Genomic DNA, 288358 nt, shown 5'->3' on the forward strand with positions numbered 1-288358 from the left:
TGCCACACTACCCAGAAGGATGTGGAGGCTTTGGAGAGGGTACAGAAGAGGTTTTCCAGGATATTGCTTAGTATGGAGGGCATTAGCTATGAGGAGAGGTTGGATAAACTCGGTTTGTTCTCACTGGAACCACGAAGGTGGAGGGGCGGCCTGATAGAAGTCTATAAAATTATGAAGGGAATGGACAGAAGCTTTTCCCCCCAAGGTGAAAGAGTCAATTACTAGGCGTCATAGGTTTAAAGTGCGAGGGGCAAAGTTTAGAGGAGATGTACGAGGGAAATATTTTTACACAGGTGCTTGGAACTCGCTGCTGGAGGAGGTGGTGGAAGCAGGTATGATAGTGACATTTAAGGGGCGTCTTGACAAATACATGAATAGGATGGGAATAGAGATACGGACTCTGGAAGCACAGAAGGTTTTAGGTTAAACAGGCAGCATGGTCGGTGCAGGCTTGGAGGGCCGAAGGGCCTGTTCCTGTGCTGTTCCTTGTCTCTTTTATTTGTTCCTTGTCTCTCTTCCTCCTAACTCTATCTTCTTTTCCCTTTCTCCCATCTTTTATCCAGTCATGTCCTCCTCCCCACCTCATGTTCCTATCCTCATTATTTCCTTACCCTCCCTCTTCCCTTCACCCTCCTGTCACGCCCCTTCCCTCCAGTCATCTTTTATGTTCACTCTAAGCCTTCAGGTGATATTACAAGCTTCCTTCCACCATAAGGTGGGATGTTCGCAAATGATTGCACAATGTTCAGCACCATTCGCGACTTCTCAGATGCTGAATTAATGTCCAAATGCAGCAAGAACAGGACAATATCCAGGCTTGGGCTGACAAGTGGCAAGTAACATTTGCGTCACACAAGTGCCAGGCAATGATCTCCAACAAGAGAAGGTATGACCATCACCTCTTGATTCAATCACATTACCATCGCTGAATCTTTCACCATCAGCATCCTGGGGTTACCATTGACCAGACACTGAACTAGCTATATAAATACTGTGGCTACCAGAGAAGGTCAGAGGCTAGGAATCCTGCGGTGAGTAACTTTTTAAATCCCCCCCCCCCCCCCCCCCCCCCCCCCCCCCCTCCAAGTCTGTCCACCATCTACAAGGCACAAGTCAGGAGTGTAATGGAATACTCTCCACTTACCTGGATGAGTGCAGCCCCAACAACACTCAAAAAGCTCGACACCATCCAGGTCAAAGCAGCCTGCTTGATTGTTACCCATTCCACACACATTCAATCCCTCACCACCGACGAACAGTGGCAACCTTGTGCACCATCATAGGGGCTGGTTTAGCTCACAGGGCTAAATCGTTGGCTTTTAAAGCAGACCAAGCAGGCCAGCAGCACGGTTCGATTCCCGTACCAGCCTCCCCGGACAGGCGCCGGAATGTGGCGACTAGGGGCTTTTCACAGTAACTTCATTGAAGCCTACTCGTGACAATAAGTGATTTTCATTTTTCATTTTAATTTCATTTTCATTTCATTTCATCTACAAGATGCACTGCAAGAACCCACCAAGGTTTCTTAGGCAGCACCTTACAAACCCACAATCATTACCATCTAGAGGTACAAGAGCAGCAGGTACCTAGGAACACCACCATCTGGGAGGTTCCCCTCCAAGTCACTGACCATCCTGGCTTTTTTTTGTCTTTTAAAAAAAAATTTAGAGTACCCAATTCATTTTTTCCAATTAAGGGGCAATTTAGCGTGGCCAATTCACCTACCCTGCACATTTTTGGGTTGTGGGGGCGAAACCCACGCAAACACGTGGAGAATGTACAAACTCCACACGGACAGTGACCCAGAGCCGGGATCGAACCTGGGACCTCGGCGCTGTGAGGCCGCAGTGCTAACACACTGCGCCACCGTGCTGCCCCACCATCCTGACTTGAAAATATATCGCCATTCCTTCTTCGTTACTGGGTCAAAATCTTGGAATTCCTTCCATAACAGCACTGTGCAAGTACCTACACCTCAGGGACTGCAACGGTTCAAGAGGCACCTCACTACCTTCTGGAAAGCAACTAGGGTTGGCAATGAATGCATCTTGTAAATTAATTTTTTTTTTTTTAAATGCCTTATATGTAGAGTGGTTCTGGGCCAACAAGCAATGGGACGTTTTTAGTCAATGCCTTCATGTGTCTGATAATTGGTTGACTTTAGAGGATCTACTACATCATTCCACTTATGATTTGTCTTTAAGTTTGTGTGCATGTTTTATACATTCTCCTCTTTTCTGACTGTAGAATGTTCAGGTAAATGACAAATTAATTACTTTGTTTTAAAATCTTTTTATTCTCCTCATTTTCAATATTTTCGTCAATAAACAACCAAACAAAAAAACAAAAACAATATCAATCCCCCCACACAAACCGCACCCCGCTCAATATACAGAGCAAAACATCCACCCGTACAATCCAGGTAAAAAACAAAAATTACCAGTCAATCAGTACACAGTGTAATCAAAGACAACAATAACGCCGACCCCTTCCCCGACCCCCTCAATGTTCAATGGCAACCAATTCTCCAAAGTGCATAATAAACAGTCCCCAAGAATTGTAAAACCCTTCTTTTATCCCCTTCAGCTGAACTTCACCGGTTTGTTTGTTTGTTTGTTGTCACGTGTACCAAGGTACAGTGAAAAGTATTTTTCTGCGAGCAGCTCAACAGATCATTAAGTACATGGGAAGAAAAGGGAATAAAAGAAAATACATTCTTGAGAGTCAAAAAACTCAAGTAAGTCCCCTGCCAAGCCCAGGCACAGAATTCACAGAAGAGAAGCTGGGCAGCATGGTGGCACAGTGGTTAGCACTCCTGCCTCACGGCGCTGAGGTCCCAGATTCGATGCCGGCTCTGGGTCACTGTCCGTGTGGAGTTTGCACATTCTCCCGTGTTTGCGTGGGTTTCGCCCCACAACCCAAAGATGTACAAGGTAGGTGGATTGGCCACGCTAAATTGCCCATCCAAGCTGACCTCCACCCCAACAGGACCTGCCTCTGGGAAATCAGCGAAGCGAAGGCTAAAAACGTCTGCCCCCGCATCCACCTGAGCCGGTTCGACACCCGAAAATATGTTCTGGGGGCCCTGGTTTCAAGTTCACGTGCACTACATTGAACAGCGATGACATTGAACACCTTCCTCCAACAAACCCCTCACATTCCACGTAACTCTGCTAACTAGTCTCTCACCGCCCCTCACTCCTCCTATCCGCTACCATCACAACTCCAGGCCCTGCCCACTCTGCTTGACCTGCCCCATCCCATTGAACTACTCCCTCCCCTCCCAGAATCCCACCATCCACATCCTCTTGAAAACCTAATCCAGGATCGGTCCTCTCCCCTGACTTTTCACACCTCCTAGAACATAGAACATAGAACAGTACAGCACAGAACAGGCCCTTCGGCCCTCGATGTTGTGCTGAGCATTGTCCGAAACCAAGATCAAGCTATCCCACTCCCTGTCATTCTGGTGTGCTCCATGTGCCTATCCAATAACCGCTTGTCCTAGGCCCATAGAAACCTGTTCTACCAGGCTCCAATGGCCGCAGCTTCCCCCCACCTCCACACTCCCATTCACTGGCCAGCTTGAGCTAGCCAGTGTGGAGGCCTCACTCCCCTCTCCCTGCCCGGACCCAGGAAAACAAATAAATTCCTTCCAACACACAACCCCAGTGTAAACACACAAACCGCAAAAAGGCATCATTGCAAAAAAAAATGCCAACTCCTACCTTGTCCAAATCATAGAATCATAGATTTTGCAGTGCAGAAGGAGGCCACTATGCTACCATGCTGCCCATCTTCAACTCATTTAACACATATGACACGAGATAAAAAATAGAGCTATATACAATCTTCACCCCCACTTACCCTCAGTCCATGACCAATCCTCAGTCCCATTTCGCACTTCTGCCCCAGTCCTTCTACCTTCGCAAATGCCTCCGCCGCTTCCACCGTCTCAAAATAAAAGTCTTTGGAGTTTTGGGTCACCCTCAATTTAGCTGGGTACAGTATGCTGAACCGCACACCGCTGTTGTACAGTGCCATCTACACTCGGCCGAAGGCAGCCTGCCTCCTCGCCAACTCCACGGTTAAGTACACCAGTATACATATACCAGCTCCAGCCCACTGCACCTTCCGCTTCTGCTTTGCCCAACTAAGGACCTTCTCCTTCATGTGGTAGCTATGGAAACAAAAAGGGCAGCATGGTGGCGCAGTGGTAGCACTGCAGTCTCACGGCGCCGAGGTCCCAGGGTCAATCCCGGCTCTGGGTCATTTCCGTGTGGAGTTTGCACATTCTCCCCGTGTTTGCATAGTTTTCCCCACGCCCCACAACCCAAAGATATGCAAGGTAGGTGGATTGAACATGCTTAATTGCCCCTTAATTGGAAAAAATGAATTGGGCACTCTAAATTTATTTTTTAAAAAAGCTATGGAAACAAATAATCACCACCCTTCGTGGCTCATTCGCCTTTGGTTTAAGCTTTCACGACCTCCGAGTGCGATCCAGTTCACACCAGGAAATATCTTCCCCCTCCCCCAACAGCTCCGCCAACATCTTGGCAAAATATTCCGTCGGCCTCGGGCCCTCCACCCCTTCAGGCAGGCCCATGATCCTCAGATTTTGCCACCTAGATCGGTTTAGCAGGTCTTCTACTTTGGCTCGTGGATCCTTGTTGGCCTCCACCACCCTCTGCAGATCCTCACCCATCGAGGTGAGCTGATCGCTGTATTGCGTCAAGGGCTCCTCCACTCTTTTCAGTTTCTCACCCTGCTCCTTGGCCGTTGTCCTCGACACCGCCGCCTTCACCGGGCAATCGCCTCCTCCACCAGCACCTTCAACGCTGCCATCATCTCCTTCCTCACCACCTCCATGTGTTTTGCAAACTGCTTTTCAAATTCCAAAGCCAGCAACTTGGTCATCTTTTCTGCTGTGAACTGTGCGGCCCCACCCAGTGACCCAACTTCCGCCATCCTTCCAATTGCTGAGCAGATCCTTGCACTCGACGGCGAACCTTCACTTGCCCCCTCATCACGGCGGCTTTTCTTGGTTTCTGGACATCCTCCTTTCTTATGTCTTCCTGCACTTATTTAATGAAAAATTGCTCCTGGGAACGGGTATTAAATTCTAAAAAAAAAAATCAAGCCTCGAGCAGGAGCCGTCCAACGTGCGACTTCCTCTACATGCTGCCACTGGAAGTTCATGACAAATTAAATTCAACATAGATAAAGAATAAGGAAGCCGCATGTTCCTTGGAAAATAAGGGACTGAATGAGGCAGATGAACAAAAGGAATTTAGGGGTAAAGATACACAAATCATTAAAGATGCAGGTTGTATTTTAATAAGACAATTAAAATAAAGTAAAACAAGTACAGGAGTTAATTTCTTGGTGGGGGGTTAGAATTGAAAAGCAAGGGCAGCACGTTGACCTAGTGGTTAGCACAGCTGCCTCATGGCGCTGAGGTCCCAGGTTCGATCCCGACTCTGGGTCACTGTCCGTGTGGAGTTTGCACATTCTCCCCGTGTCTGCGTGGGTTTCGCCCCACAACCCAAAAATGTGCAGAGTAGGTGGATTGGCCACAATAAATTGCCCCTTAATTGGAAAAAATAATTGGGTAATCTAAATTTTAAAAAAAGAATTGAAAAGTAGAGGAGTTATCTGAAACTTTAATAGGACCTTAGGTAGTCTGGAGCACGGTGAACAGGTTGCCATGTTGTATAAAGGATATTGAAGCACTGGAAAAGGCACAAAACAAATAAACGAGAATGACACCAGAACTGAGCGGTTATACCAATCAGGAAAGATCAAACAAATCTTCTCTCTGGAAAAGAGAGAATTGTGGGGTGTCCTGATAGGAGTCAGTAAGACTCTCACAAGTTTTGATAGGGTACATGTACAGATGTTTCCACTTCTTGGGGAGGCCAATGCTCAGGGGCCATTGATATAAGAAAGTTGCTAAAAAATCCAATCGGGAATTCAAGAAAAGTTTATTGTCCTAGAGAGTGATTAGATGGTGCTGTTTGGCATTTCTGTACTCTTGTTTTAAATTTTAGAGTAGCCAATTATTTTTTCCAATTAAGGGGCAACCTAGCATGGCCAATCCACCTATCCTGCACATCTTTTTTTAATTTGGTTTGTGGGGGTGAAACCCATGCAGACATGGGGAGAACATGCAAACTCCACACAGACAGTGACCCAGGGCCGGGATTCGAACCCGAGTCCTCAGCGCCGTTGGCATTTCTCAGCGCCTGGCATTTCTGTACTTTAAATACTCCATACATGCCTTAATTTTCAGTTCTAAAGAAGGGTTCACATCTGAAATCTTGACTACTGACTGTGCAGTTGCTGACAGAGAAACAGGAATAGGCCAGCCATTTTTTTGGTGGGGGGCAGGGAGTGGGGTTATGGGGAGGCAGAGTTCCAGACTAACTTTTGCTTTTGGAAATCACTTCTAATCTAGCTTTACTTTTATTTTTAAAAATAAATTTAGAGTACACAATTATTTTTTCCAATTAAGGGGCAATTTAGCATGGCAAATTCACCTAGCCTGCACATCTTTGGGTTGTGGGAGTGAGACCCACGCTGACATGGGGAGAATGTGCAAACTCCACATGGACAGTGACCCGGAGCCGGGATCGAACTCGGGTCCTCAGAGCCATCAGGCAGCAGTGCTAACCACTGCACCATAATGCCACCCATGTCTACCTCTAATTTAAAAATTATTACCTTGTTCTGGACTCCCATAGTAGTGATGTTGTTTTAGCTGTTAAGCTCCAGAAATGGGGCAGCATGGTGGCGCAGTGGGTTAGCACTGCGGCCTCACGGTGCCGAGGTCCCAGGTTCGATCAGAGCTCTAGGTCACTGTCTGTGTGGAGTTTGCACATTCTCCTAGTGTTTGCATGGGTTTTGCCCTCACAACCCAAAAGATGTGCAAGCTAGGTGGATTGGCCATGCTAAATTGCCCCTTAATTGGGAAAAAAATTAATTGGGTCATCTAAATTTTTTTTTTAAAATCCAGAAATACCCACTATTTGTGGAGGTGTAAACTAACACACTGGGCACGAGTCTTGAGGCATGATCCATTCACCCAGGCTTTTCACCTGCAGTAAGCATGCAGTGTCCCTTCAGGACAGGGAGGAAAGCAGGGCTCGCTGTTGGAGAGCAGGAGGGAAGCTCAACATTTGGGGAAGGGTGGGGCGGCACGGTGGCACAGTGGTTAGCACTGCTGCCTATGGCGCTGAGGAACCAGGTTCAAATCCTGGCCCTGGGTCACTGTCCATGTGGAGTTTGCACATTCTCCCGGTGTCTGCGTGGGTTTCACCCCACAACCCAAAGATGTGCAGGTTAGGTGGATTGGCCACGCTAAATTGCACCTTAATTAGAAAAAAAATAATTGGGTAAGGGAGTACTTGATTTTGGGGGTTGGTGAATGTGACTCAGAGTTGGGGGGAAAGGGACAACAGGGCTCTGTGTCAGACGAGGGAAAGGCAAGGCCTGTTTTGTGGGGTAGGGACAGCATGGATTAGTATTGGGAAAAGGGTTTTCAGTATCAGGGAGGGGGAAGAGTAGGGCTCCATGTGGGTTTAGGTATCTGGAATGGGAGACCAGGGTTCATGCTGGGGACAGGATCTGACAGTCAAGGGGAGGAAGTGAAACCACATTCAGAAAGGAAATCTCAGTGTCAGGGTAGTGGGACCCTTTGTTGGGCGAGGGGTTTGAGAGTGAGGGAGAATGGTGCTCCATGTAGGAAGGTTAGTGGCAGAGAGGGGAGTGTCATTCTCTCTTTTGGGGGAGGAGGTGTGTCAGGAGAAGGGGGGGGGGTTTGTTTTGGGATGGGAAGGAGTAGGGCTTGGTGTGTGAGAGAATAGTGGAGTTTCAAGTCAGAGAGGAGCGGTTCTTCATGGAGAGGATAGTGGGACATGGTGTTGGGGGTCAGTACCAGTAAAGTAGGACTCGGTGTTGGGGGAGAAGGACTCAATGTTGGGGGAGAATCAGTACCAGTGGAGTAGGACTCAGTATTGGGGTGTCATTGTTGGTGGAGAAGGGTTCGGTCTTGGAGGGGGTCTATAGGTGGAGTGGTGCTCAGTGTTGGGCTCAATATCAGGGAAGTGGGTACTGGGGTTGGGATAGGGTACCCCCATCCTGATTGACAGATGAAACTCCACCCTGGCCCCTCCCCCATGCCGGGCTCCGCTCCCCTCCCCCTCCCGCTCCGCTCCGGGTTTTGCCGCCGCCCCCCACACAACATGGCTAGTAGTTCTGTCAGACCGCGTGTTGCGCTGGGCCCGAGGCTCCGTTAGACGGGCTCGGGCTGCCGTGCTCACCCACACCCAGCCATGCGGAGCGGCAGCGCCACCGACAACGCGGCCGTCTGAGCGCCACCGCCCAAGACAAGCCAGGGAGCCGAGCGGCCGGGCGGGGACAGCGAACAAGCCGAGCGGCCGGGAGCGGGGTGTCGGGGCCGCCGGGCCGAGCTGAGTCGGGCACGGGAGGGAGCGACACACCGAGAGCGAGCGAGGCAAGGCGGGGGGGTCGCGCGGGGCGGCGGGCAGCGATGGCCGCTCCGGTCAGCGCCCTCAGAGACACCGACATGAGCCAGGCCAAGGCCGGCGAGTTGGCGGCGTTGAAACCGGGGACTGGGCCGGGCCCCACCACCGAGCAGGAGCACCACTTGCCGGGCAACGGTTCGGAGCCCGGCGTCACTACTAGGGAGACCTTTAGCAACCACCGGCTGAGTGCGGGGCCGGGGGAGCAGAGTGACGAGGACAGCGGCCACCAGCCACACGGCGATCAGGACGGGGCCTCCTCTTCGGAACAGAGTAACGGAGGAGGTGGGTCCGGGGAGCCAGAACCCGGCCGGGCCACTGCCGCCAGCTTGGCCCTTCTGAGCGGCGACCAGAGATTCGACCATTCCAGTAACAGCGGCGGCGGCACCGGGCCCATGGCCAACGCGAACCCGGGGCCCAGTCCCGGCCCGGGCGCCGTGCCGCCCACCGGTTACGGTTACAACCATTACCGGGGCCCGTTCCACCAACATGGCGGACAACAAAGCCCCGGCATGGGGGCAGCGCTACAACCCGGCGGCCTCGACTCCTTCCAGCCCAACTCTCACGAGGCCTTCGCCGGCCACTACAACAACTACACGGCTTATCCGGGGGCCCGCAGCGGCTACATCAACCAAGGCTACGGCCTCAACTCGCCGCGGGCCGGGGCGGTTGGGCCTAAAGCCCCGGCCTCTGGTATGGTCTCTACTTTCCAGCGCTTCAGTGGGCAGCAGCAACAGTCGACGCCGGGCCCCGGTCTCCAACAACATCAACAGCCGCAGACGGCCTCCAGCACCCCGACCCTCAACCAGCTGCTCACCTCGCCGAGCGGGGCCCGGGCCTTCACTAACTATAACCAGGCCCACCAGGACTACAATAGCAGCCAGGAGTTGACCAAGGGAGGCGAGCTGGGAGCCCAGTATCCCAGCCCGGGCTGGGCAGCAGCTCAACAAAGGAGTCACCATCCGCCCATCAGCCCCGGCAGCAGCGGACAGCCCTTACCCAGGACTCAGGTAAAAAAAACATACTAACTGCTAGTTAACTAGTGTAACCAGGGGCGGAAAGTGGTAGTTTGGTGTTTGTTAATGGTTGGTGTTGTGTATGTATGGGGGGAGGGGGTACCGGGCCGTGCTTATGCTTCTCTCTCAATACAAAGAATCCGCTCTAAAATGGCCGGCTTTGTGCGAGCGGAGCAGCAGCTCTCGGTATAAATTATGTAAAGTGAGGCCCGAACCCGAGCAGGAACAGCTCTTCTCCTCCCTTCCCCCTCTCTCCCTTCCCCTTTGGTCCCCCAACCCCCCTCCCCATAGCCCCTCACTCCCCTCCCCATAGCCCCTCACTCCTCTCTTCCCTTCCCCCTCCTTACATTCCCTTCCCCCTCCTTACATTCCCTTCCCCCCCCCCCACTCCTCCCCTCCCCCACTCCTCGCTTGCCCCCTTTCATTCTCCAGCCCTCTTGTCCTCAGCATTTCAGGTTTTCAATTAAAAGTGTATCTCCTTGCAGAAAAGGAAAAAGAGAAATATCTGTAAAGGATTGGGTGAGTTCAGTGGAGCAAAACATGCTGTATGAGCGGTGGGGTTTTGCTGCATGTTCTGGAGCTGAGGGACTGACTGCTCTCTTTGTTTTAGGATTCTGATCCCAGTGAGTTTCCCCACTTTTTACTTATTATATGTTCAGTAACTGCCTGCTGCTTTTGTCTGATTGTTTTAACACTTGTGTGCTGTACCTCTGCTGCCTTTCTCACCTTGTTTGTTTCCCTGCCCCCCCCCCCCCCCCCCATCCACATCCACATCCACACCCCATGTTGTTTTTCTCCTCTCCATTGCCTTGTGTGCAACCTTGAGCTGGCTCACTTTGCCAGTACTAGCCGGAACTAATGCACAGGCTGGTGATTTGAGTAAGTGCAGATTGCACGGGTTTGGGATTTGAATTATGGAGGTAAAATCCTTCTGTCAAAGCCAGGAGACAGTTGGTCTTAGGGTGACATGCTATCTGTAATCTGATTGGCTCCTCAGCTGCTGCTTCTGGCCATTTATAATTGCCTCTGATGTAATGGCAAAACAACCTGATTAGCTCAGAAACTGGAATATGGTTCACGTTACACCAGTGTCTGCAAGGGAGGGGGATAAATAAATACAGGTAATGGCCATTGTTTCAGATGCTTAGCTTCGGGTGGGCAAGAGATGCTGTGGAAACAGCTCCTGACCTTGAAATGCTGAGCAGCTGACTGCACAGGGACAGCACCACAAACAATACTGGCCGAGTCAGTGTGCACAGCCCCATTGTGTGATGGCAGGGTGCTTATGGGGGTTCTGCACTCTTAGCACTGACCTTGGGCTGGAATTTCATAAAATGTATCCCACAAGAAAACACAACCCTTTTGAAAGGCATATTCAATACATTAGATAGCAAATCATTTACCTGATGGCTCAAATCAGCCTAGGCTTCGGATGATCAGTAGTAAAGCATTCTGCCGAGTTACCTATTCTGCTGAGTGCTGTGTGTGTATTATAAATACGGGTTTGTAGATGCACAAATTGATGCAGAGCTCAGCTCTTGGTTAGGGTAGGTCATAATAACAATCTCACATTTCAGTGAAGTTGCATCTTCAGAATCTGTTTTTAAAGTTAAATTGGCTTCTATAAAGAGTTTTGCTTTAAACGCCTGCTTTTAATGATGCTGCAAACTGTTCTGTAACTTAGATTCTTTTTTAAAAATAAATTTAGAGTAGCCAATTCATTTTTTTTCCAATTAAGGGACAATTTAGCGTGGCCAATCCACCAAACCTGCACATCTTTGGGTTGTGGGGGTGAAACCCACGCAAACACGGGGAGAATGTGCAAACTCCACACGGACAGTGACCCAGAGCCGGGATCGAACCTGGGACCTCAGTGGCGTGAGGCAGCAATGCTAACCACTGCACCACCGTGCTTCCCTATATAAATTAAATTCTGATTTAAACGCGGCATGTGGCGCAGTGGTTAGAACTGGCGCCGAGAACCCGGGTTTGTTCCTGTCCCTAGGTCACTGTCCGTGTGGAGTTTGCACGTTCTCCCCGTGTCTGCGTAGCTCTCACCCCCACAACCCAAAGATATGTTGGGTAGGTGGATTGGCCACGCTAAATTGCCCCGTTGGAAAAAAAGATTGATTAAAGAAAAATTGTAGAAGTCTTTGTTATAGAACCTTGTTTGCAATCCTGAGTCACGTTTATGGTGCCTGTTGCTGGCTGGGGAGGAGGCTTGCTGTTTAATTTGGAAGACTTGGAGCTACTGTTTAAGGTGCAGATTTGGCCTCCTTTTGTATGTGAGCCCATGCACAAATTCATTTGCACATTCTAATACACAGAAGCTGTGATTGCATTTGAATTGGCCATGTATTAGTTCGTAAAGTTTCATTGTGCTGAGACTGATGCACAGAAATCAACCTTTTAGTTGTATAAGATTTGAAGGCTCTAGTATGAATGTAGATGCGATGTTTCACTGAGCTTTGTATCACAGTCGCATCCAGTGCTATACATGGGATATCAGAACTTGTGTCAAATTCAGTCTGCCAGAAACATTGCTGTGTTCAGTACTGTATATTAGAACTGGGGTCACGTTCGGGTCCAGGCTTAAAGTTAGACTTAGGATCATACCAGATGCCTCATCTGGTATGTTTATGCAACATAAATTGTGATATCAATAAGACTCCAGTAGTTGAACCCGGCATCCAGGAGGAGTTAGCCAACATTGGGTTATTGGGGACCCTCAAAGTTAAGAAACCAAAGACAAAATGCTGGAAAATCTCAACAGGCCTGGCAGCATCTGTAGGGAGAGAAAAGAGCTAATATGTTGCATCCAGATGAGCCTTTGTCAAAGCTATAAGAAAGAGAAAGTGGGAAATATTTATACTGTGGAGTGCAAATGAAAGATGAGGGTCATTCTCACTCCGCAGTATAAATATTTCCCACTTGCTCTGAGTTATAGCTTTGACAAAGGGCCATCTGGCCTCAACGTTAGCTCTTTTCTCTCCCTACAGATGCTGCCAGACCTGCTGAGATTTTCCAGCCCGTTCTCTGGTTTCAGAATCTAGCATCCACTGTAATTTGCTTTTATCAGAGTTAAGGTTATTTTTGTCTCTCCTTTGTACGACTGCTGAGGGTGAATTTTGTTGTTATTTCAGTGTTATGAAGAGGAAGGCTTCTTCATTGGCGAATCAAATGTAATTTTGATTAAATGTTGGTCCTATTGTCAGTGCTGGGAATTCATTGCAAACCATACTGCTAAGCTAACATTTTGAAATTCTACAATTAATTTTTCTACCTGACAAAATATTACACCCGCAATGGGAAATGTTAATATTTTAAAGAGAATGTTGTTTGGGATCATACTTCAATTTGGAAGGGCGGCATGGTTCCATTGTGGTTAGCACTGCTGCCTCACTGGGCCAAGGACCTGGGTTCAATCCCATTCCTGGGTCACTGTCCATGTGGCGTTTGTACATTCACCCTGTGCCTGTGGGTCTCACCCCCACAGCCCAAAGATGTGCAGGGTAGGTGGATTGGACATGCTAAATTGCTCTTCAATTGGGGAAAAAAAAGAATTCTTACTCAGTGCAGAAAATGGATGGCACCAGGGACTTTCGGGTTCCTGATTGCACAGGAGATTTGGGAGTATTTAACATAATGTAACACTGGGTTTTGTGGCAATAGGTATGGAATATGAAAGTTTTAAAAATAAATTTAGAGTATCCAATTATTTGTTTTCCCATTAAGGGGCAATTTAGCGTGTCCAATCCACCTACCTTGTACAACTTTTGGATTGTGTGGGTGAGGCCCATGCAGGTACGGGAAAAATATGCAAATTTCACATGGACAGTGACCCAAGGCTGAGATGGAATCACTGTGCCACTGTGCTGCCCTGGAATATGAAAGTTAAGTTGTGAGGGAGAATCTTTGTAAGACCACACTTGGAGCAACCGTGTGCACCTTTCAGCTCCACACTCCAGGAGGATTGTTGAGGCGTTACTGGATTCAGTACTGATTCACCAGGATTCTGCCTGGTGTGAGGAAATATAAATATGAAGAAGGATTGAAAAAAATGGGGTGTTTTTTTTGTTAGAAAGGAAAAGTTTTGAAGCAGAGGTTTAAAATTGAGTGATGGATGGAGTAGATGGAAGCAAACTGTGTCCAGTGGTTAGGATTCTAGAATGTTGAATAGGAACAACTTTTTCACAAGGTGGATTGTGCAGGTGTGACATATTCAGCATTGGTAATTGCGACACCGTGGCAATGCTTAAGAGTAGGTTAGATTGGTGGTTGAAGGAAAGGAGAATGAAGGGATGTGGGAACAGAATGAGCATGTGGGATCAGGATGCTGCTCATGAAGAGGATAAGCACCATCACGTGTTGGCTGGGCTGCATAACCTATTTTCTTGTAATATTTGTAACTGAGTAGCTTTCTAGCTCACTTCAGACCATTTTAAGTGTAGGCCAGGCTTGGAAGGGACGGTAGTTACCCTTTCCTGAAGCACATGTATGACCATGTTGACGTTTTGCAACAATTTGTTCATTTTAGTGCACAGTTAACCAGATGTTTTGGATTTAATTTCACAGTTTGGAGAGGGGGAGTTAAACTCTGGATTTCACTACTGTACTCACGTGCAATAATTTTTTTTAAATTTAGAGTTACAATTATTTTTTTCCAATTAAGGGCAATTTAGTGCTGCCAATCCACCTACCCTGCACATCTTTTGGTTTGTGGGGGCGAGACCCACGCAAACACGGGGAGAATGTGACCCAGGGCCGGGATCGAACCTGGGACCTCGGCGACGTGAAGCAACTGTGCTAACCAGTTGCATCACCGTGCTGCCCTTCTCGTGCAATTATAACTTGAGCACTGGAAGTGAATCTTGCCATTGACTTGCATAGACTTCTTCTATTCTTTGATTAAGTTTCCAGCCCAAATTTTTTTCTGGGGCTGAAATAGAAAAATAATTTTGGGGGGGGGGGGGGGGGCACTAAGGGCAATTTGGCATTGTCAATCCACCTAACCTGAACATCTTTGGACTGTGGGAGGAAACCCAAGCAGACACAGGGAGAACGTGCAGACTTCAGCACAGACAGTGGCCCAAGCCGGGAATTGAATCGGGGACCCTGGAGCTATGGTGCAACTGTGCTATCATGTCGCCCTAGGAAAATCATTTTGACCTACAAATCAAATTATCATTGGTGGTCAAAATCAGACAATAAACTTGGGAGTGTCCTACGAAGGGGTGCGTTAAAAACTATTGAGATGTTGGAGAACAGGTGTTTTGGAGCCTGTCTTAATTTTGAGTCCAAAACAGATTGTTTTGAAATGAATGACTTGGGAAGAATTTCAGCAATAGATTTGCTGTTTTACACTCCACTCAAGATAATTTTGTGTTGAAAGCTTGGGACCAGGAATTTGAAATTAGTCCAGGAGAGCTGCACTGGGAGCTCTGTGCAACTGGTCTTGGTATTGTGGCCACAGTTTATATAGTGTTGAACTGACCTAATCCCATGAGTTTAAAAAAAAAATCATTAATGCCGCAAGTAGGCTCACATTAACATTGCAATGAAGTAACTGTGAAAAGCCCCTAGTCGCCACATTCCAGCGCCTGTTTGGGTACACAGATGGAAAATTCAGAACGTCCGAATTACTTAACAGCACGTCTTTCGGGACTCGTGGGAAGAAACCGTCTTTTGGGACCTGTGGGAGGGAACCGGAGCACCCGGAGGACAGTGACCCAAGCCAGGAATCAAACCTGGGACCCTGGCGTTGTGAAGCAACAGTGCTAACCATTTTTCTACCGTGCCACCCGTTTTAAGGTGCAGTGGTATTTATCAACTCTTGTTTCACATGGGTACTGAAACTTCAATATTTTATAAATCTGGTGATTTGATCCCTGGTGATAACTTAAACTGGACCCTTCTATTCCTAGTTTCTGTTGGTTATTGCAAGCACTTCAATTGTTGACTGGGTGATGGAATACATACCAAATGTCCTGTACTTGATGGGTTTCTATTAACTGCAGAACCTGCTTCTGTACAGTCTATGAACTCTGGCATTGTGACCTACAGACCTAGGTGGTCCTTTTGTGCTTCAACTTGCAGGCTTGTCTATTTCACTCCTACACCAAATACTCAAAGAGCTTGTTGCCTCATTGGTAGATGACTCCACAATGGAAATGTCAGGATCTTTTAGTGTTGGCAGTATGAGCTGTTTGCAGTCGGAAATAGAACATTGGTTTCAACGTTTTCAGCTTGCAAGTCTTCATGTCAAGCATTTAACAGAATCCATGGAAAGAAAAACGTGGGCATTTTCCTCTAAACTTTAAAACTGAGACAGTTTCGCTGCTGCAGATATCCGCATCAGTGCCAGGTAAAGCTTGGCAGAATGGGCATGAATTTATTGTTTCATATCTTGCAATCCTTTTTTAAAAATAAATTTAGAGTACCCAATTATTTTTTCCAATTAAGGGGCAATTTAGTGTAGCCAATCCACCTACTCTGGACATTTTTGGGTTGTGGGGGCGAAACCCACACAGACACGGGGAGAATGTGCAAACTCCACATGGGTAGTGACCCAGATCCGGGATCGAACCTGGGACCTCAGCGCCGTGAGGCAGCTGTGCTAACCACTAGGCCACCGTGCTGCCCTTCATATCTTGCAATCCTAAATTCATATTATAATGCTGACTGAAATTTACACTTGGGGCCCACTCGGGTGTTTGGCCCAGTTGGTGGTGAGGTGCAGGGCAGTTTGCAATAACACAATTTTCCTGTGTATCTAGCAGTGAGAACACTTTTTTTTAAGTATTTCAGGTTAGAGGGTGCATTACTTGGAGAGACTAGTGGAGGAGAGTGGAAGTCAAGGAATGGACATGATGGATGGTATATGTGGTTCTGTTCTCGTGGTCTTTTTATTTTACTCTCTCTCCTTTATCTCTTTTAGAGGATGAGAATGATCATTGGTATTGTTCCCCGAGTATTCTCTAAATGGCTACTTGCCTGGCTGGCACTGGAGGAGATTAGTACTCCTATCCTCCTATATCGCACAGGATGGTAGGGTGTGAAAGTTGCTGGGGATTGAAAAATAACTAAAAACTCTTGGAAAAAGACTTGGATTTAGGTAGCTACTTTAACCAACTCAATGTCCCAAAGCACTTTACAGACAATGGGGTACAGTTGAATGGTAGCCATTGTTATATCATAGGAAATGTAGTGCTCACAGTGATTTGATAACCAGATAATCTGTTTTTCAGATGTTGATTAAAAAATAAATATTGGCTAGGGCTCATTCCTCTGTGCCTCTTTAAAATAGCAGCGTAGGTTATTGTGCATAGACCGGAGAGTGCAGAGAGGGACTTTGGTTTAATGTCTCACCTGAAAAATAGCATAATTGTCAGTGTAGTTCAGATACTGTTGATTCCCTTTAATGCAAACTTCACTATAATCTGTATGGCTATGGCTCAGCGGATTTTCAACTGTTCTGTGTGGCTGGAGGCTAAGGTTTGCACAGGTACGGTTAGAAAGTGAATTGAATGCTCTGTCAGCATGTAGTTGTTAATTCTGAGAGGATGTTGGGTCTGAGAGTTCCTGAATTTGCATCAAGACACCTCACCAGTAAGAGTCTGAGGCTGTAATGTTTGTTCTCAGTTTTGACATTGAGCGGCTTAGTGTTCTTCTGAAATTTGCACTGAAGACTGAATGTTGAGGTCCTGAGAAACGACGCTGCTCCCGTCAGTGAAGTTGTGTGCTTTGAGCATTTACAAACTCTTCATTCTGCAAGCGCCAGTTACCAGAGCTCACACCTCACTGCTTTGCTGACTTTAAAAGTCGCTGACCTGGAAGGTGGAGGGGGAAATAATTTTATCTGTGGTGGCTAAACAAGTTAAATGATTTTTACCCCTGCTCTCTAGTGCAGATGTAACTGTTGGACAAAGTTTACAATTTAACCTAAACGTGACAGGATAATTAGAGTTGCTGGTTCATGGAAACTGTATAAAGTCGAATTGTAATATTATTACATGGGCTCTAGCCCTTCGCTGCCTCAGTTCATCTGCTGCAATACATGTCTGTGAATTTGTTACCTCCAATTCTCTCTTGATTGGTCTTCAACCGGCTACCTTCTATGAACTTTCTCATCCAAAATGTTGTTGCCTGTATTCTGACTAGCAATCTGTTTGCCCTTCATCCTTTTCTGGCTGATTTATAATGCCTTATAGCCTGGCAATACCTCAATTTTGAAATTTTCAGCCTGGTTTTCAAATCTACAATGGCTGTGCCCCCATCATATTTCAAACCATGTTCAACCCCACAACCCTTTCAGACATTTGCACTTGAATTCTGGCTTTTTGTCCATTGTTAATCACTATGCCATTGGTGAATATGCCTTCAGTTACCTGAGCCCCAAGCTCGCTCGCTCTAGCTTTCCTTAAAGAATCTCCTCAAAACCAACCTCTTTCTGTTCAAGTATGTGGCCTGATGACAGGTTTTTGTATGGTAATGTTCCGATAGAGCACCTTGGGTGTTTTGCCACATTAAAAGATCTGTATGAATGCATGTTTTTAAGGGACTAGGAAAGTTTTGTTAATGTTTTTTCTTTATTCATTCATAGGATGTGAGTGTCGCTGGCTCAGCCAGCATTTATAGCCCATCCCTGAGGGCATTTAAGAGTCAACCACTTTGGAGAGATCATTCTCGTTTTACCCTCTTCTGTGAAAAATCGACAAACCAAGGTCCTGTTTGTTGCCAAGAACCTCCAACAGCAATTAACAGGGATGGGACTTTGGAATGATTTCCATTATTTCATCGATTGTCCCTGTGCGCTGTGATTCAAAACTCCAGAGCTATTTAAGAATACAACCCACTTTTTAAAAATAAATTTAGAGTATCCAATTATTTGTTTTCTAACTAAGGGGCAATTTAGCCTCGCCAATCCACCTAACCTGCACATCTTTGGGTTGTGGGGGTGAAACCCACGCAAACACAGGGAAAACGCCACACAGACAGTAGGCCGCGTTCGAACCCGAGTCCTCGGCGCAATGGGCAGCAATGCTAACCACTGTGCCAACGTGCCACCCCTGAATACAACAAATCTTGAGCAGAGTGGTTCTATTCTGCACTTGCAGTACTTGTAACTACCCAGAAAATTAGATAAACTCCCTTGCTGTTTTCCGTAGGAATGTAATGAGGTGTTAGCTATAACACAGCAAGTCATAGAATCATAGATTGGTTACTCAGCACAGCCATTTAGCCTGTCAGGTTTGTGCTGGCTCCCTGCAAGAGTAATTTGGTTAATCCCATTTATCTGTCCCTTTCCTGTAGCTCTGTAGATCCTTTGGGTGCTTATCCAGTTCCTTTTTGAAAGCCATGGTTGAATCTGCTTCCACACAACTCTCAGGCACTGCATTCTAGATCTTAACTACTCGTTGTTTAAAAAAAAAAATTCTCATGTCACTAATCACCTTAAATCAGTGTCCTCTTGTTTTTGACTTGCCAGCGGGAACAGGTTCTCTCCATCTGCTCTGACCAGACAGATTATGGGGGTTGACTATCACATCACAGCCTTCTCTTTCTAAGGCGAACAACCCCAGCGTTTACAAGTTCTCTACATAAATGAAGTTCCTCATCCCTTGAAACCATTCTCATAATCTTCAAGTCCTCTCTATTTACCATATGTTTGCTGTAATATTTTGAAAACTTTGATCAACTCACTCCTAGCCTTCAGTGTTTATGGGAATAAAGCTTTTAGTTTGAATAATTTCTCCTTGTAATTTAACCCTTAGAGGTCCGGTATCTTTCAAGTAAACCCGGTACCTCTCGTTTGTCTCCCAGTAGCACTGTAAATGTTTGAATGTTTGTCACTCCAGATGAGTCACTGAGGATGGAGAGTGAATTCTTGCTGTCAGAGTGTGGGATTTGGGCAATGAAGCACTTTCCATTTCTGACTTCTTGTGTTCGTACTATATATGCTCTGTCGAGAACAGAACTCCCTCAACAGTGCCCTAACAATGTGCCTCACTCGTACTGAACTGGTGTAAGACTTCTCCATTTTGCACACAGCCATTCTGTGACTGCTGAGTGAGATTGTCAAAATGCAAGCATTTTTAGAACGTGTCTCCCAAGGTATGAGTTGAAATTGCAAACTCATTTCATGCAGGACCTGTTTTGCTGGCAGACAGTAACACATTCTCACCCTGCTAACTAGATTTGGACCCATTAGCTGAGCCTGTTCTCATCTAGACCTCATTTGCATTAAGTATAATGACGAGTTCAATCATAATTTTAAAAAATATTTTTTATATCCGGTTGCACCTCTCTTATAAAGTAACATACTTTCGGCCAGAATCTACTTGAGGAAATCTAGACCAGATTCTGCTTGATGGGCGTTGGTAGTTTATAGGTAAGTGAATAGCTGAGCCTGAGTTATAAGCTGGAATTTAATTGAAGGGGTTGGATGCCATAGACAAGTTGGAACGATTTTCCATCTACATGTGAAGCCAGGTGTGATTCCAACTTTGCAGGCATGGCATGATTCAAAAAAATTGTGGCAATCTTATTCTGCTTTTCTGAGGTCAGGTATTTGCTGAGGTGGTCTGTTCGTAACCAGTAACAAGAGATGAATGAAAGTTATTCAAGTAAACTTGGATTCATTATATGTATGATATTGTTTAAAAAGAAAATGCAATTAATGTTTGGAACCATTATGCAGCTTTTACTTTCAATGGGGCTGCTGTGTTAGCAGTCGCATCAGAAAAGGAACTGTGGAAAGCAGGGTACCATTGACTGCTCTCAAAGGTTAGCTTAGGTGTAAACTTGGGCAGAGTGATTGTGTCCATAGCTCCAGGTTGATGTGAACGTGAGGGCATTGCTGACTGGACATCACTGCATGAAGCAGTGTTGTGTGTGAGCTTGTGTACAGGGCTCCATCTTGTGACTTCACTAGTCTTTGCCAGTCCATCCCGATCTGGTTTATCTTGATGTATAGAAAACTCTTCGTAAATTGAGGCTTTACTGTTGCCGTTAAATATTGAGCCGTTCCATATTAAACTGCTTCTGCACCTCGTATAAAAATGATTTGCTTTACAGGATCTGTAGCCATCAGAGTTGTCACCTGCATTGAAACGCGGCAAACTGAAGTAGTACTTTTTTGAAGTATTGGGGGAAGAATATACCTTAAATGGCTCGCTTTCTCGTGCGATGATGTATACAGGTTGGTGAATGTGCAGGTATCAGGTCATTAAAGGGAGAAGCAGAAGTAGGTGAGGTCATAAAAGACAATGGAATCCTTGGGCTTTGTATTTAGATGCACAACAGAACAGTAAAGAAGCAATAGTTGCTGTTTGATCTTAGATTGATAATTGTTCTGGTTCTTTGAAATAACTATTGAATTCTTCCCACTCAAGGCTCTTTTTCCCCCCAGCCCTTCAGATTTTCTTTTTTTCAAAATATGTATCCAATTCCCCATTGAAAGTTATTTGCTTCCACCATACTTGTAAGCCATACATTCCAGGTAATTGTAACTTGCTGCAGAGGAAAGAATTCTCCTAGCCTCTCTTTTGCCAATTATCTTGCACTTATGCCCTTATCTGTGGTTATGGACCCTTCTATATTATGATCAGCTTGATTGAATCTTCTCATATATTTTTGCTGAGAGCTGTCTCATTTTTGATGGGTCTCTCCACGTAACTGAAATCCCCCATGCTCGGGCACAATTTTAATCTCTGTCCAAGGCCTTGGCATCCATCCTAAAGTCTAGTGCTCAGAATTGGATGCAGTACTAAAGCTGAGTACTTAAGACGAATAGCCAAAGAACCCAAGGTGACATGAGGAAAAACATTTTTATGCAGCGAATCATTAGAATCTGGAAAGCACCCACCCAAGATTGGTGGGTGTCAATTTCAAGCTTGGTTTTCTCAAGGGAATTGGATAATTATCTGAACAGAAAAGATTTGCACGGTTACGGGGGAAAAGAGTCAGTGGGACTAGCCGGGTTACTCTTCCAGAGCACCAGGACAGGGTAAATAGCCGCCTTCTGTACGGTGGCCATTTTATGGTTCTTTATGAGTACAAGCCTAGTAAAAATATAAACTCGCCAAGACCGTCAATAAGGCCTCCTATGCTTGATTACTGGGAAGGCTGGTACGGGAATTGAACCGTGCTGCTGGCCTGCCTTGGTCTTCTTTCAAAGCCAGCAGCGCGGGTTTAATTCCCGTACCAGCCTCCCCGAACAGGCGCTGGAATGTGGCGACTAAGGGCCTTTTACAGTAACTTAATTGAAGCCTATTTGTGACAATAAGTTATTATAATAAAGGTTTAGCATTACTTTCTTGCTTTTATATTGTATTTATAAAGCCTTGTACTTTATGAACAGCCATCCCAACTTTGTCCTGTCACTTTCAAAGGTTTCTCTGCATGCATTGTTGGGTCTTTCTGTTCCTGCACCCTCTTTAAAATTGTACTACTTGTTTATAATGCATCATTATTCTACGTGTATCACTTCACATTTCTCTGTATTAATCTCGGCATTAAATTTAATTTGCCATGTGCCCGCTCTTTCCACCAGTCTGTCTGTTTTCCTAAAGTTTTTTCCTCACTGTTCATTGCATTTTAGTTTCTTGACATCTCCAAACTTTGAAAGTATGCCTTGTTTACCCAAGCCCATGTCATTCATAATGTCTCTCTAGATAGGAGGATAAACATCTATTGCGTTATTGGAATAAAGTCGACAAGTTCTTTTGAAAGAATTGATAAAGAATAGTGCGAAAAAGTATGGTGAGTGAACAGGGGGATAGATCATAAGACAAGTGCTGCTGCATGTCACCTTTTTCCCCATTAAAATTCTCCTTAAGAATTAATTTTTTATGGGCAAGCTAGGTCACAGAGTTTCAGTTGAAATTCTTGGCATCTAATTATGCTTTCATTTAAGTTCTTTATTGAATCTGGTGTGTTTTCATGACTGAACTGGATTCAGTAATCTACTGATGTGCGTAAACACACCAGCGCTTGTGGACGGCTTTCACTCTACAGTAATCAAGCATAGGAGGCCTTATTGACGGTCTTAGCGAGTTTATATTTTTACTAGGCTTGTACTCATAAAGAACCATAAAACGGCCACCGCACAGAAGAAGGCTATTTACCCTGTCCTGTCTGTGCTGGTGCTCTGGAAGAGTAACCCGGCTAGTCCCACTGACTCTTTTCCCCCGTAACCGTACAAATCTTTTCTGTTCAGATAATTATCCAATTCCCTTGAGAAAACCAAGCTTGAAATTGACACCCACCAATCTTGGGTGGGTGCTTTCCAGATTCTAATGATTCGCTGCATAAAAATGTTTTTCCTCATGACACCTTGGGTTCTTTGGCTATTCGTCTTAAATCTTTGTCCCCTGGTTGTTGATTTTCCACCTGTTTCTCTACTCTCTCCAGACTGCTCATGATATTCAATAGCTCTATCAGATCTTCTGCCAATCATCACTTTTCCAAGGAGAAAAGTCCAGTTTTTCCAACTATGTGACTGAAGTTGCTTATCCCTAAAAAGGTATATTTTTTCTGTGCCCTCTGCAATTCCTTTACATCCTTCCTAAAGTGCACTGCCAAGAGTTGGACATATTACTCTGCTTGAAACTGAACCAGCGTTTTATAAAGGTTCATCATAACCTCCTTGGTTTTGTACTTTGTGCCTTAATTTACAAAGCCCAAGATCCTTTATGCCGTACTACCCATACTATGTTTTTATTGGAGTGATTATTGCTGCTCCAGGTGCTTGAAGTAGCCAGCTAAGAAGGGAGTTTTCCCCCTCCTAAAGTCGATAGCAAAATTATGCTTTTAGTTATTAATTGGTCTTAAGGTGTGGATGAGATGGATGGGATATTGTTTATCCTTCCTGAGCCACCGCAAGTGTATTGTAAGTTAGACACATAGTGTATGATTGGAATTGTTTGTTCACCAGACCAGCGAGAGGTCTGAAGGATATTAGTCAGTCAATTGTATTATTTCATTTAACAAAAATTAGGTCTCCGTCACAGTATTGTGTCCATCTGGGGCAGCACACTTTAAGAAGGGTGTCAGGGGGGGACTTCAGTTAGTTGAGTGAAGAAACTAGGGTTGTTCTCCTTGGAGGAGAGAAGGTTAAAGGGGTATTTAAAATTGAGGGGTTTTAACGAAGTTGATTAGGAGAAACTGTTTCCACTGATAGGAGGCAACCATAGGACACAGGTTGAAAGTTTTTGGAAAACATCCAGTGACTTAGAAGTTTTTCATTTAGCATTACTTAAAGTGGTGCTTGAAGCAGATTCAGTAATAACTTTCAAAAGGAGACTGAATAATACTTAGAACAGGGGATTGGGACTATCGGATAGAACTTCCAAAGAACCCACACAAATATGATGGTCAGTTGGCCTTCTGTTTGATTCTTTGGTAACTTTTGTGTCAGCCCATAAAGCAGCCGGCTTCTGAATTCTGTATCACAACTTGTAGTGATGTGATTTAAACTCTCGATCTCTTGGGGTTGCTAGTCCAGAACCATAACCACAGTTCTGTTGCGCCCTAATTTGCTCATGCCCCCTTTGTCCATCCCATTGAATTTGAGAGTTCTGTGTACTTATAATTATTTTGACTAGCCATTATGAACTGTACTACATCTTTGAAAATGGTGCGACGAGGAAGTACCTGAAATGTAGGAATAGTGGCTATACCTTTCTGTAGTCTTGGCTGGCTGGTGCCCATGACAAATAATAAAAGATTTGGAATTCCTACCATGAGAGGACTGCTCGGTATTATTTTTGGCCACCTTCGTTTTCACATATAGCCAATGAGTCATTTTCTGCAATGACTACCCAGTCCTGGGGACTGGGTTGGTCATCTAATATTTGGATGAGTAACTGGTCGAGTAACTCTGGGACTGCTTGTCATTTTCCTGGTCTGCAACCCCAAGTCCGCCACTAAGCATGCAACAGTACGTCACACACTTAACAATACAAAAGTGAGATTTATGAACCCAGTGAAAACACATTTTTATAAATAGTTAATAGCTATGCTGTTTTGTTTGATAATTTGTTTTGAGATTGGAATTGCTTTGTAGTTGGTTGCTGTATAATTCCCTATATCTTTGTTCTTATCAGTACAATGGCAAATCAGCTCTATTCCATCAGCCTCCATGTATTGTGCAGCTTGCTGCAGCTTTCGACACAGTTCAACCTTCGGCATGATGAGCACCGAAACAAGAAATATTACTGAACACAGGTTGACCATAGTAGCAATGTGTTATCCACAAACAGAGGTATTCCTCAAAACAGTCATACCAGTGGAGCCCTTTCATTTTCATGCAGCCCTGGGGGTTTTAGGCAAAGCATGTAGTGCCCATTCAGGCCTCGGTTAAAATTGTTCCAAGGTCCTGATATCTGGTATCCTTTGTGCCGAGAGAATTTAATTCTCCCAGCTTTGGTGTAAGTGTAACATTTTAGTCAATGAATGATGGGGTGGGAATCCGTATCATGCATGTAAAATCTGGACAAGAATAATGTGCATGCTCATATGAGTGTCTTACTTCACCTCTGGGAAAACATGTGTCCTCATTTGGCTAGTGGTAATTCAGTGAAGAGTATAGGGAAGACGGGACAGAAATCGCAGACAAGCCCAATTCTGCTTGCTTCTGTCCCCATTTGTGTGCAGCCAAAAATATTGCACTCTGGCCAAAGCTGTATTTCGATGCAGATTTATTGTCATATGTGCCGAGGTACTATGAAAAGTATTGTTCTGTGTACAGTCCAGGCAAATCATTCCATAAATGAAAACATAGTACATAATGAAAGTACATAAACATAGGTAGTGGGTGAAGTATATGGTACATAGCGCTACAACTGTAGAGAAGATGTGTTGAAAGATTGGTTCAGTCCATAAGATCAGTTCAGACCCTAAGAGGGTCATTCAGGAGTCTGGTAACAGCGGGGAAGAAACTGTTTTTGAATCTATTGGTGCATGTTCTCAAACTTTTGTATCTTCTGCCTGATTGATGAGGTTGGAAGAGAGAATAACCCGGGTGGGAGGAGTCTTTGATTGTGCTGCTCGCTTTCCCAAGGCAACGGGAGGTGTAGACAGTCAATGGATGTGAGGCGGGTAGTGTGATGGACTGGGCTGTGCTCATGACTCTCTGTAGTTTCTTGTGGTCTTTGGCCGAGCAGTTGCCATACCAGGCTGTGATGCAACCAGATAGGATGCTTTCTATGGTACATTTATAGAAATTGGTAAGAGTCATTGTGGATAGGCCAAATCTCCTTCGTATCCTGAGGAAGTATGGTTGTTGTTGTGCTTTCTTGGTCATGGTGTCGACATGGGTGGCCAGCACAGATTGTTAGTGACATTTGCAGCTAGGAATTTGAAGCTGTCAATAATCAGATTCTTTTCATTGACAACAGCTCCGCCTCCAACGCCATAATCCCAGCCAAACTCCTATCCAAACTCCAAAATATAGGACTCGGCTCCTCCCTCTGCAACTGGATCATCGACTTCCTGACCCACAGGCCGCAATCCGTAAGGATAAATAACGACACCTCCTGCGATAGTCCTCCATACCGGGACCCTGCAAGGCTGAGTACTTAGCCCCCTACTATACTCCCTATACACCCATGTCTGTGTGGCAAAACTCGGCTCCAACTCCCTCTACAAGTTTGCTAATGACACTACAGTAGTGGGTCGGATCTCAAACAACGAGTCAGATTAAATCAGACCTGCAAACTTGGTTTCACTCCATGATTAACTTCCAATTGCACAGCTACACCATCACTAAGATGGCCTATTTCCACCTTCGTAACACTGCCCAATTTTGTCCCCGCCCTAGATTATCTACTGAAACTCTCACTCTTGCCTTTTACCTCTAGACTCCTGGCTGGCCTCCCATCTTCTATCCTCTACAAATTTGAGGTAATTCATAACTCTGCTTCCAGTGTCTTCACTCACATCAAGTCCCATTCACCTATGACCAAAGTGTTTGCTAACATTGGCTCCTGGTCAAGCAACTCCTTTCACTGTAATCTTCTCCAGCCCAGCAGCTTTCCAAGGTATCTGTGCTGATCTAATATTCACTTTCTGAGTATCCCTGACTGTAATTAGACCGCCTTTGGAGGTTATTCCTTTAACTATCCCAAGCTTTAGAATTCCCTCTCCAAACTTCAACTCTACTCTCCTTCCTCCTTTTAAAATGCTCCCTGAAACGTACATCCTTGACCATGCTTTTGGACTCACCACTGTATATGGCTTAGTGTTCAATCATTTTGCTTTATAATGCACATGTAAAGCACCGTGGGATGTTTATTAAGTTAAAAGTGGCTAGAACTGCTCCTTCACACCGCCAGGTTCCTGGGTTTAATTCCAGTCTTGGGGTGACTGTGTGGAGTTTGCACCTTCTTCCCATGTCTGCATGAGTTTCCTCTGGGTGCTCCAGTTTCCACCCGCAATCCAAAGATGTGCAGGTTAGGTGAATTGGCCATGCTAAATTTCTCCTTAGTGTCCCAATATGTGCAGGTTAGGTGGGGTTGTGGGGATAGGGAAGGGGAGTGAGCCTGGGTATGGTGCTCTTTCAGAAGGTTGGTGCAGACCCGATGGGCTGAATGGCCTTCTGCACTGCAGGAATTCTATGAAACTGCAGTATAAATCAGTTGTACACTGGTTCTGTGTAAGTTTAAACTTCAATCGCTCTGACTAAAGTTCTTGGGAAATTGAAAAAAAAGGTGAATTAATGGTACTTGTATTGTGTTGCTTTGTTTCTTCACGAGCAGTAGCTGCCATCTTGAAAATGCTTCCTGGATGTTATGTGCCTCAAAGCTATTCTGATGAACATTAATGTTTAATATTGTTATGGACCAGGGTTTAGAGAGCCCCAAAGTGTATCATGGAGTTCACCTGCCCCACTTTTAATAGATTGTGGTATGGGGAGAACACGGCTCACTCTACAGGTGTGGTACAACAGAAATGAAAAAGTATTTTTTAAAGCAAAACAATGTTTATTCTATGAGCTCAAGTTAACCTTTTTAAAAAATACAGTGAACATCTTAGCAACCATCAATTCAAATGCAACCGCCAAAGAATACAACACTAAGTAATCCTTTAATCTTTCCTTTTAACATCCATAACGACTTAAAAACCACTTTTAACAGAAGCACATTAGGTTACATTGACTACTGAGAACATTTATAATTCTGAATTCACCAAATGATCAAGAGATAGTCTTTTCATTGCAGAGAGATCAATAGTACACCTGCTTTGTCTGGCTTCAGCTCCAACACTGAAAACAAAACTAAAACACACCCTGCAGCAAATAGCCTAAAACAAAAGTAAAAAGCTGACACAGCCCAGCTCCACCCACACTGACATCACTGCAGTAGTAAACATCTATTTCTTAAAGGTACCCTCACTACAGATATTTATATATACACCCATTTATAAACACCCATTTCTGAAAGGTACTCACATGACACCTCTCCCCAAGGGAAAAAAAAATACCATCAACTTCAAGATGATTTCATTTTTCACCTCTTCACTATCCTTTAAGAAATGCACACAGTAAATCTACTTTTTTGTTTCAAAAACAAACAACACACGCAAACAAGTACAGTAATATAGTCCATTTTTGTTCTTCTTCCTCCAACTGAAATCCTTCCTGATTGACAGTTTCTTTGAACAAGAAGGTCTCTGCCCAATCCATCCATTTCTCTATGCCTCGGCATTTCTCTTTAAAGTCAGATACTTTAGTTAAATCCAATCAGAGTCCCTTGCAATACTCCAACACAGGAGTATTGGTTATCACAGCTTTGAGGCAGTCAAATACCTGTTGTAACTTGCTGTCCATTGAAATTTTCGACGTTTCTTGAGCAAGTCCCATCAGTGGAGTAACCATGCAACAAAAATTTTGCACAAATGTTCGATCAAATCCACGCATGCCAAAAAATCGCATTATTTCCCTTTGTCTTGAGGGTACTGAAAAATCCTCAATAACTGTTGGTTTCACATCCCGTGTGACCATCCGACCCTGTCCGACTGTATAGCCAAGGAAAGTGACTTGGGCTTTTCCAAATTCACTTTTGGCTAGGTTTATCACCAAACTGAAGTCGATCGAATAACTCCATCAGATGTTTCAAATGTTCTGTCCATGTCTGGCTGAAAATTACCAGATCGTCAATGTATACCGCACAATTGGGTAATCCTGAAACAACTTTGTTAGTTAACTGTTGAAATGTGGCTGGTGCATTTTTCATGCCAAATGGCATAACTTTGAATTGGTATGTACCATCTGGAGTAACAAAATCTGAAATCTCATTCGCCCTTTCGGATAAAGATACCTGCCAGTAACCCATAAGTAAATCCAGTTTGGAAATTAAAGCTGATTTTCCCACTTTCTCAGTGCAACCCTCCAAACGTGGGATAGGATAAGAGTCCGTTCTTGTAACTGCATTAACCTTTCTATAGTCCACACACAACCGTTGGGTACCGTCTGGTTTTGGTACCATCCCTATGGGTGAGCTCCATTGGCTGCAACCCACTTCAATTATACCATTTCTAAGCATGCTCTCAATCTCTTTGTTAACCTGTTCCAATTTTAAAGGGTTAAGTTTATATGGATGCTGTTTAATTGGAACAGCATTTCCCACATCAACATCATGTATAGCCATTTTAGTACTTCCCAATTTATCTCCACAAACTTGCTCATGTGCTATCAATAACTCTTTCAGGTCAATCCGTTTTTCCGTTGGAAGGTAACTCAACAATTTATCCCAATTTTTAAGAACATCCTCGTTTTCCAATTTAATTTGAGGTATGTCAAATTCAAAGTCGTCCCCATCCCTTTTAAAGTACCGTTTAAGCATATTCACATGACACAATTGGTGAGTTTTCCTTCTATCTGGTATTTTTACCACATAATTCACCTCACTTAATTTCCTTTCAATCTGATAAGGTCCACAAAACCTAGCTTTTAAAGGCTCACCTATTGGTAACAATACTAAAATGTTATCTCCACTGGCAAAATTACGAACTTTGGATTGAAATTTGCTACCCATTTCATCATATTTTGTGCAACTTTTAAATGTTATCTAGCCAATTCACCTGCTCTATATAATTGTTCCCTAAAATTTGACACATAATCCAATAATGTAATTTCTGATTTCTCACTCGCCAATTGTTCCTTCATCAACTTAAGTGATCCTCTTGCCTCATGACCAAAAATTAGTTCAAAAGGACTAAATTTGGTTGACTCATTAGGTGCATCCCTAATTGCAAACAGTACGAATGGAATTCCTTTATCCAATCCTCTGGATAATCTTGACAATAAGCCCTCAACATTGTCTTTAATGTCTGATGCTACCTTTCCAACGCTCCCTGCGATTCTGGATGGTACGCAGTTGATAGAAATTGTTTTATTCCTAAGATATCCATAACTTCTTTGAATAACCTGGAGGTAAAATTTGATCCTTGATCCAATTGAATTTCCGTGGGTAGTCCATATCTAGTAAAGAATTTAAGTAATTCCTCCACAATCTTTTTAGCTGTAATATTACGTACGTGAATGGCCTCTGGAAACCTAGTAGACACATCCATTGTAGTCAAAAGATATTAATTCCTGCTTTTCGTTTTAGGAAGCGGTCCTATGCAATCAATTAGGACCCTTGTAAAAGGTTCTTCAAATGCTCAAATGGGTATTAAGGGTGCTGGTTTTATCACTGCTTGAGGTATCCCTATCACTTGACATGTGTGACATCATTAACAAAATTTAACTACATCTTTATGTAGTCCAGGCCAATAAAAATGTTTCTGGATTTTAGTTTGAGTTTCCGTATTCCCAAATGACCTCCCACTGGTACCTCATGTGCAACTTGCAACACCCCCTTTCTATACCCTACCGGCAATACTACTTGATGAACTTCTGCCCACTTTTCATCCGCCTGCATGTGTAAAGGTCTCAATTTTCTCATCAAGACATCACTTTTACGGTAATAACACTCTGGTATACACGCAGATTCCTCTTCCGTTATGCTTTCTGATACATCCGTTTTATTTCTACATCTTTTTGTTGTACTAAAAATATCCGCCTCATCCTCCACCTGTTTTTGTTCTTTTTCAACCATCTGATCAAAAATCGTTTCTGATAATTGCACTTCAACTTCATCTTCACTCTTTGATTTCTCCTTTTGTCTTAACCTGTGACTTTGCGACCTTGTTACCACACAATTCGGAAAAATTCCAGGATATTCATCCTTCAACACTTCAGTTGTCTGATTTTTCCACTGGCTTATCAACCACTGTAGGCATCACTCTCACCTGCGATCCAGCTATATCATTACCCAAGATAAACTGTATTCCTGGACAAGATAGTTTCTCTATTACTCCTACTACCACTTCACCACTCTTCACTGGACTTTCCAACCTTATCTTATATAATTGAACACTACTCCTCTCACCCTGAATTCCACATATTACCACCTTTTCTGGCAACATTCTTCCCAAACTACATAACTCCTCATCTTTTGCCATTGAAGATTGACTAGCTCCCGTATCTCTTAAAAATTGTGACTTCCTTACCTGCTCCTCCTGGTACACACAAGTAAACTTTACCCACACAAGTAAATTCTTTAAAGAGATCTGGCACCTTCTTATCAATCACCTCTTGATCAGGCTGTACAATCTTTTGCACCTCCTTCGCTTCACTTGGGCTTTCCTTTACCACTTTCACAAATCCCACTGTCTTATCCTGTTTTACCACATCAGCCTTCCCAGTGCTTTACTTCAACCACCAACACTGTGACTTTACATGGCCTAGTTTATTACAGTGAAAGCATGTGAAATTTTTCATTTCTTTTCCACCCTCCTGGATTTCTTTTTTAATCTGAGGTACACTCCTTATTATCTCCCATCAGATCACCTTTGCCGCTACCACTTGAGTATTTCTCATGTCCCCAGTTTCTATTCCTCACAGGCTGAAACTGATGCCGGAAACCAAGCTTCGATTTATGAACTAATTCATAATCTGCCATTTCTGCTACTAACTTCGCAGTTTTAACCCTCTGCTCTTCCATGTGAGTTCTCACTACATCAGGAATTGAATTTTTAAACTCCTCCAAAAGTATAATTTCTCTGAGAGCTTCATAGGTTTGGTCTATTTTACCACCTATCAAAATTACTCCTGTTTGAGCCTTTCAAACTCCATGTATGTTTGACCAAATTCTTTCCTTAAATTTCTAAACCTTTGTAAGCTTCAGGCACTAGTTCATTTGCACCTAAGGTGGATTTTTTTCACCTCTTCATACATCCCAGATACCTCCTCCAGTAGTGATGCAAACACTTCACTAGCCCTAATTTGTTATCAGTAATACCCACATGTCCTGAGGCCATTTCATTTTTTCGCCACCTTCTCAAATGAAATGAAAATGGCTTCTACCGCCTTCTCGTCAAACCTTGGTTATGCTTGGACATGTTTAAATAGATTCCCACCAAGCCTTCGACTATGACGCTCTTTCTCACTATCATCCAACTGTACGTTTCTTTACACCTGCAAATTTTAACTGTTTCATGGCCATTTTCTGAAGTTCAAACTCTCTCTCTTTATCTTTTTCCCTGATCTGTATCTCCCTTTTTCTTTCTTTTTGTTCTGCTAGGGCTATTCTTTGTTTTCTCCGTTTCCTTTCCCCCTCTCTCTCTTTCCTCTCTATCTCTTTCTTTCTCTCTTTCTTTTTCCCATTCTATCTATTTTGTATTCAAGCTGCTTTAATTTTTTCTCATGTTTCATTTGTTTAAATTGTAACTGAATTTTTGCCATTTCCAGTGAGTCTAACTGTATCTCAGGCAATTTTAAATGCTTAGCCACCGCCATAATTACCCCATCTTTTCGTATTTTGTCAGGTAATGTTAACTGCAATGTTTTTGCCAAATCTAACAGTCTGCTTTTAGTCTCTGTCTGTAAGGTACCTCGTGTGACCGTCTCCACCCCCAAAAACTTCAGAGCCTCTGAAAGAGCCATTGTCCACAAGACACTCCCCACTTCAACTGAAATACCACACCTGAAAAGCAACCACAATGTGCTCACATATCACTGTCTTTAAGTTTGCTAAGCCTATCCAATAGACTTTTATCCCCCTCGAGGGGGATAATGAATTTTATTGGACAGCTGACTTTTGTGAAGGATGGACGGCCACAGAGGGGCAGGGATTTGTTAACAACATGCCACCGATCAGAGGCTTTAGTTACAAGGTGAGGCTAGAGTAAAATTCAAAAACGTTTGGTTGAGGTAAATTTGGAAAACTTGTTTTTGCTGGTGGGTGAGTTCGAAACCAGAGGCCCCTAGATCACAACCAAATGAATAAAATGCGAGATTAAAATACTATTTTTTTAAAGGAGAATGTTTTTGGGATGTGGATCTCTTGGCTGGAAACAGGTGGAAGCAGAATCCATAATTCCTTTCAAGAAGGATGAGGATAATATTTGAAACCATCTAAATTGGTATGCGGCTTAGTGGATAGCTCTTTCAGAGATCAGACACCAGACTGTGCGCTGAATGGACTCTGCTGTAAAATTCCATTGTGCTTTTGTTTAAATGCAGAAATGCATCTGGGCGCATGTTGTGAGAACGTGGCTAGGTAAGGTGGATTTATAATGGGAAGAAAATTGTGAGGCCCATAGGTTATCTCTTGAGGTTATTGTGCTAAAAATCTCCAAATATCTAACCTTCATCTAGTTTGTACGCTGTCTTTTTGTCAGTAATGAATGAGTTGGTGGAGGATCCTGGTGTCTAACAAAAGTGTGAATTAAATTATTTTCCTTTTGGCTAGCCCGCTGTTCTCTCAGGAATCCTTCCAGATTACCACAGCTCTTTTTTAAAGGAGTTAGTTCTTGATTCAACAAGTTGACATTGAGGAGGAAGTAATATAGTAATGATTCATGCTTCGATGAGATCAGTATGCTACATCGCTAGAACCCAGTGTATTTACAGAATGTACTTCTGGCAGAACGTGATGCCGCAGAGCTTTCAGTATCACACTCCTCTGTCCATTTCCTCATTTGGATTTCTCATTTACATACAGCAACATGTGCAATGCTGATTTCAGACTGAACAATGTACTGTGGCATTGCAGAGTACAGGAATGGCAGTGTGGTGTGTACATGTGATCTGAAATGATTTTGAGCAGGGTCAGCAATAGAATTTTGGCTTTGTGAGTTTTGCACTTTGTTTGATGAGACTGTCTTCCATAATGTCTTGTTTTTTTCCCTTCTCCTTGTACCCTTCCCTGTCATTTTCAGTGTCCGGACTTGTTCTTTCATGATGTGATTCTGAAATGTTGGAGTTCACACTAGTTTGAGACAATTTTGAACTTAGTTTATTATTGCATAATCTGAAGGTGACAGTTTTTAATTATGGAATTTTACTTGTATTTCTTTTTTTTAAAAAAGTGGTTTGCAAATTGGAAATCAAATAAGAAAGTTGTGTTCATGCTTTTGTGAATACACTTCTGTTTCTGGCCTGTCATCCTTCATCCTCCCATGAACTTATGCTCACTCTATTCGGCAACAGATTCACCAGGGAGTGACAGTGGGATTGCTACTCCTTCCCCATGCCCTTGGATTAAAGAAGGGCAATTAGCCAGGGTTCCAACTGCTATGCTTTGTCCAGTTGCTAAGAGTTTTCATTTGAATAGGCCACTGCCTGTTGTTTCTAATAAATGAGAGTGGTGCGCAAGATGTAGTTCTGTACTTTTGTCTAACAATTTAGTTAGGCCAGAATTGGGTCCTGACAATTGATGACTCTTGCCTACATAGGTTTTTGTGAGAGTTTATTGGAGGGTAGCTGATAACTGTACAAAGAACCCCAGTGAGTCATCACTGTCCAAAGATGTGGGAAGATGCTGGGCGGGGGACAGAATGGAATGCATCATGATTTGCAGAAATAAAATTTAGTGCATCCAGTAGGATGTGTTTAAAATAGACTCAGCTGAAGATTGAAGAGAAGAAACATCTCTCCAGTAGAAATCATCATCCTCTCCATCCTTTGAATTGGATAATCCATACTTGTTGAACAATCTGATGACACTTGGTGTACCAATGGCATACCACGATTTGATAATGAAACCACACAAAACATCCAAGTGGGGCAGCACGTGTATTTCCATTCTTTAAGGTTTTTTTTCTTCCACCAGCATCTACGTGTTCCGTGCGAGCGTGATCCTTGATGTCTTGTTGAGGCACACAACCAAAGGCTGAACTATGGATGCTAGAACTCCTGATATAACTGCATCTGGCTATTTCTTTGCAGACACCTCTTAATCTCATTGGGATTTGGACACATTAATGGGCTAGATTTTTTATGTAGGCCACCAGATTTATCTGTTCCACAGATTATCGATCCATAACTGTAATCCATTCTCATCCATTCAACTATTGCCATGGACATGCACAAATGGACATACACAAAAGCTCCTGCAGAAAACCTAATGTTCAGCATGTTTTTATGTTTGGAAATTACCATGAGCTTTGATTTTGTTGCATAGGTCATGCAGGCTGGTATCACCAGAGATCTTGTCTTTTCATGTCCTACAGTTTTTGAACCAACCACACCAGAGTGGCAGCAGGGCTTATAGAAATGCAAAGGGGTTTCTTCCATATTTCTGATGTGACTTAATGGGTACTCTTGTTTTTGACGCTGTCGGGCAGCATGGTGGCCTAGTGGTTAGCACAACCGCCTCACGGCGCTGAGGTCCCAGGTTCGATCCCGGCTCTGGGTCACTGTCCGTGTGGAGTTTGCACATTCTCCCCGTGTCTGCGTGGGTTTCGCCCCCGCAACCCAAAAATGTGCAGAGTAGGTGGATTGGACACGCTAAATTGCCCCTTAATTGGAAAAAATAATTGGGTAATCTAAATTTAAAAAAAAAAAGTTTTTGACGCTGTCTGATGATGAATCACTGGAAACGGATCATTTTGAGATTAAGGTCTTTTGTTCGTATTAGAGAAATCTTAATCTTTTGCCACACTTCGATTGTTTTGTTCCATAAATTGGCGATACCAATGAGTTGCTGGACTAAAATTGACGGATTTGGTTTAATGTAGCCCATTTAAGTAACCATTTTGGCAATTTTGAGGACCCAATCTGATGCATGCTTCTTGAGATCAGGCCAGTGGCTGGTCTGTGTTCGGATGACACAATTGGTCTTGAGCATCTGCTTTAGGGTGGATTCTTTCTTCTCTCTCTAGTTTTTCCACTAACACCTCATTAATTACCTTGCTGCAGCAGTTATTTGATGAGTTAACCATTGGTATGGCTCTTAGCTTGAAAGTTGTTTGGTACTTCATTAGTTTTGCTGGAGGACCCTTTTTTGTTCATCACTCACCATGCTATGTGCTTTGTGTGGGTGTGTCTTAAACTCCCACACATCATCTTTGCAAAACAGTGTGTAGTAGCTGCTTGATCCCATCTACCAACTTACAGTAGAAGGTAATTAAAATATGCATTTCTTGGGTGAAAAATTGAGACAGACTAATATGCGAATAGCTGAAAAGCAAGGTTAACTTATTTGCCAAGCATATGCAAACACATGATTTTTGGCACTGAAAAAATATTGTGCTGTATCAATTTATACGCTATAATTTGCAGTATTTAATCTACCCAGTTTACGATCATGAGCTCTTGGTCTCTGGTGTGTTGTCATACATGTTGCATCAATATCTGGTTTAAAATGAAATAGCTTGTGTACCAATGCATGTGTCAAACTGGGCTGACTTCAAGTGGGGGCTAGTCTGCTTCATATACAGCTTTATGGTTTGTCTACGTACCCTGATTAGCAGCTATGGATAGTAAGTAGGCTGTGCTGATTTAACAAAAGCTAGTGTATTTTAACTATCGGCTTGGCTTCCTTTGCCATGTGGCAAATCACATGACTGCCGTTGTTTATTAGCAGCCCCAAGCCATCTGTTGACTCGTCAATATCAGTCATCAGGCAGGAATCCAAGTCCTCCTAGGCAGGCAGCCCCTGATGCTAACCCTTCAGACAAGAAGTGGCGTGGCCTTGGTGTATGCAGATTAGCCATGTGCTGTTAAATGGAAAATGCCACAAGAAAGAGAGAAAGGGATTTCTTCCTAGCATTCATGAGAGGCAGGCAGCTTAGGGGTGTGAGTGAACCAGACACTCCACTTGGAGCCAGTGTGCAGTGTGCTTCCCCACCCCCGCCTTGACGTCACACCATCACAAACCCTCCTGTCTTTTACTGAGTGTCATTCATTCATTGCCAAGACTGATGAAAAATTTACTTGGCAATAATTCAAACAGTGCACAGCTGTGAGGTTTTAGTTTTTAGGCAGAGTGCCCTCAATTTAAAATGATTTATAAATAGTTGGAGCCTTCCTTCCCACAGTTGGACCCAGCTCGGCATAAGGTACAGCAAATGGGATGTGCGAACTTTACGAGAATATTTCATGGTATACTGAGTTTTTTGACTAAATTCTTGAAAATCTGTTTGATCTGTCAAAGTGGATGTGAAGTTTCAATGCACATTGTATCTGATGTAATGGTGTCTATATAATCCTCTCATCGGAGAAAAGGCAACCGCTTAATCCATTGGAGGGCAAAGGTGACTCCCCTTGTTGGTCTAAGAAAGCTGATTTAAAACTCCACAAAGAATTGAATTTCCTGTAGATTTGCTGATGCTTATCTAGTTGCCGTGTGTCAAAGTTACTGGTATCTTTAGGAGATGAGCAGTGTCACAGAAAGGAAGCAGTGTTAATTTGCAGAGTAGATAATGGACCTGTGGAAGTTCTTTATCTACTATACAATGGGTTTACTGGCAGACACGGTGTTTGAATGTATGCAGTGTTGCTAAGATTTCAGTAAAGGGATGGTGGTGTGTGCAATGTTAGTAGTGTTGACTTGGAGCAGTGGAAAACACCGGCAGTACAATTACAAATTGATGTCCTCAGAAGTGTGGGCTGTGGAGCAATGTAGGGTGAACTTTTGGTGGTTCCACACTTGATTCATTTTCAACACTTAAGTAGTGATTCAAATGTAATAATTTTCCCTCTTGTGTTGAAAAACGAAATAGGCCTCTATGAGGGCTATTGATGCCGTTGATTTGTGTTAGCCAAGAGCTGGGAAGTGAATTTGGAACTTGTTGTCTTGACTTCTGCAGAAATTCTTTTGTGATTGTCAAACTTTTGCTCTTTAAAGTTGAGAATCCAGGCAAAGGGGTAGTGCAAAGCACCAGAGCAATGCAAAATCTAATAAGTGAACAATTTTTAGTTAAGAATATTAAGAATAAACAAGTTTTAGGAAAAGACAAATGGACCCAAATACTCTATAACTATCTTTGGCATCGTTCCTTATGATGGAAGGCTGAACCATCTGCTTTCTTGCCAATGTTTCTGAGGCATACTTCTGAAAAACCCTCCATTGCCCCATCGTATCCTACTTCTTTATGGCCCTCAATAAAATCCACCTTTTATCCAATTGCATGGTATACTCTTATAATATCTCTTTCCTTGTGTGCAGGTCCATTTTTGCCTGATGAAATCTGTGGATTGCCGTGGGACTTTATTTTTACATTAAAGACACTTTGTTGATGGCAACTGTGGTGTTTTGATCACCGTAGAGTAATAATTTAATGTTTCCTGATTTATATTATGACTCCAAGTAAAGGCCAGTTGATTTTAAATTTTTTTTAAAATATGCTCTACATAGTAAGGCCATACCTTATTTGCCCAATGTTTTCTGCATGTCTCATGGAATGGAGGACAGCTATTGTTTTTCCTACCTATAAAGGGGAATTTCTGCAAGTCCAAGGGAACTAGAAATCAGTTAGTTTAATGTCAGTGGTAGGATAAATAATGGAATTCATACTCTGATGTAAATTGAAAAAACATCTAGAAATTGAAAATACAGTAGTCAGCATGTTGACCAACCTTACTGAATTTGATGAAATCTGAGGAGGAGGTGGTGGTGTCGTAGTACTGTCTTTAATTTTTTTTTAGGTGTACCCAATTATTTATTTGTTCCCAATTAAGGGGAAATTTAGCGTGGCCAATCCACCTACCATGCACATCATTGGGTTGTGGGGGTGAAAACCCACGCAGACACCGGGGGAGGGGGGAAGAGTGAATGTGCAAACTCCACACGGACAGTGATCCAGGTCCGGGATCGAACCCGGGTCGTCCTCATTGTAGGCAGCAGTGCTAGCCACTACGCCATCGTGCCGCCCGCCATGGTAATGTGAATAGATTAGCAACCCGAACATTGGTTTTTAAACCCACCGTGGCAGTTGGTGGAATTTAAATTCAATTCATAAATCTGGAAGTAAAATCTAGCCTCTGTAATCGTAACCATAGAATCATTCAGTTTTCGGAAAAGCCCACCTGTCTTAGTTACATAATTTCGAAAAAAAGTTTGCCACTGTTACCTGATCTGGCTGACATGTGGCTCTAGACCCACCACAATATTGTTTACTCTTAAATTCCCTCTGAAATGGCCCAGAAAGCCACTCTGTTGTATCAAACCTACAAAGTCTGAAAGAAATTAACCTGATTGACCACGATTCCATGGTCTCCATTTCGAAACTAGGTTTTAATTCCAGATGTATTAATTGAATTTAAATTCCACCTAGCATCGACCGAGGTACTGGAAAAACAACGGCACATCCAGTCTTCTAGACCCCACAAAGTTCTTGCTAACATCTTGAGGGTTGTACCAAAATTAGGAGAGTTGTCTCAGAATAGTCATACTCGTGGGATCATAACATCCAGATGTTTCCCAGACACCACTATCATCATCATCCCTGGGTATGTCCTGTCCCATGGACAGGATCGATTCACCAGAATGTTGCAGCACAGTGGCATACTTTTGACAGGGAATTGACGTTCAAGTCCTCAATGTCAACTCTAGACCCCACGAAGTCTCATGTTGCTCCTCCTCTGCTGATGAATCAGTGCTCCCCCATGTTGAATACCACTTGGAGGAAGCACTGAGGGTGGAAAGGGTACAGAATATATTTTGGGTGGTGGGGGGGTCTTCAATGTCTATCACCAAAAGTGGCTCGGTAACCCCACTACTGACCGAGCTGGCGGAGACCTAAAGGACATAGCTGCTAGACTGGGCCTACAGCAGGTGGTGTGGAAGCCAACAGAAGGGAAAAGTCTACTTGACCTTGTCCTCATCAATCTGCCTGTCGCAGGTGCATCTGTCCATGACCGTATTGATAAGGTTGACCACAGCAACCCGGAATATCCCCATTCTCAATGATGGGGAGACCAGCACATCAGTACAAAAAGACTGGCTGAAGCATTTTCAGCCATCTTCAGCCAGAGGTGAGGAGTGGATGATCCATCTCTGCCTTCTCCAAAGGACCCCAACATCAAAATTGCCACTCTTCAGCCAATTCAAATCACATGGAGTGAAATCAAGAAATGCCTGAAGGCATTGGATACTGCAAAGGCTATGGGCCCTGACAACATTCTGGTAATCATAGTGAAGACTTGTGCTCCAGAACTAGCTGTACCACAAGCCAAGTTGTTCCAGTACTGGCATCTACCCAGAAATGTGGAAACTTGTCCCAAGTTTGTCCTGTCTACAAAAGCAGGCCAAATTTAAATTTAACCAGGCCAATTACCGTCAACCAGTCTATTCTCAATCATCAGCAAGGTGATGGAAGATGTTGTTGAGAAGAGCATGTCTGAGGCAGGAATTCTGTACCAAGTAACACAACACACCTCCCGATTCCCTGAAGCCGTTCTGCCATCTACAAGGCACAAATCAGGAGTGTGGTGGAATGCTCTCCATTTGACTGGATAAGTGCAGCTCTAAGAACACACGAGAAGCTTGACACCATCCAGGTCAAAGCAGCTTGCTTAATTGGCGCCCCACCTTCCATCTTAAACATTCACGTCCTGCACTACCGTGCACAGTGGCAGTATGTACCATCTACAAGATGCACTGCAGCAATTCATCAAGGCTGCTTCAACTGTACCTTCCAAACCTATGACCTCTACCACCTAGAAGGGCAAGGGCAACAGGTGCAGGCAAAGTTCCCTCCAAGCCACATGCCTTCCTGACTTACTATATCCCTGTTCCTTTACTGTTACTGACTCCCTTCCTAACAGCACTGGTGTAGCTACACCACATACGACCAAACGAGTAAGCCATTTGGACCCTCAAGCCCCCTCCAACATTTACTAAGATTATGGGTGATCTGATAGTCACCTTAAATCTGCATCTCGCTAAACCCTGATAACCTATCACCCCTTGCTTACTAAGAATCTATGCACCTCTGGCATAAAGTTATTCAAACATTCAAAGACTCTGCTTCCACCGCCTTTTGAGGAACAGAGTTCCAAAGACTCCCGATGTTCTGAGAGATAAATGTTTGCCTCATCTCAGTTTTAAATGAGTGACCCTTTATTTTTAAGCAGTGATCCTTAGTTCTAGAATCTCCCACAAGAGGAAACATCCACCCTGTCAAGACATCTCAGGATCTTGAGTTTCAATCAAGTCACCACCTACTCCTAAACTGAACCTGATACAAGCCAAGCTTGTCCAACCTTTCCTCTTAAGGCAACCTGCCCTTTTCAGGTATTAGTCTGATAAATCTTCTCTGAACTGCTTCCATTGCATTTACATCCTCCTTGAAGTAAGGTGACCAATATTGATATGGTCTCACTAGTGCTCTGTTTAACTGAAGCACAACCTCCCAACTTTTGTATTCTACTCCCTTTCCATAAATGATAACATTAGCTTTCCTAATTACTTATAGAATTTACAGTGCAGAAGGAGGCCATTCAGCCCATTGAGTCTGCACCCGCTCTTGGAAAGAGCACCCTACCCAAGGTCAACACCTCCACCCTATCCCCATAACCCAGTAACCCCACCCAACACTAAGGGCAAGTTTGGACACTAAGGGCAATTTATAATGGCCAATCCACCTAACCTGCACATCCTTGGACTGTGGGAGGAAACCGGAGCACCCGGAGGAAACCCATGCACACATGAGGAGGATGTGCAGACTCCGCACAGACAGTGACCCAAGCCGGAAATGAACCTGGGACCCTGGAGCTGTGAAGCAATTGTGCTATCCATAATGCTACCGTGCTGCCTTATTATACTTGTTATACCTGCATACTAGTCGTTTGCGATTCATACACTAGTACACCCAGATCCCTCTGCATTTCAGAGCTGTGCAACTCTCATCATTTAGATAGTATGCTTCTCTTTTATTCTCGCTGCCAAAATGGACAATTTCACATTCCCCCACATTATACTCCATTTGCTAGATTTTTAACTACTCACTTCTGTATCTTTTTATATTTCTAAATAAATTTAAAGTACCCAATTCATTTTCTTTCCAATTAAGGGGCCATTTAGCGTGGTCAGTCCACCTACCCTGCACATCTTTGGATTGTGGGAGTGCAACCCACGCAGACACAGGAGAATGTGCAAACTCCACACGGACAGCGACCCAGGGCTGGGATTCGAACCCGGGTCCCAAGCGCCATAGGCAGCAGGACCACTTGGAACCACGTAGATTCTTTTTTTTTTGTTTTAAAAAAAATTTGAGTACCCAATTAATGTTTTCCAATCAAGGGGCAATTTAGCATGGCCAATGCACCTAACCTGTATATCTTTGGGCTGTGGGGGCGAAGCCCACGCAAACATGGGGAGAATGGGAAAACTGTCACCCAGAGCCAGGATCAAACCTGGGACCTCGACGCCGTGAGGCAGCAGGTCTAACTGACTGCACCACCGTGCTGCCCTCACACCATGTAGATTCATGATTAAGGTAGATTCAGTGCATAGGTGGCAGAATGAATAGCAAACTGACTACAAAACAGGAAACCGTGAGTAGTGGTTATGAGTAGCTACTCAAACAGCAAAAGGTGGGAAGTGGAAGTGTAGAGGGATTGGGACTGACACTATTGATTATACTAGATGTTAATGATTTAGGCATGGAAATCTGAAATGAAATTTCTGGCATGAAATTATGAAAGCAGAAGACTACAACAGAATATGCGGCAATATAAATTTACAGAATCGATGTATAATTAATTGGCAATTGAATTTCAAGATTGGCAATTGTGAGGAGGTGCTTTTTGGTAGGAAAAATAATTAGGTCACATACTACTTGAATAATGTAAATGGGGTAGAGGAACAGAGGAATCTGTGGTTACACATGCACAAATTGTTGAAATTAGTGATGCATGTTAATTAAGTTATGCAAAAAGAAGCAACCAAGCACTTGGGTGCATTTCCAGAGGGATGGAATTGAAATGCAGGGAAGTTAAATTTAAGGTTGTGAGGCCACACTTGACTCTTGGAGTATTATGCACAGTTCTATCCATTTATACAAAGAGTCATAGAGATATTGGAGAAGTTGGAAAAGATAGCGCAAGGATGATTTCAGAACTGAAAGTTTATAACTATCTTGAACATGTGAACTGACAGGGATTAATTTCTGTAGAAACAAGAAGGCTGAGGGGGTGACCTGAGAGGTCTTTAAGGTAATGAAACGGTTTCATAGAGTAACTGTGATGGACAGTGGCACAGTGGTTAGCTTTGCTGCCTCACAGTGCCAGGGACACTGGTTCAATTCCGGTCTTGGGTGATGGTCTATGTGTAAGTTGCACGTTCCCACTGTGTCTGCTTGGGTTTCCGACTGATGCTCTGGTTTCCTCCCACAGTTCAAGACGTGCGGGTTCGGTGGATTGGCCATGCTAACATTTCCACTAAAATTGCTCCAAACAGATAGTCGCCCAAGGCTGTAATGAAACCCCGGTGAGGTTGCAGTGCTAACCATTGCCACCCATGTATTTAAGGGTAAACTAGATTAGTGCTAAGAGAAGGAAAGGAATAGAAGGGTGTGTTGATAGGGTTATATGAGGTTGGGTGTGAGGAGACAGTGTTGACCATAGACAGTTTGGCCAAATGGCTTGTTTCTGTACTGTAGACTCAATTTCATTTGTTATACTTTAAACTAGCCCTGACACTAAGCATTGTTTTGCTAATGGCAAGTGCCTCACTACACAGCCTGGGACAGTTAGTGGCGCTATTTCTTAAGTATGTTAATTGCGCCTTTTGAAACAGCAGAGTACATTTTCTCTCTCCTTGTTAAACATTGCCAAGTCTGGTCAGCTTCAGTTATTTTTTCAATTACCTTCCTGACAAAATGCAAGAATCCTGATTTTTAATATTCTCTTCTCAATTTAAAATGTTTTTAACTTTGAATTAACTTCTAATAAAGTGTGTTCTTGTGTTTAAATGTTTGTCATCTAACAGCCTGGTAACTAGTTTTCGCTTTACATGGCTGGTGTTTAAATGTCTTCCTCTAATTAAAATATTTTTTTTGGAGTATCCTGGGTGGGATTCTCGCGACTGGCATGAATCGTGCGCTGGCACGCAATTCTCCGCAGAGAATCGGCGGTGCCAGTGTCGTGCCGGGATCAGCAGCTGGAGCGGCGTGAACTGCTCCAGTGACGTGCTGGCCCCCTGAAGGGGCCAGAATTAGTCGTCGGGTTGACCCGTTCACGCCATTGTAAAACGCGATGGCATTTACAACGGTGTAGACACTCTGCCGCAGGAGTAGAGAATCCCGCCCCAATTCCTTTTTTCCAATGAAGGGGCAATTTAGCATGGCCAATTCACCTATCCTTTACACCTTTTTGGCTTGTGGGTGTGAGACCCACAAAGACAAGGAGAATCTGCAAACTCCACACGAATAGTGACCCGGGCAGTGATTGAACCCCTGCTCTCGGCCCTGTGAGGCAGCTGTGCTAACCACTTTGCCACCATACCGCCCTGTCTTCCTCCAAGTTCAGGCAGATAATTTCATGTGGTACCTGTGAATTTCAGAAAGCGTTAGATAATTAGGAATTTTAAAATCTTGTGTCTTGTTTCAATTGAATATAAATTGATAACTATTTGTAAAGCCCCCACGCAACTAAAACTGACTAGGAGCTAATTCTTTACATACTGTGGACTGGTGGGGTCAGTAAATAAATTCTCATAGCATGATACATTTCTTAATTTGCACAGTTAATAACCAGGCATATTATATAGACTTCTCATTTACTAGGTATTAAGTACATGAACACTCAAAATGACTTATGACTGCAAATAAACGCCCAGATTGAGATCAGTCAGATTTCCGTGTTCGCTTATATAAATTGTACGATTGTACAATTTATGGATCCGAAAACAGCTTTAAGAATGATATTCAATGCTGTCTTGACTACTAAATAAGAGGTCACCATAAATATTTCTCTCCACCACAGAAGTATAAAATTTGCAACAATCGCTAGTGCTTCAACAAATAGTTGGCACAGGTTTGATGGGATGAATGGCTCCTTTCTCGGTGTTGAAAGCCTCCATGGTTTCTAACTTGATATTCATTCTAATCTACAAACCCATGACATGGGGCGTAGCTGGTAATTGGCGTGGTCTTTTCTTTATGCTTGTTTTATGGTAAGTAGCTATGGCATGATTGCAACCTGTTTGCTACTCACATAAATCTGGGTCTGCGCTGTTGTTGGAAAGTCTAGAGGTTGTTTCTGTCAACAGTGTAACCCACACTTGTAGGTTGTGAACCAACTATCTCTCATTTTTCAACATGCCATCTTTTCAGAAATCTGCTTAATTAGCTTGTAAAGCTGTTTATATATACAATAGAAAGATGGTCTTTTACAATAGCTCCACAAATCCTGAGGCAAAATGGCATACCTCCTCTTCCTAATTTAACAATTTGTGTGTGAGGGAGTCAAGTGCCACACAGGTAGCTGAAATAAGAAACAATTTTGACCATGGCATCCTGTACCATGATGACAAAATTGATCTGGAAAGTTTGAAGAATCACCGCCCTCTTGTTGTTGATGGTGTGGAAGTTGAAGATGTCTGATGTGAGGAAATGCAAAGATAAAGGCTTGATAAATTGGAATGGATATCATGGGATTATTTGAAAGATATTTAAAATTATTGAGGGGTGAACAGAATAGATGGACTGTTCCAGTGATTGTGAGGTCTTAAGTACAAGATTAAATACAGGAGAAACTTTCTTTTACACATATGGTAGTGAGTCTGTGGAATTCACTGAAGTTAGATGATAGGCGCAGAGACAATGTCATAGTTTAAAACTAGATTAGATGAAAGAGGACTGAAGGAGATTTGGGAACATTGAATTATATACTATTTGCGTGGAGGATGAATGCTTGCATAGATTGACTGGGCCTTGTCTCTGTCCATATTGTACTTTCTACAGATTATTTGAGTGACTCCATCTTTGATCTGTGTTGAATTAGTTAATCTCAGCAACAATGCGGGTGTTATAGTTGGGTTCAAGATGCCAATTTTACTGTGGAAAATTAGTTTGGCATTCCTCCTTATTGTTATCCTAAGACACTTGCCACAAAGTGTGTTTATTGAACACCTTGTTTGGACAGGATAGTTTTGGATTAGAGTGTGGACTAGTATGTGATGCCATCTATAGTCAGCCAGCTTGTTGACATCACCATTTCACAGGCTGAGGGTTGCTACTTGAGCAGGGAACAAAGTGTTTGCCACCCCATTCTAGAATACAAATTTGTCTTTCGGCATGACCAGATAACTTTTTTAATGAATTAATACCTCACTGTAAAATACCTACTTTCAATTGTTGAAGCCATGGGAATTGCAGTATGAGTGGGTACTTGCAGCACTATCAATGTGTCGTACACCCGTTAAAAAGTGGCATTTTCCAGAGGTTCCCGTAACAGCCTCCCCAAACAGGCGCCGGGAAGTGGTGACTAGGGGCTTTTCACAGTAACTTCATTCGAAGCCTACTCGTGACAATAAGCGATTTTCATTTCATTTTCATTTCAGGTTGTATTGAAATTCTGCAAGTTATTGAGCAACAGTAGCACAGAGTTGTGATTGTGTGGAGGATTTTGATTCAATTGGCAGGAGCCTCCAGCTCTGTTTGATATTTGTACATTTCTGAAACACTGGGTGTTCTGGTCAGTCATATTGTAATTTTTTTTTACCTGTTAGGCTGATTTATTCTCTTATTTCTTTGCCTTTATTAACTGAGGCATTGAATATAAGAGGAGGGAAGTTATGCTGGGGTTGTATAAAATGCTCTTTATCCCCAGCTGGCTGTACTGTGTACAGTTCTGATCACACTATAGAAAGGAAGCGATTGCACTTGAGAGGGTGCGGAGGGGATTCACCAGGATGCTGCCTGGGCTGGACCATTTCAGCTATCAAGAGAGACTGGATAGGCTGGGGTTGTTTTCCCTGGAGCAGAGAAGGCTGATTGAGGTGTATAAAATTATTTTAATTAAAATAAAAATCATTTTTATTCAAATTTTTCAACAACAAATTTTCTCCCAACAATAAAATAAACAAGGCATAGAAAAAACAGAAAGAAAAGCCCCTCCCCCAATACAAAGCAATAAATTTATAACAAAAAAGAAAGTAACAAACATAATAGTTGCAAAATAAAACCCCCTTAACAGACCCATAATCCCACCCCCTCCGATTGCAGCTGAGATTGACCACCCCCTAACACTCCACCAGGAAATCAAGAAAAGGCTGCCACCGCCGGAAGAACACTTGCACCGACCCCCTCAGGGCAAACTTGACCCTCTCCAGTTTGATGAACTCGGCCATGTCGTTAATCCAGGATTCCGGGCTCAGGAGCTTTGCGTCCCTCCACTGTAAAAGAATCCTACGCCAGGCTACTAGAGACGCAAAGGCCAGAATACCGGCCTCTCTCGCCTCCTGCACTCCCGGCTCCGATGCTACCCCAAAGATAGCGAGCCCCCAGCCCCTTCCAGAACCCCTCCAACGCCGGACACGCCCAGAACATGTGGGTGTGATTCGCCGGGCCTCCCGAACACCTCCCACACCTGTCCTTACCCCCCAAAGAACCGGCTCAGCCTGGCCCCAGTCATGTGCGCCCTATGCAGCACCTTCAGCTGAATTAAGCTGAGCCGTGCGCAAGAAGGGGACAAATTCACCCTCCCCAGGGCGTCCGCTCGCGTCCCCTCGTCGATCTCCTCCCCTAGCTCCTCCTCCCACTTCGCTTTCAGCTCCTCCACTGAGGCCTCCTCCCCCTCCTGCATCACCTGATAAATTGCCGAGATCCTACCATCACCGACCCACGTCCCCGAGAGCACCCTATCCTGCACCCCCCCTTGGCGGCAATGGCGGAAACTCCGCCACCTGCCGCTTAACAAACGCCCTAATCTGCATATACCTGAAAGTATTCCTAGGGGGAGTCCCCACTTCCCCACCAACTCCTCTAAGGTCGCAAACTTCCCGTCGAGGAAAAGGTTCCCAGTTCGCCTGATGCCTGCCCTATGCCAAGTTTAAAAACCCACCATCTAGTCTCCCTGGTGCAAACAAGCGCATCCCACTTCCTAAACTCCTCCTCCATGTGTTCCACCAGCCTCGAAAAGTTTAGCCTATGCAGGGCCCCCCAGCTCCTAGCTATCTGGACACCAAGATATCTAAAGCTCCTCTCCGCCCTCTTCAACGGGAGCTCTCCTATCTCCCTCTCCTGGTCCCCCAAGTGCAGCACAAACAGCTCACTCTTCCCCACATTGAGCTTATAGCCTGAAAAGTCCCCAAGTATCCTCAACACCTCTGGCATCCCCCCCCCCCCCCCCCCCCCCCGGGGCCAAATCTGCGATGTACAACAGTAAATCATCTGCGTACAGCGACAACCGCCTCCCAACCACCGACGATATCATCATGACATTAAGAAGCCGCCGCACATTAACAATCAGCTGTCTCCCCTTCACAAACCCCGTTTGGTCCTCATGGATAACCATCGGGACCACACCTTCCACCCTCCTGGACAGTATCTTAGCCAACAACTTTGTGTTCACGTTGAAGAGCGAAATCGGCCTGTAAGACCCACACTGGAGGGGGTCCTTATCCCGCTTCAGAATCAGTGAGATTATTGCTCTAGACATCGTCGGGGGCAAAGCCCCCCCCCCCCCCCCCCCGCCTCATTCAGGGTCCTCACTAACAACGGGCCCAGCAGGTCTGAGAACTTCTTGTAAAACCCCACCGGGAACCCGTCAGGTCCCGGTGCCTTCCCTGTCTGCATGCTCCCCAGTGCCTCCATCAGCTCCTCCAACTCGATTGGGGCCCCCAGACCCTCCACCCGCTCCTCCTCCACTCTTGGGAACTCCAGCTTATCCAGAAAACAGTCCATCCCGCCCACCTACCTAGGGGGCACCGACCGGTACAGCTCCTCATAAAAGGATCTGAACACCCCATTAATGCCCCTACCACTCTGCATCAGGTTCCCTCCTGCATCTGTGACTCCCCCTATCTCTCTCGCCATCTCCCGCTTCCGGAGCTGGTGGGCCTGGAAGGAGCTTGCCTTCTCCCTGTACTCATATACCGCCCCCTGCGCCTTCCTCCACTGCGCCTCCGCCTTCCGGGTGGTCAGTATATCGAACTCCGCTTGGAGACTGCGACGCTTCCTCAAAAGCCCCTCTTCCAGGACATCCGCATACCTCCTGTCCACCCTTACCATTTCTTCCACCAGCCTCTCCCTCTCAACCCTCTTTCCCCCTCTCCCTGTACGCACTAATAGATAGCAGCTCCCCTCTAACCACCGCCTTCAGTGCTTCCCAGACCACCCCAACTTGCACCTCCCCATTGTCATTAGCTTCCAAATATCCCTCTATGCACCTACGGACCCGCCCACCTACGGACCCGTCCACCACCTCTGACAGAAGCCCCACGTCTAACCTCCACAGCGGGCGCTGATCTTTTCCCTCCCCCAGCTCCAGGTCCACCGAATGTGGAGCATGGTCAGATATGACTATCGCCAAATACTCCGCCCCCACCACTCTCGGGATTAGCGCCCCTCTGAGGACAAAAAAATCAATCCGGGAATAAGCCTTGTGGACATGGGAGAAAAAGGAAAACTCTCTACCTCCCGGCCTCAAAAACCTCCAAGGGTCTACCCCTCCCATCTGATCCATGAACCCCCTCAGCACTGAGGCTGCCGCCGGCCTCTTGCCCATCTTAGACCTCGAACGATCTAGAGCTGGGTCCAACACAGTACTAAAGTCCCCTCCCAAGATCAAGCCCCCCGTCTCCAGGTCCAAAATCCGGCTCAACATTCGGCGCATGAAACCCGCATCGTCCCAGTTGGGGGCGTACACATTAACTAGAACCACCCTTGAAGCCTGCCACTCACCATTATGTATCTACCACAGCTCTCCGCCACCACACTTGACGCCATGAACGACAAGCTCTTGCCAACTGAAATCGCCACCCCTCGATTCTTCGCATCTAGCCCCGAGTGAAACACCTGTCCAACCCAGCCTCTTCTCAGCCTCACCTGATCCGCCACCTTAAGGTGCGTCTCCTGGAGCATAGCCACACCCGCTCCCAGCCCCTTCAAATGCAGCAAGACCCGGAACCGCTTCACCGGTCCATTCAGTCCCCTCGCGTTCCATGTGACCAGCTGAATCTGGGGGGCCTTCCCCCTCCCTCTGCGCCGGTCAGCCATAGCTCTCCCTCGGCTCACCACATGTCCACAGAACCCCCCAGGCCCATTCCCCACGGTGGCAGACCCCCCCCCCCCCCCCCCCCCCCCCCAAAATCAGCAACAGTTCCCCTTCGGCCCCTCCAGCAGCAACCCAGTGGGACCGCGAACAGCTCCCTAGCCCCCCACCAGTGAAAAACAAGAAAGCACCCGAATAAATAAATAACAGCCCCAAAAAGCGAAAAAGCAAAAAGGCATCAACAAACACAACCAGAAAAACGAAAGGATACCCAGGAGGGCAAGGCCTCCGGACTATGTACATCAGTCCCCAGCCGGCCAGTCGGTTCGAGTCCAACATCTCTGCCTGGATGAAGGCCCAGGCATCCTCCGGGGAATCGAAGTAAAGCTGGCGATCTTTGTAAGTGAACCAGAGGCGAGCCGGCTGTAACTGGCCAAACTTCACCCCCTTCCTGTGAAGCACTGCCTTCGTCCGATTAAAACCAGCCCTTCTCTTTGCCACCTCCGCACTCCAATCCTGATAAAACCTGATCTCTGCATTCACCCACTTGCTACTCCTCTCCTTTGCCCATCTCAGCACACACTCACGGTCAACGAAGCGGTGAAAACGACCAGCACCGCCCTAAGCGGCTCGTTCGGCTTGGGCTTCCTCAACAGCACTCGATGGGCACCCTCCAGCTCCAAGGGCCCCTGGAACGACCCTGCGCCCATTAACGAGTTCAGCATCACGACCACGTAGGCCCCCGAGTCCGAACCTTCCAGCCCCTCCGGGAGGCCCATGATCCGCAGGTTCTTCTGAAGGGGTCCGGTTCTCCATCTCCTCCATCCTTGCCAGCCATTTCTTGTGGAGCGCCTCGTGCGACTCCACCTTCACTGCCAGGCCTAGGAGTTTGTCCTCGCTCTCCGAGGCCTTTTGCCGTAGCTCTCGGATCTCTGCAACCTGAGCCTTCTGAGTCGCCATGAGCTTGTCCAGCGAGGCCTTAAAAGTCCAGCCAGCACCGCTACGGGCACTTAAAAGAGCCCAAAAGACTGAAAATAGCGGGAGCTACCGAACGTGCGGCTTAGCTCCGCATCACCGCAACCAGAAGTCCCGAGGTGTATAAAATTGAGGGTCATAGGGTGGCTAGGAAGGTACTTTTCTCCTCAATGCAGGAGTCACTAACCAGGGGACATAGATTTATGGGCAGGAGGTTTAGAGGAGATGTGAGGAAACTCACTTTTTCACCCAGAACGTCATTGGAATCTGGAACTCACTGCCAGAAGGGTGGTAGAAGCAGGAACTTGAAATGTCATAGCATACAAGGCTACGGGCCAAATGCTGGAAAACGGTACTGGAGTAGACGCTGAGGGCACACGGTGGCACAGTGAATAGTACTCTGCCTCACGGCGCCGAGGTCCCAGGTTCGATCCCGGCTCTGGGTTACTGTCCGTGTGGAGTGCGCACATTCTCCCTTGTTTGCATGGGTTTCGCCCCCACAACCCAAACATGTGCAGACTAGGTGGATTGGCCACGCCAAATTGTCTCTTAATTGGAAAAAATGAAGTAGGTACTCTAAATTCAAAAGAAGAAGAAATAGATCCAAGGTGGTCAGCACTGACGCAATGGGCTGAAGGGTTCCTCTCTGTGCTGTAACTAGTGACTCTGACACTATTTCCCCCCCCCAAAAAAGCAAAACTGGCCATTGATGCCTTTGAGCAGAATGGAAACTTCTTTTACCAGTAGGCTGTACATCGAGCTGGTTAGAATCTTTATCACAAATAACCACTAACTCCATTTTCTCAACACCAAATGCATTCCTCTCCCTGGTGGATGCCTCAGCTAAACTGGACCGTTGCAACTGTGGTGTAATATTTGACCCTCTGCTGAGCTTCTGGCCTCATACCCTCTCCATCAATCAGTGCCTACATCTATTTCCATAATATTGCTGATTTCTGTCACCTTCCTCACATATACTGCTGAAAATCCTCTCCAGTGTCTTTTTAACCTATAGATTTAATAATCCTGCCCAGCCTCCCAACTTTCAGAAACAACCTCACGTAATGTAATGTGATGGAGAGCATTTTAGTGATAACGACCACAGCATGGTACAATTTAAGTTTATTATGGACAAGAAAATAGACAAATTGCAGATAAAGGTCTTGGATTGGGGAGAGCAGATTTTAGTCAAATAAGGCAGGATCTGACCGAGGTAGATTGGAACAGGTTACTGGTGGGGAGATCTACACGAGCAGTGGGGGTGTTCAAAGAGGAAATGGGGAGGGTACAGGCCCAACATGTTCCCTCTCTGGTAATAGGAAGGAGTAACAAGCCCAGAGAACCATGGTTAACCAGAGATATTCAAGATACAATGAGACAGAAGAGAGAGGCTTTTAATAAGTCCAAGGGGAGCAAATCAACAGCGGCATTAGTGAAGTACAGAAAGTGCAGTTTGGAGCTTAAGAAAGCAGTTAGGAGAGCAAAGAGGGGATATGAGAAATCTCTAGCTGGTAAAAGTGGTGAAAAAGTAGGGCCCATTAGGGACCAAGGGGGGAATCTGAGAGTGGAGCAGAGGACATTGGTAGGGTGTTAAATTAATATTTCCCATCTGTCTTCACACAAGAGAATGAGGAGGCAGATATGGAACTCTAGGAGAGAGACTGTGAGGTTATTGTGCAAGTTGTCATGGGGAGTGACAAGATATTGGAGGTGTGGCAAGCTCAAATGTGGAAAAATCTACAGGTCTGGACAAATTGCATCCCAGGTTGCTGTGGGAGGTGAGGGAGGAGATTACAGGGGCCCTGATCCAAATTTTTAGTTCTTCTCTCATGGGAAAGGTGCCAGAGGACTGGAGAATTGCGAAGGTGGCCCCATTATTTAAGAAAGGCTGTTGGGATAAGCCAGGGAACGACAGACCAGTGAGTCTCATGTCAGCGGTGGGGAAACTAATGGAGGAAGTTCTGAAGGAGGGAATCTATCTCCACTTGGAGAGGCAAGATTTGATCAGGAATAGTCAGCATGGCTTTGTCAAAGGGAGGTCATGCCTAACAAATTTGATTGAATTTTTTGAGCACGTGACGAAGTGTGTAGATTAGGGTAGTGTAATTGATGTAGTTTACGTGGATTTCAGCAAAGCATTTAACAAGATCCTACATGAGAGACTTATAAAGAAGGTAAATGCACATGTGATACAGGGGAACTTGGAAAGGTGGATTCAAAGCTGGCTGAGCTCTGGGGGAAAGAGGGTGATGACAGACTGCTGCGTTAGTGACTGGAAGCCGTTGTCCAGTGGTGTACCACAGGGATCTCTGCTGGGTCCCCTATTATTCGTCATTCGTATAAACGACTTGGGTGACTATGTGGGGGATAGGATCAGTAAGTTTGGTGACACAAAGGCCGGGTTAATGGTGAGGCTGAGTGTCTTGGGTTACAGGAAGATATGGACGCGATGGCCAAATGGGCAGAAAAGTGCAGGTGGAATTTAATCCTGAAAAGTATGAGATGTTACACTTGGAAGGAGCAATTTGACAACAAAATATTCAATGAATGGCATCACACTGGGAAGTCCTGAGGAACAATGAGACCATGACGTGTTTGTAAATAGATCTCTGAAGACAGAAGGGCAGGTTAATAGGGCAGTGAAAAAGGCATGTGGTACACTTTACTTTATCAATCGTGGCTTAGACTACAAAATCAAGGAAGTCATGTTGGAGTTATATAGAACATTGGTGAGGCCACAGCTGGAGTACTGGTTGCCACATTATAGGAAGGATGTTACAACAGGATGTTGCCTGGGATGGAACATTTTAGTTATGAAGAGAGGTTGGATAGACTTGGGTTGTTTTCGCTGGAGCAGAGACGACTGAGTGGGGACCTGATCGAGGTGTACACGATTATGAGGGGCATGAACAGGGTGGATAGGGAACAACTGTTCCCCTTAGCTGAAGGGTTGATTACGAGGGAACACAAGTGCAAGGTGAGGGGCGGGCGATTCAGGGTGGATTTGAGAAAAAAAAGCTTTTTATCCAGAGGGTGGTGATGGTCTGGAATTCACTGCCTGGCAGGGTGGTAGAGGCGGGTTGCCTCTACCACCTGGATGAGCACTTGGCGCGTCTTAACATTTGAGGTTATGGGCCAAATGCTGGCAAATGGGATTAGGATTGGTAGATCAGGTACCTTTCATGCGGCTGTGCAGACTCGATGGGCTGTTTCTTTTTGCTTTGCCAGAAGGCCCAGGATTTTATTGTAAAAGCTAAATAGAATAGTTTCCAAACTGCAATAGGTGGATTTTAACTTGTGTTCTCTGAATTATTAGTCTTGATTTCTGTCTTGCTAATCCAACCCTAAATTTTTATTTAATTTGTTTAAATTTCAAAGTAGTGGAATCATTATATTTTAATTTATTGATCATTGAAAGTAATGATTTGTGTTGGGGCAGCACGGTGGTGCAGTGGGATAGCCCTGCAGCCTCACGGCGCCGAGGCCCTAGATTCAATTCCGGTCTGGGTCACTGTCCGTGTGGAGTTTGCACATTCGCCCCGTGTTTGCGCGGGTTTTGCCCCCACAACCCAAAAAGATGTGCAGGGTGGGTGGATTGGCCACGCTAAATTGCCCCTTAATTAGAAAAAATTAATTGGGTAATGATTTGTGTTTATTTCCAACAAGTGTCAGTAGCCTGGCAGGGCCTGTGACAAGTGAGTTGTAATTCTGCACCAGAAATAATAAACGGTAGATTTACATCTCTGAACCGTTGATCGGAGATGCACGGATTCAAGCGGTTAATATAAATGGCTAGACCTCCGGGGACCCTAAACATCGGAGGCCAATGTTTTCATGGGTTTATTAAACTGCTGTCGGATCTTGAAGCTATAAGCATAACAGTGAGTGTCTAAGGTCTTGGAGTGGTGCCAGGCAGGACAGTAAAAGAGGCAGCATATGGATTTTGGGGGTTTCTCTGACACTTCCATACAGCAACGTCACACGATGTAAAATGTGTTTTGCTATTTGCACTGATACTTGGTGGAACTGCACTCTTCTTTCTTGGTTAGAGTTGGGCAGCTAAGGAAGTGCTTAATATGAGTTGGGAGGAGGAATAGGCTACTTCGAGCTTGCTCCGCCATTCAATAAGATAATGATTGATCTGACTGTAACCTCCCGCCTACCCCTGGTAAACACTCCACCCATCCCCCGAACCTACCTAACTCAGCCGTGAAAACATTCAAAGACTCTGCTTCCACCCTTTTGAGGAAGGGAGTTCCAAAGACTTACTACCCTCTGAGAAAAAACATTTCTCCTCATCTGTCTTAAATGGTTGACCCCTTATTTTTAAGCAATGACCTCTAGTTCTAGGTCAGGGGTGGGCAAACTTTTCCGTACAAGGGCCACATTCAGAAATTCACAATTTTAAAGGGCCGCATAGTATATTAAGTAAAATAATTAATATTTAAAATAGCCAAAATAAAAGGTTTTTTAAAGAAAAAAAAGCAATTAATTTTTATTAATTAATATTTTAAAGTAGAAACTTTACATGAAACACATTTATTTGAAAAACAAAGTAACTCAGTTTAAAGAAAAAAAGCAATTAATTTTTATTAATTAATATTTTAAAGTAGAAACTTCACATGAAATGCATGTTGTGCCGAGCATTGATCATCCTACTCAAGTCAATGTATCCACCCTATACCAGTAACCCAACAGCCCCCCCATTATGAATGAAAATGAAAAATGAAAATCGCTTATTGTCACGAGTAGGCTTCAATGAAGTTACTGTGAAAAGCCCCTAGTCGCCACATTCCGGCGCCTGTCCGGGGAGGCTGGTACGGGAATCGAACCGTGCTGCTGGCCTGCTTGGTCTGCTTTAAAAGCCAGCGATTTAGCCTTGTGAGCTAAACCAGCCCCTTAACCTTAAAATTTAAAAAAAATTTTATTTTATTTTTTATGACTTGATCTTGGTGGGCCGCATAAAGACCTTTGGTGGGTCGCATGCGGCCCGCGGGCCGTAGTTTGCCCACCCCTGTTCTAGATTCTCCCACAAGTGGACACATCTTCTCTATATTTGCCCTGTCAAGACCCTTCAGGATCTTGTATGTTTCAATCAAGTTTGTTTCAATTGTGCAGAAAGTGTGGAATAACTAACTGCAAAGGTAGTTTTGTAAAATAAATTTAGAATACCCAATTCATTTTTTCCAATTAAGGGTCAATTTAGCATGGCCAATCCACCTACCCTGCATATCTTTGTGTTGTGGGGGTGAAACCCATGCAAACACAGGGAGAATGTGCAAACTCCACACGGACAGTGACCCAGAGCCGGGATCGAACCTGGGACCTCAGCACCACGAGGCAACAGGGCTAACCCACTGCGCCACTGTGCTGCCCAACTGCTAAGATAGTTAACAAATGAGACCAGGCCTCTTTTGAGTGGAGCACCACCATGTGGAAAATTGGATACCCACTGTGGAGGCATAAGAGATATTGAGATACAGAGCTGGATATTGTTGGTAGATATGTAATAATAATAATCTTTATTAGTGTGACAAGTAGGCTTACATTAACACTGCAATGTTAGGGGCTGGTTTAGCACACTGGGCTAAATCACTGGCTTTGAAAGCAGACCAAGGCAGGCCAGCAGCACGTTTCAATTCCCGTACCAGCCTTTCCGAACAGGCGCCGCAATGTGGCGACTAGGGGCTTTTCACAGTAACTCCATTGAAGCCTACTCGTGACAATAAGCGATTTTCATTTTTTTTCAATGAAGTCACTAAAATCCCCGAGCCGCCACGCTGTTGTTCCTGTTCGGCTCCACTTGGGGGAAAATTCAGAATGTCCAATTCACCTAACGTGTACGTCTTTTGGAACTGATCTCTTTTTACCTGTTGATAAAGCCAGTGAGGATCGGTGTATAGATGAGGAAGAGGAAGCGGCCAAAAAAAAAAATCCCATGGTACTGCAGAGGTAATGATGTAGGAGTGGAAAGAAAGACTGTTATTAAAAATACATTAGCCATAGTTGGATAGCCAGGTGTGAACCTAGGGCTGTCCCACTAAGCGAAGCCATGGAACAGCAGCTAAAAGCAGGATGGTCTGGTCAACAGTGTTAAAGCTGCAAACAAAACACTCAAATTACTGTCACTCGGTGATATCATTTGTTAGCTTGGAGCCATTTAACTTCTGCAACATATGGCATATAGCAGATTGGAGAGATTTAAAGATGGATTGAAGGAAATGTCATAGATTTGAGAGGTGGCATCATATTCAACACTTTGAAGAGAAAGGGAGGCTGGAGATTGGGTGATGACTATTTTGAAGAGGGGGGACAATGATGGCTAACAGAACTAAGGAAGGGGAAGTATTTAAAGTCTTGGGTAACATGAGAGACAAGGACATTTGGTCATCGGATCCGAGGAAGGCTCAAAGGAGCACTAAGTGGGTCTTGTACAAAATTGGAGATAGTATGAGGATGCAGATGATGGAATTCTCGCTGCAGAATACCCAGTCTCAGCTCCACTTTGGTAGCCTGGTATTTGTTATGGCCTGCTCAGTCTGGCTTGTATATAGTAGCATACCAGTGATGGTGGTGCTACTGGAAGGGGACAATGGTTCGGTACTTTTGTTTCGGAGATGGTAGTTCCCTTGTGTTTACATGGCACAAATGTTACTCCTACTTCCCAGCTTAGGGATTTCAATTTTCCACAGCTATAATTTCTAGTTGTTTACAGACTTGATTTGTAGATTTTCTAAACTTTTTATGCAAGAACTGAGAGAGAATTGTGAGCAGTTGTTCTCAGTACTATCACTCATAGTTTTTGCATTGCCCAATAAGCTTAAGAAATGACTACTTCTTTGCATTCTAGGATGTTTTCATGTAAAGACCACCGTATAACTGTTGTTTCTATTCAGAAGCTGGAATGTCACAATCTGAATAGCTGCAGTTATAGTTAAGTGTGCAGTGCCTGAATTAGTGCACTCCACAAAATGTCCACAGTAGATCACAAAATGGCAGCCAGCAATTGCCATCCTGTCGAAAGCTGCCATTCTCCCCATATTCATTAAAAGCCTGGGTTTAAAATCTGTAACCGTTGCACTGGATGTATACGTAAATGTTGTTTATATGAGTAGTTCAACTTCTAGTAAAATATTTGGGAGATGGCAAAAACACTAAACCAGTGTTTTTAGTGCCAATTTCTCTCTTAAAAAGAACAGTAGGTTTTGATTCTTTATCAGAATAAAAGTTGTTTCCTGATTAACTTAAGGGAAAATGGCACTGAGGTCAGTGGCAGAGGAATTATATTCATGTGTTGCCTCTGATTTATTTTTAAACCAGTAAACCAATAGATGAACCTTTTAACCAGGAGCTAACAGCAGCAATGCTGCCCCCTTTGGTGGGGTGCCTTAAAAGTGTCTTGGAAAGAGCATATCTCTGGGGTTTGCCAGAAAATATAATATCTGACGTGGAAATTTATACAGCACAACTGTTGAGGGAAGGCTGTCATCGAGTCCCTGATCTTGGATTGTATGTTGGCTCCTCATCTTATGATTAATAATATTTGGCACAAAAGGAGGGATAGATATATGGAAGAACATCTATACCCTGCAAAGGGTGAACACTCTTGGTTTGTGGGCTGTTCCATTATACTAAAACCATATGTTGCAATATTTCAATTATATTTCAGAAAAGCATAGAAATTTACAGCATGGAAGGAAACCATTCAGCCCATTGTAGCCATCCAGCCTAATCCCATTAATATCATGAGAATCCAATAGCTGTTCGAGAAATTTATGTGCTGGGAACACTGTTGCAAAGATAGGGGATATGATGGAGACTGCTAGAAGTCTATCAAAGATGGCAGAAGCTTCCATGGACATGTACATTTTGAATCTTGTTTTATTGCTTAATTGAGATCAACTTTTATAGAACACTTCCTCGACTTCCTGATTGTGGACATTTTCAGTGATTGGATTGGGTGCTAAACATTGATGTTAGTAGAGGCGTTGCTCTTTCTACAGTGGCTATGTTCACAAACTTTCAGGTATCTCGCCCTTTGTATCAGCTCCTGCTTAAGATGTTCCAGTCACACGAGCTGATGGTGGTTGTACTGTGTCGCTGGAGCATAGCCTGAGTCCTGCCCGGTTGACTTGCAGCAGACTGGGCCTGCTCTTATACTCTTGTGATGTGTACAATACTTGATAAGAATTGTACATGATGCTACGCAACAATTCATTACATTCCTACATTCTCTGCATTAATATCAATTATTCCTTTTTGTTATATTGTTGGTTTCTTATTCAAAGTTTAGAGAGAGTTCAGAGAATGTCACTGCTTCCTTAATAATAAGTGACTGTTGTTATAAGGTGCTGGCTTGTCTTGTGATGGTCACTTTGAGTATAATTTCGATAAGGCAGGCCCAATGGCAGTAATGAATGTCAGTCACTATTTTAAACAGTGGTTGCTTTAAGAGTGAGTGAGTGAAAACCATGGGACACCTTTACTGGCTAGTCTTGTAATGTTAATATACGTCCTTGCTGATAACATGTATTACATTCAACAGAGAGAAAGTACATATTGTAGAAGAGGGAAAAAGGTCCCATTTGTGGTTCAATTTTTTTCCAGGCTTGTAAATATGTTGGTTCGTTTTCTCTTTCCTTTATCTACATGGCGGTATTTTGGAAAAATAATACATCTGTCTGAATTGTGTGAACAATTTGGCTGTTGGGATTATATTTTCACCAGTAACTAATCACTGGTCAATTTCCTTTATCAGCCAACCAGCCCTATGGACCAGATGGGGATGAAGAGACCTCAGCTGTATGGCGGCAGCAATAATCCATATGCACAGCAAGCACCACCGCAACAGAGCGGACCTTACCCAGGACAACCGTATGGACCTCCAGCGCCTCAGCGCTATCCCGTGGGTGTGCAGGGCCGGGCCCAAGGCACCATGGGGGGCGGGCTACAGTACCCACAACAGGTGAGAAATTACTGCAGTGCCACAATCATCGGTGTATATTGGCATCATTTGTGCGTCACTTGTCAAACTGGACTTTGTTTAAATTGTGTTGATGTGCTTGCACTACTTGTAATATTTATAAAGGTGGTTTCTTTTTCTATAATCAAGACATTCTCAGTATGCCTTTAGTAGTTATGTCAGGCCATGTATCTTCAAATCCTATAGCAAAGTCCAATTGGCCATGGCTTTTTCATTTAGCTATGTCCTAATACCTGTTTCTGTTTCATGGGGGGAGACACGACAAAAACAAACGGTACAAGCACTAAACTTTGTGCTGGGAGAACAGATACCCGTGCCTCTTTATCAACATAAAGGGGAGGAGGGAAGGGGAGTGCTAGGCAGATCAGCTGGGTCGCATCTTGCTGGATGTAGAACTCCATGCATTGATACTAATTGAAACCAAGCTGTGAAAAAGTTTGTGAGCAAAGGATAGGTGGTGATGGCATTGTCATCTCTTCTCACAAGATTTTTGAGCAGGTGGACCTGGTCACGGACTGTCCTGATTCTTATTTAATTTTCCCACACAGTTTCTCCACCAAGATTTCTATTGTTGCTAATGATGGTGCCATGATTTGTGCTGATTTACATAAAAAAGTTTGGGTGGGCACAAGGAGAAGTTGGGTTGAAGAATTCAATTGATCTGTCCTTACTTACACTTTGTAGCTGTTCGCTTCCCAATGTGAATTGAAATTACATTTCAGAGAATTTGCGCCCATAACTGAGTTTTACTGTTTTCCTCAACCCTTAGTTACACTTCATTGTTGCATTCGTGGATCTTGGGCCGCTGTGATTCGTTATGGAAGAGGTTTAACTCAATTTTCGATCTAGTTTATGTTCTGTATTATTGTCCACTTCTCAATTGCTATTTGCTGATATTTGGTCCCTTATTCTTTTGGAGTGGAGTGTTTTTCTGGGCTGACGGGAATTGAGGATGTATTCTGTGGAAGCTTGCTGTCTCTGGATCATTTCAAAAGCACTGATAAAATGGTTGTCATCATTGTATTTGTAAGTAGGTAAAAGAAAGGGAGACAGAAAAAGTCCCCAAATTGCATTAGATTAAAGATCAATGAGTAGCCTGCACTTTCTTAGTTACTGTATCTAGGCAATGACCTGAAAACCAGAACTGTAAAATGAGTCGTGGCTGTTGACCATCTTGGAACAATAGTTTTGTTTGTGTTACAAAATCCACGTTCAAAAGCTGATATGATATAGTTGATGCCCTAATCTGTCCCTATCTATATGCCCTGCATGACTATATAGGACAGTAAGTGGAAAATGTGAAAGGTGGCTGGTGCTGGTGAACCCTAACCCAAACCCAGGGTTAGGGTCAGTGCAGGAAACTGAACTAAACGAGGCCTCGGTGGGATATTTTCCGCTGAGGACCCGGACTGCAACAGAGTTACGTTAAATGGCGGGGTGTTTCTTGGCGTTGTGAGCATAGGGAAACACTCAGCTAAACGCACTCGACATGGGACTCTGTTGCAATTTGATTTGATCAAGCCCCAATTCCTTGAACATGAAATGGGAAAAGTTGATAATGGAGGTCAAGGGGAACATCTAGGGATCAGCAATCAAAACACAAGTTCAGAGAAAACCAAGAAAAAGGAAGAGATCTAGGGGAAAAGGGAAATCTCTTTTTTAAAGTTAACATTTCACGTCAATGATCTGTCATCAACAAACTATATTGAAGGTTGATCATTGATCTGAAACATTAACTTTGTTCTCTCCTCACATGCTGCCTAATTGCTGAGTTTTGTTTTTGTTTCAAAATTCTACTAGAAAGAGTTTTGGGAGCAGAATCCAGTCAGTTTTTAAAATGGGTAAATAATTGGAATATAAAAATAAGGAAGCTTTAGGAAAGGAAGTGATGCAGAGTAATAAGATTTTATTAAGTACTTGGATTCATTTCTAGCAGGATGGAATTGAAAAGCAGAGAGGTTATGTTCAACTTGATTAGAACCTTGGTTGGACAACAACACTGAGTACGGTGAACAGTTCTGGTTTTCATAAAAGTCTGCACCGGCCCATCGAAAGATCACCCTACCGAGGCCCATTTCCTGCAGCCCCACTCTGAGGTGCTATTTAGCTTGGCCAATCCACTTAATAAGTGCATCTTTGGACTCCAATATCTAACTCCTTCTTGAAAACATACAATATTTTGGCTTCAGCTGCTTTCTGTGGTAGAGAATTCCACATGCTCGCCACTCTCTGGTGTATAAATTTCTCCTCATCTCCGTCCTGAATGGTCTATCCAGTTGTCTCAGACTATGACCCCTGGTTCTAGTCTCCCGATCATTGGGAACATCCTTCCTGCACTCGCCTGAGGTCTCCAAGGCAAAGGGGTTAGATCCTAGGACCTCGATTGATCAGGCAAAATGCATTTTAGAGTGAGACAGTTAATATGCAGCTTGCCAAATACTAACCTGACAATAATGGTCAGGATTCAGATTGTGATCTAATGGGATCTTGTGAAGCATGGCGAGCTGGTAGATTCCGGAAGCGTGATACCCCAGCCTCTACAGGCTATGCCCCCATTCAGGCGCAACTCGGCCGGTAGATTTTGGTATTTTGTCTTGCACTAAAATCAGGCCGATCTCCACTGATCTTCCAATACCTCTATGCTGTGAGGCTGCTTGGCTGTTCTACATTATTGGGTGGACTTCAATTTCCTTCAGTCACACATTGAGAAGACTAAATACCAACCGCAAGCACTAAATAAGTATATTGTAGAGTGTGGAGGATGAGAAAGGCCTCCAATACATATTGCTCAAAAATAAATAGTTAAAGCCATCAAATGCAAGCAACATTCTGGGATTTCTGAATGGAGGTCTTGAATGTGTGTAAAGGAATACATGTTGTAGAAAGCAGTGATAGTAAACCGCGTAGATTCACCAGGATGATCCCACAGTTGGGAAATAATAGGAAGAAAGATTTGAGATGCAAAAGAGATTTAATAGTAGTTTCAATTAAGTTAATATGGAAATCTGTGGCGATCACTAAACTTGAGATTAGGGGCACTTTATTTTAAGGAGTGTGAAACGCTTTGCCACAGAGTGTTTGAGGCAGAGGCCATTTCATTTTTTAATATGAAGTGTATAAATATTTGATGCCGATGAAAGTACAGGGTCCTGGTGGGAGCTTACAGGGTACTAGGATGTGTTTTGGTTTGCACAAGAAGAGAATCAACATAATCATGATGGCCTCCTGCTATACTGTAAACTTCTATGGTTGCATTGAACATGTTTGGATTTCATTCAGTCCTGAACCACCCATGTGGTGAATCCTTTGAGACTTGAAGATGTGTGTAAAATATAAATCTGGTGTTGGTAGACTATAGCTGGAAGACACTGGGTTTATATCTATTATTGGCAACTATATCGAGAGCTGGTTGTCAGTGTGGTGCTTGGCAATTACAAGTGTGCCCCTTTTGAGGTTCATCTTTGTTCAACATGCTTCAGATATCCTTTCAGAAAACACTGAATGTTATTCTTTTGAGGGATGGTGTTTTGGATCCCATTGCCTTGGTGATTCCCTCCCCATTATCTTCCTGTGTTTCTGGACAATCTCATCAGGTCTGACAGCATCTGTGGAGTGAGACGGGAGCTAATGTTTTGAGTCTGGATGACTTTGTCAATCATAGTATATAGAATTTACAGTGCAAAAGGAGGCCCATCGAGTCTACACCGGCTCTTGGAAAGAGCACCCTATCCAAGCCCACACCTCTGCCCTATCCCCATAACCCAGTAACCCCACCCAACACTAAGGGCAATTTTGGACACTAAGGGCAATGTAGCATGGCCAATCCACCTAACCTGCACATCTTTGGACTGTGGCAGGAAACCAGAGCACCTGGAGGAAACCCACGCACACGCTGGGAGAACGTGCGGACTCCGCACAGACAGTGACCCAAGCCGGGAATCGAACCTGGGACCATGGAGCTGCGAAGCAATTGTGCTAACCACTATGCTATCGTGCTGCCCTAAAGCTAGAGAGAACTATAAATGGGGTCAGATTTATACTGTGGCGGTGGTGTTATTTTTGGGGGGGGGGGGGGGGGGGGGAAAGAGATGGATAGTGTGTCAGTGATAGGTGGAGATTGACAACGATGTCGAAGACGAGACCAAAGGAATGTAAATAAAGGTGATTAAAGCTACGAAGTGTGCTGCTTGTGGCACATAAAGAGGTTAGAATGTGTGAGTGGCAGAAAAAAGGTGAGCAGTGTGTCAAAGGACAACTAGGAACAGTTGGCCCAAGTGGGATGGGGGAGGGGGACATTGGTGAGGGAAAAATAGATCGATGGAAGAAATGAAAATAAATGAATCAAAATAAAGATAGGGTGGAGGAGAGAGTTCACAGTCTAAAGTTGTTGAACTCAATGTTAAGTCCGGAAGGCCTAATCTGCAGATGAGATGCTGTTGCCCCAGTTTGCACTGTGCTTCACTGGAACATTGCAGCAGGCCATGGATGGACATGTCGACGTGAGAGCAGGAGGGTGCGTTGGAATGGCAAGTGACAGGAAGGTCTGGATCCAGCTTGCGGACGAACTGGAGGTATTCTGTGAAGTGGTTACCCAGTCGGCGTTTAGTCTCTCCAATGTAGAGTAGACCGCATTTGGAGCAGAAAATGCAATAGACCAGATTTAAGGAGGTGCATGTGAAGGGCTGACTCACTTGAAAGGAGTGTTTCGGGCCTGAGATGGTGAGCGGGAAGGAGGTAAAGGAGCAGGAGCTACACTTTCTGCGATTACTTGGGAAGGTGCCGTGGGAAGAAAGTGAGGTGTTGGGGGTGATGGAGGAGTGGACCAGGGTGTCTCGGAGGGAACAGTCCTTGCGAAATGCTGACGGGGAGTGTGGGGAAGCTGTGTTTGGTGGTCGAATCATGCTGGAGTTGACTGAACTAACGGAGGATGATTCTTTGAATGCGGAGGTTGGTGGGGTGAAAAGTGAGGACAAAGGGGACTCTATCCTGGTACTGGGAGGAGGAGAGGGGTGAGTGCGAAGGTGCGTCGGACATGGCTGAGGTCCCTGTCGATCACAGTGGGTGGGAAACCCCGATTAAGGAAGAATGAAGACATGTCAGCAGCACCGTTTTGGAAAGTGACGTAATCGGAACAGATGCTATGGAGACAAAGGAACTGGGAGAATGGGATGGAGTCTTGTAGTTGAGTGTAGCTGTGGGAGTCGGTGGGTTTGCAATGGATATTAGTGGACAGTCTATCCCCAGAAATTGAAATAGAAAGGTCAAGGAAGGGAAGTGTCAGAGATGGACCATGTGAAGGTGATAGAAGGGTGGAAATTGGAAGCGAAATTAATATATTTTTCCAGGTCCAGACAGGAAAATGAAGCAGCACCGAAACAGTCCTCGATGTACCGATAAGAGTTGTGGGGTGGGCCGGGTTAAGACTGGAACAAGGAATGTTCCACATACCCTATATAAGGAGAGACTGACAAAGCTGGGACCTGTGCAGGTACCCATGGCCACACCTCTGGTTTGGAGGAAATGAGACATGTTGAAGAAGTTGTTGTTCAGTGAGCGGACAAGTTCAGCCACTCATCCCCTGACTCTACATACTCTGCCCTTATGAAAGGCCTTTAAAAAATCCAGGTAAATACATTTAGTGCCATTGTCTACCCCCTTTGTTACCTTTTTTTAAAAATCTGAAAGGTTGGTCAAGCAAAACGTTACCATTTGAAACCCTTGTTGATTATTCTTTATTATATTTCTCTGTTCTAGATGTTCTTCCATTCCCTCAAGAGAGATGCCATATTTTTTCTAATACTGATAAGCTGACTAGTACATAATTCCCTGGACATGTTCTGTCCCCCTTAAATGTAGGAATTTATTAGTTGTCTGCCAGTCCTCTTGTACAACATCTTTTTGTAACAAACGATTATATATTTAGTAAAAATGCCTCTGCTGTCTCTTCCCTAGATTCTGTTAACGTGTATGAATTTAATTCATCCCGAACAGGGGCTTTATTCTCTTGAGTTTGTTTAATTTATTCAGCACTTATTGCTTATCTCACAGTGATATGTCTACCGTTTCTATTTCACTGGTAAATATTTGAAAATATATATTTTTTTATTAGGTTAAAAAATTTTTTTTTTAACAAAATAATAAAGAAAAAATGCAGAACAGATACAGTGAATTACTGCAAATATGCAAACAAACATGACAGGTTGATTTTGGAGGTAGTGTCTCCAGACCGGATCAATCAGAAAATACAGCAATTAGGGGAAGGAAAAGGAAATAGCCTTATAAATAAGATCGGATATCATCCCAGGCCTTTATGTATTGCAAGAACAAGACTTACAATATCGCTCAAAGGAAATCCAACAGGAGTAGGTTAGAAAGGTGGATCCTATGTGAAATGGGGGTCCCACGTTTTACGGAATGGATCACAGACATCAAGAATTCTATAGGGATACGTTCCATGACTAATTTGTGCCAGTTTTGAATTGAAGGATATATGTTGCTGATCCAGGAGCAGAAGATATTTTTACAAGTTGCAAAAGTTAGGATGTTGTCCAGCCTGTTTTCATTAACGCCAGTAATTGTCCCAGAATAGAAGATCCAGAATTAGGAACAAAGAATTAAGCTCTAACATATCCTCTCAAACTCCCTAACTACACCAGATGAATAGGATTGAATCTTAACACAGGTCCATGTGCAGTGTATATAATCACCCTTGGCTACCAGGCACATCAGGGATGTAGCGGGATCAAACCTGCCTCTCCGACTAGGCGCGATATGTGAGCGGTGCAGTATCTTGAACTTCATTCTATTGTAAACCAAATTTTGATTGGCATAATCCCATGTACTACCCCATGTCTCCTCTATATTAATTGACAAGTCTTTTCCCCAAGACTGCAAGGTGCCCAATGTACTAACACCGGATCGAGAACATAAGGTATCATTGAACTTGATAATCACGTCTAGGCTCCACAGCAAACAGGATTTTTTTCCACTGGGGAAATATAGGAGTTAAGATGCAGCATTGCGTTATTCAGGATAAAGTGTCATGGTTGCAGATACTCAAAAATGAGATGGGACGTCATATCGCTGGCATAGCTGCTCAAAGGATGACCAGGAGGCATTATAGAACATATCTCCCAGCCTACAAATGCCTCTATCGCGCCAAGTATCAAATCCATGGTCCACAAGACCTGGTGGGAAAGCTGGCTGCCCTGGATGGAAGAAAGAGCGGAAGTCAGTTTAGACCTCCCTTCTAGTTGGCGGACCACTCTCCACGCTCTAAGAGTGTTAACAATAAGATTTTTGTATCTAATGGAACCTGCCTTATTGTCCCCAGAAAGTAACAAGACCTGCAAAGGGTAAACCAACTAATCTGCTTCAATATTGAGTCAAATGGAGGCAACGTCCTTCCTAACCCTATCCCATATGAATCTAATGGGCAAGGCCAATTGATATAGCCTAATTCGGGACACCTAAACCCACATTTGAACCTGGGACCTGCAGCTTGGCGAAATTTAAACAAGGTTTATTCTTATTCCAAATAAACAAATTGATCATTCCATTAATCTTCTTTAAGACTCTAGCTGACAAGATTGGCAACATCTGCAAGGGCATAGCAATCTAGGCAACACATTCATTTTAATCAAGCCAATCCTACTCAGCCATGAGATTGGCAGGGCAGACCAATGGATCAAATACCACCCTAATGGAAGCAATCAACTGAGGAAGGTTAGCCCCATTCAACTGCCTAAAAGAAGGGGGTAATTGTAACAGCCAGGCACTTAAATCCCAACGGGATCACCTAAAAGGAAATTTTAAATTTGGTGGTGGTGGGTTGGCCCCTCACCCTGGCATAGCCTCTGAACCCCAATTATTTTTTTTTCCAATTAAGGGACAATTTAATGTGGCCAGTCCACCTACCCTGCACATCTTTGGGTTGTGGGGGTGAGACCCATGGAGACACGGGGAGAATGTGCAAACTCCACACGGACATGACCCGGGGCCAGGATCAAACCCGGGCCTTGAGCGCCGTGAGACAGCAGTGCTAACCACTGGGCCACCATATCGCCCCACCTCTGACCTTTTAACCAGAAAAGGAACCTGTCCAGCACACCAATCATAGTGGGATCTGACACAACCAACTTCAACACAAACAAGCAAATCATCCACATAAAGCATAATCTTATGCTGCCTCTCCTCACAACCTTGCCCTGATATCAAGGGGTCTTGCCTAATAGCCTCCACCAGCGGCTCTGTGGCCAATGGAATCAGCAAGGGGGACAGGGGACACCCCTGTCTGCAATCCAAAGTTGTCGGACCTAAAACTAATCCTGAATACTGACGCCAATGGTCTATGGTACAGCCTCTGAACCCATTTAATAAATTCCTCATCCAACCCAAATCTCTGTGTACACCAGATAATTCCACTCCACCCAATTGAAGGCTTTCTTTGCGTCTAAGGAGATCACCAGCCCATCTAGTGCCCACTTCTGGTAAGCCTGGATCATCACCGGTTAACGTTACTGGAAAACCTACCCTTCTAATCCTCCTGGACAATCATTGATAAATCTCCCTTTAACTGCTTTGCCAATACTTCAGACAGCAATTTGAAATAAACATTCATAAGCGAGATTGGCGTATAGGAGGCACATTCCTCTGGGTCCTTGCCCTTCTTCAAAATCAGGGAGACGTTTGCCTCTTGAAGCGTCCGTGGCAGCAGACCTGCCTTAAAGGAGTGACGGTACACAACAATGGCTCCATTAATAGATCCTTAAGCTGCCCCCAAAACCCCAGTGCCGTACCAAGCAGAAACTCCTTACAGGCCACAGCTACTTTATTTTTAGAGATAGGAGCACAAGGGGAAAGTGCTGATCCTCCAAAGAGTTGCATGCCACCACATCACCAGATTTATATAAATCAGCATAGAAATCCCCAAATGCACTGTTGACCTCTTCAGTTTTTATTAATACCCCCCTCATTCTAATTCCGCATGGAGAGTGAGCCCTAAATCTGTCCATTAGTCAAAAAGGACAATATTTATGTGGCTTATTCCCGAACTCATAGTTTTTGCTTTGTGAACCTTGGATTTCTCGATCTGTAAAGAATCAGGAGCCACGCTAGCTATGTTGACCCTTTTCAGCAATTGCTTGACAGGAGCCCTCCTGTACTAATTTACCTCAGCCAAGCAAACCTCCAACTGATGTTGGCGCTCTGGCATTCTCTGCCTTGTTAGTTGTGTAAGAAATAACCAATAACCTTGGGCAACACGGTGGCGCAGTGGTTAGCACTGCTGCCTCACGGCGCCGGGGTCCCAGTTTCGATCCCGGCTCTGGGTCACTGTCCATGTGGAGTTTGCACATTCGTTCCCACAACCCAAATATGTGCAGGTTAGGTGGATTGGCCATGCTAAATTTCCTCTTAATTGGAAAAAATGAATTGTGTACTCTAAATTTGTATGAGAAAATAACCAACCCACTAGCATAGGCCTTGCAGTTCTCCCACAAAGTTGAAGGAGTGACATGAGAAGGGGAGATTCCACAACAAAGGTGATGACCCTGCAGCCATACTGTCACTGCCGCCAGTAGATAACCTCCTCAACGAGGAGGAGAAGAAAAAAGCCAACAAGCTAAATGTGCCTCCCACACTATGAATCCATTCACGAAGACCTGCATTCTCCATCCACCTCCCGGCAATGGCGCCACTCGGGTTTGACATGATTAAAGAGAGGCTATGATAAGAAAAGACGATGGATAATTATCACGCGACACAGCTACCTTGAATAATAAATAATAAAAATCCTGGGAACATTTGAGGTCAAGAAAAATACATTAGTTACAGAGCTCAAATGTTAACACCTCCCATTACGAAGGATATATGACAATGAAATCCGGCAAATAACACTATGGCAGGGAGACAGTCCGGATTTCAAATTTTCCGAGCTGCAGAATATCAGTCCAACTCCCTGCCCTTTGTGGACTTAATGAAGGACAAGGCACTAGTCGGATCATCAAATGGCTTGACTGAGTAGTCAGATATCACTTTCCGGGTTGCAGGATAACGCATGGCATAATTTTTTCCAGTTACCTGGGTTGTATTTGAACTTAGTCGAAGCCTTGACGATTCAGCTGAGTCGCTGCCGAAAAGTCTAGGACAGGGAATGCTTGCTCCCTCATGGAGCCAGGTCCCACTCACCTCGCTGTCTCCGGGACACACTGCGATCTTTAAAAATGTGGCAGCGAATGATTATAGGCCTGGGACGTTGATGTCTTTTAGCCCTGAAGACAGGATACGATGCACCCTTTCTAACTTAAACATCCAGCTTAAACATCCAGCCTTCACATCCAACTTGAGAAAATGTGGTAACTAGTTCTCAAAGAATGGAGCCTTGCCTTCCCATCCTTCTGGCAGACCGATGACCCGGATATTCTTTCTCCTGCCTCGGTTCTCCAAATCTTCCAGGATTTTTGACATGCTACAAAGGTGGTTTTCCAAGGATTGAATACGAGCTTCAGCTGAGCAAGCAACATTTTTGTTCAGGATTCTTTCCTCCATTTCATCAAGCCTCTTATTCGTATTCTGCAGCTTGGCCTCTCATGAGCACTCGAATTCTCCGTTAACAAACTTGAGCCTCTGATGTATGACTCTATGATAATGTTTGCAGTTATCATATTCAGCGCCTCAGTGAGCACCTGGACAAGGGACTGACCATTTGAGGATCAAGTCGCTATATTAAAAAGGCGGCTCCACCCCCGTCTAATTAAACTGCACCCTTTTGTCGCTGAATTTCTTTGTGTTTTCTGTCAATTTCTCTCCAGTACTTACCCAAAAAGTCTTCCAGGGACACTACCAATTATTAGTTTACGGATTAGGCGAGCATGTGCTGGGAAAACAAGATAAACGACTGATTATAAAGTGAGTGGCGGCAGAGCCGTGGAAAAGCTGCTATTCCTGCGCCCGCATCACGTGGTCCCCCTCACTGGTAAATATTGAAACAAAATAATTAGTTAATATTTCTGCCATCTCTTCATTATTAACTGGCATTATCCTGCCTATCCACCAATGATTCTATTCCCATTTTTTTATTGATGAGCCTGCAATTAATTTTACTGTTTTGTGCTCGTTGATAATTTAATTTCAAACTTTTTTGCCTTCCATGGGCGATTATTGCCAAGCTCCACCGATTCCAGGACAAGGAATGAATCTTGAACTGGGCAAGGAACACACAGTCCTGCAAGTGGGAAGGGCATATAATTTGTATTTATCAAGACACTGGGGCTGACCTGGCCAAGGGCCAGACAGAGTTCAATGGAGCCCAAGGCAGCTTTATTCAGGAGCACGTATGCTTTGGGATGCTGTACCCAGCAAGACTTTGGGTGACGTACAAAAATAGAGTACACAATTTCACCATGCCGGGAGTCAATGGCCATCTTGGAGGGCCACTAAACAAAAGGGAAACCCTGGAGTGCAGGGGTATGTCTACATGGTGAGTATGGCTGACCCCGCAGGAAGGTGGTTTGGGGGGGGGGGGTTGGGTCCAAAACCCCCATCAGGATAGTCACCTGGAACATCAAGGGACTTAATGGCCAGGTGAAAAGATCTAGTGTCTCGCCCACCTGAAAACCCTGAGGGCTGACATAGTCTTCCTCCAAGAGACACATGGGGGAGAAGTATTGACCTGACATCAAGAAAGACGACACAGACTTTATCAAAAAGACCATGGCAGAAATCCCAGACCTAGACAGGGTTCACACACCCGAGGAAGGAGTTCTCCTTCACCCAGGTCCACAATTTCTACACCTGGATTGATTTTTTTGTAGTGGGAAAATCAGTGCTCCCAGGGTGGTAGGGGCAGAATACTCCGCAATGGTCATCTCCGACCATGCTCCACACTAATGGATGTGAGTTGGAGACTGGCTGAGACCCCCCCACACTCGCCCTCCTGAAGGCTGGACAAAGCCCTCCTCGCCGAGCTATGATGCGTACAAATATGGAACTTACTCCGAAACGAAACTGCAACATTCTCCCACCGACCACTACACTCCCTACCTGGACAGACGTCTGACTGCAGGCGTAATAGGGGACGGGAACTGTGCGGACATGTACGGACTGCTACTAGAAGAGGTACGGTCACCACCGGACGAGAAGTGGGAGGACTTTGGCGTGGAGATTGTGGGAGGACTCTGGATTGAAGCACTGCACAGGGCAAACTCCACCTCGTGTGCTGGGCTGTGCATTACTCAACTAAAGGTGGTGTACAGGCCACACCTGACAACACAAATGAGCGGGTTCTTCCCGAAGGTGAAGGACAAGTGTGAATGGTGCCAGGGAGGCCCGGCCAACCACGCCCACGTGTTCGAAGTGATGTTCAAGCTTGTGAGGGTGGAGCAATGACGGCTAGTGGCAGGCTTCGGGATTTTGGAGCAGCCAAAGCTGATTGTGGGGAGAGGGGCAGGCACCCTAGTCTCCGTCTCCCTGATTGCCCACCGAAGACTCCTGCTCGGCTGGCGAGCAGCAGCACCATCCAAGGCCACAGACTGGCTGTCCGATAGAGCAGAGTTTTTCAAATTAGAAAAAAATAAAATTGGCCACTTGGGGAATGTGTGGGGGTTATTCACCAGCCTGTTCCAAGGCCTGTTTGTGTCCTGCAACCATTAAGCAAGGAGGGAGGGTGGACGGAACTGGACAATGTAGAGAGAGAGATGGGGGGGGGGGGGGGGGGGGGGGGTGCAGCAAACCCGAAGCACGCAAGGACGATAGGCGTAAATAAGGTTGTGGCAATCAATTCCCGGGGGCTCAGAAACGGGGCCCCCGTTCCTGTACATAGGTTCATTTTGCACGAATGTACAAAGGTTTGTCTCTCAATATTTCCATTTATGTACCCATTTTGTAGATTCCCATTTCTTCTTTGTTTTCTATTGTGTGTTATCCATAAAAAAATTTCACTGTAAATAATTGTAAAACCAATAAAAACATTTCTTAAAAAATGATGGCTGAACTGATTCGAGTTGGAGACATCTGCAACTGGTTTTGCTCAGGACAACATCATCTTCCACTCATTCTGCAGTACAGACACACTGCTACCTCCTGAAATATTTTAGTAAGAAGTCTTACAACACCAGGTTAAAGTCCAACAGGTTTGATTCAAACACGAGCTTTCGGAGCGCGGCTCCTTCCTCAGGTGAATGGCGAGGTATTCACCTGAGGAAGGAGCCGCGCTCCAAAAGCTCGTGTTTGAATCAAACCTGTTGGACTTTAACCTGGCATTGTAAGACTTCTTACTGTGCTCACCCCAGTCCAAAGCCGGCATCTCCACATCATGAAATATTTTAGACTAGCCTTTATTTATTTAACTGATGGTCTTTATTAATTGGTAGTTTTATTAATTAGTTTAACCGCTTAAGGCTATACATTTAATAGTGTTGGATAGTTTATTGGCCCTAGTTTAAACTACTGCCTCAGTTTAGAAAGAAAATGCCTTAATACTCACCAAACAATCACCTCCCTGTTGTCCTGTGACATCACTCTGATTTTTAAAATTGATTTTTCTCTGGCAGAGAGTGCTCCCTCCTTCTTTCTCTCTCACTCCCTCTTCCCGTACTCCCCCTTTCTGCTTGGAGGTACTGGAGGGTGTTTATTGATATTATGCTGTAAATATAAACTATCAAGGTTGTTAGCACAAATTCTGTAAATGGAAAGTGTATCTGAAAAGTTCCTGGGTAAATGCAACAACAACTGAGGCAAATATTCAAAGGGAAAAATGGGAAAATGACAAGTGCAACCATAAGAGACTCTTGGCCTGCTATCTGTCTGATTGTTCAGTTTCCACAGACTGATTTTGCAACAGAAAAGCCTACAGTATCCGAAAATTAGCAGTTCTTTATTGAAAGTCACGAGTGCCCTGTTGTGCCTAATGAGTGGCGCTTTGTAACATTGGATGTGTATCGAGCAGTTTCCGGCATTGAAAGTGAATCCTGATCGGCTCCACTGCATGTTCCCTACACTACGTGCTGCTTGCAGCTGCATACTTTCCAGTGACACTCCTCTGTGCCCAGCTGGGAGCAATGCTTTGCCACATGATGCCTGTAACTCTGAAAATGGTTGCGATGCTGTTTAGCGATAGCAGGATTGGAATAATGTGTTGCCTTTTTGCTTCTTGAAGTTAAATCCAGTTATATTTTTCTTCCGTAGCGTTTTGGACCTCACTTCCCATTCCCTTTCTGTGAGTGAACTTGAGGAATATTTGATGTACTTTGGAGGTCACATTTTTAAAGTGTGTTCTTTCCCCCTGCACAGATGCCTCCTTACAACCAGCAGGGTGCAGCCAGTTACTGTCAGCAAGGCCAGACACCATATTACAACCAGCAGCAGCCTTCCTACCCTCAACAGCAACGGTTCCCAGTACAACAGGTATATTTTATACTAGGCCTTAAAAGAAAAGTGACTTTCTGTCAACCAATTTTTCAGAAAGCATTGTTACTGTGATGCCTTCAACATCCATTTTCACCCTTGCTGCTACACTGTGATGTACAGGAGCTGGACACTTATTTGGGCTGAAACTTACATTAAAATCTTTTTTTTTAGAGTACCCAATTATTTTTTTCCCAATTAAGGGCAATTTAGCGTGGCCAATCCACCTAACTTGCACATCTTTGGGTTGTGGGGGTGAAACCCACGCAGGCACAGGAAGAATGTGCAAACTCCACACACACACACACACACACACACACACACACACACACACACACACACACACACACACACAGCCACACAGCGACCCGGGTCCTCAGCGCTGTAGGCAGCAGTGCTAACCACTGTGCCACCGTGCCGCCCTCAAACTCGCATTTCTGTCATTTTTTTATTTAAATTGCAGCCGTTTGGATTGGTAGTGGTTGTAACTTATTGACATGCTCTTCCACTATCTGTTGGGACATGCTGAGTGGACGAAACAAGCAGTCAAGGACCATGTTTCGGATAGCATAAGATATACAATCTGTAGCTTTACACAGCTGGTACTGAAAAAGTTTGAACAGTTTGAAGGCTGACGGAATACATTTCCACAATTAATGAGACTCTGGTTCTCGCTGGTGCAGTGTTGATTATTGTTTGTTGAGAGACCCCAGCCAAACCCATTCCTGCCTGCTCCTGCTGTTCATCCCTGTGTGCTTTTGAGGTGGTATCCATATCTGGAGTCCTGGCTTTTTAACACACATAGAGGCCAATTATAACAGCGCCACTGTCCCTCGCTCAACCATGCAGCTGAAAATCGTAATCAGCTTTTATTTGCAAACACAACCATAAGACAAGCCATAGGTTTTCTGACTAGCCGTGAAAATAGCCGTTAATCAGGAAAGCAGTGAAGCTTTCTGTTCTTGGACATCCCCATGTCTTTTACCCCTTAAAGTCATGCAGTTAACTGACTTGTTAATTAACAATTGGGCCAGTTGTGATCATTAGCAGTCAATTTTGATTCCTTGTACAGTCCCAGAATGCTTATGAATGCGAATTTTTCTATCTATTTTGTAGCAGGAATTGTCTCAGGAAGCATTTGCCACTCAGGCGCCGCAGGGGTTGACTTCCAACAAACCAAACCAGGAGGAGTTGACTCTCATGCAGCAGGGACGCCCATCTAGCCTGCCGGTGAGCGTCCATCTTGTTGCTGCTTTGCACCTGCTTAGATGTAACCGATCTGTGCAAGAATAAATATTCAAGATGCTTTTATGAGGGATGTGGAAATGGCAGAAGTTACCGCAATAAACAAGATTGGAAGCTTTCTTTTTCTTTTCTGTCACCACTTTCCTTTCTCTTTCTACCTCAAAATTTACTGTTCAGGTTTGTTGCAAAGTTTGGGTTAAGACTGGGAGGGAGCCAAGACCCAATGTAGTTTTCCAGTGAAGTGGAGTTAGAGGGTGGGGAAAGTCGTAACGGAGCACATACAGGAATTGGTTCTTATTCCAAGTCATACATTTCATCCTTTTGTTATATTTCCATTACAAGTTACTCTGGTCACATTTATAATGGAAAATGTCTATGGAAGCTGGTCATGATGAAATTATAGTCACCCTGCTAATGTTGATGCTTCAGCCTTTCTCTGGCAGGAAGGAATAATTACAGTGTGATAAGTTTACATTGGCAAGTTCCATTCTGAATGTGGATGTAGGAATTTATAATGGTTGAGGATGTCTATTTTACACTAATGAATACTCCATTTATCTCCTGTCATAACTTTGCAATGGGCAGAACCCTCAGGAATGGCACAAATGGCCAATTCTGCTGGTTTGACTGGTCTTTCACCAGAATTGGCAGGAGACTGCACAGTATTTCTACCCCAAGAAATTTAACTGATGGGAATAGTCTATTATAATTTGTACTGTATCCCATGTGTAATATGAATTATTCTGTAACTGTGCTGTTCTGTATTTTTGTGTTATAACATTTTATCATGAATAATTTTGTAATAATTTCCAAAGAAAATGTGTTTGGTTAGTTGACAATGCTTCAAATGGGGTTTGATCTTCCAATTTTTAAAAAACCGCAATACCTGCTTGGAGTCCAATCACAGTATGACTACTGTAATGTGAGATGTGACTATTGTGCGTACAGTTTAAATTTAATGGTTATTATTCAGTTCTGTGTTTCAATGTATGAGATCAAACATGGTAAAGTAGTAAACTTTGAAAGGAGAGAAAGGCCAGAGAGATTTGTGGTTCAGGTACACAAATCTTTAAAAGCAGTAGGACCACTTCATAAAGCTGCTTTAAAAAAAAATTAGAATTTTAAATTGCATAAAGGAGCAAGAATAAAAATTAGAGATAATGCTAATCTTGTACAAACCATTAGTTAGGCTGTGGTTGCAGTAATGTCCAAACTTTTGAGGGGGCATTGTTTAGGTCAATCGGGAGACACTTTCTACCAGATCTGGGAAAAGGGTAGTAGAATGAATTTAAGTGGTGATCTTTTTCACAAAAGGTACAGGGTTCCACGCTGCATGACCTCCTGTGTAAAATCTTTTGATTGAACACGATAAACTTGCCAAATGCCCAAAGGTACTCCACGCAATCGGACAAAAATTGCCACCTAGCCAGAGGAGGAGAAGTCAGGACAGATGATCAAAATCTTAGGTGACAATGTGAGTTTTAAGGAATATCATAACAGAGGCTAGAGAGGTATGGACAGTTAGAAGTTTAGGAAGGAATTCCAGAACTTGGAGCTTAGATAGCTAAAGACAGAGCCACCAGTGGAGAGAAAGAAACCAGAACTGAAGGAATGTAGACTTCTGCGTGTTGTGGGCTGGAGGTGAGGTAGGGCAAAGTCCGTACCAAAGAATTTTACACATGCATGTAATTTTAAAAATCAAAGCATTGTGGACTGGGGGATCCATGTAGATCATTGAACACGGATAATGGATGAAAGGACTTTGCATGAATTAAGATACGGGCAGCAGAATTTTGAAGAGATCAAACTTATGGAAGATGGAAGCCAGCCAAGCGATTGTTGGAACAGTCATGTCTGGAGATAACACAAGCTTGGATGAGGGTTTCTGTTGCAGGCAAGCTAAGATGTTGGAGGGTTTGATGGGTAATGTTATGGAGGTGGAGTTTAAAAAAAGACTCCAATTTATAGAACTCTTTAAATGGTCACCAGAAATCTCTAGTGCCTTACATCCAGTGAAGTATACTTGAAGTGCAGTTACTGTGATGATGGAAGCATGGCAGTCAATATGCCCATAGCAAGCTCCCCTGTTCTTCAAAATAGTGGACATTTTGGTAATGGCAAGGAATGAGAATGAGGTTGAAAGCTCTGATCATGGTCCGATAGGAAGCTGAGACTGCAAATGATCCGATTCAGCCTCGGATAATGGCGAAGCAGAGTGATGGAGTTGGTGATGGAGACCAAAGATTTATGCTGTACATGTCTGGTCTATATGTGAATACATACACAGAATAAAGTGGTTGACTCTTAACTCTCCTCTAAAATGGTCTTATTAAATCACATGAAACTGGAAGACCACTTTGCATCAACATAGGCATTGGACTCAGGCAAAATAAAGGTACATCCTGCAAGGTCCTCCTCACTTAACGTCTGAGGGCTAGTACCAAAATTGGGATTGCTATCTCACAGTAGTCGAGCAGTAACTTGAAAGACGTACTCGCAGAGCTTTGCCTATCCGTCGACGTCGTAGACTCCTCCATCAATGATCCCTGGTTTTCTCCTGTCCCATTTGACATGACAGTGGTACTTCAATGTGGGACATCGATGTCCGGTGAATAATGGTTGGGTAGCACCATGACTGACTGAGTTGGTGGAGTTCTGGAAGACCTGGCTGCAATACTGGGTTTGCAGCTGGTGGTGAGAGCATCGGTGATGGAGGGAGCAAATATAGATGGGCAATAAATGCTGGTCTCCCTAAAAATGAAGTCCAGCAAATTAATAATTTAATAAATAAATAGAGAACCCCGATGTGTTTTCAGGTGATGGATGAAAGAGGTGTGTAGATGTAAAATAGGAGAGGGATTGATCCTTGGGTAGGTTTGATTTGACTTTGTAAATGCAGGAAGAAGTGGCATTGCAGGAAATTATTTGGCTGCGACTGGATAGGTAGAAATGGAGCCTAGAATTGAATACTCTGGTTCTGTACTCGTTGGGAGTTTAGAAGGATGAGAGGGGATCTTATTGAAACATTCAGGATACTGAGAGGCCTAAATAGAGTGGATGTGGAGAGGATGTTTCCACTGGTAGGAGAGATTAGAACTCAAGGGCACAGTCTCAGACTGCAGGGACGATCCTTTAAAACTGAGATGAGGAGAAATTTTGTCAGCCAGAGGGTGGTGAATCTGTGGAACTCTTTTGCCGCAGAAGGCTGTGGAGGCCAAATCACTGAGTGTCTTTGAGACAGAGATAGATAGGTTCTTGATTAATAAGGGAATCAGGATTTATGTGAGGAGATGGGATAAAGGGGATGAGAAACATATCAGCCATGAATAAATACGGAGCAGGCTCGATGGGTCAAATGGCCTAATTATGATCCTGTGTCTTATGGTCTTATGTCCAGCTGGACAAACTGAAGAGAGATGGAGGAGGATGGTGTGGTTAAAAGTTGAAAGTACAGGAGGGATTGTGGTGATCAGAACAAAACTCCTATTTTATTTCAATTGATAGGAACATATTTGCAGAGGTTTGCATTCCCCATGGCTGCAGCCCTGAATGCACCAATATGGCAGTTGCGAGTTCTGCAGCACTTTTTGTGTTGAATGAGAAGAAATGGTATTATGCTCTGCATTCTCAAAGGGAACATAGCACAATGCCAGTTCTCCTCACCGAGCCTCATATTTGACCATGATATGAACTTCCAACCCAATTATGTCATGTTCTGTATTTGAGGGGAGTTTGTGTCTGTGACTGTGATTGTAGGATTCTTCTTTGGGGCTTTTATTAATCAACCAGGAACCCAGTTAATCCAAAAGGCTTTCAATTTGAGTTGCTTGATGCAGTGATTTTCCACTGATTCTGTTCTGTAATCTCGGGATCAGGATTCAGTGATCTTCTGCAGACCCTCATCAGTGGTCCTGTCAGGCACAGGTATGCAATTTGTTGGTTTTGAAGACATTTCTCTGCAGTTGTTGTTTATTTTGCAACTGGTTATGTGAAGAAACTGACCAAATTGGAATGCCTTATTGTAAAACAGTTTCTTGAATTTTCACTCCACATCCTGCTGACATTACCTGTGCCTTCAAACTCCCAAACTGACCGTCTGCTTTAGGAATGAGATGACGAGTCGATGGTACTGACTTTTCTCTGACTCAGCAGATGTTTCCAAAAACTTGGTACTTGAATAGTCCAATGTATGTGGAGAACTGCATCACTGGACAGTGTGTTTTTAGACCTACTGCTTGGCCATAATTGCAAGGCAGAGGGTTTTTCCTGTATTAGAGGCCAAGTCTCTCAATCAAAATAGATTCTGTTACTGTTTGTGGATGGCATGCTTCAGTTCAGTCATCTCCTAGGCACAAATGTACAAGGGGAGAGTTTATGTTTGTATTGTGCTGTTCATGCACTTAAAATTCTTAACTGTGGAGTTTTATTTCTCCCCAATTAAGGGGCAATTTAGCATGGCCAATCCACCTATCCTCCATATCTTTGGTTTGTGGGGATGCGACCCATGCAGACATGGGGAGAATCTGCAAACTCCACACAGACAGTGACGCGGGGCTATGCTGAGCTAATACAACACTTGTGCAAAGAGTTCTATTCAGTCTTCCATCTTATGCCCCATTCTTGAATTTGTATACTTTTGGAGGAGGGGCTGAACTACTTGGTTTTGCAATCTTGCTTCAATAAATGTTGCTGAATTTGCAAATGAAGAAAAGCGTCTCTCCGTGGGAAAAATGGTTTGGCATGTTTGGTGAGTTGAAAACTATTTGCTGACTAGTGATTTGCAGGTACAGCACTAGTTGGAATGTGCAAACTATAGATGTGAGATAACTATAGCTGAGAGCTTTCACGTGTTTTCCTAAATGTTGGAAGTGTACATTTTTCATAATTGGCATTGCTGGGTCCTGGTGTGTAGATTTTATTTTAAGGATTTGTGTCCTATAATTACGGTGCTCTTCTGCAAATGCCTGCTGTATGGAGAAATGTTGGTAATTCTGAATTCACTGTATGATGTGTCAGTCCCTTGTGCATATCCGGTTTATTTGTACATTCCTTGTATCTCGGGGCAGAGAGTGCTGCTGTTTTTTGGCAGATGCTTGAATAAACGGACATAAACCTAAGGCTGATGATGCAGGGAATTCCCCAGCCTTGGGAATATTTCAATGGATGCAACTTCTGTCTGGCTAGATGGGACAAGTTAATCAAATGTTGCTTTGCCGTTGGCCTATATATGCACTGTGTGGTTTCACACTGCTCTCTACCTTCTACCTTCTGAGCTGGGTGTTTGCTTGTAATTGCCTGTACGTTGATATTCAGTGTTTAGGGCCTGCTTCCTGTTACTATTCTAGTGACTCCCTTCAGAGCCTTGCTTCCTGTTCGTATGTATTACGCTGTGTCAGGGCCCTGGTGTCCTGTTTGTGTGTTATGCTTTGTCGGGGTCCTGGCTTCCTGTTACATTGAGCTTGGTATTTATTTTCTCAGTTCTACTGTTTGTTAAAAAGTCTTGGTGCATTAATCAATGAAGTGCAAATTACTTTTCTGTCACTTCTATCAGAAAACTGCTTCTCTATCAAAATGATATTGAGCATTTTGTGTTGTATCAAAGGTTATTTTTTATAATAAATTTAGAGTATCCAATTATTTTTTTCCAATTAAGGGGCAATTTTAGCGTGGCCAATCCACCTACCCTGCACATCTTTGTGTTGTGGGGGCGAAACCCACACAAACACGGGGAGAATGTGCAAACTTCACATGGACCGAACAGTGACCCGGGATCGAACCTGGGACCTCGGTACCGTGAGACAGCAGTGCTAACCTGTGTGCCACCGTGCTGCCCTTCAAAGGTTCTTTTAACAAGCCTGCATGTATGTAAATTACGCTGTGGACCAATAAGCTGTTGGACAAATATTGTTCTGTCCCATGGTAGTTTTACATCAATTATTCAAGCTGACAGACGATTGAGGCAATACGCCCTTGCTGGGGATTTTGAGGTTCGATGTCTGAGGCCCTTTCAGATCTTGCAGCAAGTGATGTTTTTACCATTGAACTTGAAAGAGTGAACGGTCTGATGCTTTTGGAGTAGAAGATGAAAAAGTCAGTCTTGAACTATATTACAGTCGAATACAGCTTTATATCCTGAGTTGGGGCCAAAAAGTTCCCCCTGACCCAATTTTTCATTTCTCTTGTCCAGGCACAACTCCATGGACCACAGTAGCTCCTCACCCAAATGATAATTCTGTGTATTGGCTGGCTGTTTAGCTATGGAGGGCAGAGTTATGGAGGGCAGAGTTGATTTTGGTTTCAGCCATGACACAAATAAAATTGCCTTTAGTAATCAAGGTGGCGCTGTGGCCATTCTGCCTCTCCTCTATCCTAACTTTGTCACTCTGCACATTCTGAGCACTGAAGGCAGGACACGCTGGCCTTTGGTTCAGTACTACACCACGTGATGCATTCATCTACTGAGCTATGAAACTGTGGTCAGGTTTGATCTCAGTGAGAAGTGGCTATTTAAAAAAATATTTTTTGTTAGCTTTACGTTTTAGTAAACAACACAACAAAATGGTAAAACACAGGAAAAAATCGCCACAGGCAAGGAGAAAAACAGCTCAACGGATGTGAATATAGAGAGGGACAGGAGAACAACATTATAATTGGCTCGATGCAATCATTAGACAGGACTAGATACTTCTACAGCTCCACTCGAGACCAAGGAAAAAACCGGATCAGGCCATGAAATACTATAAAATGGTGCACATCTTCCCACACCGCATCAGCTTGCAATTACTATGAGAATTTAGGATAAATCTTCTGAGCCATGTTCGGGCACGAACCAATGTACATCTCCCTCAACTCCAGCAGCACCAAAGGTACCAACGACATATGGCCAACCTCCGCTCCTCGGGTACCAGACCCATCCATAATCATGGAGGAGCTAGGCACGGATTCTTCGTACCCACTCTTGCAAGAAAAACAAAGAAAATACGCGAAGGTCCCAATTCTAACGTGAATTACGAATATACCACACAATTCAGGCCTAGTACAGAACCAAAATAATTCGAAATATTTGTGCAGAGCAAACTGGCATCGGCATGTTTGGATTACGATCAGGCCTTCAGGTCCTCCCAAGAAGTAAAGAGAAAGGAAAAGGAGTTAAAACTACTTGAGTAGCCCACAGTATAGCTAGAGATAAGGGCCCAACCCAGGCTCCTTATTTCCCTGGCGCACATCGAGCACCTACTATTGAAGAGAACAGACTGCTAATTCAAACAAGGGGGAGGCACGGTAGCAATGTGGTTAGCACAGTTGCTTCACAGCTCCAGGGTCCCAGGTTTGATTCCCAGCTTGGGTTCCTGTCTGTGCGGAGTTTGCACTTTCTCCCTGTATCTGTGTGGGTTTCCTCCGGGTGCTCCGGTTTCCTCCCATAGCCCAGAGATGTGCGGGTTAGGTGGATTAGCCATATAAATTGCCCTTAGTGTCCAAAATGGTTATGTGGGGTTGCTAGGTTACTGGGATAGGGTAGAGGTGTGGGCTTAGGTAGGGTGCTCTTTCCAAGGGCCAGTACAGACTCGATGGCCCGAATGGCCTCCTTCTGAACTGTAAATTCTATGGTTCTAAGAAAGCGTCCCACCCCCAAGGGTGCAGGACTGCTCATCCTAGGCCCACTTGCACCAAAGAAGCATACTCAACCCCCCACGATGTTCCTGGCAAGTGCCTTCGAGAAACGATATCCCAAGCCCCCAGGGAGTATAGGATATTAGCCACAGAATCTGACCTGGCCTGACCCAGCGTATCCCGACACACAGGAATTGATACCCTCAGGACCTCCGGCATACCCCAGCCGAACCTGCACGTCCCCAACAACCACATTCAGGGCAATGTACCTCCCCACTTACATTAAGAAGAAATTTACACCAGCCCCAGTCAGGGAGACCCCATCATCGATGAGAAGAAGAATCGTCAAGGGACCTAAAAAAACGGCACCCTGGGAAGGAGGGCTGCTTTCCCCCCTCCTGATAGAACGAGGGAAACCTCTCCTAAACCACCCAACTCGATTAGAAACTGCACCCTGCTCACGCAGATGAAGAGAAAAGGAAAAAACGTGGTTGGGGGGTGGGGCATGGGAGGGATTCCTGAACTGACCTTCCCTGCAAAAAAGATACCAAGAATCCCTTTCCTCAACAGACCAACCACAGATTAACCAACCTCACCTCAGTGTGTGCCATTAAATCAATTCTACTCATTCTAATAGTTCTAAAAAGGAAGAGAAAAAAAAACAGCAGAAACTCCACATCAAGGAAGAGCCCAAAGGTACCCAGTCCTCTGCAGGCTGCATAATCTGCCCAGGCCATCAAAGGATAAAGGCACGGGTTTTTAAATTCAAACTAGCATAGAAATAAGCCCCAAAAAACCCGGGGGGGGGGGCTGGGGCTGCTATCCTGAATCTCAATGAGGACTGCTCTAACAGTACCATCTCACCCAGGCCTGGTGCCACGATTTATAATTGAAATAAGGGGTGACAAAAAGCACCCCTCTCCCACAACCACAACAATATTAAGACATAATTACAAAAAGGAGTAACACTGTGCACAGAACACATTTCACATAATCGACTCAATGTGATCTTGCTGGAACAGGATAACTGATGGCACTCTCCCTCCTGCTCACATCACGCACGCCCTTGGAGGTGAAAAGACGATAAATAAATAATCAAAAATAGAATCACAAGCAAGATAATGACACACTGCGTGAGACAGCAGAGGCTAAGACTATCAGCGAACTCTGTTCAGGGTCTCACAAGGATTCTTGGGTGGAGGGGTATGAGATGTGACTGCTCAGTGACCTCCAATCCTTCACGACGAACAGTGAGAATAGGACCAGTGATCGGGGGCCCCAACCAAGCCTCAGGCCTCGAAGACTGGATACATTGTACTCCATAGAATCTGATGCACCCAGCCTCCAAATGAAGATTACCAAAGCACAGCAAGCAGTTTTCAAACTCTGTTTGAAACTCACTTCTCGCCAGGCAAGGATTCATGAACTCGCTTTGCCTGGCCCTTCCATCCTGAACCAGTCGAGGATAGATGACGCACCACGCAGTAGGATCTCAACGACACTAAGGTGGGCCCTTACCAAGAAGATGTGCTCTTTTGAGTGCAAGAACTCTATCATGTGCCTCCACCTTTCTCCTAAAGATACCTCGCAAATCATCCAAGAGAGCTCTAATGATTAGCACCAGAGAACCAAGATCCTCAACCAGAGCAGCATTTTCAATGGTGGCCATCATCTGGATGCATACAGCACTGTTGAAATAGAAGCCTGCTCAACAGCAACTGCGCTGCTACAAGCTGGGCCCCACTCCAGCTCACTCTGATCACCATGAACAAACGAAGATTTTTGTCGGCTCTTCTTTGTAAAACACCAATCGGACCCTGCAGGGATATAGCGCAAGCCATGTATCCCAAGAAAACCCAACAGATGGTGGGTTATCTTTCACTATGTCTGCTGAAATTGTTCAATTTCTCAATGAATTCTTGCATCCATGAGAAAGTTTCAAGTTGATTACAAAGGCCCTTGGGCAGTAGAAGAACCTAGGGTATGTGCCATGATAAGATGAAATCTTGGGCTAATTTTTCCACTCCTTTTTCCAAATAGCTGCCTGTTGTAAATTTTCTATTATTTCTATCTTTTCAAACTTGAATGAAAGCAAAGGGTCAAAACATCAAACATTTCCATTGAATTAAATGACTGGTGTCATTTTGTCTTGGATGTAGGTCATGGGCCAGCAGGAGGGAATTGATAAAGTGCCCTAGGTTAGATTTGAAAATCAACATAGAAAAAACTGGCCATTCGTGGGCTGACTAGCCCACTAGAGAGAAATCTATAGTTAGCACAAGTCAGGGGACATTGAAGATAGAAAGCTTGTGTATGAGTGAGAGAAAGGTTTTAAAGAACCATTCATACATAGTGGGATTGAGATTGCCAAATGTGGTGAGGAAGGAAGTAGGTGTTAAAGGATGTTTTTGGGCTTCCTGCAGCGTTAATGATCTCCTTTTGCAGTAATTGACACTGCTGCTGACCTTTGACCTCCCGTGAACAGCAAGGCGTGTGCCACTGTCGACTGGCGCAATAAGTACGGTTGCCGTGGCAATTTGCTCAGACAAATCAATGTATTCAGCTTTGAAAATGCAGGATGCACAGCACATCAGTGTTTTGAGTTAGTGAGAGCGCTGCCATAGTGCACAAGTCTCAAACTACAACTCAATGGAATTTAAAAATGTAACTTATACTGACATTTTACTTTCCTTTATGGGGGGAATCCAAACTATGGATTGAATATTTGTGTGGACAATTCGTTTTCCGATCAAGCTAGTTTGTCACTGGAAAAAAAGGCTCTGTCACTGAATTGGGCCCTTCTGTTACTTTGGCTGAAGATTGTTGCATCTATTGTTGTCAACTGCTGCTCAGGATACTTGTGGGGAACTGATTTCTGCTTATTTTTAAAATTCTGTTTGCAGCTGTAACCAATGGTTGAGGTGGAAAGATTTTTTTAAACCAACCCTGCCCCAGGCTTCAGCTCCACCAAAATGTTGGCACTTCTGTATTGGTGTGGATGAGGGGAGATTCTGTTTTATTGATTTTTTTCCCTCCAGCTGTTTGTGTAGTTTCAAATGTAGCTGAAGCATTTCCTTGAGCTGAGTGAATAGGCCAACTTTTGTATCTTTGCAAATGGCTGCTGCTGTCTTTTCCAGTATTAGCAAAATACACCTGATGTATCCCTCCCTGAAAATGGCTACTAGCATTGATAGCCTAAAGAGTTTGAGAAAGGCTTTAAGGAAAGGAATTCTGAGCTGAAAGATAGTTGGGTTGTGATGAGTATGCAGCATGTCAACAAGTTCTTGACTATTCACATCCACCCAGCTGATAGTTATAAAGAGCATTTGTTTGTGTTGTTTATTGGCGAGCTTGATTTCCATTAGGCTACTCTATAACAACATTCCCTATTTTTTTGAGATTTTCTGCCACAGACCAGATTAATCAAACGTGAGTTACTTAACTCATCTCCAGTTCATTTTATGTTGTCATATAAACCTGTCGGCTTGTGAAATGAATCTTACAGTAGTGACTTACAAATGAAAGCTGTTCTATTCTGTATTTTGAAATTCAGTTAAAATTGTTCTGAAAACTCCTTTCCATCAAAAAGTGTATTAAACAAGATGTCTACTGTCATAACCTGTACCTGACACATCCAGTTGAGGATGAATGTTGCCCTGTGCTCATTGGGAGTGCAAGTGAAACCACCCCCTGATCCCTTTAGCCCCAAGAGCCATATCTAATTCCTCCTTGAAATTACACACCATTTTGGCCTCAACTACGTTAGGTTCTGTGGTAGCGGATTCCATGGAATCGCCACTCTGAGTAAAGACCTTTCTCGTCACCTCAGTCTCATGACCCCAAGTTCAGAACTCTTCCACCATTCGGAATATTCTTTCTGAATCTACCCTGTCTAATCCTGTTAGAATTTTGTATGTTTCTATCAAATCCCCTCTCACTCTTCTACTCTCCAATGAATATTATCCTAACCGATTTAGTCTCTCCTCATTTGACAGTCCTGCCATCCCAGGAATCAGCCTGGTAAACCTTTTGCTGCCCCCCCCCCAAAAAAAGCAGGAACGTCCTTCCTCAGATAAGGACACCCAAAATTACAAACAATACCCCAGGTATGGCCTCACCTATGCCCTATACAATTGCAGTAAAGCATCTCTATTCGTATACTCAAATCCTCTCACTATGAAGGCCACCATACCAGGTGTTAGCAATTTTGGAAAATGTAAAAATAGATAAGTCCCCTGGGCCAGATGGGATTTATCCTAGGATTCTCTGGGAAGCCAGGGAGGAGATTGCAGAGCCTTTGTCCTTGATCTTTATGTCGTCTTTGTCGACAGGAATAGTGCCGGAAGACTGGAGGATAGCAAATGTTGCCCCCTTGTTCAAGAAGGGGAGTAGAGACAACCATGGTAATTATAGACCTGTGAGCCTTACTTCGGTTGTGGGTAAAATGTTGGAAAAGGTTATAAGAGATAGGGTTTATAATCATCTTGAAAAGAACAAGTTGATTAGCGATAGTCAACACGGTTTTGTGAAGGGTAGGTCATGCCTCACAAACCTTATTGAGTTTTTTGAGAAGGTGACCAAACAGGTGGATGAGGGTAAAGCAGTTGATGTGGTGTATATGGATTTCAGTAAGGCGTTTGATAACCTTCCCCACGGTAGGCTATTGCAGAAAATAAGGAAGTATGGGTTTGAAGGTGATTTAGCGGTTTGGATCAGTAATTGGCTAGCTGAAAGAAGACAGAGGGTGGTGGTTGATGGCAAATATTCATCCTGGAGTTCAGTTACTAGTGGTGTACCGCAAGGATCTGTTTTGGGGCCACTGCTGTTTGTCATTTTTATAAATGACCTGGAAGAGGGTGTAGAAGGATGGGTTAGTAAATTTGCAGATGACACAAAGGTCGGTGGAGTTGTGGATAGTGCTGAAGGATATTATAGGATACAGAGGGACACAGATAAGCTGCAGAGCTGGGCTGAGAGGTGGCAGATGGAGTTTAATGCGGAAAAGTGTGAGGTGGTTCACTTTGGAAGGAGAAACAGGAATGCAGAGTACTGGGCTAATGGCAAGATTCTTGGTAGTGTAGATGAACAGAGAGATCTTGGCATCCAGGTACATAAATCCCTGAAAGTTGCCACCCAGGTTAATAGGACTGTTAAGAAGGCATATGGTGTGCTAGCCTTTATCAGTAGGGGGATTGAGTTTCGGAGCCACAAGGTCATGCTGCAGCTGTACATAACTCTGGTGCGGCCGCTCCTGGAGTACTGCGTGCAGTTCTGGTCACCACATGATAGGAAGGATGTGGAAGCTTTGGAAAGGGTTCAGAGGAGATTTACTAGGATGTTGCCTGGTATGGAGGGAAGGTCTTACGAGGAAAGGCTCAGGGACTTGAGGTTGTTTTCGTTAGAGAGGAGAAGGCTGAGAGGTGACTTAATAGAGACATATAAGATAGTCAGAGGGTTAGATAGGGTGGACAGTGAGAGTCTCTTTCCTCGGATGGTGATGACCAACACGAGGGGATATAGCTTTAAATTGAGGGGTGGTAGATATAGGACAGATGTCAGAGGCAGTTTCTTTACTCGGAGAGTAGTAGGGGTGTGGATCGCCCTGCCTGCAACAGTAGTAGACTCGCCAACTTTAAGGGCATTTAAGTGGTCACTGGATAGACATATGGATGAAAATGAAATAGTGTAGGTCAGATAGGCTTCAGATGGTTTCACAGGTCGGCGCAACATCGAGGGCCGAAGGGCCCGTACTGCGCTGTAATGTTCTATGTTCTAATTTGCCTCCTTTACTGCCTGCTGTACCTGGGCATTTATTTCAGCGACTGATGTTCGAGGACACCAGTGTCTCGCTGAGTATCCACCTCAATTTACACCCATTCAAATAATCTCTCATCCTATTTTTGCTACCAAAGCGGATAACCTCACATTTATCCACATTAGGACCAGTGGGCATATGCGCTCACTCACTCAGCCTGTCCAAATCCCTCTGAAGCATCTCTGCATCCTCCTCACAGCTCACCCTCCATCCCAACTTTTAATTATCTGCAAATTTGGAGGTAATACATTTAGTTCCCTCGTCCCAATCATTAATATATAATGTTGAATCCGAGCACAGATCCCTGCGGTACCCCACTCATAACTGCGTTTCAATCAGAAAACGACCCATTCAACTTTTTGCTTCCTGTATGCTAACCAGCCTTTATCCATCTCAAGACACTACCTGTACTCCCATGTGCCTTAACTTTAACTTTACATGTTAATCTGTGATTTGAGACCTTGTTGAAAGCCTTCTGAAAGTCTAAATAAACCGCATCCACCGGTTCTTCCATGTCAACTCTACTAGTTACATCTTCAAAGAATTCTCGTAGATTTGATGAGCACGATTTTCCATTCGTAAATCGATGCTGACTTTGTCTGATTACACCACTGCTTTCCAAATGCTGTTCTATGAAATTCTTGATAATGGACTCCGGCAACTTCCTTACTATCGTGTTGGGCTCACTGGTCTCTCGTTCCCTGTTTTCTCTCTCCCTCTTTATTTTTTTTGAAACGCGTGGTTACATTCGCTACCCTCCAAACTGTAGGAACCATTCCAGAGTCCAATGAATTTTGGAAAATGACTACCAATGGATCTATTATTTCTAGAGCCACTTCAGTACTCTGGGATGCAGATTATCAGGCCAGTACTCTGGGATGCAGATTATCAGGCCAGTACTCTGGGATGCAGATTATCAGGCAAGTACTCTGGGATGCAGATTATCAAGCAAGTACTGTGGGATGCAGATTATCAGGCCTAGGAGATTCGCCCTCCTTCAATCCCATTAATTTCCTCAAAACCATTTATTTACTAATACTAATTTCCTTTAGCTGCTCACTAAACGATGTGCTTCTCAGAACTTCCGGTACATTATTCATGTCTTTCTTTGTGAAGACAGAAGCAAAGTACGAATTTAGTTCCTCAGCCATTCCTTTGTTCCCTGTTATGAATTTCCCCCGTTAGGGCAGCACGGTGGCCTAGTGGTTAGCACAACCGCCTCACGGCGCTGAGGTCCCAGGTTCGATCCCGGCTCTGGGTCACTGTCTGTGTGGGGTTTGCACATTCTCCCCGTGTCTGCGTGGGTTTCGCCCCCACAACCCAAAAATGTGCAGAGTAGGTGGATTGGCCATGCTAAATTGCCCCTTAATTGGTAAAAATAATTGGGTAATCTAAATTTATAAAAAAAAAAATAAAATTTTTTTTAAATGAATTCCCCCGTTTCTGACTATAATGTCCTACATTAGTTTTTATTGATCTTTTTCTCTTTACATAACTATAGAAACTTTTACAGACGGTTTTTATGTTCCCCGCTAGTTTACTTTCAAATTGTATTTTACCTTTCTTAATCAATCCCCTGGTCTGCCTTTGCTGAATTTTAAACTGTTCCCAAACCTCCGGTTTATTGTTTTTTCTTGTTAGTTTGTTTGCCTCTTTGAATCTAATACATTCTAATAATCTAATACATAGGGCTGGTTTAGCACAGGGCTAAATCGCTGACTTTGAAAGCAGACCAAGGCAGGCCAGTAGCACAGTTCAATTCCCGTACCAGCCTTCTGCAACAGGCGCCGCAATGTGGCGACTAGGGGCGTTTCACAGTAACTTCATTTGAAGCCTACTTGTGACAATAAGCGATTTTCATTTCATTTCATTCCATTCTCTTTTTAAAAAATAAATTTACAGTACCCAATTTTTTCCCCAAATTAAGGGTCAATTTAGCGTGGCCAATCCACCTAACCTGCACATCTTTGGGTCGTGGGGGTAAAACTCACGCAGACACTCGGTCAATGTGCAAACTCCACACAGACAGTGACCCAGGGCCGGGATCAAACCTGGATCCTCAGTGTCTTAGGCAGCAGTGCTAACCACTGCAACACCGTGCCGCCCTAATATTATCTCTAATTTTCCTTGTAAGCCATGGTTTAGCCACAGTTCCCTTTCAACTCTAGGAATAAACAACTTTTGGAGTTCACCTTTCATTCCTTCAATGCCTGCCGTTGCCTGTCCACTGTCCTTCCTTTCAGTGATGTTTCCCAGTCCGTCATTGCCAGCTCATGCTTCATATCATCATAGTTACCTTTGAGGTTCAGGACCGTGGGCTCATAATCAGCTGCCTCATTATTCACCTTGATAAAGAATTCTACCATATTATGGTCACTCATCCCCAAGGGTTCTCTCACAATTAGATTGCTAACTAATACTTTCTCATTGCGCAACACCCAGGGCCAGGATGTTGGTACTGGTACCAAGATGGCCTGATCCCTACCCAAGCCCTCGCCCCCACCCTCCCCATAACCCCACGCACCCAATTTTTTGGACACTAAGGGCAATTTAGTGTGGCCAATCCACCTAACCTGCACTTCTTTGGACTGTGGGAGGAAACTGGAGCACCCGGAGGAAACCCATGCGGACACTGGGAGAACGTACAGACTCCGCACAGACAGTGACCCAAGCCGGGAATCAAACCTGGGACCCTGGAGCTGTGAAGCAACTTTGCTAACCACTGTGCTCCTGTGCTGCCACATCATCTGCATGAATATTTTTCCTCGATATTGTATCAATATCTTCTTTAATCAACAATGCAACCCCACCACCATTTTCCTTTCTGTCTGCCCTTCCTGAAAAACGAATAGCCCTAGATGTTTAGTTCCCGTTCTTGGTCACCGTGGAGCCATGTCTCTGTAATCCCAACTACTACGTGTCTCTTTACATCTATCTGCGCAACTAATTCATACATTTATTTTGAATGTTTTGCACGTTCAGGTAAAAAACCTTAAGGCTAGTCCTTTTAACGTAGCCTGTCCCTTCCGTACTATTTTTTACAGTGTTATTATCTGATACAGGCCCTTGATTTCTCCGCCTTTATTTTTATGTCTTTTTCTCTTGTTCTTGATTCCCCCTGCTCTGAATCCTTACATAGGGTCCCACCCCCCTACCATAGAAGAACTTGGACAGGCTAGGAGAGTGGGCAAAGAAGTGGCAGACGGAATACAATGTGGAAAAGTGTGAGGTTATGCACTTTACTGGGAAGAATAGAGGCAGAGACTATTTTCTGAATGGGGGAAGGCTTTGGAAATCTGAAGCACAAAGGGACTTGGGAGTCCTAGTTCAGGGTTTTCTTAAGGTTAACATGCAGGTTCAGTCAGCAGCTAGGAAGGCAAATGCAATGTTAGCATTCATTTTGAGGGGGCTAGAATACAGGAGCTGGGATGTACTGCTGAGGCTGTATACGGTTCTGGTCAGACCCCATTTGGAATATTGTGAGCAGTTTTGATACCGGGGATGAAGGGATTGTAATATGAAGAGTGGTTGAGGACTCTGGGTTTAGTTTAGAAGGATGAAGGGGGATCTTTTGAAACTTGGAGACTACTGAGAGGCTTAGATAGAGTGGACTTGGAGAAAGTGTTTCCAGTAGTAGGAGAAACTAGAACCCGAGTACACAGTCGCAGACTTTAAAACTGAGATGAGGAGGAATTGTTGCAGAAGGCTGTATAGGCCAAGTCATTGATTATCTTTAAAACAGCGAGAGGTAGGTTCTTGATTAATAAGGGGAATCAGAGGTTACAGGGGCAAGCATGAGACTGGGATGAGAAAGAATGGGGATCAGCCATGATCGAATGGCGGAGCAGACTCAAAGCGTCAAATGGCTGAATTCTGCTCCTATATCTTATGGTCTTTTGAGACTGTTCTGCATCCATTGACTCTGTCTACACCTCCCTCTGCCTTGGGAAAGCGGGCAGCATAATCAAAGACACCTCCCACCCGGCTTACTGTTCCAACTTCTTCCATCGGGCAGGAGATACAAAAGTTTGAGAACACACACAAACCAATTCAAAAACAGCTTCACTGCTGTTACCAGACTCCGAAATGACCCTCTTATGGACTGAGGGACTGATCTGATCTCTTCACCCAACTTCTCTACTGAGTAGTGCTACACTTCTGTATGCTTCACCCGATGCCTGTGTCTTTGTATTTATTTATTATATGTTTGCCCTATATCTTTTGTTCATGTACGGAACGATCTGTTTGAGCTGCACGCAGAACAATACTTTTCACTGTACATCGGTACACGTGACAATCCAATAAAATCCATTCATTTTGTTCATGACTGACCTGTGCCTTAACTCCATTTATCCATTCTTGGTCCATACCCCTTAATCACCTTACCCAACAAAAATCTATTAAATTTGAGTCATGAAAATTTGTTTCTACTGTGTTTTGGGGAAGAGCATGTCAGATTTTCATTTCTCATTGCTGCTCTATGGCTGGCTCTGAATTTAAGATTATGTGCTCTAGTCCTGGATTCCTCTATTGCAGAAAATTGTTTCTCTCTGCTCAAACTAATTTTAAAAAATGCATTTTAAGTATTGCAATTAAATCACCCCGTGACCATATAAACTGTAAGAGATGCATGCCAACTTAATCTTAAAATTCAACCCTTTTACTCCGAGGACTATTATTTTTATTTATTTAAAAAAAAATTCATTTACGGGATCTGGCCTGCGGTGGTTAGGCCAGCATTTATTGTCCATCCTTAATTGCCCTTCAGAAGGTGGTGGTGAGTTGCCTTCTTGAATCGCTACAGTCCTTGAGGTATAGGTACACCTACTGTGCTATTAGGGAGGGAGTTCCAGGATGTTGCCCCAGTGGAGGAATGGCCAACATTGCATTTGCCTTCCTAACTGCCAACTGAGCCTGCATGTTAACCTTAAGAGAACCCTGAACTAGGACTCCCAAGTGAGGATGGTGAGTGACATGGAGGGGAACCTCCTGGTGGTGGGGTTCCCAAGTATCTGCTGCTCTTGTCCTTCTAGATGGTAGGGGTCGTGGGTTTGGAAAATGTTGTTACAGTGCATCTTGTAGATGCCACTGACTGTCAGTAGTGGAGGGTTTGAATGTTTGTGGAAGGGGGAGCAATCAAGCAGGCTGTTTTGTCCTGTATGGTGTTGAACTTCTTGAGTGTTGTTAGAGCTGCACTCATCCTGGGAAGTGGAGAGTATTCCATTACACACCTGACTTGTGCCGTGTAGATAGTGGACAGGCTTGGGGGGTTCAGCAGGTAAGATACTCGCCGCCGGATTCCTAGCCTTTGTCCTGCCCTGGTAGCCACAGTATTAACGTGGCTAGTCCAATTCAGTTTCTGATCAACGGACAGTAACCCCCAGGATGTTGATTTGTGGGGGATTCAGCAATGGTAATGCCATTGAATGTCATGGGACGGTGGTCGGATCCTCTCTTGTAGGAGATGGTCATTGCCTGGCACTTGTGTGGTGCAAATATAACTTGATACTTGTCAGCCCAAGCCTGGATATTGTCCAGATCTTGCTGCATTTGGACGTGGACTGCTTCATTATCTGAGGAGTTGCGTATGATGCTGAACATTGTGCAGTCATCCGCAAACATCCCCACTTCTGATCTTATGATGGAAGGGAGGTAATTGATGAAGCAGCTGAAGATGGTTGGGCCTAGGGCACTACCCTGAGGAACTCCTGCAACGACGTCCTGGAGTGAGATGATTTACCTCCAACCACCACAACCATCTTCCTTTATGCCAGGTACGACTCCAACTAGCCGAAAGTTTTCCTCCTGATTCCCATTGACTCCAGTTTAGCTCGGGCTCCTTGAGGCCATACTCTGTCAAATGCTGCCTTGATGTCAAGGGCAGTTAGTGTAAGCCTACTTGTGACAATAATAAATATTATTATTATTATTAATAATAATATGTGGTATTTCTTCTTCTGAGTCAGGTGAACATCTGAAACCCTGGTGGAAATCTCTGGGGACCTCCACTTTGCACAATCAGAATAAATCCTTTATCCATACTGTCTGATTCCCACCTCCCAATCAATTACCAATTCATGTCACAAAGTTACCTTCAATTTCATGCTCATTCCTTACCTCATTGTGGGACCTTACCAAATGGCGGCATGGTAGCACAGTGGTTAGCACTGTTTCACAGCGCCTGGGTCCCATGTTCAATTCCTGGCTTGGGTCACTGTCTGTGCGAAGTTTGCACGTTCTCCCTATGTTTGCGTGGGTTTCCTCCCACAAGCCTCAAAATATGTGCTGTTAGGTAATTGGACATTCTGAATTCTCCCTCTGTGTATCCGAACAGCGCTGGAATGTGGCGACTAGGGGATTTTTACAGTAACTTTATTGCAGTTTTATGCAAGCTTACTTGTGACAATAAGGATTATTATTATAAAATGTCTTATGGAAGTCCATATTATCTCCATTGATACTCTCCAATTCTCCATCTAGTGATTGCACAAATCCAATAAGCTTCGTCAGACGTAACCTATCCTTCACATATACTCTTGTAGTCTCTTTCATCAACTGATGTTTGTCCAAGTGCTCAGTTACTTCTGTCTCTGATTCCAGTAACTTCCCCACAATTTATAAACTGACAGGCCTGTGGCTATCTGATTTCCTGCTTCTCTAAATGGTGTGATAGTTGCAATTTTCCAATTTAAAAGCTCAATTCCTGAATCTAGAAGAGCTTTGGAAAATTGGGCCCAGCGTATCTTTAGTACCCTGGGGTGGAAGATATGAAATCTGGGCCCTTGTCTGTCTTTAGTGCCATTATTTTCCCAAATTAAAATTTCAAAAAAATTTGCAAAAGAATCCACTAAGTTCCTCCTGCTGGCTTTTTTGGGTTCCTTTGTATTGCTTGTATTTTGCCCTCTTTCTTCATTGTGTAAATGGATACAAATCACTAATTGAACATGTGTGCACTTTCTTATTATCAATTATAATCGCTTCACGACTGAGCAGTGACTGATCTTTGTTTGATACTGCAAGGGATACCCCTGCAGTGTTTGTTCGGATGTTAAACCATTAAACAGTTAGAAGTTATATGAATTTCTTCAATTAATCTTGGTTTGATATGTTGTGATTGATTAAACACACAAAGCAACAAAGAATATTGTTAGCCTAAAACAAAAACACTTTCTACAGAAATGCACATTATTGGGAGTCTTTGAAGAACATGCCATTTAATTCAGGAATGTTGTCTTTTGGCCAATTGCTGTACTGGCTTCAAGATGTGATAAATTGGAGTTTACCAAATCCTTTGACACTGGTGTGTATGGTTTAAATTAATGATAAATTCATGTAATTGTTCTGACGAACATTGGTGTTAAATCATTAAACAATTAGAAGTTAGTTGGAAGTGTTTTCATTTTCAGTAATTGCTTCACGTATTGTCCTGGGAGAAATTGATTTCTGACTGAACAGGCTGAGGTCTTTGTGTATAATGAATGTACTGCTGCCTTGGAAAGAGCATGGATATCAAGTGGAATCTACAAGTTGGAAAGAATTGAACTAGTGGGTAGTGACATATATTGTGACCGTTTGGCTGCAGTTTTATACCAATATCAGATGCTGCAGATGCCAAAGAGAATGTCTGTTCGGTAGCTGTGATTAACAGTGGAGGTTGAATGCTTTGGTGGGTTCTTTAAACTACTGAACCACTGCTTTCCGAGTGGACATGCTGATTCTTGGTTGCAGCTAGTACCTCACTGGTGCTTTTTGTTCAACTGTAGGTGGGTGATTTTACTGGCGCGAGGGTGACGGGAGATTGCTCTCCAGGCTCAATGTACGCAAAGTGTGGTTTCCAGCAGGGACTACTGAACAGTAATCAGGAATCCTGGCGTCCCCTCACCCAGGAGCACAGGCTGATTATAATGCCTCTACTTGTCACTGGCGGAGAAAGCTTTTTAAAAAATAAATCAAATATGATTGTGTAGAAAGTGTGTTCCATCCTGATGAGTCAGCGCAAAATCTGAGTATATTGCTTGTATGAATTGTTGCATTGACTTGAGAAAAAGTAAATAGGAGCTTAGAGGGGTAGCGCAGAAAGTGCTTTGGTTTCTCCAGCAAGAGACCCAGCCTGTTCAACCTTTCCTGATAGGTGTAACCTTGCATTCCGGTATTATCCTTCAAGTTTTTTCATCCAGTGTCTCTATTTTAAAAAAAATATGGTAACCCATATTTGGGACTGTACACAATACTCCCAAGTGTGGTCAAATAATAATCTTTATTGTTACAAGTAGGCTTACATTAACACTGTAATGAAGTTACTGTGAAAAGCGCCTGATCGCCTCACTCCGGCGCCTGTTCGGCTACACGGAGGAAGAATTCAGAATGTCCAATTCACCTGACAAGTCTTTTGGGACTTGTGGGAGGAACCCGGAGCACCTGGAGGAAACCCACGCAGACACCGGGAGAACATGCAGACTCTGCGCAGACAGTGACCCAAGCCGGGAACCCTGGTGCTGTGAAGCAACAGTGCTAATCACTGTGCTACCGTGCCGCAAGGATCAGAACCGGTTTAACACCATTTATCTGCTTTTCAATTGTATCCTTCTGGAAGTAAAACTTAATGTTATAAATATACAATAGAGAGCTCAAGCTTGCTCTAAACAGCCGGGCAGGACACCAAAACTCTCAAGCCAAAATTGTTCTGCTGTAACACTTTCAATGCCAGCCCTATAAACTCCTTTTTCCTTCGCCGAATGGAGATTGTTGAAATTGTTTGATAAGAGTAAACAACAATGATGTATATTTATTTGGTGCTTTTAACAGAATAAAACGACTCGAGGCACTTTGCGCGAATTACATATTTTTTTCAAATGTATTTTGTTACAAACATGTATCAAAACAGGATACAAAGAATAAACACCCCGGGAAACATACTTCCCAACTCATACTTTATCTTCTCTAATCGCAGGAAGTCGTACAGGTCACCCGACTAAGCCGATACCCCCGGTGGCGATGCTGACCGTCACTCCAGCAAAATTTGCTGCGGTGCAATAAGAGAGGCGAAGGCCAAGACATCGGCCGTACTCCTCTCCATGAGCTCCAGCTTCTCTGAAACCCCAAATATCGCCAGTCCACCACCTCCTCCATTATCCTGTCTAAGACTGTGAACATTCCCACCAAGAATCTTCATATTTTTTCCGCAACCCCAAAACATGTGTGCGTGATTTGCTGTCCCCCGCCCACACCTCACACTCATCTGCTACCCCCTGAATGAATCCACTCATTCTAGCCTAAGTCATATGCACCCTGTGCACCACCTTAAACTGTATCAGGCTCATCCTTACACACACACACATACACACCCATCCACCCCCAAACCACGGCAGCTCTACCCTCTCCCTTAGCTCCCCCAGACTGGCGAACGCTTCCTCCAAATACAGATCCCTCACCGTAACCAGCCCCACTTCCCTCCACCTCCTGTGTAAACTATCCACCCCCCACCCCCACAAAAAAAAACCCCATGATTCTCACAGTGACGTTAGCACCAACATCCTCTCCATCCTAAAATGCCTCGTCAACTGATTCCATATCTTCACTGTGGACGGCACCACCGGGCTCCTTGAATACCTGCTCGGAGCCATTGGCAATGCTGCCGTCACCATAACCCTCAAACTAGACCCTTTAAAAGATTCCTCCTCCATCCTAACCCACTCTACCCCTTCTCCTTCCCTCCACATTCGCCACCCAATAATAATGAAGCACGTTCGGCAATGCCGACTCCCCCCCCCCCCCCCCCCCCCCCCCCCCCCCCCCCCCCCGCCGCCGCCTCTGTAGCAGGCTCCTCTCATCCTCGGCATCTTCCCCGCCCATACAAAGTCAGAAATGATCATGTCCACTTTCCGAAAAAAGGCCTTTGGTATAAAGATTGGGAGAGCTTGAAAGAGAAACAAGAACTTGGGCAGAATATTCATTATCACCACTTGGACCCTCCCCGCCAGCGGTAAGTGCAGTGTATCCCACCTCTTAAGATCCTCCCTAGCCTCCTCGCTACCGTAAATTGAATCCCCCTAAATTAGCCAGCTGTGCCAGCTCATTCACCAGGAATAGCTCTCTTTTCCCTACATTCAGCTTGTACCCTGAGAACCCGCCAAACCTTCCCAGCAAGCCCATAATCATTCCTTCCCATATTCTCCAACGGATCCAAAACATACAGCAAGAAGTCATTGGCATAGAGCGACACCCGATGCTCCCTCTGTCCCCTCATAATCCCCGGTACTCTGCCGACTCCCTGAGAGCCATCGCCAATGGCTCTATGGCCAGCGCAAACAGCAGCGGTGACAGCAAGCACCCTTGCCTCGCACCCCTGTGCAAGTCAAAGCTTTGTGAGCTCATATCATTCCTCCTCACCCTCTCCCTTGGTGCCACATACAGCAACCGTACCCATGCCACAAATCCCAACCCAAACCTTCCCAAAATCTTGAACAAGTACCGCCACTCCTGACCAAATGCCTTCTCTGCGTCCATGGACACCACCACCTCCAGCACCAGAGCCCCCGATTGATTCTTCATCACATTCAACAGCAGTCTTGTATTACCCGCGAGCTGCCTGCCCTTCACAAAGCCTGTTTGATCTTCTCCCACCACCCCGGGAGGACACTCCTCCAGTCTCCCCGCCAACAACTTAGCCAATACTTTCACATCCATGTTCAATAGTGATATGGGTTTCTACGACCCACATTCCACTGGGTCCTTCCACTTTTTTAGTGCGATTACTGCCTGCATCATCGTCTCTGGCAACTCCTTAGAAAATTCTGCCGGGTACCCATCCGGCCCAGAGGCCTTCCCCGACTTCATATCCCTGATACTATCCAGTACCCAGCCTCCACCTGGCGAAATTCCAGCTTGTCCAGAAACCGCACCATGTGCCATTCCTCTACTCTCTGATTTGCCTCATAAAGTCCCTGGTAGTACTCCTTAAATGCCTTGTTTATCTTCCCTGGCTCTGACACCACATCCCCAGCCCCAGTCCGTATCTTCAATATTTCCCTGGATGCAGCCTGCCCCTGCAGCTGATGTGGCAGCATGCGGCTCGCCTTCTCCCCATGCTCATATTGCACCCCCCTTGCCCTACGTAGTTATCCTACTACCCTCCCTGTTGTCAGCCTGTCCATCTGCCCCTGCAACATTTTCCTCCTTGCCAATCCCTCCATGGCGAGCACCCTCGAATATTCCCTGTCCACCTCCACTATTTCGCTTTTAAAGCAGACCAAGGCAGGCCAGCAGCGCGGTTCAATTCCCGTACCAGCCTCCCTGAACAGGTGCCGGAATGTGGCGACTAGGGGCTTTTCACAGTAACTTAATTTGAAGCCTACTTGTGACAATATGCGATTTTCATTTCATTTCATTTTCATATTCCTCCCTCCTTTCCCTATCCGCACGGGCCTTAAACAAAATAACCCCCCCCCCCCCCGAACACTGCCTTCAGTACTTCCCAAAAAATGCTCTCCAACACCTCCCCATTCTGATTCAACTCCACATACTCCTTAATCATCGCCCGCACCTTATCACAAAAACCTCTATCCACCAACAACCCTCGAGTCAAACCTCCACCTCGGCCTCTGCTCTCGTCCCGATCTAAACTGAATCGCCAGCCAGTGCGGCGTATGGTCCAAAATAACTCTCCCCGCATACTCTGCCCCCTCCACCTCTTCGAATACGCTTTATAGAAGTGTGATAATAAGTAATACTCCCTTCCCCCTGGGCTCTAAAAGCACCCATTCGTACACTACCTGTTGACCTGAGGCTCGACCTATCCACCCTCAGCTCCAGGACACAGTTTAAAATCTCCTCCATGATCAACTGGTGCGTGGCCAAATCTCGGATCGCTGCCAGCAACCCCCTCATAAAATGCATATCATCCCAATTTGAGGCATGCACATTTACCAATACCACCGATGCCCCTTCCAATACCCCACTCACAATCACATATCTCCCACCCGGATTCCCCCACCTCCTTCGCACCAGCATCCCATTTTTTTGCTCAATAAAATCGCGACTCTCCTCGATTTCGTATCATACCCTGAGTGAAAAGCCTGCCTGACCCACCCCTTCCTTACCCTAACCTGTGCTTCACACAGGTGCGCCTCCTGCAGAAAGACCACCCCCGCTTTCAAGCTCCTGAGGTGCGCGAACACCCGCGACCTTTTAACCGGCCTATTCAATCCCCGGATGTTCGTTTTGCGGGCATTATAAAGGGGATATTAAAACAAATGAACAAAAGCTTGGTCAAAGGAATGCCTTGAAGGAGGGAAGTGAGGTGCAGAGATTTATGGAGGAGATTCCAGACCTACAAACGTGCAAATTCCACACAGACAGTGACCCAAGCCGGGAATTGAACCTGGGACCCATGAGCTGTGAAGCAACAGTGCCATCCATTGTGCTACCGTGCTGAGGTGGATGGGGGTAGTGCTGAGGGGTGGTGCTGGGAGGTAGATGAGAGTGGTGCTGGGAGGTGGATGTTGGTGGATGGGGTTGGTGCTGAGGGGTGGATGTGGGTGGTGATGAAGGTGTATGGGGGTGGTGCTGGGGGGTGGAGGTGGGGGTGGTGCTGAGTTGTCCTGAGTTCGATGAAGGATTGGAGAAAGCTCATATGAAACACATACTTCAGCGTGGACTATTCAGCTCAACTGAATGCTGTATGGGGGGGTACAGAGAAGCCTCAGTGGTTTGATACTGTTGCTTGTTTTCGATCCTAACTGCGTCGCCAATACTGCTGCTAATAATGATAATGTTGGTGAACCACAAGCCTTCCCTTATATCGATCAAATGATCACACAACCAGTTAGTTAGTTCAAAAGATGGTTTATTTACATACACAAGAGTTACCTCGATATGCAGACATGATATCTACTACGAGTTAAACTACACCTATCAGCTACAATAACCTATACTTCAGGCGACCGGCACATGCAAATGGGTAAGGCCTTGATCTGGATTTCACTTGGCTGGTTTGAAGAAAGTGGCTCTGTCTCTGCTGGGCTCAGCCGTCAGAAGCGATCGTTGGTCTTGAACTTGGCTGGCTATTCCTGCTAAAATTGGTTTGGCACAGGCCGGATCCAAAAGAGGCAGAACACATGGCTGTGTCACCTTTTATCCCTCTGGGATTTAGTGCTCTTTGGGGCGGACCTTGATCTTGGATCCAATAGTTCGACAGGGCTCTGATCACTGCCTTCAATTTCGGCCAATAAAGGGGCGGGTCCGTAGCGGTCATTGACCTTGGTAGTTGGATTTTTTGAGTAAAGGGAGTGGCGCCGATCAATCTGTGGCTGTACCGGTTTCTTGATTGGAGTTCTATTGTTCTGGCGAACGGGCCATTAAAATGCAAATGAATGGGGGTTTCGATCAGATCTAGCTACCTGCGTTTCAAATACACAAAGGCTCTGTATCTGCCTGAGCCCTGGGTTGGCCATAATTCCCATGGTCCTTTGCAGGTGGCCATCTCAGATGGCTACAATACACTTTCACCTCCACACCACTACCTAGTGTTTAAATGTACCTGCCACTGTAGCTGGCATTCAATCCTTTCAACAGGTGCCAAGAAGTGAGGCTGTGGACCTGTCTTCCTGCTCTTGGTGGGTAAGAAAGCATCATAACAAGCAGATAACAAACAAGAGACTCTGGGCACAAGGTGTGCCATGTGATGCAATTTGAAATATGTGGATCTATATCTGACTCCGTGTTCAGATCAGACACTAAATAACAGTGAATAAAGTTGCCAGACCAAGGAGCGTGGATGCGTGTTTTTGTTACATGTGGTTTATATCCAACCTTCAATGGAATTTGATTGAAAGATTTTTGGTTTGGTGCATAAATGATCCCCTGATGCTGCTTGATTCCTAACACACACAGTTGCATAATCTGTATATGGTTTAAGTTTGTTTCAGAGCTGAAACCCTTGATGGGATGGGAGGGTATGATTGATCAGGAGAGCGGAGACGAGATGAGGACTCCGTTTTAACGCTGACTTTTTAAAAACTCCTATCTTTGTTCCTTTCATTTCCAAATACAGAAAATCGGATTGTCTATGTACGATGGAGTGAGGATAGTATGACCTGCTTTGTCTCCGTGCCGGGCTCCTCCAAGATTGCTGTTTGATGTTGGGCAATGGCAATCCGCAAAGTCTCATCATTTTATCTTGAAATGGCACTTATAAATACATAGATACATAGAAGATAGGAGCAGGAGGAGGCCTTTTGGCCCTTCAAGCCTGCTCCGCCATTCCTCACGATCATGGCTGATAATCCAACTCAATAGCCTTATCCTGCTTTCTCCCCATAGCCTTTGATCCCATTCTCCCCAAGTGCTATATCTAGCCGCCTCTTGAATATATTCAAAGTTTTAGCATCAACTACTTCCTGTGGTCATGAATTCCACAGTCTCACCACTCTTTGTGTGAAGAAATGTCTCCTTATCTCTGTCCGAAATGGTTTACCCTGAATCCTCAGACTGTGACCCCGGTTCTAGACATGCCCATCATTGGCAACATCTTCCCTGCATCTACCCTGTCTAGTCCTGGTAGAATTTTATAAGTCTCTATGAGATCCCCCCTCATTCTTCTGAACTCCAGCGAGAGCAATCCTAACCTAGTCAATCTCCTCATATGACAGTCCCGCCATCCCTGGAATCAGTCTGGTAAACCTTCGCTGCACACCCTCGAGAGCAAGAACATCCTTCCTCAGAGTAGGAGACCAAAACTGCACACAATACTCCCAAGTGTGGCCTCGCCAAGGCCCTGTACAATTGCAGCAACACATCCCTGCTTCTATACTCGAAACCTCTTGCAATGAAGGCCAAGATACCATTAGCCTTCTTTACCGCCTGCTGCACCTGCATGCTTACCTTCAGCGAATGGTGCACAAGGACACCCAGGTCCCGCTGCACACTCCCCTCTCCCAATTTACAACCATTCAGTTTGCAATCTTCCTGTTTTTGCTTCCAAAATGAATAACCTCACACTTATCCAAATTATACTGCATCTGCCATTGGTTTGCCCACGCGCCCAACCTGTCCAGATCCTGCTGTAGGATCCCTGCATCCTCGTCACAATTCACCTCCCACCTAATTTGGCATCATCTGCAAACTTTGAGATGTTGCATTTTGTTCTCTCATCCAAATCATTAATATATATTGTGAATAGCTGGGGTCCCAGCACCAATCCCTGTGGTACCCCACTGGTTACTGACTGCCAATTTGAAAAGGACCCATTTGTTTACTCTTTGTTTCCCCTCTGCCAACCAGATTTCTATCTAGCTCAATACATTTCCCCCACTCCCATGTGCTTTAATTTTGCACAATAATCTCTTATGCGGGACTTTTGTCAAACACCTTCTGAAAGTCCAAATATACCACATTGACTGGCTCCCCCTTGTCAACTGCATTGGTTACCTCTTCAAAGAATTCCAACAGATTTGTCAAATATGATTTTCACTTCGTATCCTGCCACTTGTATAACAATTTCTCACTTTTTAATAAAAATCTCTCCTTTCCCCCATAATGTAATGCTAACTGTGATTTTTGAGGTGAATGTCATTATTTTTAAAAAAAATTTAGATTAGCCAATTATTTTTTCCAATTAAGGCGCAATTTAGCGTGGCCAATCCACCTACTCTGCACGTTTTTTGGGTTGTGGGGGCGAAACCCACGCAGACACAGGGAGAATATGCAAACTCCACACGGACAGTGACCCAGAGCCGGGATCGAACCTGGGACCTCAGCGCCGTGAGGCGGTTGTGCTAACCACTAGGCCACCGTGCTGCCCGTGAATGTCATTATTAATCTACTTAAAGTTTACTTGTGAATTTTCCAAATAACTTATAAATTTCTGTATTTAAAATTAAATCTGGGATAACTTTTGGATGTAGTACCACTGTTGAGGGGCTGCAGATTGTGGCTGCTAACCTGAGTAATCAATGGCTACCGTTCTTCGGACTTGCAACAAATGTTCACAATATATGTATGCATATATCTCTGTATATGTGTATGTCAATATGTGACCGTTTGACAGTTGGAACATTTTATTTCAGTCTAAATTGGATTTAAATTGGGTCTGAGCTGTGGAAGGACTGTGCTTCACATCAACCGAGTTTGTGCAGAATGTTTTCAATCTGTTTACAAATGAAGTGTGAGGGAAGATATTTTGGGTTGCAGGAGGGTGAAATATTTGGTCATTTCAATTTTAATGGGCCGTTATTGGGTATCTTGGAGCTGCAGTTGGGATTGATAGGGTTAATGAAGCTGCTGGAACACTGACCACACTGGAACATTAATAAAGGCAGTGATACTTTATGCTTTGGGAATTCTTTTGAGGTGCGAGTAGAAAGTAATTTTTTAGAATTTGTGCATCAAGTTTGATTTTACAGCACTAATCTTAGTTGGTTGTATCTTATGAGCGGTGACCCTGGGAATGGAAATCCATTCAGGCAGTGTCTATTATTATCTTCATTATACCCAAGATGTTTCAGGAACTGGCTGTCATGTTTCCTATGAGGAGGACTGACATGCACCTTACCCTCCCAGATAGCACTTGTTTATAACCCGCCTGATAATGACGTCCGATTAGACTTTGCTTTGAAATGAAGGACCTTCTCCCTCATGTTAAAGGGAACAGTTTATTTTGGCAGACTTCAGGACAACCACTTTGATCTTTGACTAATAGGTTTTGGGTTGGCCTCTGCACTAAAACTATTCATTAAAAAAAATATGGAGCATATGTGCAGTATACCTGATAGGCAATGATGAGCCCAAATTGTTGTTGGAGCTTAAGAGACTGATTCCGAAGTCAGTATCCCTTTCTGCCACCTTTGTCTGGATCATGTTGGGCGAATAATCAAGGAGATGATAGTCGATCTTGAATTTTTGGCAGATGCTGAACAATACTAGATTTGATCTTGTCAATGTTAAATTACAGGAAATCTTTGCTCATTCTCAATTTAGTGTCAGACAGGAAGGCGATGGCCTCTTGTGCCATTTAATTAGATTATGGCTGATGTGCACCTCAACTTCGTTTACTTGGTTTTGTTCCATCGGCATTGATGGCCTTATCCAACAGAAATCTATTGACATCAGTCTTGAAAGCTCTGTTTGATCCCCAGCATCCACAACCTTTTGAGAGGAGGGACTTCTGCATTTCCACTACCCTTTCTGTGAAAAAGTGCTTCTTGATTTCCTTCCTGAATGGCATGACTTGAATATTAAGATCCAGTATAGTTTATTGTTCTACTGAAGAATGCTATTTTTTAGTGGCAAGGGTTCTTGAGCAGATAAAGATACTTGATTGATCAGGAACATTAACACAGGGAGACATTGATACCAAATGCCAGGGCTATATTTGAGTAAAAATATGAAAGGCTTCTCCAGATCTTTCAAACATGCTGGCTTGAATTTTTGATATTAAATATTAATAAGACACTTGTTTTTAGCAGCTCATTTAGACAATGGGGTGCTGTTAGACCCATTTAATTTCTGTGATGTGCTATGGTGCTATAGATTTGATGTTTAAAATCATACCCAAACATCACTTTTCGAGAGTTGGCACTTGACCACAAGACCCTGCTACGTGCAGCTGAGGCTAACCCAATCCATACACAAAGTGAGTGCCCATTGGAATGTTAGCAATTAAAACATGATTTGCCAGCATCAGCGCATATGGTTAAAGTGAAAAGATTATAATCTTCCCTGCTCCCTCTCTGATGGTGACTGGTGAATGGTCAAAAGACTGGAATCCACTGATTTATAATATGTGCCATATTACTGTTATGGTTTTCTCAATGCTCCTGTGGAATGATCCTCCTTCTTGAGCAGAGCTCACCCCAACCAAAGGACACCATGGCCTTTGGGACCCCTCCCTTGCACACTCCCCCTCTCTGGGCAGAGGCCTCACCAGTAACCCCCACCCCTCAGGATCACAAGCTGTCTCCTCCTGGTCAGCCTGGCAGCGCCGACTGCCTTGTCACCTCCTCCCAGCCTCTGTTCAGGAGGGCCTCCTCCCAGCCTCTGTTCAGGAGGGTGGGTTTGAGCTGTGGCCCAACCTGGGGGACTCCTCATTGGAACGAGCAGTGGACCACTTCAGTGGGCAGGTCTTTTCTGAGCCACCTTCGTGACTGCAATGTGTGTGGGGAGTGGATTGCTTAAAAGCAGCTCCAGCCTGTCAAGTTCTTTAGCGCTAATTCTGGCCCCAGCGGTTACTCTGTCTGCTGGGCCAAAAATTGCGTTCAATTCACTGCGGCAAAGTGCTGGATCATTTGCATGCCCTGAATCGTGGAATGAATAGAGCCTGAACGGAAACTCTAATCAAGTTATTCAGTTCCGGCAGGAACACTTAAGTCTCCCAAATGGAGAATCCAGCCCCTAATTTCTAAGCAGTGACCCCTGGCTCCAGATTCTCCCACAAGAGGAACTATCCTTTCCCCATCCATCCCGTCGAGACCCCTCAAGATTTTCTATGTTTCAATCAAGTTCCCACTTAGTTTTCTAAACTCTAGTGGATACAAGCCCAGCCTGCCTAACCTTTTCTCATAAGACAATCCACCTATGCAGGGTATTATTCTGGTAAACCGTTGAACTACTTTCAATTCATTTTCTCATGCACATAAATAGGTGTGTGTGTTGCATATATACTTGTGTAGATATATGAATAAGACCAGGGTTTCCCAAACTTTAACTGCAGAACCTCCCAGTAGCAACTCCAAGCATTCTCAAATTATTTTTTTTTTGCCACGAAATAGGTCCGAACACAGAACATAGAAATCAAATGTAAACAAGTATTTTCTAGCTATATCTATGCAGATGTTAGGAAAAGGCACACAAGTCACAAACTGATCCGCCAGCTTATGGCCCCCTCACATAAATCCTTAGCCAAGCTACCCTTCCATGGCCCTTTAACATTAACCTCTGGAAAAATTCAGTCTTGTGACATTTTTAATGGGGAGTGATGCTGGAGAGCTGATACTCATATCGGACACACTGGCCTCTCTCCGTAACACACTCGCATCTCCCCCTCTCTCGTGCACGCACACAATCTTTCAGTCTCTCTCTCTCCCTCCCACTGTCTCTCTCTTTGCTTGCTCTCTCACATCTCGCTCTCGTGCATGTCCACCCTGATATGGAGACTTGAATTTTGTGCTGCTCCTAGCTTGTCGGGATAAACACCGCTGTAGCATTTGTGGACCCCCGTTTGGGAGTCTCTGAATAAGACACTGGGGCAGTGAGATTGCTCCCTTGCCTTGAATCTGGTAATGGTGCTCTTAGGGGGTCTGAAGTAATTGAAGCTGAATACATCAAAGAGTCCTGGTTCCCACAATTCCACAGTATGAGCCACAAACATAGATGGCCTGTTTCCTATTTTCATCTGTGGTCTGTTGCAGTTAATGGAGATGCTATTTCTAAATCCACATTACCCTCTCATTTGCATGTAATTCCCCCAATTGGTCTCTGAAGAGCAAACTGCGACATAATTGGATTACTGACACCACATGATCTCTTGCGGACTCTATTGCTTGGTGGTAATTAGCTCAGCTATTTCTGGCGCTATAGAACTTGTGAATGCCCCAAACTGCCAGAACTCCCGGACCACAGTCTTTCCTGAAAGGTTAGAAATTTGTGATATCTTAAGACTCAGCTCATCCTTCTACAGCTGACCTGCGGATATATCAGCACTTAAAAGATGGATACTGACTACATTCTGCGTAAATGTAGAGAAGCGGCTTGCATCTGCTCACTTCCCTCAACACTTCCCTCATGAAAGTAATTAGAAAATGCTGTTGTTGCAGAAAGCCATTCTTGGGTTCCTGGTGCACACAGGATTTTGTCGAGAAATTTATTGTTTATCCCACAAAATACTTTATTGTTCTTGCGGACCAAGTCTGCTTTAAATAGTTAATTCTTCCTCTTTATGATCCATAAATGGCTTGGAGACAGAGCAAGCAGTCACGTTGTAATTATACTGGGGACAGGAACGTTCACTTGTCGCTGCCATTTTGCTGTTTAAATCCCTCTAAATAGCTGATGAGAAGGGCAAAATTATTTTGAATTGTTTAAAATGGCACAGCCATTCCTATTCCTCTGTCGTTGGATGGCCAACGTTCAGGATGCGCAGGAATATTTATTTTGCAAGTGTGTTTTTTTCACTTGTGTTTCCCCTACCCCAGCCTGGCTGCTGACATCCCCATAAACATTGCTTGTTGAGTGGGGTCTCTGAAATAACTGCTTGAGGGAGGGGTAGGTTGTTCACTCCGCTCTCTGAGGAGGTCCTGTGCTTCTCTTCACATGAGTGGGTGAGATAATGTATCTTTACTGAAATTAACTTGCTGTAAAAGTTTTGAGTGCTCTCTTGCATTCTGTTAACCTTAAGATTTCACCTGTACTGTGCGTACAAGCTCAACAATTAAAAAGGTGGGGTAAGTTTTTGCAAAGAAGTAACACGAGTCCTTTCATGTATGCATTTTATTTTAAAGAGATTATAGGTTTTCTAAGGCCCAAGGAATTGGTGCATAGTGGAAATGGATGCAGTGTGTTAGCATCAGCTGTTGAGCTTGCAGGCTCTTGCACCTGGATGCATTGATCAGGGGCTCTGCAAGGTAACTGTGAAAATGACTGTGAACCCGTCAGCAGACTATTTTCACCATGTGACAGTCACCTGAACTCGACAGAGGAATTTACTTCTTTAAAAAAACAAGTTGAGCTGCATAAAATGTTCCAACATATGAGTAAGTGTGTTCATTGTAAATGCTTTTTCTTTGATGTTTTGTGGCCTCTGTATGTTCAATACGTGAGAAATGTTACTATTGGCACAAGTATTAAAGATTAAACCAGCTTTCTGTGGATTGTATCTCTCAGGAAGTAAGATTTGGGGTCTTCTGCCCAGTAGACCTGCTGTTCCTTTACTGAGTAAACTAATGTATCATTTAGTTTGGTTGGGAGGGGGTGGTTTTGCTATTCAAAAATAGATGGATTCACATTAAAGTGAGAAGAAATATAAAGGTAGCAGCAAGTGGGCCAGCATCCTGACTTCCGTATAGTTTCTCTCTCTCTCTCTCTCTCTCTCTCTCTCTCTCTCTTCCCCCCCCCCCCCCCCCCCCCCCCCCAATCACTGGCCTGGAGTTTGCATTTGGAGCACCCGGTCCATTTTCAAAAGAACCGGGACACCACTTTGGGGAGCCTGTGATGATTTTACAGTTTGATGTGAAGGTTCCTGCACAGCCAATGGCCCAGCACACAGCTTGTAGCCTCAATGCCGGGGCCCTTGTGATCATTCACAGTTTGTGGAGAAAAAGAAAAAATGTATTCTGTAAAGGTTCCTGCACAGCCAATGACCCATGACTCAGCACACAGCTTGTAGCCTCAACGCCAGGCCCTTCCAGTCTCACTGTGGGAGACCAGCTCCTGTGTCAGTGTCCGTGTGCTCAGAGTAATCTTTGTCACTGTGTTGATAACTTTACACATGGTGAAAACACATTACCAAGACTGACTTGTTCTTTTTGAAAGTGATGTCTTGGATTTAATTCGAAAGAGAAAATGCTGGAAAATCTCAGCAAGTCTGACAGCATCTGTCAGGAGAGAAAAGAGCTAACGTTTCAAGCGTTTGTCAAAGCGTTGACAAAGAGTCATCAAACTCGAAACGTTAGCTCTTTTCTCTCCCTACAGTTGCTGCCAGACTTGCTGAGATTTTCCAGCAATTTCTCTTTCGATTCAGATTCCAGCATCCGCAGTAATTTTCTTTTATCTTGGATTTAATTATTGTGTTTCTCACCTAATTCTCTCGAGTTCTGTTCCCTTAATAAAAATTGTTTGTTGTGCTCATCAAAATGAGAGGTGTTAGTGCTAGGCAAACAACACTTTCCATTTCAGGCAGTCAGTGTTTGCTTCAAACACTCGCAATGGGATTCAGAGTAAAGCTTACTGGACTCGGCCCTGAGTGCCCCGTGTTGTACCAGTCCGGTAGTTTTATCTATTTCTCTGCCAGCCAGCCCGTGACCCCTTGGGATGGCCTAGTTGTCAGTTAGGGGCAGTTTAATACTATTGGCCCTCGTGAAACTTGACAGAGCCTGGCCAAACTCTTGAAACTGTACCAATCTGAGAAACCTGAGCAAGCAGATTATATTCAACCCATCAGTCTGAACTAAGGTCACAAGTATACAGCCAGTGTCAGGCAAACTATAGCAAGCAATTCCTGATATCTTGTGTCCATTTGTACTGTAGTAACTCTGAAGTAACAATGTGCCTGGCTCCCTGTTAAATGTTTTTTGTGCACTCCCTAGTTGATGGTTGTCACACAGACTGAACACCTAGGTACCATAGCCGGCATTATTTGTTATTTCCATGGTCCAGAACTTGAAATCATTTTGATTTTGTCTCCCTCCCTCTCACCATCATACTTTGAGAAGTTCCAAATGGAGATGAGGGAATATTAGAGCAGTGCTTATTTTCAGATTGCTCTTTTGTGGCTTACTACAGCTGGTTGGAAGTTTGGGACAGATGCTTTGGACATAGAGCACTGAGGGGGAAGGAACAGAAAATTGAATGCTTGAACCCTTCTAGGAATGTCTCTGGAAAAGTTGAAAAAGTTATTTTAACAAGGGACTGATTTTGTACAGCTCCTCCTTACCATGTATGATCATTGGAAGGAGCTGCACAAAATGCTGGATTGGAGGTAATCATTTGGGTGGATGCAACACTTGGACTATTTGTTGGAAGATATGAGCATAGAAAGCACAATTGTTGTGTTGCTTGATATGTGATTTGCCAGTGCGGTATGCCCCGGGGATGGAATGGGGGCAGCTTTTGTATTTCCTGGGTGCGAAGACAGCGGCAAGAGTGGCCAAGTGCTTAGAACATCAGGGAGAAGCGAGTACACTGACATCACCTCCACACATCAGACTCCGTGGAGTAATCAACACTCATTCATCAGGTCAGAGCCCAAAATAAAACTGGGCAGGATTTCAAAAGAAACCTCAAGGCTTTTGTTAGGGAGCCAGCCAGGAGTGTGAGATTCAGTGTTAAATACTTGGACAACTTCCAGTATTTTGATGGTAATGGCAGATGGGCAATAAATTGAAAGCACATGGAAGGCACGTGAGACAAACCAATCCACTCATTCTGTTATTGTTTACAAATGTAAATGTTGGCTGAGCCTTGAGCACTGACAGGATGAGAAAGCAAGTGTCACGTCAATAAGAGGCTTTGCAAACTTGTGCTGCACTCAACTACAGATCAGCAGCATTGGAATTGGGCTACAGTAACAATTCTAAAATTGGACATTTTGCTGGGGTGCAAGTATAGGAGTAGGAATTGTTTTCTCAAAATCATTTGGCTTCTTTGGTTCAATAATGTAACTTTCTGCAAAATCGGATATTTACACACGGGGCCTTGTTAATGATAGATTTCCTCCTTGCTTCTTTCAGTTCCATGTGCATTGACATGAATGCCCTGAGTGATCCCCACCTCCCTGACTTCATAGCATGCAAAACTAGATGAATGCAGCTACATCCATAATGATTACATAGAACATTACAGCACAGTACAGGCCCTTTGGCCCTCGATGTTGCGCCGACCTTTGAAACCACTCTAAAGCCCAGCTACACTGTTCCCTTATCATCCATATGTTTATCCAATGACCATTTAAATGCCCTTAATGTTGGAGAGTCCACTACTGTTGCAGGCAGGTTATTCCAGAGTTATACTACTCTGAGTAAAGAACCTACCTCTGACATATGATTAAACATTCATGTTGCAGTGATAACTTACTTTAAAACAGGAATAGGGCAATTATGTATACAGAATGAAACTGGTGAGTGTTGGGATAATCTGGGAGCTTTCGTCACCAGACTAAGTTACATTGCTTGGGAAGATCCTCCCTTTATGGACCTGGTGATTGAGGCTGCCATTTTCTCGTTAACCACCATTTTGTTAGGTGATTAGGGAGCAGCAGCAATGTGTAAAACAGGCCTGATTAGTTCCTGTAAGTGAATGTCTGTGATTGCTCAGAATTACTGTCTCCGCTTGTTTATGCAGGCTGAGGTGGGAGTAGCCATGCAGTTAGAAGCTCATGATTTTATTATGAGTTTATGTCCTGTAACCAGCTAAATAAATGACTCAGCTACCTAGAGTAACATTGGAAAATACATTTTTAACTGTTGTTGAGATTCAAACATGATAGTGTGACATGTGCTTCATTCATGGCCTGTCCAGGGACAACAGAAGTAGGTTAATATATAGTGATTCAGAGAAGACCAAGGCCAGGGAGGCAAGGTCACTGCAGGATTGTTCCTCTGATCGAGGGCAGGGCCTGTGGTGTGGGACTAATTGAATTTTGGGGAACCTGTGTTTGATGGGAATTGGTACATTGCAGTACATGTATGACCTAAACTGTGGGTTGTGGTTGGCAATATGAGTGTTTTTTTTAAATCTAAGGGCTTTCATGCATCTCTGTTTATAACATTAAAGTAAAATTCTAAAAGGAAAATAGGTTTGCCTAGAAGTGTGTACAGTCTTGGATTGTGCAATATTGCTGGTAGGACTTAAACGGGGAGATTTAACTGTGAACCTTGTCCTGTCTCCAGCTGATAGCTAATTACTCGATTGTTGTCTAATGCTTTGAACACATTTTCAAAGAGCAAGAAAAAAGTAGTTCCAGTAATTTAAATGTGATGATGATGTCATTATGCGTGAGAGGATGGTAATCCCAGACTGACTGGCTGTGCCAGCCAGGGCTACACTTAAAACATGGCAGGAGGAGGCATGAATACCCATTCTGCAACTTTCACCACCCACGTTTAGTGAAAGCTTAACTTCAGTGCTGGGCTTTATAAGATGTGCAGTGAGGTGTCGCCCCTCTAAGTCCCAACAGTTTGGGAGCTATCAAAGCTTAGGGTCTTTGAGCTTCAGCGTTTAAACCATCACCCAGCAGACTAATTCGCTGTACTGTCCCCCCTTCCCGTGATTGATTAGGCACTATATAGATGCAAATCTTTGGATATGATGTATTTTAATAGCAACTCACCCAAAGCAAATCATTTTGCCAGGCCCATATCAAACTCATTGAATCCCCTATGTCAGACTGTCCGGCTGTGTGACGTTTTCTAACACTTCCGACCAGCTAGGGACTGCTGTCTGGAGATAAGTGCACATGAAGAGTATGAACTGGGAGTTAAGATGATTGCTTCCACTCGTTAATGAAGGAAATTGTTTTGTATTTTGTAATGTCGAATGAATTGGATTCTCCAGGATACTCGAGCTCTTGTACCCTCCCAACAATTTCTACCCCCAACACACACACAGACGCATAGTGTAACTTGATTTGTTTATTTTTATCATTTCAATAGCTGCAGAGGTGAGAGGCGTATAAGTTTACAAAAAAACTGACGTAAAGAGCAGACGTAAAGAACTAATTATTCTTCTGGGTTTGTAGGATTTGTCGGGTTCTATTGATGACTTGCCGACTGGGACAGAGGGGGCATTGAGCCCAGGAGTGAGTACATCAGGAATCTCCAGCAGCCAAGGGGAGCAAAGTAACCCTGCACAGTCACCGTTCTCTCCGCATACCTCCCCACACCTACCTGGAATCCGTGGTCCTTCACCTTCACCTGTAGGATCGCCAGCTAGTGTAACCCAATCCAGGTCAGGGCCGCTGTCCCCAGCAGCTGTACCAGGTAGGAATGTGTGTATGTATGTTTTATTGCAATGGTTTGCTGCCTGAAAATCGATCTCATCAGACAGTGGTGGGATGGGAATGTTTATGGTTATTCTGGGTGGACTGGTTGTAGTTCCTTAGTTGCCAATAGTTGGCAGGAATGGGAATGCTCAAGATCGAAGGTTTAAAGAGACTGAGCAGAACAAGCTTCAGGATCATGCATGTAACGTTCCTTGGCACTCTGCCGCTAAATTAGTAGCATTTTGCTTGTAGTTAATGGTAAAGATTGAGGACAGGAATTTGATTCTGAGGTAAGTCAACAGCTCTGATCCCCAAACCTTATTATACAGTTTGTTGCAGTTAGCCATAACTCCAATAGAGCAGCCTCACTGAAAATAACAAGTATGCTAGAGAACTACAGAAAACAGATGGAAGCCCAGCCAGACCATACTTCAAACCCTGCATTAAATATTGATGTAACTGAACATCTGCGTTCCAAACAGGACATCACATGTTTGAGCTTCACGCCTATCTGTTCCTATAGCATCAGCTGGGTTAACTACACACTCAGCACACCCCATTGCTGTTGAAGGGACTGCAACTCCCAATTCCCCACCCCCATGATATCCTGCAGCAATGTGCTCTCTTCTTTTCAGTGATGGATAACTTGTAAATTCTCTGCTTGCTAGGTAATCAGATGCCACCCCGTCCTCCGAGTGGCCAGTCAGATGGAATTTTACATCCCTCCATGAATCCGTCTGCCATGGGGCAGGACCGAGGTGAGTTAATACCATAGCCAGCTTTCGTAACTGATTTGAAAGATTGCGTATCAAACCAAGCTGGTGTTTACTACTCCAGCTGACATTTCTCTACCATGTATGCCATAAGTAAATGTATTAGTAATCTTTATTAGTGTCACAAGTAGGCTTTCATTAATGCTGCAATGCACTTACTGTGAAATTCCCTAGTCGCCACACTCCGGCGCCTGTTTGGGTACACTGAGGGAGAACTCGGAATGTCCAATTCACCTAACAAGCACATCTTTTGATACTTGTGGGAGGAAACTGGAGCACCCAGAGGAAACCCATGCTGACACTGGGAGAACATGCAGACTCCGCACAGGCAGTGGCCCAAGCCGTGAATCTAACTTGGGTCCCTGGCGCTGTGAAGCAACAGCGCTAACCACTGTGCTACCACACTGCCCACGAGAGTTGCCATATGTTCACCTTATTTTGTAGCAGTTTACCAACGCACAATTTTCCTGATACTAGCAGGAAATGACTTGTAAACTAGTAATGTAATTGAAATGATTTTCTTTCTGTCATACTTTCCCCCCTCCCGAGGGAATTAGTAATGCTATGGTAAAGTTGTAAGGTGCCACTCGTTTTGATAGCTGACCAATTGGAGCACTGCACTTAGTTCTGCATGGAAGCTGACAGAACAGTAGCAACCCCCCGTCCAGGCTTATCTCCGCCTTCAAAGGTGCTTTGTTTTTGCCCGAGACCAACCAACTCAGCACACACCGGGCATTGAACCTGGGATCTATCTGACTTGCCTATATACCACACACAATAATTAAGCCGTCTGGGGTGGGATGGTATGGGAAAATTGAAACAAATATATTTGATTTAAAAAGTGGAAGTGGGAAACTCCTTAAATATTTTAAATAGACAATTAGTTGGAATGGTTTCTCTGAATTGAAGTAATTTGTGTTTAAAAAAGAAAGGCTTTCTTGCCCTTTTTATGTGGCTTTACCATGCAGGTAAAATGTATGAGGTGCTTTGCATTCTTGCATTATTTCGGCAGTGACGGATGTGTTCATTCGGGCACCTGTTCGGGTACACGGGGAGAATTCAGAATGTCCATATTACCTAACAGCACGTCTTTCAGGACTTGTTAAAACAGTACCTGGTTTTCACTGAACTGTCTTGTCTTTTCCCCTGTGCAGGCTACATGCAAAGACCTCCCCAGCTGCCACAGTACAGCTCCCCACAGACAGGGTCAGCTTTGTCACCACGTCAACCTTCTGGAGGACAGATGCATGCTGGGATGAGCCCATATCAGCAGAATAACTCTGGAAACTATGGGCCTCAAAGTGCCCAGTATGGACCTCAAGGTGAGTGTGATGCTCTGTGTGACATTGTGGATGTATGATTGGAACTTTGGACAGATGTATTGATGTAACACTCCCCAACCCCCTCATTGATCACACCCTGTGTCACAAGAAAGGCATTCAATGGATGGGCTACGCACCTCCCACTTGAATAGTATGTGTGCAAATGAGATTCATCAATTTTAATTAGTGAATACTCATTTGGACACTTAACGTATAAATTTACTATGGATTTGTAATATTAACATGAGCCAAGGTGGATAAGGTATTTAATATAGGGCAGCACGGTGATGCAGTGGTTAGCACTGCTGCCTCACGGTGCTGAAGTCTCAGATTTGATCCCGCCTCAGGGATACTGTTCGTGTGGAGTTTGCACATTCTCCCAGTGTTTGCGCGGGTTACTCCCCCAACAATCCAAAGATGTACAGGGTAGGTGGATTGGCCATGCTAAATTGGCCCTTAATTGGGAACAAAATGAATTGGGTACTCTTAATATTTTTTTAAAAGGGGAAAAAAGGCATCGGATATATATGTTTATATATATATATATATATATATATATATATATATATATATATATATAAATAAGAAAATAAATCTTTATTGTCACAAGTAGGCTTACATTAACACTGCAATGAAGTTACTGTGAAAAGCCCCTAGTCGCCACATTCCGGCGCCTGTTTGGGTACACGGGGAGCATTCAGAATGTCCAAATTACCTAACAGCACATCTTTCAGGATTTGTGGGAGGAAACCGGAACTCCCGGAGGAAATCCACGCATAAGGGAGAACCTGCAGACTCCGCACAGACAGTGACCCAAGTCAGGAATGGAACCTGGGATCCTGGCGCTGTGAAGCAACAGTGCTAATCACTGTGCTACCGTACCACCCTCTTTGCCATTTTATTCACACCGTGTACAATTCCAGACTTGTAGCATGTGTTCCAGGGGATTTCTTCCATTTTTATTGTACTACTGTCATCTGTCACTTACCAGACTGTTCATGAATACTTTGTGCTATTTTCTCCCTTGTTATTACCAGCTAGTGGGGCTAAGCTGCCATAAAACCTTAGCTCGCTTCAGCTGTGGATGAGGTGAGGGTGTATTTATATTTAAAGGGTGGGGAATGCAGTTCCTATTTCATTGATGTCACTGTGCAACCTCATACCTGATGATCATTAATTCACTTTTTCCATTTATTTTGGAGCTAGTCATTGTCAGGGCATCTTTTAAAAATCCACTTACTTAGCATCCAAGCATTGAGCTTTAGAAACAAAGAAAATAGGAGCAGGACGTAGCCACCCGGCCCTTTGAGCCTGCTCCGCTGTTCATTATGATCACGGCTGATCATGCAACTCAATAGCCTAAATCCCCTTTGCCCCCAAATCCGTTGATCCTCATCGCCCTAAGTGCTATTTCTAACTGCTTGAAAATATACAATGCTTTGGCCTCAACTACTTTCTGTGATAACGAATCCCACAGGCCAACCACTCTGTAGGTGAAGAAATTTCTCCTCTTTCTGTCTTGAGTGGGCTACCCCGTATCCTCAGACTGTGACCCCTGGTTCTGGACACACCCAGCATGGGAACATCCTTCCTGCATCTACCCTGCCTATTCCTGCTAGAATTTTCTATGAGATCTGTCTCTCTGTCTCTCTCTCTCTCTCTCCCCTTCCCCATATTGGGCATCACGGCAGCACAGTGGTTAGCCCAACGCCAGGGTCCCAGGTTCAATTTCTGACTTGGGTCACTGTCTGCGGAGTCTACAGGTTCTCCCTGTGTCTGTGTGGGTTTCCTCTGGGTGCTCCGGTTTCCTCCCACAAGTCCTGAAAGACGTGCTCTTAGGTGAATTGGACATTCTTAATTGTCCTTCAGTGTACCCGAACAGGCACCGGAGTGTGGCGACTCGGGGCTTTTCACAGTAACTTCATTGCAGTGTTAATGTAAGCCTACTTGTGACACTAAAGATTATTATTATTTTCTTCTGAACTCCAGCGATTATAATCCTAACTCAATCTTCCCTCATATCGCCAGTCCTTCCTCCCCAGGAATCAGTCTGATAAATCTTCGCCGCACTCCCTCTCGAGAAAGGATATTCTTTCTCTGATAAGGAGACCAAAACTGCACTCAATATTCCAGGTGTGGCCTCACCAAGGCCCTGTATAATTGCAGCAAGACAGCCCTGCTCCTGCATTCAAATCCTCTCTCAATGAAGGCCAGAATTCCATTTGCCTTCTTTACTGACTGCTGTATCTGCACGCTTACCTTCAGTGACTGGTGTATGAGGACACCCAGGTCTCATTACACATTCCCCTCTTCTTATTTATGGCGATTCAGATAAAAATCTGCCTCCTTGCTTTTGCTAGCAAAGTGGATAACCGTACATTTATCCAAATTCTACTGCATTTGCCTTAATTTGCCGCAACTTGTCCAACTTGCCCTTTACTACTTTCATTCAACTTCTCTCTGGACCAAGACAGATAGATTGATGTACAAGCAAAATACCGATGAAAGCTAATTGAGCTGAAGTATTAACTCTGTGCCTGTCTGCATAAATTATGCCTGGCTTGCTGAGCATTGCCAGGCGTTTTCTGTTTTGTTGCGAAATGAGGCAGATTTCTACCGTGCTTATTTTGCACCTCTTTAAACAGGGGGCTATCCTCGCCAACCCAACTATAACACAATGCCGAATGCAAACTACGGCTTGGGAGGCACCATGAATGCAATGACTGCTGGGAACCAAATACATGGTCAGGGTCCAGCCCCACCTTATGTTGGAATGCCACCAGGGAGGATGGGACCTGCAGCGATGAGTAACCGGCCGTATGGAGGCAATATGACACAGAATGCAGCAAACCTATCGGCACAAATGACCTCAGGAATGTGCCCACCACCAGCTATGAACCGCAAGGCTCAGGATGCAGCTGTAGCTGCGATGCATGCAGCGGCAAACTCGGTACAGAATAGGTAAGTGGAGCAGCGAGTGCATGGTGTAGATTGAAATAAAACTGAAGGGAGCCATCAAAATAATGAGGAACATGAACTGGAAAGCTGTTGAATGTTGAGGAATTGTGTTTTATTGACATGTTATTGTGGGATCTGATTTTGTAACCTGGGCTCATTGTGCAGAAGGACAGTGAGCATATTACTGGAACATTCACTTGATCAAAGTTGTTGGGGTTGGTATTGCATCTACTCTGGGATTAATATCCTAGTGAAATGTCTGAAGGATGCTACAGTGGACGGTATGGTGATTGCCAACGCATGGGTGTGCCCCTTCAGTATCTTTAATTGTACAAAGACTAATTAAGTCTCCATTTATGTGCTGGAGGTAGTGAGGAGAATTGGGATTGACAGTTGAACTGGGAATTGATTAGTGCAGCTTTACAGTAGTGAACTGCAACAAGTAAACAACTGCAAGCAAGCAAGCTAGTAGATGAGCCCAATCACTCTGGTGTGTGGTAAATCAGGTGGTGCTGCATGGTACTTGCACTGCAGCCTGCTGCTGCTCTTTTAAGAACAAATTTTTTTTTTGTTTTTTAGGGTACCCAATTCTTTTTTTCCAATTAAGGGGTAATTTAGCATGGCCAATCCATCTACCCTGCACATCTTTCTGGGTTGTGGGGTTGAGACCCACGCAGACATGGGGAGAATGTGCAGACTCCTCACAGACAGTGACTTGGGGCCGAGATCGAATCCAGGTCCTCAGCACTGTGATGCAGCCGTGCTAACCACTACGCCACCATGCCGCCCCGCCTGCTGCTGCTTTAACTGGGTTCCTGAGGATAGATGGAGTCGGAAGGGAGATACTTATTGTACCCATCAGTATCCATGAACTTGGCTAATTGCTGCATTCAGGAGATCAGGCAAGATTGGACATCTTCGGAATCACACTTTTTCTGTTAGTCTGTCAAAATTACATCTGCATTTGTTCCAATAGTTAACACAAAAAATTTGGCCTCAAATTAATTTTCACGGTCTGTGTTTGGTGATCTAAATTCTGTAGCGTGTTTGTGCAATTTATTTCTCACCCCCGCTGCCCAAAAGAAAAATGGGATTTCACCAGTGCTTCTGTAAAAACGTAATCCAGTGGCTTTGATTATTGTTAAATTAGTTAGATTCAGTGTGCTGATGAACTGGTAACTGTTGTCTTAGAATAAATGGAGTAGGCAGGGAGCAGTTCAATGTACGTCAGATATACTAAAGCCACAACTAGGTTCATTGACTGGATCAACCAAAGGTGATGCTTAACTCTCTTGTTTCTTACTTATTTCCCCCTTTCTAATGCAGACAACCTGGTTATCCAAACCTGAATCAGGGAGGAATGATGGGTGCTGGCTCTCCTTACAGTCAAGGTATGAACAGTATGGCTGGAATGATGAATCCACAGGGATCTCCATATTCCATGGCTGGAAACATGGCCAATAGCTCTGCAGGTAAGGGCACAGATACTACTCCCAGTGGATAACTACAGTGGCCTAAGACAGTAACAACATAGTGACGCTCAGTGATGTATGTGGTTTCTGTTTTAAATATTTCTTAATTCTGGTCCTGCCAGATAAAGGTTACCACAGAGTGCTAATCATCAAATTTGCAAAAAACAGCCAAAGTTAGTCACTTGTTAGCTGTGGCTCATTGTCGAGCAGCCTTGCTTCTAAGACAAAAGGTGGGTTCAAGTCTCCCCCCAGAAATTTGAACACATAATACAAGCTGACATTTCAGCTTAATACAGTCAAAAGTGCTGTCTTTCAGATGAGATGTTAAAGCAAGACCTCACCAACACTGATGGATGAATGTAAAAGGTACAATGGCACTATTTTGGAGAAGAATTAGGGAATTCTTCCCTAAACCCCTCCGCCAACATTTCAAGGTATAGGAGCAAAATTAGGCCACCATTCTATCATGGCTGATATGTTCCTCATCTGCTGTCTACAATGCTACAGACCAAGAGCTGGATTACAAAATCAGCCAGAGCATCTCCTCCCTAGAACACAAGGAGAAGGCAATTTAGCCTCCCGAACCTAAACATCTTCAATGTGATCATGGCTGATCCCATCATGGCTTCAACTCCACTGTCCTGTCCATTCTCCATAACCCTTCAACCCATTACCATTAAAAATCTGCCTAACTCCTCCTTAAATTTACTCACTGTCTCTGCATCCGCGACACTCTGGGGTAGCGAATTCCACAGATTCACAACCCTTTGGAAGAAGTAGTTTCTCCTCAAATCTCAAATTTGCTACCTCTTATTCTAAGATTATGGCGCCTCGTTTTAGAATGAGCCACAAGAGGAAGCATTAGACTGGGACTGTACTCGTTGGAATTTAGAAGGATGCGGGGGATCTTATAGAAACATATAAAATTATGAAGGGAATAGATGGGAGGTTGTTTCCACTGGCGGGTGAAAGCAGATCTATGGGACATAGCCTGAAAATAAGGGGCAATTTAGGACTGAGCTTAGGAGGAACTCCTTCACCCAAAGGGTTGTGAATCTATGGAATTCCCTGCCCAGTGAAGCAGTTGAGGATCCTTCATTAAATGTTTTCAAGATAAAGATAGTTGGTTTATTGAAGAATAAAGGGATTAAGGGTTATGGTGTTCGGGCCGGAAAGTGGAGCTGAGTCCACAAAAGATCAACCATGATCTCATTGAATGGTGGAACAGGCTTGAAGGGCCAGATGGCCTACTCCTGCTCCTAGTTCTTGTGTTCTTATGTTTATCTGCTCCACGTCTACTGTATCCATACCTTTTATCTTCTTGTATACCTCAATTTGATCTTCTAAACTCCAGAGGGTATTGACCTAAACTGTTCAATCTCTCCTCGCACGACAAACTTGTCATCTCTGGAATCAACCTCGTGAGCCATCTCTGAACTGCCTCCACTGCCACTACATCGTTCCTCAAATAAGGGGTCCAATACTGTGCACAGCACTCCAGGTCCTACCAATGCCGTGTATAGTTACAACAACACTTCCTTACCTTTATACTCTATTCCTTTTGGTATAATTGCCAACATTCCATTAGCTTTCCTTATTATCTGCTGCATCTGCATGCTCATTTTCTGTGACTCATGAACGAGGATGATCCAGATCCCTCTGATTCGGAACACCCCGAATTCTCTCCCCATTTAGATAATAAGTTGTCTTTCCATTTTGGCGACCAAAATGCATGACCTCCCACTTCTCCACATTAAACTCCATCTGCCACATTTTGGCTCACTCTCCTAACCTATCTATATCCATTTGTAAGGTTCCTACTTTCTCATTGCAACTTACTGTCCCACCTATTTTTGTGTCCTCTGCGAATTTGGCTATAGAACCGTCTATCCCTGTATCCAAGTCGTTAATATAGATTGTAAATAGCTGGACCGAACCCTGTGGCACCCAACTAGTTACATCTTGCCGTCCAGAAAAAGACCCATTTATCCCGACTCTCTATCTCCTGTCCGTCAGCCACTCTTCTATCCAAGCTCATAATTTACCCCAAATCCCATATGATCTCACCTTGTGAATTAATCTTTTGTGCGGCACATTACCAAACGCTTTCCGGAAGTCCAGATATACTACATCTATAGGAGCCCCATTATCCATTTTGCTTGTTACATCTTCGAAAAACTCAAGCAAATTAGTCAAACATGATTTTTTTCTTTTTCTTTAAATTGAGAGTACCCAATTCATTTTTTCCAATTAAGGGACAATTTAGCGTGGCCAATCCACCTACCCTGCACATCTTTGGGTTGTGGGGGCGAAAACCACGCAAACACAGGGTGAATGTGCAAACTCCACACGGACAATGCCCCAGAGCCAGGATTGAACCTGGGATCTCGGCGCCATGGGACAGCAGTGCTAACCACTGCACCACCGTGCTGCCCCTGGCAGTCAAACATGATTTGCCCGTCATTAAACCATGCTGACTCTGGTGGATAGCGCTTTGGCTTTCCAAATGTCCTGATATTGCATCCTTGTAGATTGATTCTAACAATTTTTCAGCAACAGATGTTAACCTAACTGGTCTGTAATTTCCCACATTCTGCCTCCCTTTTTGAATAAGGGCGGTACTTTAGCATTATTCCAATCCACTGGAACCATTCCCTTGTCCAGGGAATTTTGGAATATTCTAACCATGGATCCACTATCCCTGCTGCCACTTGCTTTCATACCCTGGGATGTACGCCAACCGGCCCTGGGGACTTGTCTGTCCTCAATCCCAAAAGATAGTTGAGTACTGACCGTTTCCCTATTGATGCTGGTTGTTCCAAGTTCCACCCTTTCTATTACCTCTGAATTGCCTGATCCGATAGGGATGGTACTCGTGTAGTCCTCCGTGAAAACTGAGGCAAAGTATTGTTTTAGCATATTTGCCATTTCTGTGATTCCCCACTATTAACTTAACAGTTTCATCTCCCAGGGACCAACATTTACCGTAGCGACTATCTTCCGTTTTATGTACCTGTAGAAGCTTTTGCTATCCTTTTTGATATTCTGCGCTAGTTTTTTGTGATTTACCGTGGCTCTTTTTATTTATTTTTAATGCATCTTTTGTTTATGTTTGAAAGTTTCCCAATCTTCCAGCCTGCCACTGGCCTTTGCAATATGATATACCTTATTTTTGTCTTTCTAATGTTTTTGACCCCCTTGTTTAGCCATGGATGTCTTTTTACCCCTCTTACCATCTTTCATCCTCACTGAGTTATATATTTAGTTGTGAGGAATTGAGTAACACACATTATTAAAACAAGATCACTTATCACATTGGTGTTTATGGAAACTTGCTGTGTGCAAACTGAAAATCAGTAGATCACTTCCCATGGATTGAGGATTGGTGTGACACCAACTTGGGTGTTCTGTGGTTGCAGGGTATTATCCCACATGGATGTTGGTCAGATCACACCTACTAAGAGCCCTTCAGATTCCAAATTATGTCCTCAACTTCTGCAGCTGAAGTTGTGTATCCCAAATTAGAATCATAAAATCACTACAGTGCAAAAGGAGGCCTTTTGGCCCATCAACCCCACACCGATCCCCTGAAAGAGCACCCTACCTAATCTTTTGGACACTAATGGGCAATTTTAGCATGGCCAATCTACCAAACCTACGCATCTTTGGACTGTGGGAGGCATCCGGAGGAAGCCCATGGGGAGAACGTGCAAACTCCACACAATCATCCAAGGTCGGAATCGAACCTGGGTCCTTGGCGCTGTGTGGCAATAATGCTAACCATTGTGCCACTTTGCTGTAAAATTGCTGAGAATTTGCAACATGCTATGCTTGATGTTGCAGTGAACTGTACAAATGGGCAGCATTGTGGCACAGTGGTCAGCACTGTTGTTTCAAGCGCCAGGGACCCACGTTCGATTCCTGGCTTCGGTCACTTTGCGGAGTTTGCACGTTCTCCACATGTCTGCATGCATTTCCTCCAGTTCCTCCTGTTTCCTCCCACAAGTGCCAAAAGACATGCTTGTTAGATGAATTGGACATTCTGAATTCTCCCTCTGCACCCGAAAAGGCACCGTGGTGTGCCGACGGGGATTTTCACAGTAACTCATTGCAGTGATTTTAAAATAAATGTAGAGTGGCCAATTATTTTCCAATTAAGGGGCAATTTAGCGTGGCCAATCCACCTAACTTGCACATCTTTGGGTTGTGGGGTGAGACCCAGGCAGACACAGGGAGACTGTGCAAACTCCACACAGACAGTGACCCGGGGCTGTGATTGAACCTGCGTCCTCAGCACCCTAGGCAGCAGTGCTAACCACTGCACCATCATTTCAATGCTGTGTTAATGTAAGCCTGCTTGAGACACTAATAAAGATTTATTTTTTATAAAGTTTTATTTAAATAAAGGAATTTTCTGTACACTATGTAAAACTACATGTCTGTTAGAATTATTGAGGCTGTATTTTGTTAGAACGTTGAGAAAGAACTTTTGTATCTACACCCCAAAGCGCTTCAATGCCAGCGAATTACCTTTTGAAGTGACACCCTTGTTTTGTAGACAAACGGGGCAACCAACTTGTCCCCGAAAAGGTCGCATATATAACAAATCGGGAGGACCATCAGTTGATTTGGTTTTGATGTTTGTGGGAAAATTCAGCTCAAGGCTGAATCTATTCTTTGATTAGTGGATGGTACTTTGCACAGCTACCAGAACCAGAGTTTGAAGCCGTGGCTTCTCAGCCAAAGAATCGCATCTCCAGCATTCCCTTAATACTGCACTTAAATGTCAACCTGGATGACTTGCTGATAGTTTGGATTAGATCTTGAATATACACCCAATACTCTGAATGTTCTTCTCAGAGTCAAAGCAAATACTTACGGTTACCACAGGTGCGCCTATTTAGTAATTGAAATGTTCCTAACTGCCACATTACACTGGCTATAGGGTTACTGCTGTGCCTGTATGTGCTGTTTACATTGAATGAGCAGGAACATTTAGAATTGTTATAATGCAGAAGCAAGCCATTTGGCCGTTTGTCTTTGCTGGCCTGAGCAGGCAGATGAGAAATTAGTCTTATCATCTTGTCCAAAGGGCGGTACCTCTGGCAGTGCAGTTCACCCTCAGTACTGTATTGGAGTGTCAGCATTGATTTTTATGCTCAGACGCTACAATGGGACATGAACTTGAAAACTTGTGATTCAGGAGCAAGAGTGTTACGAACCGAACGATGGCTTAAATGTTAGCCAGAATACCAGGGAGAACTCCCCTGCTCCTCTTTAAATAATGACAGTTCCTCTAACAGTCCAGCATTCCTGTAGTACTGCACTGGAATGTCAGACTAGGTTAGCACTTTGGTCTCTGGAATACAACTTGAATCCACAACCTTCTTGCTCCGAGATGAGAATGTTACCACTGAGCCACAGTTCAAATCTTGCTCATCATCTAAATTTATTTAGTGTAAAAATAAACTGAAGAGGTAATCTTCATTCAGTAAACTTCTGATGATTGGTTAACCCTGTACTGACCTAGTAATTAACACTATTCTCTCACTGTTCTGTAGTTATGACTCCCAGTCCTGAGATGATGGCACTTGGGGAAGGAAAGTTACCACCGACGCAAAAAGCAAATAACAAGGTGGATGGAATGACGAAGGCTGAGCTCAAGTCAAAGGTGAGATGCAAGTGGGGTGCCGCTGGGCACCAACCATGGGTGGTGTTGCATTCCAGGAGCCGATGAGAAGCGGGCACCAACTAAGGGTGGTGTTGCATTCCGAGAGCAGATGAGCAGACTGGATGTTGCTGTGCTGCTCCTTATTCTGGTTTTGACACATGCTTGAGCCACAATATGAATATTTTGTTTAATTTATTCCTGATTGAGCTTGTGGAATAAAGGATTGCCGTTGTTAGAGTTTCTTGAGGAAGTAACAAGCAAGGTGGATAAAGGGGAACCTATACATGCGGGGTGCTTGGATTTCCAAAAGGCATTTTATAAAGTACCAAATCAAAGGGTGCTATACAGGAGAATGTGGTGTACAGGATCACATATTAGCATGGATAAAGAATTGGCTAACAAAGAGGAAGCCGGATGTGGGGACAAATGAGTCTTTTGCGGGTGGCAAGCTGTATCGTGTGCCACAAGGATCAGCGCGGGAACTTCAACCATTTGCAATCTACATCAATGATTTGATACGCAAATTTGCTGATGAAAGGGTGGCACGGTGGCACAGTGGTTAGCATTGCTGCCTCACGGCGCCAAGGACCCAGATTTGATCCTGGCCCCGGGTCACTGTCCGTATGGAGTTTGCACGTTCTCCGTGTCTGCATGGGTCTCATCCCTACACCCCAAAAGATGTGCAGGGTAGGTGGATTGGCCATGCTAAATTTCCCCTTAATTGGAATTTTAAAAAAAACAATAGATTTTTGCTGGTGACACCAGGATAGACAGGGAAACAAATATTTGGCAGATGGAGTATAATGTGGGAAAATGCGAACTTGTGCACTTGATAACAATAGAAAAGCAGTATACTATTTAAATGGAGAGAGACTGCAGAACTCTGGTGCAGAGGGATCTGGGTGTCCTGATACATGAATCACAAAAGGTGAGTAAGAAGTTACAGGAAGTGATTAGGAAAGCAAATGGGATGTTGGGTTCATTGCTAGGTGAATGGAGTATAAAAGTAGAGAAATTTTACTGGAGCTATAGCATGTCATTGGTGAGAGCACATCTGGAATATGGTGTACAGTTTTGGTCTCCTTATTTGAAAAAACATATATAAGTGCATTAGAAGCACTACAGTAAAGGTTCACTCAATTCATTCATAGAAATTTACAAAATAGGAGCAGGAGGAGGCCATTTGGCTCTTCGATCCTGCTCCGCCATTCATTATAATCATGGCTGATCATCCAACTCAATAGCCTAAACCGCTTTGCCCCCATATCTATTGATCCCGTTTGCCCCAAGTGCTATATCTAACTGCTTCTTGAAAACATACAATGCATTGACCTCAACTACTTCCTGTGGTAACAAATTCCACAGGCCAACCACTCTCTGGTTGAAGAAATTTCTCCTCTTCCCTGCCCTGAATGGCCTACCCCGTATCATCAGACTGTGACCCCTGGTTCTGGACACGCCCACCGTTGGGAACATCCTTCCTGCACCTACCCTGCCGAGTCGTGTTAGAATTTTATAGGTTTCCATGAGATTCCCCCCTCATTCTTCTGAACTCCAGTGAATACAATCCTAACCGATTCAATCTCTCTTCATTCGTCAGTCCCGCCATCCCAGCAATTAGTCTGGTAAACCTTTGCTGCAATCCCTCTAGAACAAGAGCATCCTTTCTTAGATAAGGAAACCAAAACTGCACAAAATATTCCAGGTATGGCCTCACCAAGGCCCTATATAATTGCAGCAAGATGTTCTAGGGATGAAGAGCGTATTCTTTTTTTTAATAAATGTTTTTTATTGGGTTTTTGAACAAAGTATATTTACCGTTATGTACACAGGATAAGAGACATACATATAAATACATATATAGAAGAGAAGGGCACACCCAAACATACCAAATAAAATAAAATAGTAAATAATAAAAAAAAAATACAATAAAGAATAAAATAGAAAAACTGGTAGGGTATTGTACACCAGCTGAACAGCAGCAACTCTGTACACCTGGAAAAATGATTTACAGCACATAAGTGGGCGACTGTTGGTGGTGGTGGGGGTAGGATACTGGGGAGGTGAATATACATTTGGGTAATTGAACAATTACAGTGGGCAATACTCGAATGGGTTTGGTGTTGGTGTTGTCACTTACTTCTGGACGGATCTCGCTGCTGTCTTGCACTCACCTCCGCTTCTGCCGTTCCTCCCGTCTTTAGCCCTCCTCCCCAGGAATAGATCTGGCTGGTGAAGGATGTATTCTATGAAGAAAGGTTGAACAGGTTGGGCCTATAGTAATTGGTATTTAGAAGAATGAAAGGTGATCTTATTGAAACATTTAAAAGATCCTGAGGGGCCTTAATAGGGTATACACCAGAGGGTATTTCCACTTATGTGCGGAACCTTTAAGAATATGAGATTTCTTTTTTAAGACCGAGATGAAGATTGTTTTTTCTTCTGAGTGTCATTGTTCCGAAAGCTCGTGTTTGAAACAAACCTGTTGGACTTTAACCTGGTGTTATAAGACTTCTTACTGTGCTCACCCCAGTCCAACACCGGCATCTCCACATCATTGGTATGTGAACAGTGGAGGCTGGGACATTAGTTAGATAGATTTATGATCGAGAAAGAGTCCAGATCCATAGCGTCAAACCACCCACTATTAACACTCTGAGGTTACCATTGACCAGAAAATTTACTGGATCAGTCATATAAGTAGTTTGACTGCAAGAGCAGGTCAGAGGCTCGAAATCCTGCAGCAAGTGCCATAGATTCTATGATAAGTAATTTACCTCCTGACTCCCCAAAGCCTGCCTACCATCGACAAGGCACAAGTCAGGAGTGTGATGAAATACTGTTCACTTGCCTAAATGAGTGAAGCATTTAAAACACGAACCCCAGAATACTCTTATTCACCCTCTTGAATAAAGCCTTCGGAATCATTATGGGGAGGCACTGGAAAAGAAACAAAAACCTCGGGAGCACCCTCATCTTAACCGACTGGACCCTGCCCGCCAAAGAGAGTGGCAGCGCGTCCCACCTCCTGAACTCCTCCTCCATCTGTTCCACCAGCCTCGAAAAGTTTAGCCTGTGCAGGGCCCCCAGCTCCTAGCTATCTGGACCCCAAGGTATCTAAAGCTCCTCTCTGCCCTCTTCAATGGGAGCTCTCCTATCTCCCTCTCCTGGTCCCCCAGGTGCAGCACAAACAGCTCACTTTCCACCACGTTAAGCTTGTACCCCGAAAAGTCCCCAAGTATCTTCAACACCTCTGGCATCCCCCCCGCCGGATCCGTGATGTACAACAGTAAATCATCTGTGTACAACGACAACCGGTGCTCCCACTCCCCCCCCCCCCCCCCCCCCCCCCCCCCCCCCCCCCCCCCCCCCGCACAATCCCCCTCCAGTCCGTCGAATCCCTCAGCGCCATGGCCAAGGGCTCAATCACTAACGCGAAGAGCAGGGGAGACAAGGGGCCTCGTCCCCCGGGAAAGCCGAAAGTCCTCCGACCTCCTCCCATTCGTCACCACACTCGCCACCGGGGAGCTGTACAGCAACCTCACCCAGCTGATGAATCCCTCACCAAACCCGAACCACCTCAGCACCTCCCACAGGTAGCTCCACTCCACCCTGTCAAAAGCTTTCTCCGCATCCATCAATGCTACTATTTCCGCCTCCCCAGCCGCCGACACCATCATCATAACATTAAGAAGCCGCCGCACATTAACATTCAGCTGCCTCCCCTTCACAAACCCCGTTTGTTCCTCATGGATAACCATCGGGACCACATCTTCCACTCTTCTGGACAGTACCTTCGCCAACAACTTTGCATCCACGTTGAGGAGCGGAATCGGCCTGTAAGACCCAAACTGGAGGGGGTCCTTGTCCTGCTTCAGGATCAGTGAAATTATTGCTCTAGACGCCGTCGGGGGCAAAGCCCCCCCTTCCCTCGCCTCATTCAGGGTCCTCACAAGCAGCGGGCCCAGCAGATCTGAAAACTTCTTGTAAAACCCCACCGGGAACCCGTCAGGTCCCGGTGCTTTCCCTGTCTGCATGCTCCCCAGCGCCTCCATCAGCTCCTCCAACTCGATTGGGGCCCCCAGACCCTCCACCCGCTCATCCTCTACTCTTGGGAACTCCAACCTATCCAGAAAGCGGTCCATCCCGCCCACCTCCCTAGGGGGCACCGCCCGGTACAGCCCCTCGTAAAAGGATCTGAACACCCCATTAACGTCCCTGCCACCCTGCACCAAGTTCCCACCGCATCTGTGACTCCCCCTATCTCTCTCACTGCTTCCCGCTTCCGGAGCTGGTGGGCCAGCATCCGACTTGCCTTCTCCCCATACTCATATACTGCGCCCTCCTCCACTGCGCCTCCGCCTTCCGGGTGGTCAGCATATCGAACTCCGCTTGGAGACTGCGACGCTTCCTCAAAAGCCCCTCCTCCGGGACATCCGCATACCTCCTGTCCACCCTTACCATTTCTTCCACCAGCCTCTCCCTCTCAACCCTCTCTCCCTGTATGCCTGAATGGATATCAGCTCCCCTCTAACCGCTGCCTTCAACGCTTCCCAAACCACCCCAACTTGCACCTCCCCGTTGTCATTAGCTTCCAAATACCCCTCTATGCATCTACGGACCCGCCTGCATACTTCCTCCTCTGCCAGAAGTCCCACATCTAACCTCCACAGCGGGCGCTGATCCTTCCCCTCCCCCAGCTCCAGGTCCACCAAGTGCGGAGCATGGTCAGATATGACTATCACCGAATACTCCGCCCCCACCACTCTCTGGATTAGCGCCCTGCTGAGAACAAAAAGTCAATCTGGGAATAAGCCTTGTGGACATGGGAGAAAAAGGAAAACTCCCTATCCCCCGGCTTCAAAAACCACCAAGGGTCTACCCCTCCCATCTGATCCATGAACCCCCTCAGCACCGAGGCCGCCGCCGACCTCTTGCCCGTCCTTGACCTCGAACGATCCAGAGCTGGATCCAACACAGTATTAAAGTCCCCTCCCAAGATCAAACCCCCGTCTCCAGGTCCGGGATCCGGCTCAACATTCGCCACATAAAGCCCGCATCGTCCCAGTTGGGGGCGTACACATTGACCAGAACCACCCGCTCCCCCTGGAGTCTACCACTCACCATTACGTATCTACCAGCGCTGTCCGCCACCACATTCGACGCAACAAACGACAAGCTCTTGCCAATTAAGATCACCACCCCTCGATTCTTCGCATCAAGCCCCGAGTGAAACACCTGCCCCACCCAGCCTCTTCTCAGCCTCACTTGATCCGCCACCTTTAGGTGTGTCTCCTGGAGCATAGCTATGTCCGCTCCCAGCCCCTGCAGGTGCGCCAAGACCCGGGACCGCTTCACCGGTCCGATCAGCCCCCTCACGTTCCATGTGACCAGCCAAATCTGGGGGGGGGTCTTCCCCCTCCCTCTGCGCCGGTCAGCCATAGCTCTCCCTCGGCTCACCACGTGCCCACAGAACCCCCAGGCCCATTCCCCATGGTGGCAGACCACAAGCCTCCCCCTTCACCAGCCGTTTCCCTACGGCCTCTGCAGCACCAACCCGGTACCCCCCCCCCCCCAAAGCTAGTGCCCCCCCCCTCTTCCCCCCCCCCCCCCAAAAAGCTGCGTAACCCCTACCATTGTACCTCCGTAAGTCAGCCGACTCCTGCTGACCCTGGCTGCTCCCGCCATCCCGACGACCCCCCCCCCCCCCCCCCCCCCCCCCCCCCCCGGCCAATGCAACACGACCACCAATTTCCCCGCCCCCTCCTCCTCCAGCGCGGGAAGAAAGCACCTGACCCAGCGGGACCGCGAACAGCTCCCCAACCCTCCACCAGTGAAAAAACTAAAAAGCACCCCAATAAATAAATAACAGTCCCAAAAAGCGAAAAAGCAGAACAGCAAAAAGGCAACATCAAACACAGCCAATAAAAACGAAAGGATACCAAGGAGGACAGAGCCTCCGGACTATGTACATCATTCCTCAGCCCCCCAGTCCTCAGTTCGAGTCCAACTTCTCTGCCTGGACAAAGGCCCAGGCCTCCACCGGAGAGTCAAAGTAGAGCTGGGGGTAGACCTTGTAAGTGACCCAGCGGCGAGCCGGCTGTAACAGGCCAAACTTCACCCCCTTCCTCTGAAGCACTCCCTTCGCCTGATTGAAACCAGCCCTTCTCTTCGCCACCTCCGCGCTCCAGTCCTGATAGATCCTGATCTCTGCATTCTCCCACTTGCTGCTCCTTTCCTTCTTCGCCCATCTCAGCACACACTCACGGTCAACGAAGCGGTGAAAACGGACCAGCACCGCCCTAGGCGGCTTGTTCGGCCTGGGCTTCCTCAATAGCACTCGATGGGCCCCCTCCAGCTCCAAGGGTCCGTGGAACGACCCAGCGCCCATTAACGAATTCAGCATCACAACCACGTAGGCCCCCAAATCTGAACCTTCCAGCCCCCCCGGGAGGCCCAAAATCCGCAGGTTCTTCCGCCGGGAGCAGTTCTCCATCTCCTCCATCCTTGCCAGCCATTTCTTGTGAAGCGCCTTGTGCGACTCCACCTTCACTGCCAGGCCCAGGAGTTTGTCCTCGCTCTCCGAGGCCTTTTGCTGTAGCTCCCGGATCTCCGCACCCTGAGCCGCCTGAGTCGCCATGAGCTTGTCCAGCGAGGCCTTAAATGGCTCCAAGATCTCAGCTTTCAGCTCCCTGAAGCAGCGATGGAGCAGCTCCTGCGCCCACTGCTGCCACGCTGCCGGTTCCCTGCCCGCCGCCATCTTGTTTATCCTGCCTCGCACCTTTCTCTGCTCCAAAGCTGATTTTTTGACCGCCCGCTCCTGGTCCAGTCCATCCACCGGCAGGTGAGCACAGTGGATGTGTTCCCACCAGGGGAAAAGTCCAACCAGCACCGCGGCGGGCCCTTAAAAGAGCCCGAAAGTCCAAAAATAGCGGAAGCTACCGAACTTACGGCTTAGCTCCGCATCGCCGCAACCAGAGGTCCGGTGGAATTTTATTAAAAGTTTGATGACTGGCTGGTACTATTTCTGGTGGCGATGTTTGAGGACTCGGTAGCATGGGGGTCTCTTCTGGAGATGATGGTGTAAGCGTCCATCTCTTTGCTATTTAAAAAAAAAGGATATGTACCTGGTGGAGTGTAGGTCATACCGCCTGATTTCCTTATTAAATGTGGATGCGAAGATTTTTTCCAAGGTATTGGGGCTGAGGTTGGAGTATGGTCTCCCACAGGTTATTGGAGAGTATTGGATGGGGTTTGTGAAGCGCCAGTGATTGTTGTCTAATGTGCAGCGGCTGTCAAATTTGGTGTTCTCCCCATCAGAGGGGAAGGGCAGGAGGTTATTGTTATGGTGGATGCCGAAAAGGCTTCTGATAGGGTAGAATGGCGTTATTTGTTTGCGGTGCTGGAAAGGTTTGTGATAGGGCCTAAATTTGTGTCATGGGTTTGGTTGTTATATTTTTTCTATTATGAATTTATAGCACTCATTTTTTCCAATTAAGGGTAATTTACATAGAAGCATAGAACATACAGTACAGAAGGAAGCCATTCGGCCCATCGGGTCTGCACCGACCCACTTAAGCCCTCACTTCCACCCTATCCACGTAACCCAATAACCCTCCTAACCTTTTTTTTTGGCCACTAAGGGGAATTATTCATGGCCAATCCACCTTATCCAGGAAACCGGAGCACCCGGAGGAAACCCACGCCAAACAAGGGGAGAATGTGCAAACTCCACACTGACAGTGACCCAGAGCTGGGATCGAACCTGGGACCTCGGCACCGTGAGGCAACAGTGCTAATCCACTGTGCTACCGTGCTGCCCTGGTTTGGTTGTTATATAAGGCACTAACGGCTAGTGTTGGACAAATAACGTGAGTTTGGGAACGAAGCAGGGGTGGCCTATGTCCCCCCTCTTGTTTGCGTTGGCGATAGAGCCCCTGGCCATTGCCCTAAGAGAGTCGGATAGGTGGAGGGGGATAATGAGGGGCGGATGGAACATAGGGTGTCCTTGTACCTGATGACCTTTTGTATGTGACAGACAGTGATATAATGACGCTGTTGAAGCGTTTTGGCACTTTTTCAGGGTGTAAACTGAATTTGGAGAAGAGCGAGTGTTTCTTGGTGACTCCATTGGGGAAGGGAGCCAATTTTGGGATGTTGCCGTTCCGGTTAGCAGGTTCGCACTTTAAGCATCTTTTTTTTTTGTTGTTTTTTTTAAAATTTAGAGTAACCAATTCATTTTTTCCAATTAAGGGGCAATTTAGCGTGGCCAGTCCACCTACCCTGCACATCTTTGGGTTGTGGGGGCAAAACCCATGCAAACACTGGGAGAACGTGCAATCTCCACACGGACAGTGACCCAGAGCCGGGATCGAACCTGGGACCTCGGCGCCGTGAGGCCGCAGGGCTAACCCACTGCGCCACCGTGCTGCCCGCACTTTAAGTATCTGGGGTTCAGGTAGCTCTGGATTGGGCCCTGCTCTGTTGAATGTTTTATGAGCTTGGTGAGTATAGTCCAGAGGTTTGGGGGAGGGGGGGGAGAGTCTTCCTCTGTCCATGGCGGGCAGAATTCAGTCAGTCAAGATGACTTTCTGTTCCAGTATTTGCCGGTGTTTCTGCCGCAGCCCTTCTTTGGGGTAGTTGAAAGATTGTTTTTGTCCTTTATTTGACTGGGTAAAATAGCGAGGATTTGAAAGATGGCCCTTCAGAGGGATTGGCAGACAGTGCACTTGGCTTTGCCAAGTTTGATATACTATTACTGGGCAGCGAATGTTGAGAATGTGTTGGAGTGGTGTGGGGATCCTGAGGCGATATGGGTGCGGATGGAGTCGGTATCGTGTAGAGATCGGGTTGAGGGCACCAATGACTGCTTCGTTCCCCTTTTCTCTGGGGAAATATTTGGTTAATCCGGTGGTGATTTCCACCTGAAAGTCTGGAGACTATTAATTTCGGCAGCACTTTAAAATGGGGGCGGTGTCGAAGCTGGTGCTGATCTGTGCTCATCATATGTTTGAGCCTGTGAGGTTGGACACCGGGTTTAGGGGGGAGTGGGAGGAGAAGGGAATGGAACGAATGGGGGACTTGTTTTATGGAGGGACGATTTGAGAGCTTGGAGGAGTGGTCGGAGAAATTTGCGTTCTTGTCTTCTAAAGCGTTTAGATACGGGCGGCATAGTAGCACAGTGTAGTATTATTATTATTATTAATAATAGTATTATTGCTTCACAGTGCCAGGATCCCAGGTTTGATTCCCGGCTTGGGTCAGTGTCTGTGTAGAGTTTACATGTTCTCCCCGTGTCTGCGTGGGTTTCCTCTGGGAGCTCCATTTTCCTCCCACAAGTCCCAAAAGACGTGCTGTTAGGTAATTTGGACATTCTGAATTCTCCCCAAGCAGTGCCGGAATTTGGCACGTAAGGGCTTTTCACAGCAACTTTGTTGCAGTGTTAATGTAAGCCTACTTGTGACAATAAAGATTATTATTATTATAGATACCGACAGGTTTGCAGTTTTGCTAAACGAGTCTTTCTCATGTTCCCTGTGGTGCTGCCATCCTCATTGTTTGAGAGGGTGTTGTCGCTTGCAGGGGCGGAGAAGGGGAGTACATCGGGTATTTATGGAAGGAGTGTGGTGAAGAGGCAGTATTGGTGAAGGGGGTTAAGGCCAAGTGGGAGAAGGAGTTGGAGCTGGAGGGTGGGATGTGGAGTGAGGCCCTGCAGAGAGTGAATGCCACTTCTTCGCCTGCAAGGCTTGGCTTAATACAGCTAAACGTAGTGTATAGGGCTCATTTAACTAGACTTAGGATGCGCAAGTTGGTTGTGGGAATAGAAGACAAGTGTAAGTGCTTTGGGAGAGGTCATGCTAACCATGTGCACATGTTCTGGTCGCGTCCTAAACTAGTGGGGTTCTGGGTCTCTTTCTTTTGCACCATGTTGGAGATTTTGAAAATGGAATTGGAGCCATGTTTCTTAGGGGCCATATTTGGGGTGATTTACCAGAGCTGCAGGTGGAAACAGGGCTGATGTCCTAGCCTTCATCTCGCTGATTATTCGAAGGCGAGTGCTGCTGGGGTGGTGGTCAGCTTCTCTACCAGTGCCTCAGTATGGCTGGGGGAATCGGATGGAGGTTTTACACGTTAACAATGAGGTGGGTCAATTGAGGAGTTTTACCGAAGATGGCTGGTGTTTATTTTGTACTTTGAAGAGCTGGGCCCTGTTAGTTGCTAGAGAGGGGGGAGGGAGTTGGATGGCGGGGGGGGGGGGGGGGGGGGCTCTGTTGTGGGTCTTTGTGTTTAAGTGGGGGGGCGGGGATTTGTCTAGTTCTGTTATTTATAAGTGGGAAATGTTTGAATAAAATACTTTTTTTAAACAAATGAATGGCTTCCTGCACCACGGTATCATGGTCGGTTTTCTTATTCACCCTGAGGCCCCCGCTTTTGTCTCCATAAGTTGAAAGAACCTCTAATCTAATGGACAATTGCAAGGATTGAAGCTCCACTAGTTCTACCATCACAATGCCCTTCGTTAGAAAAGAGTTAATGTTCCCCTATGCTTAAGTTAGAATCGGAGCTTTAATTGTTTAAAGACCACACTTGCTGTTTGTTAGACTGCTTATATATATTTTTAAGGGATACAGGTGGCACTGTGGTGTTGGAGGAAATGATTGTTGAACACACACTTGAAGTCGAAGAAGTCAAAACTTGCTTCCTAGTTCTTATCATAGAGTTACCATCGGAGCTGAACAATGGTAGCAGAGAATGGTTTCTGCCTGTGAGTAAAAAGGTTTGCAAAGTAAGATTTCTTCAAGATAGAATTCGGAATATAGTCTTTCGTCCAAAGAGTGATTTAGAGTAACTTGCGAAAACAAATGGCTGAATCCAAGGGTAGAGTGTTGGGGTATGACTACCCAATATTAGTCTCTGAGCGTCAACTTTGTGACCAATGGAAGAATGAAGTTACCATGGGTCACGCCTTGCCCAAGAAAAAACAAGGAATGGCCATGACACTTCCATTACCGTAAGAAAGCAAAATAAGGTACAAGGTATTTTCGGAATTGGAGTCTGAACCTTAGATGAAGGTTTGAATACATTACTAATTTTCATAGATAAGATTTACCAAAAGAATGACCTATTTATGCTTATGAGGCGTGGTCAGATTTTGATAGATTTAGAAGAGTACATAATGGAATTTTGCAGATTGTCTATAAGGTTTCAGAAATTTAGTCTAGAAATTCTTCAATCAATGCTGGCGTTCAAATTATTGAACTGTGCTAAAGTTACAAACAAAAAGGGTGAGCTTCTGGTTTTGACTGGAGTTAATTTTGCAGAAAGATGCACCTTGCTAGAATAAATATCAGAGACTCTAAAGACGTTCGTTGGGCAAATATTCCTTCCCAGCAGCATTCCTGCCACAAAAGGGCCGATCAGCAATAAGGCCGACTATGGACGACATGATGTTAACGGGATGGCACGGTGTTCTAGAAACAGGTCGCAGGTGTCAATATGAAAGAAGATTTATAACTAAAAATAACGAGGAAAGAAACACCTTTAACAATTATGATGGGATGAATTGTGAAATTTCAACAAAAAAATGAACCCCACAAATGCTTGCTCAGGGTGTGGTCAATCAATGTTTTAGATGTGATTCAAAGTTCCATTATGCAATAAACTGTCCGAAGCAATATAGTATGGTGTTTGAAACCAAACACTAAACAGAAGACTCTGAAGAAGAAGTTATTAACCAAAGAGTCCTTTGACAAATTTCTGTAGCAATGAGAAGTTTCAGTCGGTGATGAAAATGTTGGTTGCAGTGCTTCAAATGCACCATATTAGATACATAGATGATAGGAGCAGGAGGAGGCCTTTTGGCCCTTCGAGCCTGCTCCGCCATTCATCACGATCGTGCCTGATCATCCAGCTCAATAGTCTAATCCTGCATTCTCCCCATAACATTTGATCCAATTCGCCCCAAGTGCTGTATCTAGCCGCCTCTTGAATATGTTCAATGTTTTAGCACCAATTAGACAGTGGATGTATACCTACAGTATGTGGAGTGGCCGAGTTGAAATGTTAGCTGAATTCTTTAAGTGACAAAGATCGGAACAAGGTTAAGGAATTTGGAAGATCCACGAGTTTCAGATTTAGGGATGATAATATCCTCATATCGCTGAAAAGAAGAGTGATTCCTTATAAAAAGCACCTGAAGGAATCATTTCATTAGCACAGATGTTGTATCCAGCAACATTCCTTTATTATTGAGTCGACCATCAATGAAGAAAGCACATATGAAACCTGACATGTAAAATGACAAGGCCATCGCATTTGAAAAAACAGGCTGGATGCTATTGTGTCCCGTTAATGAATCCTAATTTTTCTTGTAGGGAAATTTAAGGAAGTACTGTTAACATCAGAAAACAGGAGCCTAGAAAACAAAAAGTTGATTGTGTTAAAGTTTTAAAATATTTTTCAATTAAGGGACAATTTAGCATAGCCAATCCACCTACCTTTGGATTGTGGGGGTGAGACCCACGCAGACACGGCGAGAATGTGCAAACTCTGGGCTGGGGTCGAACCCGGGTCCTCGGCGCCATGAGACAGCAGTGCTAACCACTGCACACCCGTGCCGCCCTATTGTGTTAAAGTTGCATCGGCAATTTACCTATCCGCCTTGCCAAAGTTGATACATTTTTATAATAATATAATCTTCATTGTCACGAGTACATTAACACTGCAATGGGACTTCCGGTTGCGGCTATGCGGAGCTAAGCCGCACGTTCGGCAGCTCCCGCTACTTAAGGACTTTTGGGCCGATTTGAGGGCCCCAAACGGCGCTGTCTCGACGAATCCCGGTGGGGGAAGGTGTCTAGAGGAGCATTCCCCATAATTTATGGTGCTCACCCGGAGTGGGGCAAAGGAAAAAGCTGCAGCAGCTCCCCAAGAAAAGCGGGGGAAGAAGGACAAAATGGCGGCCAGCGGAACACCCGAGGACTGGTGGAAGTGGGCGCAGGAGCAGCAAGCTTCTCTCCTGCGCTGTTTTGCGGAGCTGAAGGCTGAGTTGCTGGACTCCCTGAATGCGACTACCAACAGGCTGCTTGAGACCCAGGCGGCCCAGGAGGTGTCCATTCGGGAGTTGCAGCAGCAGGCCGCTGAGCGGGAGGAGGAGGCCGTGGTCCTCGTGGGGAAAGTGGAGTTGCACGAGGCACTCCACAAAAAGTGGCAAGACCGCTTGGAGGAGCTGGATGTTCGCACGAGGCAAAAGAATTTGAGGATCCTGGGCCTGGCGGAGGGGCTGGAGGGGTCGGATCTCCCGTTGTATGTGACCACGATGTTGAGCTCATTGATGGGAGCGGGGTCCTTCCATTTGCCCCTGGAGCTTGAGGGAGCTCACAGAGTGCTGGCCAGAAGGCCCAAGACAAATGAACCCCCGCGGGCGGTGCTGGTGCGGTTCCATCGATTCAGCGACCAGGAGTGTGTGCTGCGCTGGGCCAATAAAGAGAGGAGCAGCAAGTGGGAGAATTCGGTAGTGCGAATCTACCAGGACTGGAGTGCGGAGGTGGCAAAGCGGCGGGCCGGGTTCAACCGGACGAAGGCGGTGCTGCATGCCAAGCAGGTCAGATTTGGAATGCTGCAGCTTGCGCGCCTGTGGGTGACATACAAGGACCGGCCCCACTACTTCGAGTCCCCGGAGGAGGCGTGGGCCTTTGTACAGACGGAGAAGCTGGATTCGAACTAGGGTCTGGGGACACACACTGGCCGTTGCTGTCTTTTTGCGCTGTTGGTGTTCTGCAATTTTGACACGTGTTTTGTATGCTGGTTTTCTTTTTGCTCTGTTTCCGGGTGGGTCTGTCTGTTGGGTATGGTTGTGGGGTATGTGGGGAATGTTGGGGGTTTGTGTTTTATATGTTCTCTTCTGTACGGGGCTGGGGGTTGGGGTGAAACTGGATTTTGGGAAGCTGCGTCAGAAGGATGGGGTGTGGCAGTATGAAAGCGCGGGCTTTCCTCTAGTTTCCCGCGCTGCGGGGCGGGGGGGTGGAGCTGGCGGTAGGGGCGTGGCCTCTACTGGTTTTCTTTCCCGCCCTGAAGCGGTGCCAAGGAGGTGTGGCAAGAGGGGGATGACCCCATGCCGGGAGGGGATGGGTTTTGGCGGGAGCTGCCGGGGCCAGCAGAAGTCAGCTGACTCACGGAAGTACCATGGAGGGTGCGTCGCGGCTAGGAGGGTCCTAGCCTTGTGGGGTGGGGGTGGGGGGAGGGGGGGATGGATACCGGGTTGCTGCTGGAATGGCCAGGAAGGAGCTGGTGTGGGCTGGGGGGGTAGAGGAGAGGCGTTATCGCCATGGGGAACGGGTCGGGCGGGGCGAGCTGGCCTGGGGCAAACAGTCGATAAGCTATGGCTAGCCGGCGGGGGAGGGGGGCGGGTTGCCCTCTGATCCGGCTGATTACCTTGAACGTGAGGGGGCTGAATGGGCCGGTTAAGAGAACTAGGGTATTTTCTCATCTGAAGGGGCTGAAGGCGGACGTGGCTATGCTCCACGAGACCCACTTGAAGGTGGCGGAACAGGTTCGTCTGAGGAAGGGGTGGGTGGGGCAGGTTTTTCACTCGGGATTAGACGTGAAGAACCGGGGGGTGGCGATTCTGGTGGGGAAGAGGGTGGCGTTCGAGGCAGCTGAGGTGGTGTAGGACAAGGAGGGCAGATATATTATGGTGAAGGGTAGGCTGCAAGGAGAGAAGGTGGTGCTGGTTAATGTATATGCCCCGAATTGGGATGATGCTGGCTTTATGAGGCGCATGTTGGGCCGCATTCCGGACCTGGAGGCAGGGGGCCTGATCATGGGGGGAGACTTTAACACAGTGCTGGATCCCCCACTGGACCGGTCCAGTTCAAGGGCGGGTAGGAGACCGGCGGCGGCCAAAGTGCTGAGGGGGTTTATGGACCAGATGGGAGGGGTGGATCCCTGGAGTTTTGGGAGGCCGAGAGCGCGGGAGTATTCCTTTTTCTCTCATGTCCATAGGGTGTATTCCCGAATAGATTTTTTCGTCCTGAGCAGGGGATTGATCCCGAAGGTGCAGGATGCCGAGTATTCGGCCATAGCAATTTCAGACCATGCTCCGCACTGGGTTGATCTGGAGATGGGGGAGGCGCGGGACCAGCGCCCGCTCTGGCGCCTGGATGTGGGGATGCTGGCTGATGAGGTGTGTAGGAGAGTCCGGGGAAGTATTGAGGGGTATCTTGAGACCAACGACACGGGGGAGGTCCGGGTGGGGATGGTCTGGGAGGCTCTAAAAGCAGTGATCCGGGCGGAGCTGATCTCCATCCGGGCCCATAGGGAAAGGAGGGAGAGGAAGGAGGGGGAGAGACTGGTGGGGGAGCTCCTGGATGTGGACAGGAGATACGCGGAGGCACCGGAGGAGGGATTGCTGGGGGAACGGCGTAGTTTGCAGGCCAAATTTGACTTGTTGACCACCAGAAAGGCGGAGACACAGTGGAGGAGGGCGCAGGGCGCGGTATATGAGTATGGGGAGAAGGCGAGCAGGAGTTGGCACATCAGCTCCGTAGGCGGGATGCGGCTAGGCAAATTAGTGGAGTGACGGATAGGGGTGGGAATGTAGTGCAGAAGGGGGCAGAAGTAAATGGGGTCTTTAGGGACTTCTACGAGGAACTGTACCGGTCGGAACCTCCGGTGGGGAGAGGGGGGATGGAGAGCTTCATGAACAGGCTATGTTTCCCAAAGGTTCAAGAGGAGCTGGTAGAGGGGCTGGGGACGCCGATAGAGTTGGAGGAGCTAGCCAGGGGGATTGGACAAATGCAGCCAGGTAAGGCGCCGGGGCAGGATGGGTTCCCGGTGGAATTTTACAAAAAGTATGCAGATCTGGTGGGCCCCCTATTGGTGCGAGCCTTCAATGAGGCATGGGAGGGGGGGCTTTGCCCCCGACGATGTCTCGGGCACTGATCTCTCTGATCCTGAAGCGGGATAAGGACCCCTTGCAGTGTGGATCATACAGGCCTATCTCGCTCCTCAATGTTGACGCTAAGTTGCTGGCGAAGATCCTGGCCACCAGGATAGAGGATTGTGTGCCAGGGGTGATACACAAGGATCAGACAGGATTTGTCAAGGGACGGCAGCTCAACACGAATGTGCGGAGATTGCTAAATGTTATTATGATGCCGGCAGTGGAGGGGGTGGCGGAGATAGTGGTGGCTCTGGATGCAGAGAAAGCGTTTGATAGAGTTGAGTGGGGGTACCTGTGGGAGGTGCTGGAGCAGTTCGGATTCGGGGAGGGATTCATCAAATGGATGAGGCTGCTCTACGCGGCTCTGATGGCGAGTGTAGTTACCAATGGAAGGAGATCGGAGTACTTTAGGCTCTACCATGGGACCAGGCAGGGGTGCCCCCTGTCCCCCTTTTTGCATTGGCGATTGAACCTCTGGCTATGGCGTTGAGGGAGTCGGGGAGATGGAGAGGTCTGGTGCGGGGTGGGGAGGAACATCGGGTATCGCTGTATGCGGACGACCTGCTGTTGTATGTGGCGGACCGAGAAAGGGGAATGCCGGGGGTGATGGAGCTGCTAGCGGAATTTGGGGGCTTCTCGGGCTACAAGTTAAATTTAGGCAAGAGCGAGGTATTTGTAGTACACCCGGGTGATCAAGAGGAGGGAATTGGGAGGCTCCCGTTTAAGAGGGCAGTGAAGAGTTTCAGATACCTGGGGGTGCAGGTGGCCAGGAGTTGGGGGACTCTCCATAAGCTTAATTTTGCCAGGCTGGTGGAGCAGATGGAGGAGGAATTTAAAAGGTGGGTCATGGTGCCGCTATCGTTGGCGGGTAGAGTGCAGTCCGTCAAAATGACGGTTCTCCCGAGGTTCTTGTTCCTCTTCCAGTGTCTGCCCATCTTTATCCCTAGGGCCTTTTTTAGAAGGGTGACTAGCAGCATCATGAGCTTTGTTTGGGCGCATGGGACCCCGAGGGTGAAGAGGGTCGTCTTGGAGTGGGCTGGAGATATGGGGGGGGGGGGGGGGGCTGGCTCTCGGGGTATTATTGGGCGGCCAATGTGTCGATGGTGCGCAAGTGGGTAATGGAGGGGGAGGGGGCAGCATGGAAACGGATGGAGAGGGCGTCCTGTGGAGATACAAGCCTGGGGGCCCTGTTAACGGCGCCGTGGCCGCTCCCTTCCACGAGGTATACCACAAGTCCGGTGGTGGCGGCTACCCACAAGATTTGGGGGCAGTGGAGGCGACATAGGGGAGAAGTGGGGGGCTCGATGGAGGCTCCGTTAAGGGGGAACCATCGGTTCATCCCGGGGAACATTGATGGGGGTTCCAGGGTTGGCACAGAGCGGGCATCAGACAGCTGAGGGACCTGTTTATTGATGGGAGGTTTGCGAGCCTGGGGGAGTTGGAGGAGAAATTTGGGCTCCCCCCGGGGAACATGTTCAGGTATCTGCAGGTAAAGGCGTTTGCTAGACGGCAGGTGGAGGGATTCCCTTCGCTTCCCGCGAGGGGGGTGAGTGACAGGGTGCTTTCGGGGGTCTGGGTCGGAGAGGGGAAGATATCTGATATCTACAAGGTTATGCAGGAGGCGGAGGAGGCGTCAGTAGAGGAGCTGAAAGCTAAGTGGGAGGGGGAACTGGGGGAACAGATCGAAGACGGGACATGGGCTGATGCCCTGGAGAGGGTTAATTCTTCCTCCTCGTGTGCGCGGCTTAGCCTCATCCAATTCAAGGTGCTGCACCGGGCCCACATGTCCGGGTCTAGGATGAGTAGGTTCTTTGGGGGTGAAGACAGGTATGTCAGGTGTTTGGGGAGTCCAGCGAACCATGCCCATATGTTCTGGGCATGCCCGGCACTGGAGGAGTTCTGGAAGTGGGTGGCGAGGACGGTGTCGAGGGTGGTGGGATCCAGGGTCAAGCCAGGATGGGGACTCTCGCGATTTTTGGGGTTGGGGTGGAGCCGTGAGTGCAGGAGGCGAAAGAGGCCGGTGTGCTGGCCTTTGCGTCCCTAGTAGCCCGGCGATGGATCTTGCTACAATGGAAGAATGCGAGGCCCCCAAGCGTGGAGACCTGGATCAACGACATGGCGGGTTTTATCAAGCTGGAGAGGGTCAAATTTGCCCTGAGGGGATCGGTACAAGGGTTCTTTAGGCGGTGGCAACCTTTCCTCGACTTTCTGGCTCAACGATAGGGTACTGGGACAGCAGCAGCAGCAACCCGGGGGAGGGGGGGAGGGGGAGGGGAAATGGGGGGGGAGGAGGGGAAGGGGGGAGGGGAAGGGGGAGGGGAAGAGGGAGGGGAAGAGGGAGGGGAGGGGAAGGGGGGGAGAGGGAGGGGGGGGACGATAACTATGTTTATTTAATTTTAATTTATTTTAAAGTTTTTTTTGTTCATTGGGGGTGGGGGGGATGTGATATATGCGTTGATCCGGTCTGGGGGGTGTTACAGTTATTATGGGGTTATTTTGTTGCATTTCATTGTTTGTTGTTATATTTTCTGTAAAAAATTCCAATAAAAATTATTTTAAAAAAAAAAACCAAAACAAAACACTGCAATGAAGTTACTGTGCAAAGCCCCTAGTCGCCACATTCCGGCACCTGTTTGGGTACACGGAGGGAGAATTCAGAATGTACAATTCACCTAATAGCACGTCTTTCAGGACTTGTGAGAGAAAACCGGAGTACCCAGAGGAAAGCCACGCAGACACGGGGAGATCGTGCAGACTCCACATAGACAATTACCCAAGCCGGGAATCGAACCTAGGACCCTGGCGCTGTGAAGCAGCAGTGTTAACCACTATGCGACCATGCCACACAGGTCCTGATTTTGCTCAGGGATATGGGTATAAGAGATGAAGCATACATCAGACTTCAGTGATAGATGTGATACATGTAAGAAATATAGAAGAACGCCATCGCGACCCATAGTGAATATGCCCTTAGCAGCAGATTATAATGAAATAAAGGTGTGGAATAAAGAAAAGAACATTTTCATTTTCCATTTTGTAGACTTGGCAATGAGGTTTATGCAGTTGATGATTGTACATAGTAAAGAACACAATTGTGGAACAGATGCAAAAATGGATAGGGACTAGACTCGGGCCACCGGCAAAGTTCCTCACTGATAATGTGGGGGAATTTGCTAAGGATGAATTTCGGGATATGTGAATATAATAGTCATGAATACAGCTGCAGAAAGCCCATTCAATAATGCAGTGTACAAAATAAATGATGCTGTGATAGATTAAATGCTTCATTAAAATTTTGGCATAGGCCAAATTGCAAATTAATTTTGGCTTTAGCATGGGTTGTCCATGCAAAGAATTTACTACAGATGTTTGGAGGCTCAGCTACAGCCCATATTAGTTGGTTTTTGGTAGAAATCCCCACATTCCTTTAGTCATGAATGATCATCCTCCAGTTTGGGGCGTGGACTATGATTAGCTCTATCCTTTCTGAGCTTTTGAATGCACTGCATGTGAGCAGATGAGGATTCCTTAAATCAAAAATCTCAGAATTCGAAGAGCTTTGAGGCACAATGTACAGTCAGTGGAAACTATTTTCAAACAGGGAGACATGGCATACTATGAAAGAGATGGATTTATCGGGTGGAAAGATTCAGGAAAGGTTCTAGGTACAGATGATAAAACACTCATTTTGCTGCATGGAAATCAGACTGCTTAGGTACACCTGTCAAGATTAGTGTGCACAAATTACAGGTTTGCTGAGTTAATAAAAGTGCCAAGGAACCAGGTACTTCTCAAACACAAGTTACAGAATTATGAGGACCAGATCGTGAAAAATGGCAGGGTGCCTGAAGAGCGACGTGGTAATTCAGATGAACAGGATGAGGCTATATATCTCAAAGGACAGCTGCCAAAGATTGGCACTAAAGTGATATACTTGCCAGAAGGGCAAGTGGAAGGATGCAGTTATTATTTGTAGAGCAGGGAAGGCTACTGGAAAATATCAGAACTGGTTGAACGTACATGATAAAGGGGAGGAAGTGGCACAGTGGTTAGAACTGCTGCCTCACGGCGCCGAGGACCCGGGTTCACTGTCCGTGTGGAATTTGCACATTCTCTCGATTCTGTGTGAATCTCACCCCCACAACCCAAAGATGTGCAGGGTAGAGCGATTGGCCACGCTAAACTGCCGCTTAATTGGGAAAAAAAGATGGAGAAGGAGGTTAGGCCCATGGATTGGGAATATGAAGGACAAAAATGGAGAGCACAGAAACAAAATGTCAGTTCGGACAGTAGGTCGTGAACATGCCCATAAGGAAGAGATCAAGAACTGCTGAAAGAATATCTCCTAATAGGAGGGCCAGATCAAGCAATAGCACTCCAGAACAAGATATAAGAAAGGATAGTGGGTGCAGCTGAACAAGGTCAAGAAATGTGTTCATGTGTTCGCGAAATCTTAGTGGCATCCAACAAGTTAGTTGATAAATTAATAAAAGATGCAAAACAGCAAGGACTGCAAAGTTGGAAAGAATTTGGGGTGTACACTGAGGTGTACCAGACAGGGGACAAGGAGTCTTATCTTATTGATGTTTATGCACGGAAAGAGAGCTGATGGAACTGATATGGCCAAAGCCAGGCTGGTGGCACGAGGTTTCGAAGACAACTTTGGTAACCAAGATGTACACTACAGCAGTAAAAGTTATTTTGAAGATCATCTTGTCTCTGCTAGTCCCATAGGCGTCGGAATGTAAGTCGATAGAAATTAAAGCTGCTTTCTTACAGGGACATCCGCTTCAAAGATAAATTTTCCTTCGTCCTCAGGGGTGCCAAACACAGGGTATTCTGGAAGTTAAATAAATGTACATAGGGGTTGAATGACTCCTCCAGAGTTTGGTATTTCTCAGTGAGGTCGGTTTTGTTAAAGTTGGTCTGTCTTCAGTTGAAGGGGTGGTAGTAGCGAATTTGAAAATAACGTTATTAACAGGCTTCGAACGGAGTTCAAGATTGGAAGTCAGGCCTCTGGTGCGTTCAAATACATTGGGTTAGAAATCTGGCAGAGTGGTTCGCATGCCACTCTACATCAGCAGCCTTCCTTGCAGAATATTAACCCCATAGCAATTACTTGTGGCAGCTGAATTGGTTAGCTAGACAAACCGTACTGTGCACCGGTTTTGATATTTCAAAACTAAGCACTAAAATGAATGATCCCAAAGTTGAAGAAATTGTTCGAGCAAACAAAATTGGCAAAATTAAAATTGGAGAATTGTGTTTTGAAATTCCAATTTTTAGGTGACATTAGACACCAGAAACTGATTGGTTATAGTGACGCATCTTATGTTAATCTCTCTGATGGCTTTTTGAGTGCAGGAGGATTTATAATTTTTCTCCTGGAGGCAAAAGGTAAATGTTGCTCTTTGGCATGGGAAACTAAAAAGATATGAAAAGTGGTAATAATTACATTGGCAGCGGAGATATTTGACTTAGTGGAGGCAGTAGATATGGCATCTTAAAAATCTAGGATCTTGACTGAAATTTTGAATGCAACAGGGCATTCGGTACCTATAAAGTGACAGAAAAACAATAAGTCCCTTTGGGGGAAAGTCCATCCTATGAAAAGCGTCAAAGAAAAGAGACTACAACTTGACAGTGAGCCTAAAACAGATGCTAGAGAACAAGGAAGATTGACAAGATCAAATGGATTGATAGCAGTTATCAACTATCTGACTAACAAAAGTAATAATAATCTTTATTATTGTCACAAGTAGGCTTACATTAACACTGCAATGAAGTAACGTGAAAATCCCCTAGTCGCCACACTCCGGCACCTGTTCGGGTACACTGAGGGAGAATTCAGAATGTCCAATTCACCTTACAAGCACGTATTTCGGGACTTGTTGGAGGAAACCGGAGCACCTGGAGGAAACCCACGCAGACACGGGGAGAACGTGCAGATTCCGCATAGACAGTGACCCAAGCCGAGAATCGAACCTGGGACCCTGGCGCTGTGAAGCAACAGTGCTAACCACTGTGCTACTGTGCCGCCCCAAAAACACGGTAGCTCCAAGAAATTATTAGAAATTGTTAAAGCGCGGCGTTTTTGTCCTATATAGAAGAGAATGTGAGGGTGTATTTTAAGAAAAACTTTTAAGAAGGGGGATTAGGATGCATTTACTGTAGAAGAGAAAAAATATACATTTTGGGTTATAAGTCATGTCAAAAAGATTAATCCCAAATAATCTATGATTTCCCATTTGGTCTCTGGTTCTCGGGAACTATCATCCTTGCCCTACAATATACCTTAAAATGTTGCTCGTGCTTTCGCAAATTCTTTACGAGGCTTATTGCTAAATTTACCAGCTGTAATTGTTTTAATAGGGTGTCCAATTATTTTAAATGATCTTTCCAACCTTTGCTGCAAATCAATACATCATCCAAGTAAACTAACACAGTTAGGAACACTAGTTACAAATTGATTCATTAGTGTTTGGAAGGTGGCTGGAATATTTTTTTTAGCCTGAATGGCACTACTCTGCATCAGTATAGTCCATTTGGCGTGCTGCTAGCTCGCGATGTTAAAGGTACTTCCCAGTATTCTTTCAATAAATACATATTAGTACAGAACATGGCACTGTAAACCTTGTCAATGCAATCTTCTAAATGAGGGATTGGATAGGAATCTGTTTTTGTTACCATTGTTAACCTTTCTAGAATCCATGCAGAATCTGGCTGACCCATCAGGTTTCGACATTAGCACTACTGAGAACTCCAACTGCTTTGAGTATTGCTGAAAGATGTTTGATCAAAGCTTTTCATCTTGGTTATGAGGACAATCACAAGGGCACCAATATCAGGGGAAGCAACAACTTTATACTTTGAGAAGAGAATGCTGGTTGATTGGCAAGTGGACTCTGTTAGAGGTGTTGCCATGAAGAATGCACCAGTTAATGTTGACTGGCAGCTAACTGCCAAGCATCGTTGAAAATTTAAACCAGGCATCTTTAATCTGGTCATGGCTTAACCCTGAACAGTGAGCCAGCTATTACTTAATTTGTTTCGATGAAACAGGCACAATGTGTGTACATGTTCTTTCTTTCTGCAAAGATCAGGGCCCCTATGTATTAATATATGTAGCTTCCGGTATGTGAAAATAAATCTCACTGGGAGCCCAACTGACTATCTTAAATTGGTTGTCAGTGTAATGTTTAGCGCATCAATCTCACAATCACATCTTATATTGGACCTTGTTTCTAATTTTGTAAACATGGACTGGTTGGGCATGGTCAGTTCCTTGCCCATTGCAAATAGTGGAAGGGACATCATGCTGTTTGATATGATTCGCCAGCCTTTGGGACATATGGCTACCTACCTAGCATCACACTGGTGCTGAGATTCATGTACCAGAGTACTCTTGAGTGATAGGCAGAATGCCTTTTTGATGATGGCAGCATACTGTTAGTGGCAAATACACGCCTGTTACTACAGGTGAAGTTAGCTGTGTTACGCTGCCTCTATGCAGCAGTGTGAAACAGCTAGCTTCATCTCTTGCTCAAACCTTTGCAATCCAGGATAATATGAGGTAGATTGGCCACTTTAGGGCCAAAAGAGACAGCCTGAGGCCTGTTCGTGAGTTTGTGCAATTGTCGCGACCCCCTGGACTAGTGTGCAGTCAATTCCAGCCCCAGCTGAAATGTTAATGCGCTTAAAGTAAATGAATAGCCTCCACCATGTCAAGAACCCTTCCTCCACCCCTCTTATGGCGAACTTGATTTTTTTTTCTATGTGAAGGAACTCCACCAAGTTGTTCACCCACGTCCCTATTTTCGGCGGCTCCAAGTCCTACCAGTGCAGCAAGACCCGCCTCCTGGCTATCAGGGAGGCAAAGGCTACTATGTCAGCCTCTCTCCGTACCTGCACTCTCGGATACCCCGGGACACCCCAAATATCGCCACCCATGGGCTCGGCGCCACCATCGCCCCCAAATTCTTCGACATTACATTGGCAAACTCTAGCCAGAACTCCTCCAACCTCAGACATGCCCAAAGCATATGGACATGGTTCGTCGGTCCCCCTGCACACCGGCCACACCTGTCTTCCATCCCTGGATAAAAACGGCTCATCCTAGATTCCATCATATGAAGCCCATGCACCACCTTAAACTGTATGAGACTCGAGGATGAGTTTATCCTCCGCCCTGTTCATCAGCTCCCCATATATAGCTGACACTTTGCATGTGCCTATCCCATCCTCAGACAGCAGTTTGGCATAGAGTCATAAAATTTACAGTGCAGAAGAAAGCCATTCGGCCCATCGAGACTGCACCGGCCCTTGGAAAGAGCACCCCACCTAAACCCACACATCCACCGTATCCCAGTAACCCCACCTAACCTTTTCGGACACTTGAGGGCAATTTAGCATGGCCGGTCCACCTAACCTTCACATCTTTGGACTGTGAGGAAACCAGAGGAAACCCACGCAGCCATGAGGAGTCTCAAAGACAGCACATCCCACCTCTTAAAGTCCTCCTTCATTCACTCTGCCAGCTTTGCCAGATTCAATTTGTGCAACTGGGCCCAGCCCTGTGCCACATGTATCCCAAGATATTGAAACTTGTGACTGGATTCAAAATATAAAACCAGAGGTCATCAGTGTGTAAAGACCCTGTCAAAGCCAAGTGCCACTGCCACCGGTTCAATTGCTAGGGCAAAGAACGATGGGGAGAGAAGGCACCCTGCCTCGTCGCCAATACTCCAAATTGGCACTGATTCGTCCGCACAGTCACCTGAGGAGCCCTATACAGCAATCTCAGCCAGTCGACAAACTCCTGGCCAAACCGCCCCAGCACCTCAAATAATTACAGCCACTCCACACGGTCCTGCCCAAACCGCCCCAGCACCTCAATTACAGCCACTCCACATGGTCCTGCCCAAACCGCCCCTGCACCTCAAATAATTACAGCCATTCCACACGGTCAAACACCTTCTCCGCGTACATAGACACAGCCACCTCCACCTCTCGGCCCGCTGAGAGCATCATTATCACATTTAATAGCCTCCGAAGGTTGGCCAATAGCTGGCACCCCCCTCACTGACCCTGTTTGGTGCTCCTCTATCATCCTGGCACACAATTCTCTAGCCGCACCGCCAGCACCATCGCCAATAGCTTCGCATCCACATTTAATGAAAAATGAAAATCGCTTATTGTCACGAGTAGGCTTCAATGAAGTTACTGTGAAAAACCCCTAGTCGCCACATTCCGGCGCCTGTCCGGGGAGGCTGGTACGGGAATCGAACCGTGCTGCTGGTTTGCTTGGTCTGCTTTAAAAGCCAGCGATTTAGCCCAGTGAGCTACACCAGCCCCATACAATGATATCAGCACATTCTCCCTGTGTTTGGGTGGGTTTCACCCCCACAACCCAAAGATGTGCAGGTTAGGTGGATTGAACATGCTAAATTGCCCCTTAATTGGAAAAAATGAATTGGGTACTCTAAGTTTATATTAAAAAAAACAATGATATCAGGTGGTATGATCTACACCGTTCCGGGTCTTTTGTCTTTTTTTTAAAAATCAATGAGCTAGATGCCTGACACAGCATGGGTGGAAGCTCACCCCTCCCCACCGACTCATTATACATCCGCACTCCGACCCAAACCTCTTAGAAAAAGCCTCTCGGAACCAGCCTTCCACGACTGCATCGGCCCCACACAATCCATCACCTCCCCCAGACCAACCGGCGTCACCAGCCCCTGAACCCTCGTCTCATCCACCCTAGGGAACTTCAGCTCATCCAGAAACCATCTCATGCCCCGAAGGAGGCTCCGACCTGTACAATTTCAGATTTAAAAAGCCTCAAACACCCCCTTTACCTCCCCCGGCTCCAATACCAGCTTGCAGAATACTGTCTTTTTTGGCCAATCCATTGGCCACCAGTCAACCAATTGAACCGACTCCCTCCGATCTCTCAAAAGGTCGGTGTTCTTCTGTTCGAAAGCTAGCAAGTGTACTATACTTTTCAGTTTCTCACTTCCTCTGCTCGACTTAAAAACATCCATGGATCAAAAATAATTATGGCAAAATAAAAGAAATGGGAAATAAGGGAATCAACAGGAAGGGTCCTTGCACAATATACAGTGCAAAATAATCTGATCATGGTAGCCATAATCCCACAGGATGTCTTTGATCTCTCTCTCTCTCTCTCGCTTTCTCTCTCACTCTCGCTCTGTCGCTCTCTCGCTCTGTCTCTCGCTCTCCCTCCTCTGCCAGACATACTTGTTCCTTCCTATCTTTCTCCTTACGATTGAATTGGGTTTTTTCCATATAAATTTAGAGTAACCCATTTTTTTTCTCCAATTAAGGGGCAATTTAGAGTGGCCTGTTCACCTGTTCTGCACATCTTTTTGGGAAGTGGGGGTGAGACACACGCAGACACTGAGCGAATGTGCAAACTTCACACAGACAGTGACCTGGGGCTGGGATCGAACCCGGGTCCTCGGCGCTGTGAAGCAGCAATGCTAGCCACTGCGCCGCCGTTCTGCCCTGGAATTCTTTTAACATTTGATGCAACAGAGCCGATTCTTTTTCCTGTGATTTGGGATGTCCATCAAATAATTTACGTTACCAACCTTAATTGCCTTGTGTAGAACTCTGAACTGTGTTTTAAGAGGTTCCCCCATAAAGGCATTAACACCAACACTTCCCTGGTTGTAATGTTTGGATCATAGCTCACTTATCTGCCTATTCCTTCATTTTTGTTTGAGAAACTTCAGAGATGCTCCAGAGCCTCTTTGTAGGCACCCGTGAGTCGCTCCTGGAACATGGATGCCTAATATTAGCAAGGTTATTCATCCCTTGCGACTAACCACTTTCCTTGATTAATTTCAGAGGACCTAGATAGAACATAGAACAGTACAGCACAGAACAGGCCCTTCGGCCCTCGATGTTGTGCCGAGCAATGATCACCCTACTTAAACCCACGTAACCCGTATACCCGTAACCCAACAATCCCCCCATTAACCTTACACTACGGGCAATTTAGCATGGCCAATCCACCTAACCCGCACACCTTTGGACTGTGGGAGGAAACCGGAGCACCCGGAGGAAACCCACGCACACACGGGGAGGACGTGCAGACTCCACACAGACAGTGACCCAGCCGGGAATCGAACCTGGGACCCTGGAGCTGTGAAGCATTGATGCTAACCACCATGCTATCGTGAGGCCCCGATCTCTGATCTCTGGTCCTTAAATTAATTCAAAAGAATTAAACTGGTAGATTCATTTGACGCATGTCAAGTTAAAAAAGAGACACTTTTAGGTAGATCTGTGACAGAACAGTGGGATGCATTCAAGAAGGAAATAGGGAGAGTGCAGGGCGAACATGTTCCAATCAAGAAAAAGGGTGGGACCAATGAATCCAGTGTACCCTGGATATCGAGCAATATGCAGCATTGGATAGGGAGAAAACAGGAGACTTATGGAGATGTTGAGGGCTCTAAATAGCGGAAACCTTAAAGGCGTATAGAATGTGCAAGAGAGAACTTAAAAAGAAAATTAGGAGAGAAAAAATGGGACATGAAAGGATACTGGCAGGTAAAATAAAGAAAAATCCTGTTGTTTTACAATTAAGGGTAAAAGCATAACTAGCATAACTAGGGAAAGAGTAGGGCCCATTCAGGGCCACAGTGGTAATTTGTGTCTGGAGCAGGAGGATGTAGGTGGGGTTTGAAATTAACACTTTGTATCAGTCTTCACTCATGAGAGGGACAATGTGGGTATAGAAATCAGGGAGAAGGACTGTAATAAAAATAAAGATTAATATAGGGAAGAAGTTCTGAGTAGGCTGGCAGGCTTAAAGGTAGACAAATCTCCACGGCCAGATGAAATGTATTCCAGGCTGCTGACTGAGGCAAGGAAGGATATAGGGGCATCGGCAATAATTTTCAATTTCTCGCTAGCCACAGGAGAGGTGCTGGAGGACAGCCAATGCAGTACCATTTTTCAGGAGGGAGGAAGGGATAACCCAGGAAACTACAGACCGGTCAGTCTAACCTCAGTGGTGGGAAAACTACTGGAAACAATTCTGAGAGTCAGAATTAATCTGCATTTGGGGCTGAGATTAATCCAAGAACATTGAGCATGGTTTTGTTAAGGGGAGGTCATGACTTCCAGTGGCAGCCATGGAGTGAGTGGTCGCACATTTGGTGGCTCCCGCTCGCGGTGGTTTTTTCAGACCTTTTCCCCCAGTTAATTGGTAGATGTGAGGTGGAATAAAGATGCAGGGGCGCGAGGGGAAAAGATTGACCCACTGGTGTATGGAGCTGAGGGCCAGAAGCGATCAGAAAAGAAGGAATCAGTTGGTTAGAGTTGGTGCGGCGCCTGCAATGCATGTGGAGATGGCAGAGGGGCAGGGAGCGGCCCTGCCAGCTCAGGGGTCGATGGACCAGCTGGTATCACCTCTGAGCGAGAGGTTCACCCAGCAATGCAAGGAAAACTGTGGCCCGGGTGGTGGATTCGATCAAGGCGATGGTTGACTGCATGGAAACAAAGCTAGCGGCCCAGGGTCAGGCCATCCAGAAGATGGAGGAGGTGGCGGGGGAACACGAGGAGCAGTTTGCCTCGATGGCAGCGGAGATGGGGCTAATGCGAGACCAGCAGAGACAGCTCCAGGAGAAGGTTGAAAACCTGGAGAACCAGTCACTCAGGCGGAACACATGGATCATGGGCCTGCTGGAGGGGTCTGAAGGAGCCGATGATGGTGCATATGTGGGGAGGATGCTGGAGAAGCTGCTAGGAGAAGGTGCATTTGCATGGCCTTTGGAGGTGGCTCGAGCGCATGGGGCGCTAATGAGGGAGCCCAGGGGAACGAGCTGTCGAGGGTGATGGTGGTGTGGTTGCACCGTTTGCTGGACAAGGAGCAAATCATGAGGTGGGCCAGGCAGAGGAGGCGCTGCACCTGGGAGGGCAGTGAAATCAGTGTACCAGCAACTGGGTGCAGAACTGGCCATGGGGAGAGCAAGTATTAACAAGGTCAAGGTGGCCCTCTACAAGAAGGGGGTGAAGTTTGGGTGACAGTACTTGGCACATCTTTGGGTGACCTACGAAGGCCGGGAGCTGCACTTTGGGACAGTGCAGGAGGCGATAGAATTTGTCCGAGACAATGTACTGGCAGGAGAAGGTGCGCTTTGAACTTTGGTGGAGGTGCTTGATGCTGCTGTTAACTTGTGTTTGGGGCCATTTCCTTTTCGGCTTCCGGTTTGGTTTCTGTTCTCTGTTGGTGGGTTGATCTCCTTTGTTTGGGCTCGGGGAGGATTTGTTTGCACGAATGTTTTAGCAGGGGTGGGGGGGGAAGAGGAGGTAATCAGTGGGGCGTAGGATGCTAGTCGCCATGTGTGGGGGCTGCCAGGATAGCTGGGCGGGCTAGTTAACAGAAGCGCAATGAGGGGTGGTGAGTGGAAGGTTAGTTGGGGGGCCCGGCCAGGCTGATCACGTGGAACGTGCGAGGATTGAATGATCCAGTCAGGAGGGCTCTTGTACATTTCGCACATTTAAAAAGATTAAAGGCAAATGTGGCTATGCTACAAGAGACTCACCTGAAGGTGGGGGACTAGACAAGGCTGAGGAAGGGATGGGTTGGGCAAGTATTTCATTCGGGATTGGACTCTAAAATGAAGAGGGTGGTGATTTTGGGCAATTTTAGACTCTGGGGGAATGTACGTTATGGTAAGCGGGAAACTGGAAGGGGATGCCGGTGGTGTTAGTAAACATCTATGTCCCGAACTGGGACGATGTGGAATTTGAGGCGAGTGTTGGGGTGGATCCCCGACCTGGGCTCTCATCGGTTGTGTGTGTGGGAGGGGACTTTAATGCGGTCCTGGATCCGAGACTGGTTGAGGTCGAGGTCGGGCTGGGTGTCGGCAACAGCCAAGGGGCTTTGGGGATCATGGAGCACATGGGGGGAGGGGGGATGATCCGTGGAGATTTGGGAGGCTGAGGGTGAAAGAATTTTCGTTTTACTCCCATGTGCACAAGGTGTACTCCCGAATAGATTTCTTTGTGTCTGATAAGACATTGTTGGCAGGGGTGGTGAATACCGTGTATTTTGCAATAGTTGTGTCGGACCATGACCCACACTGGGTGGATTTGTGAGTGAACAAAGGGGGCCCAGCGCCCGCAATGGAGGCTGGATGTGGGTCTGTTGGAGGAGGAAGAGGTGTGTGAGCGGGTGAGGAAGGCTGTCCGGGGCTATGTAGAGATTAATGACACGGGGGAGGTTTCGGCAGATACGGTTTGGGAGGCACTGAAGGCAGTGGTCAGGGGGGAGTTTATTTCGATTCAGGCACATAGGGACAAGACAGAGCGGGCGGAGATGGAAAGGCTAGTGGAAGAAATCCTGCAGGTGAACAGGCGCTATGCAGAGGCCCTGGAGGAAGGGATGCTAACGGAACGGCAGAGGTTGCAAGTGGAATTCGGGCTGTTATCTACGGGTAAGGCGGTAAGGCAGTTGAGAAGGGCAAGAGGAGCGGTATATGAGTATGGGGAGAAAGCGAACAGGATGTTAGCGCACCAGTTGAGGAAGCAGAAGACGGCGAGGGAGATGGGGAAAGTGAAGGACACAGGTGGGAATACGGTCTACGACAGGCGAGGGTGAATAGGGTGTTTAGGGACTTTTTATTGTACATTGTATGAGTCGGAAATCTAGCCGGGGAAAATGGAATGAGGCTGTCAGGAGAAGAGATTGGGTGAGATGCCGTTCAAGGTGGTGGGAGGGAACTTTTGATATTTGGGTATCCAGGTGGGGCGGGAGTCGGAGCAGCTGCATAAACTGAATTTGAGTCGGTTGGTAGAACAGATGGGGGGGGGGGCTTTTGGAGGTGGGGCGCGCTCCGTTGTACAGACAGTTAAAACCTTGGTCCTCCCAAGGTTTTTGTTTGTTTCTTAGAGCCTTCCAATTTTTATCCCCAAGGCGTTCTTTAAAAAAGTGAATACAGTGATCTAGGGAGAGGTTTGAGAGGGTAAAATCCCGCTAGTGAAGAAATTGCAGCTGGGGGGGGGGGGCTCTTCCAAATGTTATCAATCGCTACTGGGCAGTGAATATTGTGATGGTCAGGAAGTGGGTAATGGGGGAGGGCATGGTTTGGGAACGGGTGGAGGCGGCCTCATGTACAAGTTTAGGGGCACTGTTAACGGCACCACTGCCATTCTTGTCAGCCAGGTACTTCACAAGCCCGGTAGTAGTGGCAGCCCCGAGGATGTGAGGATAGTGGAGGCTGCACATGGGGTTGGAGGGGTTGTCGGTGTGGGTACCGATATGTGATAACCACCGGTTCGCCCCGGGAGGGTCTGGATGGGGGGGTTTCAGGGATGGCATCGGGCGGCGATCGCGAGATTTGGAGATCTGTTTATTGATGAGTGTTTCCCGAGCTTGGAGGAGGAGTTTGAGTTGTCAGGTAGGAATGGGTTCCGGTATTTACAAGTGAGGGATTTTGTACAGAGGCAGGTTTCGGCCTTCCCGCACCTGCCGCACCGGGGTCTACACAAGAACAGGAGTTTTGAGGGGAAGGTCTTGAAGATCAATAAAGCACTGATGGAGTAGAGGGAGCTCCGATGGGGGAGGTATAAGTGTTAGGTGGGGAGTAGGGAGGTCGGATTATGGGAGGGAGGCCCTGAGGCGAGTCAGTGCATCCTTGTCGTGTGCCAGGCTCAGCCTTATATAATTTAAGGTGGTCCACAGGGCACATAAGACGATAGCCTGGATAAGCAGGTTCTTTGAGGGGATGGAGGATAAGTGTGGGCACTGTGCGGTTGGTCCTGCGAACCATGTCCATATGTTTTGGGCATGTCTGAGGTTGAGGGGTTTGCTGGGGTTATGTCAGAGGTATTAAAAGTAAGGGAGGTACCGAGTCCAGACGTGGCGATCTTTGTTTTTTTGGAAGATCCTGGAGGCCAACGGGTGAGAGGCCTATGTCCTAGCCTTGCCTCCCTGGTGGCCCGGAGACGGATCCTACTAGGATGGAGGGACATGGAGCCCCGAAGTTGGGGGTATGGCGGGGTTTCACAGACTTGAGAAAATTAAATTCGCCTTGAGGAGTTCGCTGCAGGGGTTTGCTTGGAGGTGGCAGCCATTCATCGACTTATTTGAGAAACATTAAGCTGTCAGCAAGGGGGGGTGCGGAGAAAGGGGAGGCATGGGGGAGACGAGTAAGGGCAGGAGGACCAACGAAGAGGTGCTGGGGAAGGTGGCTCTGTATGTGTAAGCCATGTTGGCTGAGGTTTATTATCGGTGGGTTTGTTGGTTATCTTCTGTTTTTGTTCTTGTTGAAAATTGATGTTTAAAATTGTTAAAATTATGAGTGTCTCAATAAAATATTTTCTAAAAAAAAATGTTAGGGGAGGTCATGTCTGACCATCTTTTTTTCCAATTAAGGGGCAATTTAGCGTGGCCAATCCACCTAACCGTTAGATTATGGGGGTGAGACCCACGTTGGCACGTGCAGCATGTGCAAACTCCACATGGACAGTGACCCAGGGCCGTGAGGCAGCACTGCTAACCACTGCGCCACCGTGCCGCCCATGCCTGACCATCTTTTTAAAAAATAAATTTAGAGTACCCAATTCATGTTTTCTAATTAAGTGGCAATTTAGCGTGTCCCGTCCACCTAGCTTGCACATTTTTGGGTTGTGCGGATGAAACCAACGCAGACACGGAGAATGTGCAGACACCACACGGACAGTGACCCAGAGCCGGGATCGAACCTGGGACCTTGGCGCCGTGAGGCCACAGTACTAACTCACTGTGCCACCGTGCTGCCCCTGCCTGACCATCTTGATTGAGTTTTACAAAAAGGCGACCAGGTGTTTAGATGAGAGAAATACAATTGACGTAGTCTACTTAGACTTCAGCAAGGCTTTTGATAAGATTCCACATGGGAGACATAGCGAAGGTAAGAGCCCATGGGATGCAAGCAAATTTGGTAAATTGGACCCAAAATTGGCTGAGTAGCAGGAAGCAGAGGGTGATGGCCGAGTTGTGTTTTTCTGACTAGAAGTCTGTTTCCAGTGGTTCCGGCAGGGATCAGTATTGGGCCGTTGCTGTTTGTGGTTTATGTAAATGATTTAGATATGAATGTAGGAGGCTTGATCGGTAAGCTTACAGATGATAGAAAATTGGTGGGATGGTAAACAAAGAAGAGGATTGCCTTCAATTACAGGAGGATGTAAATGGGCTGGGCAGATGGACTGATTAGTGGCAAATGGAATTCTATCCATTCTTTTTACCAAATCTTTTTTCCCCCAATTAAGGGGTAATTTAGCGTGGCCAATCCACCTATCCTGCACGTCTTTGGGTTGTGGGGGTGAAACTCATGCAGACACGGGGAGAATGCAAACTCCACACGGACAGTGAACCTGGGACCTCGGTGATGTGAGGCAGCACTAACCACTGTGCCACCATGCTGCGCGTATAGAATTCATTCCAGATAGGTGTGAGGTGATGCACTTGGGTAGGACAACCAAGACAAGGGAATACATGATAAGTGGCAGGACCCTGGGAAGCACCAAGGATTAGAGGGACCCTGGTGTGTTTGTACACCGGCCCCTTAAAGTAGCAGAGCAGTTGGATACAGTGGTTAAGCAGGCCTTTGGTTTACTTCTCTTTATTAGCCGAGGCATAGAGGTTAAGTGCAGGGAGGTTATGCTGTAACTTTATAAAACATTGGTTAGGCCACAACAGCTAGAGTAGTGTGTGAAGGGCCTTTTCTGTACTGTGAGATTCTATGACTCTGGGCGTGATTCAACTAAATGGGAACAAAAGTCCCATAATGAGCACATTTAGCCCTGTGTTTCCAAGCGCTCGCAACGCCAAGAAACACATGGCATAAAACACGGTAAATAAGGGGCCTCAGTGTGGAACACTCGGCCAACGCAGCACATAGCTCCGTTTTCTGCACCGAGGTGCTCTTCACAGCACCAGGGCCCTAGGTTTGATTCCCGGCTTGGGTCATTCTCTGTGCGGCGTCTGTACGTTCTCCCCGTGTCTGCCTGGGTTTCCTCTGGGTGCACCGGTTTCCTCCCACATGTCCCGAAAGATGTACTGTTAGGTGAATTGGACATTCTGCATTTTTCCTGTCTAACTGAAGAGGCGCGGAGTGTGGCGACCGGGTATTTTTACAGTAACTTCATTGCAGTGTTAACGTAAGCCTACCTGTGACAATAAAGATTATTATTGTAACAAGAGATCGGGATGCCATTTTTAAATGGTGGCCCATCTCCGAGGCCCCAATACGACACCAAGCCCCAAAGCACTATGGGTGGGACCCCGCCCCTGTGCAGGGCACCCCTGGCCCAATCACCAGCACACAAAATGCCAGTGTGGCACCTTGGTTCCAGGATGCCCAGGTGGCACCAGCAGTGCTGGGGTACCAACCTGCCCAAAGCGAATGCACCTGCGGGCTCCTGATCCTCTGGGAGACTCTCACAACTGCTGTTCCGTTGGTTCCTCTTTGTGCAGACCAGCACTGAACAGCGCCTGCCTGAGGCAAAGGGGGTAGATTTCAACGCCTCGGATAACTCTTAAAAACTGCACAGTAAAGTGAGACTAGATGTCTCGCTTTAATATGCAGAATTGCTAAAGCGTGATTCCGCCCACAATGGGCGGGATTTACATCGCAAAATCTCGCGAGATCGCATTAGGTCTCGCAAGGCATTGCGAGCTGGGTAGATCCCGGGAGCGGGGTCTCCTGGCTTCTATTGGCCACACTGTGTCACGGTAAGCTACTCTTTGGGCTCAGCGTGGTCGTTGGATTGTGTCCTATGACTTTAAAAGTCCAATCACAGTGATATTCATGACGCTATGCTTTAATCATTGTTTTGAGAGTTTGCTGTTAGATGGCATTTCCCTTTGAAGATGATACGTGAATTTTAATTGTTTTACAAAACTGCACCATGTCTTTATGAAGACCTGTCCAGTAAAAATGTTGGTTAATTCATGCTTGAGCTTTTTGTATTCCGACATGTCCTACTATAGGAATTTAATGTGCTATCTGTAATATCTCTTTAAGATACTTGGGAAGTACCATGACCAGATGAACAACCATTCACTTTTAGTCTGTATGTCTTTAAGGAAGTCTCCACTTCCTCATTTAATTTGATGTACTAACATTCCGGAACATCCTTCACTTCAGTTTGGGCTGATTGTGATGTCTTAATTAACTCCAAATCAGCGTTTTGAGCCTCAACTGGAGAATATTTAATAAACGCCTCTTTCAAAATATCTTAAAGAAAGTTTCAGTTGAACAAATAGCTGTCTGTGGTATTACTTTGACCTCCGATGAGCTTTGCTTAGCCATTGCTTGGGTCCTCACACACGAAGGAAGATTTCTGGAACCTTTTTCTTTAACTGCTCTGTGTCTTTAACCTCACTTGGACTTTCTGTAATTATTGGAGAAGTTGCTACTCCAGATAAATTTTTTCCTTGGAATAAGCCAATTCTGTCTGCAGGTAACTTCTGGATAACGCCCAACCTCACTGTCTTAAACATTATGTCATGTTCCAAGTGCACCTGGTACAAAGGTATATTACCATTTATTAAAACTTCGAAGCAGTTTGGAAGATGTACGTTCTGGTGGAAAAGTTACGCCTTTCCTTCGACTGAGAGCAACGGGTCCGGACGGAGTCATTGGTTGTGGACTTGAATATTGCATGGAACAAATGGCGGGTGTGTTCATAGACATCTTCAACCTCTCCCTACTCCATTCCTGCTCCAAGAAGATCACTATCTTACCAGTGCCAAAGAAGGTATCACTTTGACCTGGGCGGCACGGTAGCACAGTGGTCAGTACTTGCTTCACAGCTCCAGTGTCCCAGGTTCGATTCCCGGCTTGTGTCAATGCCTGTGCGAGTCTGCACGCTCTCCCCGTGTCTGCGTGGGTTTCCTCCGGGTGCTTCGGTTTCCTCCCACTGTCCAGAGATGCGCGGGTTAGGTGTATTGGCCATGCTAAATTGCCGTTGGTGTCTAAAAAAGGTTAGGTGGGGTTATGGGGATAGGGTGGAGGTGTGGGCCTAAGTAGGGTGCTCTCTCCAAGGGCCGGCACAGACTCGATGTGCCAAATGGCCTCCTTCTACACTTTGAATTCTATGATTCTATGAAGAACCGGACAACGTGCCTGAACGACTACTGTCTGGTGGCCTTGACATCTATCATTATAAAGTGCTTTGAAAGGATGGCCAACAGACGCATCAACTCCATACTTCCAGAATTCCTTGATCCATTGCAATTCCCATACTGCCAAAACAGGTCCACAGCAGACACTATCTCCCTGGCCCTACACTCATCCCTGGAGCATTGTGACAGCAAGGACTCCTACGTCAGACACCTATTCATTGACTATAGTTCTGCCTTCAACGCCATAATCCCAGAAAGCTCATATCCAAACTCTCAACATCGAGGACTTGGCTCCTCCCTCGGCAACTGGATCTTCGACTTCCTGACCCATAGACCACAATCAGTAAGGATAAACGACACCTTCACGATCGTCCTCAATACTCGGGCCATGCAAGGCTGCATACTTAGCCCCCTACTGTACTCTTATACATACGCGACTGTGTGGAAACATTCGGCTTCAACTCCATCTCCAGGTTTGCTGATAACACGGGCGTAGTGGGTCGAATCTCAAACAACGACGAGTCAGAGAGAAACAGAGAACTTAGTGGCATGGTGCAATGACAACAATCTCTCCTTCAATGTCAGCAAAACTAAGGGGCTGGTCATCGACTTCAGGGCGTGAAGTGTTGTCCACACCTCTTGTCTGTATCAATGGTGCCGGGGTGGAGATAGTTGACGGTTTCAAATTCCTAGGTGTGTACATCACCAGCAATCTGTCCTGGTTCACTCACGTCGAGGCTATAACCAAGAAAGCACAACAGCGTCTATACTTCCTCAGGAAACTATGAACTTTCGGCATGTCCACGTTGACTTTTACCAATTTTTACAGATGCATCATAGAAACCATCCTATCTTTTTATAATTCATTTACGGGATGTGGGTGTCATTGTTTAGGCCAGCATTTCTGCCCATCCCTAGTCGCCCTTCAGACGATGGTGGAGTTGCCTTGAACCGCTGCAGTCCTTGAGGTGTAGGTACACTCTCTAGTGTTGGGGAGAGAGTTCTGTGATTTTGCCCCAGCAACAGTGAAGGAGCAGCAATATATTTCCAAGTTAGGGTGATGACTGACTTGGCGGGGAACCTCCAGGTGGTGGGGTTCCCAGGTATCTGCTGCTCTTGTCCTTCTGTGTGGCAGTGGTCGTGGTTTTGGAAGGTGTTGTCTAAGGAACCTTGATGAGTTACTGCAGTGCATCTTGTCGATGGTACACACAGCTGCCACTGTTCGTCGGTGGTGGAGGGTTTGAATGTTTTTGGAAGGAAGAGCAATCAAACGCGCTGCTTTATCCTGGATGGTGTTGAGCTTGTTGAATGTTGTTGGAGCTGCACTCATCCAGGCAAATGGAGAGTATTCCTTTTTTAAAAATGTTTTATAGAGTTTTTTGTGTTATACAAAGCAAGGATAAGTGTGGATAAACATTAGGAGACAGAGGATGAAGAAAAATATTTACACCGGTCGGTTTCAATTATTTACATACATACATCATCGTTCTTCTTGCATTATTTACAGTGGTGGTTACTATTTACTGTTTTTCATTCCCCAGTAGTTATTCGATTCTGGCTGTTTCCCCTGCCGCCCCCCTCCCGGGACCATTTACCTTGCCTTCTACCCTCATCTGTACTTGTACCCTGCTCCGGTTATGTTGGTGTGATACTGCTTCACATGTTTCTTTTGTTGGGCATGATTGGATTCCATGTCTTGCTGCCGCCGCCCCCCCCCCCCCCCCCCCCCCCCGCTGTGTCGTGACTGCCCTCTCCTGTTCTTTGATTTCTTAGCTGCTGGCTATAAACAGGTTGTGGAAGAAGGGAGTGAATGGCTCCCATGCTTTGTGGAAGCCCTTCTCCGACCCGCGGAGGGCGAATTTCATTTTCTCTATTTGGAGAGATTCCGATAGGGCGGACAGCCAGTCTGCAGCTTTGGGTGGTGCTACTTACTGCCAGCCTAGCATGATTCTCTGGCGTTTGCCTGGCTCCCCATGAAGAGATCTGGCTGTTATGAGACTCTGAAGATTGCTGATCTTGGGCAAGGCTCCACCCTCACCCCGACAACCGTGGACGCCGTGGCTAGGGCCCGGAGGGAGGTTCCTCTACAGGAGCCCTCCATAACACCCACTCGGCTTCTGGCTCCTTTATCCACCCCTTTATCCTCTCCACGATTGCCGCCCAGTGGTAATATTGCAGGTTTGGGAGAGCATAGATCTCGTTCTCTGCAGTACTCCCTTTGGGATCTTGACGTTCTTCCCTCCACACACAAACACCATAATTGGTTTGTCTAGTGAATTGATAAAGGCCTTGGGGATATAGATTGGGATGGATCAAAACAGGAAGAGGAACCTGGGAATCTTGATCGTCTGCACTCTCCCTGCCAGGGAGAGTGGGAGTGTGTTCCATCTCTGCATGTACTTTTCTTACTTCCTTCATCAGGCTGGTCAGGTTACACTTGTTGATCCCAGTCAGTCATGAGCAAGTGGAGAGTATTCCATTACACTCCTGACTTGTGCCATGTAGATGGTGGACAGGCTTTGGGGGGGGTGGTCAGGCGGTGAGTTACTCGCCATAGGATTCCTAGCCTTTGACCTGCCCTGGTAGCTACAGTATTAATATGGCTAGTCCAGTTCAGTTTCTGATCAATGGTAACCCCTAGATTGTTGATTTGTGGGGGATTCAGCAATGGTAATGCCATTGAATGTCAAGGGGCAATGGTTAGATCCTCTCTTGCAGTGATGGTCATTGCCTGCCACTTGTGTGGCACGAATGTAACTTGTCAGCCCAAGCCTGGATATTGTCCAGGTCTTGCTGCATTTGGACATGGACTGCTTCATTATCTGAGGAGTCACAAATGGTGCTGAAGTGTGCAGTCATCCTCAAACATCTCCACTTCTGACCTTGTGGAAGGGAGGTCATTGAGAAAGCAGCTGAAGATGGGTTGGGCCTAGGACACTACCCTGAGGAACTCCTGCAGTGATATCCTGGAGCTGAGATAATTTTTTAAAATATAAATGTTTTTTATTGGGTTTTTGAACAAGGTATAATTACCGTTATGTACACAGGATAAGAAACATATATATATGTATATATACACATATCTAGGAGAGAAGGGCACACCCCAACATACCAAGGAGAAGGAAATGGTACATAGTAAAAAAAAAACAATAAAATATGAAATAGAATAGCTGGTAGGGTATTGTGCACCAGCTCGACAGCTGGACTCTCTCTCTCTCTCTCTTTCTCCCTCCCTCTCTCTCTCCCTCCCTCCCTCCCTCCCTCCCTCCCTCCCTCCCTCTCCCTCTCCCTCTCCCTCTCCCTCTCCTCTCCTCTCCCTCTCTCTCTCTCTCTCTCCCTCCTCATATGGGTTCTTGTTAAGTGGGCTCTATGTACCACTTTTAGCTGCGTTAGGCTGAGCCCTGCGCACGTGGCGGTGGTGTTGACCCTATGCAGTGCTTCGCTCCACCCTATCTCAATCCCCAGGTCCTCCTCCTATTTCTTTCTTGTTGCGTCCAGTACGGTGTTGGCCCTTTCTGTCAGTCGGTCATACATGTCACTACAGTTTCCCTTGTCTAGTATGCTTGCGTCCAGTAGTTCTTCCAGTAGTGTCTGTCGTGGCGGTTGTGGGTATATCCTTGTCTCCTTTCGTAGGAAGTTTTTAAGCTGCAGATACCTTAGCTCGTTCCCCCTGGCTAGCTGAAATTTCTCTGTCAGTTTGTCCAGTGTTGCGATCCTGCCGTCCGTGTACAGGTCCCTGACTGTCAGTGTCCCTCCGTCCTGCCCCCACCTTTTGAAGGTGGCGTCAGTCAGTGCTGGTGTGAACCTATGGTTGTTGCAGATGGGAGCTTTGTCCGACATTTTGGTCAGGCCAAATTGCTGCCGCAGTTGGTTCCAGGATTGGAGGGTGGCTATCACCACCGGCTGCTGGAGTGTTTTTTGGGTGGGGATGGGAGTGCTGCTGTGGCGAGGGCCTGGAGGGAGGTCCCCACGCAGGAGGCCTCCTCCGCATGCACCCACTCGGCCTCTGGCTCGTTGATCCATCCCCTTATTCCCTCGACTGTTGCCGCCCAGTGGTGGAATTGTAGGTTTGGGAGGGCCGTCTTTGGGATCCTAGCATTTCTCTCCCCCCCCCCCCCCCATACGAACGCCATGATTAGTTTGTCCAGCGCTTTGAAAAAGGCCTTGGGGATGTAGATCGGGATGTATCTAAACAGGAAGAGGAACCTGGGCAGTACGTTCATTTTGATCGTCAGGACTCTCCCCGCGAGGGAGAGTGGGAGTGTGTTCCATCTTTGCAGGTCCTTTTTTACTTCCTCCGTCAGACTGGTGAGGTTCCATTTGTGGATCCCTTTCCCGTCATGGGCTATTTAGATCCCCAGGTAGCGGAATTTGTGTCGGGCTTGTTTGAACGGCAGCCCTTTTAGTGCTGGCCCCCCCCCCCCCCCCCCCCCCCCCCCCCCCAACTTGCGGGTGTACTGGGAAGATCTCGCTTTTGCTCATGTTGAGCTTGTAGCCCGAGAAGGGAGCTGAGATAATTGACCAACCACGATAGCCATCTTTCTTTGTGCCAGGTATGACTCGAACCAGTGAAAAGTTTTCCCCCTGATTCCAATTGACTCTAGTTTAGCTAGGGCTCCTTTACGCCATATTCGGTCAAATGCTGCCTTGATGTCAAGTGCAGTCACTCTCACCTCACCTCTGGCATTCAGCTCTTTTGTCCATGTTTGAACCAAGGCTGTAATGAGGTCAGGAGCTGAGTGACCAAGGCAGAACCCAAACTGAGCGTTTGTGAGCAGTTTATTGGTGAGTAAGTGCTGCTTGATAGCACTGTCATTGACTGCTTCCATCACTTTGCTGATGATGGAGAGTAGACTGATTGGGTGGTAATTGGCTGAGTTGAATTTGTCCTGTTTCTTGTGTACAGGACACACCTGGGCAATTTTCCACCTTGCCGGGCAGTGCCAGTGTTGTAACTGTACTGGAACAGCTTGACTAGGGGGTGCGGCAAGTTCTGGAGCACAAGACCTCAGTACTATTGCCAGAATATTATCAGGGCCCATGGCCAGTGCCTTCAGCTGTTTCTTGATATCACGTGGAGTGAATCGTATTCACTCCAGGGCAGCACGGTAGCACAAGTGATTAGCACTGTGGCTTCACAGCACCAGGGTCCCAGGTTCGATTCCCTGCTAGGTCACTGTCTGTGCGGAGTCTGCACGTTCTCCCCGTGTCTGCGTGGGTTTCCTCCGGGTGCTCTGGTTTCCTCCCACAGTCAAAGATGTGCGGGTTAGGTGGATTGGCCAGGATAAATTGCCCTTAGTGACGTAAAAAGGTTAGGAGAGGTTACTGGGTTATGGGGATAGGGGGGTGGGGGGGAAGTAAGGGCTTAAGTGGGCCGGTGCAGACTCGATGGGCCGAATGGCCTCCTTCTGCACTGTATGTTCTATGTAAGACTTGACATCTATGATTCTGGGGACCTCTGGAAGAGACCGAGATAGATCATCCTCGGCACTTCTGGCTAAAGATTGTTGCGAATGCCTCAGCCTTACCTTTTGCACATATGTGCTAGGCTCCTCCATCATTGAAAATGGAGCCTCCTCCTCCAGTGAGTTGTTTAATTGTCCTCTACCATTCACGGCTGCATGTGGCAGGACTGCAGAGCTTAGATCTGATGCATTTGGAATCGCTTAGCTCTGCCTAATACTTGCTGCTTATGCTGTTTAGCACACAAGTAGTCCTGTGTTGTAGCTTCACCAGGTTGACACCTCATTTTTCGGTATGCCTGATGTTGCTCCTGGCATGCCCTCCTGCCCTCTTTCTGAACCAGGTTTGATTCCCTGGCATGGTGGTATTGGCAGAGTGGGGGGTTATGCCTGGCCATGTGGTTGCAGATTGTGGTCGAATATAATTCTGCTGCTGTTGATGGCCCACAGCGCCTCATTGGTGCCCAGTCTTCTTGAGTTGCTCGTGCTGTTCAAAGTTTATCCCATAAATGTAGCACAGTTGTAATGCCACACAACACGATAGAAGGTGCCCTCAATGTGAAGACGGCACTTTGTCTCCACAAGAACTGTGTGGTGGTCACCTTCTAGTGATGCTGTCATGGACAGATGCATCTGCAACAGGCAGATTGCTGAGGATGAGGCCAAGTGCGTTTTTCTCTCTTAATGACCTGGCCAGCTCAGTCTGTGGTGATACCACTGAGCCAGTCATGGTGATGGACATTGAAGTCCCCCAATCAGAGCATATTCTGCACCCGTGCCACCTCGGTGCTTCAGTGGCGTTCAACATGGAGGAGTACTGATTCATCAGCTGATGGCCTAAAGGACATTAGTGAACCTGGCTGCACCTTGACCCAAGACTATAAGATACTTTAGAGAGCCGTGAACACAGCCTAGTCCAGGGGTGGGCAATCTTTTCCGTGCAAGGGCCACATTCAGAAATTCACAATTCACAAAGGGCCGCATAGTATATTAAGTAAAATAATTACTTCACCCGGTTATGATTCTGGGCGCCTCATATAGAACATAGAACAGTACAGCACAGAACAGGCCCTTCGGCCCTCGACGTTGTGCCGAGCAATGATCACCCTACTCAAGTCAACGTATCCACCCTATACCAGTAAGTAACCCAACAGCCCCCCCCCCCCCCCATTAACCTTAAAAATTTTTTAAAAAAAAATTTTAAAAAAAAAAAAATTTTTTTTTTTTTAATGACTTGGTGGGCCGCAGAAATACCTTTGGCGGGCCGCATGTGGCCCGCGGGCCGTAGTTTGCCCACCCCTGGCCTAGTCCATCACGCAAATCTGCATCCCATCCATTGACTCTGTCTACACCCCCCACTGCCTTAGGAAAGTGAGCAGCATAATCTAAGACCCCTCCCACCTGGGTTATTCTCCTTCCAACCTCTTCCATCGGATAGAAGATACAAACGTCTGAGAACACGCACTAACAGATTCAAAAGCAACTTTGTCCCTGCTGTTACCAAACTTCTGAATGGCCCTCTTCTGAACTGGACTGATCTCTCTATGCATCTTCTCTACTGTTGTAGAACTATACTCCGTATGCTTCACCCGATGTCTATGTATTTACATTGTGTATTTACCCTATGGTGTTCATGTATGGAACAAACTGCCTGTACTATACGCAGAACAATATTTTTCACTGTACCCAGTGGCGTGCAGAGGTCTGGTGATGCCCGGGGCAAATCTTGAGTGTATGCCCCAAAACTCAAGTATAAGGCCTAATATACTGAGAAATATTATGAGAAAGGAAAACATTTTGAATATATAAACACAGATGAAACATGAAATAAACGCTTTATTCGATTTTAATATAAATCAATCAAATTTATTAAGTTATTTTCCCCAAATGATACCTCCTGTCACAAAACACCTGAACTACTTCACTTTTTACATCAGTTGTGAGAAATTATTTTTCAATGCTTATTAAAGCCAGGTTGGTCAGTCGCTCCTGTGACATAGAAGACCTCAGATATGTTTTTATTAATTTCTGTTTTGAAAATGACCTTTCACAGCTTGCGACTGAAAATGCGATTGTAAGCAGTAGTCTGTATGAAGCACACAGCGTCGGAAAGACATCCCTCCCATACTGCAGTAAAGACTCCAGAGCATCTTTAGGATCAGGGGGAACTCTATTCCCTCCAGCTCGAAGGAGCATCACAAAATCAATAATTTTGTCATATAACTGAATTGCAACCACATCATTGTCATAATAATTTGCAAAGTCTGAACATTCCTTTTTTAATTTCTCTCTTTCTTGTTCATCTTCAATCTTCAATCACTACTGAATTTAAGTTCAGAAGAAAAGAAAATCGGTCACTGAGTCTTTGAAGACGGACACTGCGGTCTTCAATTTCAGTTTTCAATCTGTTCACAATCTCTACCGTTACTCTATTCATTTCTTCTTGTGCCGTCAGTCCACTATCTCTTGCTGACTCTCCAGGCATTATTCTTCTTCTCCTTGTTCGTGCAATTGGTATTCCCCAATTTTCACAATATTCATTGGCTAAATCTATTGCATTGTGGATAATTTCGTCATTCTTCAAATTCAAGATATGAATAAGTCCTCTCAGATCACAAGAAGCTTCCTGGAACCCCATTTTCGGATCCTGCAAACGTTTTGAGACTTTCTCCACTGATGGTAAAACTGAGTACCAAAAATTGAATAAAGCTATAAACGGGAACTGTTGAATAGAGTTCAGTAGCGATCCTGCATCAGATTTAGTTTCCCTTGAAAATTCTCCTTCCAGCAGGTGTTGAAGGCTTGCAATAACGTTGTCACACTCTTCATGGATTACTTGCACAGCATCATGGCTGGAACTCCATCTTGTGTCACACTGTCTTTTCACACTCCGAGTGACAAATGATTTTAACACTTCCCAACGAGAAGTAGATGAAGAAAAAAAAGTAAAGAGTTTTTCTAGAATGCCAAAAAATGTAACAACAACAGGTTGCACCTCACTTGCATGGACACAGGCCAAATTGAGGCTGTGGTTCTCGCAGTTCACAAACACAGCTTTTGGGTTAACTTCAAGAATTTTTTGTTGAACACCTCCTCTCACTCCAGCCATAACTGCTGCGTTATCATGTGCTTGACCACGACAGTCATTCATGGAAATTTTGTCGTCTTCCAATTTTTCCTGAATTTTATTTACCAGGCTGACTGCATCTTTCTTGTTGACTTGAAAAAATCCCAGAAATGTCTCCTTTATTTCTACTTTTCTGTTTTCATCAATATGAACGTAACGCAGAATTTCAGAAACCTGATCTTCATGGGCAATATCTGGAGTTGAATCCAGCACTATGCTAAAATATTTTGCGTCCTTAATTTCGGAAATTATATTTTTCTTGACAGTTTCACCAAGAAGATTGATTATTTCGTTTTGAATTCTGTTGGACAAGTAGGTGACACTTTTTGGTTTCTCTTTCCCTCTCTGCAAGTGTTTTTCTAAGATGTCATCATATTTGGCCAAAAGTCTGATTGTTGCTAGAAAGTTTCCAGTATTTTCACTGACTGCCTCCCCTGGCTCTGATAACCCAGATATTCCTTCTCCTCGATGTCCACGATAGGCCAGATTCTGTTTTGCCAGAAAGGATATAACCTCGACAATCCGTTCAGTTATAGCTTTCCATCTTTTCTTTTCAGCAGACATTTGCTGTTGAAGTTCAGCATCTATCGTAGTTGAATGATGGAGTCGAACTACGAGGTTCAGGTATTCCCTCATGTAGCTCTATGAGAAGGGCTTTTCTCATGGTCAAGTATTGTTGGATTTAATTTTCTCCAAGTGGAGAAACCGTCTTCCTTTCCAAAGTTTGACACAGATGACAAATGCTCCTTTGAAAACAAAAAGCAAACAAAACAGTAGCATGCTTTCCGATATGGAGAGTATAACAACCATTTTCTCTCCAAAATTTCTCCGTTTGTGGAAACTTTATCAAACCACTGTTTGGAAAATGATCTCCCATCCTTCTCAGCAAATGGACCACTTTTATTCTGATATCTTTCAGGGCCATGTTGTAATATTGTCATCTTCAAATGATCTGGAATCGGTTTCTTCAAACAGCCAAAATCGCTTCTTTGCAAAAATATGCTAAAATCGTCTTTATTTTCTTCACATGGATCATCATCCTGACAACGAGACTGAGGAGAGAGAGTATTATGTTCAGACCGAGCTGAATACGTATCCGAAAAATCCTTCTCTGCACCCACATCATCTTTTACTTCTCCAGGTTCTCCTACTTCTTCTTTACTTCTTTTTATCCATGCATCTAATGCCCCTCTTTGATGGGACTCTTCTTCGACTCTGGCCCTCTTTTTTTTTCCTGTTCTGTGCTCCACTCGGTTGTACACGAAATACTCGTAACATTTCATTTTCTATCTCAAAAACCGTAAGACGCATGAGAAAATGGGAAGAAAATGGTAAACAATCGGTCAGTTGCAGACGGATAAACCATATTTCATTTCTTTGTTCCTTCGTATCAAATTATTTCACACAGATTCTCCACTGATAATTTTGTGCAATTTATATCATAGACTTGCAAATTAGTGGTATCTGTATTCGAATATTAGCATGTTAAGGAATAAATGTCTCCTATTCCGAGATTAAATGCCATAGCAGTCCTCTGATCATCCAGGCTTCACTCTTACTACATCCCACGTAAATATTTCATTAAATATCACCAAAAAACCTATAAAAAATGTAGTTGCACCTGTTCTAGAGCTATTCACTGAGCTGAGTAGGTAAAAGAACTAATCTAGATGCACAAAAAGCTGAAGAAAAGACGAGTTATGACTCGAGGAAACGCAGGAACGAACAGCCACGGAAGGGTCAGTTCTGTGCTGTACTATTCTATGTTCTATGTCTGCTTGTTGCTTTTGATGGTTGCACCACGTACATCATGCGCATGCGTGTGGGGGGATGGGGAGAAGCACCATTTTCTCTAGACAGAAAGGGTACACCATGTTAAAGGAATAAAGGGCTAACAACTGCCTCTGCAGTGTGGTGAGCCTCCAAAAATTGATTTATCACCGCTGAAATGTAAAAATTACTATCTTATTTCCTTCTCTGGGGCAGCACGGTGGCCTAGTGGTTAGCACAACCGCCTCACGGAACTGAGGTCCCAGGTTCGATCCCGGCTCTGGATCACTGTCCGTGTGGAGTTTGCACATTCTCCCCGTGTCTGCGTGGGTTTCGCCCCCACAACCCAAAAAATGTGCAGAGTAGGTGGATTGGCCACGCTAAATTGCCCCTTAATTGAAAAAAATAATTGGGTAATCTAAATTTAAAATTTAAAAAAAAAAAAAAAAAAATTTTTTTCCTTCTCTGATTGGATGCCCCCATCCAATGGATGCCCGGGGCCAATGCACCGTCGCCCCCCCCCCCCTCTCTGCACGCCACTGACTGTACCTCAGTACACTTGACAATAAATCTAAATCAAAAGTGTTCAAATGGCTCCCATATCTCAATATATTAGGTTTAGCTGTCTTATTTGAGGGGATATGGGGTTATTTTTCTCCTCAGTCAGAATTCTTTGTAACTTTTATGTATTGTATTCACCTCCCCTGAACGTTCATCAGTTTTCTCAACTGTTAACTACAACTGTTTCACGGTTGTAGTTAACGCAACAACTTGATCTGTTGTATTTTCAATCAGGGCTCCTTTTCCTGATCCGCCATCAAGTCCCATGGAGATTTTCTGTGAAAATTTAATCTGCACGCACATGCCTCCCCCTCTTACAGTGGAAACTTTTAATAGGCTTTTGAATATCACATTCTCCCAGGAGAATTATTTACAAAATAGTTTAATAGGTTGTTTCTACCTTCTAATGTCTGCATTTCTTTGCATTACTCAAATTCAGTATAGGTCTGCCTAGGCTGTTTCCTTATGTTTCAAAATCTCAGCCTATATGTCTCACGAACTAACTCGAATGCACTAAGAATAGCCTTTTTTAAAAAACTGTATCATAATCCACAAACACTCTTCTGAAATTAATGCATAAACCTTGCGCTCTACCCAGCAATTTATTCCGTAGATGTAACGTCCAGATCATTGGCCACTTCATTTGCTTAGCTATCATCAAATGAAATAAAGAATTTCTGAATAATCCTTTCCTCAAAGCTCACAAGGACTTGTACAAATTCTGAACATCACTCCTTTAGGCTAGGTTAGTTTTTTCGTTATTATTTCCCCCAGCATCTGAGACTTTAAAATTCCAACATTTTAAGTTGGAATTCCTGTTCTCGTTCCACATTTCTTTCCTCCCAAACTAAATTCTCTCTCTGTGGGTCGGGTTTTTGCATTTCCATTTCTCGTTGTTTCTTCCAATTCAAATTTTTAATTTCTCTTGCTTTCTTTTTCCTCCAATTTAACTTCTGCAAGAACCCCCAATTTATGTTATGACCTAGATGGGAGTTGATATAGCACCCCAGCTCCACAGATCACAGCAATAGTGCAAGTATTTATTTCACTTAACGAAAATGGCCAATTATTTGCTCGTGCTACTATTAGATGCAGAATAAAAAATACTTCTTTCAATAAACTCAATGTTTAATGTATTCTGGAACAAAACTTCTTTAAGCAAGTTGCAAGAACTGGTTTACCCAATTTGTAATTCGAAGTTGAAACTATCCGTTTTAAGATTCCCCAAGACACCAGCACGTGTGTGCCAAGCCGACACACATGCACTCACCCGTGTACACTGATACCACATATGCACGCACATCTGTGTACACTGATACCACATACATACATACGCATGCTTATGCCCACCGACACACATGAAAAACAAATTGGGTCTCTGCAGAGATGGGCGGTTGAAGAAAATACTCTTTAAAATAATACGGTTTGCAGGGTGTCGATGTGGTGCTCCCTTGTGTGAAGGCAGGTCGCTAGGCCCATTAGATATCTGGAGGTTCTCGCCAATGGAGCTTCGACGTGGAGGAAAATATAGCTGGACCAATCCTCCCTGTCTTAGCCTCTTGGGTTTCCAAGAACAGACAAGTTACACCCAGCTGGATACTGACAAACAAGCTTACTTCAAGCAAGCCAAAGAGAGTGTGAGATTGGAAGCTTTTCCCCTTCTCAGTTTGTTCCCAACTGAAGTTGTAAATCTAAAGCCTATCTTGTCAGTTGATTTGCCTTTTAACCAGATTCCCCCAGCTGTTAAAATAATTAAAATTGAAATAAGTAAATAGTTCTCCTCCTGAATTACCATGCTGGTCAGGCGATTTATTGGAAAAGTCATGCTTGTTCCCAGTCCAAAGCTGAACTTATGACTCTTTTTAAAAAAAAAAAAAATTTTTTTAAAATCCCAAGTGCCCCAAGTAAAGCCACGTCCTTCGAAATTTTAAATGGAAAATACAGTTCTTGAAGAAATTGTTTCCCCAACAATGTTTCACCCCTCCCTCCCAAGTTCACACTCTGTGACTAGCTGCACTGTGATGAGCTTCTTTCTGCCTTTGCTTGTTTACTGCCAATCAACTTGTTGAGTACTGAGTGATTTGCCTCAGAAAATGAGTAGAGTTAACAAGAAATATGATTTGCGGGTTTACGTATTTGAACTAGTCAGTCACCTGCAGGATGTACAGATTTATTGGATTTCTATAAAGAATTGGATTATTCCAGTACAATTGCAATTTGTCCCATAAATCACCATCTATCAAACAAAATTTTGTGCATCGAACTGTTAAACTTAAGAATATCAACTGGTTTTGATGAGGCCCTTTTAAATATTTGTTAAAGGATTATGGCTGGTACATCTTCTTGGTACTTACAGTATAAGTCTTATAACCTCAGGGCAGTGCTTATGAAAGACTCTCTCAAATGTTGAAGTATGTGAAAGGTCGGTGGAACTTTCTACTCTGATTGGAATGATTATTTTTCAGCACTGTTTTTCAGTCTGGATTTGCAATTGAGTATAATCGATGGCAAGTTGAGCATGGAAATGTATGAGGTGCTGAAGTAGCTTGTGTTGAACCTGTCTCACCATTCATGCATTTGGCTCCATCAGTTTGTCCCTGGTTTTGCATCTGCTCTGGAAGTATGTGATGGTTCTGATCTGTGTGGTAACACATTGAAGAACCTGAACATTGTACCAAAACGCTGGCTTTGTGGGCAGCAGTTCTTTCTTGGCTTATTTTCACCTGTTCAAATAATTCATTTGTCTGTATGGGCCTTTCATATGAATCTTGAGAGAACTATTTCCTGTCTCTAGTAGGAGCTTTGTGGTTGGGTATCTAACCATCAGTAACTGACGGACCTGTCTCTTCTCAGAAGACCAACTCTTCCACTACAACTAATGAAAAGATCTCTAAACTGTACGAGCTGGGCATGGAGCCGGAGCGCAAAATGTGGATTGATAGGTACTTTGCATTTATGGAAGAAAAGGGCACGATGATGACAAATCTCCCTGCGGTGGGCAGAAAACCGCTGGACCTTTATCGACTTTATATGTCTGTCAAGGATATTGGAGGACTAACGCAGGTGGGTGTGGAGGTTTTTTTTTTTTGGCTTCAGCTGGGATTTGGGTCATTTAGCTTTATGGACTTTGCAGTAAATGTCTCATCTTGACTGATTTTTAAAACTTGTTTCAATTCCATTATTCGACCCCTTGCAAACTTTTTGCGCCGCATCACTTCTTCGTAGTTCAGGATGCTTGAGACTACTTATAACTGATTAGATTGATAACAATTCACTTGTGCACTGTAAGAACACCCTTCCTTAGCAAGGTAGATAATTCCAAAGACCTTGTGTGTCTCACTGCTTTGTGCACATCTGTAATTTTGGCCTAGGTTTTATAGGTTAAAAACAGGAATAGTCACTTTAGGTGATGTTCTGATGGAAGCTCATTCCATACTCTGGCCTGAGATGCCCATCTCCTTTCACTGTCCCCTTAACTGTTCACTTAACCATTTGTTGGGTGAAAACTCTATTGTGTCTAAAGGCAGATCAAAACAAAATAATCTTTACACTGTTTCTCAACACAAATAACAGAGTTCAGTGGTTATATTTCAAAACTGTTCCCTGACAGTTAAAATTGTGCTAGTCGGAGACTGTAGGACTGGGGTACATAATCTAAAAATTAGAGTCTGATCTTTCACATGTGAAGTTGGGAAATACTAAGTGACTGTTTAATTTTTAAAAATATTTTTATGGAACATTTTGGAATATATAAATACAAAGATACACAACAAATGGCTGCCATCTTATGAAAATCCTCCCACTGGAACCCATTAACCTATATTTAATTTTCTCATGGTACAATAACTCCATGAGATCTCCCAACCATGCCGAGGCACTGGGTGGAGACGCTGACTCCCCCCCAACAGAACCCACGTATGAGAAAACACAGAGACAAAGGCCAAGACTCTGCATCTGTTTGCACCTCCGGCAGGTCTGACACCCCAAAAATGGCTTCTAGGGGACCATGTTCCAATTCCCTTTGTAAGATCATTAAAGATTTCAGCAACTTAGGACATGCCCACAACTTATGCACGTGATTCGCTGGGCCCCTGCACATCACTCGCACCTATCCTCTACCCCCTCAAACACTCCTCTTTTTTTATTCGTCCATGGGATGTGGCGTCACTGGCTGGGACTATCGTTTATTGCCTATCCCTGAGGGCATTTAAGAATCAACTATATTGCTATGGGTCTGGAGTCACATGGAGACCAGACCAGGTAAGGATGACAGATTGCCTTCCCTAAAGGACATTAATGAAACATATGGGTTTTTACAACGATCGACAATGATTTCATGGTCATCGTTAGACTTTTAATTCTAGAATTTTTCATTGAATTCAAGCTTCACCATCTGCCTTGGTGGAATTCGAACCAGGGTCTCCAGTGCATGGCTTTGGGTTTCTGGATTACTAGTCCAGTGACAATGCCACTGCCTCCTCTTGTTAAATATGCCCGATGTACCACCTTTGATTGAATGAGTCCGACCCTCACATACGATGAGGTGGCATTCACCATCCACAGGGCTTCACATCACCACCCCCAATTCTTCCTCCCACTTGGCCTTCGTTCCTTGCAGCGTCGCTGTGTCCTCCACCAAAATCTTCCCATAAATTCTGGAAATGCTCTCCTCTTCCGCCAATGATAGCACCCTCTCCACCAATGACGATGACGGCAACACCAGGAAGGTCAAAAAAATCCTCCTAGCAAAATTCTGAACCTGCGTATCTGAATGCCGCTGACTGCGCTAACCTGTACTTCTCCACTAACTCCTCCAGACTCACAAACTGCCCCTCCAGAAATTAATCGACCATTACTGCGACCCCCTTATTCTCCCAACTTCTAAACCTGGCATCCAATATAGCCAGTTTAAACATGTGCGTGTCCCTAATTGGAGTCATTTTCGACCCTTTCTCCTGCCTTAAAATGTATTTGCCTCTATTTAAAAAAAAAAATATTTTATTGAAGGTATTTTCAATATACACAGAATCACCCCCAGCACCGGAAGTGTCAGTTCCCCCAACCTCTTCTGACCAAGTGCATTAATTGAGACTACCTTGCTTTTCCACATTTTAAGCTTATATCCCGAAAACTGGCCATGGTCCCCATGATCCTGTCAAAGCTCCTGACAAGCTTGCTGACAACCGATGCCCCTTCACAAACCCAGTCTAGTTCTCCTCTCCTCCCCCCCCCCCCCCTCCCCCAAACACACACACACACACACACACACACACACACACACACACACACACTGCTCTATCAGCGCTGCCAGCACTGTCACCAACAACTTTGCCTCTACATTCAACAATGGAAACAGGCGTTACGATCCACACTGCTCCAGGTCCTTACCCTTCTTTAGAATGAGTGGTATCGAAGCCTGAGACAGCGTGGGGAGAAGGCCCACCCCCCCACCCACAACCACAACCACCATCGACTCATAATACATCTCCATCAGCAGTGGCCCCAGTTCCAACACAAACTTCTTACACTCAACTGGGAACACATCCAGACCCAGGGCTTTCCCCGCCTGCATCGATCCCACTCAATCCATTACCTCTCTCAGCCTGAACAGGGCCCCCAGCCCCTGCACCTTCGCCTCCTTCACCTCCAAACTCCCAACACATCCAAAAACTGCATGATCTCTTCATCCCCCACCGGAGGGTCCGAATTATACAATCTCCAGTAAAAGGCCTCAAAAACCCCACACTCTCCCTTCGGCTCCAAAATCACCGTGCCCCTATCAGCTCTCACCCTCCCAATTTCCCTTGCTGCTGGCTGCCTTCTCTCAACAGGAGTGCAAGCATCTTGCTAGCTTTCTCCCCATTCTCAATTGTGTAGAGTCCCTTCTGACTCTACCCAATTGCCTCACTGCCTTTCCTGTGGACACCAAAATTCCCACCACCACCGCCTTCAGTGCCTCTCACAAAGTGGAGGTGGAAACCTCTCCCATCTTATTCTGCTCCATATAATTCTGGATGGCCACCATCACCCTTTCGCAAACCCCATTATTCGCTAACAATTCCACATCCAACCTCCACTGCGGCCATAATCAGCTGGTGTGCATTCAGGTCTGGAATCTTTCCTAAACCCCATCTCAGAAAATACACATCGTCCCAATTTGAGGCATATACATTCACTAGCACCATTGGCACCCCCTCCAGCTTCCCAGTCACCATCAGAAACTTTCTCCCAGGGGCTGTTACAATACTTCTCACCTCAAAAGCCACCCTCTTATTGATCAGCACCACCACGCTCTTGTCTTCATGCCCAACCCTGGATTGAGCACCTGCCCCATCCAGCAATTCCTCAGCCTTCTCTGCCCCCCCACCCCGCACCCACCGATGCTGATCAGCCATACCTCCTTTTTAATAAGCTCCCCCAAGTCTATGCCTCACTCACGCTCAGGCCCTCCCAAAGATGTCTGCTGCCATCTCCCCATAACCAACTGCTCCCCACCAATTCCACCCATGTCGGTGTCCCCGTCCCCATTGAACAAAGAAAACCCAGCCCCCAGTCCCTCCACAGATCAATACCCCCCCCCCCCCCCCACCCACTTCACTCCAGTTAAGTAGCCAACCAGCTGCATGATGCCCCTCTGAGGCCTCCGCCTACACGACTTCCCCCAGCCGCCCTTAACCTGCAATTCCCCAAAAACAGTAAAACGCACTTACCCATTCCGCACCCATATACAATGCCACCTGGTATGCAGACCCAACTTCCCCACCTTTAACGTCTACGAAGTTCAATGTCCTCAAACATCTCCCAGTCCATGGTCTTTCATAAATTGACTCACCTCCTCTGGAATGTCAACATAAAATGCTCGATGGTGGTGCGTGACCTAAAGACGAGCAGAATACAACACCCCATACTTCACTCCTTGTAGAGGACCACCTTGATCTGATTGAAGCCCGCCCACCATTTGACCAACTCTGCATCCATGTCCTGATGGATCCTGGGCACGTTCCCTTTCCAGGTGTACTTTCTCGTTTGATAAAGTTTGATATAGTTTCCCATGGCAGGTCGATGGTCCAACGAGGCCAGATGGTTCTCATCCTCGCCCACCGCCTCCTCCACCTTCTGGAGCGCCAGACCGTGCACCTCCAGCTTTGCTCCACTCTCTCAATAGCCGCCCAGAGCAACTCCACCACCTTCACCCAGGTCCTCTGAGGCCTCCTGCCTCTACTGTTAGAACTTAGTATTCAGAAATTCCACCGGTTGCTCAGTAAACCACTGGTGGGCAACACCATCCCAGAACCCTTTGCTATCTTTTCCTGTTGCATCTCAAATAACCTCTCAACGAGGCTCCTGCCTCTTACTCATTCCACTCCTCATCTGGTAAGCCATAAACTGGCCCTGCCGATAGAACAAGACTATTTCTCAGTGTTCATGCACCTCACACCAGCAAACATCCCTTAAATCAGGGGAAAAAGGACCAAGCAATTGCACCTCGAGCGGGAGCCACCAAATGTACAACCACTCACTCCATGGCCGCCACCGGAAGCCTCCATATTTTTTATGTGGCCACCACCACCGGATTCCCGCAAAGTTTTCCTGGAGCAAATGGCCACGGAGCCGTCACTAATGCCCACAGCCCTGTTGCCTTGCATGACCTAGCCTCCATCCTCATCCAGACCTCCTTCTGATCCCCGCACCAGCCCAACATCTTCTCTGCGTTTGCCACCGAGTAATAGTACATCAGGGTCAGCAGCACCAGAACCCCAGACTATCAATTCCTCTGTAAGACCCTTTTCTGTATCCTCACCGCCGTACCTGCCAGATAAACAAAGAGATCAAACCACCCACCCCCCCCACAAAAATGTGCCTTTGGTGAAAACACCAGCAGGCATTGGAATAAAAACAAAAATCGTGGCTAAATATTCATCTTCGCCACTTTCACTTGCCCAGCAAGAGACGGAGGGAGACTGTCCCACCTCTGTAAATCCACCTGAACCCTACCAACTACACTCGTAAAATTTAACTCCCGGAGTTGTGCCTAATCCTGAGTCACCTGCACAGCATAGTATCTAAAATGAGAGCTCGTCAAACGAAACGGCAGTAGCGTAGTGGTACTGTCACTGGACTAGTAATCCAAAGACCCAGGGTAATGCTCCAGGGACATGGGTTCGAATCCAACTCAGGCAGATGGTGGAATTTGAAGTCAATAAAATCTAGAATTAAAAGTCTAAAGATAACCATGAAACCATTGTTGGTTGTCGTGAACACCTATCTGGTCCACTCATGTCCTTCAGGGAAGCAACTCTTGTCGTCCTTATTGGTCTGGTCTATATGTGACTCCAGACCCACAGCAATGTGGTTGACTCTTAAATGCCCTCAGGGATGGACAATAAATGCTGGCTAGCCAATGATGCCCATATCCCATGAACGAATAACAAAACCCCAGGTTAACCCCCTTCCCTGGCTGAGTGACCGGAAAACATTTGCGTTTCTCCAGATTCAATTAGTACCCAGAGAAAGCACCAAACTGCCTTAACAGCCTCAATATGTCCCCCATTGTGAGAACCAGGTCCATACTGTACAACAAAAGGCAAACAGCGACGCCCGATGCCCCCCCAATTCTCCCCCTCCACTTACCTGAACTTCTCAAAGCGATGGCCACCGGCTCAATTGCCAACGCAAATAGGAGGGGAGACATGAGGCACCTTTGTCTCGTTCCCCTGTGTAACTGAAAATAACGCGAGCTAACATTATTCGTCCGAACACTGACTCTTGGTTCCTCCTACAACAGTTTGACCCATGACACCTGCCTGAGGGAGGATCACGTTCAGTAGGCATTACACATTACAAGATAATCGCCCACCCACCCGCCCAAAACCCATTTGACCCTCTCCAACCACTTGAGAGAGGCACCCCTCCAACCTGAGCACCAGCACCTTCGCCAAAATCTTTGCACCCACATTTAACAATGAGATTGGCCAGTATGACCCACACCATTGTGTCCTTATCCCTTTTCAACAAAAGTGAAATGGACACCTGACTCATCGTGTCTGGGAGCGAGTCTTCAAACGCCTCCACCAGTAATGGTCTGCAAACTTTTTATAAAATTCCACCGGAAAGCCATGCTGTCCCCGGTGTCTTGCTGACTGAATACTCCATATCACCTTCCACACTTCCTCCATCTGCAACAACTCCTCCAACTCTTCTCCATCTTCCTCCTCCATCCCGGGACACTCCAGCCCCTCCAAAAACTCCATATCTGAATCATCCTCCAAACTTCTTAAAAAATGCTTCAACACTCCATTCACCCTCTAGAGCCAGTATAATCTCCCAGGAAGTCTCCTCAACTGGCACGGCAACAGAAGGCTGACCATACTCATAGACTTCCTGGGTCGGTCTCAACTGCCGCACTTATCCGTGGACACCAGATCAAAAGATCAAACTCCGATGCGTACTCCGCTCTTGGACATGGCATGCTTTTGGCCTGATAAAGGCCACCTGCCTCTTCACTAAGTCCACTGTAAGATCCTCGTAAATACAAATACCAGTGCCTTCCCACATCACCTCTCATGTCTGTTCGGCCCATCTCAGCACCTTCTCCTTTGACCGATACCTGTGGAAGCAGATTATCGCTGCCCTCGGTGGTTCATTTGCCCATGGTTTTGGCCGAAGTGACCGACCCTATCCAACTCCAGGGGGGGGCTACCCCCTCCGCCATCCACTTTGTCAGCATCGTCGCAATAAACTCTGTCGACCTTGGGCCCTCCAGTCCCTCGGGCAGCTCCATGGTCCTCAAATTTTGCTGCCGCGATCTATTCTTGAGGTCCTCCATCTTGGCTCTCAGGCCATTATTTCTGTCTTCTACCGTGGCCAGTTCAACTTCCAGTGAGGCGAGCAGGTCACTGTGCCTCGACAGTACCCCTTCCACCCCCTTCACCTCGTCCTGCTCCCACACCACCTCCAATGTTTTTCCAAGTGACTCCATGATTGGGGCCAGGAGACCTTCTACCGACTGCTTTAGCAATTCCAGCATCTCCCTCCAATGCTCCTCAAAATGCTTATTGAACTGGCATTCAAATTCCGCTGCCATCACCTCTACCAATGTCTCTATCGTTATAAAGGTGGTCTCACCCGCCAAAACGTGCCTCCGCCATCTTCTCTGCCAACGCACCTTTTGCTGTGCTGAATCCTGCTGGCGGACTGGCATTCAGATCCTTCTTCCCAATATCTCTTGGACATTCTTTGCCCACCAAGTCTCGCCTGGGACAACTTTTCTATGATTTTCCCCCCACAAATGGGTGGAAAGAACCAAAAACTCAGGATTCTAGCTGGAGCTACCCAACATGCGACTTCCACCTGCATGTTGCCACCAGAAGTCCGACTGTTTACACTTTTGAATCTAGATTCAGACTTGGCCAGAGCACATTACCCTTAAACGTAGTATGAAATCCATTTAATTATGGTCACTTTTCACCAGATGATCCTCCTCTTGTCTTGTTGCATAAAATAGATTTAAAACAGTTAGTTCTTCAACATTTTGTTCAACATACTTGAATGTAATCCATGAATTTGTTCTCCAAGCTACATTTGCAAAATTGGTTTGCTCAGACTAAATGAAGATTGAAGTCCCCAGGATTATTACCGTACCATTGTTATATGACTATCTAACTTGCAGGTTTATGCACCGTCCTATGCTTTGATTATTGCTAGTGGACCAATAACCTACACCCACCAGTATTTTCTGCCCAATGTTATTTGTTAGATTCTAGCTGATGTGCTCAGCCAATATTACTTGGAGCTTGTGTGGCTGAGTTGTGTAATTCACCACATACTGCAATACTAAACAACCACTACTTCTTGTGCAGGTGAATAAAAATAAAAAATGGCGTGAGCTGGCCACCAATCTGAACGTGGGCACCTCGAGCAGTGCAGCCAGCTCGCTAAAGAAACAGTATATCCAGTGTTTGTTTGCCTTTGAGTGCAAGATCGAGCGCGGGGAGGATCCTCCACTAGACATCTTTGCTTCCACAGAGTCCAAAAAACAACAACCAAAGATACAGCCTCCATCTCCTGGTGAGTGTGACGGCAGCTCAGATGCAAGAGATTTCCAGGCCATTTGGTCTTGTAGCTGGGGTTTATATAACTACTGGCTGCTGCGTGATGTACACAGTGCCAGTTGGAAATGTGACAAAAGGATTTAAACAATAGTATGTGATTTCAAGTGTAACACATGAATGAATGATCTCACATTGTTGAGAAGTCCGTTATTATCCATTTTATATCATGTGTTTTTATTGAAGTAAGCTGGCTGTGGCATCATACTGCCAATGCGAGAGTCACCATAACAGGAATCAATAAAATAAAATAAATCAGAATTGTGAAACTTTTCTTCATTTGGCTTCCAGATTTTTGATGAATCAGTTGTAAATTACCTCCATTTTACCGAAAGGGCGCACAAAACTACCATTCATTTGCAGCTCATTGGATAGAACACAAGTGAAGGATAGTGGCCGAAAATCATGAGGGGTTGGCTATATTATGAAGCATAGCTTTGTTCTGGCCTTTTGGGCCAATTTTATGTTGACTTTTACTGTTTTATTTTAACTCTGTTTTCCTTATTTCTAATAATAAGCCCCAGTTCCAGATCCAGGGCCATTCTTAATGTTTTCTCCGGTGGCTACCATCACAGAATCACAGAAAAATACAGTGCGGAAGAGGCCCTTTGGCTCATCAAGTCTGCACCATCACATGAAAAACACCTGACCTACCTACCAATTCCATTTACCAGTACATGGCCCGTAGCCTTGAATGATACGACATGCCAAGTGCTCATCCAGGTACTTTTTAAAGGATGTGAGGCAAACCCGCCTTTACCATCCTCCCAGGCAGTGCATTTCAGACTGTCACTATCCTCTGGATAAAAAGGTTTTTCCTCAAATCCCCCCGAAACCTCCTGCCCCCACCGTGAACCTGTGTCTGCTCGTGATTGACCCTTCAACTAAGGGGGACAGCTGCACCCTGTCCATCCCCCTCATAATCTTGTACACCTCGATCAGGTCGCCGCTCAGTCTTCTCTGCTCCAACGAAAACAGCCGAAGCCTATGTCACCTCTCTTCAGAATGTAAATGTTCTATTCCAGACAGCATCCTGGTGAATCTCTTCTGCATCCCCTCCAGTGCAATCACATCCTTCCTATAATGTCACGACTAGAATTGCACACAGCACTCCAGCTGTGGCATCACCAAAGTTCTATACAACTCCAACATGATCTCTCTGCTTTAGTAATCTAAACCTCAATCAATACTTTCTCCCAGTGTCTGGGTAGGTTTCCTCCAGGTGCTCAGGTTTCCTCCCACAGCCCAAAGATGTGCCGGTTTGGTGGATTGGCCATGCTAAATTGGCCCTTGGTGTCCAAAAGATTAGATGGGGTTACTGGGTTACGGGAATAGGATGGAGGTGTGGCCTTAAGTACTGTGCTCTTTCCAAGGGCTGGTGCAGACTCGATGGTCTGCATGGCCTCATTCTGCACTGCACCCAAGACACTCAATCATATTTAACCACCTGGCCAATCTTCAAACCTACTGATCTTGCCCCCCACATAGTCATCTATGTTGTTTATATAAATGGTGAATAATAAGGAACCCAGCACAGATCCCTGTGATATACCACTGGACTGGCTTCCAGTCACTAAAGCAGCTGTCTGCCTACTACAACTGAGCTAATTTTGAATCCACCATATCAAATTACCCTGTACCCCAAGTGCATATTTTCCTTCTTTATAATTCTTCCATGTGGGATCTTGTCAAAAGCTTTGCTGAAATCCATATAAACTACATCAACTGCACTACCTTCATCTACACATTTTTAGGCATGACCTGCCTCTGACAAAGCCATGCTGATTATCCCCGATCAAACCGTGCCTCTCCAAGTGGAGATAGATTCTTTCCTTCAGAACTTTCTCCAATAGTTTCCGGATCACTGACATGACACTCACTGGTCTGTAGTTCCCTGGCTTATCTTAAAACCCTTGTATAGTGGGAGCACATGAGCTGTTCTCCGGTCCTCTGGCACCTCCCCTGCGGCCAGAGCGGAATTAAAAACTTGTGTCAGAAACCTTGCAAGCTCCTCCCTCGCCTCCCAAAGCAGCCTGGGACACAATGAATTCAGAAATGGAGATCAGTTGACTTTTCAGCCTGCCAACACCACCGATACCATGTCACTTCCTATCTCAATTTGCTGAAGAACCCCAGTCTAGCTTGGCTAGATCCTGCCGTCTTTTAAAAAAAATATATTTTAATTTGATTTTTAAAGATTCTGCCTTTTTAAAAATAAATTTAGTGTACCCAATAATTTTTTTCCAATTAAGGGGCAATTAAACGTGGCCAATCCACCTAGCCTGCAGAATTTTGGGTTGTGGGGGTGAAACCCATGCAAACGCAGGGAGTGTGTGCAAACTCCATATGGACAATGACCCAGAGCCGGGATCGAACCTGGGACCGTGGCACCATGAGGCTGCAGGGCTAACACACTGCGCCACCATGCTGCCCTTTAGATTCTACCTTCTTTCACTAAAATATGCTCTCCCCAATCCAAAACCATTTTACTTTACAACGTCTATTTCTTTGTCTATAACGAGCTTAAATTGTACCATGCTGTGGTTGCTATCATGAAAAAATGAAAATGAAAATCGCTTATTGTCACGAGTAGGCTTCAATGAAGTTACTGTGAAAAGCCCCTAGTCGCCACATTCCGGCGCCTGTCCGGGGAGGCTGGTACGGGAATCGAACCGTGCTGCTGGGTCTGCTTTAAAAGCCAGAGATTTAGCCCAGTGTGCTAAACCAGCCCCCATAAAATCCAGCACAACCACCTGTCTGGCTTCATTCCCCAGAATTAGATGCAGTATCTGTTATCCCTTGTTGGGCCCGCTACGTATTTACCTAATAAATTCTCTTGAATACATTTTAAGAACTCAACTCCCATCTAAACCTAACACTATGACTATCCTAATTAATGTTGGGAAAGTTGAAATCACCTAATGTAATTGTTTGTTATGCCTTATTGTTATTTTTACACACCTCTGCGATTGCGCACATATTTGCTCCTCAATTTCCTGCTGACTATCCTGGGTTCTATAATAAACACCTAGCAATGTGGCTGTCCCTTTTTTATTCCTAAGCTCTACCCACAAAGCTTCATTTGATGCCTCCTCCAAGTTATCATCTCTTCTTACTCCGTAACTGACTCCTTAACTAATAATGCAATGCCTCCTCCTCTTTTACCCCATCCTCTGCCTCGCCTGAAGATTCTATATCCCGGGATGTTGAGATGCCCATCCTGCCCCTCCCTCAACCATGTCTCTGGCTACTATATCACAATTCCATGTGTCAGTCCTGGCTCTCAACACAATTGTTTTATCTGTAAAAGTCCTGGCATTATGTTCGAGGCCATTCAGTCTTGCTGTACACCCTTGAAATTTAATACTGCTGTATTCCCTCTGACTTGATTGCTTTTCTGTATTATGCTGTGTCCCTATTCTGCTAACAGTCTGCGTCCCCTTCTACTGTTGAATTAGTCCCAACAGCTCTAGCAAACCCGCCGACAAGAATGTTAGTCCCGCTCTAGTTCTCCTCTGGTGGAGATGGTCATTGCCTGGCACTTGCATGGTGTATATGTACCTTGTCACTAATCAACCCAAGCCTTAATGTTGTCGAGATCATAGAATCATAGAAGGAGGTGGCCCATCAAGTCTGCACCAACCCTCTGAAAGAGCACCTTACCGGCGGTCAGGCCCCACCCTATCCCTGTAACCCAGTAATCCCACCTAACCTCTTGAACACTAAGGGGCAATTTAGCATGACCGATCCACCTAACCTGCACATCTTTGGACTGTGGGAGGAAACCTGAGCACCTGGAAGAAACCAAGCAGACACCGGGCGAAAGTGCAAACTCCACACAGTCACCCAAGGCCAAAATTGAACCTGTGAGGCAGCAGTGCTAACTACCGTGCCACCCAATCTTGCTGCGTATGGGCACGAACTGTTTCAGTATCTGAGGAGTGGCAAATGGTGCATTGTGCAACCATCAGCCAACATACCCACTTCCTTCATTATGGAAGATGGTTGATAAATTGCTTTGCACCACAGCTGTAGGTCTTCCAATCTCCCTATCAGCGATTTGTTCTCTTCAGGGCCATTTTAAATAAATGTCATCAGGTTGTGGGACAGTAGTTTGTTCGTGGGTCTGATATTCAGGAAGTTGATGAATGGAGAGAGTGTTATTAATGTGAATGAAACAGATCCCAATCGCTCTACTGCAATGTAACTTAATCCAATTGCCACAGAGTAAGGGGAGCCCAACCACATTCTTATGGCTGTGAGATGTCACTGAAGATGGTTGAGCCCAAGGACATTACCTGAGGAACTCCTGCATTGATGCCCTGGGACTGAGATGATTGACCCTCAACAACCACAACATCTTATTTTGTGTTGGGTGAAATACACAACTAGTGGAGAGATTTTGTCTGATTCCCATTTAAGCCAGTTTCGATGTCATGTTAGGTAAACTGCTGCCTCCAAGTCGTGGGCAGTCACTCTCACCTCATTTCTTGAGTTGAGTTAGTTTGTCCATGTTTGGAGCAAAGCTGTATGATGTCAGGAACTGTGTGGCTCTGGTGGAACTCAAACTGAACATTGTTGAGTGAAAAAAACCTTTCTAAGAAAATGCCTCCATTTGTGCCTGCCTGCCCTGCATCAGTTTTTCCACACTCTGGCTGTGTGCATTCTTTTGATAAATGATGAAAATTTCCCACAGAAACTGGTCAAGATGGATGTAGGAGATAGCAATCTAGCCTGCTGACATTGGCTTTCTTCCTCTGTTAGCCGCCAATAGGATGGCTGGATGCTAAACCATTTGAACAGACTCTCTGGATAAGAAACCCTGGAACTGAGAAATTGCTTTGCACCACAGCTGTAGGTCTTCCAATCTCCCGATCAGCGAATTGTTCTCTTCAGGGCCACCGCTTAGAGCCATTTTAAATAAATGTCATCAGGTTGTGGGACAGTAGTTTGTTCGTGGGTCTGATATTTGCTTAAAGGTTAACTGCAGATTTTTAATTTCACAAGCCATCATAATTGATTAATTGAGGATCTGTCCGTGGCTGGCAAAGTCAGCCCTTAATGGCATTGCCTGTGTGAGCACTGCAAAGATTGGATCACATGGGGGAAAGAATAATTTAAGGAATGTTGGCCCTGCCCACTGGCTCAAATGACATTCCAGCTGACTGTTTTCTATGCTGCCATCCCAGATTCCCTCGAGGTTTCCAGGTTCAGGAAGTTGATGAATGGGGAGAGTGTTATTAATGTGAATGAAACAGATCCCAATCGCTCTACTGCAATGTAACTTAATCCCATGGCCACAGAGTAAGGGGAGCCCAACCACATTCTTACGGCTGTGAGATGTCACTGAACAGGAGGGAAATCCCCTGACTGAGCAGGGTGAAAAGGTGAAATAGGGCTGGGTGTAAATAAGGCTGCCCTTCTATTGACCTCCCTTACTTGCAGTTAATGAATAGTAGCATGAGTCATCGGGGTTACTGTAGTACCTGAGAAAGCATATAATGATTAACACAGTATTGTATATCAGTAACAAGTCACTCGAGTACCCAAAACTGCACCATTCATGACGGGAGTCGTTGCAACCCTTTGTATACAGCAGAACCTGAAACAATGATGACTAACACATATTCTCAATACAGCTTTTAATGAAAAAGAGTTGAATTTAGTTACACCTTTTTACAACCACCGAATGTCTCAAATTGACCTTTATGGCCAAAGAAATATTTTTGAAGTGCACTCTGTTGTCATGTGGAAACGCGATAGCCAATTTATACACAGCAAACTCCCACAAACAACGGAGAATCTGAGTTTGTGATGTTGGTTGGGGGATGAAAATTGACCAAAATGCCAGTGCTAATTCCCCTGCTCTTCCCTTTACAAGAGTGCTATGGGATCTTTGTGTCAGTGAGGCACTAGATGAGGCATTTGTTTGAAGTCTTATTTGAAATATGGCACCTTTGACAGTGCAGAATTCAGTCCATGTTCTGTGCTTGACTTTTAAAAAATAAATTAAAATACCCAATTCTTTTTTTTTTCCAATTAAAGGGCAATTTAGCGTGGCCAATCCATCTACTCTGCACATCTTTGGGTTGTGGGGGTGAGACCCATGCAGACATGGTGTACTGGACTTTTAGCCAAGAATTTTATGCTCAAGTCCTTGTGAAGTAATTGAACCCACAATCTTCTTACTCAGGCAAGAGTGTTCCTAACTGAATCATAGTTGACAACAAATTAGTTGGGTATGACCATAATATTTAAATCCAATACCACATTGTAGTTATCAGTAGAAAATAATACCTGAAATAATTATTTATTAAATTGATTTTGTTGCTCTGGTCTCATTTGAACCCCTACTGTGGGCTGTCTGATCCACGGGAACGGTTGTACCCATCCACAAGAAGACCAGATCCTGGTCTTCACAGCCCCTCAGGGTTGTGCTGAGTGTATGAACATAAGAACTAGGAGTAAGCAATTCAGCCCCTCGAACCCACTCCACCATTCAACGCGAGGAGGGCTGATCTCTTCTCGGCCTCAACTCCACTTTCCTACCCGTTCTCCATAACCTTTCAACCCATTACTAAATCTGTCTTACCTCCTCATATTTACTCAATCTCCTGGCATCTTCCGCACTTTGGGCTAGTGAATTCCACAGATTCACAACTCTTTGAGAGAATTTCTTCTCTCATTAAGGGCAGCACGGCAGCACAGTGGTTAGCACAGTTGCTTCACAGCTCCAGGGTCCCAGGTTCGATTTCCGGCTGGGTCACTGTCTGTGCAGAGTCTGCATGTCCTCCCCGTGACTGTGTGGGTTTCCTCCGGATGCTCCGGTTTCCTCCCACAGTCCAAAGATGTGCGGGGTAGGTGGATTGGCCATGGTAAATTGCCCCTAGTGTCCAAAAAAGGTTAGGTAGGGTTACTGGGTTACAGGGATTGGGTGGAAGTGTGGGGTTAAGTAGGGTGCTCTTTCCAAAGGCCGGTGCAGACTTGATGGGCCGAATGGCCCCCTTCTGCATTGTAAATTCTATTCTATGGTCTATCTCTGACTTAAATATGCTACCCCTTATCCTAAAACTATGGCCTATTCTAGATTGCCCCACAAGAGGAAGCATGTGCTCTACATCTACTTTGTCAATACCGTTTATCATCTTGCATACCTCAATTAGATCTCCTCTCATTCTTCTAAACTTGACAGAGTATAGGCCTAAACTGCTCAATCTCTCTTCATTAGACAAACCCCATATCTCTGGAATCAATCCAGTGAACCTCCTCTGAACAACCTATAATGCAATTCCATCCCTCCTCAAATAAGGGGACCAAAACTGTACACAGTACTCCAGGCATGGTCCCACCAATGCCTTGTACAGTTGCACCGACACTTTCTAATTTTATACTCTAACCCTTAAGGTATAAAGACTAAAATTCCATTTGCCTTCGTTATTACCTCCTGTACCTGCATAGTAGTTTTCTGCGATTCATGCCGAGAACACCCAGATCTCTTTGCACCAAAGCACTCTGAAGTTTCTTTCCATTTAGATAATAAGTTTACTTTCAATTTTTCTGACCAAAATGGATAATCTCCCACATATCCACGTTAAACTCTATCTGCCAAATTTTGGGAGCAACAGCGGAAGGGGTAAAAGAGGAGGAGGCATTGCATTATTAGTTAAGGAGTCAGTTAATGCAGTAAGAAGAGATGATAACTTGGAGGAGACATCAAATGAAGCTTTGTGGGTAGAGCTTAGGAATAAAAAAAGGACAACCACATTGCTAGGTGTTTATTATAGACCCCAGGTTAGTCAGCAGGAAATTGAGGAGCAAATATGTGCGCAATCGCAGAGGTGTGTAAAAATAACAATAAGGTAATTACATTAGGTGATTTCAATTTTCCCAACATTAATTACTCACCTGCACTACCTATTTCCATTTGTAAGTTTCTTATTTCCTCATTGCAACTTACTATCCCACCTATTTTAGTGTCACCTGCAAATTTGGCAGTAGTACCTTCTATCCCTAAATCCAAGTCATTAATATATTTAGTAAATATTTGGAGCCCGAGGACCAAACTCTGTGGCATTCACTAGTTACATCTTGCCAACCAGAAAAAGACCCATTTATCCCGACTCTCTGCCTTCTGTCGGTTAGCCAGTCTCTCCAAGCGAATAAATTTGTCCATCTCAGATACCTGGCCCATCTCAGACACTTCCCTTCCTTGACCTTGCTGTCTCCATTTCCGGCAATAGAGTTTCTACTAATATCTATTACAAGTCCACTGACTCCCACAGCTATTTGGACTATAGCTGTTGCACTCTACACCCTGTAAGGACTCCATTCCTTTCAGCTCCTTCGCCTCTGTCGCATTTCTTCCGATGATGCCACTTTCCAAAATGGTGCTTGTTTCCCACCTACAGTTGTTGACAGGGCCCTCAATAGCGGGCGGTTCATCTCCCGTGCTACTACCCTCGCCCCCTCCACTCCCTCCCAGACCAAGGACAGAGTCCCCCTCATTCTCACATTTCATCCGACCAGCCTCCGTATGTATTACATAATCCTCCGCCATTTTCACCAACTCCAGCATGATGGCACCACAAAACACATCTTCCCTTCACTCCCTCTGTCAGCATTCCACAGTTCCCTCCAAGATAATCTAGTCCTCCACCTCTCCCATCACCCATGGCACCTTTCCATGCAATCGCAGAAGGTGTAACACCTGCCCCGTTACCTCTTCCATGCTTAACATCCCAGGCCCAATTTGGTCTATTGCATTTGCTGCTCCCAATGTGGTCGTCTCTATATTGGAGAGACCAAACGCAGACTGGGTGATCGTTTTGCGGCGCACCTTCGACCTGTGTGCATTCAGGACCCTGACCTTCCCGTTGCTTGCCATTTTAACAAAAGACCCTGCTCCCATGCCCACAATGTTCTAGTGAAGCTCAACGCAAACTGGAGGAACAGCATCTCATTTTCCGGTTAGGCATGCTACAGCCTTCTGGTCTAAACATTGAATTCAACAACTTCAAATGATTAGCTCTAGGTCTACCCCAACTCGACCCCTTTGTTGTCATTCCATTTCATTTAACTGTCTTACCATTTATTTCTATTTTGTCTTTCTTGATACATATTTACCCCCCTATCTTATTCCCCCTTTCCTTATCTTTTCTCCCCTTTGTTTCCTCCGCCCCCTCTCCCATCTATGTTCCCCTCCTCCATAGGAGGATCTTAGTTTTGATCTTAGTTTTCCTGCTGTTTGGCCTTTCACACCTTTTGTTCTCTCTGGGGACTGCCAATAGCACTCTTTCCCCTTGTTTTCTGTGGCTATTAGCACTCTTCTCTTGGTTTCTGTGGCTTTGACTCATCTTTCATTCTGTCACCTGCCAGTATAAATATTTCCCCCGTTCTATGTCTTTTAGCTTTGACAAAGGGTCATCTGGACTCGAAAAGTTTGCTCTTTTTTCTCCCTACAGACGCTGCCATACCTGCTGATGTTTTCCAGCATTTTCTCTTTTGGTAACAAATTACCTAATCCCATGTGACCTTAACTTGTGTATTAACCTTTTGTGCTGCACCTTATCAAATGCCTTTGGACATCCAGATATACTACAGATATGATGCCCATTATCCACTAGGCTTGTTACATCTTCGAAGAACTCTGTCAAATTAGTCAAACACGATTTACCCTTCATAAAACCATGCTGACTCTGATTGCGTTTTGACTTTTTAAAAATAAATTTAGTGTACCCAATTAATTTTTCCAATTACGGGGCAATTTAGCGTGGCCAATCCACCTACCCTTTACATCTTTGGATTGTGGGGGTGAAATCCACGCAAACACGGGGAGAATGTGCAAACTCCACACGGACAGTGACCCAGAGCCGGGATCGAACCTGGGACCTCGGTGCCGTGAGGCAGCAATGCTAACCACTGTGCCACCGTGCTGCCCCGACTTTTTTTTTAACAAACATTTATTAAGGCATTTATGGTTTTATAACAACAAAAGAATACAAATACCAATTTAAATATAATTCAGTACGTAACACCTCCCCAACTAACAACAACGCGCAATTCCCGAGTCCCTCCACTTCCTCTCACTGATCCCGCCTAAACTAAACTAAATTAACCCACTCCCCCCTCCCCACTCCCCATTGCATCTGCTAACAGTTTAATTTTCCCTGATGAAATCGATAAACAGCTGCCGGAGAAACCCTAACATTGATCCTCTTGGGGCAAACTTAATTTTCTCAAGCCTGAGAAACCCAGCCATGTCGCTAACCCATACCTTCGATTTTGGGGGCTCCAAGACCCTCCAGGATAATAAGATCCGTCTCCGGGCTACCAAAGAGGCAAAGGCCAAAACGTCAGCCTCTCTCGCCCCCTGGACTCCTGGGTCTTCCGACACTCCAAAAAATTGCTACCTCTGGACTTGGTGCCACCCTCGTTTTTAACACCGTAGACATGACATCGGCAAATCCCTGCCAGAATCCCCTCAACTTCGGCCATGCTCAATATATGTGGACATGACTTGCGGGCCCGCCTGCACATCTCGCACACCTGTCCTCCACCTCAAAAGAACCTGCTCATCCAGGCCACCATCATGTGTGCCCAGTGAACCACCTTGAATTGAATCAGGCTAAGCCTGGCACATGATGAGGACATGTTGACTCCACTCAGAGCATCCTCCCACAGACCTGACTCTAGCTCCTTACCCAGCTCATTTTCCCATTTGCGCTTTACCTGCCCTATCTGGGTTCCCTCCCACTTCATAAGCTCTTTATAAATTTCCGAGACCGTCCGCTCCCCCACCCCCATTTTAGAAACTACCGTATCCTGTATCGCCTGTGGTGGTAGCAGAAAGGTTGAAACCTGCCTTCGGACAAAGTCCCTCACCTGCAGATAGCGAAACCCATTCCTACCCGGTAATTCGAATTCCTCCTCCACATCCTCCAACCAAAGAAAGCTCCCATCGATAAACAGGTCCCACAGCCTCTCAATACCCCCTCTCTGCCATCTCCAAAACCCACCCATCCAACCATCCTGGGACAAACCGGTGATTGCCTTACGATTGAAGCCCACACTGATGCTCCCTCCACTCCCATATCCTTCCGTCACTGTCCCCAAACTCTCAGAGCCGCCATCACCACCGGGCTTGGAGAGTACCCAGCCAGCGAGAATGGCACAGGTGCCGTTACCTGTGCTCCTAAGCTTGTGCCCTACATGATGCCGCCTCCACCCGCTCACATACCGACCCCTCCCCCACTACCCACTTCCTGATCATGGCTGTGTTTGCCGCCCAGTAGTAATTCAGAAACAACAGTGGGGAGAGTGTACATCCCTGCCTCGTCCCCCAGATGAGTCAGAAATATTTCGAACTCACCCGGATCGTCCGCACACTCGCCACCGGCGCCTGGTACAACAACTGGACCCAGGCTACAAAACCCTGCCCAAACCCAAACCGCCCACGACCTCCCACAAATACTTCCAGTCGATGGCCTTCTCCGTATCTACAGTGACCACCACCTCCACCTCCCTCCCTTCGGAGGGCGTCATGATGACGTTCAAGAGCCTTCTAATGTTGGCCGTTAGCTGCCTTCCTTTAACAAATCCTGTCAGGTTCTCCCCTATTACCCCCGGAACACACAGCTCTATTCTCGAGGCCAAAATCTGGGCCAGCAAATGATGTCAACATTTAGTAGGGAGATTGCTCCATATGACCCGCATTGTTCTGGGGTCCTTCTCCTGCTTCAGGGTCAATGAGATCGAAGTCTGTGACATTGTTGGGGAAAGAAGCCCCGCTCCCTAGCCTCATTAAATGCCCTCACCAGCACCGGACTCAGCACCCCAGAAAATGTCTTATAAAATTCCACTGGGTATCCACCCGGTCCTGGGGCCTTGCCCGACTGCGTGGCCTCCAATCCCTCTACTACTTCCACAATCACAATCGGGGCTCCCAGCCCCTCCACCAATCCTTCCTCCACCTTCGGGAAAAACTCCAAACCCTCCAAGAATTGCCTCATCTCCTCCACCCCAGCTGGGGGCTCTGACTCATACAGCCAACTGTAAAATTCCTTGAACACCCTGTTCACCCCCGCTGGGTCCAAAATTGTGTTCCTCCCTCTATCCTTCACTCTTCTTATCTCCCTGGCCGCCTCCCTTTTCCTGAGCTGGTGTACTTGCATCCTACTGGCCTTGTCCCCATATCATATACCGCCCCTCTCGCATTCCTCAACTGCCCCACCGCCTTCCCTGTGGATATCAGAACTCCATCTGCAGCTTCTGCCGCTCCTTCAACAACCCCGTCTCCGGGCTTCCGTGTACCTTCTATCCACCTGGAGGATCTCCCTAACCAGCCTATCCATCTCTGCCCACTACACCTTCTCCCTATGAGACCGTACCAAAATCAGCTCCCCCCTAACTACTTCTTTCAGTGCCTCCCATACCATTGCTGCCGAAACCTCCCTTGCTTTATTTATCTCTCAAGTAATTCTGGATGGCCTCACTCACCCGCCTGCACACTCCCTTATCCGCTAACAGTCCTACATCCAATCTCCATTGCTGGCACTGATCCCCCTCCTTGCTCACCTGTAAATCCACCAAGTGTGGGGCATGGCACGGTAGCATAATGGTAACTGCTGCACAGCGCCACGGTCCCAGGTTCGATTCCTGGCTTGGGTCACTATGTGTGCGGAGTCTGCACGTTCTCCCCATGTCTGCATGGGTTTCCTCCGGGTGCTCCGGTTTCCTTCCACAGTCCAAAGATGTGCAGGTTAGGTGGTTTGGCCACACTGAAATTGGCCTTAGTGTTCAAAAATGTTGGTTAGGTAGGTGAGGTTACTGGGTTACGGGGATAGTTTGGAGATCTGGCCTTAAGTAGGGTGCTCTTTCCAAGAGCTGGTGCAAATACGATGGGCCGAATGGCCTCCTTCTGCAGTGTAAATTCTATGATTCTATGGTTTGACACAACAATCGCCGAATATGCGGCATCCACCAAAAGGTTAACCCAAAGCCCTATTCAAATCCAAAAAAATCAATCCGGGGGTACACTTGTGTACATGGGAGAAAAAAAAAAACTCTTTCGCTCTTGGTCGTCCGAACCTCCACGGATCTACCCCTCCCACCTGTTCCGTAAATCCCTTTAGTTCCTTAGCTATGGCTGCCACCCTTGCTGTCCTTTAACTCGACCGATCCAACCTCTGATCTATAACCGTATTGAAGTCCCCCCCCCCCCCCCCAACCCCCACCCGCCACTATGCTCCCTACCTCAAATGGCACCCGCTTATTGATCAAGATCGCTACCCCGCTAGCTTTAGAGTCTAGCACCAAATGAAATACCTGCCTAACCCACCCTTTCCTCAGCCTGGTCTGATCCACCTACCTTCAGATCCGTCTCCTGTAACATTGCCACGTCTGTCTTCAAATGCGCCAACATGCCCATTCAACCCCCTCACGTTCCATGTGATCAGCCCAGTCGGCTGCTCGCCCCCCCCACTGCTCTTCCGTGAGCTAGCCCGCCCAGCTAGCCTGGTAGCACCCGCCCATGGCGCCAAGCATCCTACCCCCCACTGATCCCCCCCCCCCCCACCCCCCGCGCGGCTCCAACATACACGTGCAAAACATCATAATCCCCAACAAACACTAAGAAGAAAATTCCACCCACCATCCCCCATTAAGAACAAAGTTCACCCGCAAACAAAACGGAGCAGCGGCCCCAAATTCAGTGGAAAACAATACATACAAAACCCAAAGAGAAAGGAAATTGAGCAGCATATCAAGAACACAACTGCTCGCTCCCAAGTTCAGTGTCCTCCACCTGCCAGTCCCCTGTCCTTAACAAAGTTCATCGCCTCATCTGGCAATCCAAAATAAAGTTCCTGGCCCTCATAAGTGACTCACAAAAGCGTTGGGTACAGCATGCTGAACTTCACTCCCTTCTTAAAGAGGGCCTATTTCACCTTGTTGAATCGCGCCCTTCTTTTGGCCAGTTCCGCACCCAAGTTCTGGTAAATACACAGCTCGTTGTTGTCCTATATTTAGATCTTCGTCTCCCTGGCCCACCTTAAGATCCGTTCCTTGTCTAGAAACCGGTGCATTCGTACCACCATCGCCCTCGGCGGCTCATTCTCAGCGGCTTCCTCTGTGCGCCCTGTCCACCTCGAAGGGTCGAGCAAACGCACCATCCCCCAGCAGCTACTTGAATATATGCGCCACGTATGTCCCTGCATCCGATCCCTCTCTGCCCTCCGGAAGGCCAACAATCCTCAGGTTTTGGCTGTGTGATCTGTTATCAAAATCCTCCACTTTCTCTTGCATCCTTTTCTGGTGGTCCTTCATCACCCCCATCTCCACCGCCATCGTGGTTAGTTGCTCCTCGTGCCCAGCAACCGTCTCTTCCACCTTTTGGATTACTTGGCCCTTGGTTTCCAATCTCTGCTCCACCCGGTCAATCCCTGTCTTAATCGGATCCAGATATTCCTTGCTTTGCTAAGCAAAGCTCTCCTGGAGAAAGACCACCAGCTGCTCCGTTGATCACTGGGCCGGCAATTTTGGTCCCTGAACCTCCGCCATATTCTCCTCCACTGCAGACTCACTCCGGTCTTCGACCAATAATCTCTCCTTTTCAGACCACTTCTGGTCCACGAACCCATACACTGGTGGGAGTCCTTCTGTACTTCACCAGTCTCCTGTTTTGTCAGTCAAATCCACAGTAAATCGGGGAAAAAGGTCTCAAAGGTCCACCACGAGTGGGAGCTACCAAATAACATAGAACAGTACTGCACAGAACAGGCCCTTTGGCCCTCGATATTGTGCCGAGCATTGCCCGAAAACAAGATCAAGCTATCTCATTCCCTGTAAAGCGACCACTCATTCCATGGCCGCGACCGGAGGTCCGCATTTTGACTTTCTAAATGTCCTGTTATTGCTTCCTTAAGAATAGATTCTAACAATTTCCCAACGGCAGATGTTAAACTAACTGGTCCAGAGTATCCTACTTTCTGCCTCCCTTCCTTTTTCAATATGGGTGTTACATTTTTCCATTCCACTGGAACCGTGCCCGCATTCTGGGAATTTTGGAGTATTATAACCCATGGATCCACTATCTCTGTTTAACACTCTAGGCCATCAGACCCTGGGGACCTGCCTGCCTTCAATCCCAATAGTTAGTTTTGTACTTTTTCCTTATTGATGATGATTATTCGAAGTTCCTCCCTTTGTATTAGCTCTGCAATATCTATTGCTATTGAATGTCTTAGTAGAGGCAACCATTCTTTGTTCAGCTCATTATGGATTGATAAAGCAGCATCACCTCCCTCCCAACTAAGGTTGGTGATATGCCGTGCCAATACAGTTGAAATTGCAGAGCTTCGAACCATGGAAATCATTACTGTCGGGTGAGGAAGAGTTCAGTGAGTGAGAGCATGATATCTTTCACTCCCTATTTTCCTCTTGGTGCCTCTTTTCCCCATTTTGTCTCTTCCCCCCCCCCCCCCCCCCCCCCCCCCAAACTTACTCCCCCCTCTCAATGATCTTTCACATGTTGTGACCGGGAGGGGAGGCTTGCGCAGTCTGACCTGCCTCATTACTCCATAGGTCGCACGTTAGTTTAAAAGTTTGATTCTCTCACCAAAATGCCTTGTTATTTACCTTCACTCCTCTTACCCAGGATAAAAGAGAGTTTAAGCAAACTTCTTTCAATAAAGCAACAAACTTATTAATTTATCATAAAACTAATTTTGTCAAATAGAAAGATAAAAGTTATTAACATACACGCCAAAACATAAAATAGAGGAATTCTGCCAATGGTTAAAAGTCCATGGTTCAAGGGGAAAGGAAAGGTAGTGGAGTCCTTGAAATGGTGACCGAAACACACACACTCTCTCTTTTTCTCTCTCTCTCTCTCTCTCTCCACACCTCCACCTCCACCTCCACCTCCCCCTCTCTTCTCTTGTCAAGATGTTTCCAGCTATAAAACTGTTGAATTACTTCATCTTGTAAAGGGATGGGCAACATGGTGACACAGTAGTTAGCACTACAGCCTCAGCACCGGTTCGATTTCAGCCTTGGGTGACTGTCTGTGTGGAGTTTGCACGTTCTTTCCATGTCTCCATGGGTTTTCTCTGGGTGCACCAGTTTCTTCCACAGTCCAAAGATGTGCAGATTACGTGGGTTCGCCGTAATCAATGCATGGGGATAGGGGGGGGGGTGAGTGGGCCTCGATCGAGGATCGGTTCGGGCTCGATGGGCTGAATGACCTCCTGCTCCATAGGAATTTTATGGATTCTGTTTTTCCCAGGAATAACGATCCATGTCCTGCATTAACTCTTAAGGCACAGTGCCTTTAAAACACTTTCTTCCAGGGTGTACTTAGCCCATGAAGATGAACCATCATCTATGATTAAATTGTTCATGATACATCATAAATCAGTAGTAAACTTTAATATAGACATACTTTTCAGAATTTGCAGGGAATTCTGGGCTGTTTTGTCTCCATTAAATGGTAATCCAAGCAACTTTTTTTTGCAGCTGGTTCAGGTTCCTTGCAGGGTCCTCAGACCCCACAGTCCACCAGCAGCTCGATGGCAGAGGGAGGAGATATAAAGCCACCAACACCCGTCTCAACGCCACAGAGCCATGTACAACCAATGCCAGGTTCCAGGTAAAACCAGCTGTATTTTAAAAGCTTGCATGAGCTCAAATAATTGCAGCCAGGTTCTCTCAATGCATCTGATTTCCTTGGACAATTGATTGGGGGCTTACTACACTAATGATAAGAGTTGTCTTCTCTTAGAAATTGTTTCATTCACTGATTTGTTCCCAAAAGGAACCATGGATGGCGGCAGAGACTAGTATCAGTTCAGGCAGGGAACTCTGATGATGATGGGAGATGATTGGGTCATGAGAGAAAAAGAACGGAATTGGTGTACACTGCATTATTGCCAAGTGTAATTGGCAGATTTGAGAGATGGGCAACCTATGGAATGAATTAATGATCATTCAGTAGAGGAGCTGGTTGTTCTGTGATGCTTCCACCCCACATTTCTAGCTAATGTTATTTAGTTGTCAGTGTGGCTAGGAAGAAAATGCAATTTTTTCGAAAGGTTTGCACCTCTCTAACATGCTGTATTAAAACTCAGGAGCAACTCTGTGAGTGTCCAGGATCCGTTTGCAGACAGTAGTGACCCAGCTTTCCAGAAGAGGACCACTGTGACTCAAAACCCTGCATACCCGCCCAGCATGAACACCACGGATTTAATGGCCCGCATGCCATACGAGCCGAACAAGGATCCATTTGGTGGAATGAGGAAAGGTAGATAGAGTTAGCTTTGAAACTATTTCTTGAAATGGAAATTTGTTTTGTATGCTTTTGTTTTACATGAGTTATTGGCCAAACGTTTCTCAACCAGTATTTTGGGATTGTTTGTAAATAACATAGTGAAACTCATCTCTCTCCCAGCAGCTCCTGGGACTGACCCTTTCATGTCTCCTGGACTCGCTCCCAATACTGGAATGGGAGATCCTTACAATCGCCCTCCTGCAACTGGTATGGGGCAGAGGCAACAATATGCATATGTATCTGGATTTGAAAGGAGGTAAGTCTGAATAATATTTTGAAAGTTTGAATGCACTAGACCTAATATATTCTGTTTGGATCACTATTTCAATGAGCTTAACAACATTGGTTAAATGTTTAGATCTGGTTTTATTCACCACCATACAGGGTTTTAGGGAGAGTGGCTTTGAGACTTTCCGTTTATGCCTCTTTGTCCTGTTGTTCATTTTGCTTTTGGTGAAGCTTTGCTTTGAGTTCCTTCCAATCGCAGCCCTTCAACACCTGGACATTCTTTCGAGTTGTGGGATTCAACTCTTTGATGTGGTCAGGTGACAGAGAGATGTCCACAGTGCGCACATTTCTGTATTTCATTCACCTTGCTCTTTCCTTCTCCACCTCTATTCTGTTAGGTCTGAACATGGGATGGGCCCAGAGGGGACTTTGGGACCAGTAACAGCGCAGCCTAATGTGGTGCCAGTCAATGCCGATTCCGGCATGTACTCTCCAAATCGCTATTCAGGACAGCAGCGGTAAGTGTGTATTGGAATGCTACCTTGGAGTTGTTCTTGGAAAACTGGAAATTTTGGGTCTAACTTAGATTTATTCTCAAAATAATTATTTTGCAGAATGTATTCCTCTTTATTGATTATTTGTATAACACAAAGGAAGGGGAAAGCCAGTGATTGGAACAGAAATGATGCATTGCTCCATCTTTAGCTCTGTGTCTGTTTACTTAATAGCCTCTGTTGCTAGTTTTGCCAAGCAAATGTGAACCGTTGGCATTGAGGATGGACTCAAATCTCCATGTCAAGCTGGTACAGGTTTAGGAACAGGAATTTGGAGCAGAAGTTGGCAATTCGGCCCTTCAATCCTGCTCCACTATTTAATCAGATCACGGCTGATCTCTTCCTGATCTGAAATCCGCCTATCTACCTGTTCCCATATCTCTTTAACCTGTTTTTAAAAATCAGAAATATATCTTATCTGCTTCGTGAAACCATTTAATGATTCAAGCCCCACCACACTATGAAGCAGTTAGTTCCACAAATTCACCACCCCTCTGCAATAAGTAGCTCCTCATCTCAGTTTTAAATCCCCCACCTCTCAAATTATATCTGTGACCTCTCGTTCTAGATTGCCCCAAAAGGGGCAACATTTGGCCTACATTTACTTCATCAATCCCTTTTAGTACTTCATATACCTTGATCAGACCCCCGCTCATTCTTCTAAACTCCAGCGAGTATAAGCCCAAACTGTTTCATCTCTCCTCGTACGTCAACCCTTTCATCCCCGGAATCGACCTGGTGAACCTCCTCTGAACTGCCTCCAACGCCACCACATCCGTCCTCAAATAAGGAGACCAAAACTGGACACAATACTCCAGATGTGGTCTCGGCAACACCGTATACAATTGCAACAGCACTTTTCTACTTTTCTACTCCAGTCCTTTTGCAAAATGCGCAAAAATTCCACTTGCGCATTTTTATTATATGCTGTACCAACTTTTTGCAATTCATGAATAAAGACACCCAGATCCCTCTGCCCAGATGCCTTTTTAATTTGCTTTCCATTTAGGTGATGATTTGCCTTTCTCTTTTTTTACGCCAAAATGACTGACCTCACACACATCCACATTAAACTCCCCCACCTGCCAAATTTTGGCCTATTCTCCTAGCCTATTGATATCCATCTGTAAACTCTTTATCTTCTCTTCACTGCCTGCTTTCCCACCTATTTTAGTATCATCTGTAAATGTTGCTATGTTACACTCTGTTCCTGCTTGCAGATCATTTATATAGATTGTAAACAGTTGAGATCTGAGGACTGACCTGTGCGGCTACAGTTGGTTAGACAGCCAGAGAAGGACCCATTTATCCCAACTCTCGTCAGTCAATCCAATCTAGTACTCTTACCCCCAATACCCTACGATCTCACCTTTTGGATCTTTTATGCGGCACCTTGTCAAACGCCTGTGGTTGGGGCAGAATCCATGTGAATAAGCCGAGACATTTCAGTTTGAATTTATAGGGTTTGCAAGTTGTCTTGGTCAGAGGTCTTTTCCTTCTTCATGGTTCCCTCCCAGCAGAGCAATTACCTTAAAGTTGGACCCACCAACTGCTCTTAAGCGGCATGTTCCCACCAGAAGCTCTGTACATTTGATGGGAAGATTGTTTTATGAGGTTGTTGTTACTATAGGATCTGAATGTCTACAGCTACTAAATTTGATGTTCTCCTCTCACTCAACCGGTTCCCATAATACTAGGCACGATCCTTATGGAAACCAGTATCCTGGACAAGGAGTTCCGGCTGGACAGTCGTATTCTAACCAGCAACCTGGCATGTTTCCACAGCAGCAACAGCAAGTAAGTGGCATATGGGGTTGGGCAGATAACACATGTATTGAGCCCCAGCTCCTCTCAGTAGAAGCTGGCGGTGTGTGAGGGACCTGGCAGCCTCAACCAAGTGATTTATGTTTTAAAACGTTGACGTTTGTTGAAAATATCAATTCATATTGTATGCAATAGCCGATGATCCTGTTTGTGTAGTTAGTGCCAGTCCTTAAATGTTGAGAACCAGGGGTTGATTACAGCTTTTAGGAAACAAGAACAGAGAATTTCTTAGGATTTGCATGCAGCCAGACTAATTGTCCCTGACTGTCGTGATATGAACAGAGCCACCAGCACCTTCGTTCAGAAAATAATAGTCCCTCGTTAATGCATTAATGCTGAATTTCTGTGCTCGAACTTGGGGGTTGGGATTTGTTTGGATTTTGGTTATTGTCATGTGTACAGAGGTACAGTGAAAAGTAATTTTCTGCGAGCAGCTCAACAGATCATTAAGTACATGAAAAGAAAATACATAATAGGGCAATACAAGATAGACAATGTAACTACATAACACCAGCATCGGGTGAATCATACAGAGGTGTAGTGTTAATCAGGTCACTCCACAAGCGGGTTGTTTAGGAGTCTGGTAACAGCGGGGAAGAACCTGTTTTTGAATCTGTTCATGCCTGTTCTCAGACTTTTGTATCTCCTGCCCGATGAAAAAAGTTGGAGGAGTGAGTAAGCCGGGTAGGAGGGGCCTTTCATTATGTTGCCCACTTTGCCCAGGCAGCGGGGGGTGTAGATGGATTTCTGAGTTTGTATATTTTTCCACCTTGTATATTCTGGGTTCTCTACAATAACAAGGGAACATAGGCTAAATGCTGGGGCAAAGCTATGGCAGGTGGAATTTGATGTATCTATTGGATCTGTGAAAAACAAATAGGATTGTTTTATAAGTAGAGAGATGTAAAAGTTGCAGAGAAGCAAATGGATTTCAGTGCCCAACTACACAAACCATGAAAAAGGAGTGCATTGGCAGAAACGGCAATCAGTTGTTGAACTCTGATCTTCAGAGGAGTTGGATTACAAAAGGGATTATACTTTAGTTGCACAGAGCCTTGGTCAGACTCCTTCTGGATTAGCGTATTCAGTTTTCGGCACTGCATCTCTTGAAGGATATATTGACCTTTTGTGGTGGGGAGCCAGGCCCAGATGCGCTAGATGTTACCAGGGCATCAATTTACAAAAATGTGGCTCTTATTTTTTTGAATTTAGAATGGAGTAGTTACAGAGAATATCAAAGTGGGGGAAGTCTACAATGAAGGGATAATGTATTTAAGTTGGAGCTAAGCTATTCAAGAGTGAAATCAGGCAGCACTTTTTTTTAAACATGTTCCATTTTTTGCTGTAGCCAGAGAATCGTTGGCAATGGCTTCTCTTCGTGATCTCAAATTGCTACCTCTGGTGTCCCTCAAGGATCCATGCTTGGCCCTTCCTATTTCCCATTAACATGCTGTATCTTGCAAAATCATTCGAAGGTACAGAGTCAGTTTTGACTTGTACACTGACAAGTTCAATATGATCCGACCACATAGGTGCCTTCACTTGAGACTACCGTCATCCATCTCAACATTGCCCGGTTCTATCCATGGCTCAGCTTATCTGCTGCTGAAACCCTTGTCTATGCTTTTTTTTACCTTCAGATTATTCAAGTCACTTCTTTTTTAAAATATTTCTTTATTCTCTTCCTTTTTCGCATTTTCTCCCAAATTTACACCCACCAACAATAAACAATAATCAGTAACAAATATGTCAATCCCCATATTGATAACAGCGATCCCATCCTCCCAGCAAACCCAAAACATTCGCCCACATGTTCACATAAACAACTGACAAAAAGGAATCAGGAATCACCCATGGCTACCATTAACACCCATCCCCCTCCCCCCACCACCACCCCCAACTAATATTCAATGTTATCCAGTTCTTGAAAGTGCATAATGAATAATGCCCATGAATTGTAGAACCCCTCCAGCCTTCCCCTCAGTTCAAACTATTCAAGCCACTTCTGACTAGCCTCCCATGTTCTATCCTCTGTAAAAGGGCACCCAAAACTCTGCTTGCACCAAGTCCTATTCACCCCTCACTCTGTGCTCACTGACCTACATTGTTGTACAGTTAAGCAATCCCTTGTTTTTTTTTTAACTGTCTTATTTTCTACTTATTCCATGGCCTTGCCCTATCTCTATAATTTCTTTCAACCTCGCAACCTTCCAAGATAATTACACTAAGACTGGCCTCTTGAACATCCCAATTTTAATTGTTCCATCATTGTTGGTTGCCTTCAGCTGCCTCGGTTCTAAACTCTAGAATCCCCTCCACAATTCTCTCCACGTGTCTAACTTTCTCTCCCCTTTCGGAAGTTCCTAAAATCCTATTTTGACCAAGTGTATCTCTTTGTGATTTGGTGTCAAATTTTGTTTGATAACGCTCATTTAATGAGCTTTGGGATGTTTTATGAAGTTTTATAATGACTTGTTGAAATATGGAATTGTCTTACTCCCAAAAGTCTGTGGATGCTAGGGATCACTTGAAATTTTCAAGTCTGGAGTCAATAAAGATTTGAGTAAGGATATCAGAGAATATGGCTCAAAGATGGGCAAATGGGCCTGATTGGCAGATGACACATAGCTGGGTGGGAAGGTGAGCTGTGAGGAGGATGCCGAGGACCCGGGTTCAATCCTGGCCCCGGGTCACTATCTGTGTGGAGTTTGCACATTCTCCCCGTGTCAGCGTGGGTTTTACCCCCTCAATCCGAAAATGTGCAGGTTAGGTGGATTGGCCACACTAAATTGCCCCTTAATTGGAAAAAATAATTGTACTCTAAATTTTTAAAAAAGAGAAATGCTTCAGTGTGATTTGGACAGGTTGAGTGAGTGGACACATGCATGGCAGATGCAGTATAATGTGGTTAAATGTAAGGTTATCCACTTTGGTAGCAAAAACAGGAAGGCACATTATTATCTGAATGGCTATAGATTGAGAGAGGGGAATGTGCATTGCGACCTGGGCATCCTTATACACCAGTCGTTGAAAGTAAGCATGCAGGTGCAGCAGGACATAAAGAAGGTAAATGGCATGTTGGCCTTCAAAGTCAGAAGATTAGAGTACAGGAGCGGGAATGTTTTTCTGCAATTATACAAAGCCTTGGTGAGATCACACTTGGATTATTGTGTTCAATTTTGGTCCCCTGATCTGAGGAAGGATGGTATAGAGAGAATGCAGCTAATGTTTGTTTACCAGACTGATTCCTGGGATCGCAGGATTGGTGTATGAGGAGAGATTGAGTCGGTTAGATTATATTTGCTGGAGTTTAGAAGAATAAGAGGTGGATATCATAGAAACCTATAAAATTTTAACAGGACCAGACAGGGTAGATGCAAGAAGGATGTTGGTGGGGAAGTCCAGAACCAGGGGTCAGAGTCTGCGGGTTACAGGGTAAACCATTTAGTACTGAGATTGGTAGAGGTTTCTTCACCCAGAGAGTGGTGAACCTGTGGAATTCCCTATCAGAGAAAGAAATTGAGGCCAAAGTATGTATGTTTTCAAAAAGCAGTTAGATATAGCTCTTGAGCTAAAAGGATCAAAGGATATAGGGGAAAGCGAGAACAGGTTACTGAGCTGAATGATCAACCATGATCATAATTAATGGTGGAAGGGCAGCACGGTGGCGCAGTGGTTAGAGCTGCTGCCTCATGGCACCGAAGTCGCAAGTTCGATCCCGACTCAGGGTCACTGTCCGCATGGAGTTTGCGCATTCTCCCCGCCTCTGCGTGGGTTGGCCACACTAAATTGCCCCTTAATTGGAAAAAAATAACTAGTTACTCTAAATTTAAAAAAATAATAATTAATGGTGGAGCAGACTCGAAGGGCCAAATGGCCGACTCCTTCTATTTTCTGTATTTCTCTGTTCAGATCGGCCATTATCTAACTGATGGGCAGAATGGGCTTGAGGGGAGTGGATAGCATGACATTATCCCTATGTTTCTCATTTAGATGTGGCACAGCTCTCATACTTGAGGCATAATTGCTCTTGGGGTTCAGTTCTAGAGTCCATATTCATTTGTAACTATAGTGATTTAATCAACCAGGAAAAATCATGGCCAAACCGAATTGTGTTCTTCCATCTATGTAAATACAAAACTTTTGCATAGAGTCAAAGTCAATGAGTGCTGATCAGGAATGGGGTCCCTGTTCCAATTCCTCCTCCCCAATATCCAAAGAAACTGAGGCGGTTGTCCATGCAGCTAGCCCCCTTAAAAGGGGGAGGATACTCTATGAAATAACCTCTTTGACAAAGCATAGCTCCTTGCTTTTTTAAATGTCAGGTCTTGTGTTAGTGTTATCCTCATACTTTTATTTGTATGAGTTTAATAAACTACATTCTCTTTGTTTTTATCAGAACTTCAAGCGCCAGATAGACGGGACTTATGGGCCTCCAGCCAAGCGGCATGAAGGTGAAATGTATGGGATGCCCTACACAGCCCAGCAATCTCAGCAAGATCTGTATAACCAGTACAGCAATGCCTATCCTGGTGCCGATCGCCGGCCGGTACAGAATCAGTTTCCATTTCAGTATGGCAGAGAGAGAATGCAAGGTCCCCCTGGCTCAGCGTCTCAGCAGCCTGTGCCTCCACAAATGATGGGTCCATTACAATCTCCTCCTGAAGGACCACAAGGCACTGTGTGGTCAGGACGAAATGACATGGCTTACAACTACCCAAACCGGCAAGGTCCTGGTGCCCCACCACAAGCTCCAGGATATCACAGCATGAATCGTTCAGAGGAGATGATGGGACCTGATCAGAGAATGAACCATGAAGGGCAGTGGGCTTCTCATGTCAACCAACGCCAACCATCATTCACCCCCTCTGCTCCTCTTCCCCCGATCACAAGGCCATCACAGTCCACCTATCAAACTCCTCCATCAGTGCCAAACCATCTTTCCCAGGTATCCAGCCCAGCTCCCATGCCACGACCATTGGAGAACCGTACCTCACCCAGCAAATCATCATTTCTGCATTCGGGGATGAAAATGCAAAAAGTTGGACCCCCAATACCTGCATCTCATATTTCTGTACCATCCACACACCCACCACTGATGAGACGCGACATTACCTTCCCTCCTGGTTCAGTTGAGGCATCTCAACCAGTTCTGAAATCACGGCGGAGACTCACCCCCAAGGACATTGGTAAGTTGCGATAAACAGTAATCATAGAATCCCTACAGTGCAGAAGGAGGCCATTCGGCCCATCTAGTCTGCACCGACCCTCTGAAAGAGCACCATACCTAGACACAGTTCCTCACCGTATCTCCGTAACCCCACCTAGGGACAATTTAGCACAGCCAATTCATCTAACCTGCACATCTTTGGACTGTGGGAGGAAACCGGAGCCTGGAGGAAACCCAGGCAGACGGAAGAATTGGCAACCGTCACACAGACAGTCGCCCAAGGTCGGAATTGTATCTGGGTTCCTGGCGTTGGGGCATCAGTGCTAGCCACTGCCACCGTGCCATCCCAAACTACCCAGTAATGTTTTGGCAGTTAATGTCCAAGGTGCTCAGAGTAGTTAGACTGGGATATTAACAGTTCTAAACCATATCCAAGCCAAATGGAATTTGTGTGATCTGTGTGATGAATTTACTTGATTGGAATAACACTGCAGCAATCATTTCATTGGGGGCTTGCCCGAATTTGGCACATGGGGTTATGCTATAGACTAGATCTGTGATGGGGGAACATTTGGTTTAGCTGATCTAACCTCCTGCATAGAATAATTGTGCTGGTTGATTCTTTGCTAGATCTCTGCTGTCAGAAGAGGCAGTTTCAGTGGTTTAAAGTGAAGTTTGATATAATTCAAAGGCATGTGGAATAGATACATTCCTATGGTTACACAAGCAAAGGATTATTCTAATGAATGTTTTAGTGTCAGCAAAGATCTGAAATGTTCTTCAATATGAAATTATTCCCAACTCGGTACCAAGCATGCAATTTCCAACCAGTTTAAGTCAACTTTGTTTGCTGGAATGTTCCTATCAATGCTTTGTGCCATAACTTTCGGGAGGCAGTGGCGTTGTGATATTGTCACTGGACTAATAATCCAGAGACCCAGGGTAATGCCCTGGCGGCCTGGGTTTGAATCCCACCATGGCAGATGGTGAAATTTGAATTGAATAAAAATCTGCAATTAAAAGTATAAAAGTGACCATTGTTGATGTAAAAACCCATCTGATTCATGAATATCCTTTAGGGAAGGAAATCTGTCATCCTTATCTGGTTTGGCCATACATGTGACTCCAGATCCACAGCCATGTGGTTGACTTTTAAATGCCCTCTGGGATGGGCAATAAATGTTGCCCAGCCAGAAGCACTCACTTCCCATGAACGAATAACCAAAAACAAAACTTCTGTGTCCTGGTGCAACTGCATACCAGTCTATAGTAGAAAGCATTGGTAATTTTGGGTAGACTTTAGGTGTATAAAGTCAGAGTTGAGAATATTTTTGATGTAGATACCTCTAAGTCAGCCTGAAATGGTGATCTCAAGCAGAATGGCCCTGTGGATGAGAGATGGTGTTGGCTGAGTGAGCAGCTGGAAGCAGAGGTGAAGAGGTGAATCTGGTTAGTAATCTGGAGATGTATTTTGCACAAGTAGTCCCTGATAAATTTTTTCCCTCTCTGGGATATAAAATTAATTAACTGTTCTGAGATTTGCTGCTTTTAATAACATCCTGGAGATTACCACTGACCAGAAACTGAACTGAAGTAGCCATATAAATACTGTGGCTACAAGAGCATGAGAAAGGCTGGGAGTTCTGTGGTGAGTAACTCTGTCCACCATCTGTAAGGCAAAAGTCAGGAGTGTGATGGAATACTCTGCACTTGCATGGACGAGCACAGATCCCAACAAAAGTTAAGAAGTGCAATACCATCCAGGACAAAGCCTGCTTGATTCACCCCCAATCCACCACTTAAACATTCACTCCACTTCCAGCGCACAGTGACAGCAGCGTGTGCCACCTACAAGATGCACTGCAGCAATTGCCAGGAATCATTTAACATCTTCCAAATCTGTGACCTCTACTACCTAGAAGGGCAATTGCAAGAGATGCACGGGAACACCATCGCCTGCATGTTCCTCGCTAAGCCACACACCATCCAGACTTGGAACTGTATTGCTGTTCCTTCACTCTGTTGCTGAGTCAAAATCCTGGAACTCCCTTCTTAATAGCAATGTGGGTGTACCTATACCACTTGGACTGCAGGAGGTCAAAATGGCAGCTCACCATCACCGGCTCCAGGGCAATTAGGGATGGGCAATTTAAACACTAGCCTAGCCATGTCCCATGAATGAATAAATAAAAATACATTGTGTTTTGGCTATACTGATGATGTTGCTGTGACACTGGGGGCGACTGCATGACCTTTCCCATAAGTACGTGTGGGTGAATGTTCCTTTCTATTGAAGGGGTTCACTGTAGGTCTGGCTAACTAAGTGAATAGGATTAAATAGCACACTGATCCAGGTAAGCCGCTGCTGCGGGAGGCCTGGTCACGTACCTGCACAGATAGTAAGCAAGTTAGTCCAGGACACTTAGAATTTTACTTTGCTTTCCAGGAGCATTTGTATGTTCAATATTTTAGGACAGATGGCAAGTTTTGGAGTAAGCCGGGAAAGAGCAGGAGAGTGGGGCAGATATCACTTTCAAATGGTCCCCTTTCATGTTGTATGTTTTTAAACTGTGTTGTCCCTTGAGCTGCCACAACCATATTGATTAATGATGACTGAACAAAACCACCAAGTTTTGCTAAATGGCACCTTTTTATGAAGAAAGCTGATTGTCTAGTAGAGTGCAAATCAGGTCATATGAGAAATAGAATGACCATACCAAATTTGGATTTTACACTGGTGCAGACTGGGAAAAGGAAGCCACAAATTTTGAATAGATTTCCTTGGGAAAGAAAAAATATCTGCCCACTCAATTACATTCTGGTGTGCTTTGCAGCCAATGACGTGTTTTTTGAAATGTAGTCACCTGTTATAATGTAGGAAACAGTGCAGCAAATTTGAGCATAACTAACTCCCACAAACAGCAATGTGATACTGACCAGATATCTGTTTTTATTATGTTGATTGAGGGAAAAAGATTGGAGCGTATTTTCATGCTTTTTCAAAATATTCGCATGGGATCTTGTACATCTATGTGAAAGGGCAGGCAGGAATTCGGCTTAAAGTTTCATCCAAAAGATGGCATCCCCAACAGTGCTGCACTGGCTTGACAGCCTCGATTTTTGTGCTGAAGTTTTGGAATGGGACTTTAACCCATAACCTTCTGATTCAAAGGTGAGAGTGCTACTAACTGAGCCTTGGCTGACATAACAATGAGTCAGAATAGAGCTAATGTGGTGAGCTTTGTCAACACAGTAAGGGTATAGGGGAACCAGGCGTTTTTAATGCAGACCTTAGTTTTTGTTTGTAGAGATGAGAAAGGTTGCAAATAAACTGTAATGCTCAAGATGGATATGTGTTGTGAATGTGATGAACTGTCACCAGATTGTGATTTAAGCAGCATTCTTTGTGTTCCATTCCCAGGCACCCCAGAGGCTTGGCGAGTGATGATGTCCCTTAAATCTGGACTCCTAGCTGAAAGTACCTGGGCCTTGGACACCATTAATATTTTACTGTATGATGATAGTAGTGTAGCTACCTTCACACTCTCACAGGTGAGTAACAGTGAGCAAACCTTGCTAAATGGAACGGAATCTGACTACCCAAAATAGAATTTGGGATTGAAATCTGATACCAGTTTGGCTTCCGCACAGTGACTGCCTGGGTCCTGCTCATTGAGACCTATCAGGATAGAATAAATTTACTGCAATGGGGATTCAGCTGGTCATGAATTGTCCAGGCATTAGGCAGCTCTGGATGAATTTGCATACCAGTTGAAACGTGGTTTTGAAAATATACGAACTGCTTTGAGGTGCAGTGGCTTTTATGCGTGCTCACTCTCGCTTTCCTTATTCTTTCTGTCCTTACCCTCATATTGTTGGAGATGAGGAGACTTGAAATATGTGCAGAGAAATGTGGTCTATTTCTTCAATTATACATTTGACATTTAAGTTTAACTGATAATATTCTCCTGTCTTGGGCACAATGTCTCCCTGATTTAGTAAAATTTATGAACTGTATTGAGACAATACCAGAAAAACATTGGAAGACCGCCAGCAAACTCTCCGAATTCATCAAGCTGAATATTATTTGAGGCTATTGTGTAAACTTTGGGCCTGATGGTTAGTGAGGAGCATATATGGAGTTATTGTTATGTGGGGCAGGCAAGGAAGTGGGGTGAAATTTGCTTGTGTCGGAGTCGGCCACTCAAAACAGTAACCTAGCACCGGGTTAAAATGACAGGATGGATTTCCGGTGGCAGCCATGGAGGAGTAGGTAACACATTCGATAGCTCCCGCCTGAAACAGATTTTCGGACCTTTTTCCCCGGACTTTTGTGGACTTTATGAAATAAATCGGTGGAGTGAGCAATAGTAAGGAGGATTCGCCCCCGATGTATCGATAGCTGGACCAGAAGTCGCCGTGTCAAACGATTTAGTCCCGATAGAGGGAAGCGAGTGGAGCTGGCAGTGTGGCAAAGCATGGCAGGCGGCAAGGACCAGGGAGCGGCGGCTCACTGGCCGAAGGAGCAGCAGATGGAGTTCTTCGTTGCTTTGCCGAGCTAAAAAAGTTTACGCTTGACCTGATAAAAGCATCGATCAACCAAATGGTCGTGCCTCAGGGGGCCCAGGCGAAAGCGATTAAGGAGATCGAGTTAAAACTATCCAACCAAGAGGACGAGATAACTGTACTGGAGCACAAGGTGGAGGTGCTAGATGACTGCCACAGGAACATGCAGGAGAAGCTGGACAGCAGGACCAGGAGGCAGAATTTAAGAATCGTTGGCCTTCCTGAAGGCATTGAGGGACCAAATGCGTGAGCATATGTGTCGGGTATGCCGGAGTCGCTGATGGGAGAGGGGGCTTTCTCTCGACCCCTAGAACTGGACGAAGCTCAGAGCCCTCGCAAGGAAGCCGAAGGCGAATGACCCGCCGAGGGCCATTGTGGTTTGTTTTCACCGTTTTTCAGATAAGGTGGGCCAAGAAGGAACGGAGCAGCAAGTGGGAGAACAGTGAGGTGCGCATTTATCAGGATCTGGGAGCAAAGCTGGCCAAGAGACGTGCTGGTTCAACCGGGCAAAGGCGACCCTCTTTAAGAAGGGGGTGAGGTTTGGGGTGCTATACCCAGCGAGGCTGAGGGTAACGCATGAAGATCGACACTACTATTTCGAGTCACCAGACGATGTTTGGACATTTAGTAAAGAGAAGTTGGACTCTGGTTAAAAGACACTTAAGCTCCGGAGATGGGATGTGGCGGTGGTTTGTAATTGTGTTCTGTTTTAAACAAGATTGTATTTAGTCTTAGGCGAGAGAATGAGATGAGGGGAGGGTGCTTTGTTTCGCAGGGAGTTGTTAGCGGGGGCGGGGGGTCTGAAGTTAGCATTATCCTTCGGGAGATTGGGTCTTGTTTTAAGTGAGTATTTCTGTTCTGTTTTATGGTTATGTTAATGTCTTCTTGATGGCTATTGTTTACTTACTGGGGAATGGGATCCTGTAAATAGGAATTTTTAATGTGGGGAGAGGGGTCCGAACAATAAGGTGATAGTCTGATCGGCACCAGGGACAGGGGTTATCGGTGTCAGCTGACTCGTTGGGGGGGGGGGGGGGTGAGCTCGTGTTGAGTTGGTGTCTGACTTGGGAGATTAGGTTTCTGGTGTTATGATGGGGGGGGGGTGGCTGCCTTGCTGGCAAGGGGGAAATTGGCCTAAAAAGGGTGATGGCTAGTCAGCAGCAGTGGGCTGGGCTGGGTAGACCCCCCCCCGTCCAGACTGATTACGTGGAACGTGAGAGGTCTGAATGGGCCAGTTAAGAGAGCATGCGTCTTTGCACATTTAAAGAGACTAAAGGCAGACGTGGCAATGCTTCAGGAGGCACATCTAAAGGTCACGGACCAGATGAGATTAAGGAAGGGTTGGGTTAGTCAGGTGTTCCACTCAGGGCTGGACTCTACCAGGAGGGTAGCAATTCTGATCAGTAAGCGAGTGGCATTTGAGGCTGGGAGAATTGTGGCTGATAAAGGGGGTAGGTATATAATGGTGAGTGGGAAGCTGGAGGGGGTCCGAGTGGTGCTCGTGAACGTCTACGCCCTGAACTGTGACGACGTGGACTTTGAGGCGCGTGTTGGGCAAAATCCCGGACCTTGAGTCACACAACTTGATCATGGGTGCGGACTTTAATACGGTCATTGAACCCGAATTGGACCGCTCAAAATCCAGGACAGGGAAGAGGCCGGCGGCGGCAAAAGAATTGAAGGGCTTTATGGAGCAGATGGGGTGCGTTGGCCCCTGGAGGTACACACGGCCGAGGGTAAAGGAGTTTTCTTTTTTCTCCCACGTCCACAAAGTTTATTCCCGTATTTACTTTTTTGTTCTGGGCAGGGCGTTGATCCTGAAAGTGGCGGGGACAGAATACTTGGCGATTACAGTCTCTGACCATGCCCCGCACTGGGTGGATTTGCGGCTTGGAGGAGAGAGGGCAGCGTCCACTGTGGAGACTAGAAGTGGGGTTTGTTAGCGGACGAGATGGTTTGTGGGCGGGTAAATCAGAATATCCAGAACTACCTGGAAACAAACAACACGGCAGAGGTATCGGCAGCGATGGTCTGGGAAGCCCAGAAGGCAGCTGTTAGAGGGGAACTAATATCGATCCGGTCTCATAGAGAAAAGGCGGAGAGGGCAAGATTAGTAGAGGAGATACTTTGGGTGGATAGGAGTTATGCGGAGGCCCCGGATGCGGGGCTCCTGAGGGAGCGGCGTTAGCTACAGATAAAGTTTGAATTGCTGACCACAGGTAAAGCGGTAGAACAGCTGAGAAAGGCTAAGTGGGTGGTCTATGAGTATGGGGAGAAAGCGAGCAGGATGCTGGCGCACCAGCTTAGGAACAGAGAGGCGGCCAGGGAGTTTGGTGGGGTAAAGAATAAGGAGGGTTATTTGGTCGGGCCGGGGGGGGGGGGGGGGGATGATGAAGTTTTTAAGGAAATCTACAGCAAATTATATGAGTCAGAACCCTCAGCGGAAGGGATGAGGCAATTTCTGGACCAGTTGAGGTTCCCGATGGTGGAGGAGGGGCTGGGGGCCCTGATCGAGATAGAAGAAATTATTAAGTGGCTAGAGGGCATGCAGGAGGGCAAAGCGCCGGGGCCAGATGGCTTTCGGTGGAATTTATTAAGAAATTTTCAGAGACATTGAGCCCACTGCTGATGAGGACCTTTAATGAGGCGAGAGAGAAGGGAATCCTCCCCCCTACAATGTTGCAGGCCTCGATCTCACTCATTCTTAAATGAGAGAAGGACCCTGAACAGTGTGGGTCTTACAGGCCAGTCTCGCTTCTAAATGTGGATGCCAAGCTATTGGCTAAGACCTTGGCCGCAAGGATTGAAGATTGTGTCCAGGGGGTGATAAGAGGATGACCAGACTGGATTTGTTAAGGGCAGGCAATTTAATGCCAATGTGCAGAGGCTTTTAAATATTGTTATGATGCCCTCGGAAGGAGGGGAAGCAGAGATTGTGGCAGCAATGGATGCAGAGAAAGCTTTCAATTGGGTGGAGTGGGAGTACCTGTGGGAGGCTCTGGGTAGGTTTGGGTTTAGTGAGGACTTTATCCGGTGGGTGCGATTGCTGTACCAGGCGCCTGTGGCAAGGGTGCGTACGAACCAGCTTAGGTCGGGGTATTTTAAATTGCACCGGGGGACAGGCAAGGTGCCCCCTCTCCCTGCTATTATTTGCTCCAGCCATTGAGCCGCTGGCCATGGCATTGAGAGCCTCAAGGGGCTGGCAGGGGCTGGTCCGGGGAAGGGTGGAGCACCGGGTCTCGCTGTACGCGATGATTTCCTCCTGTATATTTCGGACCCACTGGAGGGGATGGGGAGGTCATGCTGATCTTAAGGGAATTTGGCAGTTTTTCGGGGTATAAACTGAACCTGCGGAAGAGCGAGTTGTTTGTGATCTAGGCTAAAGGGCAGGAGAAGAGACTGAGTGAGCTGCCACTTAGGAGGGTAGAGAAGAGCTTTCGCTACCTGGGAATATAGGTGGCTCGGAAGTGAGATTCATTGCATAATCTTAATTTGACCTGGCTGGTGGAACAAATGGAAGGGGACTTTAAAAGATGGGACATGCTTCCGTTGTCACTGGTGGGGAGGGTACAGACTGTGAAAATGACGGCCCTCTCCAGATTTCTATTTGTATTTCAGTGCATTCCCATCTTCATCCCCAAGGCCTTTTTCAAGCGGGTGAATAAGCGGGATTTGTGTGGGTGAATAAGACTCCGCGAGTAAAGAGTGTTGCTGGAATGCAGTCGGGGGGAGGGTGGGCTGGCGTTGCTGAACTTTTGCAACTACTACTACTGGGTAGTAGTACTACTACTGGGCGGCCAACATTGCCATGATCAGGAAGTGAGTATTGGGGGAGGGGTCGCCGGTTGGAGGCGGCGTCATGTAAAGACACCAGTTTGGTAGCGCTGGTAACGGCACCTCTGCCGTTCTCGCTGGCTGCCCACAAGCCTGGTGGTGGTGGTGGCACTGAAGCTCTGGGGGCAGTGGAAGAGACACAAGAGGGTGGAAGGCGCATTGGTCTGGACCCCGATATGTAATAACCACAGGTTTCTACCGGGTAGGATGGATGGCGGGTTCCAGAGCTGGCAGAGGGCAGGTATCGAAAGGATGGGTGACCTGTATATCAATGGGAGCTTTCCCAGACTGCTGGCACTGGAGGACAAATTTAAACTGCCGCCGGGGAACGGCTTTAGATATTTGCAAGTGCGGGCCTTCCTGAGGAAACAGGTGGTGGCCTTCCCGCTGTTGCCGCCACAGGGATACAGGATAGAGTAGTTTCCGGTACCTGGTTGGGGGAGGTGAAGGTGTCGGATATCTACCAGGACCTGTTGGAGGCGGAGGAAACCCCGATGGAGGAACTTAAGGGCAAATGGGAGGAGGAGTTAGGAGGAGGAGTTAGGAGGAGAGTTAGAGCTGGGTCTGTGGGCGGAAGCCCTAAGTAAGGTCAATTCCTCCTCGTGTGCTCGGCTCAGTCTAATCCAGTTTAAGGTGGTCCACCGGGCACACATGATGGCGGCGAGGATGAGCATGTTTTTCGGGTTAGAAGACAGATGTACGAGGTGTGCGGGAAGCCCAGCAAACCATGTCCTTATGCTTTGCGCATGCCCGAAGCTTGGAGGGTTCTGGCAGGGGTTTCCAAGGCAATGTCCAAGGTGTTAGGTACGCGGGTGGTGCCGAGTCCAGAGGTGCCGATCTTTGGAGTGTCAGAAAATCCGGGAGTGACAGAGGCCGACGTTCTGGCCTGTGCCTCCCTGGTAGCCCGGAGACGGATCTTTTTAATGTGGAGGAACTCGAAACCCCCGAGCGTAGAGACTTGGGTCAATGACATGGCTGGGTTTCTCAGCCTCGAGTAAATAAAGTTTGCCTTAAGAGGATCAATGCTAGGGTTCTCCCAGAGGTGGCAGTCGTTTGTCGACTTTCTTGGAGAAATTGAAAATGTCGGCAGTAGCAGCATTCTGAGGAGGGGGGGGGGGGGAGAGTGTTATTTCATGTGGCTTGTGAAGAGAGAGCCGATTGGGGAAATGTCTATTTTTTCACCATGTTAATGTTCAATGTTTACTACTATTTTTTTGTTCTTGTTATAAAATTTTACAAATACTTCAATAAAAATATTTTTAAAAAATGATAGGATGGAAACTCCAGGTGTGCTCTCCTCCATATTCTCTGGGGCTGCATTCTCTGGGGCTAGATCATAAGATTCTTTTCCCCTAGTTATTGAAACTTCAATATTAGCCATGTGTGTTCTGGCCCAAAGTACCAAATTATGTTCTGTTTAAAAAAAAAAATCACAAAAGGATGGGTGAAATTAGGGCTGAAGGGACTTGATGCAGATTTGTTGTGTATTCTGCCCATGGGGGGGATGGAGTGGGGGCAGCTGATGCCAAGTGAATATCAGTAAGACAGATCTTTGGAGATTGGAGATGAGCTTAAGCTAGACCTGAGTGAGTTTCACAGAGGTTGGCATAGCATAACTGACCTGAGAAAGCCTATGTGCTAGGACTGCCTAAACCATTGTAAGTCTCAACAGAACACACATTGACCAATAAAAAATAATTAGAAAATCTTGTGTAGGAGGGAATGATGAGCCATGACCTGGAGATAGCTTCCTTTGACAAGTTCATCCTGCAGGTCAGATTATTTGTTGTTTTGTTCACAGGAGGGCAGAGGATTAGTCAGTTAACTTCCATTGATTTGCTGCATTTGTTTGGTGTCAGTGGCAGTGTTGGAAATATTAGATTTACAGCACAGGGCAACCCATTTGACAATTTGTGTCTGTATTGATGCTACCTCTTCAGTGCTTCCAGAGGTTAAATGTGAGAATTTTTAGGTGGTTCTTTTTTTTATACAAACAGGCACAGAGTGCAAAAAGCAAGGCGGTTATGCTAAATCTTTATAAATCACTGTTTAGACCTCAGCTGGTGTAATTTGTTCAGTTTTCGGTATCACGCTTCAGGAAGGTCAGCAAGCCACCTGAAACGGTGCAGAAGGGATTTTATTGGAATGCTACCAGGAATAAGGGATTTAAGTTTGCAGAGAGATGGCGGAACTTGTATTGTTCTCCTTAGTGCATAAGTTAAAGGGAGATTTGATAAAGTTATTTAAAGTCGTGAAGACGTTTGATAGAGTAGCTAGGGATTAACTGTTTGCAGTAGCAAAAAGGTCTATCACTAGAGGACACCAGATTTAAAACATGTGGCAAAAGAATTGGAGAAGAGATGAGAAGTTTTATTTATGTGGTGGGTTTTTATGATCTAGAATGGAGGATGCAGGCTTGATAGTAATGTTCAAGAAGGGAATGGATTCATACTTTAAAAGTAAACATTTGATGGGCTAAAGGAAAGAGCAGGAGGTGGGATTAATTGGATAGTTTTTTTCAAGACCCAAAACACGCATGATGGCCTGAATGGTCTTCTGTGCTATTCATTCTATGAACACTGATGACCGGCTTTGTGTGAATAATGGCCACTTGGTTGAAGTGTCACCTACGAATAATCATGTCAGTAAGAGTCGTGAAGGGATAACAAGTTGTTGAGGATATAGAAAAATCTACTTTAAAGTAATTAATGAAAGTAATGTCTGTTAATGGGTTTATTCTGAGCTAACTTGTGCAGTAAGGCTGTGTAACAGTGCCATTAGAGGATTATTGCAACCAACCCTATCCCTCTTGGTCTTTCGTGCAGTCATTCGTGCTTCCAGGCTTCAGATTTTGTGCTGCCAACACCAAGGACTGGTGTGTAAGCAAAACGTGGTTCAGGTCTGAGGTTTGGTTGTTCCAGGATTTAAGTAAACATGCACAAAGTTGGGATTTTGTGTCCTGCTTACTTTTCAGCAGACTCCTCTTAGACATGCTAGTTTGTGTTTGTTTGATCTCTTACCTCTGTTTCATCTTTTCTCAGTTACCCGGATTCTTGGAGCTCCTGGTGGAGTATTTCCGTCGATGCTTGATTGAGATATTTGGAATTCTGAAAGAGTACGAGATCGGAGACCCTGGCCAAAAGACACTACTGGATCCAGAGCAGTTTGGGAAAGTAAAACTGCAGTCAGAGCTTGAGGCGGGGGAAGATGAATACGTTATCAGTGAGGAGGAAATGGCAGCTAACATGACCGAGGATACCACAACCATCGAGAACGCAGAGGAGAATCCGAAGCACATCAGCAAATTTGATAGACTTCCTGTGAAAATAGTTAGAAAAAGTGACCAGTTTGTGGTGGATCGCTCAGATAAATTGGGCAGGGTGCAGGAGTTCGATAGTGGATTGCTACACTGGCAGATTGGGGGAGGTGACACTACAGAACATATCCAAACACACTTTGAGGGTAAGACACAGGTACCGCTGCGAAAACGAACAACCGTCCGTGCAGGATCTGCAAAAAGGCACACAGCTGAGAGCAAAAAAGGGACAGCAGAGGGAGAAACTGAGACAACAGCAACGGTTGAGGAGCCTGAGAAAAGCATAACTGCGACTGTGGATGATGTTCTGTCAGCAAGGCCCGGCTCCTTGAACAAGGAGGCTGTAAATGGTGCAGCAGAGGTGAACACGGTGAACAGCAAGTTTCCTTTCGCTATTCACCAGGCACAAAGTCATAAAAATCTTAAAATCCTTGAGGATGAGCCTTGCAGCCGGGATGAGGTACCGCTATGTATGATGGCAGACTGGCAGGATTCTTTAGCGAAGCGCTGCATCTGTATATCAAATATCGTCCGCAGCTTGTCATTTGTGCCTGGGAATGATGCAGAGATGTCAAAACACCCCGGCTTGCTGCTCATCTTGGGCAAGCTGATCCTGCAACATCACGAACATCCTGAACGGAAACAGGCACCATTAACATATGAGAAGGAGGGTGAGGAGGATGAAGGTGTGAGCTGTGATAGTGATGAGTGGTGGTGGGACTGTTTGGAAGTATTACGGGAAAACACACTTGTCACATTGGCCAACATTTCTGGGCAGCTGGACCTGTCTCTGTACCCGGAGAGTATCTGCTTGCCAATTCTGGATGGATTGTTGCACTGGGCTGTGTGTCCTGCAGCTGAAGCCCAAGATCCTTTCCCAACGCTAGGTCCCAACGCAATCCTCTCGCCCCAGAGGCTTGTCCTGGAGAGTTTATGTAAACTCAGTATCCAGGACAGTAACGTGGACCTGATCTTGGCGACACCTCCTTTTAGCCGCTTGGAGAAACTTTATGGGATATTGGTCCGGCTCATTGGGGAACGGAAAAGCCAGGTGTGCCGTGAAATGTGTGTGGTGCTTTTGGCAAACCTGGCACAAGGAGATAGCCTGACTGCCCGAGCGATCACCGTTCAGAAGGGAAGCATCAGTAACCTACTGGGTTTTTTGGAGGATAGCCTTGCTGCCACTCAGCTCCAGCAGAGTCAGCCCAGCCTCATGCACTTGCAGACTGCACCTATTGAGCCAACAAGTATGGACATGATGCGCCGGGCAGCCAAGGCCCTGCTAGCAATGGCAAAAGTAGAAGAAAACCACTCTGAGTTCACGTTGCATGAGGCGCGACTGCTAGATATCTCTGTATCGCCTCTCCTGAACTCACTGGTTACAAATGTAATTTGTGATGTACTCTTCATGATAGGCCAGTCATGACAGCCGTGGGAACCTTACCGTGTGTGTGCGTGAGTGGAGATCTTTGAATCGACTGTTTCTGTCTTTATTTATGCAAAAACCACCTCTGTTCCCAAAATCTGCCCCCACCCACTCTTAACAATGGAAGAATATTGTAGTCATTTTGATCAAGTACCAGAGGAAAAAGAAACCATGAATGTTTGCTGCCTGTGTATAAGTCTGAAATTTTTTAACCAAAGTTGCTGTCTCGTTTACAGTGAGTTTGGGAGACTGCCTCGTTCCTGGAGGGCCTTGCTTCGAGGTTTTTATGGTAAATTTTGGAAGCTAAGTGACTTGGGAAATCTTTGTGGTTCAGTGCTGTACTCTGAATTGTAACTTAACCACTGGAAGGTGGCTCATCGGAAGCTCTGTGTATGCCATGCAGGAGACAGCCTGCGCATTAGACCCTAGACGTATGTAATCTTCAACCAGCTGTAAGCAATGTTTCACATTGAGAAATGCTGGTTTGGCAGCAAACTGTAGTTTTAAAACTTTTTAGTTTACAGTAAACGTGAAAAAGGCTTTTCCCCCTTAAAGTATCATGTGTGTATCTACAACACCCTGACCTCCCCTTGATTGTATGGACTGTCCTCTTTCACTTCCTGACTGGTTTTAAACTGCAGCCTCAGCCCCTGAGCTGTGATTGTATATAGAAGTTGTACAATGCACATACCCTCAGAGTTGGTTGTTTTTTTTTCCTTCTCTCGTAGAATGAGGTTTACAATTTTCATGACATGGTCAAGCGAGAAGTGACGATAGCTTTTATTTCCATCGGCCATATCCTGCGAGGGTAATGTACAAGTTTCTGTATGTATAAAGTTGTGCTCTAGTTCAAGGAGAGCAACAGATCACGTTTTTCCTTTATAATCAAGGTGTGGAAAAAGTTTAGGTTCAGTTGAAGCTCACAAAAAATGATGAAGAAACACAACTTGAGATTTTTCAGTGCTATGAAATCTGCATATTTGTATTTCAGACAATGTAGCTAAAACTTGATGTAAATTCCTCCTTTTTCCTTTGGCTTAATGAATATCATTTATTCAGTATGAAATCTTTATACTATATGTTCCACGTGTTAAGAATAAATGTACATTAAATCTTGGTAAGAGCTGTGGAGGTTTTCGTTCATTTCCGCAGGTCTAGGGTCAAGTATTTTGGAAAGTAAATGAGTCTTGAGAGGGTACAGATGAAGACAGTCTGTGTATATGTTGAGAATTTAGATTTGATTGTTGCCTGCATCGGATAGAAAGTCTGGCATGGAAGATTAACTACTTGAACAAAGGCTGCTAATGTTCAAAGAATGTACCTCGAGTGTAGGGGAGACAACTGACAAAGGAGATCCGGTAAGTATGTAGGGTTGCAATTCTGGACTGCATGTATTCGTTTTTCGTGAGGGGCATTGAGCAGGATCCTTTGCTCGCTCACCATTATCTGGTTGACCATCATAGCCCACTCTTTTTGAGCAGATTCTAGAGAAGCACTTGAACTAAACAGAATCACTCGTCAAATCCAGAAAAGCCACTGGAGAATGTTCATAAACGCTACATGCAAGAAATGATTAGCAGCAAATCCTTTAATGGACCAGATGCCAAAGTGAACAGATGTGTCTGTGTTCAGTTGTGTACATAAGCAGAATCACACCATCAATAATACAGTATAGTAATTTGGTGGGCTTGGAATCCAGCTCTGTTGTGCTGCTTTCCACAGTCAAATAGTCTGCTGACCTTTTCTATCTAAGGTCACGTGAGGAATGGCCACCTGGAATTACAGAAATTGAACACCACCAAATATCATTAACAAATCATTACAATTGTAGGACATAAACTCTTCAGAATGATTTGACTTGGATCCTACACAGTGTTGCAACATCTTGAATTACAAGTGGATCCATTGAATATGTACATCTAATTCGTTGGGAATTATTCCACTGAAATCTTTGGTCAATAATGTGGATTGCAGTAATTTGAGAGTGTTTCTTCAATTTACTCTCTGCTCCTGAAGGTGTTAATGAAAGACTATTCGATGATATTGAATGCTTACTTTCCTCTTGCTAATATACATCCGTAAGCATTGACGGTGTCGAGCTATTTGTTAGCCAGGGTGTCAGAACTGAGTCGGATCCTGTTTGCACCTGATGTTTGTGAATGCGTTTTGATGTAAGACACCAGACAACACTTTGATTGATTACCCACCCTTTGTCTTGGGTACTTGTAGCCCCCTTACTGTAACAATGACCGAGATAGCTAATGTAGCTCAGGCTGTCCTAGCCTCCAGATTTAGCTTTTTGCAACTGAAAAGAACAAAAAAAACCACAATATGGTCTGATGAAAATGGGCACTAAAATACTAGATGACCACTGTTGCTTCTGAATTCCGCATTATTGCCTTCAGGAGAAAAGGGACGAAGAAACAAAATGTAATTATGAATTTGTTTTGGTAGTTTTAGAATCCACATTTTGCAAAACGACTCTGTATGTTTAAACTCTTCACTAGAGACTCTGCTCTTATTGGTACTATGAAGAACAGTCCGTGTTTATGCAGGATAATATCACAATGCCGGCAGAGGTGGCAAGGCACGGTTTGCTAATTTTCATGCAATGTATTTTCTCAGTTTTCCTTTTGCATCTCCCTCAACAGGATGATTTGATTTAACATAACTACATCAACCTAGGGGCGGCACGGTGGTTAGCACTGCTGCTTCACTGTGCCGAGGACCTGGGTTTGATCCCAGCCCCGGGTCACTGTCCGTGTGGAGTTTGCAGATTCTCCCCCATGTCTACGTGGGTCTCACCCCCACAACCCAAAAATGTGCAGGAAATACTCTTGACCATCAGAAGAATTTTCTTCTCATCTCCATCTTAAGTGAGAGACCCCTTATTTTTAAATGGTGGTCCCTCATTCTAGTTTCTCCCACAAGGGAAAACATCCGTTCAGCATCCACCCTGTCAATTCCCCTCAGGATCTTGTATGTTTCAATAAGAACAATTTCATTTTGTTAAACTCCAATGGATACAGGCCCAGTTTGTCCAACCTTTCCTCATAAGAAAACCACATATACGCATCCTCATCCCAGGTGTCAGTCGAGTGAACCTTCTCTGAACTACTACGGCATTTATATTGTTTCTTAAAGCTGCATCGTACTCCAGGTATGATCTTATCAACGCCCTTTGCAACTGTAGGTAGAGTGGCTTCCTTGAACATCAAGGCAGCATTTGAAATTGATTGCATTTCTCCAAAGGGGGATGTGGCAAAGTTACTTTGTCTTTCATCCTATTCAATGTCTTCATGAACAATGTTTTGAGTGCCATTGCAAACAACGGATTGGGGCTCTCTATTCCAAGCATTTCTAATGGAACAATGGTGCACTTTTCACATTGATGAAGTTCTCTACTGATCCAGTAAACTCTATCCACCATCTTAAACAGATAGCAAAAATAATGCAATGTGAAGGTTGCTCCCAAGTACATTAGCAGCTGCAGAAAGAAAGGATCTTGAATGTGTTGACTGCAAATACAAGAGATCCTTATCTCAACTGTTGGTTCTAGTGAGTGCTAACTTCAGCCTGGGCAAAATCTTTGGGATGGCACTGTTATGGACTTTCCATCTTGTTGAAATAACAGGGAAATGTCATAGAATTTGCTGAGTGGCTGGATAAATTTCATCTGGAAAGCCAGGTCTTGCCAGGTGGGGCCCTTTTTGGGAAAAGCCTTGCAGGTGCCTTTGATCAGCTTTAAAACTGAGTGAAGAGCAGGATGCAGTACTGGACAATCTTATTAGTTACAGGAATTGTTAAGCAAAGTATGTAAGGACATAAATAGGTACAAGATTAGACAATTCAGTACCATTGTGGCTGATCTCCCTCAAACACACTTTTCTGCCTGTTCCACATATCCCTTGATTTCCTGAGACAGCAGGAAACTCTCAGCCTTGAATATAATTTTTTTTATAATTTAGAGTATCCAATTATTTGTTTTTCCAATTAAGGAGCAATTTAGCGTGGCCAATCCACCTAACCTGCACATCTTTGAGTTGTGGGGGCAAAACTCACACAAACATGGGGAGAATGTGCAAACTCCACACGGACAGTGACCCAGGGCCAGGATTCAAACCCGGGTCCTCAGCGCCGCAGTCCCAGTGCTAACCACTGTGCCACCATGCTGCCCCCAAGCCTTGAATATATTTTGCGATGATGCTCCTATATCCCTTGATTCCCTGAGACAGAAAACAATTACTGATGTCAGCCTTGAATATACTCAACGATAGAGGTTCAAAAGAATCTCAACTCCCTGAGGAATGTCTGCTCAGTCCTAAATGATCGACCCCTTATAATAAGAGTGCCTACTTTCATCTCATTTTCATTTCATTGTCATTCCCCTCCCCAAAGAAAAACAGGGGAACCCTTTTATTTCTACCATGTCCAAGTTCCTTCAGACTTTTGTACATTTTGACGAGATTACCTTTCATGTTTCTGAACTCCACAGAGTATTGGGCTGAATTTACTCAGCGTCCTGCAGAACAACCCACCCATCCCAGGAACCAATCTTGTGAGCCTTCATTATACTGTCTCCAAGGCAAGTATCTCCATTCTTAGACATGGAGTCAACAGTGCACAGAGTTCCAGAAAAAAAAGTAATATAAACTGGTTTCTCTCTCCACCAATGCTGCCAGATCTGCTGAGTTATTCCAGCATTTTTGATCTTTACAGTAATCAGGTACCATCTCAGCAAAGCCCTGTACAATTATAGCATGACTGACTTCTCTTGTACTCCAATCCCCTTGCAATAAATGTTTATATGAAATTTGCCTTCCAAATTGCTTGCTGTATCTGCATGCCAACTTCGTTTTCCTTGGATGAGTACACCCATGTCTCTGAGCATTAACATATAGGAGTTTCTAACCTTTTAGAGTCCCATCTTGCTTTGTATCTTCAGAAAACTTTAATGTGTTATTCCCAGTTACTTTACCTAAGTAATTTATATAGCTTGTATATAGCTGAGGCCCCACACTTACCATGCGGCACACTAATTACAGCCTGTCCATTTAAAAGTCCTGTTTATCTTTGCTCTCTGCTCCCTCTTTGTTGACCAATGCTCCATTCATATAATATAATAATCTCTATTGTCACAAGTAGGCTTACATTAACACTGCAATGAAGTTTCTGTGAAAAGCCCCTAGTCGCCAAATTCCGGTGCCTGTTTGGGTACACGGAGGGAGAATTCAGAATGTCCAAATTAACTAACAGCACGTCTTTTGGGACATAGAACATGGAACAGTACAGCACAGAACTTGCCCTTCGGCCCTCAAGGTTGTGTCAAGTTTTGTCCAAAACCAAGATGAAGCTATCCTACTCCCTGTCATTGTGGTGTGCTCCAAGTGCCTATCCAATAACCGCTCGAAAGGTCATAAAGTGTCCGACTCCACTTTCACAGCAGGCAGTCCATTCCACACTCTAACTACTCTCTGAGTAAAGAACCTACCTCGGACATCCCTCCTATGTCTCCCACCCTGAATTTTATAGTTATGCCCCCTTGTAACCGCTACATCCTCCCGAGGAAATAGTCTCTGAACGTCCACTCTATCTATCCCCCTCATCACCTTATCAACCTCCAGTAAGTCGCCTCTCGTCCTCCTCCGCTCTAAAGAGAAAAGCCCTAGCTCACTCAACCTTTCCTCATAAGACCTACCCTCCAAACCAGGCAGCATCCTGGTAAATCTCCTTTGCATCCTTTCCAATACTCCCACATCCTTCCTATAGTCAGGTGACCAGAACTGCACACAATATTCCAAGTGTGGTCCCACCAGGGTCATATACAGTTGCAGCATAACTCCACGGCTCTTAAACTCAAGCCCCCTGTTAATAAACGCTAACACACTATAGGTCTACTTCACGGCTCTATCCACTTGAGTGGCAACCTTCAGAGATTTGTAGACATGAACCCCAAGATCTCTCTGTTCCTCCACATTCCTCAGAACTCTGCCATTGACCCTGTAATCCGCCTTCAAATTTTTCCTACCAAAATGAATCACCTCACACTTATCAGGGTTAAACTCCATCTGCCATTTTTCGGCCCAGCTCTGCATCCTATCAATGTCTCTTTGCATCTACAACAGCCCTCCACCTCATCCACTACTCCACCAATCTTGGTGTCATCAGCAAATTTACTGACCCACCCTTCAGCCCCCTCCTCCAAGTCATTGATAAAAATCACAAATAGCAGAGGACCCAGCACTGAACCCTGTGGTACACTGCAGGTAACTGGTCTCCAGTCTGAAAATGTTCCTACCACCACCACCCTCTGTCTTCTACGTGATAGCCAGTTACTTATCCAATTGGCCAAATTTTCCTTTCTCCCACACCTTCTTACTTTCTTCATGAGCCGACCATGGGGAACCTTATCAAACGCCTTACTAAAATCCATGTATACGACATCAACTGCTCTACCTTCATCTACACACTTAGTTACCTCCTCAAAGAATTCAATCAAATTTGTGAGGCAAGTTTTACCCTTCACGAATCCGTGTTGACTATCCCTGATTAAGTTGCATCTTTCCAAATGGTCATACATCCTGTCCTTCAGGACCTTTTCCATTAACTTACCAACCACCGAAGTAAGACTAACTGGCCTATAATTACCAGGGTCATTCCTATTCCCTTTCTTGAACAGAAGAACAACATTCGCCACTCTCCAGTCCTCTGGCACTATCCCCGTGGACAGTGAGGACCCAAAGATCAAAGCCAAAGGCTCTGCAATCTCATCCCTTGTCTCCAAAAGAATCCTAGGATATATCCCATCCGGCCCAGGGGACTTGTCAACCCAAAGGTTTTTCAAAATTGCTAATACATCCTTCCTCAACATCTACCTCCTCCAGCCTCCCCACCTGTATCTCACACTCATCCTCAAAAACATGGCCACTCTCCTTGGTGAACACTTTAAAAAAAAAAAAAGTATTCATTCAACGCCTCTCCTATCTCATAGATATCATAGAACATTACAGCACAGAACAGGCCCTTCGGCCCTCGATGTTTTGCCGAGCATTGTCAGAAACCAATATCAAGCTATCCCAACTCCCTGTCATTCTGGTGTGCTCCATGTGCCTATCCAATAACCGCTTGAAAGTTCCTAAAGTGTCCGACTCCACTATCACAGCAGGCAATCCATTCCACACTCTAACCACTCTCTGAGTAAAGAACCTACCTCGTATATCCCTCCTATATCTCACACCCTGAATTTTATAGTTATGCCCCCTTGTAACCGCTACATCCTCCCGAGGAAATAGTCTCTGAACGTCCACTCTATCTATCCCCCTCATCATCTTATAAACCTCTATTAAGTCGCCTCTCATCCTCCTCCGCTCCAAAGAGAAAAGCCCTAGCTCCCGCAACCTTTCCTCATAAGACCTATCCTGCAAACCAGGCAGCATCCTGGTAAATCTCCTTTGCACCTTTTCCAATGCTTCGACATCCTTCCTATAATGAGGTGACCAGAACTGCACACAATACTCCAAATGTGGTCTCACCAGGGTCATGTATAGTTGCAGCATAACCCCGCGGCTCTTAAACTCAAGCCCCCCAGTTAATAAACGCTAACACACTATAAGCCTTTTTCACGGCTCTATCCACATGAGTGGCAACCTTCAGAGATCTGTGGACATGAACCCCAAGATCTCGCTGTTCCTCCATATTCCTCAGAACCCTGCCATTGACCCTGTAATTGGCATTCAGACTTTTTCTACCAAAATGAATCACCTCGCACTTATCAGGGTTTATCTCTTCTGATTCCATGCACAAGTTCCCACTACTGTCCTTGACCGGCCCTAACCTCACCCTGGTCATTCTTTTATTTCTCATTCTTTTCCTTGATCCGACCCGCCACGGACTTCTCATGCCCCCTCCTAGTTCTCCTAAGCCCTTTTTGTTTTTAAGCTCATTCCTTGCTACCTTGTAACCCTCAAGCGACTCAACTGAACCTTGTTTTCTCATCCTTACATACACTTCCTTTATCCTCTTGGCAAGACATTCAACCTCTTTTGTGAACCATGGTTGCCTCACACGGCCATTTCCTCCCTGCCTGATAGGGACATACCTATCAAGGACATGCAGTATTTGTTCCTTGAACAAGCTCCACTTTTCATTTGTGCCTTTCCCTGACAGTTTCTGTTCCCATCTTATGCTCCCTAATTCTTGCCTAATCGCATCATAATTGTCCCTCCCCCAATTATAAACCTTGCCCTGCCGTACAGCCCTATCCCTCTCCATTGCAATAGTGAAAGACACCGAATTGTGGTCACCTATAGAGGTTCCAATCAATATTTGTAAAGTTAAAGTTACCCATGACAACAACTCTGAGTCCTCCACACCTATCCATAATCTGTTTTCCAATTTTTTCCCTCCACATCTCTACCTGTATTACTATTTGGGGGTCTACAGAAAACTCCTAACAACCTGACCGCTCCTTTCCTATTTCTAACTTCAGCCTATATTACCTTAGTAGGCAGATCCCCTTCAAACTGCCCTTCTGCAGCCGTTAAACTATCCTTGATTAATAATGCTACTCCTCCACCTCTTTTACCACCTTCCCTACTCTTACTGAAACATCTATACCCCGGAACTTCCAACAACCATTCCTGTTCCTGTTCTAACCATGTCACCGTAATGGTCACAACATCGTAGTCCCAAGTACCAATCCACGCTCGGTTCACCTACCTTACTCCGGATGCTCCTTGCATTGAAGTAGACACACTTCAACCCACCTTCATGTCTGCCGGTACACTCCTGCGACCTTGATACCCTCCTCAGTACCTCACTACTCTTAACACTGGCTTCTGGACTACAGCTCGTTTTCCCATCCCCCTGACAAATTAGTTTAAATCCCCCTGAAGAGCCGTAGCAAATTTCCCTCCCAGGATATTGGTGCCCCTGTGGTTCAGGTGCAAACCGTCCTGTCTGTAAAGGTCCCACCTTCCCTAGAATGTGCTCCCATTATCCACGTAACTGAAACCCTCCCTCCTACACCATCCCTGCAGCCACATGTTTATCTGCACTCTCTCCCTGTTCCTCAGCTAGCACGTGACACCGGCAACGTCCTGGCTCTCAGCTTCCACCCTAGCTCCCTAAATTCCTGTTTTAAATCCCCGTCCCTTCTCTTCCCTATGTCGTTGGTACCGATGTGTACCACGCTTGTGACTGTTCCCCCTCCCCCTTAAGGATTCTGAAAACACGGTCCGAGACGTCACGGACCCTGGCACCCGGGAGGCAACATACCATCCGTGAGTCTCTTTCGTTGCCACAGAACCATCTATCTGTCCCTCTTAACTATCGAGTCCCCAATAACTACTGCTCTCCGCCCTTCCAATCTGAGCCACAGGGATGGACTCAGTGCTGGAGATCCGGTCACCCTGGCTTACCACTGATAGGCCGTCCCCCTCAACAGTATCCAAAGCGGTATACTTATTACTGAGGGAAACAACCACAGGGGATCCCTGTACTGACTGCTTCCTCCCAGCCCCTCTCACCGTCACCCATCTATCTACATTCTTCGGAGTAACTACATCCCTGAAGCTACTATCTATGACCACCTCTGCCTCCCGAATGATCCAAAGTTCATCCAGCTCTAGTTCCCTAACATGGTTTCTGAGGAGCTGGAGATGGCTGCACTTCCCACAGGTGAAATCAGCAGGGACACTGACGCCGTCCCTCACCTCAAACATTCTGCAGGAGGAACATTGCACTGCCTTCCCTGCCATCCCCTCTATATAACTTGCGGATAAAAGAAAAGAAAGAGTTTACCTCATATTCACTCACCCCCTTAGGTTAGAGGAGGTGGAAGGGTGGGGGACACTACAAGGGTAGTGTCTTGGATTTAGCAACCGCCCACCTTAAATACAGGTAAAAAATAAAACACTTTAAGAACCTACCTGATTCCCAAGCTGTACTCCGGCTCCCTCTCTCCCGCTACCGGTAATGAATGCCGCTGGAAATTGTGGGTAAGTTTAAGCACCTGCTTGATTCCCAAGCTGTACTCCGGCTCCCTTCACTTCAGGCAGTGTATTCCAGACACAAACCACCTACTGGTGAAAATGCTTTTTCATTCTGCAGGTATTCCTCCGTCTAGTCCAAACCATCTTCAATGACCCTCTCTCCATCATAAGGTCAGAAGTGGAGACGTTTACTTAGAATTGCACCATTTGCAATTCCTCAGATTTTGAAGCAGTTGGCGTACAAATGCAGCAAGACAGATGAAATTCCACTTGGGCTGATAAGTGGCAAGTAACATTTGTGCCAGGCAATGACCATCTCTAACAAAAGTGAATTGTCTCCCCATGACATTGAATTACATTACCATTGCTGAATCCTCAATTATCCAACGTCCTGAGGCATCACCATTGATCAGAAACTCTTTTTAAATAGTTTTATTAGGGTGGCACAGTGGTTTGCATTGCTGCCTCACAACATCGAAGACCCGGGATCGATCCTGGCCCCGGGTCACCATCCGTGTGGAGTCTGCATATTCTCCCTGTGTCTGTGTGGGTTTCACCCCTACGACCCAAAAAGATGTGCAGGGTACATAAATTGGCCAAGCTAAATTGCCCCTTAATTGGTGAAATTAAAGAATTGGACACACAAAATTATTTTTTAAGAGTATTTTTTATTAAAGAGTATTTCATTTATAACATTGTACAGTATCAACATGAAAAAGAGATATTACAGACAGCAATATTAGATAGAGAAATACAGCACAGAACAGGCCCTTTGGCCCACGATGTTGTGCCGAACTTTTGTCCTAGGTTGATCATAGAATTTTGGACACTAAGGGCAATTTATCACAGCCAATCCACCCAACCTGCATATTTTTGGACTGTGGGAGGAAATCGAAGTACCCGGAGGAAACCCACGCGCACACGGGGAGGATGTGCGGACTCCACACAGACAGTGACCCAAGCCAAAATCGAACCTGGGACCCTGGAGCTGTGAAGCAATTGTGCTATCCACAATGCTACCGTGCTGCCCTTAAGAACAAATTAATCTACACTCCATTATTCCACCCTAATCCATGTACCTATCCAATAGCCGCTTGAATGTCCCTAACGTTTCCGACTCTACTTCCACAGGCAGTGCATTCCATGCCCCCACTACTCTCTGGGTAAAGAACCTACCTCTGACATACCCCCTATATCTTCCACCATTTACCTTAAATTTATGTCCCCTTGTAATGGTTTGTTTCACCCGGGGAAAAAGTCTCTGACTATCTAATCTATCTATTCCCCTGATCATCTTATAAACCTCTATCAAGTCGCCCCTCATCCTTCTCCGATCTAATGAGAAAAGGCCTAGCAACCTCAACCTTTCCTCGTAAGACCTACTCTCCATTCCAGGCAACATCCTGGTACATCTCCTTTGCACCTTTTCCAAAGCTTCCACATCCTTCCTAAAATGAGGTGACCAGAACTGCACACACTACTCCAAATGTGGCCTGATCAAGATTTTGTACAGCTGCATCATCACCTCACAGCTCTTAAATTCAATCCCTCTGCTAATGAACACTAGCACACCATAGGCCTTCTTCACAGCTCTATCCACTTGAGTGGCAACTTTCACAGATCTATGAACATTGACCCCAAGATCTCTCTGCTCCTCTACATTGCCAAGAACCCTACCGTTAATCCTGTATTCCGCATTCATATCTGTCCTTCCAAAATGGGCAACCTCACACTTGTCAGGGTTAAACTCCATCTGCCACTTCTCAGCCCAGCTCTGCATCCTATCTATGTCTCTTTGCAGCCGACAACATCCCTCCTCGCTATCCACAACTCCACCAATCTTTGTATCATCTGCAAATTTACTGACCCACCCTTCAACTCCCTCATCCAAGTCGTTAATGAAAATCACAAACAGCAGAGGACCCAGAACTGATCCCTGCGGTACGCCACTGGTAACTGGGCTCCAGGCTGCATATTTGCCTGACTCTCTGACTTCTATCGGTTAGCCAGTTCATTATCCAGCTGGCCAAATTTCCCACTATCCCATGCCGCCTTACTTTCTGCATAAGCCTACCATGGGGAACCTTATCAAATGCCTTACTAAAATCCATGTACACTACATCCACTGCTTTACCTTCATCCATATGCTTGGTCACTTCCTCAAAGAAGTCAATAAGACTTGTAAGGCAAGACCTACCCCTCACAAATCCGTGCTGACTATCCCTAATCAAGCAGTGTCTTTCCAGATGCTCAGAAATCCTATCCCTCGGTACCCTTTCCATTACTTTGCCTACCACCGAAGTAAGACTAACTGGCCTGTAATTCCCAGGGTTATCCCTATTCCCTTTTTTGAACAGGGCACAACATTCGCCACTCTCCAATCCCCTGGTACCACCCCTGTTGACAGCGAGGACGAAAAGAGGGGGAATTAAACAATAGGGACAAAACCGATACCAAAGGAAGACCCCCTAGCTCCTGTGGGGCAGATAGTTGTATCCCTTTGAAACAGAGCATATGTGAAGGTGTGGGGTCCCTTGTTTGCGAGAGCCCGGTGTTCGGCCGCCACTGCCATGTAGCATCTGCCGGGCATGGTTTGGTCCCACTGTTGTGGTTGCTTGTCCTTCGTCCCTTCCTGTTCTCCTTTCCTGCTTGCTCTGTGTTTCCCTCGCTCTCTTTTTCTCTTCTTCAACCCCCCCCCCCTCTTTCATTATCTGTTTTGTGTCTTCTCTCCCCTCTTCACTTCTATCCCCGGGTTGTTTATTGGTTGTTGTTCATGAACAGGCTGGTGAATAGCCTCGGGGTAGGTCTTGCCTTACAAGTCTTATTGACTTCTTTGAGGAGGTGACCAAGCATATGTGGAAGCCTTCCTCTGATCCCTCGATGGTGTCTTTTATTTTCTCCAATTTGAGGAACGCTGCCAGATTGGACAGCCAGTCTGCAGCCTTGGATGGCGCTGCCGATGGCGAGCTGGCGTGCGATCAGGGAAGGAAAGGCTAGGGTGTCTGTACCTCTCCCCGTAAAGACTTTTGGCTACTCCAATACCCCAAAGACCGCCACTAGTGGGCACGGCTCCACCCTCATTCCTACAACCGTGGACATGGCCTCATAGAAGGTGTCCAGTACCAGAGAAGTTCGGGGCAAGACCAGAACATGTGGGTATGGTTGGTTGAGCCTTCCTGGCACAATTCACATTTACCCTCTACCTCCGGGAAGAACCAGCTCATTCTTGTTCTTGTTAAGTGCGCACTGTATCCCACCTTTATCTGCGTTAGGCTGAGCCTTGCGCATGTGAAGGTGGAGCTCGCCTTGTGCAGTGCTTCGATCCAGAGTCCTCCCCCACCTCCATGCTCAGTTCCTCCTCCCATTTCTCCCGTCTCATCAATAGGTGTATGTACCTCTTAATATCTTGCATGTCAGCGCAATTATCGTCCCCCAGATCACACGCAGTCCGAGGTCTGTTCAGTAGTGAATGTCCTGGTTCTGGTGGAATGTCTTCTCTTTTCGGAGGAAGTTCCCGATTTGCCTGTATTTAGTTCATACCCTTTCTGTGGTAGCAGCCCCGCACATACACACACCATTATTTGACATAGAAGGCCTTAGGGATGAAGATCGGGAGGGATCTGAACAGGTAAAGGAACCTGACAGCCGGTTCATCTTGATCGTCTGCACTCTCTCAGCCAGGGAGAGTGGGAGAGTCCCACCTCTCTAGGTCCTTTTTTAAAAAAAGATTTTTATTAAGGCATCTGTATACGTCGACCCCATCTCCACTACCCACTTCCTAGCCATGGCTATGTTCGTTGCCCAGTAATATTCGGTAGCACAGTGGTTAGCACAGTTGCTTCACACCGCCAGGATCCCAGGTTCGATTCCCAGCTTGGGTCACTGCCTGTGCAGTCTGCACATTCTGTGTCTGCATGGATTTCCTCCGGGTGCTCCAGTTTCTCCCCACAGTCCCATAAGATGTGCTGTTAGATAATTTGGACATTCTGAATTCTCCCTCCGTGTACCCGAACAGGTCCGGGATGTGGCAACTAGGCGCTTTTCACAGTAACTTAATTGCAGTGTTAATGTAAGCCTACTTGTGACAATAAAGATTATTATATTATTATTATAATTCATTATATGTGGCAGGGCAAGCTCACCCCCTTGCCCCATTCCAGCAGCGTCGTCTTTACCTGTGGGGACATCCCCACTCACAAACCCCCGAGATCAAAGCATTAACGTTCCTGAAAAATTATGTTTGGTGAAAATCTGGACGTCTGTAGGTCCTTTCTTAACACCTCCACCAAAATTATTAGGTTCCATGTATGGATCAGTGTCCAGTCGTGGGTTATTTAGATACCCAAGTATCAGAATTGGGTCTGGGCCAGTTTAAATGGCAACTTGCCCAGCTCTGTTTCTCTCCCTTTCCCCTTATGGGTTCACAGGGAAGATTTTGCTCTTGCTCAAGTTAGCCTGAGAAGGCTCCGAACTCCCTTAGGAGTTACGTTATTCCGCCTATGCTGGCCAGGTGATTTGAGAGATAGAGGAGCAGGTCATCTATGCTCTCTGTCTTCCCTTTGAATGTCTCTCCACCCGTTTGCTGTTCTGAGAGCAATTTCCAGTGGCTCGATTGCCAGGGCAAATAATAGCGGGGACAATGGGCACTCCTGCTTCTGTGAAACTGGAAGCATCCAGAGCTGGTGGTGTTTGTCTGTAAGCTCGTCATGGGAGCACTGTACAGTAGTTTCACCCATGAGGGGAAACTTGGCTCGAACCCAAATTGTTCCAGTACCTCTGTAGGGTGCCTCCATTCGACTCGGTAGAAGGCCTTTTCGGCATCTAGGGAGACTATCATTCCTGGTGTCTCTTCCCTGGTGGGGTCATGATTATGTTCAGCAGGTGCCTGATGTTCGCTGTTGGTTGCCTGTGACAAAGACCGTCTGATTCTCCGTGACTACCTCTGGCATGCAACTCTCCATGGGGCCGTCGCCAGGACTTTGGTCTCAGTGCTTAAGAGTGAGATGCATGACCCACAGAGTGAGTATGACCCACACTCCACCGGGTCTTTGTCCTTTTTAGGGATCAGCGATATCGAGGCCTGTGCCTGCTCTCGATAGTGAAACATTGAACATCTCCCGCAGATGTGGGGCCAGTGCTGGCGTGATTTTTTTTTTTACAGAACTCTACTGGGAACCAGTCAGAACTCAGTGCCTTCTCCAACTGCATGGAGCTAACACTCCCATGACTTCTCCCAGTTTTAATAATAATAATCTTTTATTGTCACAAGTATGAAATTACTGTGAAAAGCCCCTAGTCGCCACATTCCGGTGCCTGTTCGGGGAGGCTGGTACGGGAAGTGAACCCGCGCTGCTGCCTTGTTCTGCATCACAAACCAAGCTATCTAGCCCACTGAACTAAACCAGTTCTAATGGTATTTCCAGGCCCTGCCTATTTTCCTCCCCCCATGACTGATATGTCCAGCTCATTGAGGAACTGCTTCATCTTCGAGTCCCCCTTGGAGGTGTACAGCTCTTGGTAGAAAGTTGCAATGGCCTCATTAATCTTGCCTGGAGCTACGACTAGTTTGCCGTTCCTATTCGTCACCTGTGCTATCTCCCCCGTGGCTGTCTGCTTTCTCAGCTGGTGAGCCAGTAGGCGGCTGGCCTTGTCTCGATGTTCATAAAACATCCCCCGTGTCTGGCAGAGCTGGTTAACTGCTTTCCAATGGAGAGCAGGTCTGCATTTGTAATGTTTTCCTCTCTGTCAGTAGTTCCACAGTCAGAGCTGTGGAGTATTGCCAATCCACCTTCAATATGGAGCTGATCTGCTGCCTAGCCACCACCTCAATCATGTCCTTGAGGGCCCCTTATTCTATTATTCCCCCCCCCCCCCCCCCCAATCACTGCCTTCATTCTCCCAGAGTGTGGAGGGTGAAAACTCCCCATTCTGGTTACAGGTTACATACCCATTGATGGCTCATGACATTACACTCAAAATGCCTTGTTGGTGAGGAGGGCTGTGCCTAGCCTTCAGATGGGGCACTTGGCCTGGCCCATCTCCAACCTCAGATCCACATAGTGTGGTGCATGGTCCGAGATTACTATTGTGGAGTATTCTGCCCCTCCCACCTCTGGAAGCACCGATTTCCCCACTACAAAGAAGTCTATTCTGGTGTAGACTCTGTGGACCTTGGAAAAGAAGGAGAATGCTTTCTCCCTTGAGTGTGTGAACCTCCTTGGGTCCATGGCCCCCGTCTGCTCAATAAAGGTGCTCAGTTCTCTCACATTGGCCGATTGTTTCCCCGATTTGGGGCTGTATCTGTCCGTCTGTGCGTCCTGTAAACAGTCGAAGACCCAGCTCCCTCATAGGAGTCGGTGGGGGTCTTATGTCATGGATGTCTGCCATGGTCTTTTTTATAAAGTCAACATTGTCCCAGTTGGGGGAGTACACATTTACCAGCACAACTGGTGCCCCTTCCAGGACATCGGTAACCACGACATATTGTCATCCTCTTTGTTGCTGTGAATGTCGTCCTCTTATGAGCAGGACGGCCACCCCACCTAGCCCTCATCCCGTAGCACGCTTGGTAGGTCTGCTCTATCCAGCTCTTTCTTGCCCTCAGTCGGGCGTGTCTCTTGGAGGAAGACTATGTCGGCCCTGAGGCTTTTCAGGTGGATGAAGGGATTCGCCCCTGCTCCCTGGGGTTTCCCTTTACAAAGTGGCCATGCCGATTCCTTTTTTCCAACCATTGCCATGTGTGGCCTGTTGCAACGAGCGTTATAGACTCCCTCTCCGCTCCCTCTGATCTTCCCCCAGCCGAGTGTTGTGCCCCCCCCACTCTCTTCCGTCAGGCGCTCCCTCCCTGTCAGGAGCCGCGTGCTGGTGCCCCCCCGCCCCGCTCCATTTATTTCCCTAGCATGTTTGCTATGTTTTAGGCGTTCCTGGCTTAGGAGCTTCATCCATTGTCCTATTGGTTGGTATGCTGGCGATTGTATCAGTGGTTCCGATCGCTCCACCATATGTTGCTCTGCCTCACTCCTCGTGTCCGCCGCCTTGACTTTTCTTTCCTGGCTCTTGCTGCCCTTATCCTCTCTTCGACCTTTATGTTGGTTCAGGGGCATATCTTCAGTTATCTGATGGTTTCAGAGGAGCATTGGGGGGGGGGGGGGTGCATTTTAATTGGCTTGACGCTAATTTTCGGGTCAAAAGTACTTGGTTTGAATTTTCCAAGAGGAGAGCCACCTTTCCTGTGACTGCTCGGCACATCCCTGCCACTGGAAGTCACCATTGATCAAAACTTAACTGCGCCAACTCTATAAATACTGTGGCTACAACAGCAGGTCAGAGGCTGGAAAGTGTGCAGTGAGTAACTAGTTTTCTGACTCCCCTAAGCCTGTCTTCAATCTGCAAGGCATAGCTTAGGAGTGTGATTGAATATTCACTACTTGACTGGATTAGTGCAGTTCCAAAAACACAAACTCAACACCATCAAGGACATAGCAGCTGGCTTGATTGGCATCCCACCCACCACTTAAAACATTTATTTTGTCCACCATCATTGTGGGAGCAGTGTGTATCATCTAGGAAGATACACCAGCAACTTGGTAAACCTCCTTTGACCACACCTTCCAAACCTGTGGCCTGCACCACTGAGAAGGATAATGGCAGCTGATGCATTGGAACACCACCACCTCCTGAAAATTCCCCTCCAAGCCACACACCATCCTGACTTTGAACTATATCGCTGTTGCTGGATCAAAATCCTAGAACTGCCTAACAGCACTCGGGGTCCTTACAGCAGATGGACTGCAGTAGTTCAAGAAAACATCACCTTCTCGAGGGCAAACAGATACTGGCCTAGCCACATGAGCTGCCCACATCCTGTGAATTTTTTTTTTTTAAAGTCCTTTTTAAATGTTGTATTCCTCAAATCTATATATTTGTTTTGGGCTCAATTACTTGATTCTTAAACATAATATGTTTAGTTATATTATGATCACTTTTCCCCAGTGGATCGTTTACTGTGAGATTACTAATTAACCCTGTTTCGTGCTAGATCTAGAATAGCTTTTCAGAATAGAATAGTCAATTCACAATATATTGTTTTCCAGGAAACTGTCACAAAAGCGTTCTACCAATTCATCTTCCAGACTACCTATGCCAATTTGATTTATCCAGTCTACATGCAGATTAAAGACAAAGACTCCGCCGTTATTACATTGCCTTTGTAACAACCTCAAATAATTTTTTGCTAATTCTCTATCCAATAGTTAGAATTACTGTTAGGAAACTACTCCCACCAGCATCCTCTAACCCTTGTTATTCCTAATCTCAACCCATACTGATTCTGCATCCTGACTTTTGGAGCCAAGATCCTTTCTTTTCATGGCACCGTTTATCATCAGGGTAACCCGGCCTCCTTTTCCAGTCTTTTCAAAATGTTGAGTACCCGGTAATACTTCCCAACTTTGTAACTAAGTATCTCTCCTCATGGCAGTTTAATCTAAACCATTTATCTTTGTGCCAGGAATTTGGCTTATCATGAATGCTTCACACTTTCAGAAAGAAGCCTCTAATTTTAGTTTTTTGCACTATACCTTGGCATGGCACTCCTTGTTGATACACTATTACCATAATAAGGTTATTATTAGGAGCAGAAGTGGACCATTCAGCCCATCGCGTCTGCTCCAGCTTTCAATGAGATCATGACATCGGAAGTGATAATCCTCCCACTTTCCTACTTATTCCCATAATCCTTGATTCCATTACTGATTAAAAGATACTTAACAACCGAGCCTCTACAGCCCTCTGCGGTAAAGAATTCCCCAGATGCACTACCCTGAAAAAAATTCCTCCTCATCTCTATCTGAAATGGGTGACCCCTAAATCCAAGATGCTGTCCTCTGGTCCTGGACTCTAGGAGACACAACCACGCAGCATCTACCCTGTCAAGCCCCCCGTGAATCCCATATGTCTCAATAAAGCTGCCTCTCAATCTTCTGAACTTCATGAGTACAGGCTCAACCTACTTAACCTCCTTATAAAGAAACACCTCCATACCTGGAATCAACCTATTGAACATTGTCTGGACTGCCTGTAATGCCAGTATATATTTTCTTAGACAAGGGGACCAAAACTGTTCCCAGTATTCCAGGTGTGGCCTAACTTTGCATGTTCTCCCCGTGTCTGCGTTGGGTTTTCTCCGGGTACTCCGGTTTCCTCCCACAAGTCCCGAAAGACGTGCTTGTTAGGTTAATTGGACATTCTGAATTTTCCCTCAGTGTACCCGAAGAGGCACCGCAATATTGCGAATAGGGGATTTTCACAGTAACTTCATTGCAGTGTTAATGTATGCCTACTTGTGATAATAATAAAGATTATAGTTTTAGCAAGATTTCCCTATTTTTATACTCTAGTCCCTTTGAAATAAAGGCCAATATTCCATTGCCGCCTTTATTAGCTGCTGACCTTGTATGCCAGCTATTTGTCAATGAGTTGCAGCTTTCTGCAGTCTTTATCTATTTAAATAATATTCAGCTCCTTTGATTCTTCCTACCAAAGTGCATAATTTCACATTTTCGTACATTATATTCCAAGTGCCAGGTTTTTGCCCACTCAACCTACCTATTCCCTTTGTAGACTCTCGCATTCATCATGGCCTTCCCACCTATTTTTGTGTCATCCGCAAACTTGGCAATAGTACGTCCACCTCCCTCATCCAAGTCATTAATATATATATTGTAAAATAATTGAGGCCCCAGCACTGCTCCCCGTGGCACTCCACTAGTTATAGGTTGTCATCCTGAAAATGCCCCTCTTATACTGTCTTTTGTTGGTTAGCCAATCCTCTATCCATGCTAATATACTACCTCCAACACCATGAGTTCTTACCTTATGCAGCCTTTTGTGGGGTACTTTATCAAATACTTTTCGGAAATCCAAGTACACCACATCCACTGGTTCCCCTTTATCTATATTGCTCAGTACCACCTCAAAGAATTCTAATACATTTGTTGTGCATGATATCTCCTTCATGAAGCTATGCTGACTCTGCTTGATTATATTATGTATTCCAAAATGCTCTGCTATAACATCCTTTATAATGGACTCGTTAACATTTTCCCAATGATAGTTGTTAAGCTAACTGGCATGTAGTTACCTGTGCTCTATCTCTCTCCCTTTTTTAAATAAGACAGTTTTCTAATTCGTAGGACCTTTCCAGAATTAAAGCATTTTTGGAAGATTGCTAGTGCATCCACTATCTCTGTGGCGACTTCCTTTAATATCCTAAGATGCACACATCAGGCCCATGTGAATTAATCAGCCTTTAGCTCCATTTGTTTTCCTAGTAGTACCTTTTCCTCTCGTGGTAGTTATTGTATTTATTTCCCAATCCTCCCACCCTCCGGGCTTAGTATTTTTAGAATGTTATCAGTGTCTTCTACCATGAAGATTAACATGAATTATTTATTTTTGTTCACTTTAGCCTCTCTTTTTATATATTTAAAAACCTCTCGCTGTCCATTTTTATATTTGTTGCTTACCGTTACACTTCTCTCCTGTCTCAATCTGCTCATCTGTACCCAAAATGCTACACTGCGCTGTTACCTCGACTTCAGATTTTTAAACTTCTCTTCATCTAAACCCCTCACCCTCTTTTTAATTTAATGTCTTAACCACAGCCCTGGTTATACAATTTTCCAAGATGCTGATCCCAGCCCAGTTTTAAGTTGACCCCATCCGAAAGCAACACCTCCCTCTTCCCCAGTACTGATGCCAGTGCTCCATGAATCAAACCCCTTGCTTTCCACAACACACTTTGAGCACACTTAACTCCCTAAACTGCTTGGCCCCAATGCCAACGTGTGTACACATCAGGTAGAAATCCAAAGAATACTGAGGTTCTGCTTATTAATTTAGAACCCATTTTCTAAAACTTCCTCTTTGGACCTTACTCTTGTTCTAGCTATGTTGATGATCCTTTCCACCCCATCCCACGTTCTTTCACAGCTGTGAACAGATGCCCTGGTACTGGGCAGGCAACACATCCATTGGCTTATGAGGAGAGACTGAGTAGACTGGGACTGTACTCATTGGAATTTAGAAGAATTAGAGGGAGCTTACAGAAACATATAAAATTATGAAGGGAATAGATAAGATAGAAGCAGGGAGGTCGCTTCCACTGGCGGGTGAAACTGGAACTAGGGGGCATAGCCTCAAATTAAGGGAAGCAGATTTAGGACTGAGTTCAGAGGAACTTCTTCACTCAGAGGGTTGTGAATCTGGAATTCACTGCCCAGTGAAGCAGTTGAGGCTACCTCATTGAATGTTTATAACGCAGAGATTTTTGAACAGTAAAGCAATTGAGGGTTATGGTAGCAAGCAGGTAAGTGGAGCTGAGTCCACAAAAAGATCAGCCATGATCTTATTGAATGGTGGAGAAGGCTCGAGGGGCCAGATGGCCTACTCCTGCTCCTAGTTCTTATGTTCTTCAGAATGTCTTGTCTCGGCTGCAGAGAACAATACCCAATGCTCTGATTATACTGCTCCTGATCCCTACCACATTTAATTTAGTGGTAAGGGGAGCCACTTGAATGGGCTCCTGCACCTTGGTGCTATGATCAGTTTGCCCCTCTGCCCCTGCAGTCCTTGTCTTCATGCATGAAGCAGCAAGTATTCATACCCGTTGGTCAAAAGCAAGGGTGAAGGGGCAGCACTGTGGCACAGTGGTTAGCACTGCTGCGTCACAGCGCCGAGGTCCCAGGTTTGATCCCGGTTCTGGGTCACTGTGTGGAGTTTTCACATTCTCCCCGTGTTTGCGTGGGTTTCGCAACCACAACCCAAAGATGTGCAGTGTAGGTGGATTGGCCACGCTAAGTTGCCCCTTAATTGGAAAAAAATGAATTGGGGACTCTAAATTTTTAATTTAAAAAAAAGCAAGGGTGAGGCTCCTCCCATTGCTACATCCGAATCCTCATTTCTGCCTGGCTTGCAGTTACACCCTCCAGTCCTTAACCATTGATTGTAAAGTAGTATTTAACCTGAGGCGAACGACTGCCTCCTGGAACAAAGTGCCCAGATAACTATCCCTGCCTGATACTCCACAATGTTTGCAGTTTGGACTCCAGCCCAACAAGTTCCTAGAGCAGCAGACACTTATAAAGAAGTAGTTAGGACAGCAATGGTGTCTGGAAAATTTCACATGCTGCAACTATACCACACCACCTACCTTGCCATGTTTGTCTAAACTATTTACTTGTTTAATTAGCCAAAATTATTGTTCAAACATGTTATATAGTTTAATTTGTTTATTATTTAAAGTGATAGGTTACAGATTCTTGGCTGAGACTCTATTTTCAAGAGCAAAAATAAATTTCCAATACTCACCAACCAATTACCTACCTGTGACATTACTGTTCGATTTTTTTTTTTAAAGCTCCAGTTCCTGACACACTGCTCCCCCATTCTGCTGCAGGTCCATTCTTAGGCTTGGTTTTATCCTGGGTCACTCATTCTTTCTTCAGCAAAAAGAGATATTATAATTTGTCTCATAAATGCTACTGTCTTCACTATCTGAGGGACAAATTATGTGGTCAGTGGCTATGGTATCATTATAATCTTTGCCTAGATTGAAGATTAATTCACCCTCAGATTACCTGAGCTAACACTTAACTAAATGCCTTAATACACCAATTGCATTTGATGACTTATGGTAACTGGCAAAAGCTGTTAAATCAAATAGATGAATTGGTACTTTATAGCACAGGAGGAAGCCACTTAGCCCACCAAGCTTATGCAGACTCATTCAAAGAACTGCCCAATTTTGTGTCACAAACCGCTTCCCCCCCCCCCCCCCCCCCCCCCCCCCCCATTTGAAATTTTGTATGCATCTACTTCCAGGTATTTTAGGTAATACGTAGCAGGTCTTAACCATCTGTGAAATATTTTACCCACTTTACTAATTAGTTTAAATCTATGGTATGTGGTTACTGGCCACTATTTAGCACAGTGGGCTAAATAGCTGGCTATTAAAGCAGAACAATGCCAGCAGAATGGGTTCAATTCCCGTACCAGCCTCAGCCGGAATGTGGCGACTAGGGACTTTTAACAGTAACTTCATTTGAAGCCTACTTGTGATGATAAGCGACTTTCATTTCATTTTTCAGTTCACCCAGAGAAAACAATTTATTCCTATTTACTCCATCAGAACCAATCAGAATGTTGAATATTCGGTCTCCCATACCTTATCTGGTCCAAGGTGAGCAATCCCAGGACCTCAATCTCGCGACACAATTGAAATCGACACTTTTTGGTATTATCCTAACAAACCTCATCTGTAACCTCCACATTGCCTGGCATCCTACTATTTGGTACTCAATACTTCACAGCTAAGGCCTAACTAATGATTTGTGAAGGTTTAACATGACTTACTGTATTCAATTACCCTATTTACAAAGTAAGAAGTCTTAAACACCAGGTTAAAGTCCAACAGGTTTGTTTCAAATCACTATCTTTTGGAGCACTGCTCCTTCCTCAGGTGTAGGAGCTGTGCTCCGAAAGCTAGTGATTCGGAACAAACCTATTGGACTTTAACCTTGTGTTGTAAGACTTCTTACGGTGCTCACCCCAGTCCAACGCTGGCATCTCCACATCATGCCTATTTACAAAACTAAGTATCCCATATGATTAGCCAGCCGCCTTATCAACCTGTCCTGCCATCTACAAAGATTTTCGAATTGGCACTGCAACAAAATAGAATCACTCAGATTATACTTCTCTCCATGCTGTTCTTCCCAAACTGCAAGTCTTCACTCATTGGCACTAAATTAAATCTGCCTGTTTCACCAGTTTGTCTGCATCCTTCTAAAGCAGGGGTGGGCAAACTACGGCCCGCGGGCCGCATGCGGCCCGCCAAAGGTATTTCTGCGGCCCACCAAGTCATTAAAAAAAAAAAAAAATTTTTTTTAAAAAAAATTTTATTATTTTTTTTTTTAATTTTTTTTTAAAGGTTAATGGGTGGGGGGGCTGTTGGGTTACTTATTGGTATAGGGTGGATACGTTGACTTGAGTAGGGTGATCATTGCTTGGCACAATGTTCTGTGCTGTACTGTTCTATGTTCTATATGAGGCGCCCACAATCATAACCGGGTGAAGTAATTATTTTACTTAATATACTATGCGGCCCTTTGTGAATTGTGAATTTCTGAATGCGGCCCTTGCACGGAAAAGTTTGCCCACCCCTGTTCTAAAGTCTACCTTCATGCTCACTGTTGATTATGCCAGGCATGTTGGGAGGGTCGCGTAACCGTCCGTTGCGGCGCTCCCGATCACGTGCAACAGCCGGCTTTTAACATTGGTGCGCATGTGCAGTGCGGCCAACAGTTTTTTTTATATGGTCACAGCCTTTTTATTTTACAAGTTCGGGGGACCAGAGGGACAAAGGTACCATTGGGGCCAAAGGGACCCAAAACCATTTCCTCCATTTTTGTCAGCAACTAACAAGGTAAGAGAAAATGATGGGTCACGCAGATCAGCCGGCGTGGGACACGAAGGTCAGCTGGGTTGGGTCCCGAAGGTTGGCCGGTTGGTAATGAAGTAATGATGCTTTCTTAAAAGAGGATATTGCAAAACAAAACATAAAATTCCAACAAAGTTTATTGGCACCCTGGTTTTATTGGCCACAAGCAATACAAAAGTGGGCAGTAAGCTTTAAGTGCACCTTTTAACATGGGCACCCTTGTCTCACCCAACCACTTCCCTTTTTAACAACACCTCCCCTTAAAATATGAAATATAAAACAACTTCCAACATTTAAAAAAATAAATTTGGAATACCCAATTATTTTTTTCCTATTAAAGGGCAATTTAGCATGGCCAGTCCACCTAACCTACACATCTTTGGGTTGGGGGGGGGGGGGGGGAGTGAAAACCACACAGACACGGGAGAATGTGCAAACTCCACATGGACAATGATCCGAGCCGGGATCGAATCTGGGTCCTCAATGCTGAGGGCAGCAGTGCTAACTACTGCCCCACCATGCCGCCCCCTACAGCTTCCATCATTAGAAATTATGGAGGTGAAGGCACTGTGGTTTTATAGGTAAGGGATCCTTAACATAAGAGTTGCACTGAAAAAGTTGATACAATGGAGATGAGCGCTGTCATGCAGAGAGGGAGTTTGGAGGCATTGAGGTTTTACTTAAAACCTGTTCATAATAGGAGCAGGAGGAGGCCATTCAGTCCTTTGATCATTATGACCACGGCTGATCATCCAACTCTAGTCTAACCCAGTCTCTTTCATCACCACCCCCATATCCTTTGCCCCAATGCTCACCATTCTCTGTGTGAAGAGGTTTCTCCTCATCTTTGTCATAAATATGGTCCAGCCCGCATCCTCAGCCTGTGACAACCCCCCCCCCCCCCCCCCCCCCCAAAATCAGGAATATTCTTCTTGCATGTACCTTGTCTAGTCCTGTTAGAATTTTATAGGTATTTATGAATCCCCCGCCCTATTTCTTCTGAACTCCAGCTATGGAGTTGAGGCTGGACTCATTTGGCTTTTGGTGAAAATAAATTTTGATAGGGGAAAAAAAGTGACAAAAGGTGGAACAGAGAATTTCCTCCAGTCAGATTTAACAATGGAGATAAGTGAGGCCCATTCGGATGAGATAGTGCTGCCAAGGCTGATGTTTTTTTAAAAAAATCAGTTATGGGACCATTAAATGTATAGAAGCAGGGCAGCACGATGGCGCAATGGGTTAGCACTGCTGCCTCACGGCACCGAGGTCTCAGATTCGATCCCGGCTCTGGGTCACTGTCCATGTGGAGTTTGCACATTCTCCCCGTGTTTGTGTGGGTTTTGCCCCCACAGCCCAAAGATGTGCAGGGTAGGTGGATTGGCCATGCTAAATTGCCCCTTAATTGGAAAAAAATGAATTGGGTACTCTAAATTGTTTTTAAAATGTACAGAAGCAATAGTTGGTGGTTTAATGTGCAATTTTTGTGCACTTTTAAAGGATGTCCTGCAAAATAATTGGAAGGCCAGGGAAATTGAAACACAATAGTGTTTTAATTTTTTAATAATCTTTATTCACACAAGTAGGCTGCAATGAAGTTACTGTGAAAAGCCCCTAGTCGCCACATTCCAGTGCCTGTTCGGGTACAGAGCGAGAATTCAGAATGTCCAATTCACCTAACAGCATGGGACTTGTGGGAGGAAACCGGAGCACCCGGGAGGAAACCCACGTGCAAACTCCACACAGACAGTGACCCAAGCCGGGAATCGAACCTGGGACCCTGGAGCTGTGAAGCAACTGCTACCGTGCCGCCCGCCCACGGTGTTAAATCCACAAAATCCTAATTTTATCCATGCAGATTCCATAGATAAATCAACTTAATTTGAGATTGACATAGTACAAGCTGTTATGTATCTCCCGGTCTGCCTCTAACCCTAAAATTCCAATCTAGCCAAATTCTCAGCACAATGTATCTTAAACTTCCTGAAAATTAGTATTTTTTTATCGTATTTTTTTACCCAGGTGAATAATTTCAAGTGACGTGCCCGTGAATTTGTCATGTGATCTTTGTCATACATTATGACACCAGTAGATGGTGATGTTATGCCACATTTACTCCCGTTATCGCTGGAATGGAGCTTTGTTTGCAATGAAGATGAGACAAATGTCCCTGGTTATAAACTTTTGTGACTCAATAGAATAATGACAGCTAAGATGTCGACATGTTGGCTTCAAACTAACGATAATTATACACCCCCGATGTTGTTTAAATAGCATGGACCCGACATCTTCACCTTGCTGAGGGCTCAGTTGAGAAATTCTTACGACCTAATTCAGACCACGTGTTAGCCTCGTACACAAAATGCATTATTATAACACCAAAGACATCAATACTGACTTGTGTATTGCTGATGTTTCTATTGTATACGACCCCACAGATAACAGGCGCAAAAGGTCGGAATTGATCTGGTATGTGTGGGGGTGTAAAACCATCCGTCCATCTAGAATAACATCAATTACTTCAGGACAAATGGAAGGTTCCAAAGACTTCAGATCATTCGTTAACGGACAAGGCCGTGTCATGATTGTGGTGCTGCTCTAACAATCTTAGTTGCCACCATGGCATATTGAGAAAGTGATCATTCCTAAACTGGAAACGGATTAACTGATGGTGAGTTTAAGGAAGGGAACCTACAAGTTGTGGCCTACATGTGATGCCAGCCTGCAGTGAAGTTGCAGTTATGAGGAAAGATTGCGGTTCTTGCTTCCATTTCATTATCCAAGCTTTTTGATTGACAGCAAAGGATTCATAGAGATCAGGTATTATTGAACCATCACAGACTTGCAGGTTCACCCAGGGTTTGTTAACATTGTAGCCAGCAGCCTCCAGAGAAGGGAGGTCTTCAATTACTTGACCCACTTCCACTGCATCACCAAACTCCCGGTAAAACTGGTTGTTCAGAGGTGTTCCTGCATAAAGAAGTTTCTAGTTTTTCTGAAGGTAGGCGTGGAATTTCTGTCCTGGCTGTAACTTATTTTGCATATGACCCCATGTTCTGTCAAACGTGTATATCACCGGGATAATCTATATTATTGGTGGTGTGACGCGGTAATTGAATTAATATAGCAGGAGAATGGGGATGAGAAAAATATCGGCCATGATTGAGTGGCGGAGCAATCTCGATGGGCCGAGTGGCCTAATTCTGCTCCTCAGCCTTATGGTTTATCAAAGGTCACAATCTTCTCTGGGAGTTCTGTATCACTGAACCAGAGCTAATACCAGGCTTGATTCTGAAGCTAGATCTTTGTAGTGCTCCATATACATTTTCTTTCACCTTGTAACTATATGTAGTGGTGCGGGTAAATAAGCAGAGAGGAAGCCTGAGGCTCTGTCATAACACAGAAAATGAATGACTTGTTCAGACTGTACGAGTTGTCTCGGGTGGTTTGCTATCTACATGAATAACCTATAACCCAATTATGTGCCTGAATCCATTTAAAAGCAGCAAATAGCTGATTTAAGCGATGCATTTTCATTAACTGGACTTGCTAATGCTCCAGAGATGCAGGCTAGTGCTCGATGACCTTTTGCATTTGCTGCCAGGAGAAATTAATCTCTTTTTCCCTCCTTTATGCGTGTTTCATTGGACTACACTATTAGGGGTGTGAAACAATTAACCTTGTACCTCAGATGTGGGAGGGGCATATGAGAGCAGCATTACGCAGACTTGTGATGCTTCCTGTGATGGAAGAGCAGATTTATATACTAGGAGAAAAAGTAGGCACAAGTGAGGGCTTTCATGCCCATTCCTCTCTGCAATCTGAACATCCCTCGCTATACCTTCCTCACATCACTCTGTTCAGTCTATATTGTGAATAACTACAGTGTAAAATTGATAAACCATTTTCAAGTCATAAACCCTACAGCACTATTTCCAACATTTATTTAGGATTACATTTTTCACCTTCGCTTCCTCCTCTTCATTAAGAAATGAAGGACTATGTTTGTAGAGTGTATCGTCAGTTAATCAACCCCAGTTTGGTTAAATGTTTTAAATTTAGCTTTTTGTTTCAGGCAATATCCCTTTAAGGTGCTGCCCTTTTAGTTTTATACCTGCGTTTATGTGATTTAGTTTAATTGGTTATTTGATTTTCACAAAATAGGAGTAATCTGTCAGGAATTGGTTGTTCGATTTCTTCAAAAATAGGAGTACCAACCCGAGGAGGTGTGAAAAATTTGCTAGTCCTGACTGGAGGAGGCTCACTGCTGGATAAAGTAATCCCAGGGATGGACAGATTTTGCGCAGGTTCTAGCTGGTATGATTGGACAGCAATTTCACGCAAACAACATCAACGGAACGACGGGATGGCCCAGTCATTGCAGAAATATGGCTGTGCAGAAAGACATCCGAATGGTAGCCCTGACTCCTCGCTGTGCATACCATGATTTTCCAGCACTCCTTATGGGGCTTCTTTACACTGATTGTTTTGCTTCATCTCCATTTGCATGTCTGTCATATTGTTTGATGCAGCAGCAAACTATTGTTGCCCTTGTACCACTTTTGAAAAAAAATGTAACCAAACTGTATCAAGCACTTCATTAAGAAAGTAAAATAAGCAAAATACTGTAGGCGCTGGAATCTGAAACAAAAGCAGAGAATCCTGGAAAAACCCAAGAGGTCCCGCAGCATCCGGAGAGAGAGAGAGAGAAAGAAAACAGAGATAATGTTTCAAGTCTTTTTGGCTCTCAAATTGAATTATTGTCACGTGTACTGAAGAACATTGAAAAGTGTCGTTCTGCGTACAGTCGAGATAGGTCATTCCATACATGAAAACATATAGGACACACAAATACACAATGTAAATGCATAGGTGAGCATACAGAGTGTAATACTACTCAGTAGAGAAGATGTGTGGAGATCTGTTCAGTCCATGAAGAGGATCATTCAAGAGTCTGGTAAGAGCAGGAGAGAAGCTGTTTTTGAACCTGTTGGTGCGTGTCTCTGACTTTTGTATTTCCTGCCCAATGGAAGAAGTGGAAGAGAGAATAATTTTGATCACGCTGCCCACTTTCCCAAGGCAGAGGGAGGTATAGACTGTGTCAGTGGATGGGAGGCGGGTTCTGTGGACTGGGCTGTGTTCACGACTCTTAGTTTCTTTATATCTTGGGCCGAGCAGTTACCATACCAGGCTGTGATGCAACCAGATAGGATGCTTTCTATAGTGCATCTGTAAAAATTGGTATGTGGGAATGTCAAATTTCCTTAGTTTCCTGAGGAAATATAGGTGCCGTTGTGCTTTCTTGGTCGTAGCATAGATGTGGGTGGACCAGGATAGATTGTTGGTGATGTGCATCTAGAAATTTGAAGCTGTCAACCATTTCCACCTTGGCCCCATTGATGCAGACAGGGGCGTGTATGATACTTTGCGTCCTGAAGTCAATAACCAGGTCTTTAGTCTTGCTGACATTGAGGGAGAGATTGTTGTTGTTACACCATGCCACTAGGTTCTCTATCTCCCTCCTGTACTCTGACTCATCATTGTTCGAGATCCCGACCCACTATGGTCGTGTCAAAGAACAATGAAAATTACAGCATAGGAACAGGCCCTTCCGCCCTCCAAGCCTGTACCGACCATGCTGCCCATCTGAACTAAAACCCCTACCCTTCCGGGGACCATATCCCTCCATTCCTATCCTACTCATGTATTTGTCAAGATGCCCCATAAAATTCACTATCTTAACTGCTTTCACTACCTCCCCTGGCAGCAAGTTGCAGACTCACACCGCCCTCTGTGTAAAAAAAAAACTTGCCTCGTACATCTCCTTTAAACCTTCCCCCTCACACCTTAAACCTATGCTCCCTAGTAATTGACTCTTCCACCCTGGGGAAAAGCTTTGACTATCCACTCTGTCCATGCCCCTCATAATCCTGCAGACTTCTATCAAGTTGTTCCTGAACCTCCGTTGTTCCAGTGAGAATAAACCAGGTTTCTCCAACGTCTCCTCATAGCCAATGCCCTCCATACCAGGCAACACCCATCAGCAAACTTGTGGATAGAGGTGGAGCCAAATTTTGCCAAGTCATGTGTGTATCGGGAGTATAGTAGGGGGCTAAGTTTGCAGCCTAGCGGGGCCCTGGTATTGAGGGCTAGCGTGGAGGAGGTGTTGTTTATCCTTATTGATTGTAGTCTGGGTCAGGAAGTCAAGGATCTAGATGCAGAGGGAGGAGCCAAGTCCGATGTTTTTGAGTTTAGATATGAACTTGTCTGGGATTATGGTGTTGAAGGAGGAGCTGTAGTCAATGAATAGGAAGCTGATGTAGGAGTCCTTGTTATCGAAATGCTCCAGGGATGTGTAGGGCCAGGGTAATGGTTGTGGCAGTATGTGAATTGCAAGTTGGATCAAGGCATTCTGGGAGTATGGAGTTGATGTGTCTTATGACCAACCTCTCAAAGCACTTCATAATGATAGATGTCAAGGCCATTTGTTTTTGTCTCATTAAGACAGTGTTGTATTCTTCTTCCTGGCCCCATTCAGGACAGGGCGAGTGATTGGTGACCAGCTTTAATTTATCAAATCACCGGAGATTGCTACAGAAGGAATAGATAAATGAATCTAACCGTCAGTATAGCAGGAGACCCTCGCTTTCTCGACAATTACTGACTCTGCAGCCCCTTGTGCAAAGGTGTTATTTGCTTTGTTATGTGAGAATTTGGAATTCTTTAGCCCAGAGAGCAATGGCTGCTCAATCATATTAGAGATTGGGGTGGACATATCTTTGGCCAAAATAATCGAGAATATGCAGATAGGGTAGGAAACCTGGAGCTGATGTAGAACACCAGCCCTGATCTTGTTGAATGACGGAGAATACTCGAGGGGCTGCATGATCTACTACTTATGAAAATGTTCTGTGTTTTGATCTGCAATAATTCAGACCCTGGGATGGGCAGTTAGGTGCCCTGCGGAGGACTGTGTCACTGGCAATGGGAAGTGTCAGTTTTCTTTTCTTTAATCAGCCTGGAAAGGGGGGAGGGAGACAGCTGTGCTCCTCTCAGTCAAGGTTAATTCAGACTTTGGGTCTGGATTTTGCTGTTTTTGGTGCGAAATCCAACTTGTTTTATCCCTCTACCAGACTTGCCATACCTCTATTGATCTTGTTATATTCATAGACCATCCAGATTTGCAAGGCGTTCTCCCCAAAGGACATCCTGTGTCTGAAATGTTCCATGCGCAGTTAGGTGTTTTGATGGAGTCAAAGGATGTGTGTAAGTGAAAAAACGCTCGATTAAGGCACCAATGGAACGACGGGGTCAGGTGACCGATAGAGGAAGGTGAAGTGATCTCTTTAACCATTGCGATGTTCCTGTCATCGTTACAGATTAGTTCACATGTTAGTGGTGCAGTTAATGGATCTCAGCAGCTCCTTACAACGTGCATCGATTCTTAAGGGATTCCTGAGCAGACGGACTTGTGCAAGGCCTTGCTGGATGGTTGTAAATAAATATAATTCAACCTTCCCTAGCTCACCGGCAAGAAACCCCACACTGCCTTCATTGTGGCTGTTTCGGATTTTGTTTTGATCTTGGGGTGTAAGTAAACCCAGTTTTTATTGCCTGTCCCTAATCCCCCTTGCTTTCTTGAACCACTGCAGTGCAGAGATGCACACGAGCAGTGCATTTTTGTAGCGTGGCTTGCTCTACCATTTCAGAGGACAGTTAAAAGTCAACCACATTGCTGTGGATCTGGAATCATCAGAGTGGGTAAGGGTGACGGGTTTCCTCCCCTGAAGGTCAATGGATGAACTAGCTGTGTCTTTTTTACGATAATCCAGAAGTTTCATGATTTATAAATTCCCCATGCTGCCCTGTTGGAATTTGAACCTGGGTCTCTGGAATATTGAACTGGGCCATAGGATTAGCAGTCTACAAACATTCCGTAATTTACCATTCCCCCACCGTTGATTTTTCTCAACCGTGAGTCTCTGTCGGGGAATCCATCCCTGGGATGACTCTGTCGGGGAATGTATAGCGTGCTCCATATATTCGGGCGTTTAATTATACTAAACCCCAATCACAAGGCTCTTCGACAAATGTTTCACTGTCACAAATAAATATTGCTGTTCTTTGTCATTGTTTCATTTTACTTCCTTGTGGCACTCCCTTTGAATGAAACACCAGTTCAGTGCACTGTTGGGAGCAGACGAATTATCAACCCAAGGCTCCATTTACACCTTGTGATTGAACGATAGGGAAACTATGGGACCAGTAGGAGAAAAGCGGAAGTTCAATAATTTAACCAGTATCAGGAACAACAGATTTACTGGTCATTTATCTAATTTCTGTTTTGGGATCTTTCTGTAAACAGATCAGTTGCCGTCTTTACTTACACTTCAAGAGTAATGCTTAGGAATATGCATGTTTCTGATGCTTTGGGATCAGAGATACGGAAGACAGGAGCCACTGATGCATCATGTCAGGACTCAGTCCGTGTCTTCCTCCCTAGGGAATTACTGCCAGTATCAAATATGGCGAACGCCGCCATTGCTCAGATACAGCTGCCAGTCAGCAGTTCCCATCATGCTTCGCAGACTTTCACCCGGATGTATTTGCATAGGTTCAGGGATCCTGCTTTCCGGTGACGGTGGAGTGAGCTGAAGAACGAGTCCATGTTGGGCACTGACCCATTGACCGAGTTCAAGGGAAGGGGGAACAGTTATTTGTTTATATGTTCCTTCTTCACTTTAAAATATCCCAAAGTTCTGAATATACAAAAATGTTTTGAATGTACTGTTCTCTGGTGATTTGTGGACGCAGGAAGATCCCAGAAAGATCAGTGAGTGAACTGATAAATCTGTTTTATGGTGGTGTTTGAGGGAGCTGTGTTGGCCAGGATCCCGCGGGGAACTACCTGCTTTTGAAATAATATCACGCTTAAATTGAAGCAGAACATGAGACTTGGTTTTGAAGGTAGGTGGTCCCTTGGACAGTGCCATGCTCCCATGACTCTGCCCCTTGGACAGTGCAGCATTCTCTTTGCACTGCCACTTGAATGGGGCTGCAGTGCCATGACACTACCCCATGGACAATGTATCTCTCCCGTTGCCACTTGAACAGTGCCATGTTCCCTTGAAACTGCTCCTTGGACAGTGGTCACACATCCTTTGAATGTCACACATGTGCAGAGACCCAGCAAATATTGTCACATGCAGAGAGCTGATAAATATGTCAAACATGCATGCAGAGACTTGACAAATATCGTCAAACATAACACACACAGGCCCAACAAACGTGTTGCACGTGCAGAGACCCAACAGATATTGTCTCACGCATACAAAGAGACACATTACTGATGCAGAGATCTACAAATATTGAAACTCGCAGAGAGCATACAAATACTGACACTCGCCAGGAAACCCCTGCACATATAGAATTAGAAATTAGAACAGTACAGCACAGAACAGGCCCTTCGGCCCTCAATGTTGCGCCGAGCCATGATCACCCTACTCAAACCCACGTATCCACCCTATACCCGTAACCCAACAACTCCCCCTTAACCTTACTTTTGACAGTAGAAACAGGCTATTTGGCCCATACAAGTGTTTTGGCTCCTCACAAACCTTTTCCGATCTCTTTCCATCTAATCCTATATATATATCCTTCTATTCCTTTTTCCCTCTTTTAAAAAAAAATAATTTTCCCTAAAGTTGATCTTTGCTGTTCATCTCAACAACTACTTGTGGTAGCGAGTTCCACAAACTAATTTCTGAATAAAATTTCTCCTATTCCCTATTGGTATTCATGTAGTTTTGGATGCTAATTTTGGACTCTTGCAGAAGTGGAAACATCTTTTCTACATCTGCCCTTTCATAAGGCTTCAAGGCAGATATAGTTTGGGCACAGGCCACGCATGTTTCCATAAGGAAGAAAGATGGGCTATCCAAAGCTAGACCTCCCTCGATGACAAAGGAAATAGAGGTTAAAATAAAACAGAAAAAGGAGGTTTATGTCCGGTGCAAAATACAGTCGAAACCAAGAATACTGCAGAACACGGAATTCAAGGGGAAATTGGAAAAGTATATAAGAGCAAAGAGCACGAGAAAAGGATAGCAGGTAACATGAAATGCAACATCAGTGGTGGGAAAACTCCACAACCAGTGTCAAGTGAAAAATTAATTCTGATTTGGGGAATGATAAAATCAGGTAATATAAATGGTGAGCATAATGGTGGCCAAAATCAGGGGGCCATGTGGTAGACTGAGTGTGGATCAGAATGAAGTGATGCACTTTGGCAGTAATGAAATAGCGAGGTACAATTTAGTGCTTTCAACATTTTCTTTTTTTTATAAATTTAGAGTACCCAATTCATTTTTTTTTAATTTAGGGGCAATTTAGTGTGGCCAATCCACCTATCCTGCACATCTTTTTGGGTTGTGGGGGCGAAACCCACGCAAATACGGTGGAGAATATGCCAACTCCACACGGTCTTTCAACGTTTTCTTTTGTGAATCTGTTCTGGGATGTTTCCATTAATATTCTGTAATCCAATTTCAGGAATCATGAGATGACAGCAATTAATTGCCGTCAGTGTGCAGAAGACCAGTGCTGTGATCTGGTTGGAGACTTAAACCAGGAACATGACAGTGTCTGACCTCCGGTCGATCGTGCATTTTGCCCTTTGTTCCAGAATCCTGACCATTCTTTTCCAGGTCAGTTTCTAATCCTTGTACAGTTCCAGTGGATTCCACAATTTCAGTGATTAAAGGAATACTCCAAGGAGAAGTGAATTTGTGTGTATTGATTGTATTCATTACCTGCTCCTATCATGTTGGACATTTCTCAGGAAATGGTCCCATGAATGTGGCCAGTGTTGACAGGGTTTTGGTTAAGCAGACAGTCCATGCGTTACATTAGTTCCACTCTTCTCCATTTGCTACTGGACCTGAGAAACTCATTGTAATTTTGGGATACATGTTCTTGAACGTGTTGTCGCCTCCCAAATCCATGCCTAACTTTCCATGTTCTAAGTCCTCAACCAGTTTTCAATCCCTACCATGGCATTGAAATAACCCTTATAAATATCACAAATGAAATGAAAATCGCGTATTGTCACGAGTAGGCTTCAATGAAGTTACTGTGAAAAGCCCCTAGTCGCCACATTCCAGCGCCTGTCCGGGGAGGCTGGTACGGGAATCGAACCGTGCTGCTGGCCTGCTTGGTCTGCTTTTTAGCCCAGTGAGCTAAACCAGCCCCATATGTTACTTTGATAGTGGCAAACTACCTTTCCTCGTCTTTCTGACCTGCTTGCAGACTTTGACACAGCTGACCATATCCTTCTCCTCCGACCCTGTTTTGTTGGGTGGTTTTGTTCTCATCTGGTTTCATTCCTATTTATCCAGTCATGGCTAGAGAATAACCTGCAGTGGCTTCTCTTCTGCTGACCATCAGGCTTCTGTTTGCTGTGTTTGACACATTTTTATCAGTTCTGTGTTTGACACATTTTTATGAGTGGATTTGGGTTTATGTTGGATTTATCTGTTGGAGAAAATATTTATCCTGTTTTCTTTGCTTCTTTCCAGATGATTTTTAATTCTCTGATTCCTGATCACAGAGCAGATGCATTCCGAGCACCTCAATTGCACAGTTCAAGCTTCGGCGATGCATTACTGGAGACCCTCTTAAGCGGTTTCTCTCGCTGGGATGCACAGCACTTCCTGTTTATCGCAGAATTTGGGTACATCTATGAGCATAACTTTGCTTTCCAGCCATTGTTTCCAGTGAGTCTCCGGGCAGTGGCAGAGACAGTGCTCAGACCCCTCCAATGGCTGCTGAATCTTCATAGTCGGCTGCTGCTTGCAGCAGTGCTACTGAACACGGCGATCTTTGTTCTGTCAGCAGTTGTTCTGTACCAACTGAGTGTCGCTGTACTCCAGGATCGCAAGCTGGCCTCTCTCTCCAGCCTTCTCTTCTGCCTCACCCCAGCCAGTGTCTTCATGTCTGCAGCTTATTCTGAAAGCATGTTTATGCTGTTGGCCTTCAGTGGAATGCTGCACCTGGAGAAGGGGAAACCTTTGACCAGTTGCATTCTGTTTTCCTTGTCGACAGCAGTTCGCTCCAATGGGATTGTAAATGCTGGATTTCTGTTTTACTCCCAGTTGAGGCAATGTTCTTTGTATGTAAAACACAAGGTAAAGGTTACAGAAAAGGACTTGTACAAATCATGGTTGAATCTCTTCCTTTGGTCTGTGCTGCTAGTGACTGGAGGAACAGTGATGATCGTGTTGCCTTTTGTACTTTTTCAGTGTTACGGATACCTCACATTCTGTGAATCAACTGTGAATGCAGCCCTGGACATTCCTCCACCTCTGCTGCAGCTGGCCAGGGACAAGGGCTATCGTGTCCCTGACAAGGATAGTGATCTGCCCAGTTGGTGCCATCACCGATACCCCATTATATATTCTTACATTCAAGACACATATTGGAATGTGGGCTTCCTGAGATATTACCAACTCTGCCAGTTGCCCAACTTCCTGCTAGCATTCCCAGTTGTGGTTTTGGGAGTGTGGGCAGCCTGGCAGTTTGTGCATGCTGATCCTTGGTATTGTGTACAGCTGGGTCTGACCTGCAGAAAGCTGAAGGAAGAAACTGAAAAGGACAGCCATCTACTGTATGGCTTCCATGGACACAGAGTGTTTGTCTATATTGTTCATGCGACAGCACTGCTGGCATTTGGCATTTGCTTCATGCACATCCAGGTGAGAATTGTTTGAAAGGACGATAAACATCAGATAAGACCATAAGACATAGGAGCAGAATTAGGCCACGTGGCCCATTGAGTCCGCGCCGGCATTCAATCATGGCTGACATTTTCTCATCCCCATTCTCCTGCCTTCTCCCCATAACCCCTGATCCCCTTATTAATCAAGAACCTATTTAACTCTGTCTTAAAGACACTCAGTGATTTGGCCTCCACAGCCTTCTGCGGTAAAGAGTTCCACAGATTCACCACCTTCTGGCTGAAGAAATTCCTCCTCCGTTTTAGTCTGTGCAGAGAGTATACGTGGAATGATTGGTTGTTCCCACCCAGTCAAATTTTACACTCCTAATCACCTGTTAACATCCTCCAGTCTAACCTCACTCTCCCAATCATCCACACCCATTTTAATATCCCCCAGTCTAATCCTACTCGACTGCACGGTCCCATTATGGCACATTTTTCAACCAGCTGCTGCCAGTTTAAAAGAGTGCATGCAGTCTGCTTCCACGCTGATTTGTGGCAGGGAATTTTATGTCCTGTGCAAAGAGAGCTGACTACTGGCAAAACATTGTTTAGTTTGGACCTATATATTTGTGCCGCTCTCATTGGAAGGAGAGAACTTTGTACTGAATTGACCACTATTGAACTGATGGTGAAACCGCCTGCTACCTAGAAATGCTTAGATTTTAAATGTGTGGTCATCAATCTGAAACATTAACTTTGTTTCTCTTTCCATTGATGCTGCCAAGCCTTTATTTCAGATTTCCAGACTCTGCAGTGTTTTGTTTTGTTTAAGAATGTTTTTCTTGCTTTCTGTGCAGGTTGTAACCAGATTCCTAGCCTCTTCCTCACCCATCCTGTACTGGTTTGCTGCTCATCTGCTCCTGGAAGTGGAGCCAGGACACTTGGCTAAGGACCCTGCAACCTCACCGTACGTCTACAAGTTTGGGATTTTCCCCAGAAACCAGCTCACTGCTCTGCTGTGGGCCTGGAGAGGCTGCAGTCTAACTGCACGCTGTGTTCTTGGATATTTTTTACTGTACTGGTTCCTTGGACTCGTTTTGCATTGCAACTTTCTTCCATGGACCTGATCGCTCAAGAAGCTGACTAACACTCCCCGGGCCTCCCCACTTGGTGGTCCACTGTGTTTGCAGGATTTAACCCTCCCAGTTCTCTTCAGTGTCACCCATGTTTTCTTGGTATGGGGTGCACTGGGAAGTCAGGATTGAGGTGAACAGGAGAACATTAGAAATAGGATCAGGAGTAGGCTATACAGTCGCTTGAGCCTGCTTCACCATACAGTAAGGTCATGGCTGGTCTTTGATCTTGGCTCCACTTCCCTGCATATCCTTTGATGCCCCTGAATTCCAAATATCTCAATCTCAGCCCTGGGATAGACTAAAAACTAAGCATTAAGAGTCCTCTGGGATACAGAATTCCTCATCTCAGTCTTAAATGATCAACCCTTTAGCCTGAAGCTATGCCTCTATTCCCCCCCCCCCCCACCCCCCCAAAAAATGTATTTATTCATTGTACCACCTCTGTTGCTCGTTCTGGGTGAGTGTGCTTTGCACTCAATTGGCTCTGTTTATTACTTAGCTCTGGAGTCGCCAGGTATCATTATGATACCGCCACAAGGTTCAAGTTCAGATCAATGACTCAATACACCAGTTAGTAAGTTCAAAACAAGACACGTTTATTATAGCACAGTTATTTACTACTCATGCATATAATACTACGTCTAAACTATTCCTATCACTAATAGGCCAATACTTATCTGGAATAAGGGAACTGCCAGATCAGGGAACAATGGCCTCTTGCTCTGCACTGGGTCCGCAGGTTTCCAGTTGGTGTGGACTAAAGGGGTCAGGAGTGTCTACTCTCGTAGCGTGCGTTGTATGACACTTACTTGATGGCGGCTGCTGACCAGGCCTCTCCTCTTGGTCAAGGTCTTCTGCTGCAAAGGTGTTCTGCTGGGAGGGCCGGCTGGTCAAGAAGAAAGAATCAGTCCTGGGACCTGACTTTTATAGATCCCAGGGGCTTTGCGCCCTTCTGGGCGGACCCTCTATAAATTTGCAATCGATTGGGTCTCTTCCCAATCGATTGATTTGAATTTCCCCAATAACGGGGCTGTTCCTTGATCACTGGGCGGTCCTTGGGGCTTATTGTTTCAGACTCCCTTTGGCGCCGAGAAGTCTGACCTTCTATAGAATGTAGCGATTGCAGTTAACTGTTGTGTCCATTGTGCCCGGGAATCGCTTCATTAATATGCAAACTTGTTAGTTACAATGCTGTCTGGTTTCTTTAGCAGCTAGAATACACGGGATTCTGCAAACTGCTTGTCTCTTTGCAACTGTCCATTTTTCCCTGTAACCTTTGCGTTCTTCCATTTTGTGTGAGGAAGTGGCCAACCCAGGTGGCTACACTCCCTCCTTGTGATCCTAACGCGAAAGCGTGAAGGATCACCCAAGTACGGTATCTTCGTTCCCTGACCTCAGCGAGTTCCATGGCCTCTGCACTTTCCTCAACTATGCAAAAATTTTACCTTACAATCTGTATTTGGCGCTATGTCAAAGGGGACATGCATTACTTGGGAACCTCTAACTATCCTTGATAAACTATACTCACTCAAACATTTTAAAACATCCTAACTTCCTAACCTTACAAACAATAGCAGTATTACATTCCATTTCTCTGGCTCGTCAGTCGAACTCAGAGTGTCACAATCAATTGAAAAAGTTCCTTTATTTACAAGACAACAAATGCAAAAATAAATCCTTTATCACAAGTCAAGGGGTTGGGGGGACTGGTGAAATCCGAAAATAGGGGATTGCACTCTATAAACTGTCGAGGCGCGAGAGCAGTAGGCCCTCCTCCATTTCCTTATCCGAAGGGTCTGAACTATGATGCAGATAACTGCTATCGCTAAAGGTGATTCCACTACGTATGACAAGGAGTACCAAGTTAGAAATTGTTACATCAGGTCGGGGTACTGTTGCCGTTTACTGGGCTTGGAGTGGTCTATGTCTGGGAAACATTAACGGCCGGGGTCATAGGGGAAAGGGGGTTCGCATCCGTGCGCAAAAGTATACATGTTAAGAAGAAAAATACAGTCGCTGCTGTCATCTTCCTTCTCTCTTCTCTTCTATTGCTTGCTGTGATCTTGCTCTGATGCTGCTTTGGTCCCTCCTTCGAACGTCCGAAAGCTATGGGATCAAGCATAGTGTCTGTTAGTGTTCTGCTTAATACCTCGAATGATAGTATATCTGTCCTCTTGTGCCAATTTTCCCTTTATGAATGGTCACTCCATGTGACTCCCTCAAATTTTTTTTTTTCAAAAACGAATTTAGGACCAGGCATATACTCAAATTCTGTACCACTGCGAGCCGTCTCGCAGGTTTCGCGATTCACCATCCCAATGTTCCTGGATGTAAATAGCATGTGGAATGGCAACCAAAGGGCTACCTAAAACAAAGGAAACAAAACCAACCTTTTAGAAATAAGACTTTCGAATGAGTTGCGTATAGGCCGCGACGGGTAAGATTTGGATGGAATCCCTGGGTAGGGCATGCTGTGCTGTACCCGAGCTTAGCTGACCAGTGGGGTGGTCCTCAGACAGGGCAGGTCCTCAATGCCGTTTCTCCACTGCTTGAGCGACCTGAAATGAACGGGCAAGAATGTAGTCATCATGGGCGTTGCCTCTTCTGTCCTCCAAACAGAAGAGCAGTTATGAAACTGGGGTCCGGGCAAGCTCTCAGCTGTCCTAGCTGACCAGCAAGCCTGGCAAGTTCTCTTAGGTATCTGCGGACAAACTGTGCGTGTGGCCACAGAGGTACTGTTGCTGGAAAACAAACAAAACACATGCAACAAACATATTGCAGGTTCCATCAGAAAAGGACACCGTTTATCTCTCAAGCGGTTCCTCTTTTTACATCACCTGGACACCTCAATCATCATCTTCTGCGAACAGGGTCGCAAAGGGGTTGCCGTGTCGGGAGACAGACCTAAAGTCATCCTCTTCTCCCGCATCCCATACCCTTGTATGGATCCCATGATGTGGAGATGCCGGCGTTGGACTGGGGTGAGCACAGTAAGAAGTCTTACAACACCAGGTTAAAGTCCAACAGGTTTGTTTCAAATAAGAGCTTTTGGAGCACTTGTAAGGATCAGGTGTGCTATGGTTGCATTGTGTGAACGGGGGTCCATCTCGTCGTTCCGGACGAGCCTGGAAGAATTGTCGCGGTGCCAATGAGTGTTGTCAGAAATTGAATGAGCTGGGGGCTTCTCGGGCTATAAGCTAAACTTAGGAAAGAGCGAGGTATTTGTAGTGCACCCGGGAGATCAGGAGGAGGGAATTGGGAGGCTCCCCTTCAGGAGGGCAGTGAAGAGTTTCAGGTTCCTGGGGGTGCAGGTGGCCAGGAGTTGGGGGGCTCTTCATAAGCTTAACTTCACCAGACTAGTGGAACAGATGGAGGAGGAATTTAAAAGGTGGGACATGGTGCCGCTATCGCTGGCGGGCAGAGTACAATCCGTCAAAATGACGGTTCTCCCGAGGTTCTTGTTCCTCTTCCAGTGCTTGCCCATCTTTATCCCTAGGGCCTTTTTTAAAAGGGTGACCAGCAGCATTATGGGATTTGTTTGGGCGCATGGCACCCCGAGGGTGAAGAGGGTCTTCTTGGAGCGGAGTAGAGATGGGGGGGGGGGGGGGGGGGCTGGCGTTGCCCAACCTCTCGGGGTACTACTGGGCGGCCAACGTGTCGATGGTGCGTAAGTGGGTGATGGAGGGGGAGGGGGCAGCATGGATACGGATGGAGAGAGCGTCCTGTGGGGATACAAGCCTGGGGGCCCTGGTAACGGCGCCGTGGCCGCTCCCTCCCACGAGGTATACCACGAGTCCGGTGGTGGCAGCTACCCTTAAGATTTGGGGGCAGTGGAGGCGACATAGGGGAGAAGTGGGGGGCTCGATGGAGGCTCCATTAAGGGGGAACCATAGGTTCGTCCCGGGGAACATGGATGGGGGATTTCAGGGATGGTATAGAGCGGGCATTAGACAGCTGAGGGACCTGTTTATCGACGGAAGGTTTGCGAGCCTGGGGGAGTTGGAGGAGAAATTTGGGCTCCCTCCGGGAAACATGTTCAGATATCTGCAGGTAAAGGCATTTGCTAGACGACAGGTGGAGGGATTCCCTGCGCTCCCCACGAGGGGGGTGAGTGACAGGGTGCTCTCGGGGGTCGGGGAGGGGAAGATATCCGATATCTACAAGCTTATGCAGGAGGTGGAAGAGGTGTCAGTAGAGGAGCTGAAAACGAAGTGGGAAGGGGAACTGGGGGAACAGATTGAAGACGGGACATGGGCTGATGCCCTGGAGAGGGTAAATTCTTCCTCCTCGTGTGCGCGGCTTAGCCTCATTCAATTCAAGGTGCTGCATAGGGCCCACGTGACTGGGACGAGGATGAGTAGGTTCTTTGGGGATGAAGATAGGTGTGTCAGGTGCTCGGGGAGTCCAGCGAACCATGCCCATATGTTCTTGGCATGCCCGGCATTGGAGGAGTTCTGGAAGGGGGTGGCGAGGACGGTGTCAAGGGTGGTGGGATCCAGGGTCAAGCCAGGATGGGGACTCACGATCTTTGGGGTTGGGGTAGAGCCGGGAGTGCAGGAGGCGAAAGAGGCCGGTGTGCTGGCCTTTGCGTCCCTAGTAGCCCGGCGAAGGATTTTGCTACAATGGAAGGACGCGAGGCCCCCAAGCGTGGAGACCTGGATCAATGACATGGCGGGCTTCATTAAGCTAGAGAAGGTCAAATTCGCCCTGAGAGAATCGATACAAGGGTTCTTTAAACGGTGGCAACCTTTCCTCGACTTTCTGGCTCAACGATAGGGTACTGGGACAGTAGCAGCAGCAACCCGGGGGGGGACGTTGATTATGTTTGTTTATTTTATCTAAATTTGATTTATTTAATTTTAATTTATGGTTAAGTTCTCTTGTTGGGGGTGGGTGGGGGGAGTGTGATACATGTGATGTTACGGTTTGGGGGGAATTGTGGGTGTTATGGGGCTGTTAGTTGCATATTACTGCTTGTTGCTATACTTGTTATATTTTTATATTTTCTGTTAAAAATTCCAATAAAGACACTTCTCATGGAGGCTGCCATTGTTCACTGCTTATTAAAGCCTTTGATTACTGACCTAACTTTCCTGTCGTAATTGAGAGTGCCTCAATTTAATAAGCAGTGCACATCAAGATGGACAGCGGTCTGAAACCAGAGAAACTCAACCTGGATGGCAGGACGCCTGAAGCCTCGGAAATCTTTAAACATTGGCTCCGTTGTTTTGAGGATTATCTGGACTCCTCACCGTCTGATGTCGACAGCGCTCGCAAGCTGCGATTCCTACATGGCCGGGTGAGCCACCGAATCTCCGCCATGATCGAAACCGCTACGACCTATGAGGCGGCGATCGAAATATTGAAGAAACGCTTCATAAAGACTACCAATGAGGTACATGCCAGGCATTTGCTCTCGACCTGCAGCCAGCGCTCCGGGGAAATGCTGGATGAGTTCGTGGAAAGACTCACCGCGCTCGCGAGGAACTGCGACCACAAAGCAGTGACGGCTGAAGAACACAGGGACTTACACATCTGCGACGCCCTTGTGTCTGGCATCAGGTCATCGTACATCCGGCAGCGGCTCCTAGAAGACGGGGCGAAGGATCTCCAAGGCACGGTAACGCTCGCCTCTTCTCTCGAAACGGCCCACCGTAACCTCCGTACGTACTCCGCGGACCTTACGAATCCCTCTCGATCCCCTCCAGACTCGGCCACGCTACAGGCCTGTGCCACGCGTCGATCCACTCACTCCGGGGGCTCCCCATGCTATTTCTGTGGGCAAGGCCAGCACCCACGTCAGCGTTGTCCGGCCCGATCCGCGACCTGCAACGACTGCGGGAAGAAAGGGCACTTCGCGAAAGTCTGCCTGGCTGGGCCCAAAGGCCACAAACAAAAGTCTCACCAGGCCCAGAAATCAAGCTCCCGGACTCACAGACCCCGCAACGCGGCTGCACTGCGGCCAGACACACCCACTTCTGACGCGTCATCGACCTCGTGCGAGTCATGGGAGCGGCCATCTTCGAAACCCGACACGTGCGACCAGCGGCGACGGCCATCTTGTGACTCCGGGCGGCCATTTTGTGAGTCCGACTCTGACGGCCCGCACCTAGGAGCGATCACGCTTGATCAATCACGGCCGAAACACCTGCAAAACTCTATGATGCGGGTGCAAATCAACGGCCAAGACACTCCCTGCCTGTTCGACTCCGGGAGCACGGAGAGCTTTATCCACCCAGACACGGTAAGGCGCTGCTCCCTGCGCACCCATCCCGCCTCCCAAACTATCGCCCTCGCCTCAAGGTCCCATTTGGTTCAAATCACGGGGTATTGTGTCGCGGACCTCGCAATTCAAGGCGCGAAATACTCCCGTTTTAAACTACATTTTTCCTCAACTCTGCGCCCCCCTGCTGCTTGGCCTCGACTTTCAGTGCAGCCACCGGAGCCTGACACTGCAGTTCGGCGGACCCCTGACCCCACTCACAGTCTGCAGCCTGGCGACACTCAAAGTTGCGCCACCCCGCCTCTTCGCGAAACTCACTCCCGACTGTAAGCCCATCGCCACCAAGAGTCGCCGGTACAGTACCCAAGACTTGACTTTCATCAAGTCGGAGGTTCAGCGGCTACTAAAAGAGGGGGTCATAGAGGCCAGCAACAGCCCTTGGAGAGCCCAGGTATTAGTAGTCCGCTCCGGGGAAAAGCAACGCATGGTTGTGGATTATAGCCAGACAATAAACCGCTTCACACAACTCGATGCGTACCCACTTCCCCGAATAGCTGAAATGGTGACCCAAATTGCCCAGTATCGGATATTCTCCACGGTTGACCTCAAATCAGCCTACCACCAACTCGCTATTCGCTCAGAGGACCGCCCCTACACGGCTTTTGAAGCAGCCGGTCGGCTGTTTCACTTCCTCAGGGTACCCTTTTGTGTTTCAAACGGAGTCTCCGTTTTCCAGAGGGCGATGGATCAAATGGTGGACCAGTACGGCTTACGGGCGACCTTCCCGTACTTGGACAACGTCACCATCTGCGGCCATGACCAGCAGGACCACGACGCAAACCTGAGGAAGTTCCTCCAGACTGCCCGGGCCCTCAACCTCACCTACAACAAAGAGAAATGCGTGTTCCACACAACCCGGCTCGCCATCCTCGGCTACGTCGTGGAGAACGGGGTCCTAGGCCCGGACTCTGACCGCATGCGTCCCCTTAAGGAACTCCCCTTCCCCCGTAGCCTCAAGGCACTCAAACGGTGCTTGGGGCTTTTCTCCTATTACGCCCAGTGGGTCCCCAGATATGGGGACAAAGCCCGGCCACTCATTAAGACCACGGTTTTTCCTCTGACGGATGAGGCCCAGTCGGCTTTCAACCGTATCAAGGCCGGCATCATCAAGGCCGCCATGCACGCGGTGGACGAAGCCATCCCCTTTCAAATAGAAAGCGATGCATCAGACGTCGCCCTGGCTGCTACCCTCAACCAAGCGGGCAGACCAGTAGCGTTCTTCTCCCGAACCCTCAACGCCTCGGAAATTCGACACTCTGCAGTCGAGAAGGAGGCACAAGCCATAGTGGAGGCCGTGCGACACTGGAGGCACTACCTAGCTGGTAGGAGGTTCACCCTCATCACCGACCAACGGTCGGTCGCCTTTATGTTCGATAACGCATAAAGAACGACAAGATTCTGAGGTGGAGAATAGAGCTCTCCACCTATACGTACGATATTAAATATCGCCCGGGGAAGCTCAACGAGTCCCCAGATGCCCTGTCACGCGGCACGTGCGCCAACGCGCAATTGGACCGCCTGAGAGCCATCCACGATGACCTCTGCCACCCGGGGGTCACCCGGCTTGCCCACTTCATCAAGTCCCGCAACCTGCCCTACTCCACAGGGGAGGTCAAGACCATGACTAAGGCATGCCAGATCTGTGCAGAATGCAAACCGCAGTTCTATCGACCAGACAAGGCCCACCTGATAAAAGCCTCTGGGCCCTTTGAGCGACTAAGTGTGGACTTCAAAGGGCCTCTCCCGTCCAACAACCGCAACATCTATTTTCTCACCGTCATCGATGAATTCTCCCGCTTCCCTTTTGCTGTCCCCTGCCCCGATACTACCTCGGCCTCCGTGATCAAGGCACTGCGCAGCATCTTCGCTCTGTTTGGTTTCCCCGCTTATATCCACAGCGACCGGGGTACATCGTTCATGAGCGATGAGCTGCGTCGGTACCTGCTCAGCAAGGGCATCGCCTCGAGCAGGACGACGAGCTATAACCCGCGGGGAAACGGGCAAGTGGAGAGGGAGAACGCGACAGTTTGGAAGGCTGTCCTCCTAGCCCTACGGTCAAGGAGTCTCCCTATCGCCCGCTGGCAGGAGGTCCTACCCGATGCCCTGCACTCCATTTGGTCGCTCCTCTGTACGGCCACGAACGAGACCCCTCACAATCATTTGTTTGTCTTCCCCAGGAAGTCCACCTCTGGAGTCTCGCTTCCACCCTGGCTGACGACTCCAGGTCCAGTCCTACTCCGGAGGCATGTGAGGAGCCATAAAACGGATCCCATAGTCGAGAGAGTCCACCTGCTGCACGCAAACCCTCGTTATGCCTACGCCGAGCACCCCGATGGCAGGCAGGATACTGTATCCCTGCGAGACCTGGTACCCGCTGGCTCTCCCACCGACTCCACCGATCCTCCCACCGACCCCCCCCCCCCCCCCCCTTCTACCGACGCTCCCGGCCCTACACCGAATGCCGACTTCGACAGCGCCCCCTCCATAGCACCCCCTGCCCCCCAGCCGACACCGACCACCCTAATCACTCCTGATACCACCCCCCTCTCCAAGGCGGACAAAGCTTCAGTCAACCGTGCTCCCGGATAGACCACCATCGGAACCGACCGCATCCACGGCGCCACCACCGGAGCGGCGAAAGTCAGCACGGACTATCAGACCACCACAAAGACTGAACTTATAATTTAAAAACACTTCATCCCCGACGGACTATGTGTTTTTTTTAAACCGGGGGTGAATGTGATGATCGGAATACCTTGTCCCTTTAAGAGGCTTGTGATGATCGGAATACATTGCCCCTTTAAGAGGCTTGGAACCCTGGGGGACTCCGCCTCTGGCTACGCCCCCTGGGAAACAGTACTTAAGATGAAACTCCATTTTGCGAGCACACTTCTCATGGAGGCTGCCATTGTTCACTGCTTATTAAAGCCTTTGATTACTGAAAAAAAAAATTCCAATAAAAATTATTTTTAAAAAAAGAAATTGAATGAGCAAAAATGGGGTTGTCAGTGGGGGGGGGGGGGGGGGGGGGGCGGGGGGTCTGGGGCCTTTATGTATATGATCTCAAAAGGATCACTGGAGTCGGGTTCGTAGTCTGTGTGTGTGGGTCTGTTGTATCAGGGCAGTAGAGAGGTGTGCTGTGGCTGCCGTCACAGTCGCTGTCTCTGCTGTGGCAGCTTGTGGGCGTGTTGGGGCGTGGTCTAAAGTCAATGGGCGGAGTCGAGGTCGAGTCCGATGAGGTGCTGGTCTGTGAGGGGCGGGTGGAAATGTGTCTCTTGTGGGCAGGGTGTGGTGTTCTGCTGCATCTAGCAGGACATGGTGTGTGTGGTTCGACTGTGTTCCATATGCCTTTAACTGGTTGATATGGAACCAGGCAGTCTTCCCGTTGGGGTACTTTATATACTGAAGGGCTGACTTTGTCCGCAATTGAGTACGGACCGGAATATTTTGGGGCCAAAACGTGCTGGGATTATAAACAGACAACATTACCTACTGTCCAACCTGAAATTCTGTGGAATGTACTGTTCTGTCGAAACAAGCCTTGCTCTGTTTCTTTTTCTTTCCCAATTTAACTGCGGCTGTTAACTGAGCCAATCTTACATTTTCCACTAATTGTTTGACTGCTGTCTCGTGTGTGAGGGCCGTCACTTCTGGGCTGGTCATGTCGAGTCCTAAAAGGAATTCAGAACCTTTCATGGGGCGTCCGGTCATGAGTGTGTGTGGGGTGAAACCTGTTGAAGCTGAAACAGTATTCCTTAATACTGCGAATGGGAGCACCGAATCCCAAGTCGTATTGTTTTCCTGGACCATCTTTCTACGGGTCGATTTTAGAGTTCGATTCATGCGTTCCACTATACCGCTGGACTGAGGGTGGTACGCAATGTGGAAATTTTGTTTAATGCCGAATATGGTCAGGACGTTCTTCATGACCCGTCCTGTGAAATGAGATCCCTGGTCCGACTCAATACTTCTGGGGAGCCCCCATCTAGTAAAGATGTGGTGTGTCAGGATCTTTGCGTTTGTTTTGGCTGTGTTAGTTCAAGATGGGAAAGCCTCTACCCATTTCGTAAATGTATCAATGACCACCAAAACGTATTTATAGCCATTCCTGCAAGGGGGCAATGGACCTATAAAATCGATCTGGAGGTTTGTCCAGGGTCCATTAACGGGACGAGTGTGACTGAGCTGTGCCTTCTTCGAATACCTCTCCGGGTTATTCTGTGCACAAATCAAACAATTTTCGATGTAATGTGTTACATCCTCTCTCAGATTTTGCCACCAACAGAGCTGTCTCAGGTGGGCTGTGGTGGGGTCTATCCCTTGATGTCCATGACTGTCATGGAATAAGGCAATAATTTGATTCCTGTCCTTCTCAGGAACCACATACAGTTTATCTTTCAACACCACACCATCATGTGTGGTCAGAGCGTGTCTGAATTTGTCATATGGGGCTGAAATTTTTCCCCTCAAAATCTCCGAGATTGCTGTCCTGTATTTGTGCCTGCACTAGATCCTCAATGTTTGTCTGTGAGACCTGAACTGAACTCTCAGGGGCGCTGGCTGGGGTTGTCCAAAAATGTCCGTGCCTGGAACCTGCTTTAGCCTGTGCGTCAGCTTTCACATTTCCAGGGTGGGATGACCGATGGTGACTTCTCACTTTAATTATTCCGTAAATCCTATCCGTTGCCTGTTCTAGGATATGGCGGAGCAATGGGGCTGATGGAAGGGGCTTTCCATCTGCGGAAACAAAACCTCTTGTCTTCCACAGGGGTAGGAAATCCGTCAAACTGTTGCAGACATATAAACTATCAGAATATATATCTGCTGGGCTGGGGAACAAATCTGGGTGGTCCACTATGTAAGCTATGGCCACGAGCTATGCTTCCTGCGCGCCTAAGTGACCGGGTAACTTTAAAGAAATCTCTTCTAATGCGCGACCCTGTGCGTCCACTACATAGATGCCGCATCCTGTAATGCGCTCACCATTTCAAACAGTGGATGAACCATCCACATAAATCCTTAAGGGTGCACACGTGTCTGTGTGCTGGGGGCTTTGATTCGAATTTGCTATCTTCCTGGGGGGCGTCTTCGCAATGAAGGGTCCTGTGTCTCCTGTACTATCTCGCATTCATGGGGTTGTCCTGGGTATTGGAGGTTGTCGGCTAGAAATGTGTGCGCCTTGGTCCGTTTCACTGTTATGTCCCGTCCTTGTAAAAGAAGTGCCCACCTAGCTGCTCTAATTTGGCTAACTGAACCGTCCTTCAGTCGTCCGTCCAATAGAAGCTGTGTGGGGGTGTGTTCGGTCAGAATCGTTATGGGGTTGAGTCCGGTAATGTACGAAAAGTGCTGTACTGCCCAGAATATTGCGAGCAGGTGCCTCACGCAGGCTGAAAAACCTTGCTCAACGGGGTCTAACATTCTGGAGGCATAAGCCACAGGTCGTAGCTGCTCGTGCCGTTCCTGTAGGAGCACGGCCGAAAGTGCCTGTTCTGTGCTCGCTACCTCAATCGCATAAGGGGCAAGCAGGTCTGGAACTAGGAGCGCTGGGGCTACACTAAGGGCATTCTTTAAATCCTCCACAGCAGCTGTATGCTGCGGAAGCCATTCCCATGGGGCTCCTTTCTTAAGGAGGTCTGAAAGTGGGGCTGCCTTTGTCGCAAAACCGTCAATATGGTTCCGACTAGTCCTAAAAATGACCGGAGGGCTGAAACGTTCTGTGGAAGGGGCAATTTGGTGATCGAGTCAATTCTTTTGTACTCTTATCTCGCGTTTGCCGTGCGTGATGATAGTTCCCAAATACATCACTTTATTCTCCAATATTTGGGCCTTTCTGGGGTTTACTTACATCCGATTGACTGTAAGAGTTGTAGGAGTTCAGACAGAAGCGTGATGTGCTCTGCTTTGGTGTCTGTCTGCAGTAATAGGTCGTCCACATACTGTACCCGACATTCGGGGCGGGAGACTTTTGCTAGTCCATTTGCCAGCTGTCGGTGGAAAATGGAGGGGGAATTGTGGAATCCTTGTGGGAGGCATGTCCACGTGTACTGCTGACGTTTAAATGTGAAGGCAAATTTGTACTGGCACGCCTTTGCCAATGGGATGGACCAGAAGCCGTTGCTAATGTCCAAAACCGTGAAATATTTGGAGTTGAGTCCCTGCTTGAGCATTATCTCGGGACTTGTTGCTACCGTGGGGGCTACTGCTGGGGTAACTTTGTTGAGTTCCCGATAATCAATGGTCAGGCGACATGATCCGTCGGGCTTCCTCACTGACCAAATAGGGGCATTATTAGTGGAGGCTACTGTCCTTAGTACGCCCTGCTCTCTATTACCTTTCCGATTTCTCCCTCCGCTTCCAGGGGAAATCTATACTGTCTTTGTGGTCTCGGGTCAGGTCCTGTAATCTGAACTGGTCCAGTCATCCTGCCGCAGTCGTGCCTGTGACTGGAAAATGCTGTCCTGTGTTTGTTTAAAACTGCCCTAACCTGTTTGTCCGTGCTGTGCATGGTCGGGTCAAAGCAATAGTCGCCGACTGCGCTAATCCTATTTTCATACTCGCCTACTGTGAGCGTGGCGGGGGCTCTGTCTGATCTTGCCATTTGCCAGACACACTGATTGACTGGGTCGATCGAAGGCTGTGTGCATTCATAAAATCAATGCCGAGTTTATGTTCTGCTGTGTGGGGCAGATCCACTAAAACAACGGGGTGTCTGGTGGAGATGTTCCCTATCTGTAATGGGGCTGTAATGGTTCCTTGCTGCGAGTGTCCTGTAAAGCCGCTGAGAGTTATTGTGGCTGTAGTGGGCCACGTGTTTGCCTGTGGTGTAGTGGAGGAATTAATGGTCATGCGGGACCCTCCTGTGTCCCAGAGTAACTCTATGGGCTGTCCTCGAATTTTCGCTGTGACTACCGGTCGTCCGGATCTGTCCCAGACGGTGTCACAGACCCAAGTGGGGGAGCCTGAACACCGTCAGTTTGTTCCGTCCACATTGGTCTGTCCTGACTGCGTCCCTATGCTGTGAATAGGCTTCGCTCTATTCCTGTTCAGAGTGCCTGCCTGCTGGCCTCTCTGAGGTTTTTGTGGTGCATTGCATTCCTAGCAAAATGCCCTAACTGTCCGCAGTTAAAACATTCCTGTGACTTCTGTGGGGGGCTGCTCTTTCCCTCATTTACCCATGCGGGGTTTTGTTGCGCTCTCACTGCCTGAATATCTGCTGCAGCTTGAGCTTCTTCGGGGTTCTTAAATGTTGCCTTGCCGTGGACAGATTGCTCCCAAGCATGGGATAATCTCTTAAGTACCCACTTTTCATTATGGGCCTCTTCTGTGGGGTCATAATTAGAACAGGCTTTCTGTCCTGCATCTGTGCCGTGGGAGATAAGGGTGTGGGTCCATTTGACCATGTCCTCTGCGGATAGGTGAGCGCGATCCAATCCACCGAAAACTGCGGTGAAATGAATCCACAGCCGTCCTGCAAACGCTGTGGGGTGCTTGGTCTTTTTCTGCCGACACCGGTTCAGGCCTTCTGCTCTATTGTACCCGATTGCATCCAGTATCGCGGTATGCATCTGCTCCTAGGTACCTCCTCCAACGTTTTGTGGGTCGGGCAGGGCTGCTACCACTGACGTGTCTAAACACAAGACCGTGAGCTTAACATGCTCTCTTTCGTCCAGGCCGTACATGGTCGCCTGCTGTTTTACCATCGCAAAGAAATGGTGGAGGTCCGAACTGGGGAGGAACGGTGTGACCTTTTTGCACACGTCCCTTAGTTGGGTCACGGTTAAGGGGGTGGTGTAGGTGATCTTGGGTGCGCTGTCTGTGGTTGCTTTCCTTTGGGTGGTGACTGGGTTCTTTGGTACGGGTGCTATCTGATCTGTGGGGGGTTGGGGCACTTTCCTTTTCCGCTGTGTTTCTAGCGCACATGTTCCCTGAACATATCGCTGAGCTGTCTCGCTTAACTCCTGCCAATCTGGTGCATTCTCTTCCTCTAATTGCGTTCCAAAGGTTTCTTGGAAACCATTCTGCACAGAAAGCAGAGATTGCAGCTCTGCAATCTGCTTCCTACACTTAGCATGGTCCACTGTGCTTTGCCTTTGCTCAGTGGTGGCAGCATGGAGTGCCCTTAAAGCTGCCTTCAGGTCGCTACACTGCTTCTTCAGTGTCTCTACCTGCTTCTCTGATTCTTGTCTTATCAAGACTGCACACTGCACATCCTGATAGGCTTTTTCGTATTGTACCTGGGAGCTGCTCAGATGGGCTAGACAAGACTGGTGTGCCCTCTTGGCATCATCCACCTCTCTATCCTTATCTGCCAACTTCTTTCTTAATTCTAAATTCTCTCTCTCTATATCACTGACATCCACTTTACTCAAGTGATGCCTTTCCTCTAATTCTTCTCGGAGCGTCCTGACGACCTCCTCTGTGCCTCACAATTGTGCCAGACAGGACACAATTGCCATCGGCTTACGTGCTTTTCCTAGATTTCTTTTGTGAATTGCGCTCAGGTCCTCCCACCAAGTATGTCCTATACTCCCGGGGCCTGATTCCTCATTCGAACAGAATTCGCTCCAAAGGGGCCATCCTTCCCCTTTGAGGTACTTCCTGATCTCTTGTTCCCAAACGGGACACTGACCTACTCTGCTGGTCGCAGCGACCACAAACTCTTGGGGGTGCATGAGGCGTTCCATTGCCTGCATGGCCATTTCTCCTATCTTATGCTCTCTTTTAAATTTGGAACGAGGGATATTAAGGCGGTGTTATAAAATACGGGTACGGCTTTCGCTATTTTCCGAAGTATAAACTGCCGACAGTTTGTCGCAACAAAAATCTCTCGTTTTTACCTTATAACCCTTTTAGTTATGCATGCAAAAACACACTTCCGAATTATGAGGATTGATGTGAACTACTTGAACACTTGTGGTTTTTCCTTTTCCCAATTGGATTTCTGATTCAAATTGCTGGGTTCTCTCGGAGTGGGGGGGCCACTTCTAGTCGAGTCCCGTCAGAGTTCGCCACTAAATGTTACTTGTTCTGGGTAAGTGTGCTTTGCACTCAATTGGCTCTGTTTATTACTTAGCTCTGGAGTCGCCAGGTATCGTTATGATACCGCCACAAGGCTCAAGTTCAAGTTCAAATCAATGACTCAATACACCAGTTAGTAAGTTCAAAACAAGACACGTTTATTATAGCACAGTTATTTACTACTCATTCATATAATACTAAGACTAAACTATTCCTACCACTAATAGGCCAATAATCTGGAATAAGGGAACTACCGGATCAGGGAACAATGGCCTCTTGCTCTGCACTGGATCCGCAGGTTTCCAGTTGGTGTGGACTAAAGGGGTCAGGAGTGTCTACTCTCGTAGCGTGCGTTGTATGACACTTACTTGATGGCGGCTGCTGACCAGGCCTCTCCTCTTGGTCAAGGTCTTCTGCTGCAAAGGTGTTCTGCTGGGAGGGCCGGCTGGTCAAGAAGAAAGTATCAGTCCTGGGACCTGACTTTTATAGGTCCCAGGGGCTTTGCGCCCTTCTGGGCGGACCCTCTATAAATTTGCAATCGATTGGGTCTCTTCCCAATTGATTGATTTGAATTTCCCCAATAACGGGGCTGTTCCTTGATCACTGGGCGGTCCTTGGGGCTTATTGTTTCAGACTCCTTTTGGCGCCGAGAAGTCTGACCTTCTATAGAATATAGCGATTGCAGTTAACTGTTGTGTCCATTGTGCCCGGGAATCGCTTCATTAATATGCAAACTTGTTAGTTACAATGCTGTCTGGTTTCTTTAGCAGCCAGAATACACAGGGGATTCTGCAAACTACTTGTCTCTTTGCAACTGTCCATTTTTCCCTGTAACCTTTGCGTTCTTCCATTTTGTGTGAGGAAGTGGCCAACCCAGGTGGCTACACCTCCAAGGTAAGTACAGCTATATCTGTCCTTAAGTAAGGAGCCCAAAACTCCAGCTGTGGTCTGACCAAAACCCTGAAATATTATAGCAAGACTTCCTTTTGTATTTCAATCCCCTTGTAACAATGATGAACATATAATTTACTTTGCTAATTACTTGCTGCACCTGCATACTAACGTTGTGTTTCTTGTGCGCGGACACCCAAATCTCCCTGAACAGCCAACATCTCACCATTCTCACTTTTTAAAAATACATTTAGAGTATGCAATTGATTGTTTCCAATTAAGGGGTAATTTAGCGTGGCCAATCCACCTACCCTGCACATCTTTGGGTTGTGGGGGCGAAGCCCACTCAAACACAGGGAGAATGTGCAAACTCCACACGGATAGTGACCCAGAGCCCAGATTGAACCTGGGACCTCGGCGCCGTGGGGCAGCAGTGCTAACCACCGTGCTGCCCCAAACATTCTCACTGTTTAGAAAACTGATACTGTGTAATTCTTACCAAAGTTTTATCTTGCATTTCCTTACATTACACTCCATCTGATTGCAGACTCACTTAACCAGGATGAGTAATGTTGCACAACCAGGAGCCAAAAACCATAGGTTCGTTAACCATATGTGCAGTGATGTCACATTCCGCCACATGCCCTGCCCACACTGTAATGATGGCTCTGTGACTATCACGGCACAGCTCCCCCTCCCTCCCCATTCTGCTGGATGCAGGATTACTTACATCCTGCTAATCAGTTGTAGTGAAAGTAAGATTCAGAGGCTGGGTATTCTGCAGAAAGTAATTCGCCAACAAACACCTCAAAGTCTTTCCACTGCCTAAAGTACCCAAGTCATGTGTGTCATAGAATACTTCCCTGGATGACTGTAGCTCCAACAACTGCGAAAGTTTGACAGCATCCAGAACAATGCAGTCATTTGACCGGTACCTCTTCCACCATTAGTACAATATGGTTGCAATGTCTACCATTAATTCCTGACATCAATCAATAGCAACTGCTTGCACTTAGCAACTTTATCATGATAAAATGTTTCAAGGCACTTTGCAGAAGTGTTAAAGGACAAAATTTAACACCAAGCCACATAGGGGATATTGGGTCAGGTGACCATAAAACTTGGTCAAAGAGATGGAGTTTAAGAAGCATCGTTAAGGAGGAAAGAGTGCCAGAGAGAACTGGGGAGGGAATTCCAGAGCTTGGGGCTAGGGAGCTGTGGGCATGGGCGCCAGTGTTGAAGTAATTAAAATTGTGAATGCTTAAGAGACCAGAATTGACAGAGCACAAAGATTTAGGAGGATTATGAGGATGGAAGAAATTGCAGAGTTAGGGTGGCCGGGAACCATGGAGGGATTTTAAAACACCGACGCGAAGTTTAAAATTGAGGAATTGCCCGACCGGGGAGCCCATGTTGATAAGTGGGCAGATGAAAGTTGGGTGAGTGAATTAGGACGTGGTGAATTAAGACGTGGCCAGCAGAGTTTTGAATGATCTCATGTTTGTGGAGGCTACAGTGTAGGAGGCCAGTCTAAATTGCATTAGAATAATCAAGTCTAGAGGTAACAATGAAGGTTTCAGGAACAGATGAGTTATGGTTGGGGTGGAGTCAAGTAATGTTACAAAGGTGGCAATGGGTGGCCTTGGTCATGGTGTAGATGCATGGCAGGGAGTTTGTGTTGAAGTCAGTTGTAACATCAAGATGAAGAGTCTGGTTCAGCCTCATGTTGCCAGGGAGAGGAATGGAGTCAGTCACAAGGGAATGGAGTTCCTTAAGGGGTATGGGTAGCAAGCACAGGGAATACCTTCATTGCCAGGTTGCCCTCCAAGATACACAATCCTGACTTGAACATACATTGCCCATTTCTTCATTGTTGCAAGGTAAAAATCCTGGAACTCTCAACCTAAGAGCTTTGCAGGAGCATTTTCACCACATGGACTGCAGTGGTTTAAGAAGGCAGCTCACCAACATCTTCTCGGGGTCATTAGGGATGGGGAATATATCCTGTGAATTAATGCATATTTAGCAGAGAATTTGGTTCAATAATTTTTGTATTCGTTGCATAGACTGACTTCTTGCCAACTTTAACATGCGTCCATTTCACTTGCTCCATAGTGATGTTGTATTCTGGTTTTTTTTCTCAATAAATATTTTATTGAGGTATTTTTGGTATAGTAACAACAACAAAATAAACAATATGCATGAAACCATAAACATAGTGCAAAAGCCATTAACCTCTCGTAAAGGTCCCACCCTTATTGATCCCCTACTCTAATCTAAACTACTCCCCCCTCCCCCTGCTGACGATTAATTTCCCGCAAAGAAGTTGACGAACGGTTGCCACCTCCGGGTGAACCCTAACATTGACCCTCTCAAGGCGAACTTGATTTTCTCCAAACAGAGAAAGCTAGCCATGTCCGACAGCCAGGTCTCCGACTTCGAGGGCTTTGAGTCCCTCCAAGCTAATAGTGTCCATCTCGGGGCTACCAGGGAAGCAAAGGTCTGCCTCTTTCTCCTCCTGGAATCCCGGGTCTTCTGACACCCCAAAAATCGCCACCTCTGGACTGAGCGCTACCCTGGTTTTTAACACCGTGGACATGACGTCCGCAAACCCTGCCAAAATCCCCTAAGCTTCGGACATGCCCAGAACATGTGGACATGGTTCGCTGGTCCTCCCGCACATTTTGCGCACCTGTCCTCCGCCCCAAAGAATCTGCTCATCCGGGCCACTGTCATGTGAGCCCGGTGAACAACCTTAAATTGTATCAGGCTGAGCCTGGCACATGTTGCAGACGTGTTGACTCTACTCAGCGCGTCTGCCCATAGACCATTCTCTACCTCACCTCCCAGCTCCTCCTCCCACTTCCGCATCTCGGTCTGCATCTCTTCCGACCCCATAAGCTCCTTTATAAATGTCCAAGACGCTCCCTTCTCCTAACCACCCTCTGGAAACTACCCTGTCCTGAATCCCCCTTAGCGGTAGGAGAGGGTAGGTCGCCACCTGTTTACGAAGGCAGTCTCGCACCTGCAGATACCTGAATTTGTTTCCCCTCGCCAACCCAAACTTTTCCTCCAACGCCCTCATACTCGGAAAGCTCCCCTCTATGAGCATAACCCCCATCCTCTCAATCCCCGCTCTCCGCCATATCCGGAACCCCCATCCATACTTCCCGGGACAAACCGGTGATTATTGCAGATTGAGGCCTAAACCGATGCTCCCACATGCCGTCTCCACTGGCCCCAAACTCTCAGGGCCGTCACCACCACTGGACTGGCGGAGTACCGTGCTGGTGGGAATGGCAAAGGCGCCATTACCAACGCCCCCAAACTGGTGCCCTTACATGAAGCCACCTCCATACATACCCATGCCAACCCCTCCCCCACCATCCACTTCCTGATCATGGCCACATTAGCCGCCCAGTAATAGTTACTAAAATTAGGCCGCGCCAGCCCGCCCTCTCCCCGACTCCGCTCAAGCATTACCTTCCTTACTCGCGGGGTCCCGCCCGCCCAGACGAAGCCCATGATCACTCTGTTGACCCGCTTAAAAAGGGACCGCGGAATAAAGATGGGGAGACACTGAAATACAAATAGGAATCTTGGGAGGACCGTCATCTTCACCGTTTGCAACCTCCGAGACAGCGGAAACGCACCCCATCTCCGAAAATCGTCCTTCATTTGGTCCACCAGCTGGGCCAGATTCAATTTATGCAGCCAGTCCCATTCCAGCGCCACCTGGATGCCGAGGTACCTAAAGCTTCCCTTTATGAAAAAATGAAATGAAATGAAAATCGCTTATTGTCACGAGTAGGCTTCAATGAAGTTACTGTGAAAAGCCCCTAGTCGCCACATTCCGGCGCCTGTCCGGGGAGGCTGGGAGGCTTTACTAACCTAAACAGCAGCTCTCCCAGTCGCCTCTCCTGTCCCCTTGCCTGGACCACAAACATCTCACTCTCCCATATTAAGCTTATACCCCGAAAACTGGCCAAATTCCCCAGAGTCCCTGTGATTTCTTCCATCCACTCTATTGGGTCCAAAATGTGCAGAAGTAGGTCATCCACATAGAGCGAAACCCTGTGCTCCCCCCCCCTCCCCTCCCCCGGACGAGTCCTCTCCAGCCCCTCGAGGTTCTCCGAGCAATTGCCAATGGCTCTATAGCCAGCGCAAACAACAGTGAGGAGAGGGGGAATCCCTGTCTCGTCCCCCTGTGCAGTCTAAAATAGTCTGAGGTTGTCCTATTAGTCCGTACACTTGGCACAGGAGCCTGATACAGTCATCTGATGCAGTCAAAGCCCCGCCCGAATCCGAACCGTCCCAGTATCTCCCACAGATTGTCCCATTCTACCCGATCTTTTCTGCATCCATTGCGATCACTACCTCCACCTCCCTACCTTCCGGGGCATCATGATCACATTTAACAGCCTTCTTACATTGGCCACCAGCTGCCTGCCCTTAACAACCCCGTCTGGTCCTCCCCAATAACGTCCAGAACATAATCCTCAATCCTGGAGGACAAGATTTTGGCCAGCAACTTGGCATCTACATTCAACAGAGAGATGGGCCTGGAGGACCCACACAGCTCCGGGTTCTTGTCCGCTTAAGAATCAGCGAAATCGTTGCCTGTGTCATCATCGGGGGCAACACCCCTCTTTCCTTTACCTCATTGAACATCCTCATCAACACCGGCCCCAATATCCCCGAGAACGTTTTATAAAACTCCACTGGGTACCCATCCGGACCCGGGGCCTTACCCACCTGCATGGCCTTCAAGCCCTCCACTATCTCTTCCAGCCCAATTGGGGCCCCCAGCCCTTCTACCCACTCCCCACATGTAGGAAAGTCAACCTCTCCAAGAAGTGCCTCATCCCCTCTGGCCCAGTAGGGGGTTCAGACCTGTACAGCCTGCTATAGAAATCCCCAAACGCCTTATTCACTCCTACTGAATCACCAACCAGGTTCCCATCTCCGTCATTTACTTTCCCTATCTCCCTGGCTGCCTCCCTCTTCCTGAGCTGCTGTGATAGCATTCTGCTGGCCTTCTCTCCATACTCGTAGATCGCCCCCCTCACCTTTCTCAGCTGCTCCACCGCCCTCCCTGTGGTCAGCAAGATAAACTCCTCCTGTAGCCTCCGCCATTCCCTGAGAAGCCCTACCTCTGGGGTCTCCGCATACCTCCTATTGATCTGTATTATTTCCTTAACCAGTCAGTCCGTCTCTGCCCTGTCCACCTTCTCCCTATGGGCCCGGATTGAGATCAGCTCCCCCCTGACCACCGCCTTCAGTGCTTCCCACACAACTGCTGCTGAAATTTCCCCCGTGTCATTGACCTGCAGGTAGCTCTGAATACCTTTCCTCAGCCGCTCGCACACCCCTTCATCCACCAAAAGTCCCACATCCAACCTCCAGTGCGGGCGCTGGTTACTGTCTTTACTAACTTGCAGGTCAACCCAGTGCGGAGCATGGTCTGAGATTGTAATCGCCGATGTATTCTGCATGTTAATCACGATGATGCAACAGGGAAATTTATTCTGATTTGTTTAGATTAATGGGACCAAATTTCCTGTGTTCAGTGTGATACATTTAAAACCCGACCATCTAAGATATTCTTATTCACAAATTGTATTACTTCATATTTCTCAATGTTAAAATGTATTTGCACCTATTTGTCCATTCTCTCAGTCTCTCTGTATCCTCTTTCACAAGCTTAGTCACAATTTGGCTGACAATATAGCGTCACCAGCAAATTTCAATATTGCTCCCTCAATTCCTAAATCTAGATCAGTTCTGTGTATTGTGGTTCAGTGGAGAACCATTTCCTATTTCCGCCACTTTCTAAGAAACTTCCTTTCAACCTGTTGTGTTTTGATGGATTGTATTAATTCTCAGGTCATTTTCACTGCTGAATAGCAGTTTCCTAAATCTACAACATGCCTGTCCTTATCTGGAGCTCAAGTACATTCCCCTTAATGTGCCCAGGAAGGAAACGGCAAATCCACGCTTTAATTGTTCTTAGCTCCTGTATTTATCCTGTGTCTCCCTGTTGGTCATTTTTTCCCCAGCTTCTGCTAATGTTGCTTAAAGTTGCAGAATTATATTGAAATAAACTGGGTATAACAATCCAAACTTCAATCCATTTGAAGCTGCTTGTATACTATGACTGGATTTAAAATCAACTATTCTGGCCTGAGACAATTCACAGCTCTTTAACCTGTGATTATCCCTTTCTCCAGTTGCACTGTCTGGACCTGTAAATACTTAATTACCGGCACAGACTTGCAAGTATCATCTTGCATCATTGGCTTTGTCTATGTATGCTGTATTTGTGTAACCTACCTCTTCACTCAACTGATGAAGGAGCTACGTTTCCAAAAGCTCGTGAGTCCAAACAAACCTGCTGGACTTTAGCCTGGTGTAAGACTTCTTACTGTGCCCACCCCAGTCCAACACCGGCATCTCCACATCATGAATTTAAAATGTTAGCTAGGACGGCAAGGTGGCAAAGTGGTTAGCACTGCTGCCTCACAGCGGCAGGGACCCAGCTTCAATCCCGGCCATGGGTGACTGTACATTCACCCTGTGTCTGTGTGGGTTTCCTCCGGGTGCTCCCGTTTCCTCCCACAGTCCAAAGATGTGCAGGTTAGGTGGATTGGCCAAAAAAATAAAATGTCAGCTACTAATTCAAAACTAGACAGAAATACCTAATTTTTGATGATTTTCTTTGCTTTGTACCCTCGGACCATCCTTGTCCATAAACCCATATACAACAAACCCTTGTATTTACATGGTGCCTTTAATGTAGTAATATGTCGCAAGGTGCTTCAACCAACAGTATATAACAAATTTTGACACCAAGCCACATAAGGAGATAATAACTTTAGCCCACGAGTTGGGCTCTAAGAAGCATCTTAAAGGAGAACAGTGATGAAGGGAGCTTCAGGGAAGGAATTCCAGAACCCAGGGCCTAGGCAGCTGTGAAGGTATGTTTGTCAATGATAGAGCAATTACAAAAAGGGATGTGTTTAACGACTAAGGGCGCGATTCTCCGCTCCCCACGTGGTGTGGGAGAATCGCGGGAGGGCCCCCCGACAAAATTCACGCCCCCCTGGCGCCCCCCCGTGATTCTCTCTCCCCCCCCCCCCCCCCCCCCTCCCCCCGGCTCGGAAGAATCGCCGCTCACCATTTTTCACGGCGAACGCCGATTCTCCGACACGGATGGGCCGAGCGGCCTGCCGTTCGCGACCGTTTGGGGCTTGTGGGGGGAGTACAGGGGAAAGAGCACCACGACTGTGCTCGGGAGGGGACAGGCCCGCGATCGGTGCCCACCAATCGTCGGGCCGGCGTCTGAATCAGACGCACTATTTCCCCTCCACTATTTCCCCTCCGGCAAGATCAAGCCGCCACATCTTGCGGGGCGGCTGAGGGGAAAGACGGCCACCGCGCATGCGTGGGTTCGAGCTGTCAGTGTCGTGACGTCAGCTGCGCATGCACAGGTTGCAGCTGGCCAACCTGCGCATGCGCGGCTGACATCATTAGGCGCGCCGGCCGCGTCATTCTCGGCGCGACTCCCCCGCGGCCGAGATTTACGGAGCGCCGCTCCTAGCCCCGTCGGGAGGGGAGAATAGGGGGCGAGGAGCGGCCTCCGAGGCCATGGTGAAACTCGGCTGAATTCACTACGGCCCTCCCGATTTTTCCCGGGAGCAGAGAATTCCGCCCTAAGACTTTAGGATTATTGGATTCGAAGTATTGGGCAATTTAAGGGGTAAAAGCCTTGAGTTAATATGTGTTTGACTGCAGTGGGCATGTTTTAAAAAAAATACTACTGTTTTTCAGCAGTACTTCAGCAGTAGAAGGTAAAATTGACAAAGGAATGTGTTGTTCAGTCTGGACTAATGGACTGTGGTTTGGGGAAATCTGTGGGGAGTTAATGTGCTTTGCAGTCTGCAGGGATAATTTGTTTTTCAGTTAGGGGAGATGAGGTCATTGCTGGGTGGAGCCAATGAATGCAGAAAGGTAGTTGAAAAAGCTTGAAACAATTATTTAAAAAGCTTTAGAGGGGCGGCATGGTGGCGCAGTGGTTAGCACTGCTGCCTCACAGAGCTGAGGTCCCGGGTTCTATCCCGGCTCCGGGTCATCATCCGTGTGGAGTTCACGCATGCTCCCCGTGTCTGCGTGGGTCTCACCCGCAGAACCCAAAAAGATGTGCAGCGTAGGTGGATTGGCCATGCTAAGTAGCCCCTTAATTGGAAAAAAAAGAATTGGGTACTCTAAACTTATTTCTTAAAAAAGCTTGGGTACTCTACACTTATTTTTAAAAAAGCTTCAGAGAGACAGGTTTTGGAAAGAGAAGTTGAATTCTGATCGCTTGATGTTGAGTCCACAATTCTCCACAATAAGATAGTTATAAAAGAGAAAGATGCAAAACACATCAGTCTTGTCTGGGGAAAAGGAAGAAGCTGAAACATGGAAGGTGAACCATCTTTTTGAAGATATTCAGCCAGAGTCTGAAGGGGTTCTAACCAGAGTACAAATCTGTTGTGCGAAGCAAACATTACTCTATGCCTTGCTAATTTTTAAGATAGATTGAGAGCTGTATATTTCTTGTTGTTTAACGGGAAATTGAGTAGTAGTGTTTAAGGGGTAATTGAAGGCTGTTATTTTTTGGTGTGATAAAAAGTTTAATACTGTATTCGTAATAAAGTTTTGTTTCAAAATACCAACGCCCTATTTCTTCATGCAATCGCTCCTGGAGCAAATCATTCTTTCCGCACAGACTTACAAATAGACTAAAATATTGGGGTTTTGGTCCATTATCCTGTTGGGGTCTGGTCTGGGATTGTAATATGTACAAGAGTTCAGAATTGGAGCTCAGAGATCTCAAGATAGTAGGGGCAGATGAGGTAATGGATAAAGAGGCTGAGGTCAGGGAGGGATTCTAAAATTAACGGTGAGAATTCTTAAATTGAATAGTTACAATCAGGAGCCAATGAAGGTTTGTGAGCATCGGAAATTAGGTGAACTGGACTTGGTGTGAGTTAGTGTAGGAACGGCAAGGAGGAACGGCAAGGTTTTGGAACTTAATTTACGGATGGGGGAGAATTGGAGTCTGACCAGGCCTTGATTGGTATAGTCAAGGCACAAGGTAACCAAGACATTTGCAAGGATTTCAGCTGCAGATGAGCTGAGGCAGGGATTGATTTATACAATTTTACTGAAATGTAAGCAAGCAATCTTGTTAATGCTGTGAATCTGTGATGTGAAGTCCATCTCAGAGTGATCCAGAACAATGCTACAGTCTGGTTCAAGCTCAGACAAGTTGTCAGGGAGGGATGGAGTCGGTAGCAAGGGTACATTGTGGCGGGGACTGAAGACAGTGGCCTTGATCTTCCCAATATTTAGGTGGCAGAAATTTCTATTTGTCCAGTACTGGATGTCAGACGAGCAATCTGACAATTTAGAATCAGTGGCGGGTGATGGTGGTGAGTGAGAACTGGATGCCATTAGTGTCCTGTAGAACCTGATGATGTGTTTTCAGATGTTGGTGCTCGGAGGCAGTGTGTAATTGAGAAGTAAGAGAGGTCCAGGGATAGATTCTTGGGGCAATTTAAACAGTACAGGAGTGGAAAAGAAAAGGCTTTGCAAATGATTCTCTGGCAAAGATTAGACTCAGAAGAACAGAAGATGGCGATAATCCTATCCAGCTCGATGATGGTGAAGAGGTTTTGGAGGAAGAGGGTGTGGTGAAATGTGTCAATGGCTGCAGCCAGGTCGAGAAGGGTAATGTGGGGTGCATTTTGTAATTTTGATGAAAGCCATTTTTGGCACTGCAATGAGTGAAAACTAGATTTAAACATAGTATTTCATAGAAGATGGGCATGCATTGGGAGGTGAACGCATGTCTACAGATCTCAAGGACAGGAGAGGCAGATTGAACGTTTCAGGTTGGAACAGTGATTGTTTTCTCTCCATAGATGCTGCCTGATCTGCTGAGCATGTTCAATGTTTTCTGTTTCTTTTAAACCAGCAGTTTAATAGGATACTGCATTCCCCGTGCTATTTTTGTTTCTTCTGTTTTCTTATCAAATGCATTTTCAAGCTCCTTATAAATGACATCTGTATTTTGTTCAGTTATATCCTCCCGTATTCAGTATCATATTTTCACAGTAACTTCATTGCAGTGTTAATGTAAGCCTACTTGTGACCCTAATAAAGATTATTATTATATTATCACTTGGAGGAGAATAGTAACAGGACTTCTTACAATATAGTTTCTCTGTACTTGTTTACAGCACAACAACTTCTGATTTGAGTTTCTATTATATAGAATTCAATAATTTCAACATAGACGGTTCTGATATCTAGGGATGGTGGGTAGACATAGAAAGATACAGCTTTCTGCAGTTACAAGTCAGACTACCGCTTATGTACTCCCATCCCCCATCCAGCTGCCCGTCTGAGCTGCCAGGTGGCGGTGTTAATTGAATCATAGAATG

The 288358-nt window shown here is 45.8% G+C and overlaps 2 protein-coding genes across 6 annotated transcripts; both read left to right on the plus strand.

Moving 5' to 3' along the window:
- The first annotated feature begins 8214 nt into the window (after positions 1 to 8214).
- arid1ab (AT rich interactive domain 1Ab (SWI-like)) lies at positions 8215 to 224459 on the plus strand. Of its 3 annotated transcripts, none has more exons than XM_038797821.1 (20): positions 8215 to 9556; positions 59788 to 59994; positions 74302 to 74415; positions 75532 to 75645; positions 114531 to 114771; positions 115442 to 115531; positions 116701 to 116868; positions 119514 to 119829; positions 121153 to 121298; positions 126860 to 126969; positions 176838 to 177047; positions 184844 to 185051; positions 201605 to 201737; positions 202216 to 202388; positions 202536 to 202671; positions 203042 to 203161; positions 204895 to 204994; positions 209421 to 210210; positions 213613 to 213743; positions 221633 to 224459. In XM_038797821.1, the coding sequence occupies exons 1-20, from the start codon at positions 8555 to 8557 to the stop codon at positions 223331 to 223333; spliced, it is 6210 nt and encodes a 2069-aa protein (XP_038653749.1). In that variant the 5' UTR covers positions 8215 to 8554; the 3' UTR covers positions 223334 to 224459. The 3 variants fall into 3 exon arrangements, with proteins under 3 accessions (XP_038653749.1, XP_038653764.1, XP_038653759.1); XM_038797836.1 differs by having other exon boundaries at positions 121153 to 121217; XM_038797831.1 differs by having other exon boundaries at positions 8555 to 9556; positions 202539 to 202671; positions 221633 to 223333.
- A 31993-nt stretch (positions 224460 to 256452) lies between these two features.
- pigv (phosphatidylinositol glycan anchor biosynthesis, class V) lies at positions 256453 to 262128 on the plus strand. Of its 3 annotated transcripts, none has more exons than XM_038797849.1 (4): positions 256453 to 256655; positions 258374 to 258528; positions 259399 to 260574; positions 261398 to 262128. In XM_038797849.1, exons 2-4 carry the CDS (start codon positions 258457 to 258459, stop codon positions 261665 to 261667), a joined length of 1518 nt encoding a protein of 505 aa, XP_038653777.1. In that variant the 5' UTR covers positions 256453 to 256655; positions 258374 to 258456; the 3' UTR covers positions 261668 to 262128. The 3 variants fall into 3 exon arrangements, with proteins under 3 accessions (XP_038653777.1, XP_038653798.1, XP_038653788.1); XM_038797860.1 differs by having other exon boundaries at positions 256641 to 256789; XM_038797870.1 differs by lacking the exon at positions 258374 to 258528.
- The last annotated feature ends 26230 nt before the right edge of the window (positions 262129 to 288358 follow it).

This window comes from Scyliorhinus canicula, chromosome 1 (genome assembly GCF_902713615.1).
Source record: "Scyliorhinus canicula chromosome 1, sScyCan1.1, whole genome shotgun sequence".
NCBI classification, from domain to species: Eukaryota; Metazoa; Chordata; class Chondrichthyes; order Carcharhiniformes; family Scyliorhinidae; genus Scyliorhinus; species Scyliorhinus canicula.

What these genes read in the sequence shown, in the direction of transcription:
- arid1ab (XM_038797821.1), top strand. Translation starts at nt 8,555, where the DNA reads ATGGCCGCTCCGGTCAGCGCCCTCAGAGACACCGACATGAGCCAGGCC. An exon ending in GGCTACAGTACCCACAACAG is followed by an intron (nt 59,995 to 74,301) that starts GTGAGAAATTAC and finishes CCCCCTGCACAG; the next exon opens with ATGCCTCCTTACAACCAGCA. An exon ending in TTCCACAGCAGCAACAGCAA is followed by an intron (nt 204,995 to 209,420) that starts GTAAGTGGCATA and finishes TGTTTTTATCAG; the next exon opens with AACTTCAAGCGCCAGATAGA.
- pigv (XM_038797849.1), top strand. Translation starts at nt 258,457, where the DNA reads ATGACAGTGTCTGACCTCCGGTCGATCGTGCATTTTGCCCTTTGTTCC. An exon ending in TCCTGACCATTCTTTTCCAG is followed by an intron (nt 258,529 to 259,398) that starts GTCAGTTTCTAA and finishes GCTTCTTTCCAG; the next exon opens with ATGATTTTTAATTCTCTGAT. An exon ending in TTTGCTTCATGCACATCCAG is followed by an intron (nt 260,575 to 261,397) that starts GTGAGAATTGTT and finishes CTTTCTGTGCAG; the next exon opens with GTTGTAACCAGATTCCTAGC.